Source organism: Zootoca vivipara, chromosome 7 (genome assembly GCF_965207765.1).
Source record: "Zootoca vivipara chromosome 7, rZooViv2.hap1.1, whole genome shotgun sequence".
Lineage (NCBI taxonomy): Eukaryota > Metazoa > Chordata > Lepidosauria > Squamata > Lacertidae > Zootoca > Zootoca vivipara.
The window spans coordinates 62,110,482-62,395,764 of record NC_142590.1 but is presented as its reverse complement, the minus strand read 5'-3'; the positions used below and the strand labels follow the sequence as shown (position 1 = coordinate 62,395,764).

General features: G+C 43.9%; 1 protein-coding gene across 5 annotated transcripts; it reads left to right on the top strand.

The window, feature by feature from the left end:
* Positions 1–77,481: 77,481 nt before the first annotated feature.
* On the top strand, positions 77,482–204,786 carry SYT6 (synaptotagmin 6). 5 transcript variants are annotated; one of them, XM_088674409.1, is made up of 8 exons: positions 77,592–77,727; positions 121,819–122,072; positions 128,889–129,447; positions 178,904–179,024; positions 183,268–183,439; positions 183,978–184,128; positions 190,162–190,266; positions 201,365–204,785. In XM_088674409.1, the coding sequence occupies exons 2-8, from the start codon at positions 121,903–121,905 to the stop codon at positions 201,434–201,436; spliced, it is 1,350 nt and encodes a 449-aa protein (XP_088530535.1). In that variant the 5' UTR covers positions 77,592–77,727; positions 121,819–121,902; the 3' UTR covers positions 201,437–204,785. The 5 variants fall into 5 exon arrangements, with proteins under 5 accessions (XP_088530537.1, XP_088530535.1, XP_088530533.1 ...); XM_088674411.1 differs by lacking the exon at positions 190,162–190,266 and having other exon boundaries at positions 77,482–77,727; positions 201,365–204,786; XM_088674407.1 differs by lacking the exon at positions 201,365–204,785 and having other exon boundaries at positions 190,162–190,597.
* The last annotated feature ends 80,497 nt before the right edge of the window (positions 204,787–285,283 follow it).

Genomic DNA, 285,283 nt, shown 5'->3' with positions numbered 1-285,283 from the left:
AAGGAGGTTTCCTCATAGGTGATGAGCTGTTCATGCACACAGAACTCATTGGCTGACTTTGCACATAATGCTTAGCCAGGGGCCTGCAACCCAGCACCCATAAAGGCTTCCAGTGGTGCCCCTGGGCATGTTCTCCAGACACTGAGCTTATTATCAAGTAAGTTTCTAGTCCTCCTAGAAAGAAAGCGATGACACCAAATGTGCAGGTACCTTCTAAGCAGCTTCTGTGAACTGAGAGTGGTGTGTCTATCTTGTATATTTTCCTGGTTCTGAAGAATGTTCCCTGTTATTAGACAGCAGCAGCAACAATGTCAGTGTTGTGTGATCTCCATAACCATGACATACAAGGCATAGCTGACTTCTCATGATAAATTTAAGGTTGTAAAGGATGGCTGTTTCTCTTGTTTTGTGTTATGCCATGCCTAGAAAGCAAAGGATAAATGGAAGAAGACATAGGACAAGGGGAAGAGCCTATTGTCAGCTACGGCATATTTTTAGGTCTACACCACATTGCCATTTGTCCATGTGATCGATTGCATTCTTACCATGTGTTCTGATCAGCTAGTGTAGGTGCCACCTACTATGGTTTGTGCTGGGAGCACTGTGCCTGGTGCTCTGCCTCCCAAAGTGACCAGGCCAGGTAGGATAAGCCCATTTTGCCCAAAGCAGGGAGTTTGTGCTGCTGAGCAACTTCTGCCACAATCAGCTTATTGGTGCTATTTCTTTGCACCACCCCACATCCTTGCACTTTTCCCCCCTTTGGATGTTATACCATTCCCTGATGAGTGCAAGTTAGTTGCTTTGAGATTTCAGAAGCTGTGGGTTGCTGTGGCTCATGGTTGCTCATTCCGGTTTCAAAGCCAATGCGAGACATATCGTTTTTCAACCCAAATGAAATGCAGTTTAAGAGATCAATACTCTGCTCTGTTTGGCAGATGCACTCCTTCTGTCACATTCTGCATTGTTTCCAAACATTCAGTAATTAAATCAGTCACCCTGTGGCTCTTCTGACACCTACACAGCCAGCAGCCCTGGGCGTGCATTCCACCCTATCCATATTTTCTGCCATGACCACCATCCCAGTATCCTCAAGCCTGATTATCTCCTCCCCAGAGAGAAGGGGAATGCAGTTAGACAAGAGACAGATGGCGGATATATAAAGAAAGGTGGTACCAAATGGAATACACAGAGCTGAGACAAAACAGCAACTTTTTTTTTGTTTCACTGCTTTGTTTTTAGTTGAAAGCTCACTGATTCCCCCCGCTCAACTTCCCAGTAACCTTTCAACTCCCCCTGCTCAACATTTTGTCTATCTGATTTGTCTCAGTGTTTGTCAAACCTGTGCCAAATATCCCCTGCCCCCATGAACAGTTTTTAAGGCTCTAGGAATGGACTTAGTAGAGAAACACTTCTTTTACTTTTGTGGGATGTTGTTGTTTAGTCGTTTAGTCGTGTCCGACTCTTCGTGACCCCATGGACCATTGTGCGATATGTTGTTCAAAAAAATGATTCTCTCCCTTATCAAACATGCATGTTTTGACATAGAAATCAAAACTCAAGAAAAATTTGGCTAGAAAGAAGCAGCAGTCCTCACACTTTCTTCAAGACAGCCTTTCCAGATTTAAGGGGGAGGCGGGGAATCTGTTTCAATGTCTCAAGAATGGTATTAAATGCTGGGATTTCATAGCATTGCTTACTCATGCTATAACCTCCAACATTTCTCCAATGAAAAAAGGGACATCGCATTCCATAAGGATAATTTTACTATTTATACCCCACACATCTTACTGGGTTGCCCCAGCCATTCTGGACAGCTTCCAACATACAGTATATATGAAAACATAATGAAACATTAAACATAATAAAACCTTCCCTACACAGGATTGGCTTCAGATGGCTTGGGGCTCGGAAAACTCCATACCCTCCAACATTTCTCCAGTGAAAATAGGGACATCCTAAGGGAAAGTGAGACATTCCAGGATCAAATCAGAAACCAGGATGGCTTCTCTAAATCAGGGGCGTCCCTGGAAAATAGGGACCCATGGAGGGTCTATCATGCCAGATGTGGAGCAAATAAGAGATAAACAAAAGGAGGAGGGGGAGAAGAGGAAAATAAAGGGAAAGCTGATAAAAAGCAAATGTAGCCCAGTTGGTGCATGAGGAAGAACTCCTTGATTTATGTGCTGCAAAAATGTTCCCCATTGTTCAATCTCTCCAACTTACAACAATTTTAAAAAGATGATACAGAATTCTTGGTGCCACTGCTAAAAAGGCCTTGTCATAGCCAGCTGAGCATCTGAAGGAAGGAAGAGGTAAGTAAGCCTAGGCCAGGGAGATCATGCCATCAGCTCTTGATGTACTGTTTTGATGATCTGCAAATGCATGGGAATCACAAAGGTATTTCCAGCTGAAATCTAATGCATTTCCTGATTCATAACTTAAGCTATAGTCCTACCAGTAAATATTTTACCTCAAAACACTGGTGCAGTATGTCTTAAAGTAATTTTGGGAAGCTGTTAAGCCTGAAGCTGAATGATGACCTTTTTACAGACATCCAGGCAAAAAGAGAAATATTGAACTGTACCAGAAGAAACAGTTTCCGTCTTGGGGTCTTTTTGAGTCTTACCTTTTTGTTCTTCAGTGAAACAGATGGTTTGTCCTGTGATACTTTGGTCTACGGTACGTTGATAACAGCTGCTGAGTTATGTTTCTTCTTCAAAGATTTCTTCCCCCCTGCAGCTATATTTTATTTATTGGAAAACCAACCAAAGTGTTTATGAGTTGGGAGGAATGAAGACATTGCTTCAAGATGACTGATCTCCAGTCTCCTGCACAATGCTCTGGAGGTAATTCGAAGGGGAGGCATGTGCAGGAGGCAATGTGAAGAAAATAACAGGCAATGGGTGAGGAAATGCGCAGCAGGCCATAAGGGGTGCTTTTTCAGGCAGTTACTATTTTGGGGTGGGATTCATTCACATACCAGGAAATTTAGGTTTGCACAATTAAAGTCAATTTACAGCTTTTGTACAAACATGTCCAACCCCCCCCCAAAAAAAAGAACAGAAAAGAGACAGAAAAATGCACTGGAAAGTGTGTCACCTAACATCATCAACAAATCAGAATGAATACTTATAAATAGCTGGTGTTGTCTGATCTCCCCACAGACAAAGAAGTTGTCCAGAAGCAACCACAGTTGCTGATGAGAAAAGAGAAAAGGGGGAAAGGCAGGTTAAAAACAGAGTTGCTGGGCTACTTTTTCTTCAGCACCTGCTCATTGCCTTCCTATCCTGAGCACAGTTTGCGGTGCATCCCCAACAAGTCCAGTGCAGTTTTGCAATTATGATGAAGTCACTTACTTTAGCATAATAGCTAACAAACGCACGATCTTCCCTTCTTTCCAAGGCTACCTTCACATATTGATAGATATCGTTTGGCTTTTTAAAAGTCTGTCTGTTATTTTCTTTTGAAGAGAAGTGTTTTTATTTGTGGGGAAACTGTGTTGTAACCTGGTCTGAGCACACAGGGCTGACTAGGAGGGAGAGAGAGAGAGAGGGAGAGCCCAGTGAGATGATAGGCTCAAATGTCCCCATGCTTTTGACAAGGTTTGTCTTACTTGTTGAAGCCACAAACTGAAAATGGAAAAAAACACATGATGATCTCAAATGATCTTGCGCAGGATGGGAGAGGTAATTGATGAATCTAAAGAAAGAGTCTTCAGTCCTAATGCTATTTATTAGACTCAGAATGCAACAAAATGTACTACATAAATGCTATATTTACACAAAATTGTGCTTTATTCCAATTGGATGGAATGAAATGACTATGTTAATAACAGTGTTCTGGTCTATTAGTAGCAGCCTCTGTGAGGCAGGCAGGCAGGCAGAATCCCAATCCTCAGATAGAGCAGAAGTGCCCTACTTATGTTCTGTCCCTTGTAACCTTGGGTGTTTATTGACATGCTAGAGAAGTCCAGGCATCAATAAACCTCTATTCTCTGCTTTCTTTTATGGGAAGGATCAATCGTCCTTTTCATTCATTTGAAACTTCTCCAAACCCGTCTGCATAAAAAAAACAGAATTCTGAATCTATTGAAATTTGGGGCGAGTTTTTATATGTGTTGCTCATGCTGTAAGACTACATTAAAACAAAACTTATGTCCACATGGACAGTAGTCCAGATATTATATTGCTGCCTACTCTTGAGCAAGTGGAGCTATAAAGGGCTGATGTGCATTGAAACCACCAGCTTTCCCATTCTGCCTCACTGTCACATCTATTAATAGTACTGGGCTAAATGGTCAATTAGATGGATTTGTTCTTGCAATCCCTTAGGTTTCTTTGTCCTTATTTGCTCCCTTTTCTGATTGTCTTTAAACTGGCAGAAGAAGCAGGTTTTTGCAACTTATTGAATCCGTACAGTTTTGGAAACTTTGCTTTCCAATGTCCATAGGACCTGTCTGATGAAATTAGCTCAGCAAGTGTACAGGAAGCTGCTGGGATTTAGAGAAGCAATACAGAATATATATATTTTTTTCAATAATGAAAGTTATGGAATGTAAAGCCCAAGCAGAGCCCATTTAGGCTTTCGTGTGGTGCCTGCATGCACTCCATGGGGAATAATAGAATTATAGAATTGGAAGGGACCACAAGGGCCATCTACTCCAACCCCCCCCCCCCCCCGCAATCCAGGAATCTTTTGCCCAATGTGGGGCTTGAACCCATAACTCTGAGATTAAGAGTCTCATGCTCTACCGACTGAGCTATCTCAGATCAGGAAGAGAAGCAGGCCAGGGCTCCATTGTGTTATATATGACAACCTATCCAACTTGCTGGATGGTGGCATTTTTCATTTTATAGGAGCCATGTAGATTCTGAAAGAAGAAAAATTGATTGCATTGCATGCAGTGTATCAATGTATGTAGAACTGTGCAAGAGAGTTCATCTTGTTGCAACTCGGAATGGAAGCACCTGTGAATTCTCATTTTTCCAGTCTTAAACTCAATTCTCCCCATTCTGCAGCAATTTGATTTTTTTTTAAAAAATCGCATGAAAATTCTCCACCATTTCTTCTAATGTTTTGTGTGCAGTTGTGGCTGGGGAGGGGGGGGCAGAGATTCCATACCTGTGTTTGGAGCACTACCTTTTTAGGTTAGAGAAAGTCAGATCCAAGTCTCTATGTGGGGGCTGGCCTCTAGAAGGCACAGGAACTAGGTGAGAGTTAACATCTGTGATTATTCATTCTTAGTACGAGCCATTTCCTTTAAGACCTATTGATGCTAATTTCCTGCAGTGGCCGGTAGGCAACACAGCATCAGCACAAGAGGCCTTAAACCCTGAAGAATGACAACTTTGGCAAACCACACTAACAAAATGTTAACTGCAAAAGGGAAAGTGGTTTAACAGTGACCAGGGGATTAGATTCCCCAAGGTTTAAGGTGAAGTTTTTTATTGAGCTGCCAGGTATGTTCTGAAGCTGCAGATCAGTGAAGCTGGTGAGGAGTCAGCTGAACTGCTCATTAGGCGGAGTTGGTGGGGCTGAGAACAATGTTCATGGCCAATTTGGAAAGTTATTTCCATACTCTAGGAATGAATCTTCCTTCCTTCCTTCCTTCCTTCCTTCCTTCCTTCCTTCCTTCCTTCCTTCCTTCCTTCCTTCCTTCCTTCCTTCCTTCCTGTTTGTTTCCCTACTCTCCTCAATGTGGTGAGGAATGCAGAGAAACTTCTACAACTCCCCTTCTACTTTTTATTGTGATATCTCTAATTTGTGTCACACAAGGCTGCAACGGAGCCAAATGCTTACCTGCAGTTGCTTTATGTCCCGAGGAGCTGAGCACTGATTAGTGTTGGAAATAATATCCTGCAGTTTGGTTTTTGCTGATGACTGAAGCATTTGCTTGTTGCAAATATTAATTGCACAGCCATCATTTCCTGTGTCTCAGCAATTCTTTGCAAGAGTTAGACACCCGGAGGCCTCTCAGCAGCAGGATGCGATTTCAATTTGAACAGGCTGAATAATTGTGGCGAGTATATTCAGAATAAGTGAATTAAACACTGGCAAGAAAAGTGGCAAATGGGTTTTGCTTTGTTGAGACAGATGGTGGATGTGGATGACCATTTACCAAGTGGTCCATCTTGATAAAGGCTGCTTATAATTGCTGGGTAAGGCAGTCAACAGCATTATCATGGCAGGTGGTCTGGAGAACTTCACCACTCCTCTGCACCTGGTCATAAATTTGGGGAAGCCTAGCAGTTTGAAAGCACGTCAAAGTGCAAGTAGATAAATAGGTACCGCTACAGCGGGAAGGTAAATGGCGTTTCCGTGCGATGCTCTGGTTCGCCAGAAGCGGCTTTGTCATGCTGGCCACATGACCTGGAAGCTGTATGCCAGCTCCCTCGGCCAATAACACGAGATGAGTGCCGCAACCCCAGAGTCGGTCACGACTGGACCCTTTACCTTTAAGTGTGGGGCAAAACTCCATTTACCCCCTGTTTTTAATAAACTTTAGATCTTTTTTTCCAAAAACCTGGTGTGTGGAAGCCGATGCTACCTTGGGAGACCCCAGGAAGGTAAGTGGCAGCCTGGTAAACAACAAATTTCTTACCTAGTGACTCTGAGTACCTCAAATGGGGGAAGGGAAGGTACAAGAGAGGGGTACACGCTGTTGTGGTCAGGCCTCTCTCTCTCTCTCTCTCTCTCTCTCTCTCTCTCTCTCTCTCTCTCTCTCTCTGTGTGTGTGTGTGTGTGTGTGTAAAATCTGGAAGCTCTTGTTAATGTAGCCACAATTCATTATACTGAGATAACAGCCCTGTGACATTTTATGCCCATTTTGCATTTCTACTCCCAAAAGAACTACTGAAGCATCTGATAAGACCTGTGAGATAAAAAAAACCCGAGGAACTTGACTGAGTATACATGTTTCAAGAGCTTGCTGGCCACAACTGTTGCTGTAGCTTTGGGAAGATAGTGCGGTCCTTCCTCCTTGTTCAGAGAGCCAAGTACATCTTTTGGCAAATGGCTGCTGCTGTAGGGTGAATTATGTCCCCAGATAAATCTCTGTTCCTATGTAGGTTAGTGATGGATGAGACCAAATTGCCTTGGTCTGATATTATTTTCCCTCTGCCCGTCACCGTTTGATGGATGGCACTGCAACTCTCTTTTCCTTAACAGTATCTATGCCTTGCAAAGCAATTGACTCCAGGGGAGTTCGTGGTTGGGGGATGTCACACGAGGATCACAGATATTAATGTGACTCTTGCTAGCTTTTGTTCCATTCAGCCCTTTATGAAACTTTGGCTTGATGATACGTCTCTTGGTCCTGACAAATGATCTGATTAAGGGAGCTTCCACCGGTTTTATTTAAAAGAGAAGCATTTCAGCCAACAATTGGCTCCAGTTACTGCCAGACCCCTCTTCATTTAGTTCAGGAAGTTGGTGTTCTCCGACCGAAGGGGCCCCAAAGCTAAATTCCCTTTCAGGGCCACATGGCAGTGGTGGGTGGGGCCAGAGGCAAAACTGGATGAAGCAAGAAATATAATTTTTACCTATGTACAGTCAGCTACTTTCCACACACCCACATTCTATCCTCTACCCAGACACGGAAGAATCCTTATTAGACACATTCCAGCCTTGCAAAAACACTCATGGAGGGTGCGAAGGCCAGTGAGGCATGTGGTCTGGGGAAAGAAGGTGTGTCTGGGGGTGGGTATTGCCTAGAGAGAATCCCAAGGCCCAGAGAGAGAGGGCTAGAGGGTCACAACTGGCCTCTGGGCCTGAGGTTCTCCACCCTGTCTTAAGACAAACCACCATGAGTAAAGCTATGACTGAAGCTTGTTTACTTGGAAGAAAGCGCCTTCTTCTTCATACCCTCCAACATTCCTTGTGAAAATAGGGACATTCCATTCTAAAACATATAGACTGTCCCTATTTTCATGCAGTAGTGTTTCAGTACAACATACAGCCCGATCGTATGCATATAGACTTACTCAGTAGTAAGTCTGAATGCTTTCCCTCTGAGTAACTACATATTGCATCCTTATTTCAGCAAGTATTCTTGAGATTGCAGCCCCAGCCTTCCTCTAAAGCCACATATCACACACTTAGGGGTTACCCACAATTTACTCTCCCCCCATGCTTTCCAGGCATGATCCATGCTTTAAAGCATGTTGTACTTCAGCTTTAAAGAGTGGGATTTTACAGGGAAAGCTCGGGGGTGGGGAGTAAGTGTAAACAAGCCATTAAATGAGTTGATGGTCATTTTATCTCTCTTTGTTAGCAATATCAAGCTTCCTGTGTAAAACTACGATACCCAGAATACCCTGGAAAGAGAAGATAGTTATTTAATAATTTGATTTTGTATGGATGTGCCCTGAAGATACTGAAGATGCATATCCATATATGAGCATGGTATGGACAAGCTGAGATGCAAAAGTAGTAATAATTTTAAAATTACATGGAGCCGTTGTTAATTCTTTGGGACTTGAGGGCTCTGGAGTGACTATCTGATCTGTAGAACAGAATACAGACTGTATTGGTGACAACACACACCAGATGGTGCTATTTGCTTCAGTTTGCCATTTGTGTGGGCATGTATATATAATATATATATATATATATATACAATACATATTTAATGTGGTGACAATTACTGGAATTTCAGACTGATTTGGTCTAAGCTGATTTAGCTCCTGGCACCACCATGGGCAGCGTGAAACCCCTCTGTGCTGCTTGGCCTTGTAAAATACCTTGACCGAGACCAGGGCAATCAAGAGCCCATATAGCCAGCAAGTTCAGGAGGCAGAGCCCAAAGAAAATGCTCTGTTCATTGAAGCTGAGTACAGCTGTTGCTTACAAGTCACCTCCCACCCCTGAAACCAACAACATACATAGGCTATAAGTGATTTCAAGCCAGTACAGATCAGCCTCACACATCAGCGATGGGGAACCAGTGGCCATGTGGGTGTCATTGGAATAGAAAAGCTCTCACCATCCCTGACTATTGGCCATGCTGACGGGCACTGATGGGAACTGGAGGGCCACACAGGTTCCTCATTGTTGTAATACACAATTCACACCAGTATGTCACAAACACAAAGCAAGAACTAAAAGTGCATACAGTAACTCACTTTTCTCATTGCGTTGTCTCTAATTGATACATACTTTCCAGGGACAAAGGAAATGGCCTAGTTCTGATGTAAATAATTGTGGTGCCTTTCAGACATTGTTGGACAACAACTCCCATCAGCCAGCAGCTAAAGAATGAAAGGAGTTTTAGTTCCACATTGTTCCAAGCATTTAGAAAGAACCCTGTTTATAGAGCAGGTGCAGGTGTGGCCAACTCCCAAGAGACTGCGATCTACTCACAGTTAAAAACTGGCAGTGATCTACCCCCTTTTTTAGAGTTCAAGTCAAAGTTGTTTAGCTTTCTTTAGGAAGGCGTAAGGCCCATTTTTGGGGGGTTCGGGTTAAAGTTGTTGAGTTTTTTCAGGGAGGAGGTAAAATGTTGAGCTTTTTTGGGGGGGAGCCACAGTTGTTCAGCTTCTTTGGGGGGAGCCAATGATCTAACAGTGATCTACCGCAGGCATCCAGTGATCTATCAGTAGGTCATGATCTACCTGTTGGACATGCCTGTCTAAAGGAACCGAGGGCAAAGCATTGAGGAGAGATAAAAGCAGCTGAAGGGGTGCAATCTTCAGCAGGGAAATGGTGCCAGGGGAAAGGGTTAAGCGTTGATCATCCTGCATCAATTTCCTTCTTCAAACTGAGTGCATTAAGAATAAAAGACTGAACAGCAGGTCACAGAACTACATAGTTCTGCTACAAGGGTGGCCCAAACCAGGTACCATGGGAAATTTCTTCCCAGAAGAGGTAGAAACTGAGGCAGATTCTAAGCATTCTGACGAGATGACCCAACTCTACAATTCCAGGATTGTGGAATAATGATTTTTCCAGTGATGATTTCTGCCAAGTGAAACAGGAAATAGCTCATAAAAAATCTAGCTGTTTGGGATTGCCTTTGCAGGTTTCATACAATGATTGCTGTCCCCAGTTCATCCCTCATATACATCTGCTGGTGAATCTGGGAATTAGAAAAGCTGAAATCAAGATTGTATGTGCCTGACATGTCAGCATGCTAGTCACCCACAAAAGCACTTCAGAAAACCAATGTCTGAAGGCAACATCCCTAGTCCTCTGGTTCTAAGCCTCGGAATACAAGAATCTTAGAGATAACATTGTGTCTGCGCTTCATTCCCAATCCACCCTGTTATATAGCTCATTCATGACTTCTTAACAACTGTGGAACTATTGCATCATGGATGTGGCCTGCCCATCTGGTCTGCGGCTTCCTACCACTTTCCACTCCTGCACGGCAACTAGGCTCCTTATTGAGGCATTTTGAGGGCTTAGGTGGATCCTAACTCACTGCATCTGCTATTGAGGATTTAAGAATGATATCCGCAATAAACAGATGCAATGATTTAGGGCATATGGCTAGGTGTGAGTGCAATTGCCTTTTCCATTTAATCCTGTCAGTCTCATTAAACACTCTCTGTATACCGGTAGTAGCAGGAAAGAGCTCCTGCAAAGTGTTTCTTGGGCATTGCTGAAATCCTGGATTAAGGATAGCACATGAATAATGGATTTGGATGATATGTGTGCCTGCTCATTGCTAGCACATTAGCAGATGCTTGGCATTTACTTGTGTATTGCTTCGCTCACCCCTTCTGAAATGAATATTTTACAAAAACTTTTGATCATTTGTTAAATGTGCTGGTTGCAGCTTTGCCTATTTCTAGCTGGATTCCAGTGGGGGAACCTGTTTCATTCCTTGGCTGTTCTAACCTAATAGCCAGCCACAGGTTGCCACCTCTTCTGCCCTGCTCAGCCACCTTTCAGTAAATACACTTGCCTTGTATACAAGGTATGATTGGTTACTTGTTGCAGGAAAGACAGTGGACATGACTGCATGGGGATTTTGCAGGTAGAATTGTAAGCATCTTCCTAACAGAGGTGCTTTGCATTTAACAGGTGCATGAATGGCAGAAACTCAATAGGTGTGGTTTTTCCTGCTAGAGAGATTGATTTTCTGCCTGCTGTACAAGTGTTAAAGGTAGTGCACACCTGCTACTTTTACCTCCTCTCTCCCCCACCTCTCTCTCTAAAAAACACAGATAAAGGAAAAGGTAAAGAAACCCCTGACCATCAGGTCCAGTCGTGACCGACTCTGGGGTTGCGACGCTCATCTCACGTTATTGGCCGAGGGAGCCGGCGTACAGCTTCCAGGTCATGTGGCCAGCATGACAAAGCCGCTTCTGGCAAACCAGAGCAGCACACGGAAACGCCATTTACCTTCCCGCTGGAGCAGTACCTATTTATCTACTTGCCCTTTGACATGCTTTCGAGCTGCTAGGTTGGCAGGAGCTGGGACCAAGCAACGGGAGCTCACCCTGTCGCGGGGATTCGAACTGCCGACCTTCTGATCAGCAAGCCCTAGGCTCTGTGGTTTAACCCACAGCGCCACAGCACCATGAGGATAGCTAGGGCTTGATTTGAGAAACTGCACACAAAGTTAAACTACGGAAACTGCACAAAAATACAGCCATGAATAAAACAGCTCATGTTTTAAAGCAAACTTCATGTTGGAAGTAGGCATAAGCAGTTGTGACCAAAAGGCTGCCAAGTGGCAAGCTAGAAAAGTTTCCTAGCATGTTTCCCAGTACGTTTCCAAGCACAATTCAAAGTGCTGGTGCTGACCTTTAAGGCCCTAAACAGCCTCGGTCCAGTATACCTGAAAGAGCGTATCCACCCCCATCATTCAGCCCAGACACTGAGGTCCAGCGCTGAGGGCCTTCTGGTAGTTCCCTCACTGTGAGAAGTAAAGCTGCAGGAAACCAGGCAGAGGGCCTTCTCAGTAGTGGCGCCCGCCCTGTGGAATGCCCTCCCATCAGATGTCAAGGAAATAAACAACTATCTGACTTTTAAAAGACACCTGAAGGCAGCCTTGTATAGGGAAGCTTTCAATGTTTAATGTTATGTTTTTATATATGTTGGAAGCTGCCCAAAGTGGCTGGGGCAAGCCAGTCAGATGGGCGGGATACAATTATTATTATTATTATTATTATTATTATTATTATTATTATTATTATTAAAAAGGGGTCTGTACCTTTAAGCACTACAATCAATGATCATTTCTGGTTGATGTCTCTCATCAACACCTTTGTCATGCTTAACAACTTCCATCCCTATGATACCCTGAAATGCAAGCTTTTACTGCATTTTTACACCCCGGGGGAATGCTCCAAACATTTAGTAACATTTAGCATTCAGTAATTTCAAACATTCACTAACTTCTCAGAATTATATATGCTTTTGCACTCCCAAACTCTGGTACTCCAAATCTTTAACAATATGTACAGTTTAGTTAGTGCTAGGAATGCTTGTGATTGTTTTGTGTGTGTCTCAGCTCATTTAAATGGTGAATAATATTCCTGCTCATCATTTTGATGCAGTGTTACCACTGAGCCGTACAGAAGTGATCAAATTATGTGTGTTTATTATTTTATTTTCTCCTTTAGTTATGAGTTTAATAAAGGTTTCTGCTGTTGCTGAAGCAGATCTTACCCTTTCCCTGAATCATGGGCCCATATTCTAGCTAAATTGAAACATGTATCAGCAACAAGACAAGAGGGGAAGTGTTTGAGTAGGACTGGCTGAACCTGCGAGAACAGCAGGATCAGGCCCTTCTCATGAATTATCAGTAGGCAAGAAAGCCTTGTGGACTTCAAGCCAAAAGGGAAGCACCAGAACTGCAGGTATCTGCTTTTAAGAGGGACCAGGCTGTGATGGGTGACCTTGCCATGTGCAGGGCCTGGTGAGTGCATAGTGGCTTCATTTTCAAGACCTCCTCTTTCCTTCTTAACATTTATACTTAAGAATTTTAGGACACTTTTCAAAATATAAAAATTATAGGTTTCATTCTTTGTGCTACATTCACAGTAGTGCTTGTAGTATGTCAGCTTGGTGCCACATAGAATGTAGTGGATCAAAGGCATCTTGCTACAGGACATTTTCTTCTGCTGCTGCTTGGAAGGGGCAGTGTGTGGCTTCAAATAAAAACCAATAAATGATGGAGCGTTGCTTCAGCAGGAGGTGTTGCTTTTGTGCTCTTTAATAAAAGGCCTAATTGTGCAAACCTATGTTTGTCTTCTCCTTCATGGATCACTGCCTTTACTTTTTTGGGCTCCCTGATCACTGCAGATGGTGACAGCAGTCACGAAATTAAAAGACGCCTGCTTCTTGGGAGAAAAGCAATGACAAACCTAGATAGCATCTTAAAAAGCAGAGACATCACCTTGCCTACAAAGGTCCGTATAGTTAAAGCTATGGTTTTCCCAGTAGTGATGTATGGAAGTGAGAGCTGGACCATAAAGAAGGCTGATCGCCGAAGAAGTGATGCTTTTGAATTCTGGTGCTGGAGGAGACTCTTGAGAGTCCCATGGACTGCAAGAAGATCAAACCTTTCCATTCTGAAGGAAATCAGCCCTGAGTGCTCACTGGAAGGACAGATTGTGAAGCTGAGGCTCCAATACTTTGGCCACCTCATGAGAAGAGAAGACTCCCTGGAAAAGACCCTGATGCTGGGAAAGATTGAGGGCACAAGGAGAAGGGGACAGAGGACGAGATGGTTGGACAGTGTTCTTGAAGCTACGAACATGAGTTTGACCAAACTGCGGGAGGCAGTGCAAGACAGGACACGACTAAACAACAACAATGTTTGTCTTCTCAGAAGTAAGTCCCATTGAGTTCTGGGTGGCTTACTCATAGGTAAGTGGATTGCAGCCTATATTAGCACTCAAACACTGAAGTGGTATGGTGGAGGAGAGCATACACAGACCTAAATTAGTAATAAATATAAAAAAAACCACACTAAAAGTGGAAAATAAAACCTTAACAAAATCTGCAATAGTGAGCATGTGTACGTTGGGTGTGTGTGGAGAGAGTGGAATTCCAGTGATGTCACAGACACCATCCGATGATACTTGCACCGCCCTATTTCACTCAGCACTTGCTATAACAAATCGTGTCCTCCCTCAAAGAGGGCATGTGTTGCGGTGCGACCTGGCAACCGAACGCTGTGTTGTGGGTGGGTACGATTGGATAGCCACAACACCCTATTGGTAGGTCCCTTGATGCTGGATTGAATCAGGCCAATGGGATACTAGCCAGACTGATCAAGGGACCTATATATGCCCATGCACGTGACTCAGAGCTTTTTCTTTTGGTCAGTGCAACGGAACACCCGCCCACCTCTCTTTTAGGGCTTGCGCGCTCGATCTTGCTATGCTGTTGTGTGTCATCTGTCATTGGGCAGGGGCATGGCAGGAATTTTCCCCACTTGGCTGATTGCCTGGTGCCATTTGGGTTTCGCCTGCCGCGTAGCAAATTGTCACAACTTGTATAGTTGTGAATAGGCTCTGGTTCAGATGATAGGGATGGGGGAAAACTCTCGCCATCCCTATGTGAAGAGTATTCCATTAAAGGGATCAATGGACTCAATGGTTTGGTCAACCCTGCGAGGAGTTGTGCCCGTGCCTGAGTCCAGGGGGACATCTGGGTGGTGGACATAGCATGTCCCCGGCTTTCCGCCATTGCAGGTGTTCACCCTAGGCTGACCTATGCTGGTGCCCAGAGTCAGCGCTACCTGCAAAGGGTGCAGGGAGCTAGTCGAACCAGAGCCTATGCAACCACTCACCTGATGTAATCAATAAAGTTGTGGCCTAAATTCTGCCAAAAACCAAACCAATATTTGAGTCTTTGAGGGAAGTGCCACCACTTAGCATTTGCTGCAGAAAAAGCAATAATGGCAGTAGTTTCTAGAAACCATATGGTTCATTGGAAGCCTTGCAGTTTTCTTATTGAGAAGATCAGTAAAGGGGAACCAACTTTCCTAACATATAGCTTGCCCACTACTACAGAAGTGCTGCAAGCATGCTCTCTCTTCACATCAGCAATGTCCAACAGGCCCTGGCCAAGCCTCTGCTTGAGCACAGTGTGTGCCCCAGAATCCTCTACAACACACAGTAATTCCATGGAAGAAAAAGCCTTGCTCCCACATCGCCTTGTTTGCCTCTGAGCCCCATCACTCCTGGCAGGTCTTGGGGTTGCACTTGGTGAAATTCAGTATCAAAAAAGGTACATACTCCTTTCTTTGCTTGATTTCTGTTCCTTGGTTCAAACCAAACACTTCAAATAATCCCAATTAAGCAAGCAGCCCATATCCATTAGTCTCCGAGAGGTATATTTAAAGGCTGGCTGGCTAATGTGGTGAAATTCATTCTGTTAAAATATGAAACAGTGGCCATGAGTGAGAATTGTTTTTTTCTAATCTCTTCCGCTTTGTTTGAACAGCCGAGGCAGCAGCTCCTGGAAATTGAGCTCTTTGAGCTGCTGGAACTTTGATTAATGGAAAGCAATTTTCGGATATCTTTGCTAAACAGCCTAAACACCATACATATGGGATATTCATGGAGGGCTTGAATGCAAAAGAACCTGCCACCTGGCCCCTCTTGGTCCAATATCAATGACATCCCCTTAGTTATGGGTCTCAGTGTTTAATTGTAGTCCTTCTGCTCCCAAGGTTTTCTATTTTGTGAAGCAGTGTAGTTGCTCAGCCAGGCTAAGGTCAAGTCTTTTATGTGGGTGTGAAAAACCAGGTAAATCTTATGTGTTGAATGAATTGTGCATTATGCAGGCAACTGGATGTAAAGGCTGGGATGGAGCAGTATTAATACTACTACTACTTCAAGCAGGAGAGGGCTTGAAGTTGGGTTAACATCTGGTTAGAGGTCCCATTCACAATACAGTCATATCTTGGTTCTCGAATGCCTTGGTACTCGTATGTTTTGGCCCCCAAATGCCGATAACCCGGACATCAGTGTTCCAGTTTTCAAACATCCTTTGAAGGCCGAACGTCTGATGCGGCTTCTGATTGAGTGCAGGAAGCTCCTGCAGCCAATTGGAAGCCACACCTTGGTTTTCGAACGGTTCTGGGACTCCCAGAGTGGATTAAGTTCGACAACCAAGGTATGACTGTACCATGTTACCAGTCATGGCTTCCCCCAAAGAATCCTGGGAACCACAGTATTTTAAGGATTCTGGGAACTAGCTCTGTGAGGGGTCTCCTAACAGCTCCTAGTATATATGTATGGTTTGAATTTGCTAACAGTAATATCCACTATAGTAAGATGTATTGTTGTTCTACTTAAATTATAGCAATCATGCCTAAATTTGCATCTATTCAAATTAGCATATGCAATTCTTATGCAAATCAGCATTATCTCTCTCTCTCTCTCTTAAGAAAACACTTGTGAAGCAAAGTGTTCATTTCTTAGACCTAGTTTGTCACAACTAGTTTGCCAGGTCCAATTGCCTGGTCAGTTCCTCCCACACATAACCAATGCTTCATTCCATGAGGAAAATAGAATTGTCAGGCTACAAAATGTACCTCTTCTGAAGACCTGGTGAGCCCTGGAGCACTAATTGAAATCAGAAAGGTTGAGCATCTATCATTCATGAGACATCCCTCCAGATAATCCCAGGACTGCCGAGGACTTGATGCTTAGAGGAAGCAGATTGCACATACCTGTGGTGTGCAGGATATTTCTTCTCCAGAGCGCCTTTGTGTTTTTTACTAGGACTAACACTAAATGTCACTCAAGGCACTCAAGGTACTCACTTCAGTTAAGCAGCATGGGAGGGAAGCACGGCAAATGACTGTTCCACATGGGCCCCCCATGATCAGGATGCATTAACATCCTGGATAAGAAACCTGGCTTCATGGAACAAGGCACATATCTATAATTTCCATATTTCTAGCTATAACTTTTAATGGTTTCATCTAAGGAGGACACAAAGCTCTCTCACCTGCTGTGGTGGGCAGGTCTCCAAGTGAGCTTGTCCTACCATTGGCAGGCTGAGACAGCTTACCTCAGGCAGGAATAGGTAGTTCTGTCTTGGCAATCCACGGGTGGAGAACCTACAGCCCTCCAGAAGTTGTTGGACTATAATTCGCAGCATCACAGTTTATTTGCCATCAATGGGAGTTGGAATCCAACATAATCTAGAGAGCCTCCATTTCTCTAGTCTTGCTAGAGTAAAGACTTAAGTCATTACTGAACCTTGAATATCATGGCTCAAAATAGCTCAAATTATTGCAACATATTGTGAGAAACAGTTATAGTTAATAGATGGGTTCAGCTTCCCGAATAAACCATGGGAATTGTGGAATATTGTTTGGGATTCTTATTATGATAACTGCTGGGGCAACTCTTTCACTCCGGCTAAACCATTTGCTTCTTTGCTTGAAATCTAGCCACTCTGAAAAGTCTCTTTCCTGCAGCAGCCAACTCTCTCATTTCAGGAAACAGTGGATAAAATCTTGCTGCTCATGAAATAGTGCTTCAGTTTATGCCAAAAGGTTATTTACTCATAGAACACAACTCAAGCAACTTCGCTGGAGGGCTGCTTGTGATTTAAATGTCATGACTAAAGCAATACCCTGACTCACAGATACTATGAGCGGGAAGCAACGTTTGCTAGATGTGTTCTTTTTGAAGTGTTTATTAAAAGGAACTGGGAGAACTCAGGAAAGGGAGTCTGCTCCTCTCCTGTTGTTGCGATGGGGTTATGGTTGCCAGGTTGCAACCCAGAGATCTGCACTGTAAAATTCCCCGATGAGGCAAAAGTCAAGTCATCTATAGCTGCTCCCACCCTTCATTCCCCTGTCCGTCTGCTGTCTGCCACCTCCCACCTGATGTCCAGCATATCTAGAGTTCTGCTCATTACAGTAGACAGGAGAGGGCAGGTAACAAGTACCTGGGGAGGTGGGAGAAGCCATGAATGTCTCATCTTCTGCCACACTGAAGAATTTAAATAATGTGTTGCAACTAGGGAAGTCTTACCCAGTTTGATCACAGTGAGACCCTTGTATGCTCTATTTGAATATTCACCAAATTTCCAAATATTTGTGAATATCTATTCAGATAGTTAGCAACAGATATTCACAAATATTTGGAAATTTGGTGAATATTCAAATGTCACAATTCGGTTGTTGTTGTTTTTTTTAATGAAAATGTTCCAGGCAAAATTTGAACTTGCATTTTGAATGGGAAGATTTTATTCTCAAAATTAAAGTGCTTTAGAATTTTTCATAACTTTCAGTTATTCTGATTTGAGAAGGTCTCAACTGTGGCATCTCATTAATCTCATAAAAATGGTAATTTGTACTTGACAGGTTGACCAGGGGAGGAGCTGTAGCTCAGAGACGGAGTGTTTGCTTTGGTTGCTTGGTGGTGGGTCTAACTTCCTGGGTTCAACTCCCGACATCTCCAATTGAAAATGAGATAGCAGATGATGTGACAGACCTCTGACTGAGAAGCCTGGTAGGACTGACCCTATTATTAGGCTTGGTGAGGTGTCTGCCTCAGGTAGCTGGTTCTGAGGGTCATGAACAGGTAGCAAACTTTTATTTATTGTTGTTGTATTTTTGTTGCCGGGCATGGGAGAAGTGCTTGTGGGATTTTATATTATTTATTTTCATTTCAGTCTACACTACATTCAAAGAATTACGTGAGTGTGGTGTACAAAAGCAGGATATAAAACATAATCACAAAAAATGTTAAGAACATGTGCCAACAAGAATTGAAAGCTGCGGAAATAAAATGGACTAATTTGGCAAGGCTTTGGGAAAAACAAAGGTCAAAGATGTAACAATATTGCTTCACTTCTAGGGGAAGGAATTCCAGAGAACTAGTGCCATGATGATAAAACTACATGCTTGGATACTCCAGGTGCCAAAAATGACGCATGACTGGCGTCAGCTCGGTTCTATGCACTTTTACTGGCAGCAATGCAACATTTGCAGGTCTGCCTCAGCAAAAGGAGACAATACCAGACAGACTGGGTGGAGGAATAGTCTTATCTGGTGTAAGGCAACTTTATATGTTGTGTTGCATGTTTTCTTTCAAATGCAGCCAGAAATGAAATGCATTGCATATTATCAATCAAATGCAATTGGATAAAATATCTCTACATTTCAGCTATCAAGTACTCTCTGATGTTAGCTAAAGTACTTATCAAATGCAATATACAAAGTAGTTTCAAAACGATTCTTCTGGTAGTCCTTTGTTCTTTTGAAGTTTATCGTTCATCAACAAAAACAATAACTAAGATACCATTTGCCTATTGCCATTGGTTTTTCTCTGCAATGCACAGCCAACCTCACGTTGCAGTGGTGAGGTTTAACATTACCTAACAGGGAGTGATGGGTATTCTGGAACCTGCCCCAGAATCCTCTGCAATGTGCAGAGGGCAAGTGGCAGCAGCTCAGCGGTAGAGCACATGCTCTGCATACATAATTTCCCATGTTCAATCCTTGGCATCTCCAGGTAGATCAGAGAAAGACTGCTAGTCAGTGTGAGCGGTACTGAGCTAGATGGACGAATGGTTAGATTTGTTCTAGAGCAGTTTCCTATCTGCAGGGGCTCTGTGTGGCAGATATACAAGTTATTTGTCAGCCATTGGTGTGTAAAGTGTTCTTTGAAGGTAGAGAGTCTGAAAAGCCCTGTTTATAGGCAATAGTATATCAGCAATCCCTTCTGTCAAGTACTAAACACTCTTGCTTGTCAGCTAACAAATGCTGCAATATATCTAGATCATTAGGGCCAGCAACGTTTGCAACTACTGTAGCTGCACCGAGTACATACCTGAAATTTCACAGACAGTTTTTGTTTCAGGCCCATTATGTAATCTTCCCAACCCACCCTTGAGTGTTGTCTTGTCTCTAGTTCCATTATAAATGCAGAGGTGGTAGAATTAAATAAATGGGAGGTGACAGCAATCAAAAGGAGTAGGAACATGGAGGATTTTATAGCCATTAAATAATATTTTATTACTATGTTCTCCTAAGAAAATAGCCTTCTGAGAACACTGAATAAAAATGAGAATGCTGAAAACAGAATAATTGAATGAGCGGATGCAAAATATCAAAGACAAATGCTTATGAGAAAAAGCCTTGATTAACAAATCGATTGCACGGCATACCTCTCTGGGAAGTATAAATTTTCCTCTTGGCTGTAAAGGTTTGATTGTATGCTAGGGAGGACATGAAGACAGAATGTGTTTTTTTGCAATAAAAGTCTGAGGGTTGAAAATTGTCTGAAGAAGAACTCCCATACAGGATTTGTAAATACAAAGAAGCACTGGCTGTGTACACATTAACTCGTGTATAGCACAAAAATGTAGTTTTTCCTCAATCCAGATTTGTTCATGTTCCGCCTCAACATGCTGCTTTCAATCTAGATTACTTCTAGATCCTGCCATCACAAGGATGGATGTGGTTTCCTGATACACATTTGAAAGTCCAACCCATGATTAGGCTGTCATTTGGCCCTATTGAAATTCTTCTTCTTCTTCTTCTTCTTCTTCTTCTTCTTCTTCTTCTTCTTCTTCTTCTTCTTCTTCTTCTTCTTCTTCTTCTTCTTCTTCTTCTTCTTCTTCCCCAGTCCTCCATTCTTTCAAGGTCACCTTGAATCCCAATTCTGTCTTCTGCAGCATTGGCTACCCATCCCAGTTTGGTGTCATTGGCAAATTGGATGAGCATCTCCTTCATCCAAGTCATTTATAAAGATGTACAACAGGGCCAGGACAGAACCCATGACAGCACCCCACTTCCCCCCAAGGTGACAAGGAACCATTAGTGAGCACTCTTTGGGTTGAAAGAGCCTCAACTAGGCAGTTGATTGGCTGTTATAATTTGAGTAATGTTGTTAGCCTGATTTTTCTTTATAACATTTCCCTCTAAGTCACACATTTCTCCACCTGTGAGGTCTGCAGCTACCCACACTTCCAGAACATTGCAGCAGAAAATGTATAATAGACTAAAATGCCATTTATATGAGGTCTAGAGATCTAGAGTATTCATTCAAAGTCATCAATATCATATCTAAAATGGACTCCACTAGAAATAAACTTGGACAATCTGCTCTCTTGGGATCACAGGAAGAAAGAAACCGAATGCACACACACACTCAGAAGATATTTTGTATCCCTATTGACTTTCACATCTACACTACCGGTACTTAAAAGTATCTGCTGAGCTTGCCCTCCCGCTATCAATACTCAAAAAAATGTGTGAAGTCCTTATTTCTTTCCTAGTTTAATGAATCCTCAATACTGGTGGGAGGGAGCTTTTATAATGCCACAGTTCTTTTTAGCACTATCCCAGTACTCCTGATAAAAAAATATATTGCTTCATTTTACTACTTGAGCCTAATGATTAGTTTGCAAAGAATGTTTGAAGAGTGGGAGAGAAAGAGGTAATTGTGTAGTTTTTGCATAGTAAAGATTGTGTTTTACTTTAGCTCTGGACTGCAAAGGTGGGCCTGGAGAAGGAAGATCTTTATTTAAGGTTAGCAATATGAGCCACTTGCACTAATTGAATAAGGTCTCTTGACCTGTCAACTCATCTGCTCTGTTTCCCCCATACCTTCCTCCTACAAGGAGGAGATTGGAACCATCTGTTTCCTAGTTCAAGCTAACCACAGTTTGTTGTTATGTCTGAGCCAGGCCACACTGGTTAGTTTAAACCAGGAATCATCAAATATTTTGGACCTTTGACTGCATTTTCAAATGAGAGAAACTATAAAGAGCACCATGCATAGACTGCAACACACTTGCATGGTCACACAAACTCTCCCTCACTAGAAACTAGTCTTGAAAGAAGTGCCTTAACTTTTTTTCAAACCTGATATTGAGGGGGGAGGGTGATCTTCCTGGAGAGTGTGGAGGCAAGAATTAACCTTCTAGTTCAGGCATGCCCGACCTGCGGCCCTCCAGATGTTTTGGCCTACAACTCCCTTGATCCCTAGCTAACAGGACCTATGGTCAGGGATGATGGGAATTGTAGTCCAAAACATCTGGAGGGCCGAAGTTTGGGTATGCCTGTTCTAGTTTAGTCAACAGAAGGCTCTTCAATGCTATCTTTAGTAGATGGAAGAAACCCTTCAGGCACCTATACCTGCCATCATCAAGTTGGGTTTCAATAAGCCATTATCATCCCATGGTTTCCAATCCTTGTTTCAAGAAATCACAATGTTGCAACTAACCACAGTTCTCGGTTTGGCTATAATGACAAACTGTAGTTAGCTTAGAACAGGAAGTGGATGTTTTCCATCTCCTTCCATTTTACCACACTAGAAGAAAGGGAGAGATGAACCCAAGACCCCAGGAGACTTGTTCACAGAAAACTAAACTATTGTTTATTGTTATGTCCGAACAAGGCTACTGAGTTGTGCTTTCAATTTTTGTTTGGGCTAGAAGTTTGGTGGACTGTAAGTAGATGCAAGGAGAAGTTAAATCTGATTTGTGGTTTGCTTGAAGGGAGCTGCTGCTGCTGAACAGGACTGGATAATTTTTGCTATCACTTTGTCCTATCCTGTTTTTATTCTCCTTGCTTTGTGTAATGATCTCTTGCTTCAAAAGAAGCCGGAAATAATTTGGAGAAGATGAATATTTAATGATCCAAGCTAACTTTGTGGGGAAATATTGCCAGCTTTGTATTATATGATCATTTATTGATTTTCTAGTGCTAGCAATGTACATGGTGCGTTAGTACAAGGGGTCAGGACCCTGCTGGAGGTCCTTACAATTCATTTGGGTAAATCGGGGTAAACATTACCAGCTTTGTATTGCCTTGTCATTTCTTCTCCCCCTGATTTCTTTTAACTTTCCAGCACACATTAAAAGTCTTACTTTGGAATATATTTCCCCCATGTCAATGCAGCTTTCTCTTCACTTGTGCTACTCAAGCATGTTGCGATGCCACATATATCAAGGAGCAGCAAACACCTTTGTAATTTATGGTTGGCTTTAATTTTCATTTGCTTTTTCCTCTTATACTTTGGCATAATTATGTATCATTTTTATGAGGCAGTATAAAATGTATAAGCCTCTCTGGACAGTTTTATCGCCCAGTCTCTTAAATCAAAGTGCTTGGCTATGATCCCTTATGGGAACTATGCAAGTAAGAAATTAAGCCAAAGTGACCCAGAAGGGCATTGTAAATTATAATGCCTAATGTAAGGCCACTTTAACATGTCACAGAGCTGTCCCAAATTCATCTTACCTAGTTAGGTTCTGAGCAGCTCTGGGCTAATGATTTTGGCTTGCCTTCCATTTTCAGCCAGGACTGGCACATTTTGCAAAGTTCTATCGCACCCTCCAAACACCCAAACCTTCAGGTGTTTCCCACTGCATACATGGAAGGGGAGTGTAGTTGCACCTACTGTGACTCTCTCTGCCCCTAGCCTCCAAATGTTTTTGAATGCTCAAGCACAGCTTGCTTGCACATTGGCCAAGCTTACTGGGCAACTACTAGGGCCCATGCCTCAGAAAAGAGCCACTACTACTAACCCTTAGAACCTGTTGGCCCCGCTTCTTCTCCCTGTTACTGTCACTCTCTCAGTGAGCAAACATTGCAAGTAGGAGCTTCCACTCCTCTGTTCCTCTCGGCTGCCATGCAGATGGGACCCAGAAGGAGAGGAAAATCAAGTGGCAATAGTGGCAGATAGAAGATGGGACCACTCAGAGAGTGGAGAGTCCCTGAATGCATCTTGTTCAAGCTTTCCCACCAAAACGGAAGCTGGCACAGTAGCACTTGGGGTCTGCCCACAATAAGGAAGGTCACCTACACATCAGCAAAATAATAATAATAATAATAAGGCACAAATTTGCAAATAATGGTGCATAGGTGCAAATTTACAAACAATTGCTATGATTTAAGTAGAAATATGCTATATCTCAAGATTGTGATTTGATTATGTGTGCCTAGTCAGTCTACTGTCCAGTTGGCAACTTCTTTAGGCTCTTTGTTGTTAAACTAGCCTTGAACCCGTCAACCCTTCAAATAGAGGACTGCTATCTTTAAAGCAGGGCACATGGCCATCCTGTTCACAATGCAACGATGACTGTGCGGTGGCTGGGGGCAGTGATAGCATACACAATCCCACCACTCCCCTCCATAAAGTCACTGGGCACCATTCCTGAATGGGTGAAAAGCCATTGAAAAGAGGCATTTGGCATTATCCAGTTGTGGGAGAGTCCCGGAAAGCTAATCAGTGAGCAAAAGAAGTATGTTAAGAGCTCACGTCATATGCTAGGACAGACACAGTCTGCAGCCCTATGCACATTTCCCTGACAGGAAGAGCAACTTCCATTGGATGTTGTTGCACCATTGGGAGTAATTTGAACTTGCTTCTGATGAAGCACGCTAAGGATTGGGCTGCACATGTACAACCTTCTTGTGAGGAATTGCAGTCCCAGATTCAGGAGAAGAAATAAAATTGTTATAGGGGAAAGAAGTGGGGGGGGGGACTCTTGCCTTTTAATCTCTGGGTTGAATGAACTAAGGTCAAATTGTCCCCTTAACAAAGGAAGTTCTAGATTTCCAAGTTCTATATTGTGAGCACATGTACATCTCAGATTAGTGCTCCCCAACTAATCATGATTCCTAATCAACCCTGCAAATTCAAGGAATCCTAATTTAGACTTCTGCCTAACCCAGACCCATCTTGCTGTTAGCATGTGGCACACAAGTGTCAGGATGAGAACACTGTGGCCTGAAAACTCATCCAAGCAGTAATCTAAGAAAATTTGGCAGCTCACAAATCCTCCAAGCGCTGAATAGGGGCCCCTTTATGTCTCTGATATCTGCCTCTAAATGATGGAATAAGAGCCTCTTAAATGAAGACAAACTGTCTCCCAATTGAAGATCTCATTAGTTCACTGGAACAGGAAGAGTGTGTATAATTTAGTAAGATGCAGCATCTGTCATCTGGTTCTTGCAGAACCCTCTCCTTGGGGCCATATTGCCCTTAATAAGCCACTGTAGGAGTCCAAGTACTTGCTGCTTGAGCTCCACTCATTTTGAGAAGCAACAGGTTACCAGTGTAGGAGTGCTTGAACAAAGCACATAATAGCATTCCTTGGGGAAAACTGATTCCATCATATCTGGTACAGTCAGCCAATGCCTGTAGCCCCATGGTCCATACATGGTCCCTCAGGTCTGAGGTCCGCCTGAAACCAAGACAACCTTAGCTAGGAAGTGGATCCTTGTTTTGAATGTTGATGTTTTTTCTCCCAAGCTTCGTGAGAAATACCAAACCCTTTCTGGTTCATGGTTTCAAAAGTTTTTTAAGCTTCATAAGTAATGTCCAAAAAGTAATATTTTGCATATAACTTGGCTTCTATATATTGATGTTAACAACTTCTTATAATATATTATGCTATATATGTGTGTGTGTATTATGCTATAAATATATGTGTGGATGAGTACCTGAGAATTCAAATCCCTACTCCACCATGAAGCCCACTGGGTGATGTTGGGCCAGTCATTCAATCTCAGCCTAACCGACCTCACAGGGTTGTGGTGAGGATAAAATGGGGAGGAGGGAGGATGCTGCCTTGAGCTCCTTGAAGGAAAGATGGGATATAAAGATAATAAATATAAAAAATATAAAAATCAAATAAAACTACTGTAAGTCACTGGACAAGGAATCCTCTAGACCAAGGGTTGTTGTTGTTGTTTAGTCGTTTAGTCATGTCCGACTCTTCGTGACCCCATGGACCAGAGCACGCCAGGCACTCCTGTCTTCCACTGCCTCTCGCAGTTTGGTCAAACTCATGTTCGTAGCTTCGAGAACACTGTCCAACCATCTCGTCCTCTGTCGTCCCCTTCTCCTAGTGCCCTCAATCTTTCCCAACATCAGGGTCTTTTCCAGGGAGTCTTCTCTTCTCATGAGGTGGCCAAAGTATTGGAGCCTCAGCTTCACGATCTGTCCTTCCAGTGAGCACTCAGGGCTGATTTCCTTCAGAATGGATAGGTTTGATCTTCTTGCAGTCCACAGGACTCTCAAGAGTCTCCTCGAGCACCATAATTCAAAAGCATCAATTCTTCGGCCAAGGTAAGTCAACCTTTTTCAGGCCCGTCTTAAGCGCCCCTGGCGCCGTGGAGTGACGGATTCCTCCGGCGCCCCCCCACCCCGTTTCCCAGCGCGGTGGGCGGGCGGGTGGGCGCAGCGCGGCTGCCACAGGCGCTGCTGCGCAGTGCCGTGGCGGGCGGGCAGGCAGTTATATAATTTTAAACAAATAAATGGGAGTAGTTGTTATAATCAATCATTTGTTGGTTTCTATACTAGATAAGGCCTTACAAAGCCATTCAGATTTTAAAACAAACCCATCAATACAATCACCCCTTCTTCCTACAGAGCCGGCAAACCCTCTGTGAGCTTCACAAGGGAGCTCCTTATGGTGCTCACTTAATGGAAATTCTCTGTGCGCCTGTGAAATAGTCATTTGTGCCAAGCCTGTATGACCACTAGATGCTGCTTGTGTTCTCCTTGCAATCTATTGACTTTTTTTTTTGTTACCTATAGTACGCACTGCCTACAAATTAATCTCTGGCTTTGCTAAAATAAAAATGGCCATTGTGATCTTTACTTGCAGCTGTCCACCATAGAAAACCTGTGCATTTAGCTTAAGGCTAAAGACAAATTTAGAGAAATGCTGGATTTTATTTTTTCAAAAATGGGGAACTGGCCATTGTGTTTTTCTTTGTCTCAGCATCCTTAGATGCAGTCTGAAATCTGCATAGAACCAAGAAGGGTCTAACTCATGGATGAATTTGTTTCCTCTTCCTGCACTCCATTTTAGGATTGAGACCAATGTAGTCTTACTATCTTATAACGCCAAGCCAATTTACTTCTCCTCACTTAACATCCCGCCTGATGAAGAGCTCTGCAAAACTCAAAAGCTTGCTCACTATGTTGGTGACATTTTTGTTAGTGTAATAAAAATAAATGATTTCCAAGTTCTTGCAGTTATGTTGCATATTGATATTATTTTATTATTTTATATTATACATACTGCTTGCTGCAAAAAGGAAGCTCACATTAACTGTACATAACCTAAGGAGGTGAAGGAACTTGCTTTCATTAAAGGTCAGAGAGAGAAGGACCACATCAGACTGGCTTGCCAGATGTCCTGAGCGTAACAGACTAGTCAAAAAGCCAAAGTGGCAAGAAGACGAGAGAAGACTTACTGAATATAAGCAGAGAAGTAAACAGGATGCATCAATGCCATCAAATGAAATAATTTTCTCTGCTGATGAAACCAATAGCTGGTGCCCAAGATGGAAACAATGGAAGTTATGAATTGACATTAGGAAAACCAAGCACACTTTCCACTTCTAATAAAAAGACAGAGTATAACACATTAGAAATACATAATAGTTGGCCTGCATGTCATCGCTGCCACCACCACTGCTGCCTTTATGGATGCTTGCTGGATCACTGAAGAACACAAGTGACTTGTAGTTGATCATAATAAAGTCAAGAGGGCCCAAGAAAGTTATGGAATCCCTGGATCAGGAATTTGATTATCTTTGTCAGAATGGTGAGATTGACTGCATCTTCTTTGACGGCCATGAAGATACGACTAAAGCTATGCTGAAAGCAGACAATTCGAATCAGCAGTTCCCCAGCATCATCACAGAACAGCATTATCATGTGTGCAGGGAGCCAGGTGGAATTTATCTGTACCACTTCACTCCAGAGAAAGGCTCAAAGAGAGAAAAACCAGCTGAAGTTATTGCTAATAATCCTGTAGATTTCATGAAGAAGGAGGACATTGAAAATATCCTGCAAGTCATTGGAAGGGATTCTACAAATGTTAACACTGGCTGGGAGGGTGGTGCCATGCATTGGGGTAGATAGAGGTCAAGCTTGGTCGCAAGCTGATCTGGTTGGTTTGTGCCCTCCACATCAGTGAATTACCCCTGTAACACTTGATTGCAGCACTCGATGGGAAGTCACAAGTGGACGGGTAACATTGGCAAGATGCTAGACACTGCTACAGAACTCAGAACTAATCCTCATTCATCAGACTCTCAGTCGGAGAGCCTCTTACTTCACTGAGTGACAATATACTACTACTACTACTACTACTACTACTACTACTACTACTATCACTACTACTAATAATTTATTTATACCCCGCCCATCTGGCTGAGTTTCCCCAGCAGAACATTAAAATGCAATAATCTATTAAACATTAAAAGCTTCCCTAAACAAGGCTGCCTTTTCTAAAAGTCTGGTACAGTAGTTCTTTTTCCTCTTTGACATCTGGTGGGAGGGTGTTCCACAGGGCGGGTGCCACTACCAAGAAGGCCCTCTGCCTGGTTCCCTGTAACTTGGCTTCTCGTAGTGAGGGAACCGCCAGAAGGCCCTCGGCACTGGACCTTCTGGCAGTTCCCTCACTGTGAGAAGTGAGGTTACAGGGAATCAGGCAGAGAGCCTTCTCGGTAGTGGCGCCTGCCCTGTGCAATGCCCTGCCATTAGATATCAAGGAAATAAACAACCATCTGACTTTAGAAGGCATCTGAAGGCAGCCTTATTTAGGGAAGTTTTTTAATGTTTGATGTTTTATCGTGTTTTTAATATTCTGTTGTGAGCTTACCAGAGTGGCCGGGAAAACCCAGCCAGATGTGTGGGGCATAAATAAATAAATAAATATATTACTACTCCTGCTGGTTCAATATCAAAGTAAAACAAAGTATCTGAAGAAGTGTGCATGCACACGAAAGCTCATACCGATAACAAACTTAGTTGGTCTCTAAGGTGCTACTGGAAGAATTTTTTAAATTTTGTTTCGACTATGTCAGACCAACAAGGCTACCTACCTGTAACTAAACTAAAACACTTTTGGGTGGAAGGTCCACACCACATCTTGTTCCCACTGCAGTGAGTTAGGCTGTAAAAGAAGGTTGTAGTGGATGTTGTTTTACCAACTCAGCATGGTAAACATTCAGCAAAATGATAACAAGGACACTCTTGTGCTCAGATGACAGTGAGGAGGGGAGAGCTGGAATCCAAAAGGCCATTGACTTGAGGGGTGGAGATTATGGCATGCTGGGATATCTTTCTGTATGTCCGAGGAAGACATGGAACATAGCTGTTGTATATGTATAGGTGCGCTGGAATTTCTACGCCTGACATTCACACTTTGCCGTGCCCCCCAGTTGCTGAGTGAGCTGCTGTTGCAATGTGTGGCCTTCTATCACTCTGACACACAGGCCGCTGGAGGTAGCCTTCTACATTAATCGGGCATCCTTCCTGCCGCGCTGGGCAGCTGCTTTGCCTTCGAGTGTTTTGCAGTTCCACTGAAATCAGCAATTAAGACTTCAGAGCCCAGATGGGGCCTTTCCAGCTTCGCCATTGTAATTAATGTTGGCACTTTAGCCACTTACCTCTTCATCGGGGAAAGGGCAAAAAGCCTCAGCAGCCAGGCAGCCAAAGCTCTTTGAGCGTCCTTAGAAAGAAGAGCCATCGCCTGGGCTGTAGACAAAGGCAATATGCAATGATGATAAACCTGGGTGTCAGGAACCCTTTGGGTTGCAACTGTGCCTTCAACATCCTCATTCCCCATGGCTCTTCAGTGAGAACAAAGGCCAAATATAGATGGTAAGTTAACCTGTTGAATCCAAGTCCAGAAAGCACTTATAAGGGATAATAATTTTATAGAGAGATGATCCACATTTATAATGTTCTGTGATAACACATTTCATGATGGTATCAGTCTCTATGTCAGTAATGGCTGACTTGTGGCCCTCCAGATGTTGTTGGATGACATCATCCATTCTCCTTGCCTGTTGGCCATGGAAGTTGGGAGGGTTACAGGCAGCGGCGGGGCAAGCCTAACAGGCACCTGGGGTGGCACACATGCCCTGCTCCCAGGGGCCAGCTGGGGCAGGACACTCCGTGGGGCCTCCAAGGAGTCTGCCTGCCTCCTTCCACTCAGCCGCCCTACAGCTGAGGGGGAGGCGGCGGGTGTACCATTTGGGACAGCGCGGAGCCTGTGGGCCCTCAAGCCACTGTGTCACTCCCAGGAGAGTCGCGTGGCTCGAGTGTGCTGCAGGCCCCACAATGAAGAAGAAGAAGAAGAGTTTGGATTTGATATCCCGCTTTATCACTACCCGAAGGAGTCTCAAAGCGGCTAACAATCTCCTTTCCCCTCCTCCCCCACAACAGACACCCTGTGAGGTGGGTGGGGCTGAGAGACTTCAAAGAAGTGTGACTAGCCCAAGGTCACCCAGCAGCTGCATGTGGAGGAGCGGAGACGCGAACCCGGCTCCCCAGATTACGAGTCTACCGCTCTTAACCACTACACCACACCTGGCATTTTGTCACCCCCCTCAGTGGTGACACCAGGGTCATACCACCCCCACCTAACCCCCTTCCTCTGCCCCTGGCTACAGGTTAGATATCCTTGCTCCATGCTTTAGTTATGTCAACGCAGACTGAAAGAAGGGGGTGCTTATTGCTTTCCCTTGTAACCCACTATTTCCAGACAGGCTGCACAGATAGGTATGAACACAAATAATAACGGCATCGCAACCGTATTAAAATACATTATATAAAAAACAAAACAACTGCAAAAGAAGAAGCATTGAGGTTAAATGGTAAAACGAATACATAAAACCTCAGTGCCCACGCATCATTAAAAGCTGGCAGTGGAGGGGAGGTCTGGGCCTGATGCCTAGAACTCTTCAGGCAAGGCAGTGGATGGGCATCCTTCGAAAGAGTTTTACATAAGAACATTAGAAGAGCTGTGCGGGATCAGACCAAAAGCTTTGTCTAGCACAGCATCTTGTTTCCCACACTGGAAGCCACAAGCAGGACATGAGCAGGGCCGGCTCTAGGTAGACCCCCAGTGGTGCTGTGTGCAAGAGCGCCGGGCCAGTAGGCAAAGCCGTGCAGAAACCATGCTACGCCCTGCGGGGGCGCCGGAGCGATCTCTGCCCCTCAGCACCAGGGCGTGCGACCTGCTCGAGACTGCCCTGGACATGAGGGCAATAGCTCTCTCCCGTTGTTGTTCCCTAGCAACTGGTATTGAGAGTTTGGGCTGTGCCAATTCAGTTCAGACCATGGCTTGGAAAACAGTCCAGTTTGATCCTGGACTTTAAAGTGCTTTGAAGGTTGTTTGACTTACTTCAGGTCCAAAATCTGTTTCAGAAAGCAAAGCTTCATGTCTACTTCATTCAATGTTGTTTATTTATTTAGAGTATTCATATACCTCTTTTCAGGCAGACCTCACAAAGTAGTTTACACAATAACCATTGCTTAAAAAAAATAAAAAAAATAGAAGGCTACTACTCTTTGCCTCTCCCCTTTTGACAGAATTCAGTGAAATCTGCAATTATTCCTGAGTGGAAGAAGTCTAACAAAGGACAGACAAACAGACCCATTAAGCAAGAAAGGAAATGATCATTTACTGCTTCTTAATTTGTGGGGAGGAATCGGATGGAATTTCCTAAGAGTGAACTGTGAGGCAGGAAGAATCTTACTGCAGTTCTGATCTTGCAAGGTGGGCTTAGACAATCCTTCAGGTCCTCCACATGCAATATTGAAATGATAATACCGATCTGCCTTGCGGGATTGCTGAAATAATGTATGTAAATTGGTTTGAACATTCAAAGAGGCATCAAAGAGCTGATAAATATTTAGGAAGGGACATGGAGTTTGAGTCAGTATATTCCAACAGTATTTTCTAGGGTGAGCCTTAGAATCCTTTTTACCTGGATTTCGTTTTTCTTGCCTCATCTGGCGCCCTAGGCAGCAGAGATACTTTCCTACTGGGCCCTAGGACCTACTGCCACCCCCTTTCCACATCAAATCAGACTCTCTTCATCATGCTGCCTTCTGATCATGTTCCTGTCAAATCAACTTAATCTTCTCCGGCCCAATTATAATCAATCTAACTCTCCTCCGGATACCCACTGAGTTGGCATCCTTTCAGGCCCAGCCAGTGCGGTGAATGTGTAATAGCACCAGCTTTTTCATGGTCAGTCAGGGAGGGGTGGGAAGATGAAGTCTACAGATATGACAACTCAATTCCACAGTAGCTGGCTGTCATAGAGCTGTTGCTTCCAAGTGACATTTTGTGCTCTGAGAGCTTTTGGTTACTTTTTAAAAGAAATGTAAATGTTGCTCCAAAGAACTGGACACGTGTTTATTTATTTCACAAGATTTATATGTCCCTTGATTGTAAGCTCAAAGTGGGTTTGCAAAAAAGAATAAAACAAAGAGAAGCATCGGGGGAACCCTGTTAAAAACAACTATTGTATTAAAAACATTCAGAAATAATAAAAATCAGTAATCGCAACCCCCCTGATTGAAATACATGCCAAAATTCTACATGCCTGTCAATAGGCAGGGAGTTCCAAAGTTTGGGTGAGGCAACACTAAAAGACTGATGTCTTACAAGTGTGGATTGTCTGTTATATGGCACCTGTAACAGTGCCAGTTCTGCAGACTGAAGCAGTCTAGTAGGCGGATATGGGACTAAGGCGATCTCACAACTTAGAATCTTAGAATTGTAGAGTTGGAAGGGACCCTGAGGATCATCTAGTCCAACCCCCTGCTGTGCAGGAATATGCATGTGTCCCATATGTGGATCAAGCCTGCAACCTTGGCATTATCAGCACCATACTCAAACCAACTGAGCTATATTGTCACTAATGTGGTTCCAAAACTGTTAAGGGCTTTATATACAAATATACAAATAGTAACACCTTAAAATTGGCTCGGTAGTAAATTTGCTACTAGTGCAGGCCTCCGAGGAGGAGTTATATGCTGACAGAGTTTCACTTCTGTTGCATAAGGAATTTTAAATGAAATAAAGAAATTGAAACTTGCAGTAAAAGCCTACCTACCCACCCACCCACCCACACTCAGAAGTATATTACACTGAGCTCAATGGGGCAATATAGAACTGCAGCCTCCGTTTCTGGCTCTGGCATATATATATATATATATATATATATATATATATATATATATATATGGCTCCAGTAAATTATATTTTGAATGATCACATACAGTAACCCCTGAGAGCAATCTCCTTTCTATCCGTAGCCTCCTCCTCTTCCTTTTGTGCACATAAGACAGGTGAGGTTCAGAATGTTAAAAAATGAACATTTCACAATAAATAGCTTCATATCACAGAGAGCTGCTTTATTACTTTTTTATTGATGATTTCATTTAAGTCTGGCTCATGTTAGTACTGATATAAAAATAAATATTTAAATGGCGAGTTTTTAGAAAATGCAGCCGTGCTGTTAAGCGTTTCTATTGCTCGGTTTCTGATTTACAATTATAACGGAATGAGAATTCTGAGCTGGGCAAGATCTTTCCCCCCAACCTGCTAGCCTCACATGGCCCTGCTGGGCTGCAGCCAGGTCACTGAAAACCCTGAGAAAGCAAACATGCCAATTGCCCAGGTCTGGTTAAATTAATCCATCATTGTACAGAAGCATTGAATGCTATAGACTGCATTCAAGGCATCAGACCTTTAACAGCTGAGCTTGCAGCTGAAATTTAGCAGCAAGCATTTTAGCTGGCTTCTTGCCAGGCAACACAGTGATGGTCTATTGGGGAGTGCTATAGATAGATAGATGATAGATAGATGATAGATAGATAGATAGATAGATAGATAGATAGATGATAGATAGATGATAGATAGATGATAGATAGGCTCCCTTTCAAGTTGTAATCAATCATATTCAAGAAGGATACTGACAAGCTGGAACGTGTCCAGAGGAGGGCAACCAAAATGGTCGAAGGCCTGGAAATGATGCCTTATGAGGAACGGCTTAGGGAGTTGGGCATGTTTACCCTGGAGAAGAGAAGGTTAAGGGGTGATATGATAGCCATGTTCAAATATATAAAAGGATGCCATTTAGAGGAGGGAGAACGGTTGTTTTCTGCTGCTCCAGAGAAGCAGACACGGAGCAATGGATTCAAACTACAAGAAAGAAGATTCCACCTAAACAAACTTCCTGACAGTAAGCAATCTTCCAGGGCCACATGCCAGCATTCAGCAGTGGGGGAAAAAAAGATTCCCTTTATACATACAGTGGAACCTCAGTTTACGAATGTCGCGGACCCATCTGGAATGGATTGATTCACTTTCCATTACTTTCAATGGGAAAGTTCACTTCAGTTTATGAATGCTTCAGTTTATGAACAGACTTCCTGAACCAATTACACCCATGCTTCGGGTTAAGTACGCTTCAGGTTGAGTACTCCGCGGACCCATCTGGAACGGATTAATCCACTTTCCATTACTTTCAATGGGAAAGTTCACTTCAGTTTATGTACGCTTCAGTTTATGGACAGACTTCCGGAACCAATTGTGTTCATAAACCGAGGTACCACTGTACACACATTGCATCCTCCATCCACACTAGCAAAAAGCAGTATCTGTCCTGAAACTCCGGAGAGCCACTTCAGTAAGCGTAGCCTAGTGATGAATAACATGTGTCCTTCCAGATGTTCCTGGACTCTGATTCTCAGCAGCCCCAGCCATCATAGCCAATGGTCAAGGAAGATGGGATTTGTAATCCAGCCACATCTAGAGGGTTTTAGGCTGTGGACAGCTGATCTATGCTTTTTAAGAAAAGTTTATGTCTGTCTCCTTTGGGACTCTGTTGATGGTACATGACAGCCAAGATTACCTTTAAAAGACATGCTGTTTACCATGCTTTTCACCTATGTTTTGATTGCTTTGGACCCTCCATTTTGAGGAAAGAACCTTGTTCCCTTGCGTATAAATGCTCAGAAGACAAGTCAGCTGCCTTTTCATCCTCTTGCCCTGCTCCCATTCAATAAGCTATGTGCTGGTCCCCATAGGCGTCTCTTTACCAGCAAAGCAGAAATAATCTAATTGTGGTGTGGGATATTGCTTGATTGCTGGCTGAGTGAATCCAGCTGGGGTGTGGTCCAGGGCCTACCTTAATATAACAACAGTCCCTGCCTCGCTTTCTCCCCTTGAGAGCAGACCTACAGAGAGGCTTTGGCTGTGCACCATCCTGGCCCTGGTCCAACTATTATTATTATTACTACCACCTCTACTACTGAAAGCCTTTTATTCTGCTACTTCTGGTAGGCATAAATGTTCTCATTTTAAGAATGTTCTATCTTGAATTAATCTGAAAAGAGCTGACTAGCCTTACAACATAGGAGCTGGTGCTGAAATGTAGAATTTGAGGTGTGACAAGAAAGAAGATGGACATGCTCATGGAAAATGTCCTGTGCCTGGGAATTTAGAGGAGGTTTGGGTGGGCCCAGCCTACCTGGTTATTTTAAAGAGTAGGCCCAGCTGTCTATTCCTTGAGAGCTCCCTTCCCCCAAGAAGTAAATTTGGTTAAATGGGGTTGGCAGGCGAGCCCTTTAATTTCTGTCTTGTGTATAGTTATCTGCTGCCCAGGCTCAGAGTATCAAAAAAATTGGGGGGAAATCCCAACCAAAATCATTGGTTTTGGTTTCGGATTTGAAATAGTTTTTATATAAGGCATGTGTGTAATTGTGAAAATGCTTCTAGAAGTTTCATGGGAAGTAATTTATATTTATTCCAGATTTTCTTGGTTTACAAAAGTTATGTGCATTGTCTCTCTTTTCAGGTTGTGTTTTCTACAGATCAGTTACATTTGTTGTGAGACATTAGTGTTGTATGCAGTATAAAGTTGGGAAGAAAAGAGCGGGGAGAGGTGGTGGGTGGGGTAGTAAAGCTTATATTTTTCTACTTAGTGTATGTGTGGGGTTTTGTGTCAGCGTCAGTTGGGTAGGTTCTCTTTCCATTCACTTGTTATATTTCCTTGGTAGTGCAAGAGGTTGGGGGTGGCTACAGCATGGTTCGTTGTCCTTGGTTGGCTGCAGTGAGATTTGTTTGTGGGGGGTGTTGTTGTTGAGTCAAGTTAGCCATATATTGATTCATATGCTGCAGTGGATTCTTTTTGTTGTCTTGTTGGCCTGTGTATGTGATAAAGGGGAGCTATACCAGGATGAAGGCATCATCTTCTACTGTATTTGTCCTCGTGTCAGTTTCAGTTTATTGCTTAGCATTTCTAGTAATGCCGTTTCCCATACAATTTGATACCATTGGTCCATGTTTACTTCTGACAGGTCTCTCCAGTGCTATGAGGCTTCTGGCTGCTGAGAGCAGGTGGGTTATAAACTCTTTATAATGTGAGTAGGCATTATGACCTTGTAAAATGTTCAGTAGGGCCAGTTCTGGGGTGAGTTCTAATACCTGCTTTGTTATTTTGCATATCTCTTGCATGACTGTTGTCCAGAAGGGTTGAATGGGGGGGGGGGTTATTCCCATCATATGTGGAGGTATGTGCCTGTGGAGGTGCAAATTTTCCAGCATTTGCGTGAGGTTCCTGGGCATATCAGCACCAGTTTTTGTGGTGTTAGGTAACATCTGTAGGTGAGATTTAGAATGAGTTCCCTTCTTTTGGCTGAGATGGATTTAAAGGGAGGTTTAGACCACATTCTAGTCCAATGGAGGGGGTTAATTTCATAGCTTATGTCATGCTCCCATTGTTTTTTTATTCCATCAAAGGGTTTTTTGGGATTTTGGAGCAGCATTTTGTATATTGCAGATACCATCCCTTTGCTGTGTCCCGCTGCTGTTAGGAGGAGGTTGTTGAAGGTGGTCAAGGGCCTAGTGGCTGCTGATGTTACTGCTGGATTGTTTAAGAAGGCGAATAGTTGGTGGTGTGCTATTCAGGGTATTTGGGTGTCCTCTAGTTTGTCTTGTATTTCTTATGTCAATATGGCTTTGATATTTTTCCAGAGGTGTGGTAGGCCTTTGGCTTGCCAGGTTTTCTGGAGGTTTTGTGCTGTGTGATGAAATAGTGGGTGGTGAGCCAGGGGGATTAGTGGGGCTGGGGCTGGGGACAGTTTGCCTACTTTTCCATGGTTTAAGCATGGATGGGAAGTAATTTATAAATGAAATAAATAATAAACTGGTCATAGACAGAACTCAAATAGAGCCATTAAACCTTTTTGTCATGAGAAATTCCTAGCATCATCAAAACAGGAGTCTGATGAGTTAGTGCAATACTCACTATGCTGCTGCTATGCTGCTATTGATTCTGAGCTGAAGTCCCAAAGGACAACTAAGAGCCTTTGGTGAGTGCCTTTATGAAGGATGCTCTTTACTGGAATGCCCACACTGATAACTTACTAAAAAAATGATAGAAAAGCAAGTGGACTTCAAGACATACAGTATTTTACATTCTTAAGAACCAGAATAAAATTGGTAGGTGCTGAGACAACCAGCACTTCTGATTTTTTCTCTCTCTCTTTTTTAATTTTTTTTTATAATTTTCATTTTGCAGCAAACACAAAACACATAAATTTAAAATATTCCACATCATATTTCGACTCTCCTCCCCGCTTTCCTCTGTTTCTTACACTTTTACCAACACAGACTTCTTCTTTGGCAATGAGAATAAGGTGAAGGACATCTTTTCTACTGATGACAATGACATCTTTAAGAGGGCCTGTCACCTGGGATTAGCTCTCTTGCATTCTGTGACCTAAGGAAATAGATGATTCACGATGACTAATCATGTTATTATCAATATCATGTAAATTGTCTCACTAGGTAAGATTATTATGAAAAGCCAGACCAATGGTAAATACATTCTCCATTTTGGTAAGGGTTAGCAGTCTGCCTCTCAGAGACTCAAGCCCATCAACAGTGGAAGAAAACGACATACAAAGGCAACACATAATTTCATCAGTATTATGTGATAGAAAATGATTTGCCCCTTGCTGAGGACACTGATGAAATACATTCCATTTGTCTTCTGCTTGACTGAAATGGATGATAATTTTAAGTCCAAACTAGTCGCACAGGGATGTAGCATCTTCATCTTCTAACCTTTTCTGCCTGGTGCTGTAAGGATGTATTAAACATGCCATGCACAGATGGAGAAGCTTTGCCTGGCTGCCCCATGTACAAGGAGACATCTGGCATCTTTAGAAGTGGCCAGGTTTCTGGCTTGGCAAGTCCCAGGTTGTACAAAGTGTTTTTAAGAAGGATTCAGCACCATGGACAGAACACATTACAGGAAGAATGGGAACTAGTAGTCACAACCTGAGAAAGATGGATTCCTTTTTCTTGCTATTCAAAAGCAACAGAGAAGAGGAGCCAATGGGATGTATTTCTGTTGTGCTGTCTGTCTGTCTGTGTGAAGGCTTATGGCACAGTACATTTCTTAACCACAGGATCTTTTGTTTCACTCCTGTACAACAAATCAATTAGGATACTCTTCTGGAATGTTTTAATATGTGTGTAAGAGAGAGCATGTGGTCTGCAGTTCAATTTAAAATTGGCAATGAGCTCCTAGACTGAAAAACACCTTCATTTTTGTTTTAGTGACCTCCCACTTTTTTAAAGATGAGGAGGAATGATAAAAGTGGTTTACACCATAATTCTTGGCACACTTTCTCTCAATTCACCTATGCAGAGAACACAGACCTAGATGGTCTGTTGATAATAACTTTATGTTATATGCATGTAGTTAACTTATCCTATTCTTTTATGACATAACCAGTGAAGATCTTGTTTATTTGCCCACTGCAGAGCTTTCATTGACTAGAGCTTTGCACGAGATAGCATAGACCTCTGAAGATTAAACAAAGCACATGCATATGTGTGTACCCCCAAAAGAAGAAAGGAAGTAAAGTCAATAGTGTGAAATTTAAGGATTGAGCTTTTTGATGGATTTCTGGAAGTACAGGAGGATCTCTGCATTGGTATTTGACATGGCATGGAGAAAGTGGGTGGAGAAAAGTTTTTCTCCCCCCTCTCATAACACTTGAACTCATGGCCACATGAAGGTGAGTGCTGGAAGATTCATGACAGATTTAAAAAATCACTTCTTCCCATGGCACGTAGTTGAACTATGGATCTCTCTCCCACAGGCTCTTCTTATGGTCTTATGAATGTGTTATGCTCTTTTCTTGCTGGGCAATACTGAATAAGGAAAGCTTAAAAGCGTTTTTTACCAGTTAAATGTTTAAAAATTCTGCTCAGTAATAAAACCCACAATCCATCTTCCATGCTCTGACACCAGCATTTGTCAGCTTTAGGGAAAATGTTACCTTGTTTAAACAAATGATACCATAATGCTAGAATATTGTCTGGTGTGTGCAAGATGGAGAATTGGAGTGAGCTCGTAAAGTTGTGTTTATTTGTTTATTTAGGAAGGAATCCATTTACATCTTGGAGTGTGTGTGTGTTATGCTAAACTTTGCTCAAGGTAACCAAGAACTACGCATCAACCTGCAGCCACTTTTCAAACTTTTTTTGTCATAAAAAAGCATGCTGTTGACAAGCAAGGAATGACAGCAATTAATTTCATTAATTCAGTTCACAAAACAAAATAGCTCTCAGCTAACAGTAATTTCAGCATGATTTTTACAATGATAAATGATGTAGTGGGAAGAAGAACAGTTTAATTTTCTCATACCTCCTTGTATTCACTGACCCTAGCTGGTATATGTTAGATCTACTGAAATTATAATATTTGATAAGATTATTTCCAAATAATCTGCCTTTGTTACATGTGTTGATATATTTGCATGCATCAGATGCTATATTCAAATCAATGGTGGATTTTCCCCAGCCCAGGGGCTGCTGGAGCTCCCATGTGAATTCTGATCAGCTTAGGGAGAGGGTTGTGCTTGACTGAGTATGTGAGAATGTGCCCACTGTGGACCCCCCTCCTACATGTGTACAGCTTCCGGAGGGTTGGCCAAGGATGAATATGGTCTTGAAGCCAAAAAGGCCAGCCACCCTGAACTAAATCACACAAAGACCAAACTAAGATCACTCAGTCAGGCCAAGTGCACAACATGTGATTCAGGAAGCAAATGGAATGCAACCTACCGAAATGCAGTGGCCCACCAGGATCTCAGTTAACCTCCTGCTTTTGCTACCTTCCTGGGGTTGCAGAAAACCAGTATGGGCTGCCAAGACATCAAAAAACTGTATTCATCTTAGTTGGTCAAAAGCTAGTCAGGCATGCTGCAGTGTGGCTTCAATAACCGCAGCTGCTCCTCCTGCTGCTGCTGCCGGTGGCAGTGGCCAGGGACAGCTTAACCTGCTCCTTCTCTTCTGCAGCAGCAGGAGGAGAAGGAGCCAGCCACTGAAGCTGCACCATGCTCAGCTCTGCACTTGGCCTCCTCCACTGCTTTTGAACATTGGGGGCCCCCTGCCCCCTCCCAAAAATATATGGGGGGGAGGCAAAAGGGCTCGGCCCCTAGGAGATGGTGCCCCTGCTGTACATAGTTTTATAGACTTCTGTTATACACCAAATGGAGTAACCTTTATGCAATGGGGACATGCTCCTGTCCCTGTAAAATTTTGGTTGCCTTTTCTATACCTTTTCCAGCTCTATGAAATATTTAAGGTGCCTCACACAGACTGCATACAATCCTCCAAGTGTGAATGCAAAATAGACGTGTATAAAGGCAGTATAATATTGTTCATTTTATTTTCTGTCATCAACACTGCTGAGAAACACTTCTGTGGAAATATGATTGCATGTATATTAATGGTTGTCATCTTCAATTGTCATAATCATACTTCTGTGAGGTCATGGCTGATAATCTTTTAGAAATCCTGTTAAGGATAGGCTTCTCACAATTATTGGTTCCTTGACTCCAGATGAAGACTGTAATGAAGTTGAACTTGCATAAGCTGCCAGGCTTGGGACATAGTTTTGCAAAAACTGTGGCTGGCACCTGATTCCAGTACAGATGGGTCAAGTGGGTCATGAATGGGCTGGAGGTCAGATCCCAGATTGTCAGGTAAGATTATGTAGAGCTGAACCAGCCTGAGGCATTGACTTGGAAAAAGAGGCTCTATGGGAGTGGTGTCTCCATTGCCTTTTGAGGTCAGCTAACCATCTCCAGGCAGCACTAGATTCATATAGCCTAGCTGGCTGGTGGAGGGACCTAAGTGCTTTGGGATATAGGAAATAAGATGTTGGTGGAGGTTACCCACTAAGTACCCTGGTTGAACATTGTATAGTTAAACTACGAAATGTACAAGGTGTGACCAGAAGGTTCAGTGAATGGTCACAGAAATCGGACAGCGAGAAATATTCAAGCATACAATCAGCATCGGAAACCCACAAAATAATCACAGAGATGAAGCTGTAACTCGAAGGTGTATGAGTGGCTTAAGTGTATGTTGTGAAGGGCGGCAAACCATCAAAGATGACCCTCAGTCTGGTAGACGAGCAGAATGGTGGTAAATGTTGACAGTGATTGTGAGTCATTGATGCGGGATCGATGTTTGTTCGTCTGAATGATGGAGGAAGAATTGCATATTTCACGTGAAATCATTACTCAGGTTACTGAGTTGTCCCACCCTCCATATTCTCCTGATCTAGCCCCATAGGCTTTCTTTCTTTTTCCAAAACTGAAATCTGCACTGAAAGGGCACAGATTTCCCAACATTTCACATGCCCAAGCTGCTGTGATGAGGGAACTGAAAGCACTATGAAAAGAGGACTTATCCAGTTCTACGAACATTGTCAATGGTGCATTGTATCAGAGGGGGCCTACTTTGAAGGCCTGTAAGGGATGCGGGTGGCGCTGTAGGGACGCAGGTGGCACTGTGGGTTAAACCCACAGTGCTGATCAGAAGATTGGCGGTTCGAATCCCCGCAATGGGGTGAGCTCCTGTTGCCCGGTCCCAGCTCCTGCCAACCTAGCAGTTTGAAAGCACGTCAAAGTGCAAGTAGATAACTAGGCGGGAAGGTAAACAGCATTTCTGTGTGCTGCTCTGGTTCGCCAGAAGCGGCTTTGTCGTGCTGGTCACATGACCTGGAAGCTGTACGCCGGCTCCCTCAGCTAATAAAGCGAGATGAGCGCCACAACCCCAGAGTCAGTCACAGCTGGACCTAATGGTCAGGGGCCCCTTTACCTTTTAAGGTATGTATGTTCGAATATTTCTTGCTGTCTGATTTCTGTGACCATTCACCAAATTTTCCGGTCACATCTTGTAGTTTCCGCAGGATGCAGTGATGGCCACCAACCTGGATGGCTTTAAAAGAGAATGGATGAATTCATGGAGGATAAGGCTATCCATGCTAGTAGTCCTGATGGCTTTCTCCTACCTCCACAGTCAGAGGCAGGATGCTTCTGCATGCCAGCTGCTGGAAACCACAAGGAAGGGAGGGTGCATTTGTGCTTGGGTCCTGCTTGTGCGTTTCCCCAGGCAGAAGCAGACCTTGCCCATGCTGTCTGAGGATGCGTGGGTGCCAAATTTGCTCTTACAGATAGGGGTGAGCATTATACAGTAATATCCAGGACCAACCCTTTAGTCTATGAAAGCTCTTGCCCGTGCCAGAAAGCTTATCATCTCCATGAGACACTGCAGTTGGATGGAACAATCTGATAAGGCGAGATGGCAGTGCAGGAAAACGAGCACTTTAGGCACAGCAAGCAGTCATCTTGGCTCACATCCTAACTCGTCTGCCACAACCGCAGGGTCTGTGCAACATACTGTAGCGAAGGGTGAGAAAAATCACAATCAAATTTGTTTGTTTTCCTTGCCTGATGCTAGATGTATTTAAAGAGGCAGTGAAACTCAAGCTTAGCTTGAAGCCCTCTTTCCTGATCACACATGCATGAGGGCATACCTCTTGTGATAAAACCATATTCTGCAGGTGCTCAGAGGTACTCTCATCTTACTATTTCACTGAGTTCTGGCACCTGGAACAAGTTCATGGGTTGAGTCCACCCGGTGCAGATTAAGCCCTGCCTAAGGATTATGTGATCTAAGTAAAACAATGGCAAATGACCACTGGCAAGAGTGGGAAGATGTGAAGGGATATGTTTGCAAAGCAGGAAGTGGGATATGAACAGTTTTTTTTTAAAAAAAGGAGCACTTCCACCACTTTCCTGTCTATTTTGGCTTTGAGTAGGCAGGAAGACAGAAAGCTGTGAGTTTAGTTGGCAGGGGGATCTGCTGCCAGCTAAATACTAAGATCTCTGAGTGAGTTTCAGCCTGCTTACCTCCTCTTAGACCAGTGTGCATTTCTTGCTGATCAAAATAGTGCAGCTAGATCCTGAATTCCAAATTTAAAACTTTATTAAGACAACAGGTGGAGCTAAATTCTGGTGAACCTTAGAGCATGTGAAACCTTGGTTCTTTCTTTTTATCACCCCCAGTTTCTATTTATGGTTCATAAACAAAAGCCGTAGCAATTCTTTCCCATTGATGTTAAAGGCAAATCTCTGCGGTAAGGACTCCATGTTGCTAGCTCATAATCCTGGCCTTTATGTCTGCAGCAGGGTTCCCTTGTGCTATGCCAAGGAGATGAATGATATATTTATCTATAAATTTCACATCCAACTGTTTGCTCCCAGCACACTCCAGATGCTGTAGCTTCAGGGTACAGCTTTCATGAAAATCCCCTTTTTGTCACTGTTGATTTCAGTGTCAGGCCAAGCCATTGTTTCGACAGTTGCATATAGGGTGGAATTGGCTCTAAATAAAGTCACCAAAGAGAAAATGGCTGGATTCTGAAAGTGGGCAATTCCTTCCCCTTCACCCCACCAAAGAATCTGGAGCATGGTGGACTGAGCTGTCACTGGAAGGTTGAGGAAAAGAGAGAAGCTGTTGCATGTCACTTTCTACTCATCATAACAGTGCCTCCCTCTTTCTCTGCCTGCTTGCAAGGATGTGAATGTACATCTCCCTGATGTGTGTAGAACTGACCACAAATGAGCGAGGGAGCCCTATGTCAAGGGATGCCACCATCAAGGGGTTTATTTATAACCAAAACTCATGGGATCTAATTCAGAGAGTAAGGAAATTTGGGTGCTTCTATATAGCCTGTATTACTTCCAACTTTCCCTAGCCTATCCCTCCAAATCAGTACAGGTCAAGAAACTCAGTGAAGCTGAGTCACATAAGTGGTTTCCCAGAAAGTTCGGAATCTTGGTGGCAATTGTGCAAATCAGGCCATCTGTGATGACCCAGGGGCTAGACCCTCAGGTTGGAATAGGGGAAGGCTAGAAATAGGAGAAAGATTGCACACAGGAATTACCTGCAAAAGATGCCACTGTGTCAGAATCCTCAGTTCAGGAAGAACAAAAGGAGCCAGTATTGCTACCATCTATACAGCCTGAACAGCCCTTGGACTCCCTGAAGCCTTAACAGATCTCCCCCAAAGCACCACCTGAAGGAACAAACATGGACCCTTTAAAACATGGTGGGCACCCTAAGTGGGTGTGGGCTTGGGAACTCTCACTTGTCTCTGTACTGTTGAAAACATTACTTGGTTCCAGATCTTCACTGGAACCACAAACTGGTCTGCTGGCCTTCAGTGCCTGCACCCAGCCTGAAATCTGTTCACGGCAGAGCTGTCCGTGGCATTTCCCTTGCCTGAATTCCTGGCCCAGCCTATGGTCTGTGCAGAAAGGCAACTGTAGTGACTATCAAACAGGTAAATGAGAGGAATACGCTCACATAATAGATTGTTGCTCATTTCCCTCACCCTAAACAGTGTAGGAGGTGTTAACCAAAGAAGTATAAATCCATTGGCCCAAAGGATCCAGGAGATCAAACTACGGTATTTCTTCATAGACCTGGATCCCTTGCATTCAAGAAAGCATATAGACTCATAGAACTGGAAGTCACTTGGATGTCAGAGTCCACATTGCCAAGTTTTGGAAGTCTCTGATGAAAGAGGTGTTTACTATCTGCTCTGTCTGGTGTTAGAAAATAGGTAAAGGAAGTTTTCTTTCTGAAACTCTTTTCCTACAGAGGGATACTTACAGAGGGATACTATTAAGACATTACTGAAATGCTGATACTATGTATTAAAGGTTTTCTTGCAGGCATTGTTATTTAAATGCTTATTTATTATTTTTATATACTACCATTATTGCATGATATCCAGCCAAGACATTCTCAGATAGGCCCATCGGTATCACAGGCCTACTCTAAGTAGGACTAACAATGGATCTCACCCACAGTTTAATTTCTTTGTATATTTTAGCTACTTGGAACATAATTTCCTTTGTGGAAAGGCAGCATATAAATTAAAGTCTAATGTAAAATAATTTAATCTAAATCCCACCAAAGAAGACAGGAAAAGGGTGGATATTCACACAACTACATTGTTTCCCCCCCAGGACATATTTGTACCTCACCACTATATTTGGCTTGAAAATCAGAAATGGAAGCTATTCAGAGCAACTGTAATGAAATATAGGGAGATTTACAATGCAAATCTAGTTTTGCATCACAAATGGGGCATGGTTTTTGCAGAGATATCCAGGGTGGTATGGTTATAATGATGATCTAATAGATAATACAAACCTAGGAATGAAGACACTTTCCTGCTGTCTTTCTGCATGGTCAGTGTCCATCAAAGGACATTTGCACATCAAAGTAGTATCTGCAGGTGCACAAAATTTCATATTAAATATATACACAGCTGCCACATTAATGTTGCCAAAAACCCCAGATCAGAGTGATTTTTCCTCCACAAGAAGCTATGAATAATTTGAGCCATTTCCAATTACCATATTAATTGAGGGAATAAACAATGTGATACTTCTTTTTCGAATAGGCATAAACAAATTCTGCCAGCCCCTCTTCAGACATTAAGTATGGAGCATCAAAGAGACCTCCTCTCAGAACCATGCAAAATAGAGTGTTTTTCTTAAAAGGTTAGGCTTTCACCAGATGGGTAATACAATTATACGTGACCAAAAGTGTTACAGCGAAAACATACCTGGTTATGCATTCATAAGCAGCTCAGCAGCAAATGTGAACGTGTAAAAATATGCCACACAGCATCAGTTGTCATTTAGCTGTGCAATCCTATGGCCGGGATGGAGTGGGGGCAAATCTCAAGGTGGTTATGCAGCCTGTTGCCTGCAGAATGGCCATGAGAGTGGAGGAATGCTCTTGTAGCCAGTCATCCTTTTCAAGCAGGGATTGATTTGTGCCATCGCTTGACTTGGTGCAAATTTGGTGTTGGGGGCATGTTGGAGGATGAGAAAGCAATGAATTAAGCTGGAATTTGGTTTGTTTGTTCGCTCATTCAGTCAAAGTTACTATTATGCAGGGCTAGCAACGCAGTGCACTCGCAATGTTTGGAATTCAATTCCCATCAGCCCTGGGAAGCATAACCAAGGTCAGGGATGATGGGAGTTCTAGTCTAAAACATCTGGGTTGCATCCTTGAAATGCTTTTTCTTTTCTTTTTTGCTTATTTCATATTTAATTCTTGCTATTTATTTTACGGGTTTCTTTTTAATGTTTTGCTGTCATTGCGCCTATGCCTTTTATTTATTGCCATTGCATTAGTATGCTGGGAGGTGCAGAAAGTTGGGATATACATTCAATAAAAATAAAAAATAAATCAACTGTACTGCAATGAAAAAATCTACCCAGCATGGTTTTATACATATGCTGTTGCCATTTCACTGGTTTTTGTGATGCAGACATTAATATACATCTGTGTGGGAGAACTGAATTCTAGTTTCAGATATGTCTTTTTGAAAAGAGATGCTTCTCAGCGCAGGTAAATATTCTGAACTCAATGCAAGCATGGACAGGTGCAGTAGAGATGAGGCATTATATGTATGCTGTACTGCTTAGGAATTAATGAAAATGTGTCAGTCTGACAAGATCCTAGGGATGACTAGTTTGTCTCAGCTCTGTCAAAAGTTTGAATGCTTCATAAATCAGGACATTAGTGTGTGGATTAGGCGGGAGTCGTGTTCCGAGGCAGAGCAAGGGGAATGTATGATGTCCAAATAGACATCAATGTAGACAACATTTGCAAATTGTCTAAGATTTAACATGCATGCCCTATGCTCAGGTGGCAAGACAGAGAACAGAGAGTTTGTCCACACAACCATGAGTCAAGCGATAGTGTCCCCCACCCTGCCAGGAGCTGGCCATGATGGCTGCGCACACAAAACTCTGTAGTTCTTCTCCCATGTATCACAGCAGGGGTTGGTAGGGTCTGATCTGAAATGACAGTAGGGACCTTCAGATGAACTCCCTCAGGCATATATGAGCATATATGGGTGGGTGTGGATTGTATCACATGGACATGTGCCCCATTCTTCAGACATTTGCTGGGTAGACGGCCTCTTAATATTTACACATTGAGCCAAGTAAAAGCAGCATCGCTAAGAAGCAATTTTTGACTCTTTGGTTTGTCCTTTGCCCAATGTGGCTAATTCTCTTTCTGTGGTGTCATCATGAGTCATTTGTCTCTTACTTTGACTTGCACCTTTGACTTTCACTTTTAAGAGCCACTGCCAAATGCCTATTCGTAGCCTGCGGGGAGAAAAATATATATTGTTTGCCAAAGATAATTCTTCAAGGACACAAACTTCCAGGGTTAGACAATAATGCATCATACAGTGTTCTGGGTAAACGCCAGATATACATATCTGCCAATTAAGAGTGACAGCCGCCAAAACACACTGGCTAAAAATGTCCTCTGTTAATAGTAATAATAATAATAATAATAATAATAATAATAATAATAAGGGTCACAATGGAGATGATGCAGAATTGGGAGCAGCTCCTCTTCACGCATTACTTCCAAGATGGGGTCCATGCAATCAAAGGGGAGTGGGGCTGGGTGCCTGCCCTGACTTGGATGGCTTGAAAAGCTTTAAAAGCCACCTTGGATTACTTTAAATGAGAATTAGATAGATTAGTGGAGGATGAAGTCGATCAGTGGCCACACCAGCCACAATAGCTATACTCTACACCCACTGTTGGAAGCAGTGAGCCTGGGAATCACAAACTGAGAGAGTGCTGTAGCACTCATTTTCTGCTTACTGGCTTCTCATAGCCACTGTGAGAACTATGTGATTCCCATAAGCACACAGGCATATGCAGTCTTTGCAAAACACCACCATCACCTGTTGTACAGATGTTTTCTATATACAGTATGGCTGAATGTAAGTTTGTGTTTAATGCATCTTGTCTTTCCTTTCAAAATTGGGGCTGAAACTGCACTGTGTGGGAAGGTGTTTTTTTAAAAAAATACCTCCCCCCCCCAGTGGTCTAGGTAAAAATCTTTTTTTCCTCCAAGGGCGCGCGCGCGCGCACACACACACACACACACACACACACACACAATATTTGCCCTGAGAGGGAGGCTGCAATTTTTGCCAATGGAACTTCCCTCCTGAGAACCAGCAACTCCAAGGGAGTCATTTTCACTGGGACTCTACTGCAGGGAGAACAGGGTTTCCCCCTCCTCAGGCACTGCAGTCTTAATCCTGATCAGTCCCCCCCCCCCCGCCTTGAATTTTAAAAGTCAAAACCAAGGACTGTATACATATCTTTGGCACTGAGAAAGGCAGATGGTTTAGCTGCATTATAGAAATGTTGATCTGTGTTTTAAGTTCTTTTTTTTATGTCTGGACATAGCATAGTTAGTAAGTCAAGAGAAGAGTAACTTCCCTATCTCTTCCCCCACCCTCTTTTTCTCTTTGTAGCCAAAGAAATAAATCCTGGTGCCTAATAATTCTTATGCTACTATCTCCTTCTTCTTGTGACCTGAAAAAACTCTGAAGCTTCTGTGATATGGAAATGAAAGGGACTAATTAACCCAAGGTGACTTTTTGAATTCTTGATATCACCCTTGATGGAGTCAAATTACCTTCTCAAATTTCCCAAAGAACAAACTTGGCTGTTGATCTCCCTTCAGTTACAGGCTAGGTCGGCTTTTTGCAAGGCTTTTCATTGGACTCACTTTGAAGATACATCGGTTCTTGCTTAGAACAGAAGCAGTTGAGCTGATGTATGTGATGCATTTATTTAGACATCGTAGTTCAAACTCAGATACCTTATTGCAGCTTCTTGATAGGGCTTTCATGGTCCTGCAACCCTAAACACACTTAGTAGGGAGTAAGTCCCTTGCCATCAAGTAAAATAGTATCTACACCAGGGATGGGAGGATTGTAAACCTCCAGATGTTGCTGGACTCAAACTGCCATGAGTCCTAGCCAACATGGCCAATGGTCAGAGATGACAAGAGTTGTAGTCCTACAGCATCTGAAGGGCCACAGGTCCATCCCTGATCTAGACTGTACATTTTGCGTCATCCTGTTGAACGGCATGTGGCCATCAACACCTCTTTGGCAGCTCCCAGCAATATCCCACATGGCTCCACTGAGAGCCTGCAAGATGCAAACAACATTTGTATGAGTTGTGAGTGTCTTAGGATGTGGAGATGTCCTGTTCCGGTCCTGGAAGTGTACAGTAAACCATTAAAACAACTAAAATGTGTTGTTATCCCAAATGATTTACATTTCTGCTCCTACAGGACAATGCCTTCTAGGAAAAGGGGAGGCAATTGGAAACCACTGAGCTTATCTTTTCCAGTTCCTAAACTGGTGTCTTAAAACAATAGATGGATCAAATATATGATTACCTTTCACAAGCAACCTAATTACTATTGGATTTTTAAAAAATGCATATGAATATAAGAGGCTGTGCTATATAGCACAAGACCATTTCTCCTCCTAGCCCAGCACTGTCCACTCTAACTAACAGCGGCTGTCTTAAGCAGTGGTCATTTCCAGTGATGGTGCATTATTTTAATCTGGAGATGTTGCGGATTAATTTAGGGACCTTGTGTATACAAAGTATTGTTCTACCATTTATCTATGGCCTCTTGTGAGTTTATAAGATGGCATTTAACTGTTTGTGTGGATAAAATGCCGGTTGTAGTTTTATAAGCCCCCCCCCCCTGTGGAGTACACAGAACCATTTGTAGCTTAAGTCCTACCATTCTGGTAGCATCGTGCATGAGACACAATTTGTTTTTGTTTAAATTAACCTTGGGATGGAAATGTCTGATTTTCATTGATGTGTAAACCTGTCATAATGGATGTTGAAACAACAATGCTTGATTGATATATTCTTCCTTGCATGCTGTCATTATCTGAGCTGACTTTGGAGACTTTCTGGGTCCTAGAATATGCATGAGGAAGACAAAGAGCACAGGAAATTATTGTATAATTGTATGACAAGTTGACAAGAAGGTACATACATATAGCTACAGCTGCCATACCAACAAATTGCCCACCACTTGTTATGAGAAGTTGGGTGAACATTTACTTCTCTGTTATAGTAGCTCATCCCAGTCAGTTTATGTTGGCTTCATCACATCAGATTTATTATACTGTCCCAGCATCCCATTGCAGCTTGCCAGGTGGAATGCTCCCCCTTATGAGCTGCTCTGGAGTTTCTCCTGGCCCCCAGAGTCAATTTCAGGGGGCATGTGGAGCGGAGTAGAGGGGGGTGGAAAGCCTTGTTGTGCCAGCAGAAGTCTTTGTGCATGGCTTTCACTGGTGGATCTTGTTCAGTGGATCCTGCTCTTCTTCTTTTTAATTCAATACTGCCACTTCCCAAAGGTTGGGCTTGGAGAACAAGCATCTTTACCTGAAAGCAGTGCTTTTTTTTCATGGCTGGACGCAGGTGTACACATACTCCTAAACATTTTGTGAATCTAAGTTTGGCCTCACTGAGGGGCAGTATTTCAATATGAGTAGGAAAATGAGAGTACCCCTAAACATTTTTTGGGGGGGGGGAGCACTGCCTGATAGTAATGCATAATCAGTTCTTAAAAGTGACTTGTAAACTCGGCAAAGAAAAGGTTTGTTAATGATGTTGAAAAGCAAAGAGATACTGGTGCATGGACAGAAAGGAGTTCTGTTGGCAATTAAGATTTCTGTGCTGAATTTTAGATTAAATCTGTTTGATTCTACTGCAAGCCTATTGTCATGCCCGGCATTTCTATAAACTGAGTCTAATACAGGTGGACAATGGACAAAGGTTGTCTCCAGAGAAGCGGACACGGAGCAATGGATTCAAACTACAAGAAAGAAGATTCCACCTAAACATTAGGAAGAACTTCCTGACAGTAAGAGCTGTTCGGCAGTGGAATTTGCTACCAAGGAGTGTGGTGGAGTCTCCTTCTTTGGAGGTCTTTAAGCAGAGGCTTGACAGGCATATGTCAAGAATGCTTTGATGGTGTTTCCTGCTTGGCAGGGGGTTGGACTGGATGGCCCTTGTGGTCTCTTCCAACTCTATGATTCTATGATTCTTGCTGTAGCTGCAAAGCCTTTTGGGCTGTACCCTAGCAGGCTGTCAAGGCCAATAATATTACTTTTGTGCCTGGCGAACTATTACTGCTCTGATCCCAAACTTATCCTTAAGCATTTGCAACTGCAGCTTAAATTGCATGGGCTATGGGGTCTAAAGTTAATTAAAAAGTAGAGTTGTTGGGACCTAATCACAGAGCATTTCCTTCTTTAAAAAAGAATTCAATCATGTTGTCATGACAACTGAAATTTTGGAAAGTGAAATGCTTAGTAAGGCATTTGCTCCATACTACTGCAAATTTGCTGGGTAGCTCTTTTACAACTTATTATGGTGGCATGCATGAAGAGAAGAATTTGAGGAAATAGTTCTGCTGCCTCTGGTTTCAATTTGGAGCCTATCAGAAAGGCAACATCTCAACACAGTAGTGCACAATAAGTTCTATGCTGCCTAGAGGACATTGTGCATGGACTTTAATTTTTTAAGAAATGGGATGGTAATTTTGATTTATTGTGCAGGGTAGTGAGTGTTACCAAAAGGTAATCCTTCTTGCTTATTTTGAAGTATACTGGTGCACGTTTTGCATCAAAACTCAATATGGGAATTAACTGATAGAAAAGAGGGGGGAAAGGAGCTTTAGATTTACATACACACATCCTAGAGGATGCAAAACTTAACAGAGCCTTGTGAAACTACCCTTAAAACTAAGAAGTCGCTTACTGGCTGTGCATTCTGGCACATGGGAAAAATTTCGGTGAGAAATTCTGGCAAAATACCTTGTTGAACCAATGAAGGTGTATAAGAATGAAATATGGACTGAAGTGTATCAAGACATATAATATATTTAAGTGTATTGTGCAACCTTCCCCACATTTTAATTTATGGGGGTGATCAAATCAATTATTTTTCATTCCAAGGGGCTTTTGACTTGGGTGCTGGCAGCAGCCAGGATCTCTGTGGCTCGGAAGTTGAAAATATTACAATATCTCCAGATACCCTTCTGATAAAAGATCTGCAGACTCTGTCCATTTCTGAGAAGATAACCCATAAATTGAACTGAATGAATAAATTGGAAAAAAAAAGATACCAGAAAAATGATATGCCACTTGGTGGGATTTTATTTCTTTTACATTGGAAACAGGTGCACATGACTCATTCCCAGCAAACCACCGTACGAAATTACAGTTCCCAAGATTCTTTGGGGAAAGTTGTGTGCTTTAAATGTATGCATCCTCAGAGGATTGAACTAGCGAAATCTCTCAGTCGCTAGAATTGTTGGCTCAGATACAAGATCTAAAATGAGTTTTGTTTTGGTCATACGTAAATATATACACATTAGAGCAGGCATAGGCAAACTTGGCCCTCCAGATGTTTTGGCACTACAACTCCCATGATCCCTAGCTAACAGGACCAGCGGGCAGGAATTATGGGAATTGTAGTCCTAAATCATCTGGAAGGCCGAGTTTGCCTATGCCTGCATTAGAGGTCTTCTCCTACAGGAGAAACACCAGAAACATAAGACCCATACATGTATAAAAACAATACTGTACCTTCAAATATAATAAAACAATATACAATACAATGACAAAACATACAGGTAACTCCATATAGTGTACTAAACATATGCAATGCATATGTGACCATGTTTTATGTTTCTAGTTCTTGGAGGCTATGTGTAGAGTCACGTGGAGCGATCTTCACCAGGGCCGTTGAATGCAGTGGAATGACAAAGGCACATTTTGCCTGGTGTGGCTGCCTCTTCCACTAGGCAGAACTCTCTCCCTGTGCTCTGAAGCGATTCATTAAGCTGACATTCTGGGATATTATTGTGCATTTTATTCTAGTCTTGGTTATGTTTTGTGGCTGATTGAATTTTTTTCTTCCTTTATAACCTTTCACTCAGAATGACAAGTTGATTCCTTGATGTCATTTCTGATGTTCAATCCAGATGAATTATTTTTCTCCCCCTGTACCCCGCTTTCTAAACTGATCTTCAAACCAAGGGAAATGATGATAAGCAATGGGCATCGCATAGGCTTGCAAACTGTGCTTTGCTTGCGTGAAACAACTTTTAAAGAAATATTTTCTCATTTTTATATCCCACCTTTTCTTCCATCATGAAACCTAGGGTGCTGTACATGAGGTTCCCGTTCAGCTGCACTGAGTAGACCCAGAACTGCTCGGCTTCAACAAGGTGATGGCCTCAAGTTGATGGCTTTGCATGCTATTCTCCCCCTCCCCCCAGTAACAAGGAAACAGTGTTGTTATAGTGCAGTAATTGTCAACAGGCACATCTGTGATAGGCAATTACAGTACACCCCTATGCATGGTTTCTCAGAAGGAAGGCCCATTGTGTTCAATGGGGCTTACTCCTTCGAAAATGTGTTTAGGACTGAAGGCCTAGACTGATTTCTGAAGGTAGGTGCAATACTAGTACATTTCATTTAGCCATTCCTGTCTCACACTCTGATGAATGCATAGAGTGGTTTGCATCAATATAGCTATAGTGGCATCTAACGTTCGGAAAGTAGTGTTAATCGGTTACGTATATTACATTGCTTGTCGGTTGCAACTCTGCAATCTTATTGCTTAAAGCTGATGCGCAGATGAGTGACTTTTAGTCCTTCCGCCCCATATTCTGCATGGCTTTGAGACACATGTGAAAAGTGGTGTAGTATAAAATTTTTCAATATAATAAAATAAATAATACCATTTTGTGGTGGTAGGTGATGGTGTGGTTGCATTTATCTCTCTTTGAACTTGGTTTAAATAAATAAAAAGCAGCAACATAATGGCAAGGTAATTTACATAATTCCATACTTAATTACATAAATTATGTAAATTACACAATTTCACCACAGCGGACAGTGAGTCAAATAATGTGGTCTCTGCAGCAGAAGAGAAACAGTACTGCATGCAAGGGACATAGGGTGAAATGGAAAAAGTTGTCATTTTACTTCCTAATCTGTGATGGGGTATATGCTGTGATGTGAGTCATCCTTTATTCTGGGAAGTGTGAGCTGTTCTCGGTGTGAAGAGGATGCTTTAAAAGTGTTCAATGATTTGTCTCCAAACTATCTTCCTCCACTTAGTTTCTGCAGCTATAAACACTGAAAGCTCCTAACCACACAGCATTTAGTCACCCACACCCAAGTAATCAGATACCATATATATTGTCATTAAAAAGCTACCCATCATTAATTTTTCCTGTAAATCCCAGAGCAGCTGTACAATATGCAGAAATCAGAGGCACTTGGAGAAAACTAAACAAGTAATGGGAGAAAAAAAGGAAACATATTTGGGCTTAGTGTGTGATGGGTGGAAGATACAAGGGGAGTGCTTCTGGTGTCTGAATGGAGACTTAATTTGTGCCAGGGCTGACTTGAAACTCCTCTTTTTCATGGATATATGGTTTACTAAGGCAGGATAGGAACACTGAATATTTGCTAATATTGTCTTCCCCCTCAAAGCCAAATAACCTGGCCCAATCCCCGCATAGCTCACACCTTTGTTTTCTTTTCATATTTTCTTATTGTGTCCAGCATATTTGAGGCTGAAACTATAGGATTGCCCGCTGAAATTAAGGAGCAACCTGTGTTCGGCATTGCGTATCAGAAAAAGCACATGTAGGCTTTTCCATGGGCTTTTACTCCTTCGAAGTCCTACCATCATCAGGTAGGGCTGGGAAAAGACCCCTTCTTAATCCCAGGAGAGCTGCCACCAGTCAATGTAGACAATACTGAACTAGATGAAACATACGGGTTGACTCTGCTTAAGTCAACTTCCTATGTTCTGAACAGTGTGAGAAATCTCCAGCCAATCAATTTAATCGGGTGGCCCTGAGTTCTAATATAATGGAGGCGGGGGGGGGAACCTTCTTCCATGCATAGGTTTATATGCCTCTAGCAAGTCCTGCCTTACAGTCATCTTTATTCTGAACTGAAAAAGCAGAAATGCTGCCCAGTTTCTTCACAGGGAAAATATGCTTTCTCCTTGGCCATTCTGGTTCCAATTCTGCACCTTCTCTAGCTTTATGAGGCAACCTGACGAGGCAACCAGAACAGTATGAATAAATTAATCTAGGAACAACACAATTGAAAAAATTGGTCCATCATTTTATGATGCAATTGTATACATTCCTTATCAGAAGTAAGTCCTTTTCAGTTCAATGGGGTTTACTCTCAATTAAATGGTAGTACCGGTATTGCCACCTATATGAGCTAGGTGAAACTATTGAAATTGAAATACTTTGTCACTTGTATACAGTGATATTACACAAGCACCCCCACTCAGCTCTCTTAGTCTTAATTCCCCTTGTTTACTGATGCACACCCACCAAACCTGAAAGTCAGTTGCCCTGTTATCTTTTCATTCAGCAGCCTAACAGCCCACGATTAGAAACTGTTCTTTACCCTGTTGGTGCGACTAATGCTTCTATATCTTCTGCCCAAGGGCAGGAGATCAAAAAAGTGCTGGCCAGGGTGTGAATCATCCCTAAGAATTTTCCTCACTCTCCTGAGGCAACGGTCTTCCACGATGTCATCCAGCAGATTCATGGGACAGCCCATAATATCTTGTGCTGTATTCACCACCCTCTGTAGGCACTTCCTATCTGTTGATGTCAAGCCAGCATACCACACCGTGATGCAGTATGAAAGGACACTTTCTATTGTGGCCCGGTAGAAGGAGATCATCAAATGTAGATTGACATCGTTCTTTCGCAATACTCTAAGGAAATGGAGTCTCTGTTGGGCTTTCTTAACTACCTGGGTTGTATTGATTTTCCAAGTAAGGTATTTGCTGAGATAAACACCTAGGAATTTAAAGGAAGAGACTCTCTCCACACAGCCCTCCCCGATGTACAGCGGGGCTAGTTCTCCTCTCTTCCTCCGGAAGTCCAACACCATCTCCTTTGTCTTGCTGATTTTATGGTGCAAGTTGTTCTCTAGGCACCATGTAGATATTTTTTGGACCTCCCCCATAAACCCATTATGGTGGTGTCACCTGCAGACTTAATAATTGCAGTAGACGGGTCATATGATACACAATTGTATGTATACAATGAATACAGGTAGGGACTTAGCACACATCCCTGTGGTGTGCCAGTGCTGATTTTTAAGGAATTAGATGTTACTTGTCTAATCCTCACTGTTTGTGTCCCATCTATCAGAAAGTCTTTAATCCAGCCACATATGGTAGAAGAAAGGTTCATGTCAGTCACCTTTTTAATGAGGATGTCCGGAAGGATGGTATTAAAGCCAAGCTATAATCAATAAGGGACCCAGGTGGCGCTGTGGTTAAACCACTGAACCTAGGGCTTGCTGATCAGAAGGTCGGCGGTTTGAATCCCTGTGACGGGGTGAGCTCCCGTTGCTTGGTCCCAGCTCCTGCCAACCTAGCAGTTCGAAAGCACGTCAAAATGCAAGTAGATAAATAGGAACCGCTACAGCGGGAAGGTAAACGGCGTTTCCATGTGCTGCTCTGGTTTGCCAGAAGCGGCTTTGTCATGCTGGCCACATGACCTGGAAGCTATACGCCGGCTCCCTCGGCCAATCATGCGAGATGAGCGCTGCAACCCCAGAGTCGGTCACGACTGGACCTAATGGTCAGGGGTCCCTTTACCTTTACCTATAATCAATAAACAACATCCTGACATAGTTCTCCGGTTTCTCTAGATGACTTGCTGCAAGATGAAAAACGGTAGCTATCGCATCATCTGTGGACCTATTTCTTCTATAGGCAAACTGATGTTTATCAAAGTCCGGTGGAAAGCAAGTTAGTCCGGTGGAAAGCAATATGGCAAGAATGAGAATCTGTGGCTCTCCAGATATTGGATAGCAAACCTCTCCAAGCTAGTCAGTGTGGCCAATGGTTAGAGGTGATGGGACTAGTCATCTAGCAACACCTGGAGGGCCACACCTGTTATCGGTTGCAACAAGAGCATCAGAAGGCACGGGCTGGTTTGCAGCGAGCCGTGGTGTGCCAGAAGTGACCTCAAGTGGTCAAGCCTCAGCCTTGACCTCAGCCTGTGCCACACGGTTGTCTCTGGGCAGAGAGGAACTGCGATGGCATGCAGGCACTCGTGGAGTCCTGAGTCCCGGGGTGTGTGGCGCTGGGACTGGGACTCTGTCCTCCTACTTTGATCTTTCCACAGGTTCCCCATGTCTTTAATACAGGCGGCAACCATTTTAGGCACATCAATCACCATCATTCAGGTCCTTTTGGACCTGGAAGAGGGTAGAATGGGGGTGGGGCATAACACATGCTCTGCTGGTGTGCATGGGGACCAGGAACGGAAGCCCCATACGAAATGGTTGCCACCTGTATGGGGCTGCTGCCATATTTCTCCTTACCAAGGCATTCCCATCAGAAGCAGGCAAATGAGGCGAGAGGTGAAAGCCGGAGAAATTAAATCATAGTGGAATTCTATATAAACAACATATCCTAACAATGATTTTACAATGGCTGTAGAATTGTAATATTAATGCCAGGAGTAGAAAACAGCACACCCACATGCAATTGAAACCCCCAACTGAACTCTCTTCCTTTATACATAACTCTTCTTTGGCATCATGGAGACTTGATTTCCACCTACCTGGAATTAGAGAGGGCTATGTTTTGAGGGCACAGCACGCCGAACCTCCATAATCATTTGTAGAGATTTGTCTTGCAGCTATACAAAGTTGTGTTAACAGGTAATTATCTGACACTGTAAGTGCAGTGGCATTGTTCCAGACACCCACTTTCTTATGATCCACGAGACTGGGGCTGCAAACTCCTTGGCACATCTTATGTGTGTGGTTTTTCTTTTCTTTTCTTTTGTTAGATTCTCTTCCTCCTCCTCTTCCACTCCTGAGTTCGTTTCTACAGGGTATTGTATTAATTGCCCATTATGCGATCGTTGCTCATGCCTGACAATTGGCGCTTTCTCTATGTGTGGATTGGTTGCACAGCCTGGTCTGACAGTGGGAACCCAGAAGTGGTACTGTAAATTAAAACAATGATCTAATTACTGTACACAAAACAAGGCTGGCCCCCTATTAGCAATTTGCAATGTTAGGGCTGGGCTAAGCCAATAAATAAAAACTGTGCCCTCCCTTGTGCTGGAAGCAGCGTGTGTAGCAACCAATGGTGCTGCTCAGTTTCAGCTCTGTGTTGTGACAAGCTGTTCTGTGCTGTAAGATCTCAGCGCTCCCGTTCTCTCCTTTGTACGTGTAGCTGCAATGTCTCCTCCACCACCTGATACAGAAGGTACACCCACTGAGGGGTTAAACAGCTTCTCTGGAAGGAGGCTTTGAAAGTGTGCAAGGAGGGGATGAAACTGAACTGGGGAGGAGGAGGAGGAGGATCCCTGTGCAGAACACGCCTTGGCAGTAAATGCAGTTCTCTGTTATTGAATGCAACAAGAGCATCAGAAGGCACGGGCTGGTTTGCAGCGAGCCGTGGTGTGCCAAAAGTGACCTCAAGTGGTCAAGCCTCAGCCTTGACCTCAGCCTGTGCCACACGGTTGTCTCTGGGCAGAGAGGAACTGCGATGGCATGCAGGCGCTAGTGGAGCCCTGAGTCCCGGGGTGTGTGGCACTGGGACTGGGACTCTGCCCTCCTACTTTCATCTTTCCAAATCAGCCAGGTAGGAGGCAAAGGGAGATGCAGCTTGGGAAATGAGCGTCGCTAAGGAGGAAAGCCAGTGTCAGACGGCAGCTCGGATTGTCACCGACCTTTGCCGTAAGAAGAGCCTGCCCCAGTTGGACTTGGACACCTGCAAGGAGTTCCTCCTGTTTCAAGACCTGAGCAGCCCTGAGCCAGGTACAGTGACCTCTGTTCCCCTGTTAACTGCTCCTTGACTCCTATTCACATGATGCTATGGGAGAAGAAGGTGGTCATGGAGGTGAAGCTTGTACAAATGCCCACTTTATGCCAGGCATTTCCCTCTATCTCATTTTAAATCCTCTGCAGATGTGTGTTGTTGGGGGAGTCCGAAGAAACCTGTTGAAAACAGCAAGTTCTTGTAATGTTTACTAAGTGAAAGAATACTCAAAGTGAAAGAATATTCAAAATAAATGGAAGGAAGCAGGGAGAAAATGTGTAGAAACACCTCCTCCCTGTTCAAAGAGTGTAAGAGGGTGGGGGTGCACCCATTTTTAGGAAGTCTTTTAGCAAAATCAAGCTGAGTCTGTTTACCTGTGTACTTTGAGTTCTCAGTTTCACCTTTTAGTTAGCACAAGGTGTTGGATACCCTTGCATTTTGACAGCTCTGTGGTTAGCAGTAAAAAAGAGGGGGAAAGTGCATTTTACTCATTAACTGAGTGCAGCTTCTATCAAAGAAGTAAATGGGGTGCAGTGCTATATTGAAAAGCTCAGAGACTTGAGTTGAACTTGACTTTCCAGTGGCAGTAAAAGCCACCAAGGAATCTCATTTTAACCCCATGCTAGATAGTAGGAGTATTCTTAGGGTTGATATTATGCTTCCCCCTGGGGTCAAAACCGGTTTAAAATATTGCTTTAAATCATACAGTAGTAGACATAGGAGGATGAGTCTCTTCACAGTTATTAGCTGTGATACCTAAATGGACATTCAGACTAGAAGCAATATTGCCAGGGCCGTCTTACCCATAGGCGCTAGGGGTGTGGGGCACCTGGGTGCCAGGCTCTCAGGGGCGCCAGGCTGAGAGTCTGGGGCTCGAGAGTTGAGTCCAGGGAAGAGCCCGCCCATCGGTCAGAGCGCCACAGTGGGCTCTTCTGCTGCTGGCGGCTCTGCGCCGCGAGTTTGGGGGTGACCAAGCCAGCGAGACGCTGAGCTGGCTAGCCAGCTCCGCCCTCCTGCGTGCCTGGGACTGGGCAACCAGGGAGGCGCTGGGTGGATCTTTGCACCCCGGTGCCGCATATGCTTAAGACAGCCCTGAATATTGCCCTTTACTGAATGCCATGGGCAAACCACAACAGAGGGCAATTACTTCTGTGGCCTGTCTGTGAGTTTCTCAGAGGAATCTGACCACTGTTGGCAACAGAAAGCAGTCTGATCCAGCAGGTCTCGTGCAATAGGTCTGCTTTCATGTTCTTAACACAGACTTTCTTATAGTGCCTTACCAGTTTTATATTAAGATGCACAGCAACACCCATGTGCCCCACAGGACCAGGGAGAGTTCTGTGCCATCTCCAGCCACAAGTAGAGACAATTTATGCCTGTTGAAACATTCGTCACCACAGGGCTTGAACACTGGTCTGAATCATAGCTGCTTCCTGGAATTGCCTTTGACATGCCCTTAGGGAAGGTATGCTTAAAAATCAACTATCCTAGGCCAGACTTTCCTGACTGTGGAAAGCCAACAGGACGCCTTCATGAACAGGAATTCTTTGCTTGTTGCTTGATGGAATCCTTTGCCAACCTGGTGCCCTTCAGATGTTTTGGATGACAACTCCCATCAGCCCCAGCCAGCATGCTGGAGGGCACCTGGTTGGCAAAACATCTGGTGGGCAGCAGGTTGGATATTTGCAGCAGCTTTCCTTGTGTGACAACAAATAAGCTCCAAATGGAAAGTTGAGTCCTTGCAATTTCATGAGTGCAGATGAGTTTCTAAAGCAAGAGAAAGATAGCTGGACTCACATCTGCCCCAGACTGGTAGCCCTGTCCCTAGTCCCAGGCACATGTGTGTGTGTGTGTGTGTGTGTGTGTGTGTGTGTGCGCGCGCGCCTTCTGACTGTCTTTTTCTCCTTGCTATGGGATTTGCATTTTACTTGCCTGGCATTCTTTTCTTTGGAATGTGGAAGGATAACTGAACAGACGTTTGGCATTCAAGGGGTCCTGGCAAGCAACATTTCTGAAATAATACACTGCTTCTCTGAAGCAGTTCACAAAAACTTTACGTTTCAGAGTTGCTCACCTGAACCCATCTCTGGTTGATTGCTCTATATCCCTGCAAACGGCTGACTATCGGGATGGATGCTGTGATTTCAGCAGGGTTTACCTGATTGCTGAGGTAGCTCCACTATTGCTTTAGAGCAGCCCATCGACCTGCTGTTCACAGCAGAGTGCAAACAATTTCCTGATTTCGACAAGCAACCTTGTGTCGTTTACTAGAGATGGTGCTGAAATTCATAACTGCCTGTCTTGGAATATCTTGCTTAGAAGATTTGGTGGCATTATGAAGCAAGTGCATTTTTCTTTAAAAGTTCTTCTCCGGCTTGGATCTTAATCCAAGTTGGCACATTTCCATCCAGCCCTGATGCCTTGAATGCTGCCATAACAGTTTCCCAGGCACCAGGGAGCCAGGGAAGTGCAGGTATTCAGGGCGCCTGAGTCCATACTGTGTTTCCCTGACAAATCAGAAGTATTTGCTGCTTGCTAGAATGCAGATGATCTCGCAAGACTTGCAGTGCCTTGCATGCAGAAGATCCCAGGTTCAATTCCCTGCATTTCCAGATGGGACTGGAAACGTTCCCTGTCTGAAACCCTGGAGACCCACTGCCAGTTCAGTGTAGGCAATGATGAGGTGGATCAGGCATAGGCTGAACTACAGCTCCCATGATCCCTGACCACTGGCCCTGTTAGCTAGGGATCATGGGAGTTGTAGTTCTAAAACATCTGGAGAGCCAAGGTTGCCTATGCCTGAGTTAGATGCACCAATGACCTGACTCACTGTAAGGCATCTTTCTATGTTCCCATGGATTGACCTAGATCCCAGTAGACATAAGATTGAGTCTTTGTGTTAAGAGAGCTATCAGGTCTGCCATGAAAAGAACTGCAGAGAAGAATGGCAGGTGAAGTTGATGGACTATGCTGAAATGGCTAAAATGACCAGAAGAATCAGAAATCAGGAAGACCAAAATTTTAATAAGGAATGGGGGAAATCTATAACTTAACTTAAAGACCACTGTAAACAGTTAAAATTGTGAGTAGGATTGGAATATCACTTGTAGTTTAAGGGTGAATTCTGGACACAATGGAGATGTAAAAGATTTGGACGTGTCCAGAGGAGGGCAACCAAAATGGTCAAAGGCCTGGAAACGATGCCTTATGAGGAACGGTTTAGGGAGCTGGGTATGTTTAGCCTGGAGAAGAGAAGGTTAAGGGGTGATATGATAGCCATGTTCAAATATATGAAAGGATGTCATATGGAGGAGGGAGAAAAAATGTTTTCTGCTGCTCCAGAGAAGTGGACACGGAGCAATGGATTCAAACTACAAGAAAGAAGATTCCACCTAAACATTAGGAAGAACTTCCTGACAGTAAGAGATGTTCGGCAGTGGAATTTGCTACCAAGGGGTGTGGTGGAGTCTCCTTCTTTGGAGGTCTTTAAGCAGAGGCTTGACAGGCATATGGCAAGAATGCTTTGATGGTGTTTCCTGCTTGGCAGGGGGTTGGACTGGATGACCCTTGTGGTCTCTTCCAACTCTATGATTCTATGGACCATCATAAAAGATGCAGGTGCAGGAGGAAATGGTTCATAATAGGACCCACAAAGGGAAGGGTGGAAGTCCAGGAGATTCCTTGATTTATGTTTGATATATCTCTGTAAAATTTTAATTTGAAAAAAACAAATTAATTAATTGAAAAGGAAAGGAAAAAGTTCTGTAGATGTCACAGCACAATCTGAGCAAGGAATGGGAAAAAAATGGAACTTTTGGAGGATGACTGATATAGAGATTTGCGCTGAGCTCTTCTTGGTAGTAATGGATGGACTCCCTTTGGCTCAGGGCTCATCCAGACTTCCTTTTGTGCTGTGTTTGTAGCACAAGTCTGTACTTTAAAGCTCTGTGTCTGAGTGGTGTTTTTTGGTTTGCTTGCCTCAGAGCCTTCCCTGCAGAAACCCTCTCTTTACTACCGACAACAAGTCTGTGGAGGAAAAACAAGTTGCTATTTGTTCCAATTCCGCATTAAGTGGGTTTTCCTTGGAAAGTGGCAAGGCACAAAAAGAGAAGGCACTCAGACACAGACTGGGGAAGTGTGGACCTCTGTCTAGAAAGCACAGGGCAAAAGGTAAGGGTGTCTGGAATTTGGCTCAGCAAATGACTCGTATGTTCTGAGCCCAATTCAGAAATCCTACTGCACCATCCAAGGGCATTATTGGCAGTATGCTTTCCCCACCCTTGCAAGCCTGGAGACCTCACCCTCATGAGTTACGCCCTCTTCCCTTCCCATCCTACTTCTCAGGAGGTCAGTGGCAGTAGCTGTTACCAGGAGGACACTCTGAAAGAACTCCATTTCCCCCTGGTGCCCAGTATATGCATGTGTCCAGAAGCTTAGTTTACAATTTGAGCTAGATAAGTACTTCTTAGGGGAATAGTGCTTAATGCAGAATGCAATTGAGCATTACAATCTGGAAATATTCATATACTGAAACAGTGAAATTTGTGCTTTGATAACATCATTACTCCTATTTTAGCAGTGAATAATTCAACCTATCCTCTGAATATTCGCCTGTTTTTCTCTTGTAAGTAAGAAGAGTATAATATTGTGCATAATGAGGAGGAAATGGACAGATAATTCCCCCCCTCTCCCTCATATTACCAGAACTCAGGGACATCCTAGGAAGCTGAAATAATAATAATAATAATAATAATAATAATAATAATAATAATAATAATAATATATTATTATTTATAACCCGTCCATCTGGCTGGGTTTCCCCAGCCACTCTGGGCGGCTCCCAACAGAATTAAAAGCTCAATAGAACATCAAACATTAAAAACTTCTCTAAACAGGGCGGTCTTCAGATGTCTTCTAAAAGTCAGACAGTTGTTTATTTCCTTGACATCTGAAGGGAGGGCGTTCCATGGGGTGGGCGCCACTACTGAGAACGCCCTCTGTTAGATGATTCAAAACAGCACAGTTGAAAGAAAGATGCTTAGATAGTGGAGGTAATTTTAATCTGTTTTGTTTTTTTGTAAACCGCTTTGAGGTGCTTTTTTACAATGAAGTGGTGTGTAATTATTATTATTTTATGAAAAGGCAGCTTCAGTGCCAAAACTAGGCTTAAACACTGATTGAAATGGATCTAGAAAATCATAAAAAGAAGCAAATCCAAAATTAATTCCAGCCAGTATGGTCAACAGTGAGATATGATTGGAAGACATCAGGTTAGAGAAGGCTGGGCTAGTAGCTTCAAACTCCATGACTTATGAATTTAGATGACCATTCTTTGCTTGGTCACCCAATACTGCTCCCCACCCCACAGTGTGCATTGAGAATAGGCCATTCATATCTGTTCTATATAAGCAATACATGAATTTGTATGTTGTCAAACAATCTAGGCTCGTGGTGACCTGAAAAATCAAGTTTTTATACTTTACACATAATTCTTATGCCCATATATTGTATAAAACACAAGCTGATGATAGGACAAATTGAGAGGTTGAAAGAGAAAATATGGCTTTCTAGTACTGTACACAGACTTACAAAACCCTCCCGCCGCTTTGAACAGCAGTGAAATTCTCTTGGAACTATTGGAGAGCTCCATGAGATGCTAGCCTACTTTCTTCTCTGTGGTCCCTGATAATCAGTCCTGAGGCAATGCTCACAGGAAAGACTCCCATAGGCCAATATTGATGACTCCAGAATGCCTGACTGCACAACTGAGGCAGGAGGGCAGGATGAGAACATTTGTATAATGGGCTGAGTGCAACCAGCCAACATATGCCTGGCACTTTTGCTATGATAATAAGAGGTTTCCTTCCGGGATGCCTTAATGTCTCCCTGTGTTATCTGAGCCTGCATGCAGCATATTTCCGCACTGGTAATTTCCCATGTGTTACAACCTGCAGGCAATAACTTGTAAATGTGTATTTTTTGCCAATCAGACAGAGCAGAAAGTGAAGTGGACCACAGTAGGGGAAACCAAGGAATTCTGAGGTCTGGAAAAATATTCTGTACAACTCAAGCAAGAACCAAAAGTTAGTATACGCTTAAAGTCTCAGTGGTTGCCAAGCAGAAGTTGGTCATCCCATCCCTGGCCAATAGCAATTAGACTTGGAATCTCAGAGTTGGCTTAGGACTATTGGAAAGGGCCATAATTCAGTGATGAAGCACCTGCTTTGCATACAGAAGATCCCAGGTTCAATTCATAAAATCTCCTTGTATGGCAGTACCTTGTCTGAAACCTTGGGATGCTGCTGCCAAACAGTATAAGAATCTTCATTGCACTAGATAGATCAATAGTCTGACCTGGTATAATAAAGGTTCCTATGTTCTTAAACTGTGGGTTGGAGCCACAGGTCTCCCCATGGAAGTGCACTCATAGTGTGGCATTCCCACCCTGTCCTCCCCACTGCAGCCTCCTGCAAACCCTGAGAAGCTGCTCTAAAGAGTCAAGGGACCCTCTGGAATGCTTCAGAGTGTGGCACGAGGACTGTACTGGAAGGAGGTGAATTTCAGCAGAAACAGGCCACTGTGTCAGTAGAAAAATTGAGGGGGGGGGGGTCAGGAAGGAAGAGGCAGAAAAAGTGTCACATTGTCCCACTGGACTTTCACTCACATAGCTCTGGATCCAAGCCTGTGCTTGAAATGTAGTACAGTAGTTGCATCTTTTTTTTAAAAAAAAAAGGAGCAAATGTTCCCCACCATAATGCAACATGGTTAGAAGAGAGGCAAACTATTTACTCATTTTCACTGACTTCAAATAAACACATTTGATGTGGCTTGATAGTGAAAACACATGGTATTCTGTTGTATAATCTCATGATGCCTGCGGGTTTGCTGGTTTACTATTTTGGCCTACACTGATTTTAAACACAACCACACCTGACCCACCAATAACATAGCAATGTGGTACACCAGCAGATAACCTCATGAAATCAATTCAGTGCAGCACAAAACAATATTACACTGAGAACAACTTCTGAGTGAACTCCATGCATCAAATTTCTGGTCCATGCCACTTTCACTTGTCTTTACCCACAATTCTGTATTTAATCCAAAAAAATTTAAATATAAAAAGTGTATTTGATGCATTCATGGTGCCTAGAACTGGGTCACAATATCTGGAGAAGTGCAAAATTGGGAGGTAGCGAAGCATAGCTGCCAAGTTTTCCCTTTTCTCGCGAGGAAGCCTATTCAGCATAAGGGAAAATCCCTTTTAAAAAGGGATAACTTGGCAGCTATGTAGCGAAGTTCCAATTTGTAAATTAGTCTGAGGTGTGTGGATCGGGTAATTTCATATAGGAATTTGAAAAGATTAAATTCCTCAAGCACCCCTACTCCATATTCAGCTGTTGGCAGCTGTTGTCACATTGCTTTTCCCACATCTGCCTTTATCCATTAGTTGTGTGTTGCTTTTTTTTAAGTAACAGCCTATTCAGTTGTGCCTGTTTTCTTAGCGGTTCACTTTCTGTCATTAATTTGGGGTATCTGGCAGCATGGGTTTTGCACACTGATTTACATCTCTCTGCATGATGAAGTACATTTTAAAAAACACATAGCAATTGCAAGAAGAGGACACCATTGAGAAAGACTATTTGGCACTTGATAACCCACTGATATGCCTAATTAAGGGTTTGTTTTTGATACAAACGTGAAGAACTAGAGATCATCAAATACAAAGTTGGTGCTAGCCTAGAAAACCAACTCTAGGCAAGTTTAAACTTTGATGAACTGCACCGTAGGCAACCCTTGAAAATGCTGGTATCAGGGAGTGCCGCTGGATATAACTGGCATAGGTGGCGTTATGTCTGGGAAGAACTGTGATCATGCACAGAAAGACTGAATAGCTTTCAAGGGAGGCTTGGGAAAGGAGTTCACTGGAAGCTGAACTTGCCCAAGGCAAAGGGAAGGAGGAGTTGGGGGAGTGGTGGGGGAGACAGGCTAATTATGGGGTGCATGGACAGGAAGAGGCACAACCAAGAACGTCCAAACACAAGCGTTTGAAAGGCCTTAACAGCCCTTTAGTGTTTCCTTCTCCAGGGGCTTCTGAGAGGTGGGAGTCAATGGAATCAGGAAAGAGCAAGTGATTGTGCGTTGCAGGCTAGGGTGGAGTCAAGCAGAAGGAAATTCTGAGAGCTTGAGACACTTTTCAGGGAAAAGAAGAAAGGAAAACTGAGGTATGTTAAAATAGCAGTTGGTGCAATGCAGGCAAAGTGAACACTCAGTCTGCTCTTTGTCAAAACACAAAAGCAAACGACACCCGGTGAAATGGTGAGGTAACAGGTTTTGGGCAAAATACATGCTGTTTGCTTGTGACACTCACTGCCAGAACATCAGGGGAGGCCAAGAATGTTGGGTGGGATTGAATATGGACTTGTCACATCCAAGCTGCTTATTGCAGCAAGAATAAGATGCCTCTGATAACAGGCTGCAAGAAAGACAAATGGGGGGGGGGGAGAGGTTTACATCAGTGGTCTGTTATCAGATGTGTGCTACCAGGGATGCAACTGGATGTGCACATCAGTGCACTTTGGGCTGGAAGGTGCTTCCTAATGCATATTGCAGAACAAAGGGAAAGAAAACACGGCTTGGTCATCAGTGCAAGTTCCAATTCACCTGTAGCAGATTTTTGAAACACAATATGATGTAAAACACAGGATGCTTTTTGAAACAGAAGCAGCAGCAATGTGAAAGCTGTCCTTTCCAGCACTGGCTGATCAGTGGGCATATTCTTCTCATTTTAATGTGAAATGCTGTTGCTGCTGTTGTTTTTATATGTTAGCATCTTTCCATTAAAAAGAAAGCACAAAACGGTCTAAAACATACAGCACCAAATTATCATCATCAATCATCATCATCATACTTTTAATTTGTACACCAAGGCGGTTTACAAACTGAAGAAACAACAAAGACCACAACCTTATAACAATCTGTCATAACAATTTATATCAAATAAAGTAATATTCAATAATCCATTCAATTATGATAGTACACAATAAAATTAAATATACACACTTACCTTTCATCCACTCTTCCCAGGCAAATTCTGTGATTTTTATTTGTCTTTTTGCTTAGTCAGATCTGCATAAAACCTGAACTGACATTTGCTCCAGTTCAGCTTTAAAGAGTGGGTTTTCACAGAGAAAGCTCAGAGCAAAAAAACACAAAAAAGACACAAGAGTGTTAAAGTGCGGACCTCTGCCTGGAAAGTGCAGAGGAAAAGTAATTGTGCGTAAGCCCTGAAGACAAAAAGCATAAGCATTTAAAGAACCTTGGAGAACAGAACTGGCATCAAAAGCTTAAGTACCCTTATCCTCCCAGACCTCATGTAAAGTAGCTGACATTCCCATTTTACAGATGGGTGACTGAGGAAGTGGCTTATCAAAGGTTAATCATTAATCCCATAGCTAGAAATTCCAGGAGCCTTGGGTGTATGTGGGAGTGTGCCTTTGTCTGTATAAGCCACCTATTCTATTAAAAAGGACTCTCTTATTTACACCTTCAGTGGAAACCTGTGGCACTGGCCATGATTTCAGTCTGACATCTCTTGCTTGCAGCATTTTGCACCAGCTTGTTATATACGTTGTTGCCTTATTGAATGGCTGTGCAGCTTACCATTTGCTATGGAAATAGTAGCCCCTGCTGTTTACTTAAGCCCATGGATAGCGATTTGTCATTGATTCTCTGAAGCAGGCAACCGAGCGAGAGGCAACTCTGTGTGTAAAGTGAGTCAGACCTCACTGCTGCATGAAAGGTTGCAGCACACACAGCAAAGATGATAAACTCCAGACTGTAATTAAAAAAATGGTTGGTGCCATAATGGACCAACAGCAGCTGGCAGGTCTGTGTCTAATGGGCTACCTGTTGTTGTGGAGATAAGATTGACTGTGCCTCTAATAACAATAGGTATTGAGCCATTTCACTCAGTGGAGTTTGATATATTTGGGGCAGATCTATTAACCAAGGAATAAATCAAAAAGTGTTTTCAGTTTCTGAATTTATTGATGTGTTTTAGAAGCTTACAAGCCTCACCAGACTCATCACTGCAATTTTAAGTGCTGAACTGGCAGTCCTGTATGAAGACTAAATTGAGCATAAGGTACCAAAATTAGGGTAGCTTGGATGCAGCATTTGCTAATACCTTTGGATTGCCCTGAAGCAGTGGTATGGGTTCACGCCCAGTCTAAATAAATTACTTGGGCATCAATCCCATTGATATTTTGAAATATTACTCAGTTCCATGTGATACTTGTAGGACTGGGTTTTGCAAATTATCAAAGCAAAGCGGCATATGTTACCAGCAGCATCGCTACAAATCTGGATTTTTTGACAATGTATACTTCTTGATACTGCAATTGGAGGAGAGGACTGTGGATGGATACTTCCAAACAACCCTGAAAGGAAAAGATTGGAGAATCCTGTAGAAAAACTAAAACAGGAATGAATATTACAAAGACACGAATACTTATCTGGTAGCTGGCAAGATTGTGTGTGGGGGGGAAGGGGTGTTATGATTATGTTTAGTTGACTAGGCGGAGGAACCCTCTCTGGCACCCGGGGTGGTGCAGCCCGTACGGACTGCGCATGTGTGGCATCCCGTGCGTGCGCACTCCATACGGAATGCCACATATGCGCAATCCGTACAGGATGCTGGTTACGTGTGGCAGCCCGTACAGAGTGTGCATGTGCAGCATCCCGTATGGACTGCGCATGCGTGGCAGTCCGTACAGTTGCCGTGCATGAGCGGCATCCATACGGACTGCATGCGCCCTTGGCCGCTCTACAGCTGGGGGGAGGCAGGGGCCATCTTGTCACCCCTTCCAGAGTGGCACCTGGAGCAGGCCGCCCCCTCTGCGCCCCCTTCCTACGTCCCTGGTTGTTATGCAACTATGACAACCAATAAAAATATTTAGAAAAGAATATTAAGCAGACAGTGGTCCAGCAGTCCTGATCTTGAGATGTTACTTCTCCCTACACATGAAATTTGGGGTGTGAAACTAATTTGAAAAACCACTGGTGGACTATGGGGTAAAAATCCACAGTTATAAGAACCTTACTTCTTTCTAAGGCTCACACTTCATCATGAGCCTTCTTAGCATAGAACAACAGCAAGCAAAAGAAAAAAGGCCAAAAGGAATTTACAATATTATGGAAAGTGCTACTGCAGATTCCAGATTTGTTGCCTATGACACCTTAATTTTTCTTGCGGTATTTTTCTTGTGGATTTTACAGCAGCGATGTTTAGATTAGGTAAGTGTCAAGCTGTTGCTAGTTACTCTAAACAGATAATTAAGTCAATTAGCAAAATAAGGCACTTAATGGGAGAAAGTTATTGATATAAACATTTCGGCAAGCATGTTGCAGAGGGAATTAACTAATGCTAAAGCTGTATTTCACGAACCACTTAATATAATGTGGCCCCAATTACTAGCTTGGAACTAGGGTCAATTATTCCTGTGTTAAATTTGTAGGCTTGCATGCTGATTCAGCAATTCCTTATGTTGTAGTATTATACACAAATCAATGGATCAGAGTCATGGAATAATGTTCTTTGCACCAATAAAAAGGGTATCTGTTTCAGCTACAGCTGTGAGAGCTTGTAAATTTCTGACATGACTCTACAGACACCATTTTTATAGCCTTATGGGGTCTGCTGTGTGTGTGTTATGACTTAACCACCCAGGGGTCCTTTACCTACTATTATTAAGTTGCTTGAATAATGAAAATGCCTTGAATCAACTTACAGACACCATAAAAATACCAAAAACAAATACAATCAATAAAAACCTTAGAAACCTCACATCTTTACAAAATAAAAGACTTGCAGGTCTTGCCCCACTAAAGAGGCCACAAATATTTTAAAATTGAGGTAATTTTCTTTTTTCTTTTTTGCCTAGCATCTAACAATGGATGAAGGTGGTACCAGGAGGGCTTCCCTGAGGGAGAGCACTCCACAAGCAGAGAGGCATCACCAAGAAGGCCCATTCTCATGTTGCCACTGTCTGGACCTCCCATGGAGGAGGCACACAGAGAAGGGCCTCAGATGATGATTTCAGGGTCTGGGTTGGTTCATGTTGAAAGAGGTGATCCTTGAAGTATTGAGCTTCTGAACCTCAGAAAGCTTTGGAGGTCAAAACCAGAATTGAGCCCTGAAACTAATTGGAAGCCAGTGTAGTTGTGCCAGAATTGGAGTTATCAATCAGGCAAAGAATGTTGTTTCTGCTACTTTCCTGGTGACTGCCCCGATGCCTTGGGTTACCTCCCCCCCTTCCTTAGGGCCTCTGTAATTCCCCTTACTGACTACCTTTTCTTTTTCAAATGCTTCTGTTTTTGTTTTGTGTGGACACATCCAGGGCCGGCCCTACGGCCAGGCTGGGTCGCGCAGGGCGCCAGGGCGCCTGCCCGCCCGCGCAGCTCCACCCCCCGCTGCACTGTGCACTGTGCCTGCCCACGCAGCTCCGCCCGCTGCACTAGGAAAAGGGGCAGGGCGGGGGCGCTGGAGGGATCCGTCGCACCACGGCGCCAGGGCGCCAAATATACTTAAGATGGCCCTGGACACATCTGCTCTGTGCTCCCGTTGCTCGGTCCCAGCTCCTGCCAACCTAGCAGTTTGAAAGCACGTCAAAGTGCAAGTAGATAAATAGGTACCGGCGGGAAGGTAAACGGCGATTCTGTGCACTGCTCTGGTTCGCCAGAAGCTGCTTTGTCATGCTGGCCACATGCCCTGGAAGTTGTACGCCAGCTCCCTCGGCCAGTAAAGCAAGATGAGCGCTGCAACCCCAGAGTCATCTGCAACTGGGCCTAACAGTCAGGGGTCCCTTTACCTATGCTTCCTTTATATCCCATTTCACTTCTTATAATGTCACTATTTCATCTATGACAATGGTGGCTCTGCTTAGACCAGGAATAGTGCCCCACCCTGTTGTATAGCACAATGTATTATTCTATTGTCAACACACAATGCCTGCAGAACATCAACATTTACAGCACACTGCAAAACAGGAATAGCTGCTCTCTACCATCTCGATCACGCAATGCTTCCTGGTTAAAGTTGTGCCTCCTCTAGTGCTGTCTCCTCTAACTTGCACGACCCCACCTTTGAAGCCTAGTAGTGATCTGTCTAGTTGAGTCATACCATGTGGACCTAAAGACATAATGCCAGAGGGTAGCTCAGACTGGCTCTTCCAAATGTCTAGATGGTGTAATTTATGCCAGAGGCAGAAATTAATTTCACTTTCATGCAGCTTTCTTCAATCTATCTTCAGGGGGTAAAGCTGGGTTTTTTAAAAACATAAAGCATGAGTAGATTAAATTTCTTTTCTGAAAAGTCCAGGTGATCAAGGTTTACTGAAGGCCACTATAACTTAATGATCAGCAAAGGCCAAGTGAGCAGCCTTTACTCAGCCTAGATTGCAGACTGCTTGTGGCAAGGATGCCACCCATAATTTCCCATTGTTGTTGTTGTTTAGTTGTTTAGTTGTGTCCGACTCTTCGTGACCCCATGGACCATAGCACGCCAGGCACTCCTGTCTTGCACTGCCTCCCGCAGTTTGGTCAAACTCATGTTTGTAGCTTCAAGAACACTGTCCAGCCATCTCGTCCTCTGTCATCCCCTTCTCCTTGTGCCCTCCATCTTTCCCAACATCAGGGTCTTTTCCAGGGAGTCTTCTCTTCTCATGAGGTGGCCAAAGTATTGGAGCCTCAGCTTCAGGATCTGTCCTTCCAGTGAGCACTCAGGGCTGATTTCCTTCAGAATGGATAGGTTTGATCTTCTTGCAGTCCATGGGACTCTCAAGAGTCTCCTCCCAGCACCAAAATTCAAAAGCATCAATTCTTCGGCGATCAGCCTTCTTTATGGTCCATTACAGGCATACAATTGCAAACCTTCCAAAAGTGTGATGTAAAATAGCATGTCAAGCAACCATTTGAACCCTCAATTTGAACCCCATATACTGCTTTTTCCTGTATTATTACAGTCTCATGTCTAGGCAGATTTCACCATATCCTGTAGGGCCAGATGTACTGGCACAGCACATGATGTGCCCTATCTTTGGGGATTTAGTTTTGACAAGCGAAGCAGCAGGCCTGGGATGAATGGCATTAGACCATCAAAGTGAATCATTCTGATTCATTTTAGCCTTGGGCTCAGCATTTCAGGAGGAGATGATGTTCCCCAGGCAAAAAAACTGTGATGGAGCTATATTGTGTGATGGAATCCAGATTGCCTGTTCCACAAATGGAGAGGCTTCTTCCCTTCCCTGAGATCCAGTGGACCTTTCTGTTGGAGAGAAGGTGGTGGGAATGAGGTGAATGTCTCAGATTCCCACTTCTCACACTGTATCACCTCATGCTGCTCTGGAAGTCCCTCAACTATCTAGAGCAGCCCTTCAGGAGACATGAGGGAAAGGATTGCTTCCCTGCCCTCTTCACCCAGCACCAGTGAAAGAGCACTGAGTCCTCTGGATCCAAGCCAAAGGGTCTGGTGGCACCCTAAAGACTGGCAAGTTTATTACAGCAGAAGCTCTTGACGTGGACTATAGTCTGCTTTGTGTCTTCTGTATAGTAATTTGGATATCATCCCTTGACTATAGTGTAGCCATACTGTGTGCGTTGCAGGGCATGGGGGCATTAATGCTCTCCCTTGTGGCTAGCTAGCAACTGATATATTCAGCAGCATGCTGCTTTTGAACATTGAGGTTGAATATTTTGCCTTATTGCCATTGCTAGACTTACCCTCCATGAACCCCCTTTCACAAGCATCTAAATTACCATGCCCTTAGCACATCTCGCACCAGCGAGTTCCATAAATTACTTACGCTTCGTGCAAAAAAGTACACCCCTTTGTCTCTCCTGAATCCTCTGCCATTCAGTTTCACTGGGTGACCCCGAGTTCTAGTATTATTTGAGGGGTGTGTGTGAGAGAGAACTTCTCTTTATTCTTTTCCTTCACAGCATTCTTAATTTTATAAACCTCCACTGTGGGCATATTGTGGATGTGATGTGTGTGTCCGTAAATCTAATATCAGGAGCATCCGTAACATAGCAGGTAACATGAACGGATAATTGTGGCTGCAGAGTATATTTACAAATTACCTACAGGAAAATATAAAGGGAAATTCATTCTGATATTTCAAACATGGAAGTGTACTTGGCATGTAAAGGAGACCTCGGGGATGCTTGTTCCTTGCCCTGTCTCCATTCCAGGATGTCTCTGAAGGGTGGTTCAAAAAGCCAGCCTGTTTCCTTTGTCATCAGTCACACATGTAGCATTTTGTATGTAGCTGCCATGGTGTGTGAGGCCCATTTCCCGAGGCATTGCCAAGAGCACTGATGGGAAATGCTGATGGATCTGAGCACCATCTTTTACATTCTGATTAGGTACCTGCTTCCATTCCAGATAATGAGCTACTCTCTGGGGGTCTGATATGTGCAGACGTGGCCCTGCTATAAAACTACCCAGAATGGAGCTTTTTCTGTGGTCATTTAAGTTTCTTTTACACTCCTTTTGCTCTCTTCAGTGGCCAAAGTGATGCTCTGGATTGATAGGCGTCTACTGTACCGACAATAATTGTCTATTGATTTCACACTTTATTGCTGCATCTCCTGTTGCAGTTTGGATGCCTCGTGCAATGCTAGGCGCGCTGCTAGACTCAGAGCTTTACCTTACAAGAAAGGCTCTACAACAGGGGCTGGCAACATTTGTTCTGTCAAGGACTGCATTCCCTGGTGTGTGTGTGTGTGTGTGTGTGTGTGTGTGTGTGAGAGAGAGAGAGAGAGAGAGAGAGAGAGAGAGAGAGAGAGAGAGAGAGAGATCTGCCAGGGGCTGCATTTCAGCTGTGAACAGAGCTCTAGCCAGGAGTAGGAGGGCTCAGAGCAAACAGTGGAAGGTCCACCCCCGCCTCTCTCTGAAAATCTCTGTCTCTCTTGTCCTGACCACTAGTGGGCTGCTGGGAAAGGGACAGAACGGTACTGTATTGCCAAAGGTCCAGACAGTTCACTTGCAGAGGGCCAAAGTAGGCTGAGAGTTAGGATGTGAGGGAAATTCAATTCAGTTTGTATTACAAAGTGAAACTACCCAATTCACACTTTCTGAAACAGTACACAAGCTGAAACAGCCATTTCCCGAAATTCACACTTTTCTGAATTTTGCAATGCAGATCTCCCACCAGGTAATAAGCACAAAATGCATATACTCGGGTAAAGTGTGCATATACTAGTGAAAATAACGTATTCAGGAAACATTGCTTTGCAAATATATGTATACTTAGATGCATTATAAACAAGCATGTATATTTGGAGAAATTTGCACTAGAATGCTAAAGTTTCATGAGGACTTTAAAAAAAAAGTTTGCAAACTGATGTGAACATTTGGACCAAATTTAAGACTGGAAAAGTGAGAAACTGAGAGAACAAATTGACAGAATTACCCATCTCAAGCCTAAAGGCGCATAAAATTAGACAACGGGATAAAGGATTCCCAGCTGTGCTCTAAAAGGTGCCCAGTGCCCAGCCAAAAATGTCGTCAAGTTAAATTGGCTTGTGTGATTACTGAAGCTTCAAAAAGCTCTTCACCCCCTCCCAAGGTCTTCAATGTGTAAAAAGCAGTGCTTTTTTAAAAGCCCTTTCCCAGGGATTTGTGGCTGTGTGGATGCAAGAGAAGGAAGGGGAGAAATTGGCTTTGGCTTGCATTTTAATGTGAACCTGCTTAATTTTTGTGGGGTAACCAGCCACATGTACGGTAACAAACATGCTTAAGTTTATACACACCAAATGTTGCATGGACTGTCCCATAATCTCAATGTGCTAGTTTGGTCTTGTGAATTGCTCCCCCAAGCACTGGAATGCCCAAATTACCATTCACTCTATTTATGGCATGTCTCCGTTTCACACTTCCAGGACCGAATGCTGGAATTTCCTTTTAGACATCACCCTGAAATGCCAGCTAGGCGCTATTTTCAAGAGCTATATTAAGGTTTGTTCTGACCAGTGGCGGGAAGTTGATTTTTGCAGTATTAAAAGTGAATCAGCTTGTTTGCAGAACAAGACAGTCATTTCTGGGTAGACTGAGCTGAGTTAATGACTTTCTGTTAATATCCTCTGCAAGCACATTCCTTATGCCCCATGGCATTGCAGCTGCAGGGTTCATAAAGGCTCCCAAAAGACTTTTTTTCCTGAACATTGTACTTTCCCATGGATTTAAATTGACGCCCATGATTATTGGTCTGCAATCATATATAGGAGCCAAGGCTGTGGTTTCATCAGTTGAACACACTCTACAGTGGTTGGACTAGGATTTGGGAAGCCAGGGTTCAAATTCCCACTGGGATAGCACAGTAACCACAGTCTGAACATAAAAGCTAAAATAGTGATTTTTAGCACAACTAACTTACCCTGGGAGGTGGGGCAAGGGAGGGGAATTGGAGATGGATGGAACGTGGCCAATGGAATGGGCAGCGTGGATGCAATGATGTGGGAGCCTATTGGATAAAGTCCAATATAAATACGAATATAAATAGAGATTCACTATTAATGAGTCAACAACATGTTGCTACATACACCTATAATGGAACAGCAGCTATAAACAGCTACTCAGAAGTCAGTCTCATTAGGTTTGATGGGGTTTCTGTCAATTAAGTGTATGGAGGTTCATTTTAGTACAAAAGACCAATACAGCTACTGCTCAGGAAAACATGTGAAAAGAATTCCTTTCCGAGTACACACACACACACACACACACACACACACACACACACACACACACAACCTCCCCCCCCCAGGCCAACAATTTGCTCTCAGACAATGGGTGGGGGGTTCAATTTCTGATACTACATAGAAGGAATACAACTTTTAAAAGCCAGGAGAAATAAGGAGGAAATGGATGGGATAGGAAAATGAGGGAGGTTTGGCAGCCCTCAGGAGTCGCATAAAATTGAGGTCAGGAGATGCAATAGAGCCAAAAATGATTTGGCCAAAATACACGACTTTCCTTTTTGCTGTTCAGGTTCAAATTTTGTGGACTGTCTTGGATGGAAATTAAATACGTACTTCCAAGTCATACAGTTAAAAAAACTTATTTGTAAGTCCACAAAAGGAGTAATATGTTAATAGAATGAAGCCACTAATGGGACCTGTAGGGTTAGTTGTAGGGAATTATATTTTTAGAAATAAGTGTATAAAATGATGACTTATGACAAGTGAGTAAACAGGAGAAGTATGCACTATAAACATGTTGAAAGTGTTAAACTATATTTAGAGGCAATAATGTGGCTTCTGATATAATCAGCACGTGTCTGAAGGTGTCTTCAGAACCTGGCTGTGTGTAAAAGCTATCAATCAAGTCCTCTCAAAGGAATGGTATAAAATGCACAATTCCAGTACGTTATGCTTCTAAATGCAGCAGTTCTTTTATTGCCTAACTTATAGAAATATTTTTGTGAGTATCAAGACAAAATAGAAGTACTGTGCTGAAAACAGGTAATGAGCTTGTGTAAATCATTTGCACACGCAGAAATGTGTGTGCATGCGCGTCTATGCCCAGATGTGAGCTGAAAGCTGGCTGACTGCATCACTCCCTAGGCAGTGTACAGAGAGGCTGATCAGATTTGTAGACTTTTTGTGCATGTGGACCTCTGAGCCGACTCCAGTGTAGCTGCAGTCACCTCATGCCTAGTCGAGGAACAGAATCTCAAACTCCATAGAAGCACACAGTCCCTATCTCTGCTGCTAATTGCATATGTGGAGCAGACTGAGGAAGGTGCCAGAGAGCTAGCTGGGCTCGGGAACAGAAGCCTGCCTGGTAAGTGAAAGCTCACAAAGTTGCTTTCTTTATTTCTGTTTCCCTTTCGTGCTGATAAGAATCCTCTCCTTCCCTTTGCTCACTGTGCCTCAGAAGCTGAGGCAGCTTTGGGGCTGAGATGTGGATTTTTGCTTTCAGATATTTTTCACGGAGGCAGAGACACCCAGCATGTGCTTATGCCTACTTCGAACCAGAGCAAAGGCTTTCTCCATTGTTTTGCAGAATGCAACTGACAAGCTGCTGATTTCCCCTCTTTGCAGCTGTTTGCTCTTTACCATCTTTCTTTTTTCTTTTTTTTGCTTCGCAAAACTACTGCTGGAGCAGCGTGTGTGTAAATCTCACCACAGATAGATTGATGTGCACATGTGAGCCTGTTAATCTCATTTCCCCATGCGATTGCTCATTTAACTTTCTGTTTGAGTCCATGCTTCCTTTAATATAGCCCCCCTCCGCTTTAATGTTTTCGCTGTTTGTATTTCTGGGTGTTATCCTGTATTACTTCTCTTTGTGTCTTCTTTGTGTGCCTTCTCGCACTGCCAAGCTCTGATATCCTGGGCTGATGTTTCTACTCCCCCCACCCCACCTCCCACCCCCTCCGCAATTCCATATCAGACCCTGAGATCAGTGTAATTTCTTCTATCTGGGAATTGTGGAAGCCCTCAACTTGCTTATTTAAGAGATCTAATCCTTTTGCTTTGTTGAACTCCTTGATATAATCGCCAACAATAATAATCGTAATCTGGGTTGGGGAAAGATAGGGCTTTGTCTATTGCATGCTCTCTGCTTAATTATACTTAAACACTGCAAAATCGTATCCTGTAGGGACTGAGAAGCGGGGAGGAAGGGGGGAGCTATTGTGGAAGAGATTTCACATGGGCTGGAAGATAACTCTCTCGGGAGTGGTAATCGCATGGAAGCCAGCGGATGCTAATTGGTGCTACCTTGAAATTGAGTTCCATTTGTTATGCTACAGCATGTTAGTGTTTGACAACATTGTAGAAAACTGAGCAGCCAGCACGGCAGGCTGCGTGCCAGGATCCCAGCTCTTAGCACAAGCGGTCTTCAGGATATTGCTCTGGACAGAATCCAGGATGTTTGTTCCCTCAGGTGAAGTGCAAAAATTCTACGCTGTTCTAAGTGCTTAGGAATCTGACCATGTAAAATCCCCCCCCACCTATTCTTCATAAACTTGGAAGGAGATGCAGATCTGCACTTTAAATTGAATCAATAGACCAGTCCATCAAATGCTTTCTTAAATTTACTTCCCCCCCTCCTCCTCCCCCATCAAGTGGTGCGGCTCTTCTGTCAGATGCATGACCCAGAATTACCTGACCCGAGCGTTGAACCTGATCACTGTAGCTGTTTGGTTTAATGGGATTTTATGGTGCATGGCATTCTGTGACTTGGGTCATTGGTGGAGAGGCAGCAGGGGGGAGAAGGTGCTTGCCATTTGCCTGCAAAATCTCTGGGATCAGAGACTTATGCATGCCTGTGAAAATGGTTGCTGTGCATTACATTCTAAGGGTGAGACCTCTCCTTTTTTTACAAGCTAATGGAGACAACAGGCATACCAAACAACACAGGAACAGACCCTCCTCCTCCTCCCTCATCCAGCTGAGCTCAAGTGACAGCTCCAGCTCTGCTTCACAGACAAAGAGCATTACCAGGGCACACAATGATGATTCTTCACTTAAGGGCTTGAGATGCAACAAGGGATTAAGGAAAGTGCCACCCCCAATTCTTATGGAGGGTGGAGCCTTTCCCCCATCAATGGATGGCAAAAAGCCAGTTTAAATAATGGTGCTGCTGATCCCTAGAGAGAACAGTAGCAGAGGAGGGCAGGGCTCCTGCACCTTTTATTAGCTGTGCAGAAGATGGGATTTTAACAGTCAGTGGTAAGAAAAACTTCACTTGCTGACACGTCTTCTTCTGCACTATTTCTAAAGGAACTGATATGCTGTTTTTCTCTAGATACCCGGTCACTCTATTGACCCAGTGAATACTTTTCACAGCACCGGCCCTACAATTAGGCAAAGGGAGGAAGTCACCTAAGATAGCTGATTACGGGAGACATGAAAAAGGCAGCAAATGGACAAGTTGTCAGCAGTCTTATTACAAAATACTTGTAGAATTTTCTGTCTCAGGTGACAAAACAATTTGGCTGGTGTTACACCTTACTTTGGGGAGGCGGACACCTAAGATAGCTGATTACGGGAGACATGAAAAAGGCAGCAAATGGACAAGTTGTCAGCAGTCTTATTACAAAATACTTGTAGAATTTTCTGTCTCAGGTGACAAAACAATTTGGCTGGTGTTACACCTTACTTTGGGGAGGCGGACACCGTTTGCTGCTCCACCTCAAGCACCAAAATGTCTTGGGCCAACCCTGACTTCTTTGGACCTTGGAGATTCTTGAATTTGACAGGCATCAGTTAAATCTGATGAAGACATACCCTGAATACCTTCCTCCTAGGATGCCTTTTCACTATGGACATTACACTGGGCTGCTCAACATGGCCTGGTTGGTTGACCTTTTCTCCCACACTGATAGGTCTTCAGTTAGGCCAGAAAAAAAAACCAGTGTGTTTTAAAGAACATTTCTTCAATACAGTACCAAAAGAAATCAGTGCAAGAGCTATAGCAATGTTAGCAATGCAGGGTAAATGGGTACTCTCTGTTTAGAAACAACAGGAACTTGTGCCTTTGGTATACACCCCTAAGGCATTTATTCTAATAGAGTTTTGAAGCAGAAAGACAAGTGCTCTTGAGGAGTAATCACAGGTGGTGTGAGGGCTGCCCCCCGTCTTTCCTAAATTACACCTTTGAGGCTCATCATCTTTCCTGTCTCTTCTTTCTTAGCAATGGTTTGGTGCCTTTCATAGCAACATGACAGCTTTCCACATAACTCACCTCCTTGCCAGGCCAGGATTTCAACCTGCCACACACCTGTTAAAGGCACAAAAAAGCCCTTCAAGGACAACTAACTCTGGACAACCAAAAGTTCTTTCCAGCTTTCATATCACTCTGGGGTATAGGATTGGGGTTAGGTTCCTAGGCTTGGTGCTGGGAATGGAAGGAAGGAAGGAAGGAAGGAAGGAAGGAAGGAAGGAAGGAAGGGAGAGAGAGAGAGAGAGAGAGAGAGAGAGAGAGAGAGAGAGAGAGAGAGAGAGAGAGAGAGATTTGGTGGCTAAACCCCATTAGATCTTTTATTGAAGTACAGTCCTGGAATGAACTGAGATGATCGATCCTGAGTCATGAATGATACAGTACTGAGGCATTAATGAATTCATAGTAATAGTTCCCTCCAATTGCAAAGACAGTAAATCTGTACGGACCAGCAATAGGACTGTATCCTAGCTTTGGCTAATATCTGGATCCCAGACTGAAATGGGCAGCTTCAGGCTCAGGCTGGATTGGGTTGACTGCCCTGGATCAACCCAGGTCAGCTCAGCTCACCCAAAGTGATCTGGAGTTGTCAGAAGGTGGGGCAGCTGTGGGGGTCAGGGGAAGGAGAAGGAGAGGCAGGCAGCCCCCACAAGGTTTAGGGCACTGAAACAAGGCCACTCATGGACAAGATAAGGGTGTCTGTATACATGGAAACTCCCCAAGTAGACAGATAGTATTTGGTTTCCTTAAGAGCCTAAAAGCTCCTCCGACAAGACGAGTGCATGTATGAAGTCCATCTGTTGGAGCAGAACTGGTTAGAAGTGTGCATGCACACGAAAACTCATACCTATGACGAACTTAGTTGGTCTCTAAGGTGCTACTGGAAGGATTTTTTTTTTGTTAGGGTCAGTGACAAGATTAACTCAGTGAAAGATAACTCAGATAACTCAGTGAAAGATGGTGTCAACACAGTGGGTAGAGTGCTGGACATGGGTTTAAATCAGGCCTCCCCAAACTGCGGCCCTCCAGATGTTTTGGCCTACAACTCCCATGATCCGTACCTAAGAGGACCAGTGGTCAGGGATGATGGGAATTGTAGTCCAAAACATCTGGAGGGCCGAAGTTTGGGGATGCCTGGTTTAAATCTTCACTGAGCCATGAATCTCTTGGGTCAGTCAGCTTCTCTCAGCCTAACATACCTCACAGCATTGTTGGGAGGATGAAATAGGCAGGAGGAGAACCATGTACACCAGGCACCCCCAAACTTCAGCCCTCCAGATGTTTTAGACTACAGTTTCCATCTTCCCTGACCACTGGTCCTGTTAGCTAGGGATCATGGGAGTTGTAGGCCAAAACATCTGGAGGGCCGCAGTTTGGGGGTGCCTGATATACACCACCTCAGGCTCCTTGGGAAAGGAAAGGTGGGATGGAAATGTAACAACAATTGCAGCAAGTGGAGGGGAAAATAAGAACTCTACCCAATAGCACTGGAAGGAGGTGGCCACCCCCCCCAAAGCTGTACTGTGCAGGTTTGCAGGAATCCTGGCATCCTGTCGGATGCATGGTGCTTGAGTGTCCAGATTCAGGGCTGAGTACACAACTAGCTGCACCTCTTTGCTACAGCACAAGGCAGGGAGATGAAAGCCTCCACTGGTGCTGCACCACTCTAGTTGGGAGCCACTGCCATAAGAACAGCCATTCTGGGTCAGACCAAAAGCTTTTCTAATCCAGCATCCTGTTACTCACTACCACCAACCAGATGCCAATAGGAAGCCCATGGGGGGGGGACATGCGGGCGACACTGCTGTTCTCCAATTTGCACACAGCTCTTTTGAGTCCTTTCCTGAAATTAAAACCTTAGACAAATCGGCACAAGAAATGGGAAATCTCTCTTTGCTTCCATCAGCCTGGGTCGCTTTCTTCTGAATGCTCCTGATGTAAGCCTGGTCCCAGGGGACCCAGCTACATGCAGGCCAGTTCGCCATGAAGAGGCAGGTGGGAGGGGAAGTCAGAGTTAAACACCCGCATTCAAAGTTAGTCAGCTGCTTAGAAGTTTACCAGACTAAGCTGGCTAGTTGCTGGCAGTCTGTGGACAATTTGGAAGCAGCTGTCTAACTCCGGCAGGAATTGAGCCATGTGTATTCATCATTATTGAGTCATTTACAGATGTTGCTACAATACATTATGGCAAAATGTCGGGAGGTTAGCACACAGCCACAAACTATAATTATGCTCAGCGTGGCTTATAATAGCTTATTAGATTGTCATCTGTTAAGCGTAAAGCATTGACAACTGTTACTACCACATTTATAATGCCCCAGAGAGCCTACTGATTAAGGCACAAAGCAGCCTGATTATCATGAAGGGAATGTGGGTTCTCATGGGGGAAACTGATTTCTGCCATCCTGCTTTTTATAGAGAGCTTGTTGTTTGGTGTGCGGCAAAAGGCAAATACTTTTTTTGCCCAGGGCAGGGAATGGTCAGAGGCTATAGAGGCCTGGCTCAAGGATGGGAAGCAAATGTCTTTGATCCAAGTTCATTGCACCCTAGCACTGTTCATCTGTGTGTGTGTGTGTGTGTGTGTGTGTGTGTGTGTGAGTGAGTGAGTGAGTGAGAGAGAGAGAGAGAGACTCACAAACACAATGTGACATGACATGGCCAAGGCACAGGATCAGATCTTTACCTTATAAAAAAATCAAGTGAAAATTGGCCTTCAGCCTTGCCATAATGAGATTGATTTTTTTAGCTACATAATATATTATTTATTAGTAGCAAAATGCCCTTCATTATGATGGGTGGAATGGGAGCATATAAGTGTGCAAGAAAGGAAGACTTGTGGGCTTCAGTCTACCAGCCTCTAGGTGCATAGAGACACATTGCACCCTGTGGGGGAACCTCTGTGAGGGAGAATCAGGCCATGCAGGATCAGGAATGAAAGGTAGGCTTTGCCTTCACCGTCACACGGTCCCCAAGTGCTAAACTTTACTTTTCCTGTAAGTGTGAATGGCAAGTGTTCATGTTTGTAGAATAAAATAAAGGGGTGCCATTGGGACAACACTGGGATGAGGGAGTGAAGCTCTTTTCTACCCAGGTGACCTCAGCTTCTACCTCCTTCCGTCTGCACAGTCCCGTCCTGTAAAGTCAGACAGAATGTTAGATGAATGGGATGGAACATTGATAGATACTGTTCTTCTATATCATCTTCTATGATGCTTCCATTCTTTGAGAAGGAAGGAAGGTCTCCACCACATTTTGAACAATGCTAAAAGAAGCGCCAGGTGTTCATGACACTATTCACCGTGTTATAGCGTGGCTGTTGACTTGCTTAAATTTAAATTTCTAGCTCAATACCCATATCTGCATGTGGAAAGTAATTGTTTTCCAGACCTTACAGAATTTATAGGTATATTGACAGAGCCAAAAGGCTAAGGAAAAGGCTGAGAACCATCATATTTCCTATCCCTCATACCAAGAACAGCGTTAGATCTCATTGGGATTTAATTGGATGCAAAGTACAATAATAGGCTTATGAATCTTGAATATTTCCCATTTCTAACCCCCACCCCTACAAAAGTATATTCTGCGGAGTTGATAAATGGTTTATTTTACTGCCTGTTTTTGCACTTTGTATTTGGCTAGGAGGATTATTATTTTTTAGCCTGGGGTTTCTTTCTCCAGTAATTCTGAGTGTATTTTCTTCTTTCTTTTTCTTTCCACCTCACCCATGATCTGATATAGAATTTATATGAACACATTAAGATGTGCTGCCTACCGGTCACAGTGTAGTGAGCTATAGAGAGAGAGCAAAGCACAACACTGCCTTTCACTAGGCACAACAATGAGTGAGACTATCAGTCAGCTATATCTATCCATTGTGCCATATGGACAATGTAAGCCGAAACATCCTTTAGGAGTGGATGGCATTCCTGAACACCCTTCCTACCTCAACTACACATACAGTATATATTTAAAAAGTTTCAAACTGGTTAGTGAAGATCCTTGAGAATAAAGGTAGAGTTATTTTATCTTTTTTAAGATTTACTCTACATTATGTTTAAAACTGGAGTCCCACACTATTTTTTGTTTGTAAACATGAAAGCAATACTGTATTGGCCATGCCTTATGAAAATGCTTGCTTGTTGAATAAGAGCAAGGGCAACTGACAGTAATTTAACCGAATAAGTCTTTTTCAGTAAAATCGCTGACACTTGCCCTTGCTTTTACTTGCCCTCATTTGACCTCACTGACATGCAAAACCTGATTGGCTGTGATCTCAGGGGGAGTTCATCACGTGTTCCAAGAATAGGTATGGGAGTTGTGGGGCAATGTGAGCTATCCCTGCCCACCGCTGCTGCAACAGGGGTTGGGGTGGGCTGGGCAGCGGCTAATGTCTTGAACACGTGACCTGTTTTGAATGTCTGGGCCCCCTTTTATTTAGCAGCAGCATCCCATCAGGCACGGCATCGTGATATCGTCCCCTTAGCTCACATGACTGGACTGAGTCACCCTTATGACTAATTTAGGGATCTGAAGCAGCAGCCAAGAGAAACAATGTTGCTGAACATGATTGGGGGGAAATGAATGCAGTATGCTTACAGTCTAGGGTTAGAATTAGAGTGCCCATTCCATTCATGGAAGGGACTGAGATCCAAGAGAGGCTGCTGATGGAGGAAGTTACAGGTAAGGTGTACGTGGGAGGGGAATAAATGACTTTTTTGCAGCGCCTTGGGCCACCTCCCATGTACAGTAGAAGGTCCCCTGTAAGATATCATCTTTAGTTAAAATACATTCAGGCAGTCCGTGGTCAGTGTTGATCCCAAAGCCAAGACAAAGGAAGATGCCCTGTGCTTGAAGGAAACACCCATGTCTGCATAGGACTATCTACCTCAGGAACCACAGATGTCATAAAACCAATCCCAATGTTTTTTCTTACAGATGCAGGGGTCCAATTAAAGAGTTAGTCATAGACTGTCAGAGTTGTCTCCCCCTGGGAGTGATGTAGGCATATGATTAAGTACATCACACTTACCACAGGGAAGATAGAGGATAATCAATGTTACCTCCTGTCTGTGGGAGATTCCTAAGTGAAAGTGGAGAGAATAAGGAATTTATCAAGGGTCTCCTTGCTTCCCACTTCAGGGATTATATGTGTAACGACATTAATGATTTGCCTTGGAAGGGAAGAGTTCAGATTGACTCTCATGGGGGCTGATAAAAGCCAAATTGGATGAGCCCTCCTGGGGAGGAAAAGCCTAACTCTCTAATGCTGTTTTTCTCAGCTGCCAGCCACATCCAGTCTGAAGGTTCTGTGAGAGACGAGGAGCACAAAAATACAATACTGTACAGAAGGATCCATTACCTCATGCATCTTAACTCTGCTGCATAATTACAGTGGCAACTCTGAGCTAATATTGCTTTGCTGGATCCCTGATTAGGCATTCAGGATTCTTCAGCTGTGGTTTGCCTGTGGGGAACCCTTTAAGGAAACGACAGTTCTCTTCAGGCGTTCCAGTTGCGTGCAAGAGCAACTTCAAGCCTTCTATGAGTTGCAGAGTGAATTTCTGAAGCAGGGAACCTCCTGGACTCATGGAAGCTCCTTTGCAGTTAAAATGAGGGTTCTAAATTGTGATGGGCACATCTGTCAATTTCTGTTTCTCCCAGTTTATCATTTTCCCAATCTTGAGTTCAGTTCTCCATATTTTCACATCACTGTGCAACCTTTTTTTTAAAAAAGACCGCATGTGCTTCCCCCCACAATATACACATTCCAGTATGCAGTTTTTACTAATACATACATTTTTTTGCAAGCCATTTCCCCTAACATAATGCATTTTTGTTTGCCATTTTCACTAATACATGTACATGCATTTATCTGCACACTTCATCCCAGCAGGTGCATTTTTGTACACATTGCATGACTGGAGAACTACACTGTAAAGTTTGGAGAGCTGTGGATTTCAAAGGATGGCAGTGTTTCACCTCACATATAGTTTTGGAAAGTATGGATTAGATAGGTTTGCCTGTAGATGTGAACTGATTTGAATTTATCTCCCATCCTAGTTGTAAATCAGATGGGGGCTTCTGCACAAATACAAGAGGGTTCCCACTTCAGAAGTTCACCATCCAACTCGTGGAGCGTGAGCAGAGCTCAGCCTGCTATTTCTCCACGCAAGCAGAAAGCCTGAGCTGGAGTTGGGTTCCAAACATGTTACAGGTGCCTTGAAACAGACCACCTTGCAGTAAAATCCTTTCTGCTAGGGCCAGACTCCAGGTTGCCTACAGGAGGGATTTAAGCACAAATCAGAAATTTAGGTCCTTTAAAAAAAATGACTTTTTGCAGTTGAGGGAATGATGTGAAAGGCACTGAAAAGTGTGGGATGAAAAATGATTAATGGGAAGACATACAAGCAATCAGGATGAATGATCTTCCCAAACAAATCAGAACAAATGGTCGATGTGGACTAGCCTTTGTCTAAGTTTTGTGTACACAAATCAGGTGCAGCTCAGTAAACAACTCGGTTGCAGAAGGTACCAGAGTGGATAGTTCTTCTTGACTATCCTGTCCCTTAGTTCAGTTCTTTATTAATCATAACAAGTTAGTCAACCACTGTCCCTACACTATCTTCAAGCCTTCTTGAGGTGTTTCCTTTTCAACTGTCCTACAGAGAATTTGTTATTTGCTGCTGCTTCTTCTTTTTTAAAAAGCTTCAGTACAAAAGGCTGGTTGGCAAGAAGCCTCCTCAGGTGCTGGTGTGTTTATGGTGTCTAAATAGGAGCAGACAGACAGTTTAGCTGGCTTACTGCTCTATTCTTCTCCTGACAATAGTAGAAATACAGACTGAAAAGAAAGCAGGTGTGTGCTACACAGGGGGGGGGCTTTTCCTTTTGCTCTGGAGGTGGGGAGGGAGCAACAAAGCAGGGACATTCATAAGGCAGGAATGAGATGGGAAGAACACTGGAAGGAGGCATTGGCCCAGTGTGGTGTTGTGGTTCAGGTCTTTAGCTAGAATAATGCGAGGACTAGAGGGGAATATTATTGAGCAGGGAAGTTTGTGTGAAAGGCTGTAGCGGTAGCACACTGAATCTATTGAAGAAATAATCTAATTGCCCCTTTTTGCAAATTGCTTTGTTGCCTTCCATAATTCCCCTCTTCCCACTTCACATCTAATGGTGTTTGGCATATAACTGAGCTGCAGTTTTTTTTATTTCCCAGGGCAAATAACTTGCTTAATTCGAAGCTGTATAACTAAAATATTTGAGAGTGTGTTCCTTCCAATAGGCTGTGAAACTCTTGCCCCTCTTCTTACCAAGAGAATCATGAAGAGATTTTCACATACACACAGAGATATTCTTTTGGATGCTGTCCCTAACTTACTCACACGCATACTCATCTTCTGTTGCATAAGAGTTGCATAAGGTCATATGACACATAAGAACAGCTTTACTGGGTTAGATCAATAAGCACATCTAGTGCACTTTTCAGACAGATGCAATTAACAGGGGCTCCTGCCTCTGACTAAGACTGTTCTTATTTTATTTATTTCCATTATTTATTTAAAATGTTTTTGTGCCACCCTTCAATCCACATTTTTTCATCTATATCTATATACCTATATCTATCTGCATATTTCTACACACACACACACACACACACACACACACACACACACACACACACACGGCTGCCACCCTGCTCATGTTGCTCAACAAGCCTGCCAAACCTCCCACATTATTGCCAACCCCTAAACCACTTGCAAACCCCCATCCTTTATATCTCATCTAAACCTCCACATCCCTTCACAGCTCCTCCAACCCCTGCTACCCTGCTACCCCCACCCCATTGCCAACCTTCACGCCCCACAGTTTGCTCCAAACTCCCTCACCCACAACCCTCACAGATCAGTCCTAAGTTTGCACAGCCGCTGCCACTCATTTTCTCTCCTCTCCATGCTGCTAACAGAAGGAAATGGGTAGTGGCATGGGGCAAAGGAAAAACACTTGCTCCTCGTCAGTCCCCTCTCCTCCATGAGTGGGTGATTGTGATTGGGATGAATTGGGAGTGGGAAGGGGGAGTTCGTGGCACACTGTGGGCAGCAGTGACAATGATAGTCACAGGGAGTAAATGAAAGCCTGCAGGCCACCAAACCGCTAGGATGCCTCTTAGGGCCCAAGGAGGTAGTTGCAGGTATTTTTAATCTCTTTGTTGAAAATCACCCAGTAAAGGTAAAGGTAAAGGGACCCCTGACCATTAGGTCCAGTCACAGACGGCTCTGGGGTTGCGGCGCTCATCTCGCTTTACTGGCCGAGGGAGCTGGCGTACAGCTTCCAGGTCATGTGGCCAGCATGACAAAGCTGCTTCTGGTGAACCAGAGCAGCACATGGAAACGCCGTTTACCTTCCTGCTGTAGCGGTACCTATTTATCTACTTGCACTTTGACGTGCTTTTGAACTGCTAGGTTGGCAGGAGCTGGGACCAAGCAACGGGAGCTCACCCTGTTGCGGGGATTCGAACCGCCACCTTCTGATCAGCAAGCCCTAGGCTCTGTGGTTCAACCCACAGTGCCACCCGCGTCTAGGCACAGCACTAGAATACATTAAATGTCACCATCTTGTGACATTGAGTTTCACAGATGTGCTGCATTATAAGACCGTCCCTTTTGTTTGCTTTGCTCCCTGAGTTTATTACATTTCTTCAGTCACCTAATTATTGTATTAGAATGATACCAAATAAAAGAAGCCCCATTAGAAACTAGACGGGTTCCGCTGATGCACCTGTGCAACTCTGACCTTGCTGCCTTCCCATCCCTCCTTGTCCAAGTGTGTGGCAGTGGTGCTCCTGCTGGGAGACCATTGGCTGGTATGGTTCTGCCTCACCTGTCATACAGGGTGAGTTGCTCCGGGTGCCGCCTTGCCAGCTCCAACTCCCTAGCAATTCCTTCCTTTATTCTTTCAAGGCTGAACAGTAAAGAGTGTCCTGTTCCTTTTGCTCTTTTTTGTGCTAGTTGTAGAGGCTACATAAATTCTTAGTAATAATGATGATAGTAACGATACTCTATATATTGCTGTGAATTCGAAAAGGGAATTAAAAGTACATTTTAAGTCTCCTTTTTAAAAGCCACCCAGGACTTCTTAAGAATATGTTGGAACCTGGTGCAGGACTTTCTGGGGGGAATTCTGCCAGCCTTTGCTAGGCAGAAAGCTAGACTAATTTTCTAAATGCCCTGACCTTAATATTCATTAAGCTATGAATTTGCAAAATGTGGCTTTTCCAGTGGTTCACACACTTTCTCCTCAGTGCTTTAGGCATGTGACTCACATGCTAAATTCAAGATTCTCCACCTACAGACTTCAGGAGTAAAGACATATCCAGTCTTTCATAAAATGTATTCCAGTCCCAGAGGCATAGATTCTTTGAGAGCATGGCTGTTTAGCAGCATGGCTGTGTTGACATGCGGTATGTGGATGGAGATTTTTAGGTGGGCTTTTGTACATGATGCTTTCTAATAAAGGTAAAGGTAAAGGGACCCCTGACCATTAGGTCCAGTCGTGACCGATTCTGGGGTTGCGGCGCTCATCTCGCTTTATTGGCTGAGGGAGCCGGCGTACAGCTTCCAGGTCATGTGGCCAGGATGACTAAGCCGCTTCTGGCCAGGGGCGTAGGAAGATAGGGGCAGTGGGGGTGGAGCGCCCCAAGTGGCGTGATCCGAGGGCGCCATCGTGGCTGCCCGCCCCCAAACCGCGTGCCCCACCTCCACTGCAAAATGCGTGCTCTGCCCCTGCGCACGGTGCGCCCCGCCCTCAGAATGCGTGCCACGTCCCTGGGGGCAGCACACCTGCTCTCCGCCCCCAGTGGCAGAGCATGAAGCTCTGCCGCTGCTTCTGGTGAACCAGAGCAGCACACAGAAACACTGTTTACCTTCCCGCTGGAGCGGTACCTATTTATCTACTTGCACTTTGACATGCTTTCGAACTGCTAGGTTGGCAGGAGCTGGGACCGAGCAATGGGAGCTCACCCCGTTGTGGGGATTCAAACCGCCGACCTTCTGATCGGCAAGCCCTAGGCTCTGTGGATTAACCCACAGCACCACCGCATCCAATAAAGGTATTAATCTCAAAATAAGATGGAAGTGTGAAGTGGTCTTGGGATAAAATAAGCCAGCAAATAATGAGAACAAACAAACTGTTCAGAAACAGTCCACAGCCATAAAGTTTGCAGCTAGTGGAGCTTTTAAAAGCACACAGACCATGCTAGTATGTATCTTTAAAAAATAAAAATTGTTTCCCTAGGTAGCTACTCCTTCTCCTCCCACCTCAAGCTACTCAAGCTTCTTCTTCATTTTTCGTGGATTAGCTTTATAGTTGATCTCTGTGAATGGTATGCAGTGCTGGTCAAAGAAATTTTGGCACCTGAGGCAGCAAAGCACAAAATGGCACCCCTGCTGCCAGTTGAGGTGAGAGAGGTGAATGAAGATCAGCTTCAGTATGAAAGGGGAAAGTGAAGATCAGAGCCTGGAAATCAAAAGGGGAGAGTGAAGATCAGCCTAGGAACGAAAGGGGAAATTGGAGATCAGCTTTGGAATGAGATGGCGGCAGTGTAGGAGGAAGCGATAGCAGAGGCAGGAGGAGGCAGATTTGCCACCCCTCTTAGGGGTCGCAATCTGCTGCCTGATGAGGCTTCCTCACCCAGCTTCATAGGTAAACTGGCCCTGATGGTACCCCACCATATTGCTATATAGTCATATTTGGCCATGTGATAGCATCCCAAGCAAAGAATGCCAAGTGAAAGCAATTGAAGGTAATGGCAAGTGAGAGAAATGTAAATAAGGAAATGTTTTTTCAATGAGTGCTGTAAAGGGGAGGCATTTTTACGCACCACTAAAAAGAGCAATGAAAAACTTAAGTATTTTTAGCTCAGCTCTTAGATAATGTTTAATCACATACTTGATAACCCAGCATGAAATTTAAGTAAGAATATATTGATCCCGGTTCTCGACATTTCCCAGAGCTGTATAAGAAGTCAGTGCTAGTGGTTCTACCAAGTTGCCACCATGTCAGATTTGCCATGCCAGATGGCCTTCTGCTGGACTTACATAAAGTTTAAAGTTGAAACATTAGTAGCCTGGATGGCCTTGTGAACAGAACTGACATGCTTCCTATAATTATTTGGGGGGGGGGAGCTATCAGGAGAGGGGAAAATAATAATAATAATTTATTATTTATACCCCGCCCATCTGGCTGAGTCTCCCCAGCCACTCTGGGCGGCTCCCAATCGAGTATTAAAACAATACTAAATGCTTGTGCAAAGGCAGGTTAGAGATGTATGGATCTTTCAATTCAGGCTTCTCCCAGTTTCTCATTTTTCTGATCTTATGTTCAGTATACCTCATTTCTGCATCGGTTTGAATTTTTATATTCAAGTAATCATTAAAATTGGTCCACATTTTAGTGCACAGTTCTCCCAATTTAAGGATTTTGTGTTGATATGAGTTTGGGGGAGGTTGGGGAACTGGTCAGGTAAGTATGGTACCTTTGAAGATAAAAACCAGATGGCCACTTTAGTGCTCTGCTGAGCACTTCACAGGGGTGAGCTGGTTGCAATAGCTGCATCTAGGTGAGAAAGAATGAAAAGGGCATCAAGCAGGGTTGGACTGGGGAGTTGCTTTGTGAGTTGGAACCTCCCTCGTTCTTTTGAAAGCTATATTTTGAAAGCTTTTTATTAACTTGTAATTTTATTCTTCCTGCTTTTATGACTACTTTTGTTCTTACTTTTAGTTTGATGCTTTGTATGTTTGATTCTTTCTTTTTTTGTAAAGTTCATTAGGAAGAAAAATCTGTGTTCCATTTCCTTGAAGTTCCCTTTGCATGCATGGCTTGTGCTTGTGGCAAATGCCCTCAATAAAGGTGGCTGTGGTAGTAATGTGACCAGGTTTGGGCTGCTTTAACACCCAACCTGACTTGAGAGGTCCGAGTTCTCTGTTTGTGGTAGTGTTTACTCATGTTAACTGTGACTGCTTATCCCTTCAAAAACAAAGTAAAAATAAGGCACATTGGATTGGAAACAAAACAAAACAAAAGTTTTAGTAATACACACTCAAAGAGGGTTAAAGCTTACTGGTTACTCCGATTAACAACACTTTGTTGCAATCAAAAGAGCTTCTACAAAAGTAATTGAGAACTTTATTTATCACTTTCTCTTTAAACCTGTTTCTAAATAAACTGTTTCCTCCAAGAATGGCTATTAGTGCTAATAAGCCAGTAGAAGACTTCCAGCCCCATTTCCAGGATCTTTTCCTTCCCCTGAAGGAAATAATCTGGGTTGCCCTTTCTAGCAACTCCCTAACCACATAGCTAATCCCCTTTCCAAGCCCGAACTGTCAGGTTCCTTATTTAACTCTCTGCTCCCTCTGGGTTGCTTGACATTCCGCCCAGTCCTGATTGGCTGCAGGGTCTCGAGGGGGATGACCCAAGGGCTGTCCATCACAGTGCTGCCTAGGATGTGCCAGGATATGTCTCTTGGATCTTTGCTGATCTATGGATGATGTTGGCTGGGATGCTAATAGACCGTGATAGTCTCCATATGTTGGACTAGAAGAGTCCTCCAAATGCCACCTGTTTGCTAATTTCCCCAGTGCACATCTTTTCTCCAACAATCCAGAATTTCCATCTGTTCCTCAAAATCTCTCTCTTGCCAAGAGTTACTTGAGTGAAGAGAAGACAGATGCTTCACCGCATCTACTCCAGCTGCTAAGTGTCTGTACGCATCTTCAAGTTCCACACACGTTGCCTCCTTTTGACTCCTCCCTGAATGTACAACTCTTAATTTCATGTATAGGCAAACAATAGTCCCATCCTTTTTAGAGACACAGAGCAGGAATCAATAACTTTTGCCCAAGGGCCAAATCTGTCCCCTCCCCCCAACTCAGAGAACAATCTGGTCCCATAGATATGTGAAGGCAGCAGCACCTGTGATCATGGAACGAGTCGATGTGACACTTCTGGAAGGTGCTGATGCAGATGAATTTGTCCTCCTAGTAAATCTAGTCGCTAGAGGAGGGCATAGAATCACAGTTGTTGAAGGGAATGAGAAGGCCTCTAACCCTGTCCAGCCCCTTGCTGTGAATCTGTCCCATCCCCACACAGATACTGCCATACAGCCCCAATTGTAACACCAGCAATAAGCAGGTACATAGCAGAAAATGGAGATTGTAGGGGACTGAAGCAAGCCAAAAAGCACTTGAGTTGTTTAGGGCAGTGTTTCTCAACCAGTGTGCCTCCAGATGTTTTGGGACTACAACTCCCATCATCCCTAGCTAGCAAGACCAGTGGTCAGGAATTATGGGAGTTGTAGTCCCAAAACATCTGGAGGCACACTGGTTGAGAAACACTGGTTTAGGGCAGGGCCACAGCTCATAAGCTTTGCATGCAGATGGTCCCAAGTTCAACCCCCAGGATCTGCATGTAGGGCTGTTGCCCTGACTGAAACTCTGGAATGGGTATGCAAAATCAGGGTATGCAAAACTGAGCCAGAGCTGCCAATGTCTGACTCCATATAAGGAGTCTGTGTTCCTGTCTCCTCTCATTTGAAGAAAACTTGTTGTTGTTGTTGTTTTATTTTGTATACTGCCCTTAATCTGAAGATTCCAGGTTGGTTCACAACAGAAAAATACAAAATGAGAATACAAGATATGTAATAAAGCAAATGCAAACCAATAATGCCCCCGCCCACCAACACATTAAAAAAGCCATAGAATGTTAATTAGCCAGACTATGTTTCAAAAGACTGCTGGTCTCAAGACTGCCTTTGTTCTATGTTTAAGCAGATGACAAAGAAGAAGAAAAGCCCTTTGCAGATACAGTCTTGTAGTGCAGATGATACTGATTCAAGAACAGTGTCTTCCTTAAGGGCATCACAAAGATACACACATACTTTGCTTCTGTAATTTAGAGGCAGACACACAGACTCGTAAATCCATCGTGCGCCATGTCTTAATGACATGAGGGGCTTTATGAGAAGAAGGTCCAGCTCGGACAAATTGTGCTCCATGGATGGGCCAGACAAAAGCAATGCTGCAGAAAAAAATAAAATAAAAGTGCCTCATCCATCTCTTTGCATTGCCCTTTTTGTCTTGCTTGCTGCATTAAGAGTACAGGGTGTGCCTCTAATTGTGTGTCTTCAAGGATGACATCAGCATGTGTTGGGATGAAGCAGCAGCTATGATAAAACCTGAGCTTTCAGAAGCGCCTTTACAAACAGAGCTGCTGTTAGGCATTTGGGCACTTTAAAATCCTCCTGAACCTGAGAGCCCATCATGCACCACAGCTTGTCTCACTCAGTTTGGCCATTGTCCTTTGCATCAGCTGGCTGCCCTTCCCTTTCCAATCCACCAGTGACCAGGTCCCCAAATTCTGACTAGTTCCTCATTCTAGTGGTCACTCACATTTGGCCTCATGCCTACCAGATTCCTCTCTGATTTCCAGCCCTTTGAATCCATGGCATCACTTTCCCCAAAGTGGTGCCCTCCAGATATTTCAGACCACGCTGATGGGAGCTGTATTCTGGAACAACTGGAGGGCACCCAGGCTGGAGGGAAGGCTGTTGTTGTGGGTCCATCACTCCTCTCTCCACCTGATGAAACTGCAGAATTGTTACCCGATGCAAGCAGTTTCCTTAGGCTTGGTCACTGTTAAAGCATGACAAATGTTTGCTTTCTCCGTTACTGCATTTCCTTTGTGTGGGAATGCGGTTATATAAACCCATCCATCCATATACATATATGAATTTATCCAGGCTCCAAGGATTTTCCTAAGAACAGCACTGTTTATTGCTTTTTAATTCACTCTATTAGTAATGCACTATTAGGAAAGCTGCATTAACCTTTCCTAGTACAGCCATTTTTGGAAACAACACAGCACAATAGCGAGGGTTTGTTGGGTGACAGGAGACAATTTCAAAAGCTCCTTAAAGCTACGCTTTAGTGACTAACACATTGCTGAGAATCTGCGCTCTCTTTCCTATTATGAGGGACTTCTTGAGTACACTTTAAAGGGCCAAACTAGAAATGACATTATAAATGCATCTTTGCATTTACAGTGTAGTGCTCTTGTTTTAAATGTAAGCACTATAGTTGGTATGTGTGTATTGTGGGGGTGGGGAGTAATAATTACTGGAATCACAGAAGATCCGGAATGGAGATGTAACTCTTTCCTTCTCTACTGTGGTCCTCAGGGGAAATGCTGGTATTTCTTTTGGGGCGAGGAATCCTGCATTGCTGCTAACTGGAATTCCCCCCCCAGGACAAGGAACACCTTCAGAGGAGGGATTTTCTTCAGAACTGAGGTTAAACTCCCCCTTCCACACCTGCTATGATCCTAATAACTATTGTCAGCCTCCCCTGCTGATGCTATTTGGATTTTTTAAAAGCAAAAAAACAAAACAAAACCATGCACATTCAATGAAATGATGGATATAATGTAATGCCTAGTTTAAGAACATAAGAAGAGTATGGTGGATCAGGCCAGTGACTCATCTGGTCCAGCATCCTGTTCTCAGGATGGTCAACCATATGTCAATCAGAAGCCAGCAAGCAGAACCTGAAGGCAACAGCACTCTCCCACACTGGTGAGTGAGAGCCTGTGTGGTGTAGTGGTTAAGAGTGGTAGACTCATAATCTGGTGAACCAGGTTCGCGTCTGCGCTCCTCCACATGCACCTGCTGGGTGACCTTGGGCTAGTCACACTTCTTTGAAGTCTCCCAGCCCCACTCACCTCACAGAGTGTTTGTTGTGGGGGAAGAAGGGAAAGGAGAATGTTAGCTGCTTTGAGACTCCTTTGGGATATCAGATCCAAACTCTTCTTCTTCTCCTGCAGTTTCCAGAAATAGGTACAGTCATACCTTGGAAGTTGAATGGAATCCGTTCTGGAAGTCTGTTCAACTTCCAAAACATTCGGAAACCAAAGCGTGGCTTCCAATTGGCTGCAGGAAGTTCCTGCAGCCAATCAGAAGCTGTGGAAGCCCCATCAGATGTTTGGCTTCCAAAAATAGTTCGCAGTCACTTCCAGGTTTTCAGCATTCGGGAGCCAAAACGTACAAGAATTAAGCTGTTCAAAAACCAAGGTGTGACTATTAGAATCATACTACTACCGACAGTGGAGGTAGAACAGTGGAATCTAGCCCTCAGTTTCTCTGCTAAATCTCTCCTGGCGGGGCTCTCTATATTTGGAACATGTGGTAATCAGTATGTTTTGGTGTGGCAGATGTTTTATTGCTGGTTCTTTGCAAACAGAGGTTGCATAAAACGCAGCAGGATTTACCTCTAAGGTGGATCCATTCTCCATCTTTGGTTCCCATGTGATGTTTTGCATGTGATGGTTTTCTGGCATATTCCCTAAATCTGCCATCACTAAACTCATGCCATCCAGATGTTGTTGAACTACAACTTCCATCAGCCCCAGCCAGCTGGCCTTGGATTATAGGAGTTGTAGTCCAACAACATCAGGAGGCCACCAGGATGGCGAAGGCTGCCCTTGATATACCTTAAGATTGTGCATAGATGACAGCAACATTTCTGTCCCACTCTTCCTTGGGAAAGCTTGAAGCTGCTTACACAAGCTCATCATGCTCTGTCACCTGAGAGGTTGCAGCTTCTCAACTTTGTGGTGTGTCCAACTTTCCTGGGAGCTTATGTTAGCTATCCTTGTCTTCAAACTCTGGGTTTTAGCAGGACTGACAAGGTGCTTTTATTGCCACAGTTTGTTGCTCAATGTAAACAAATGGGAGTCTCTATTCATTCTGTGTTTACACCCTTAACTGTACAAATATGCCAGTTTTGCTTCCTGGCTTGTATTTAGTATAAAGTAATGAATTGCTATACTGCTTGCAAGTGGCTGGGGACAAGTGCCATATGGCAAAGCTAAATTACAATGTTCAGCTTAATTTCTTACAAAGGGCCAGCATTGGCCAGTTCACTGCCAGAACAGGAATGGAGACAATGTATATCATGTTAGGCATTCTGTTAGGCAGTGGCAAAGATCTTTCCCAGCCTTGTTATTTGAGACAATCCTTTGGCGTAGGGAACCTGTGCCAAAGTTGCTGTTGCTCTCCAACTCCCATCAAGCCCAGCCAGCATGGCCAATGGTCAGAGATGATAGAAATAGTACATGGAGCCTTCCTAATAAACACAGAACTGTCACTGAGACATTGGCCTTCCCTGCCTCTCTGATGCCATCACCAAAGAAAAGGTGTACCACTGATATTTTCTGCTCATAATTGTTGTGCGTGCCTTAAAGTGTTGTGGTTTTTGTTTTTGTTTTACTGATTTTATGTATTTTTAATCTATTTGCTTTTGTTGAAAATCACCCAGTGACATAGGGGTAAAGGTAAAGGGACCCCTGACCATTAGGTCCAGTCGTGACCGACTCTGGGGTTGTGGCACTCATCTCGCTTTACTGGCCAAGGGAGCCGGCGTACAGCTTCCGGGTCATGTGGCCAGCATGACAAAGCCGCTTCTGGCAAACCAGAGCAGCACACAGAAATGCTGTTTACCTTCCCACTGTAGCGGTACCTATTTATCTACTTGCACTTTGATGTGCTTTCAAACTGCTAGGTTGGCAGGAGCTGGGACCAAACAATGGGAGCTCACTCTGTCGTGGAGATTCAAACCGATTGCCAAGCCCTAGGCTCTGTGGTTTAACCCACAGCGCCACCCATGTCCAGTGACATAGGGGAGTAGCTAAAAAAATAATGTTTATCATTTTAGGGCTGTCCCAACACAGAAAGGCAAAGGGATATATTGTGTGATATATGGAGAGAGGAGTCTCCCCTTCTTCCCCTATCTATGTAAGGCCCAGAGATGCCATCTTCTGAAGAACATTGAGGAGGCCCAACACAACGTCCTGACATTGCACACACAATGATGCATAATGTCTTAGCTATGCTCCACACCTGGCTCCATGTCTGGCCTCAACAATTGGGGGAGTGGCCTCCTAAAAATAATAATGATTGAGAGGGCCCAAATAGCCTCAGTTCCCAGGAGTCAGGAGTCTCTATCCAGCCTTCAGGATTCTCTTTAGACTCTGCCCCTCACCAGATGGCGCCATCTCCTCAGACCACCCCCTTCACCCACCCGCCTCCGCATCCTCCTCAAGTGATTTTGCCTGTCTAGAATATGTCTTTCAACTGTGTGGTCATGCCTCTTTCTTGCTTGGACGGAGGAAAGAGAGACGTGGGGTGTGGTGTAGAAACCTCTCAGTTTTGCATGGGTGGAACACAATATTCTGTGCAAAGGGAAGAGTTGTATCCATACCTCTGCTTAATTTTGACACAAATTGCACCTGCTACTGGCAGGAGGTCCCTGGAAAGTTGCACATGAAGCCATGCAGACCTCAGGCTGAGAAAGTCCCCCACCCCCTGGTACAAGGGATTGTTCGCTTTTATGCAGTGTGTAGCATGTATATGTATATACATACACATACACATACCCTATTGCTGGTACAATGATGTGGTGCTTGCACTAAAGCTTTTGATCACTGGTCTTTTTTCTGTTCTTTTCTGTTCAGTTCTGTTCTGTTTTTAATGAGTAGTGTTTACTTTCACTATTTGCTTTTTTGTGGGGTGCCAGTTCAATTGGGTTACAAGATGTATGCCTGGAGATTGGAAGAATGGAGTTGATTAAGTAGAATAATTGCAAATAATAAATTGTGCACCTGGACAAATAGCCAGTAGAATGAATCAATTAACATTCAGCCTTAGCTGGGAGCAATGAATAATGGATACTCTTTTGTACACCAAAGGAAAGTTCTGAAACTTCTCGTGAAGTTTATTTCAGTGCTGCCATATGTGGAGGGCTTCCATGAATCATGCATCATATGAAAAGCATCCCTTGTAATGACAGAGCTGGGGGCTAATTTGCATTTATAGGTGAACTTTCCCATGCTTCTGGGCAGTGGGACAAGGCTGGGGAGAGCCTGCTGCTGACTCCCATGGAGTTCTTTTTAGAAAGCAGCCAGCCTTTCTTGCTCAGCCTGCAATAATGAGATGTTTTTGATTCCTTAATCTTATATAATTACTCTCAAAAATATCCTCCAATTCATCCCTGCCTTTGAAGTAGAAGCTTTGTATTCTGGGAAACACTGCCATCGATGGACTCCTGCTTTACTGGGAAATTAAACTTTTAAGAGGTGGCTTTTTAATTAAGCCCTTGGCCTGGCAATTTCGGGTTCATTACTGCACCCAGTGAGGCTGATAGTAATGCCTCTGGAAATAGGGGAAATCTTTCCCTAACTACATCAAGACATCATGAATGACACATCCACATACAACAAAAAATGACAGGAATGGAACTGATAAGTTGCATTCTGATTTTGTGCTGTGTATCTTGAGTAACCAACCATGCAGTAAAATGATGTTGCTGCTGCTGCTGCTGCTATGTACTAATACCAGATAGCATAGAACCCTGTCATAAATGTATCCAGAAGCAGAAAGAGTGATGTTCAAATAAGCACTGCGTATCAGATTTTCCTTATCTATTCTACAACTGAAAATTTTGTTGTTGTTATCTACAATTTGTCTACTAAGATCTGAGTAGCAATACAAGCAGTTATTGAAGTTATTTTCTATTCGTCACTGTGGCCAGGTTCAGTACAATCAGTATTAAACCATTGTTTAGATTACAGTGGTACCTCGGTTTTCGAACATAATCCGTTCCGGAAGTCTGTTTGAGTTCCAAAACATTTGAAAACCAAAAACCGAAAGCGGAAGCCTCAAAACGCAAGCCTCAATATGGAAAACTCAAAATGGAAGCTGCGTTTGCTGTTTGACCTCCGAGGCGCGTTTGAAAACCGAGGTACTTACTTCCGGGTTTTTGGTGTTTGAGTTCCGAAACATTCTACTATGGAGGCATTCGAAAACTGAATGTCAGGGGTTGTTGTGGCTACTCTTGAATAACGACCCTCCACATCTGCTTGTCTTTCAGATGTTTTTATTGGTGCATATTATTTACAGTGCAAAGTGTCCATAAAACATGTCTGCCTCAGTCTGAGTCAGAATCTCGCAATGTTTGCCTTCTGTTTCGCGTCCAACATAACAGCCTGGGAACTGCGAAGCGCCTCCCTCTGCTCCGACGGGGAGCCGTTCGCCTCAATTCCGGCGTCAGGGGGAATGGCCTTCCGGCTGACTGTCTGCCGGTCCCTTCTTCCCCTGCTCTCTCTCCCTTCCCTTGGAGCAAGGGCTCTCTGATGCTGTCAGAGCCTTGGCTCTGCCTTTCTGTTTCCTGGCTCTTGTAATCTGATCCTGTGCTTGACTTACTGCTTGGCGAGGAAGTCGACCTGATGAGGGGGGGGGGGTTGTTCCCTATAAGCCTCCCCCCTTACACCGAGGTACCATGATATTGTGAATGAATCACAGGATGTAAGCTTCTAACCAGCTGCACAAATACTGGCTTACCAGTAGCACATGTAAAAAGGATCTAGCTTAACATTGAGTTGACAGTATGATGCTAAAGCAAACTAACAAAGAAAGAAACCCTAATGCTATTCTAGGCTTCATCATCATCAGGAAGTAATAGTACCTACCACTCTCTTTCTGTCTTGCCAGACCCCACCTAGAGTAATGTGTCCAGTTCTGGGTGCCACAATTTATTGACACACTAGAATGTGTGCAGAGGAGGGCAACCAAGATGACCAAGGGTCTGGAAACCATGCCTTATGGGGAATGGTTGAGGGAACTGGGCTTCTTTAGTCTGGAAAAGAGGAAAATGAGAGGAGATATTATCTCAAGGGCTGTCACATAGAAGATGGAGCAAGCTTGTTTTCCCCTGCTCCAGAGGGTAGGACCTGAATCAATGGCTTCAAGTTCAAGACAGGAGATTCTTACTAAACATGAGGAAGAACTTTCTGCTTGTAAGAGCTGTTTGACAGTACTGTAGAATGGATTCCCCTTGAAGGTGGCGGACTCTCCTTTGTTGGAGGTTTTTAAGCAGAGGTTGGATGGTCATCTGTCATGGATGCTTTAGCTGAGATTCCTGCATTGCAGGGGGTTGGATTAGATGACCCTACAATTCTATGAGTCTATGATTCTATGATATGCTTCCACTTTTCTTCCTTGACATGGAATAGGAGAAGAATGAAAGCCATGTATCAACTTGCATTTTTGGGCACTTTATTTTGTAAACAGCTATCATGGGAAACCTCAGAAGCCTCTGAACCATAGGGCTGAAGAGAAGGGAAAATTGGACTTTCTGCAGTTGCATCTAAAAGCAAGTTTCTATTGGTATCAATGGGAGTTTCCCATGAAATGCAAATAGCAGCTTCAGGGAGGTGTTCACTATGGTAGGGGGGGGGGGAGAGTTAAACTCCCCCTACCTACCATCCACTATTACTAGGCTGCTATTTGCCTAATTTTTTAAAATGTGCATCTTTACTGCATGCATGGAATTTATGTCATATCTAGTTTGACCCATAAGAATGAAATATATGCATGTTGGGCAAATTTATGCTGCACAGTCTAAGCTACAAAAAGCTGAGCTGCTATTCTGTATTCCTCCATTAGTGCACACAAAATGACATAATGTCTCACTGAGGAAGCGACAGCCCTTTCCCAATTTGTTTCCTGACCTATTTCCTTTTTTTAAATTGCCAGGAACTGTGAGTGAAATATATATGCCTTTTCACTGTCTGCAACCTCTGTCCACATCTGACATTATTATTTTTCTAAAGTGGTTCGGTCTCTTTGCTAAATGAAACAAAGAATTCTGGAGTTTGGTATAGCATGCAAAACGGCCACACTGAAGCAACAACATTAGGGATGCCATAAGTCCAGAATTTCCTGGACATAGCCAGGATTTGGAAGCAGTGTCCGGGTGAAAATCATTGAAATGTCTAGGAAAATCTGGACTCATGGCAGCCCATGTTGGAGATGTAGATTTTGGTGAATTTCATTTTTCTCAAAACAAAAACAAAAGACAACAACTTTTGGGTCTGGAATTTCACTTTTTGAAATATGGGAACCCTAGCATATATGAAGCTGTGTTTTCTCATGTCTAGCCCAGTATTGTCTCCTACGGCCAGGACAGGAAGCATACTGCACCTCTGAGCTGTGATCTCTTCCAAGAAGTGACTTTTATATTTTAGGTTTGTCTGAGAAAGTCACTGAAAAAACCTAGACAATGTTATTAGAATCAGAGGCAACACTGAAGTTTTAGACATCACTGAAATGACCAGCAGGAAGGCTTTTTGTCTGTAAAAAAGAGAGAGACAACAAGAAGAAAAGAATGTCAGCCACCTCCCATTAAGGTAATATAAAAGTCCTTGTAATTTACCACCTCCCTGAAGAAGAATCTAATCATTAGGGGCTATTTCCCAACTTCTTCTACTACTTTTTTACACAAATTGCTGGATCAAATACTTTGGCCCAGTACTAAAATAAACTTGTCAAGTTTGCAGTTGATCAGCAAGTTTTGGGATGATTCAGCTTTGCTAACAGATACAGGGCTTTTCAAAGCAAATGCACACACCCTCCCAAAGAAGGCACCAATTTGCATAAAATCTGCCTATGTTAATACATATGTATAGACACAAATTTATAAATAATTACTTAAGACTGAAATACAATACATCAATACATCTCATCTATCTGCAGAGTGACTGCCAGGAAATATCATTGGGGTCTTCTGCTTGGCCCCATGACACTTCTGCTGGGTGGTCCTGCTGGGTTCCCTCTTGTTCCTATGCTATTTGACATCTACATTAAAACGTTGAGAGGTGCCATGCAGAGATTTGGAGCATGGTGTCATCCATATGCTGTTAACACTCAGTTGTATCTCTCCAGTCTATCTGAATCCGAAGAGGCTGCATTGGTGTTGGACTGGTGCCTGGATCCAATGATGGGCTGCATGAGAGAAAATGAAGGGAAAATAAATCCCAATAAGGTGGAAGTACCATTGAGCTGTGGTTCTTTGGTCCAGTAATTAGGGTGACAGCCTGTTCTGGAGGAACAGGCATATAGCTTGGGGGTAGCCCTCCATTTAAAGCTGACGCTGGAAACTCGGGTGTCTGCAGTGGTGAGGAGTGCCTCAATCAGCTGCCCAAATGCTAACCATTCGTGTGCAACTTCAACGACCCTGGTCTCACTTCTTATGGTTCTTTACCTTTAATGTGGACTTGTACTGGACAGTATTTCATAGAGAGGACTTTCCTCTACAAAGTAGGCTTCATGGCCACCCTAATGGTAGGAACAAAAGAAGCTGCCTTAAGGGTCTGAACATTGGTTCATCCAACTCAATATTGTCTACACCAACTTAGCAGCAAGTCTATGGGCTTTCAGACTGGGATCATTCCCAACCCTTCGTGGAGATGCTGGGGATTGAACCAAGGACCTTCTGTATGCAAAACAGATGCTCTGCCACTGGGCTATGGCCCTTCCCCAGGTATTGCCTTGTTGTTGTTTCAATTGTTCATTAGGCCACTTGCAAGGCAAGTAGTGATTTTCTTGGTCTAAAAGATCCCTTCTTCCTCTCTCTCTCTCCGTCTCCTTTCTGTAGAACAAGTCAGAAAGGCAGGGTGTAGACTTTTGCTTTCTGGCTATTTCCTTGAAGGGCTCACTGTGTCCTTGCTTTGAATCCAATATATGACTGGAGTGACCTCCAGTTACTACAATATTGTAAGAACTGCCCAATTTATCTCTGGAGGGAAAGAACCTTTTGATATATTAAAACAGAACTGTCCACAGTGGGGTCAGAGTTATCCATGAATCTTCTTAATGGCTGAGAACACTGCTACTGAGTAATAAAAGTCAATGTTGCCATAATTAGCATGGTATTGTCTAGTGGCAAATAGCCCATCAAAAATACAGCTTTGTCCATGGCATTTATTCGTTCTGTGTTTGGGTTCTGCTAATTATCTCTATTGGTAACTCAGATTCGGGTAGCTGCATCAGATCGCTAAGGGAGGGAGAAACTGAATTTTAATTACACCATATTCTCCTCATGCATTTCCATCCAAGATGAAACAAAATGGAGCCTTTCATTAATGAGCTGCTCTCACAAACCTTGGAACACTCCATGATAAGAGAGGACATCTTGACAGACCGAACAAAGGCGGTCCTTTTCCCTGAGCGCAGTATCAAATTGCTTCTTGTTTTAGAGCACTACGCCTCCAAACTGTTCTTTGTCCCCCCTCCTTTTACTTTGTGTGTGTCTTTTGCTTCAGTAGTTTCACTGCAGAGCTTTCAGAGAAAAATCCCTTGCAATTTAAATGTGAAGGGAACAGACTTTTGTAGTAACTATTAGATCCAAACACAGTCTTAGGAGCTTCATTTTGTAGACTGTCATTCAGGGCAAAATCATACATACAGTAGTACCCAATGTTCCATGAGAAGAATGCCACTTACCCAACAGGACTTTTCCTCCTTCCACCCCCCCCCCAAGATTGCTCTATAGTGTACTCCAATCCCACCAGAGCTGATTTTGAGGGTGTGCAGGGGGCTGCAGGAAAAGAAAGCTTTGTTCTGTAAGCAGAAGTCTCTTTTGCTAGAGCAGCCTTTCTCAACCTTTCCTCATATTCCTCATATGTTGTTGGACTACAACTCCCATCATTACTAGCTAGCAGGATCAGAGGTCAGGAATGATAGGAGTTGTGGTCCAACCAGGGCTTTTTTTTTTCTGCCAGAATTCACTGGAACTCAGTTGACCTCTCAGTCACCATTGCTATTATGAGAACAAGGAAGGCCTTCATGGTGAGTTCCGGCACCTCTTTTTCTAGAAAAATAGCACTGGGTCCAACAATATCTCAGGACCCAAGACTGATAAAAGCTATGTTAGAGGGACATAGCTTAGAGGGACAGGAACACTAGATACCACCTTAACAATTTTAAATGGCCGCAGTGGATTCTTCACTTGTAACATGATCCCAGCTCCTCAGACCAGTTAAAAATGTGAAAACACACTAGTAATGTCAAGAGGGTCCTTCAAGGTTCCTTCAATTGCCAGGTTTTCCCTGCTCAGAACTGGACCACACTGAAAACTTATGAACTGCTTTTTAAAATCTCACTGAATGTGGCGAGGTTACTTTAGAACAGTGAAGTTCCTGTGTGAGTGTCTGGAGGTGGTTGGAGGATGGATGGCGGCTAACAGATTGAGGTTGAATCCTGACAAGACAGAAGTACTGTTTGTGGGGGCCAGGAGGTGAGCAGATGTGGAAGACTCCCTGGTCCTGAATGGGGTAACTGTGCCCCTAAAGGACCAGGTGTGTAGCCTGGGAGTCATTTTGGACTCACAGCTGTCCATGGAGGCACAGGTCAATTCTGTGTCCAGGGCAGCTGTTTATCAGCTCCATCTGGTACGCAGGCTGAGACCCTACCTACCCGCGGACTGTCTCACCAGAGTGGTGCATGCTCTAGTTACCTCTCGCTTGGACTACTGCAATGCGCTCTATGTGGGGCTACCTTTGAAGGTGACCCGGAAACTACAACTAATCCAGAATGTGGCAGCTAGACTGGTGACTGGGAGTGGCCGCTGAGACCACATAACACCCATCTTGAAAGACCTACATTGGCTCCCAGTATGTTTCTGAGCACAATTCAAAGTGTTGGTGCTGACTTTTAAAGCCCTAAACGGCCTCGGTCCAGTATACCTGAAGGAGCATCTCCACCCCCATCACCCCCATCGTTCTGCCTGGACACTGAGGTCCAGTGCTGAGGGCCTTCTGGAGGTTCCCTCACTGTGAGAATCCGAGTTACAGGGAATCAGGAAGAAGGCCTTCTCGGTAGTGGCACCCGCCCTGTGGAATGCCCTCCTACCAGATGTCAAAGAGGAAAAAGAACTACTAGAATTTTAGAAGACATCTGAAGGCAGCCCTGTTTAGGGAAGCTTTTAATGTTTAATAGATTATTGTATTTTAATATCCTTCTGGAAGCCGCCCAGAGTGGCTGGGGAAACTGAGCCAGATGGGCGGGGTATAAGTAATAATAATAATAATAATAATAATAATAATAATAAATTATTATTATTATTATTATTATATTATTATTATTATTATTATTTGAGGCTGTTCTCTTTGTGAAATGAGGCACTGCCTCAACAAGCTCAGTCTGCCCTTAGATAGCCTCCACCTGCCTGACTTCTTTCTTTCTTTCAAGTGGTCCAGGGGGTGGCACTGCCTGTCAGCTTCCTCCTCATTGTTTTGATAACAATATACCGCTAACTCAACTTCCTGCTGCAGAACACTCATTTAGCAGAAGCCTCAGGATGTTACCTGACTCTGCCAAGGGCTTGGATTCTCTCTCCTCCTTTCTGTGTGCATAAAGGCACTGGGGGTGGCAGTGCAGAGAAGTAACAGAAACCCCCCCTCTCCCTCATTTTGTATGCTGTTGTTATTTCTTGTCTGTTTCTGCGGTTCTCATGTAACTTTTATAAACTATGGTTGCACAATCGACAGGAGAGGATTAAAACTTGAAGCTTTCACACTTTAATTACTGCACAACAAACTTCTGCTGCATAAGCTAAATAGCCCATCTCTAAAGCAGGGGAATAAATCTAATTCTAAACAGGGGCTGCCAGTCATCTAGGGAGTTGCTTCACATGAACTGACTGTGCACTGTTGTTGTTGTTGTTGGCATAATATTTATAATGAGGTTTGCATCCTCCTCCCCTCCCTAGAGCTCAGGACAGCATACCTGAGTTCATCTCATTATTCTCCTTACCATGTCCTGTGAGGGATGCTAGGTTGCCTACTTGCTCAAAGGTATTTGGTGGAGACCAAACCAACTGTGCTGGGGGGGAGGGAGGTGACCCAAGACATTTTACTGTCTAAGGTGAAGGGCAGCTCAAGTTAACTCACCTCCAAAAGGATATTGTAGAGCTGAAACAGGTTATGAAATGCATAACCGAAATGATCAAGGGGTTGCAACATTTGGAGGTTTTTTAGCCACCCAACCTCTCTAATCTGTTAAGGTCATGTTGAATTCTGATTCTATCTGCTGCAGCATTAGTTACCCCTCCCAGCTTGGTGTCATCTGCAAATGCTCATAACACTTGTGTTACAAGACAAGCATCGTTTCACATTAAGTTATTTGCAAACCCCATTATGTGGCTGCTGTTCCCCATCTAGAGCTAAAGCCTTCTGTCATTGTTGGGTCTGTCTTGGGTGGGGAAAAGAGTGTGACAATCAAACCTTCTTCCCAGGAAACTCTGGAAATTGCAGCTCTATGAGGGAAATGGGGTATCCCAACAACGCTTGGCACCTGTCACAAACTACAGTTCCCTGGATTTTCTGGGGAAGCCTTTAACTGTTTAAAGTGGTATTATACTGCTTTAAATATATTGTACAGATGGGGCCAGGAAGCCCTCATAGTCCCGGAGAGTTTACATGTGTCTTATTCTAAATGCATGCGACAGTCATTCTAAATAAAACACTAATTAATTAATATCTCCTCAGTTTTCTCCCACACTTGCATAGTCATGCAGATGGCTCTAAATCAGAGTCTAGTTCGTTCTGTGTCCATTTTAGGATAATTGCATGAAGCGGGTGGTGGTGGTGGTGGACAATCTTTCAGTATGCTTAGTCAAGAAGGAATAACCACACTGTCAGAAGATACTTTCCACGGAAGGGAAACCTAAAACAAATCTGTTGTATCTAGTGGAGAAGCAAAATAACTGCAAACATAGAGTCCTGGGAGCAGGTAAGGAAGGGGGAATGTTCCAGATATCAGGATTGTGTAACTTATTTGTATTTTCTTAACAATTCAGCTGTAAGGGACAGCAAATTGTGTTTGTTGAGTTTGTGTACATATGTGTTTGTGTATATATACATACAGGATTCCTTGAGTATCCTTGGGTTCCTGGTGTATTGTGTTGTGTTTTGCCTACACAGGAACATTAGAATGCTGCAACTTTACATTTGCATTTACAGCTTCTATATTTTCACTGTTTATCTTTTTTTAATTGAGAGTTGGTAAAATAAATTTCTCTATTTATAAAATAGGTGCTTTGTTTTCCCTCCTCCCAGCTGCCTGAAAAAAGACATAGTGCTAACCAAATGAGATAAGGTTCTGATGATGAATTGCTGAGACAGCCCTGGAGTTTGCACATTTCTGCTTCCTTGGTTATTAAATGCCAATGAGGCAGATAAGACATTTGCTTTTAATTAATAATTTACTGTCTTTGCAAAGGGGGGGGGTGAAGGAAGCTGTGGTTTTTCATGTAGAAATACTCCCACCTGTCTCCTCCCCAGGAAATGATGACATAAGGGAGCTTGCTGAGAATCAGGAAGTGATGGATTCAAGTCACATTGCTTGAATGGTTTCCACATTCCCATAATTAGCATATGCTCTGCCAGGAGGAGTCTTGCCTCATTAGTGCCATTTTTTAATTGCATTATCCTGCAGTTCAGTTTCTGAAAGCGCTTGTGAGTTGCATTAGACTACAACTCTACACTCCCAGCAAGGTCAATGAAACCATTTTAGCATGGGATGTTTGCAAATTGCCACTCAGTTAGATGATCTTTCTAGCCATGCGCAGGTCCTACTTAATGGAAGTTCTGTAACATCAATGCACTGTCATGATCCTGGTCATGTCCTCCTTGTGCACTGATTCACACAGCCCTGAAACAGCATGTGACTTGAACAAATGTGGGCTGAGCTTCAAAGCAATGATCCAGTTGTATCAATCGTGCTGAATAGCCAGCTCAGGTGCCAAGTGCTGACAGGGATTAGAGTCAAAACGAAGCCACTGAGGAAGAAGAGGGAAGTATCTGGAAGGTTGGGAGAACCCCAGGGTTTGCAGATGTATGAAAATCCACCCCCACCCCACCCCAGCCCAATGAGGACTGAATGAGGACTGAAGTGGGGCAGCTGGAAAAGAAAAATGGGAACTCTGTATGTGTGTGTACAATTTGTGGGCTGATATTTTACCACGTTCAACTCTCGGAAGCTTTTGCAGTAGTCTGGTAATATGACAAACTGGATGGAGCAAGATATTTTGGTGCATGGTGATTGCTTCACCATGTATTCAGCCATTCACTCAATTTCATTGTGTTTTCTGGATTTTAAGAATGAAACCATTGGCACATCTCTCTGTGCTCTTTGAGGGACAAAAACATAGAACTAGCTAGTTTAATAATAGAGAGACGCTTGTGAGTGTGATTCAAAGCAGGCAGTGAACATCCTTGCTGTAGAGCAGAGGTCCTCTTTGCCATGGCTCTTTTACAGGAATGGTGCAATAGTCAAACCAGTGAAAATGGACCATAACCCTAATGGTTAGCATTTTGTCTGCTACTGCTCATGGTTTATATCAGGCATCCTCAAACTTCGGCCCTCCAGATGTTTTGGACTACAATTCCCATCCTCCCCGACCACTGGTCCTGTTAGCTAGGGATCATGGGAGTTGTAGGCCAAAACATCTGGGGGGCCGCAGTTTGGGGATGCCTGGTTTATATTGTTCTAGAAGTGTTTTTTTTAAATAGTTCTTCGCTTAGGAGGGACCATGGCTCAGTGCTAAAGCATTTCCTGTGCACGTCGAAAGTTCCCTGCATCTTCAAGTAGGACTGGTCAAGAACCCTGCCTGAAATCTTGGACTGCCGCTGCCAGTCAGTGTAGGGAATACTGAGCTAGATGGACCAATGATACGAGTATGTACGGTATATGACAAGATTCCCGTGTTTCACTAATTTGATTGCAATAAATGTCAGGAAGGGGATGTCTGTAATTTAGTTTTAGCCTGATTTGTGTGTTCACACAATTAAGACTTGCTATTGGGGGTTCCACAGTAAGGGGCGGAGGAACCTATGTATGTACAGCAAGCTCCCCTCTACAGACATTCACCTCGAATGTAGGGACAGGAGTGAATAATAGAAAGAGAGAAATATAGAATTGGAAGGGATCCAAAGGGTCGTCTGATCCAACCCTCTGCAATGCAGGAATCACAGCTCATGTCCAACAGTGGGGGCAGTGGGAACAGCCCTGCTCTACTGCTCCATGTGATTCTTAACTCACTTAGATAACTATTCTTAAAGTATGATCCTATATGTGTTTACTCAGGTGCATTTTAGCCACTTTCAGGCATGTGGTTTGTGAATAAACAGGTGTCAGTGGCTGGGCAGGGATGAGAACTCTAAACTCCCAAGGTGGGACAAGGGGAAACTTGTGAAGCAGGGAAACTCATGTGAAGCAGGGAAATTCCTGCACACCTATGATTTTTTTCAGGATTCTAAAATGTGCAGGGAGTCTCCATGAGTGCAGACATTATCCTGCTGCAGAAGATCTCATTCCAGCTTTTGGAGGGTAATCAGAATAGAACAGGTTGTAAAGTTCAGCATACTTGCCTTTACTGTCCCCCTACCATGTGCCTACTCACATACAGATTTGCCTAAAGATGAGTAATAATTCTACAAGCTTAATATTAAAATGTATGTATTGAACGGCTTCTAGGTTTTATTTAGGTGTTTAATGATTACGCATGTGTGTATGCATGTATGCATGTATGTGTGTATTGCATTTTTTTTTACCCCTCTCATTCATCGAAAAGACTCCCAGAGTGCCTTACAAGATCACTAGTAAGTCACTCTTTGATCTCAGGCTTACAATCAAGCCAAAATGGATGGGGGAGGAAGATTTATTAATAATGATGATAATACTTCCATTTCAATATGGAAATGTTAGGTAATTAGTTTGCTCTAAGTCTGCTATAAGGAAACTTGGGGAAAGTGAAATAGATAGCTTTCCTCAACATGGGTCTTCTACATTGGGTTGCCTCCTCCTTTATGAGGATATTTGAAAGCAGCCATAAGTTTGAAAAGACAAGTTAAGTGCCAGATAATTTAATATCATCTTTTTCTAAATGAGCGTTCTTCTGAGGCAGGCACTTTTTCTGTTAACTCCCGATCCTCTCATGTTTTATGAGGAGTGTCAGATGGAAACCAGGAGTTCATGCATAAGAGGGCCCCTAAATCCTGTCCAGACTGCTGCCTATGCTGGTACATAAATGGGCAGCAGAGGCTGAGATCCATCTCATATCAGCACCGCGGTTCGCTGAGGCCTCAATGGATCATTTCTGAAGGTTTTTCATTAAAGGTATAATGTGCAAGCTAGCACCTTTCGACATGCTATGTAATTCTATGGCATAAACAGAAAAGGCTTAGCAAAATGTTTCATGCAATGCAGCAACTTATTTTGGAGTGATGTATTCTACACTCGCTCAGAACGTCTACTTTCCATTTTCTGCAATAGAAACAATCTGTACCTTGTTCCTCATTCTGAAACTGCAGATTATTTGGATACTCACTTATCTATGACTCCCCACCACCACCACACTAGTTAGGGCCAAAATGCCTATTACATGCCAGGAACAAACTAAACGATACAATGAACATCTGTGAGCAAATAACCAGTTTCTTCTCTTTTGACAAACAGCAATTTTAGAGCTTGATGTGGACTAGGACTGCAGTGCTGGGGTGGGAGATTAATACTTTGACGCTCCCCCCCCCCCAGGCCAAAGATTTCCTAGAACAGCAAATGCCCTCCCATTTGCTATGTGTTCCATTAAAGAAAACTTACATGCACAACTATGTACATTACACATATATTTCCTATAATGGAGCAAATAGCAACGTAAGGAGGAGAGGTGATTTTTCACTGAGAAAACAGCAGGGTGGATACTGTTACCCATCTCCCAACACGATGGTTCTGATCCAGACCTTCTCCCGGCAAGCTCTATCTACCAAACTTTAAAAAGGCAGGGGATCCAATGGACAACTAGAGTAATCTGCATTCCAAAAGGGGGTGACTGATCTAGGAGAAAAAGAAGTTGAAACAAGGAAAGGAAGAGGTATTTAAGGAAATGTTACCTAATGTTTGCAAGGAAATTAACATGTTAATATAAGCACAAGTGGGTATCTCTTTGTGTCAAATCCCCATAGACCTGTTGTTGTTGTTTAGTCGTTTAGTCGTGTCCGACTCTTCGTGACCCCATGGACCATAGCACGCCAGGCACTCCTGTCTTGCACTGCCTCCCGCAGTTTGGTCAAACTCATGTTCGTAGCTTCGAGAACACTGTCCAACCATCTTGTCCTCTGTCATCCCCTTCTCCTAGTGCCCTCAATCTTTCCCAACATCAGGGTCTTTTCCAAGGATTCTTCTCTTCTCATGAGGTGGCCAAAGTATTGGAGCCTCAGCTTCACGATCTGTCCTTCCAGGGAGCACTCAGGGCTGATTTCCTTCAGAATGGATAGGTTTGATCTTCTAGCAGTCCATGGGACTCTCAAGAGTCTCCTCCAGCACCATAATTCAAAAGCATCAATTCTTCGACGATCAGCCTTCTTTATGGTCCAGCTCTCACTTCCATACATCACTACTGGAAAAACCATAGCTTTAACTATACGGACCTTTGTCGGCAAAGTGATGTCTCTGCTTTTTAAGATGCTGTCTAGGTTTGTCATTGCTTTTCTCCCAAGAAGCAGGCGTCTTTTAATTTCGTGACTGCTGTCACCATCTGCAGTGATCAAGGAGCCCAAGAAAGTAAAATCTCTCACTGCCTCCATTTCTTCCCCTTCTATTTGCCAGGAGGTGATGGGACCAGTGGCCATGATCTTGGTTTTTTTGATGTTGAGCTTCAGACCATATTTTGCGCTCTCCTCTTTCACCCTCATTAAAAGGTTCTTTAATTCCTCCTCGCTTTCTGCCATCAAGGTTGTGTCATCTGCATATCTGAGGTTGTTGATATTTCTTCCGGCAATCTTAATTCCGGCTTGGGATTCATCTAGTCCAGCCTTTCGCATGATGAATTCTGCATATAAGTTAAATAAGCAGGGAGACAATATACAACCTTGTCGTACTCCTTTCCCAATTTTGAACCAATCAGTTGTTCCATATCCAGTTCTAACTGTAGCTTCTTGTCCCACATAGAGATTTCTCAGGAGACAGATGAGGTGATCAGGCACTCCCATTTCTTTAAGAACTTGCCATAGTTTGCTGTGGTCGACACAGTCAAAGGCTTTGGCATAGTCAATGAAGCAGAAGTAGACGTTTTTCTGGAACTCTCTAGCTTTCTCCATAATCCAGCGCATGTTTGCTATTTGGTCTCTGGTTCCTCTGCCCTTTCGAAATCCAGCTTGCACTTCTGGGAGTTCTCGGTCCACATACTGCCTAAGCCTGCCTTGTAGAATTTTAAGCATAACCTTGCTAGCGTGTGAAATGAGCGCAATTGTGCGGTAGTTGCATCATTCTTTGGCACTGCCCTTCTTTGGAATTGGGATGTAGACTGATCTTCTCCAATCCTCTGGCCATTGCTGAGTTTTCCAAACTTGCTGGCATATTGGGTGTAGCACCTTAACAGCATCATCTTTTAAAATTTTAAATAGTTCAGCTGGAATATCATCACTTCCACTGGCCTTGTTATTAGCAATGCTTTCTAAGGCCCATTTGACTTCACTCTCCAAGATGTCTGGCTCAAGGTCAGCAACCACACTACCTGGGGTGTATGAGACCTCCATATCTTTCTGGTATAATTCCTCTGTGTATTCTTGCCACCTCTTCTTGATGTCTTCTGCTTCTGTTAGGTCCTTACCACTTTTGTCCTTGATTATGGTAATCTTTGTACGAAATGTTCCTTTCATATCTCCAATTTTCTTGAACAGATCTCTGGTTTTCCCCATTCTATTGTTTTCCTCTATTTCTTTGCATTGCTCATTTAAGAAGACCCTCTTGTCTCTCCTTGCTGTTTTTTGGAAATCTGCATTCAGTTTCCTGTATCTTTCCCTATCTCCCTTGCATTTTGCTTGCCTCCTCTCCTCCGCTATTTGTAAGGCCTTGTTGGATAGCCATTTTGCTTTCTTGCATTTCCTTTTCCTTGGGATGGTTTTCGTTGCTGCCTCCTGTATAATGTTACGAGCCTCCATCCATAGTTCTTCAGGCACTCTGTCCACCAAATCTAAATCCTTAAACCTGTTCCTCACTTCCACTGTGTATTCATAAGGGATTTGATTCAGATTGTATCTTACTGGCCCAGTGGTTTTTCCTACTTTCTTCAGTTTAAGCTGGAATTTTGCTATAAGAAGCTGATGATCTGAGTTACAGTCAGCTCCAGGTCTTGTTTTTGCTGACTGTATAGAGCTTCTCCATCTTTGGCTGCAGAGAATATAATCAATCTGATTTCGATGCTGCCCATTTGGTGATATCCATGTGTAGAGTCGTCTCTTGTGTTGTTGGAAGAGGTTGTTTGTGATGACCAGCTTGTTCTCTTGACAGAACTCTATTAGCCTTTGCCCTGCTTCATTTTGAACTCCAAGGCCAAACTTGCCAGTTGTTCCTTTTATCTCTTGATTCCCTACTTTAGCATTCCAATCCCCTGTAATGAGAAGAACATCCTTCTTTGGTGTCATTTCTAGAAGTTGTTGTAGGTCTTCATAGAATTGGTCAATTTCACTTTCTTCAGCACCGGTAGTTGGTGCATAAACTTGGATTACTGTGATGTTAAAAGGTCTGCCTTGGATTCGTATCGAGATCATTCTGTCATTTTTGAGATTGCATCCCATTACAGCTTTTGCCACTCTTTTGTTGACTATGAGGGCCACTCCATTTCTGCTACAGGATTCTTGCCCACAGTAGTAGATATGATAGTCACCCGAACTGAATTCGCCCATTCCCTTCCATTTTAGTTCACTGATGCCCAGGATGTCGATATTTATTCTTGTCATCTCATTTTTGACCACATCCAGCTTACCTCCACTCATGGTTCTTACATTCCAGGTTCCTATGCAATATTTTTCTTTACAGCATCGGACTTTCCTTTCGCTTCCAGGCATATCCGCAACTGAGTGTCCTTTCGGCTTTGGCCCAGCCGCTTCATCAGCTCTGAATCTACTTGTACTTGTCCTCCGCTCTTCCTCAGTAGCATGTTGGACGCCTTCCGACCTGAGGGGCTCATCTTCCAGCGTCATAACTTTTATATGCCTGTTGTCTTTGTCCATGGAGTTTTCTTGGCAGGGATACTGGAGTGGCTTGCCAGTTCCTTCTCCAGGTGGATCACGTTTAGTCAAAACTCTCCACTATGACCTGTCCATCTTGGGTGGCCCTGCATGGCATAGCTCATAGCTTCTCTGAGTTATTCAAGCCCCTTCGCCACGACAAGGCATTGATCCATGAAGGGGCCCCATAGACCTAGAGAATCCCTATCTCACATATTTTGTAGGGGCCCTCAGATCAGTTGCACTTCAGGTTTAATTGACCAAAGAGAGAAGAAGCACATTAAATCATTTGTTTTGAATTGCTTGTAGTTTGATGCTATAGAACATTGGCCAAGACCATGAATTCAGCAAGATCACGAATGTATGGCTAGATAGAATGATAGCAGCTAGAATGGGCAATGTGATCAAATTACTATTAATTATTCGAATAGCACCATCAGTGTCTGTGTCATTTTATGAGACTGCATTAAAAAAGAAGTTCCCTGCTGAAAACATGTGATGCAGCGCAAAAGCTAAACAAATGAAAGGGACTGGTAGTAAGGAGAGAGCATGAATGTGATCAAGTGCAATTACTGTATGTACAAATTTAAAACTCACAGAATTGCAGCCTGCAGTCATCTAAAATGATAGTGTGCTGCCAGGAGAAAATGGGGGCCATGAACATCAGTACATCAAGGGGACAAGAAGGGTGTTTGGTGAGATGCATCAAGGTGACTCAGGGTTCAGGAAAGGGGGCTGCTCCACATGCTGCAGGAAAAGGCAAACAAACCTTGAGAGCAGGGGTTGCGAGGATTTTGCACCCTCAGAGGGTGATGTGACCCCTCCATGGATGGTCCAGCTCTGTAATAAAGTCAGCACCATCTAGCTTTAAAGCAGGGGCACTTGGATGGAGTGAAGCATTGATTGGTTGCTGAGGAAGTAACAGGGCCGTCTTAAGCATATTGGGCGCCCGGGCGCCGTGGTGCGAAGATTGCTCCGGCGCGGCGCGCCCCCCCGCCCCGCCCCATTTCCCACCGCGGCTGGCGGGCGCAGCGTGCAGCGCCACTGCAGTGGGCGCAGCCGAGTGACGCCCTGCGCCACCCAGCCTTGCCTTAGAGCCGGCCCTGGGAAGTAACATGCTTGAGAAGCACAGAAAGAGTGGTGCAGTTTTCATGATGGGGTTCTCTGGGCACACTGGCACATGGTTTGTTTGGGGGTTTGGCAGCTATGAAACAGTGTCCATCTGTGCAAGTGCTAGCCTTTCTCCCTTACTACATGGTGGATGGGGACAATTGTAGAATGAGTCCAGGGGCTACCATGGGTGTTCATGTGGAAGAAGGCTCATAGACTTACCTGCTTTTACCCTAGTCCCTAATTTGAGAGCTGATCTGTAACGTGAGTGGCCCCTCTGCAGACACACTTCTACAGTATCGTGGCAGATTCCCATATGTTGCAAGGCAGATGAACTGTTCCACATTAGATTGCACATAAGGGAGTGCTAACCAGCACTGACCTGTGTTAGTAATCATCTATTGCACAACAAATGCCATTAGGATGGCCATTTTTCGCTTTCAGTTAACTTGCCAATTTGATGCAGTGTTGTCTGGCTTGCTCCTAGCCTATTGAATTTTGTGTAAATGAAGAAAAGAGAACTCCTGTCAGGAATCCAGCCCATAGGGATGAGCCTTGGGAAGACACAGTCAGTAAACCGTACATGTTCCCTTACAGGCTGAAATAGTTGCTCAGCCCCAGGTGCTGATGTCTGCATCAGCAGCAAATGCCTAGCATTGTTTACCCCTTCAGACTTCCGGGGTTTTGTCACTATTTACATGACTAATTGTAATAAGAATAGAGATGCTTTCTGGGGATACACATCGAGGGGATGGGGAGAGGGAAAACTCCTTGGTTGACACTAATATTAATGTGCATATATCTCCTCTGGCATTAGATCTTAGAGCCATAGACTTCTGGCAGAGGAAACCATTTCCCCCTTCCCAGTAACTTTTTTGCAGAGCAAAATACAGGGAGGATCAGGCTGCTCTTTCAAGTCATCCAAGTTCTACTGAAGCTGTATTTGATAACTGAGAACATTGGGAACCCTTCCAGGGTTTAGCTCTCCATGCAGCAGAAAGTGGTGCCTGTGCTATGCCGAGAATGCAATTAGCCAAGTCTCTTGGGGAACCTCCACTGTTTATCTTATGCAGTCTTATTCATTATTAAATGAGGCAACAAAAAGACATCCTCTCATTGAGGTGGCCCCAGGCTGTGGTGCAGATGAAGGGACTCGTATTCATATAGGGCAGGCATGTCAAACCTGCGGCCCTCCAGATGTTTTGGCCTACAACTCCCATGATCCCTAGCTAGCAGGACCAGTGGTTGGGGAAGATGGGAATTGTAGTCCAAAACATCTGGAGGGCCGCAGGTTTGACATGCCTGATATAGGGGCATTTATATGGGTCTAACGGGAGAAAGCAACAGCTGGTGCAAGTCTTCAGCCACAAAAGTACCCATCAACTTCCACCTTCTCATTACCTAGAAAACAGCTGGCACCCTGGGTGTTTAGCTGAACAATGGGGATACATGTTCTTCTCCAGTAGATGAACTAAAACGACTGATGCAAAGCGTAATCTGACATTTCTCTATCTAGCTTCTGCTAATGGTAAATTGTTCATAAGACTGGATTATGCCAAGACTGTGCTCTGAGCCAGAACTGAAAAACAAGCCCTCTCCAAGCTGGCTCTCCATGAGTTCATGGATTGTGTTACTGATCCTGCCAGATCTGAGATCAAAACCAAGCAATCCAACCAGATCTATGGTCGCTTCTTTACGGTAATGGAGAAATTTGGTTTTTATGTTCATTAAGATGACAATTTAAGTTCATGTCATGTCTTCTATTGTTTTCTTCAATACTCAGTGCTAATATTTTAATTATAGCTGGTTCCTAAATGAAACCTGTGATCAAATGGAGCAGTCCTGGTAGGGAATGCTTGCATTGAAGAGAAAAGCATATTTCAAGGGATATTTTCATAACAGCTCTAATGAAGAACAGATGTGAGCTGCCTAGAGAGTCTGATACAGGCTCAGCTATCTAATAAGGATAGATTTGGAGTGGTTCCTTTTTAAATTGCTGTTCTGAGGAGGATGGAGCACTTTTCAGTGCACAAAGGAAGCTGTTTAAAAGAATAAGACCCATGCACCTTGCAAATAGATGTAAGATCATCCATATTTATAGTTCGAGACATAAGTAAATTAAGGAAAAATATCTTCCTCATACTGCAAATCATAATAGTCCTAAAAGTGCTTCTCTACTACCATTACCATAGGGCTATGTGTGAACAGATAGCTCAGAGTCCTTCGGGAGAATCTGCCTAGAGTCATAAATTGATTAACCCTGGGTGTAGAGGGTTTGTAAGGGTTGCACTGTGCATTGCCTTCTAGTTAATGAATCAATTTCTAAAATGGGTATCTTACCCTTCATTGGGTAATCAGCCTTCCCAGGGTGGTTTATAAATATTCCAAAACAAATAAAACATAGGTGTGGTAAGATTCATGCTGGTTGACCGAGTCTCCTGCAGAAGGAAGGTTGGTAATTAATTAAAAGCCACATTTACCAGGAACCGAGCATCAGGAGTAAGTCAGAAAATAGCTGTGGTATTCCACTCAGCTGACAAGAGAAGGTTGTGATTTTTCTACAGTTATATATATATAAAGAAAGACGATGGAAAATTCTGAGCAAATGGCTCAGGACCTTTCCCCTGGTGTGGTAGTTTTATCTATTTGCAGAGAGCTTTTGTTTAAAAAAGAAAACTCCATTGGGGAATGTTCCTCCATGTCTTGTTTTAAAGAAATGGTGTTCCCCACCTGCAGTCTGAATTTACCTATGGATGGAGCAGGAATTCAATTCCATCCACAATTCCATTTGTGCTTCATTCTGTGGCATGTGTGGTCCAGACCTCAGAACTGGCCCAATATATTTTGGCTCATCCAGTGGAAATGCAAAATGGTGCCTCCTGAGAGGAAAAGTATAATAACTTAAATAACTGACATTTGCCTACCCTTAATGATCAGGGCCGTCTCAAGCATGTCGGCTGCCCTGCCAGCCCCGCGCCCTGGTGCCCCGCACCACCCAGCCTACCCCTAGAGCCGGCCCTGTTAATGATGCCAAACAGTTTCCATTTGAAACAACTGCTTTGCATTATCCAGTAGTGGGATTGGCCAAAACAACTGGCTTTTGCCAGCTACGGTAATATGGCTGTATGTCCCTGTATTGTTGCCTCAATCCATTTCCTTGATGTTGCTGTGTGCCAGGTAACTTCAGATAGCATAGGAATTTAGGAAGCATACACAGAGGAACCTGACCTACACTTTGGATCTAACTTAGAATCGTTTACACTTTCTTGAAAGCTGTGCACTGGGGCTTTTTCAGCTCTACCTAAAAATGACAGGGATTGAACCTGGAACCTGCAAACCATGTGCTCTCCTGGGAGGAAGCCAGCCACTTAACAGTATATTTGCTTTTTTGCATAGAGGAATATTTCCCCCCCAGATTGCACCAACATTTTCTAACACAGAAAAATCCACTTGACTTCAGGTTTTAAAAACTGCATCATCACCACTACTTTTTAGAAAATAGAAAACACTATTTGATGTCAAAGTGCTAGTCTTTCAATGACAGCCTTCCCCTCATTATTTCTTTTCCAAGAGGTACTTCAGCAATTTTTTAAAAAAATCCGTATGGAGGCATCTTGTTTCCAGGATCTTTTTGACATGTTGATTTTGTTTCCCAGTTCCGAATTCTAAGACTAAATTTTTCATCCTGCCCTTTCTTATAGGATCAAGGTGGATTACAAGAGACAGCCAAGAAATACAGACCTAAACTCTACTTACCCCCTCCAGTTCAGTTATGTTAGCGTAAGCACAATGGCTGTGTGTTTTCCAACGATTGCCTAACAGTGTTATTCTCTTTGTACCTGACAGAGCTGTAAAGAACTGGATTAATATTTGCTTTTGCAATATTACAAGCCTCCCCTGTATCAGAGCAGTACAAAGGCATCTGCTTTCGGGCTGTGTCAAGTGACATGTTTTCTAGGATTAAGAAGTTTCAGGTGCTCTTTTAATCAGCTATGGCCAAGTGAATGCTATGGTTCCTCAGAAGCTGAAGACTGTAGTGGTGGCTACTGAAATCAGCTTTCTAGGAATCTTGGTATTTTTTTCTAATGTCAGGTGACAGACAGGTGGACATGGCCAGCTAAAAACTGATCTAATTGGTCTGGTCTAACTTGCCTCATGTGCCAGATGTTTCCTTCCCCTGATATGGACCCAACTCGGTGGGGTGGGGCATAATACTTGACATGGCCCTGAAATTGTTCCAGCCCTCTGGAAGGAGGCTGGAATGCAATCCAGATCGTTGTTTGCCTGAGTCCATCTTACCACCCCTTATTTAACCATGGCCTGCGGGAGGGTGGCACTGTGACTGGGACCACAATAAGTAGAGTTGGGATCTGTTCCATTCCCAGCCATCTAACCAAACAACTAACCAACTACTTCTGCCAACAAACTCCCAACACAGTCAGCAGCGGGCATGAATCCTTTCCAGGGCACCAGCTCACATCATCAGACCCTGACTGGGAAGGAATAGTCAATAGGTCTGTGAGGAAGCATCCATTCCCAATAGGGTGCCCCACCGGAACCAGACATTTTGAAAACCTAATCATTAGTGCTGTCTGTCCTGTAGTCAGATCTCTTAACATTTTAAGAATTGCCATAAGTTGTTGATCAGAGGAGAAGCGATGTTGGTGTGTGATTTGAGCGGCCATTTCAGTTGAGCCTCCCGAACTAATAATGCTTATATCAAACAGGACCATCACAAGAACTGTAATGAAATAGTTTTAGGAAATCACAACATTCCACCAGAAACAGAAGGGTTGGGGGGGGGGGTGGATAGGTAAGAATGTCTATTCTGGAGAAGTGTTTCACTGAGGAATCTTGTTACACTTTCTTTTCATGAGCGGAGCATATGAAAGGGAACAGACTCCATTTTAGAATGTATCTGTCCTTGTTCTTTCAGGTATCTCACAGACTTTTCTTTTCTTTTCTCCCTTACCTCCCTCCTTTCCTGCTTTCCCACCCATTCTTCCACATCTCTTCTCCGATCCTTTCTGCCCATTTGCCACTGTTGCCTTCCCCCAACCTCTAGAGCTCTCCATCAGCCTCCTTGCAGTGATAGTTATTGTATGTGGACTGGCGCTGGTGGCAGTTTTTCTCTTTCTCTTTTGGAAGCTGTGCTGGGTGCCCTGGAGGAACAAGGCCATTTCAACTAACACCCCCGCCTCCCAGAACTCAACGGAACACGACAAAGAGAACATGGCTGACAAGCTAAAGGACACAGGGACTCTGGGCTTCTTGGAGGCAGCTGTGAAAATCAGTCACACCTCACCAGATATTCCCGCAGAAGTCCAGATGTCCATGAAGGATCACCTTATGAGACGCACACGGATGCAGAGGCAGACAACAGAGCCTGCATCATCCACCAGGTGAGTGCAGAGCATCCCTTGAATTGCCATCTGTTGGATCAGACATTATGGGTCCTTTTACAGAGGTGCTGAAGATGCAAAACTATCCATGAGGAGAAGGGAGCACTGACAAAGTCACCGCCATACCATGCCCAGTTTTCTCCTCCTATTACCTGTCCATTCAAATCAGTCCCCACAGCCTCAATTCAGAAGCATACCCCCTGCAATGAAGTGAAGAGCTTCCTCATTGCTCGCTGTATATGCTCAAAAGAAAGTTTATGTTTTGGGTTGGTTTGTTAAGTTCTCCCCCCCCCTTCCTTTTTTGGAGTGTATATTGATCAAGGTGTTCTAGAGTAATTAGATTTGTTTGAGTAATTGTCATGTCATGGCTTAGAAGACACAATGGTGTGCAAACTGGAGACAAACTTTATTGTCTCTGTTAAACAAGAACAGTAGAGCAGCAAAAATCTGGGGCACCACCCAGATACAACCCAGAGGCAGAATACCTCTGAATACCACTTGCAGAGGATTATGAACGATAGAGTGCTATTGCACTCATAGTAATGTCTCTGCCCACCCCTGAATTTCTTCCTTTTTGTTGCCATTTGCAAAATTGGTGCACTTGAGAAGAAGCAGAAATACCGTATTTTGGGAGGTGCGGCAACATTGTTTCAGGCCCTTGGACTGGGGACCAGTGAGTAGGAAGATTTGAAGACGGATTCTAAATGCTGTCAGGATCCTCCTCATGACCAGGAACCCTATTACATGGGGTTAAACTTGATTACATGAAGATTTGTGGGGCGGGGCTTGCATGTGCTCCCTGACTCCTCCTCTCTTTAAGCCCACCCACATCTGAAGATGGCTCTCGTTTATGTTTGATGCAATGGGCCACCACTCCTCAAGACATCGGCAGCAATTCTCTTCTTTCTAAATATGTTCTTGACACTTGTACATCATTGAACAATTGCACTAAAGGGATATTACGCTAAACCTTTGGCTGGCATACACCTCCTGGAGCTGCAGGATACTCCCCCGACTACATGCTGGTCTCTGCCGAAGGTTGAGTTGAAAGTGAACCAGCTGACATATTCCCCCAGCCTCCCTGTGGGCCCTTGATCTTAGCCAAAAGATTCAAACCCTGTTACGGTGACTTGACCTCATTGTGTCAAGCTGTCAATATGCTTGTGGCCACTTTAATTTTGTTAGGACTCAGAGAGGCAGGGAGACATATCAGTGACATGGCGCACTGTCAGATAGAATTACAGCCTTTCCCTCTCTTTCTTGCTTATGTGGCTCAAAGCAGGAATAATTAGATAAACGGAATTGACATATCACTCACTGTACTGGCTTCGAGGGAGCTGCATCTCAGTGTTCAAGATCAGTCACTGCCTCAGGGCCACTGTAGCCACAGATGAAAGGCTGACCGTGCATGAGGATCCATGACAAAGGAAGGCAGGGTCTGCAAGGATCTGGAGGTGGAAGACAGCGTGGTAACCCATGGGCCACTGACCTGAATGTCTTCCAATACAGGCAGTCTTTTCAGCTAAGATGTGGGTGACTTTATCCATGTTTTACCATGCATCATGGTTGATCAGAACGAGGTCTACCATGCCATAGAGGGCAAGAGTTGCTCAATTTTGCTCAGTTCCTTTGCTTTCAGGCACAGGAACATAAGAGCCTTCTAGATTCAGAGCAAGAGTCTGTCTAGTCCTATAGTATAGAATCATAGAATCATAGAGTTGGCAGAGACCACAAGGGCCATCCAGTCCAACCCCCTGCCAAGCAGGAAACACCATCAAAGCATTCCTGACAGATGGCTGTCAAGCCTCTGCTTAAAGACCTCCAAAGAAGGAGACTCCACCACACTCCTTGGCAGCAAATTCCACTGCCGAACAGCTCTTACTGTCAGGAAGTTCTTCCTAATGTTTAGGTGGAATTTTCTTTCTTGTAGTTTGAATCCGTTGCTCCGTGTCCGCTTCTCTGGAGCAGCAGAAAACAACCTTTCTCCCTCCTCTATATGACATCCTTTTATATATTTGAACATGGTTATCATATCACCCCTTAACCTTCTCTTCTCCAGGCTAAATATACCCAGCTCCCTAAGCCGTTCCTCATAAGGCATCGTTTCCAGGCCTTTGACCATTTTGGTTGCCCTCTTCTGGACGGGATGTTGCATTTTATTTACTTATTTATAACATTTATGCACTGCTGGATTGCAAAAACCTTCAAAGCGGGTTACAAAAGATAAAGCAGTAAAATCAAGAAAATGCACAACTATACAAAAGTGCAGGAACTCATTGTGACAGCCCCCATTGCTTAAGGAGTAAATAAATAAATAAATGCAAGTACAGTGGTACCTCTACTTACGAATTTAATGCATTCCGAATGCACATTTATAAGTCAAAAAAAATTGTAAGTCAAATCCCATAGGAACGCATTGGGAGAAAAAATTCATAAGTCGAAGCAACCCTATCTAAAGATTCATAAGTAGAAAAAATCCTATCTAAACCGCATCCAAGATGGCGGATGGAGCTCCATTCGTAAGTAGAGTTATTCGTAAGTAGAGGTACCACTGTAGCTCTTTTCATCCACTGAAACACACACACACGGAGCAGCACATAGCATATTGTCCAATTTATTAGGACCAGCATGTTACAAATATTTAACATATGTTCCAAATGCCTGAATATCTCACTGTGGGGACCCTGCCACCCACCATCCCAAAATATACCGTCCCAAAGGTATATCTTTGGCACAATAGGATATGGATATACGTATCTGGGAGTAAGCTCCATTGAACTTAGTGGTGCTTATGACTGTACAGATTTTTAAATACACTGAGCTTTCACAAGATTTTCAGTCAGCTGAAATGCAACATTTAAGCTTTAAATTAGTTCAAGCAATCTTGCGAAGAAGTGTTACGATTTAAACTGCTAGCATGAAGTAGAAATGCCTTCAAAAAAAGGAAAGAAGTACCCATCCTCTGCTTATTTCTCTCATTCTTTGACTGGGATAGCTCAGCATGAAACTCTTAATCTCAGGATCATGAGTTCGAGACCCACGTTGAGCAAAAGATCCCTGCATTGCAAGAAGTTGGACTAGATGACCCTCGTGGTCCCTTCCAACTCTACAGTTCTATTATTCTGTTTCTAATGTGTCACAAACAAATTTAGTTTCTCATGATCGCACCATCTCAGATGATACCATTTCTCCTGCTCTATAAAAGGTCCCAGAACTGTGCTCCTCTGCCTTCTCCTTCCACAATACCACTGCTAGTCCAGCATTTAGCTTCTGGGAAGCCTATAAGAAAGAGTGAAGGCAATAGTCCTTTTCTTCTGCCAGTCTTCTAACAAATGGGCTTTGGAGATACATTGCCTCTGAATACAAAAGTTCTATTTTGCCATCATGATAGAACTACCTGATCTCATGGTAGAAAATGGCTAATTGGTAGTAAATAGTTAATTTTGTATTGTATGAAACAAATGTTTCATTTGTCTATTCTGAAACTATGGCCAATCAATGTTACTGGATAACGCCCAGTTTATAACATTATGAGAGAAAGAGAAAAAAAATCAATCCATTTACTCTTTCTTGACCATTCGTAATTTTTAAATGTCGCTCTTGTTCCCCTCCCCTTAGAAATATTTATTCTGAAGAAAGCCACAAACATTTCTGCCAAATCCAAAATCCACATTAGGAAATATCAGTATTAGTCCAACCAAAATGTTACAAATACCTGAATCACTACAGCAAGGCCCCTGTCCAGGGGTATATCTTTGGCATAAGAGGATATAGATGCACCTCTCAGGAGATGGGTCTTTCCAAGTAACTGTGTCCTACTTGCCTTGGTATGATGCCCTCCTGCCAGAAGACCCTTACCTGCCGTCATAGGAGCTGGAGACCTCTACAGTGTCTTCTGCCTTTCTCAGCCTCTCCAGGTCAACCACCTTAGTCTCAAGAGAACATGTTTGCTTCCTAGGTGCTCATTGCACGTAAACTAATTGTGTGCCTTAGCTGTACTAATGAGTGCTTTAATGAAGTGTTTCCCCACTGAATATTAACCATTAACTACACAATGACAAATGGGTAGCCATTTTCACTCACTGCAATAGAGTTCGGATAGTAAGAATATATGCAATGTAAATTGAGTACCTTGCATATCCTCCAGCCCGCGGAGTACAGTGGTATAGTGGCTAGAGTGTGTGAGAACTGACTCTTGGAAAACTCCAGCTCAAATCCTTGCTCAGCTTTAAAGCTCACCAGATGTCCTTAGTCAAGCTGCTACCTCTCAGCTAAGTCATGAGAAGGCTGTTTTACCCCTGGACTCTACATCCATCTCCTTCTGCTCTTCCTTCTTCTGTGTTGAGTGTTAGGTCGTAAGCTCCTTGAGGCAGGGAGCTTTCCTCTTGCACTGATGGTGAGATAGCGGTAGGACGGGAATGATCATGATGATGCTCTGATCTCCTTGGACCCAGAGAGAGATAAATGCAACAACAAACAAATTGCAACCTGCTACAAAAGTACCTGGTAGAACTTGCCAAAGAAAGCAGGGTGGCTTTAATGAAGATGGGCATTACTCCCAGCCCAAGTAGCAACAAAGACCCCAAAAAATACCTGTATGAGAAGTATAAGGATGTCACTGAGCTCAGGCTGGCCCATGCCCTGTTCTCAGTTTCTGCTCATGCATAACCATGAAGGCTGCAAATCAGGTCTAAAACTGTCCTGTCATAAAAGTTGTGAGAGAGACTGAGCAATCGAGTTGATGTTTTGTGCCATTGGCAGATGTATGCCTGCCACACTTTGTTTCAAATCCCCTTAGCCATTCATATCCATTAAGCTCACTCACAGAAGACATTATGAAGGAGAGAAAGAAGATAAGTGTAATTTGGTCAAACTCAATTAGAAAAGTTCTGCTGGAACGTATGAATTATAGAAAAGAAGTCCTGCTGTTACGAGAACTATGCAGAGGTGTGATCAAAATACATCCTCAATCAGGTATATCTTGGGAAAGATGGTGCACTAGCAAAATAAGTACGGTATGTGGTTGGCTTTTTGTCACTGCCTTTTCTTTTCTTTCTTCTCTGATATGGAGAATATAAAAGCACTCCCCTTCCCACAGCTGAGAAAGGTTCTTGTTCTAGGGATGGGAGAGAAATTTTGCTCCGTTCACATTTAAAGGCATACCTATCTAATTTGGACTTTTCAAAACAATATGTGAACTGAAAGCACAGCCATCCTTCAAAATTGGCACTTCTCTAAATTTTGCAATGCAGTTCTCCAGCCAAGGAATGTGTACAAAAAAATGGATGTGTCGTGGTAAACTGTGCATAAAAATGCATATACTGTATTAGCAGAAGCAACATACAAAACTGCATTATATTTAGGGGGATTGCTTTGCAAAAATGTGTTCAGTTGTTGTTGTTGAAAATTGAAGTGGAAATGTGAAGAACTGAACTTGAAATTGGAAAAATGAGAGAAACTGAAATTGAGTTGCATACAGTGTATGCCAACCTTGTGTGCGCCTCTCTCTCTCTCTCTCTCTCTCTGTTTTCTTGTCTTTCTATTTTCCTTTCCTTTCCCTTTTCTACTTATTTCATTGTAAACGTATCAGCAACAGGAAAAAAACAACCCAGTAGATAGGAAGCTTTCAGTAATAGCAGGGATTCTTTGGTAACTGTTTTCAAGGGCTGATAGCACAGAGAAATGTAGCTTACAACAAGCCCCCAAACTCCTATTGACCCATAGTCCTTAAACACAGTATTTCCCCAAGGCAGTAATGCTTTATGGTTTTGGAATATGTGGCAATCCCAGCTGGCAGCCTATAACTCTGGATCACTGGTCAGCAGTTCCTTTCTCCTCTCCTGTAAGTCATAAACAGCAAGCCGTGGGGCTTATTAAACAGACCTCAGAACTCTCAGGGGTGCTGCTATTCCTTTCTGGCTAGTATAACCAGCCCCTTGTAGCTGTGTTTCCTATTCCCACAAACTATAATTACATTCTTTTATGTTGTCTCCAATGCCAAAGATACCACTTGTTCCAAATATTTTGCTTTTGAACGGCAACTTGCTCCTTGCATTCTGTTTGGTATGGATCTTAATTCCTAGAACTGGAAGACCATAAAGTTGTTCTTTTCAAACTCTCCCACAGATCAGCATGAGATGCGCTTCTTTATTTTCCATTGCATGATAGCTATTGAGAAACCAGTTTCCCTTGTGCTTACACAGTTCATTTATGACAAAGCCTTCAGAAGTTCTACAAGGGTCGGCACTATAGTCGTAGAGGAATCAGAATTGTTGAGTTGGAAGAGACCCCAAGGGTCATCTAATCCAACCCCCTGCAATGCTGGAATCTTTAGCCCAATGTGGGGACTCTGAAGTTATGAGTCTCATGTTTCACCCGCTTAGTCAGGGGTGCCTACTGCCTGTGACATCACTGTTGTGAAAACTTCCTACTCCCTCTCAACTGGCTTCTTTAAAAAAATACTGTGTGAGAGTTGTGAGACCCCTTTTCCCCTCAGGGAGCTACAATTCCCAATCAAATCTTCTTCCCAGGGAATTCTGGGAATTATAGCTTTATGAGGGGAATGGAGGTCTCCTAATAACTCTTGGCATCCTTAACAAACTACAGTTCCCAGGATCCTTTGCATGAAGTCATGGCCATGACTGTTTAAAGTGGTATGATGGAACTTTATAGTGCAGTTGGGCCCAGGAGAGTACTATATTTCCTACGTTCTCCCTGCCCTTCCCCATTTTGCATCCTATCTCTTAAGTGGGGTCAGATACCCAAGACAATCTTCTCCCAACATACAACACACTAGCCTTTTCTTATCTCTTGCAGGCACATTTCCTTCAAGAGGCACCTGCCCAGGCAAATGCATGTTTCCAGTATGGATTATGGTACAGAACTACCACTTGCGGCGGAGCAGCCAACTTGCATCGGCCGGATCAAGCCAGAGCTGTACAAGCAGAAATCCGTGGACTCTGAGGACCCTAAAAAAGAGGCAGAAAAAAACTGTGGGAAAATAAATTTCGCTTTGAAATATGACTATGAGAACGAGACCCTGATTGTGCGGATTCTCAAGGCCTTTGACTTGCCTGCCAAGGACCTCTGTGGCAGTTCCGACCCCTACGTCAAGATCTACCTCTTGCCTGACAGGAAGTGCAAGTTCCAAACCCGTGTGCACAGGAAAACGCTCAACCCCACCTTTGACGAGTGCTTTCAGTTTCCTGTGCCCTATGAGGAGCTGACCAATAGGAAGCTTCATCTTAGCGTCTTTGACTTCGACAGGTTTTCTCGGCATGACATGATCGGTGAGGTGATCTTGGAGAACCTCTTTGAGGCTTCGGATCTTTCTCGGGAGACCTCCATCTGGAAGGATATTCAGTATGCCACAACAGTGAGTAGGCGGCTTTTGCCATCAGTATGAAGAGGCAATAGTACACCAATGTTTGGATGAGTTTGCTGTAGCTCCATAGGCCAAGCTGCACTTTAAAATGAGAGCTTTGGTGCAGAAAGACCACCAAGTGTTCTTCTTTTGGAGGTGTGGACGATACAGTGTCAGTTTCAGGTATTAAATGGTCCTTGGGCCCTCATGGGTCCCTTGTTCTCCTGGCTTCTCCTTCCTTCTGCCCCCTCACTTACCCTGTTCTTTGGAATGCTGCTCCTTGCTCTGTTCATTGTGCATGCATACACAGAGAAGAAGTCAAGCAGGAAGGGAAGGAGCAGAAGAGCCAGGAGGACCTAGAAGTGGACAATGGTTGGTTCTCCTGCAACAAAGTCCTGGTTACTTGAGATAGCCATCAATAGCTGCCAACAGTTTAAGCCAGGCTTCCTCAACCTTAGCCCTCCAGATGTTTTTGGCCAGGCGTCCCCCAAACTAAGGCCTGGGGGCCGGATGTGGCCCAATCGCCTTCTAAATCCGGCCCGCGGACAGTCTGGGAATTAGCATGTTTTTACATGAGTGGAATGTGTCCTTTTATTTAAAATGCATCTCTGGGTTATTTGTGGGGCATAGGAATTCGTTCATATTTTCCCCCAAAATATAGTCTGGCCCCCCACAAAGTCTGAGGGACAGTGGACTGGCCCCCTGCTGAAAAAGTTTGCTGACCCCTGTTTTTGGCCTACAACTCCCATGATCCCTAGCTAGCAGGACCAGTGAGTGGTCATGGATGATGGGAATTGTAGTCTCAAAACATCTGGAGGGCCGAGGTTGAGGAGCTAACAACTATTCAAACATCCAGCCATTCATCTAGGTTATGGGTGATTACATTAAAAATAGTAATACAGTACTGTGAAGGTACCACAGTTCACACCAATAGAGATTCATTTTGCAAAATCTTAATCTGATTTACATGGCAATACTTCCACTTCCTTTACGGGTCTTTCTAGGTCAATGTTGATAATCCTGGGTGAGATGTACTTATACCCAGGTTTTGTCAAATTGTGGCAAGGAAGCAAGATGAAGGCATAGAGCTGGGCCAAGACATTTTGCTACTCAAGGCAAAGGAAAACATGGTCCCGTCCCCCGCAATGCCACATACAGATGCTGGTAGATTACTTTCACACAGGTGATGGTACAGCTTTCCCCACCACATCTGAGGGCAATAGGCTGTCTTAGAGAGTGTGGGGCAGGTTGTGTAGTACACACTGCTCTGTCCTCTAAATATCTTGCTGCCCCTCCCCAGCATCTCTTGCTGGAGATAGCTCCATCTCATGGAATCTAATGGTAGGGCTGGCCATATCTGGGTAGCTTTTTGTCTGTTTCAGGGAATCAAAACATGAAAACTCCTTTGTTGTTCAAACAACTAGGCAAGGTCAAGTTGGGCATATTATCAAGGACAGGCCTCTCCATGAGCCACAGTTTGGAAGTAGTCCATTGGTTCCTGGTTGTAGGATCTGCTGTGTGCTTTAAATTCTGACAGCTTTGGCAGTAAAAGGTGGGGGACTGCTCACTATACATCACCATTGCAATTTGCATAGGCTATAAATTGTTTTTAAGCGTCTTTCTTTGTCCTTGGGGATATTGCACTTAAATTATACAGGAGGGACTAGGAATACAGGGAAAATTGTATGTGGAAGAGAATATTGCTGCAAGGACTGGGGTCCAGCTTTTACTGACTTGCATTTTAAGCAAAACTGCCAACTCATATTCAGTATTACAACCCGTGAAATCTAGATATTTGCTTTATTTTAAAAAATGCTGAAGCTATCAAACTATATTATTACATGCCGTATTTTGAGCTTTTCATTACTATTTGAATTCTCAGTTGTTAATAAGGGTTAGTGAACGGCAATTGATGCAGACAAATCTTAACAGAGAATGTTCCTCCCATACATTTTAAGTCTGATTTGCTGAATCAGTTATTCCAGTTTCTTTGCCTCTCCTTTTAAGCACCCCCCCCCCAATAATAATGCATTACTCTAGATTCACATTCTGCACTGAAACCAGATAGGGTCCAAAATAAATGATCTCCATTTCACCCCATTTTAATGCCATACCAGCTCAGGACTCTAGTGCACTGGCTCAGACTAGCATGGCTACTGTGCTCTGGTCTTGGGACAATCAAATGTTCTCCTGTTCCTTTAATGTTTCCTACCTTTCTATTACTCCAAGGAATTACTCTCTGCTCCAAAATTATGTTCTTATTGTTGAATTTCAGCTGTTACTGTGAAATAGATTGCTTTCCCCACCTTAATACAGCTGTTTGATTTCCCCATGCCCTCACCTAGATTTTTCTATCTAATCTGTCCAAGATACTGTCCTAGAAGAAAGTTGATCAGCTTGCTTTATATAGCCCAGCTTCGAGAATCATCTCTATAGATTTTCCTTTTTTCCCTTGTTAATAGATCTTTCCAATCAAATCTTCTTCGGAAGAGTTTGAACAAATTTGCTTTAAATGAGAAGTTACAGAATCCGACAAATTGATTTTTCCTCTTGGAAGTGCCGAACCTGGGGAATGGAGCATGGGACTGGAGCTTTAAGTCTGCTAGCTGCCTAGAGAAAGTTTTAATATTTTGGGCAGAAGGAAATGATGATGGTGCAGTGGAGTATATGGCCTGGTCCTGAGCATGTAATTGGTCCCAGAAGTGCCATTGCCTGAAGGCCTTTCTTGCATCCTTGCCCTCTAAGCCCTCAGTGCTGTACTTACCCCAGAAACAGCACTGTTGTTGCTATGCTTCAGCAGCACAGTCTCATTATTCCCATGCAAAGCTCCCCATTTATCATTCTAATAGCGTAACTGTCTCACAGGTTTTCAAACACTTCTGCAATGTTGTTGTGATTACCAACAGCCCAGGAAAACAGTGAGATCCTTAGCAGATGCTGCTAATTTGTTTCAAGCAGCAGCCCTCCTAATCGGCGTCATAAATATGCATTAAGGCTTAGCAGACCTCACCCAAGGATGCTAATGCTTGACCCTAATGAAGTTCTTAATCACGCCTCCTCGGAATGCTGCAGACAAGAAAGTCAAACCTAGTTTTTCTTCCAAAATCTACATTAGGGCAATGCCTTTATTAGACCAGCCAAAATGTCCCCAAATAGGGTGTGAGCATTTGAGTCCTCCAGGACTTTTCATTGGACTAGATGAGGTGGTAAAAAAAATCAGGCCTGGGGGGAAGTTGGAGCCATGGAGTCTGCCCATACTCAGGAGAAGGAATGTGGGAAGAATTAGCAGGCACTGAAATATGGGTCTGTTAGGTTTCAGGTGGCATTTGGTATGGCAGGGAAGGAGAAACATACTGTGGCATGTAACACAGTCTCAAAGTGGTGAGAGACTACAGTGGTTCCAAATGCTTTTCCTACGGTTTGGTTTCCTTGAAATGGAAGTCAATGAAGACTGTGGGGTCTTTATTTACACATATACACAACCTGAGCAAAAGATGGAGGGGTTCACAGCATTAACACTCCACAGGTCTTGCTTCCTCATGAGGCTTTCAAGGAAGCCCCCAAACCACAGCTCTTGGGATCAGCACAGAGCAAGACATGCCTCTGTGCCACCAGCTTCCAGCATCAACCAAAACTCTCTCACACAAATGAGAGAGTTGGGGTTGATTTCCAAGAGAGACCACCAATTGTGATGTGTCTGCCCAACCTCTCTTCTCCTCTGAGTAACAGGTTCTTTTTGAGGGCTTGCATTGTTTCAAAGGCCTTCAAAACCTGTTTGAGCTAAGGTGACAGAGGAACCAAAGAATTATGTATATACACCATGGGAAATCAAATGTCTCTCAAGCAGCTTTCAGTTCTCTTAGAAGCTATTGACTATTAGGCAATTTCTTCATACTTGGTATGGGGCTCCCTATAGGATGTTTCAACTACTTGATTACTGTAGTGTGTATGCAGATTAAAGTGTGCTCACATCATATTTATGTATATGGCTTACGTAATGACACGGGCTGCTGGGTTAATTGAAAAAACAGGAAAACTGAAACGCTTCTGTAAAAAGAAAGAACTAGACGCTCGTGGTACTTGTGGCCTTGAATCAGGATCCTCCAAGTGAACATAGCACAACACTACACACGGAATCTCTGTCATGCTCTGGAAGTTTTAAAGATATTTTTTTAAGTATTCCACATAGTTTTATCTGTTTCAGATATGTACAGTGAAGTGACTGGTGCTTTTACACTGTACAAAACCTCACCTCTCAATTGGCTGCATGGAGTTATGTTGCACAAAAGCTGCCGGCATCCATCTGTCTTGGGAAACAATGGAGGAGTGCACCTTTGTGGGTGAAGTCAAACTGTTGGAAGGTTGCAGAGCCTGCTGTGGAGACTGATGTAGGAGAGATATGTTTTGTTGCAGCTGGGGCAGACAATGGCATGCAGTTGTTCTGCTGCAGATGCGTCATGGTGCTTCTTCTCTCTGTGCTCCTCCCGGCCATCATTCCTTCTCTGGTCACTGCTATGGATGCATCATGACCTGACTGTCCCTAGGCACTGCAGTCATCTGCAATGGATTCCCACATGGCAGGATTGACGTTGGCAGTCTTCATGTTGCATTTGCAGACATCTTAAGCCCATCCGGCGCTGTGGTGCAAAGGTCCCTCCGGCGGCCCCCCCTGTTTCCCAGAGTTGCTGACCCATTTTAAGGGGGGGGACTCCAAAGTAAGTTGTACGCCGTGCGGCACCCAGGAGGAGCCAGTGCCATGCTTCCCTTCCTCGGCACTGCTGCTGCTGCGCTCAGGAGAGGCGCAGGCTACTGGCAGTGAGGAAGAGGCAGCAGCTCTGGGGCTCGCACTCGGCGGTCGGCCACCTCCTGGCAGCCCTTGCGCGCTGCGAGGGTCTGGCAAAGCACGCACATCGCATTGCAAAGCGCCTTGGTGCTTCGGCAGCTCTCGTCGCCATGCCCTGAGGGCCCCTTCTCTGAGAGGGGGAGACGGGAAAGGCGAGAGGCAGCCCTCCGGGCGGGCAGCGAAATGGAGGCTCCAGGTGCAGCATCGAACGGAAGGAAGGAAAGTCCTTCTCACAGACATCAGCTGTCTGGCGGGCGCAGCAGCGCCCCTGGTGGCCAGGCGCCCTGGCGCATTGCGCCACCCAGCCCAGGCCTAGAGATGGCCCTGTTTGTAACACAGAGTTGGTCTGCCAACTGGCCTGGTGCTGGAAGACCCATAGAGCACATCCTTGGGAATCCTGCCATCTTCCATTCTATGGACATGGCCAAGCCAGTGTAGACGTCACTGAGACAGGAGTGCAAACATGCTGGAAATGTGGGTTTGGGAGAACACATCTTTGTTTGGCATTCTGGCCTACCATTTGATACCCAGAATCCTCATGATGCAGAATCATGTGGAAGGCATTGAGGCATCACTCCTGATGGTTGTGAAGTTGCCCACAACTCACTTCCATAAAGCAGCATGCTCAACACACAAGCCTGGTAGATCTTCATCTTGGTATTGGACGTTGGCTGTTAGAATATCGGGGTGTAAAGCCCTATATTCTTTCTTTTGCCACTGGCTTCGGTAAAGAAGACAGCAAACAATCGTAGCTTTTAACTACGTTTATTAGAGAGCGATGGTTAAGTGTTTATTCTGTCACTCTCCAGTCACAAGTGAAAGTAGAAACAGAACAAAGAATATCCCATGACAGGAGATCAAGTTACGCTGTCTCCTGTGTGTGGGAAAGTTACAGCAGTCTTATAATGTAAACAATTCAGTCACATGCAGCTTTTCCCCCTTGCGTAGGATTTATGCTAACATAACTCTTCCAAATACTCTACCACTGAACTGCTGTTCTTTCTAAATGTTTATGCTAAGGTATACATTTTTTGCACATTTTACACATTGTGCATGTTTTACTCTCAGAAGTGCATCATAAAATCTGCAGAAACACGAAAACTGAAGGGTTACTGCATCCTGATCCACGTCTTAGTCTGGGAAATGAAAACGTGGTCGGTTTGCCTGCAGAGGGAGACTGGACAAAATCCCTGAGCATCCTTAGTCTTTGTTCCAAAGCAAAGAAACAACCTGAACGACTGCCAGATTTCACACCTGAACATTTTTTTTCTCCAGAAGCGAAACCTTCCACTCATATTGTTGGTGATGTCTTGTCCAGGACAAGAAAAGAAAAGATAAGATAAATGAGGGGGAGGGGGGGAGAATGAATGCCTGTTATTAATTTAGCACCTAATGAAGCAGAACAAAGAAGTATAAATAAACCTTTTTATTGTTGGTCCTCTATCTGGCTGGTGATGAACATTTACATTTTAGACTGTTTTCTCTGTCACAGTATAATACTGCTGCTATTGGATAACCAGCTCCTCTGCTCAAGCTTTCTCTTTTGAAATAATTGGTTATGCCTTTACATACTCTCATAAGTCCATACGGATAGGCAAATTTGCCAGTTTTGGTTTCTCATTTTTCCAGTCTCCAGTTCTCCACATCAGATTATGATTTCATTTTATTTTTAATTTAAAAAATTATCTTTATTAAATTTCAAATCAATACACATAATCACACAAATCATAAAACTTACAAATTTACAAATAAAATTGTGAATACCATCTAATACACAAATCCATTATGCATTCTTATCTATTCATTTACTCATTGTATATTGTATTAAATCATATTAAACCATTCATTAAAAAAAATAGACATAACATACCAAACCAACACACAAATGTAAATATCCTCACCTTCTCCCTCCGTAAGACTTCCACTTATCTTCATTTCGGGTTAACTAAATTTTATTTTTAACTGCTTCCATTATCATAAAATACTTCCCTAATGCTTCATCATATAAATATAATTTTTCCAAACAGTACAGAATGCTAGAAATAGATCCAGGTCTTTAATGTGGGACAATGTCTCTTCATGTAGACCCCAAATTTCTCCCAGCTTTGATGGAATTTCTGGCTGTTACCACCTCTAATTGAGTTAGTTAGTTTTGCTAGATCTAGGTAGCCAAATACCTAGGTAGCTACCTAGGTTATGATTTTTTTTTAAAGTCCTTGTGAAAAATTCACCAGCATTTTAAGGTAACTTTCTTCTGATATGCACATTTTTGTATACATATTTGCCCAACGCACATGGTTCTGCAGGCATATACTGCATTTTTGTATATTGTATGTGCAGAATTTTATGAAGAATTTACGTAGTGCAGGGGTGAAGAACCCTGTTTAGCTTGAGGGTTGTGTTCCCATTTGGGCAACCTCCCAAGGGCCATAATCCAGTGGTTGGCAGAGCCTGAGGCAAAAGAGGATGGAACAACAAATGTAAATTTTATCTCTGTACCGTAGGCTTGTTTCTTATAAACACTCTCTATCCATTCTTAAGGAAATCAGCCCTGAGTGCTCACTGGAAGGACAGATCCTGAAGCTGAGGCTCCAATACTTTGGCCACCTCATGAGAAGAGAAGACTCCCTGGAAAAGACCCTGATGTTGGGAAAGATTGAGGGCACTAGGAGAAGGGGACGACAGAGGACGAGGTGGTTGGACAGTGTTCTTGAAGCTACGAACATGAGTTTGACCAAACTGCGGGAGGCAGTGGAAGACAGGAGTGCCTGGCGTGCTATGGTCCATGGGTTCACGAAGAGTCGGACACGACTAAACGACTAAACAACAACAACATCCTTCATCCAGACAAGCAAGAGGCATTATCAGAGTTCAAAGACCCATTCCAGCCACGCATACCCTCCAACTTTCCTCAGAAAATAGGGATATTCAGCAAAAGCACTTGGTGTGAGAAGCAGGAGCAGTGAGGGGGTGTCTTGGAAAGAGTTCTGAGGGTCAGGTAGAGAGGCTGAATTTGGTCTCTGTGCCTGAAATTCCCCACCTCTGCCCTTGTTGTTTGGTCCTTTAGTCGTGTCCAACTCTTCATGACCCCATGGACCATAGCATGCCAGGCACTCCTGTCTTGCACTGCCTCCCGCAGTTCGGTCAAACTCTATGTTTGTAGCTTCGAGAACACTGTCCAACCATCTCATCCTCCGACGTCCCCTTCTCCTAGTGCCCTCAATCTTTCCCAACATCAGGGTCTTTTCCAAGGATTCTCCTCTGCCCTAGCATGTGCAAAATTTGGAGTACTGTGAATTAGCATAATGGTACTGTTTGATTTGCACATTGTTTTGGGGAGTGTGAATTAGGTAGGTTCACTTTTAAATGCAGACTGAACTGAATTTCTTCCCCATCCCTAATAAGTTCTCACAGATTTTGTCAAACAGGGCCTTCCCTGAAGCCTGCTCAGCATGGTGGCCAATTTAATAAGACACATTTTCATGTTTCTTCATTGTCAACTGCGCTGTGATATGGTGAGTCACTTAGATAACTTGGGATTAATTGATGGTGGCATGAATACTGCGTAAAAAAGAGTAAATTGCAGCAGAGGGCCTCTTCACTGCCCTCAGCATGGGAAGCTGCACAGAATATATTACACAACTTGCTTAAGGACTAATTCAATTGCCAACCAGATTCTGGTGGGTTTTGATTCCCAGCAGTTTTTTCTCCCCCATGTTGGGCTTAAATTTTGAGAATGGACAGCTGCCCTTTAGTTGCAAGACTGGCAATATGTTTCCTATTTCTGCAGGCAAGAGAGTTTTAGCCGCATGTATTTATGATCATCTTCAGTTCTAGATATCGTGGGGTCACCTACAGCTCCTTTTTTGTGAGGCACCCACCAAATGGTTCACTTCATCTCCAATCTCAAAGTCAAAGTCAAAAAAGGGCCGTGGCTCTGCTAGTCATGGCAACACAATCTTTTTGTCCCCTCTAGATTTTCATTGATTTGTTGTCCATATTTTCAGAAGGGGGTGCATGTGAACAGAATCCAAAATAGCCTCTGTGGTCACATCCATGTGATCTGTTATATAGAATCATAGAATAAGATTCATTAGTCCAACCCTTTGCAATGCAGAAAATCCTGCCCAGAGCCATCCCTGGGTGGGCTCAAACCACCAGCCTTCTGAATGTTTCTGAGTATTCATCCTGATTTGTTTGCACAAAGTTTGCAGGGAGTTTAGTTAACATTGACTTTTAGTGAACATTTATTATGAAGGCTTACGGAGAGGTTCTGTGATATCGTGTCTGGGATATAAATAAATTTAATAAGAATACCCTGGATTTCCCTGTCCCTTTCCTTATTGCAAGAAGTTCAGTTCTGGAGGGAAGAGTATTCATTGCCTAAGAACACTAATCAATTTAACTGCACAACTGAAATTTGCTGGTATGTGATCGAATCCTATAAGAACAGAATAAGAGTCTGCTGGATCTGACCTTTGGCCCTTCTAAATCCAGCATCCTGTTCTCACAATGACCGACCAGATGTGTGTGAGAAAACAGGAAGAGCTTCAGAGTAAAGAGAATAGTTTCAGCTTTTTGTAACCATCTATGAACACCAGGATACATACGGTATGTTAATAAATGAAAAATGCTACTTGGCTGGTAATTTAAACAGGCATATTTTGGGCTGATTAGGGAAAGAGATGTTGAAAAAGCAGGAGTGAGATTTTTTTTGTGGGAGAAAAAAGAACGCGTTTAAAAACATTCCACTGATAGGTATGGAAACTGCAGCTATTCAGTGGTGAGGGGGAAACACTCTGTTCATGCTCAGAGGTACTTTCCCTATATTATAGGGCTTAGTGTTAGTATTGAAAACAGACTTTTCAGCTGAAACCTTGGCACAAATTAAGTAATAGGGATGAGGACACAAAGAGACCTTGCTTGCCCATGACAAACGTTAGTTTTGTTCTTTAAATGAAGATGGATGAAAAATGAAGAAACAGTTATATGGAGGGGAAGATATTTTTGTGTTATCTGTGTGGAGGATGTAATTGCTCAGGAATGAGAGAGCAACACTTTCTATATGCTCAGAGGCACGTGTCTGATTTTGCCTCCCCTTCAAAGTAATAAAGTGAATTGTTAAGGCACTACCAGCACTGAAAGCAGAATTCAGTTTGGATATTCAGCAGTTACTCCTGATCTGCAAATTCTGGCAGACGTTCCTAAACTTGTCATTGCTTTTGTTTAATGTGCTTATGAGTCATGCTTGTGAGAATATGTGATGCTCATTTATGTAATCTCTGCATACTTTCCTTTTTAACTTTTCTGTAAAACATTCAGTATTGAACGTTTTAATATCATATTGAAGCTGGCAGAAATCAAATCATTTTTAGTCTCGAAACATAAGTAAAACACTCCTGCATAAGAGGAGCAGTGCAAGCATGAAGCAAATCACACATGTTCATTTCGGGCCTTGCATGGAAATGAGAAATTGATCACATCTGAAGGAATGGCAACACACATGGAATTGGCTGGGATTCAGAGATGCAGATGAATGTTCTCCAGAAATCCACAGCTTGAGGCTGGGAAAACAGAATTTTATCTCTGCATTTTTGACAAGCCTAGTAAAAAGAGGAATGTGGTTTGTGGACCATACACCCAAGGAAGAGTTATTGGGGGCTATAAAAACTAAGAGGATTACTCTGACAATTCTTACCCTGGCAGCTTATAGTCAGGGTACTATTCTAATGCCAACTTTTATGTTTTCCAAAAGATTCTGGTATCTAGCTTTAGTTAATCTTACTGGTAGCAAGTGAACATCCAGGCATCTTTACGATCTCTATTTAGTGTGTTAATGACTTGCTTCTTTACAAAGTAGCATCACTTTCTATTGTTCCGTGGTGTGTTTATTACGATCTTGACTTTTTTAGGGAGCAGCTGCCTTCATAGAAGCAAATATTGAAATGGGGAATAAGATTTCTGCAGTGGCAGGCAATGCCAGGCAAACAGAGCCACTCATATTTTTATTTTATTTTTATCTACCAGAGCAAAAATGAAAGTTGGGCATTATTAGTCAAAAAGATGGAGCACCATATCCATCTTGCTTAGATCATCCTGTCATTGCAGCTTTCTACAGAACTTTAAAGCATCAGTGGCCATAGGTTTCCTCTTCGGTGAGTTCCTATTATCGTTTATCACTCGCAAAAGAATTTATCATCCTGATGAGTGGTGGTAGGTGAAGAGAGAACAGCTGAACTGCTGGGACCCACAAAGAAGTGAAATAATCTCTGCGTGCAAATATACACTCTATTCTCCTGCATGAGCTTTCTCCGTGGGAACCAAGCCCATCCACCCAGTCATGGGAGGTAGAAAATAAGTTTTGCCCTCCCCCAATTGTTGCTTCTAGAATATAGTGCTCTCTCTCTCTCTCTCTCTCTCTCTCTCTCTCTCTCTCTCTCTCTCTCTCTCTCTCCTGATTGCCTGATAGACGTTATAGCCACTTGTTGCTTTAAGGTGACTTGCAACCACATAATCATTTAAAAATAAATAAATCAAGTTTAAGCTTCCTTAAAGCACAAGATAAAAAAGAAGCATGGAAACACAACCAATGAACACAGCAGCTGAAATCCAGATCAATGTACTGTGGGAACTTGGATCCAGGGAGAGTGGTGTATTTGGGGGAGGTAAATAAATATGAATTGCCATCAAAGGTACAAAATGAAAGGAGTGAACAGCAGTCCTTCACATGTATGGAAAAAAGTAAAGGACACAATAGAGACCTTTTTGGGGGGTGGGGTGGAGAGTAGCAGTTACTTTGCTGTCAGAGTGTCTGAGGGTAGGTTTGACTCCTTTTCAACTTGGCTTCTCTGTTAGCAGTCCTTATGTTTTGTCTCTCAGAACCTAATGGGAGCCGTTGAAAACCAGGCCCATTTCTGTCTTCATAAACCCTTCCTTGTCTCCAGCAATGTGCGGTCAGTGGACTAGGGGGATTAGGCTAGTCCTCTAAATGTTCCCCTGGCACCTCCTTCTCAAACTGGGAAGCTTCTGCCCTGCTTGGGGGGGGAGGGGCAATGACATCAAGATGCCATGCGCATGGCGTCAGCCCCTCCCCCAATCGCCCTCACAAGCTAGCACCTCTGCCCCTAACTGTTCCCCTATGAAAATTTTCACCTCACACCACTGCTTGCCTCTCATTTCTTGGTGCCCCATTGCATGTAGAAAACCTCAGGAGCAGGGCCGGCTCTAGGTAGAGTCCTGGTGATGTGGGGTGCCAGGGCGCCGGGGTGGTAGGCAGGGCGCTGCGCGGTGAGGCAGGGCGCTGCGCGACGAAGCCGCGCAGAAGCCATGCTGTGCCCTGCGAGGGTGGGGGCACCGGAGCGATCTCTGCCCCTCAGCGCCAGGGCGCGCAACCTGCTCGAGACTGCCCTGCTCAGGAGCAGGTTTTATGTTTTAAATAGTTCTAAGTGTTTTGCAGTGTTTATCTCACTTCTCCTCAACATTTAACGTGAGGAAATAATATTTTGTTAGTTAGTTAGAGAGTCCCATGGACTGCAAGAAGATCAAACCTATCCATTCTTAAGGAAATCAGCCCTGAATGCTCCCTGGAAGGACAGATCGTGAAGCTGAGGCTCCAATACTTTGGCCACCTCATGAGAAGAGAAGAATCCTTGGAAAAGACCCTGATGTTGGGAAAGATTGAGGGCACTAGGAGAAGGGGACGTCAGAGGACAAGATGGTTGGACAGTGTTCTCGAAGCTACGAACATGAGTTTGACCAAACTGCGGGAGGCAGTGCAAGACAGGAGTGCCTGGTGTGCTATGGTCCATGGGGTCACGAAGAGTCGGACACGACTAAACGACTAAACAACAACAACAAAGTTAGTTAGTTAGATATTTCCAGTGCTTTTTTTCTTTAAAAAAATGTTTAGGGGTGCTCTCATTTTGCCACAAGAAAATCACTGTTTTATAGTTCAAATCGGGGAAAATAAATACATGAAATGGACAAAAGTACAAAGATTCACAAAATGTTTAGGGGTATGCGTACCCCTGTGTACCCCCAGAAAAAAAGCACTGGTTGTTTCAACGATTTGTATACTGCTTAATCACAGTCATCTCTAAGTGGTGTCTGGGAGACACGGTACAATAAGAGTAAAAATGAGTTCAAACTAGGAAATCAATTACTTTGGAAACCTAGTAAGTTTTGGACTTGGGTGAAATTTAAAACCATAACCATTCTTTTCAGAACATCACACTTACTTCAAAATTGTTGCTCTGAAAGTTTCAACCTCAGCAGGCCTTGTTTAGAGAATTCAAGAAGAATTTCTCTGGTGTGGAAGTTAACATAGGATATTCATCATGCAAGCACGAATGTGCTTGCTGAATAGAGAAGACGAGAGGTCTGACTGCCTTGCAGATGAAGGCTTATGTTTATTTAATATTACATTTATCTCCTACCTTTCCTCCAAGGAGCTCAAGACGTGGTAGGCATGGTAGGAAGGCTGAGAGACAGTGATTGGCCCCAGGTCACCCAGTGAGCTTCATGGTTGAGTAGAAATTTGAACCCTGGTCTCCCAAGTCTCATTCCAATAGCCTATCCACAGCACCCACACTGGCTCGCTGTAGGTTTGGATTTCTCCTTCTCAAAGTATGCTCCTGCAGAGCAGATCGGCTTCTTGGAAGAAAAATGTCTTGGGGCAATGTTGGAGCTGCCGCAGCTCCATAACTTTTTTTCTTACCCTCTTTCTGATAATGTGTTGCACAGCACAACAACTACTGTGGCATAATTGCACTGTGTGTTTTCCTCTCCTAGCCTAACAAGGGCAGAGAAACACTGGGCACAACTGGAATACTGCATCTGTAGATGTTAACAGGAAGAGCGAAGAAGCAGTCACAGGACAACATCAGTTTCATATTTGTTGTAGTGTCCAGTTCTGACTCGTGACTCTACTTTATGCCTGTTTAGTAGAGGATGAGACTGGCACTGACTTCCCTTTGCCCCATCTGGTCAGAGACCACACAGTGCCCTGTAGTTCCGTTATGTATCATTTTTCTTGCAAATAAACTGCAGCAGTGTGTCATCTGCACAAAGGGCTAAGAATGCACCTCCCCTCTTTCTGCATTTTTTGCTCTGAGGCTCTGGGCGAAGGGCCTCGAGGAAAGCCAGCATCAGTATTCTGATTTGCTTCCAAAGTTTCTGCATCTAGTTAATAATGAAAAAGGAACAACAAAATAAATTGTGGAGCAATCATCAGATTTTTATCTCCTTGTGAATCTAGAGATGTTACAGTAATGAGCGATTCTTCCAAAGTATGACTAATGCACAAGTGTCACCACAGATCAGCCTAGCTAGTAGAATGCAGCCCGGGGCCATTATATGGTAATGATATAAACACTGACTGAATGGAAGGAAGAGGAGAGCTTAAGTCAAATGCCGCCCCAGCTGCTTGAATGCAGATGATTCCATCGCACAAAGTATCTGGGATGGGAATGATCGACATGCCTTTGCGTTCCTAAGCGCTTATGCTGCAATATTGTTCATTCAAATTTGATCTCTGGGACCAGCAGCCCGACTCAAAAGCAACTATTATTTCTAAGCTATCTGACGGCTTCATCTCGCCAAATAGGATTAGCTGGAATTCACCCAGGACTCAGAAACGGCAAAGGCTCTGTATGGTACGCACAGAGTTTTTCAGATACTTTAATGTGGTCTCTCATTAATATTCATTGGAGCTAGGCAGCATAGTTCCTCAGAGACTCATCAGTGTGTACTTGGGATGGGGCACTGAAAAATACTGAGTAACGGTAACACTGCTGTTTTCACCTATCTCATCACAAAACATTGGCAGGGATATTGCGGCTGTTAGGCCAAGGTGTCCTAGATCCATGTGGGGTGGGGAGAGTTTGTCACGATCTGGAATGTAATTCATGAGGACAGGGAATTTAGAGTTGTCTGGTCAACTCTTACAGTGATTTCTGTAAATATTTCTCTTTAGACTTAGGGTGGTGCTACTATGAATTTTCACAATGCCCGAGTTTCAAGTCAAAAGGCAGGCTTTTGTGGGATGCACATGAGGCTGTTTTGAAGGTGCAAAGACTAAGACAAATGTGCCACTCAGGGCCCCCAGAATGACATTGAAGCCTGCTGTGGGAACTGGTTGAACTCTTTTCGTTGGGTCCCCAATGTCACCCAAGAAGGCTGGCAGGCTCCAGCTGGCGGAGGACTGGGAGATGGGGCAAGCCCCCCCCCCAGTCCATGTCCTGCTGGAAGTCCCCCATGGCCAGGTGATGCAACCCCAGGAGCATCTTCTGGAGCATGGGGTTGTTTGGGATGCGCTCTCAGAGGTAGGATGACAAGTGGCAACATGGTGTGACCTGTGCCATGCCCGTTGGACAAGGAGGTGTGGCAGCAGCATAGCATCAGGAGCCGCAGCTGCAGGTTTGGCCTGAACCCTTCACAGGCCAAACTGTAGAAGGAGTGGCAACATGGGTGGCAGACATGAGGTCCTCACACCACCCTGCTGTTGCTGCTAGCCTGGGTGCCATCACACTAAATGGGAAGCTGTCTGACAGCAGGACATCTGCTTCCACAGACACACAGCAGTATCATCCTTGATCTCCCCCTCATCCTTGTCTCCCCCAGCCAGACATACTGCAAGGGAGGCATCCTGGTTACCACCATTGTGGTCAGCTGCCTGAGGAAGGGGAGTAACATTCCTTGGCACCCCTTATCAGTGCTGTAGCTCAGTGGTAGAGGTTCTGTTTTGCATACAGAAGGCCCCAGGTTCACCCCCCCCCAGGAACTCCAGAAAAGACACCTGGAAAAGACACCTGTCTGAAAGAAAGAACCGCAGCTGGTAAGTGTAGACAATAAGCTGTAGATAGGCCAGTGGTCCGACTCTGTATAAGGCAGCTTCCTATATTCTGATGCATGTGCAGGTGAAAGTACTGCAGTTCAAAGGGGGTAGATTTTCATCCCTGTTTAGAAAGTTGCTAAAAACAGGGCAATTTTCATGAGCAGGTAAGTTTCTCTCTCTCTCTCTCTCTCTCTCTCTCTCTCTCTCTCTCTCTCTCTCTCATGAGTTTTGATTCATGCTAAGTCACCCACTGCTTCATTCTTTGGAAGGCCTTCTGAATTTATTTGCCAGCAAGTGAAGTTTCTGTGTGGAAGCACACCTTTAATACCTTGCGCATTAGTATTCTGGACAACTTTGTGGTATAAATGTGTAATGCTTTGTTTTACTGAGGGCTGAATAGGAGATCATTGGACAAAATTCTCATGCATCAACAAGATCTATGCCAGTGACGCTTTAAACTCCCTTAATGTCTCTACGTGTCTTGCTGGCTCCACTGCTTGATTACTAACAGCTACATTTACTCTTCAAGGAAGTGTTTCATCTCACTTGAAGGAATCAAAGAGCCTTTCTCCATATGGATTGCAAAACTGTGGAAATGAGTCTCTGACATTAAATAAGCAAACATCAATTTAGATTTCTCTTCATTCTGGATTGTGATCACACACTCGTACCATTTAAAGTTAATTAATCTCAAATAAACACCATCTGCAGGGCCTGCCCAGGTCATTTTGCTACCCATTTCCACATATAGAAACCAATTGGACTGACAATGTATCTTATTTCAGCACTGGCAATGGGATAATGTTCTCCCAAGGGGCAACACGCTAGACTGGTCAGTGCAAGGCAGGCCACATGACTCACACACCTTTGATCTCCTACAGCTCCCTGTCACTTCCCAGCATTGGTGTCCTGATTTAGCTGTCCCACTCTCCCCAATTGTAGGGCTGGCAGTGACCACCTTCTTCTTCTTCTTCTTCTTCTTCTTCTTCTTCTTCTTCTTCTTCTTCTTCTTCTTTTGTCACATGAACGGCCAAACTAGGTGTGATGCCAAATGTGTCACTGAGAAGCATGTTTGTTTATGTTTGACTTTATTTGAGGTGTGGGAGTTTAAGGTATGGGAGTTTTTATAAGTGTCTCTTTCTGTGTAGTTTCAGAAAAATTGGAAAAGTCCATACCTTATTGGGAAAATATAAACTGATGTTGTTTTTAAATTCCTGGTTGTGTTGATGACGGTCTAAGGACAAATTGACAAGTTTCTGATATGTCACACTTTTACTTGTTTTCCAGAATAGTACCTGTGTAGGTTTTGTGGGTGCAGAATATATAAATCCTCTGTAAATATCTTAGTGCCCAGCACTCTTATCTCCACCAGCTGATGTTCTTGCCATATGCACTTCCTGCCAGTACAGTGGTACCTCTACTTATGAATTTAATGTGTTCCGAACACACATTCGTAAGTCGGAAAAAATTGTAAGTCGAATCCCATAGGAATGCATTGGGAGAAAAAATTCATAAGTCAAAGCAACCCTATCTAAAAATTCGTAAGTAGAAAAAATCCTATCTAAACCGCATCCAAGATGGCGGACGGAGCTCCATTCGTAAGTAGAAACATTCGTAAGTAGAGTTATTCGTAAGTAGAGGTACTACTGTATTGCTTGGGAATGTGAGACCCTTGGTGGCAAGGATGCTTGTCCTCCAGGGGTATCCGGCCTGAAGACTGGCACTTTCCTTCTGTGGGGGAATGAGCAGTAGGGGCCCAGATCCTGTGCAGTCTACCACTGTACCTCTTTCACCTGGCTGGCTCCTCTTGTTCTGTCACCAAGTTGCTGTCCATGGTTGAGGGAACAGCATCAAGACATTTCTGTCCTGCCATGTTTTTGATGGTTTAGAATGTTTCTAGTTGTTCTTTAACTTTGAAGCTGCTTCATTTTATTTTTAAGGATATATTTAGTGGGTTGTCCAATGGTTCCTTCTGCTTATACTGTCTATTTTTTATATTGTAGTATTTTCCTTCTGTTTTAAAAGTACAGTTTTGTTTTATTTGTTGTTCTTGTGAGCTGCCATTGGGGGATATATATGTGCATGTCAATGTATATATATAGAGAGAGAGAGGGGGGGGATTAAGTTTATGATGATGATTACAATAATAATACAAGATGACTAGCTTGGAATGAAAGGGAAAGTGTGGGTGAGTGGTGATAACATGTGGGGAGGAACTGTGGGAAACTGGCCCTCAATATCACATTCCTAGAATAAAAGCCTCCACAACCACAGAAACACTGGTGGTGACAGCAGCCAGTTGGGTGCCACTGTGCCTTCAGGCAACGACACACAAAACCCTTCCCCTTACCTCAGGAAGAGTGGTCAGTTGGGTACCACTGCTTGGAGGAACCCAAAAACCTTCCAACAATGGGAGGTTGGAAGAGCAATAGAGTGATTGGTTGGATGCTGCTGCCTGAAGATGTTTGGAGTCACTTCAGGCAGCAGCTTCCAACCCTCCTTAGCCTGCTCTCCATTCCTGATCCTGAGCAGGATAGGCTGGTGAGATAGGATGCTTACTGGGCCCTGGGTGTCCAAGACTCTCCAGGGAACCTGAGCCCCAGCCTTTGTTCTCACTTTGGAGCTGGGAGTGGGGCAGGTGTTGCTGCCCAGTTTCTTGGTCTTAATAAATGTTTGCTGCAGCTGAAAATTTGAAATGTGAGTGGCTTTGATTTTTGCATTCATTTGGTGCTGACTCACATATGTTCAGTGTCTTGGGCTTTCTCACTACAGAATTGTGTTGCTGCCATTGGCAGTGTCTGTACTTTCACAGCAAATGGAATAAAAAGCGGGTGCAAGAAGAAAACATCCCTGAATTTTAAGTAGATATTTGATGTGCACAAAGATGGGGCCCAGGGAATATGTGATTCACAATATTAAGGCCCAGAGAAATAGAGCGAGGGGGGAAAGTTCCTTTTGCATATGCCAGAATGGTACATAATCACTTTGTGAATGCATTTAACGCCTAATTCAAAAAGAAAAATTGAGGATGCTACCAGATATGAGGCAGTAAGTCTGTGCTGATGATATAACAATGCGTAGAGTGAGAGGAGAGAGGAATGTGACTGTGAACAATTTCCTCATTCCCCCAGTGTAGGGTAGATAAAGTCTGATATATATGGTTAGCTGGGCATCTTTTATTTTAATCTAAAACAATACTGCAGACACTCAGCTTCCTAGCAAACCCATCCTGGGCTGGGATGTGATGTGATGGAAAATAAAAATGACAGAATGCACTTCTTATAGAACATTAGCAGCATTTCACACATGCCATTTAAAGTTAAGCTTCTCTCCCACAGTTGATCTGCATGTGTGGAAGATGCATTAATCAATTGTTAGCCGCTGAGGAAATTACAGGATCATTTCATACTTCCTGGTTGGGTTCCCCCCCCCCCCCCCAGCTATGAACAGATAGATGTTTCCTGCTTGAAGGCTATTTTCTAGTCCTCCAGTGGCACTGTTTTATATCTAGAGTGAGAGAGAGAGCTGCACATATTTGAGAATAGCTTTTCCTCATATTTCAACCTTTCATACCTGGAAGGAAACAGGAGTGGGGGGAGCCCTGTTGTCTTCACCAATACAGATTTCCTTCAACACTGTACTTTGCTTCTGGTCAGGGGAGAAAGCCTTGTCAGTTTCAACTATCTACATATTTTCCCAAATGCTCCTGCTGCTGCTTTGAAGAAGGGATAGGGGAGCTTGCTGGGTTATAAGAAAAGCGAAGGTTTTTTCTGGGATGAACAAATCTTGTTCAATTTAGGGTAGGACTAATAAGGGACATTTAGAATTTAGAAGTGCATGTATATATAGATAGGAGTAAAAATAGAAGCAGACTATGCTTGGGTAGAGGGACCCAGGTGGCGCTGTGGGTTAAACCACAGAGTCTAGGGCTTGCTGATCAGAAGGTTGGCGGTTCGAATCCCTGCAACGGGGTGAGCTCCCATTGCTCGGTCCCAGCTCCTGCCCACCTAGCAGTTCGAAAGCACATCAAAGTGCAAGTAGATAAATAGGGACCGCTCCGGCAGGAAGGTAAACGGTGTTTCTGTGCACTGCTCTGGTTCGCCAGAAGCAGCTTTGTCATGCTGGCCACATGACCCGGAAGCAGTCTGCGGCCAAACGCCGGCTCCCTCGGCCTATAGAGCGAGATGAGCACCGCAACCCCAGAGTTGGACACGACTGGACCTGATGGTCAGGGGCCCCTTTATGCTTGGGTAGACATGGCAATGTATTGATGTTTTGGTCATTAATTACGATTCATTGGATTTAAATATGCTGTTTAAATATGCTTCCGGTCTGCTGCGCTGTCGAGAGGGCGCAGAAGCCTCGAGCTCCGAGGCTTCTGGCTTTCGCGGAGGGGGGGGAATCCCGCGAAGGCGCGCGGATCCCCAGAAACCCCGGGTTGAGCTTCCCGGGGGCGTTTTTGGCCCGGCAGAGCTCCTTAACGCAACTCCTCCGCTACCCGAGAAGCCGTAGAGCTCTCGAGAGTTAGCGGAGTGGTAGTTGCGGGAGCCATTTTGGGCACTTACATCACCTTCCGAAACGAAGCCCTGATCCCTCAGGCAGTTAGCAGCGGATGCCTTCCGTGAATTAAAGGACTGGAAAAAGTGAGTAAAAATTCTAAGCGGCAAAATCTTTTATTAACGATGGACATGGTAGGAGATTTTTTTTATTAAAAAAAACGGAAGTCGTTCTCCTACATTGGGCACTTTAAATTACAGTAACTTGTTCTCTGACAAGGAAAGGGAGTGGAGCAACTAAATCATCAGAAATAAGACTTTGAAACCCTCCAGGAGACCGGACCTTGGTTGCTGGAGAGATCAGTAAATGGACTTACAATTTTGTTCATATTACGATGAGATGACATGGTTTACATGGATTAATGGAATAGCCAGGACGGGACTCAAAATGGATTCTACAGTGTAATTTGATTCCTGCCACATCCGGTTTTATTATCTGCTGTTTCCCACGGGATTTAAGACCAGAGACGATGGAAGTTCCAACACCATCACAGGATTCCTATTACCAAAAGATCTTTCTGGAACTTTTGTATATCAAAGAGGAACTGAATAAGAATAATGGGCAATTGAGTCAAATTAAAAAAAGATTGGACGTGCCAGGTGATGATAAAGAAAAGGACGAGGAAAGAGGACAGATCAGCTCTGTGACAACACAGGAGGAATTACAAATGACAGACAATAAGGACATTCAAGAAAAACCTAAAAGCTACAAAGAAGAGGAGTAAGAAGGATGGCAAATTGTCCCACATGTGAGAGATGTGGGGCTGATTCAGGACTTGACTAAAGAACCCCTCAATCGGGAACCAGTGAGGACCCTTGCACTCCCAGTGAGAGAGGGAGTGTGGGGAAACCACTGGCTAACTGGGATGGGAGGAGGGTGCTGGGAAGCAATAAGAAAAATGGGGAAACAACATGCTGAACTCACAAAATATTGTGGGAAGGTTGCAGTGAGGGTGGGGGTGGGTTAAAGAAGTTATGTATGTGGTTAAAGGCTGGATTAATGGAAAAAGTCCGACACTGGTATGAACTATGGAATTTGCTGATTTTTCTGGATTATCTGGGCCCGGGGGAAGGAGGGAAGAATGAGTATTAAAAGAGAACTCTTTTCTGACAAAAATTTAAGTTGGGGAAGTAATTAATTAGAATGTATGTATATAAGAATTGAGTGAATTAGATAAAAGTGCAAGTATTTAATTAGAGAGGTAATTCTAAATTAATGGGAAAATAATTGGTATTATGTGAAAACTGTTCTATAAGGATTTCGAAATGGGGAACCAATGGGGGGTGAACCGGGGGAGTCTAAATGATATGATAATGTGATAATGAATATTAGAAATTTTTGATTATTCCTTTTTTATGTATTTTTTTTGTCTTCATATGTGGTTTTTTTTCTTCTTCTTCTTTTTGTTTTTTCTTTATGTTTTTATATTTTGTATTTTTGTATGGTTTCTTTTTTGTGTGAAAAATGAATAAAGATGAATTTTTTAAAAAAATATGCTGTTTAATGTGCTTTATTATTGTTGATTATAATTTTAAAATGTGTTCTGCGTAAAAGGGGTTTTCAATTTAAAAACACAAGATGAAATGTATGTCAGCCAATATTGGTATGCACAGAATTAACTTTAATTAAAAAGATCTGGAATGGGCCTTTGTGAAACTGTCAAGGTTTTAAGCTACTGGTTTCACTGGAGAGTAGAGGTGTGGGCCCCCAACGAAAGCTTGTTACAGGGAAGTCCAAGCGAAGCAAAAAAGGGGGAGTGTTTTCTCCTGCAGAGGAGGCTTGGGGGAGGAATTATATTCAGTTTGAAGGTGAATCTACCTAATCTGTATTTTCCAAAGCAATATGCAACTGAATCAATATTCAAACCAAAACACAGCCATCCTTTGAAATTTGCATTTGTCTAGATTTTACAGTTCTCCAACCACGTAATGTGTACAAAAATGCATATACTAATGTGTGTCTGAGAATGCATATATTAGTGACAATAAGATACAGAATGCATTATATTAGGGGAAAATGCACACACACAAACTTGTGCAATATTAGGAACAATTCACACTAAAAATCTGGTGGGTGTTCATGAAGACTTATTCTTTTTTTCAAATTGTAAACTGGTGTAGAACTGAAGAGAGCTGAACTTAAATTTGAGAAGAGAAGCCAAATTTGACAGATTCACCTATTCCTTAGGTGGGGGGTCTGTGGCCTTTCAAGTGTTGTTGGATTACAGCTTCCATCATCCCTGATCATTGACCTATCTGGGACTGGTAGGAATTGGAGTCCAACAGGATCAGACCTTCCAAGTGTCCCTATTTTTCAGTGACAGTCCCAGATGTACAGAAGCCGTCCCGGTTTCTGATCTGATCCTGGAACATCCCTCTTTTCCCTAGGACATCCCTATTTTCATCGGAGAGATGTTGGAGGGTATGGAGTTATGCGACCACTTAGCCAAGGAGAAAAGTAACTATACAACCTTTAGAAGACATTTGAAGCCCTGTAGAGGGAAGTTTTTTTTATTGTTTAATATTTTATTATGTTGGAAGCCATCCAGAGTGGCTGGGACAACCCAGTCAGATGGGTGGGGTATTCATTATTATTATTATTAGATAGGACATCCCTATTTTCATCAGAGAAATGTTGGAGCGTATGCATCTAGAAGCCCAGAGATGTAGAGGATGGGTTGACATTTAAAGCTGGAAACTTTTGAATAGTAATAATAATACACATTAACTGAAGTGGAGGAAGTTCATTCAAGCACTTTAAAATGCACGTGTGATTTCATTCTTATTCTTGTCACTGTTGTACTGGTGCTGTGTTATGCTCTAGAAGTGCACGCATTTCATTAGCAGCTGATTAACTTCCCTGTCTTGCGGATCCTTGCTAGCATTTTCTCAGCACCTTTATGAAGTACCTTGTGGAACAGATAGCTGCTATTTCTGAACTGTGTAATTACTAGTGTTGCAGAGAAGGAGCCATCACCTGGGTGGCTGATCGCTGTACTTCTGCCTTCTGTTGTGGCAAATGAAATTGGTTGATTTCATTTGTAACTAGGGGAAAACAATGTGAGTGAAGTAGCACTGGGGGCTGTTTTCAGAGGATTAAAATGACTGGAGAGGGTTCACCTGAATTGCAAGGAAGCAGGGGCATAGCAAGGGGGGCGGTCCGCCCCGGGTTCCACTCTGGGGGGGTGTGACAGTCAGTGCCCCATCCCGCGACTCCCAAGCCAGCCCCTCCAGCCTCCCAGTAAAAAGTGTGCTCGACTTGGGAGGCTGGAGGCACGGCTTGGGAGTCGGGGGCACCGGCTGTCACCCCCCTCCAGCTCTAGGGTGGTACCCACCCGTCGCACTGAGTGAGGCTTTCTACTGGGAGGCTGGAGGCTCCGTTTTGAAGTTGCGGGGGGGCACGATCCCCCTCTATGTGCCACGCATGCATAGCATCGCGCTGCGCATGTGTGATATGTACAGGGGGATCTCCCCCCCCCCACGACTTCAAAACAGAAGGCCTCCAGCCTCCCGGTACAAAGCCTCGCTCGGTGTGGTGCACCCGCTGTGCCAGTGGGCTTTCTATCAGGAGGCTGGAGGCTCCGTGTTGAAATCGCGGGGGGGGGGCAACGACCCCCCCCGGTGCACGGCAATTTGCCGCCCCGGGTGACGCAGCGGCTTCCTCTGCCACTGCAAGGAAGACATTCCCTATTTGAAAGGAGTGCAAACATCATTCGCATGTACATAGCTGTCAAGTTCTCCCTTTTTAAAAGGGAAATTCCCTCATGCTGAATAGGCTTCCTCGCGAGAAAAGGGAAAACTTGACAGCTATGCACATGTATCATCAAGGTTCGCTGAAGAAACCTGTGGCCACACTTGGCTTTGTGCACTGATGATGATAAGAACTGAAAATTATATTCTAAAACGGGGTGCACCATGTATGTTCAAGTTAGACTTCCAGCTCTCTAGCATTTTAAGACTTACTTTGTTATGCTTTGTGATACTGTTTCTTCCACACACACCCCACTCTCTTTAATTCCTTCCCTTCATCACAGAACACTAAGCTGAATTGTTCATCATCCTTTCTGCTATTTTAAAGGAGGGGTTCAAACATACTTTAGGTTTGTGCAATTAAAGTGGATTAAAAGTGCTTTAAAATGTCCTTTAAAAGTGCTCTGGCACCCTAGCACAACAAATGTGCTTTAAAACACGCACACACAAATTACTTTTTGCAGTTAGGAAAGTGATGGGGAACTACACCAAAGTGTGAAGGGTGCACAAATGATGTATAAACACTATGCAAACAAATCAGGATGAATGTTCAATAAATATGTTTAACCTCTGTGAATGCAAATTGTGATGAATACTCAACAGGTCATCTGGATGAACCCTATATATCTAGATATAGTTATATACATACATATACAGTGATTAACGAAACACAGAAATTAAAGTTTGAGTTGCTCCTTCTTCAGCTGCTCTAATGTTAATAAAATGATTTGGTAGCCCAGGTGGATCATGTTGGAGAGGCTGTGACTATCTGAACTGAAGTGCTTTGTGATTGGCTGTTCCATTTTTTAAAATAAAGATTGCAGGTTTAGGATTTATGGTTCTTAAAATGTGTGCATAGGTCAGTTGTTTTATCTAGATATTGTATGTGGCATCCTGGGTGTTTGCACTCAAGTTACGTGAATTGAACATGATGCTTTGTTTGCTATAGTAAATTCTGCTAGTCGTGGTGCTCTTGAATGTAACTGCCTCCCTGAGATAAATTGGGGGGGGGGAGAGAGAGAGAGAGAGAGAGAGAGAGATTTATTGCAGTTTTTCATAGCAACCCTTCAGGCAAACTCTTCCTTGAAGGCAGGTTTCCTTAGGTTCATTTCCCATATTGTAAGATGTAGACAGCTTTCTTCCAGGCATCACAGCCTGCCTTTACAGCATGGACAGAAGCAAGGCTCAAGGCCCTCAAGCAGAGCATGCTTTCTGCCACTTTAATCCATGTTCTTGCTGTCATTTTAAGAGCCATTCCTTATTTAGATTGCCACAAGTATTCCTAGGCTCCCACCCTCTCCTCTATTCCCCTGCTGAACTATATTAAGAACTAAAAAGTTGATTGAATTCAGTGCTGTAACCAGAGGGGAAATCTGGATGTTTACTATTCCTAGGTAAACAGGCAGTTTCATTTCTATTAAGGGCTTTGTCTATTGACTTTCTGTTGCCTGCTTACAAAGGCAGCTGCCTGCTGTCACGCCGGCTGGCTTCACTGCTTGGCCTCGAGAATGAACAAAGAGAGGTGTGCCAGCAGGGACCAGGTGAGGTCCAGCTCTCCAAAAAACCATATCCACATATTAGAGACTCTTTGTGACTAATTCATTCACTGCAGTGAATTTGTTAAATTAATATTTTGCATAAAGAGACGTGCATTTTGATTTTCTTTTCCAGTTGGGCAAGTCATTGGGGGCGGGGGAGCCACCATTTCTCTCTAGCTTTTGAGCTCTGCAAAAATATTCATATAAAGCCACATGAGGCTAGAGTGGATGAAAGTGTTGCTCTGTTTGGAGCAGATGTCAGTTGCCCAAGAGGTCAGATCAGAAAGAGTTTTGGGGCACCTGCCAGATTGGATGTCGATGGCTCCTGTCCCTTGAGCCTATCACTGTGGAATTGGAACAGGTGAATCTTTATCTTTCTCAGCTAGTGTGTGATCAACAGTTCAGATTTGCAAATTTAAGCAGCCAATGCACAATGTTTTCAAACTATGCAAGTTATAACCTATTCCCATGAGGGTTTTTTTTTTAAAAAAATAGACATCATAAGGTATTTTTCGTTATTAGGACTTATTGATGTTTGCCATCTACTGTCTTTCTTTCTGGTTTTCTTTCTGAAGTTTATCTCTAGCTTCGCTTTGCCACTGCAGTTTTTCTGCTCTGTCTTAACAAGGAGTCTGTGTAGCTCAGTGCTAAAGGGATCTCCCCTGCTGCTGCTGCTTTGTGCGGCATATTTTTGTGAAGCCTGATGTTAAAGACAAAGCACAGCTCCAGCTGCCTGCAGCAGCAGCATCCCTTACAGTATTAACTGCCAACAAGGCATGAACACTTTGTGAGTCCTATTCCTTAATCCTAAGCATTTAGTGAGAGGCTGGAGTTGCTCAGTGTATGGAGAAAAGGACATTGCACATGTTCAGAGGCACTTTTCTTTATTACTTCACGTATACCATAACTCAATCCCAGTATTGAAAATGGTACACAAATTTAAGCCTGTCCCTAGGGGCATTTAGATTGCTAAAGGAACTTGAAAACGCATTGATCGTCTTAACAAAGTAAGTGAACAACTTTTGCACCTGTCCAAAGCTTGTTTACTTTCCACGATTCAAAAAGGTTTTTTAATTAAGAAAATCTGCACATTGCCCAGAAGTTATATGATTTATGGGACATAATTCCCACATGAACTGCAGAACATCTTGTTCCTTGTGGTATATTGCATTTCTCCCTGCGCTCCATTCTTGGCGAAAAGTGGATAATACATTATGGCATGTGCTTATCAAAGGAAGCTAACTGCCCCTGCATAGGCGGGCAGTGTATAATTTCCATAATCACTTTCATTTAGCATTTGGCGTTACTTCCATTCATTCCTGAGAAAGCAGCAGAGTGGAAAAAGACAAGTGCGTGAGTTAAAAAGAATGCATGGGGGTGGGGTGGGGGAGAAAAAAATGGAAAAAGGAAGCTACTTACAGTGCTTGGTCGCTGTGAATACTAGACTAGTTGGGCCTTTGGCCTGATCCAGCAGGAGTCTTCTTATCTCTTTAATGTAACCATAATAAGTGTGTGTTTTCCCCACAAGGGATGCTCATTCAGTTGGAGTCTTGGGGTGATTTATTCCTTAGCTAGAGCTCGATACTTGTTGTTGTTCTTTTCTTTTTGGTCTTTGTCTTTTGGAGGCATCAGTGTCCAGACTCATGCACTGCAGGAATAATGTGTTTTTTGTAATATTAATTTAAAAAATCACATGGTTCATGTGGTTCACCTGAGAAGCAATAGCACTGCAGTTCCCTGCAGTTACTTTTCAGGTACTGTTTCCTCTGACTGGTAGCAGCTCACAGAGGCCTTTCCCTATCACCTGCTAGTTCTTTTTACTGTAGAAACAAGGCATTGAACTTGGGACTCTTGTCTTGCATGCAAAGCATTTGCTTCTACCACTTAACTGCTGCTCCTCTCCCTCTGTTGTGTGCTATGCAGTGGCAGCAGTGCTCCTATAGTCCTATAGGAGGGGCTGCTGGGCTTGGAAGGGGCTGGTCGCAACCACTACAGCAGCAGCAGCAGCAGCAGCAGCAGCAAAATGGCAGTGGGTGGCAGGCCATGCTGCAGTGCACGAGGGCTATAGGCTTGAAAGAGAGGTGGGTGGGCTTGGGGACAGGCACTGATCTGCCACCTGTCTCCATCTGCTGCCTGAATTGGTAGGCTCACCTTGATGGCAAGTGACAATTCTCACTTCCCTCTCCACCTAAGTAATGAATCGGACAGGCTGATTACAAAAAAAAAAACAACACACGTATTTCTGCCCCTGCAAATAGTGTTTGCTTCCTAGAAGAGAAACTGAAGACTAGATGGTATTTCCTACAATCAATGCAGGGCTTTACAATTCCAGTGTTTTAAGGAATACTGGGCATGAGAAAGCAAACTTGTATTCTGCCGCCGTTCCTTCCAAAGATCCTGCAGGGGTGCCGGGTTTTATTGAACAATTTAGCGCATGGCAATGCTCTCTGAGCTTTGCAAAGAATGGCGTTTTGGGGGCAGCATTCTGGTGTCAGGCATTCAGAACAAATGGCAAAGTGATACTTTCACAATCTGGCAGAATCAATTTGTCTCATTTCAAGTTTCTTTGCTGAACAAGGTTTTCTCCTTCAATGATAGGAAAGGCCTGAATATGAAATCCCATGCATAAAGGTAGCCTTAATGGCAATTCACATTTACTATATTGAATTGAATAGAAGACAACTGCTCAGGTTAATGTGAATTAGCTAATGAACAGTGTGGTCCGATGCATGTATATCTCATTGCATTCAATAGGCCTCGCACCCATCTAAGCAGTTGCAGACTATGGAGATAGACTCTTAAGAACAGGGGTTTTTTTAAAGCAATTTTCTTTTTCTTTCAGATTGTGTCCAATATAGTGATAAATTTGTCGTGCATATGGAGGAAAAAACAGAGGTTCCCAAAAAATAGACCAGAGGCAATTGTACTTCATCCAGCAGAGCTTTACATACTACTGAAGGCAAAAAACCATAATGGTCACAAATCCAGTACATTCAGGATAGGCACAGTCCATAACAAATTTGGTTGCGTGTTCAGACCCAGAGACCTTCCTCCTAAATAAACACACATTTGACTCAAATTTTAGTTTTGGTTTTTGGCAGAATTTAGGCCACAACTTTATTGATTACAGAAAAGTGAGGGGTTGCATAGGCTCTGGTTTGACTAGCTCCCTGCACCCTTGCATGCAGCACTGACCCAGAGCTCTATCATAGGTCAACCAAGGGTGAAAAGACACCTGAGGTAGGTGAAAAGCCCGGAAACAGACTCGGTTCATTCCCCAGATGCTCCCCTGGACTCAGGCATGGGCACAACCCCCTCTCAGGGGTTGACAAAACCAAGTTGAGTCCCTGGATTCCTTTAACATAGGGATCCTTTCACATAGGGATGGCGAGACCGTTCTCCCATCCCTATCACTTGAACCAGTGCCTATCCGCACCTTACAAGTTGTGACGATTTGCTACGCAGCAAGCGAAACCCAAATGGCAACAGCCAATCAGCCAAGTGGGGGAAATTCCTGCCGTGGCCCTGTCCCAACGACACACGACACACGACGGCATTGCAAGGTCAATCGCAAAATGCCCTAAAAGTAGGGAGAGGTGGGCAGGTGTTCCGAGGCACGAGCCGAAAGAGGAAGCTCTGGGTCACGTGCTTAGGTGTATATAGGTCCCTCGATCCATTTAGACTGCACCCCATTGGCCAGATTAAACCCAGCAATGAGGGACCTACCAATCGGGTGTTGTGGCTATCCAATAAACCAACCCGCAACCAGGAAGTCAGTCTCCAGGTCTCACCGCAACACGTGCCCTCTTTTAGGGAGGACACACTTTGCAGCATTTACAAAACTTATAAACTTATAACAAGACTAAACCTTAACACTAAGCATACTACCGGTATGTACAGAACACCACACCCAAAGGAAGAGAGATAGAAAAAGAAAGTAAAACCTGAACCATCCTGAGATAAGAGAACCAGTTTAAACCAGCTTCCCAGAAGGTATAACCCAAACAATCATGAAGCTTCTTTCATACAGAGAAGCTTCCAATAGCTTCCAAAATCCTCGTCTATTAATCAGGATAGGAAAGATCTCTACACATCAGATTAATACTTTCTGCACTAAGAAATGCAAACCGATGAAATTAACATCAGTTAGTGGTATACTTGTTCCTCTGGTGAAATGTTTTGCACCAGTGGAACATTCTTATGCAAAAGAATGCAGTAGCAAGTTGCTGCTAACTTTGCTGCACAGTAGATTGGACCATCTGTGGCCCAACAAATTGCCATTAGTACAACTTGTTGTGCAACCTTAAAACTCAAATGTCTGCTAGCGCAAGAGCCCTTGCGCTAGCAGACAGAGAACACTGTATACAATACATCCCTTCAGCTGTTCATTCCCTGGATGGGGCTGGGTTGAGGTACGGCGGTGGTAATTTTGGCCGGTAAAGATGCACCGGCAGGAGCATCAGATTGACTCTGCTAGTGCATCTGTGCAGCTCTCAGCTTGCTGTTACCTACCCCAGCCCTGTCCAGGTAAGTTGTGTTGGGGGGATAATCCTGTAGCTCTACCCCAACACATCACTGCTGCTGTGGACAAATATCTGAAAGAAAAGCATTCCATGCATGATGAGTTGCGAGAGCAAAAGCACATCGATGAGAAGCAAGCACAAGGCAATTGACAGCAGGACCAAAGAGAATAGAGAGAAGCTATGAAGACAGATAAGTACAGAAAATATGATGAAGACGAGACTTAAAGGTTAGAAGAAGCTGCTATATAATATGAAATACTAGAGGAAAGCAGTGAAGAGGAAGATATCAGATAACATAACAGTGAAGAATTATAAGATAATTAAAGTGGGAAGAAAAAAAAGTAAGCAAGCAGGAGAGTTGAGAGCAGAGATAACAGGTTTAAGGTGGAATACATTTTAATAATCAGTGTGGTGTAGAAAATATAGCATGAGGGTCTGAATAAGGGTTTTAGTACAATCAGTAGACAAGACAGAACTCAGATTGCAATTCTGTACACATTTCCCTGGGACATTCAGAGCAATCCTAACCCTGGCAGACTGAAGTGCTGCATCCCCAAACCCTGTCAGCTCACTCTGGCCAGATTGCAGGAAGAGGCAGAGTGTGGGTGTCCTTTTTCTGATGTTTTGCTACTCCAGCTCCAGGGGGTTTAGTGGTAATACAATAAGCAAAGGTGGTGCCTCTACTGCAATGCAGCCTACTCCCCACCCAGGAGGTGGCATGCCTCTCTACCAAGAGAGGCCAGCAGAGAGAGGACTATGCAGTATCTTAACCCCTCAACCATCCAAATGAGGAATGGCTGGAGTTGCACTGTAAACCCCATTGAATTTTAAGGGGACTTATTTCTGTGGAGGCATGCATAGCATTGCACTGTAAGTTTAAAAATATTAAAGAGAGAACTCACAAACCTCACAAAAAGGGATCAGAGATAATGCCCAAGCTCTTCACTTGCTAAGACAGGGGAGTGATATTGAGAAGGGAAAAGAAGGCGGAGGTAATGGAAGACATACAGCAAATTCTGTCTGCCTGTGACATGTTGAGTTTTGATAATGATCTGATATCCAAGCAGAAAAAGCTGTATTTGGTAAAGAATGAGAGGGGAGATGATCTGCAAACAGAGAGGTGCCATTTTGTGATCATTTTGTGTTATCAGTCATCTCTCTGCAGTCAATATATTAGTGGTACCTTGAGGGGCAGCTACCAAGCACTTTGAAGTGAGCTTGTATTATCATAAACAATTCAGGAATACTAGGCTAAGGAACTTGGTGGTCTCCAACTCCCATCAATCCCAGCCAGTTTGCCGAGTGATTAGGGATGATGGGTGCTGTAGTCCAGCAACATCTGGAGGGCACCACATTGTCTACCCCATTCAAAACGTTTGTTAGATTACAACTCCTATTATGCCCGACACAATGACTGGGACTGATGGGAGTTACAGTCCAACAATATCTGAGGTGGGCCAGAGGTTCCCCAGCACTGTAGTAATGGAAATACATGCATAGCAGTGTAAAATGGGCTGCCAGTCTTTCTGTTTTCCTCATCTCTTCCATAAAATATCAGATTTGCATAAAGCATATCCAGCTGTACTGAAAACATATGCCTTAACTGAGGTGATAAATTCTCATTAAATTAAATTAAATTAAATGAATTTGGGGGACCATAAATATGGATGTGCAGCAGGGAAAGAAGGTTGCCTGAAAACTACAATGAAACATATGCTCTTTGCTAAGCTAGCCTGAATGAGACTGGGAAGATTGAATCTCTGATGGCTGCTTACAGAAAATTCTGTTGCCCAGCTGCCTTGCATATCAATACTCTTCCCATTGTACGCTCTGTTCAAAAAACACAAATGAAATATATATTTTCCCCTCCAGTCTATAAAGACTCGATTTCATGTGCAATCACTGCTTTGAGAATCGTGCAAGAACAGATATTTAGGAGGCCCGAAACCTCATCAAGCAGAAAACATATTTCAAAATATGTTTTCTATGGAAATCGCACCTCACCTTCCTACTTCTGCACAAACATTTAAAGGGAACAAATGAGGCAGTATGATAACATGACCTGATGCTGGTGCTCATTTGTGAGAGGTAATCAATCTCACAGTGTGTGTGAGATTGCCTACAGTGTATGTGTGTTAGGTCAGACAAAAGGAGTTACTACATATTGTAAAGGTTGAATATTTTATTTATTTATTTACTCAGTAGCTTGTCATTAACCTGCTTTGGATAGTGAATATTCAAGCTTTCAGGTATTGCAATACTGTTGTACTGAGAATGGCCAACACTAGCCATTCAATCATAGCAGAACACAGTCTTAACAGTGAGTCCGTAAGTGACTGTGGAGGCCAATTCTGGATCCACATGTCCTTCCACGGCAGGAGTTGATCATGGTGAGGGTTTGTCAAATGTGCCTTCCTCTTAGAACATTTCTCTCTCTGTCCTGAGTTTGAGTGTCTTCAAAGTCCATGACACCTTTGGTAAAGGCTGTTCTCCAATTGGAGTGCTAGCAGACCAGTGTTTCCCAATTGTCAGTGTTTATACTACATTTTGTTAGAAAGAGAGAGTCTTTAAACCTCTTTTGTTGACTGCCAGCCTTATGCTTACCATTTTAAAGTTTGGAGTAGAGTAGTTGCTTTGGAAGAAAATTATCAATGACCAGTCCAACAAAGTTGATGTAGAAGAATCATTGCTTCAACACTGGCGGTCTTTGCTTCTTCCAGTACACTGGAATTAGTTCACCTGTCTACCCAAGTGATATGTAAAAATTTTCGGAGGCACCGTTAATGGAATCTTTTGAGGAGTTGGATATGGTGTTTATTAGTGGTCCATGTTTCACAACCATACAGTAAGGTTGGTAGTACAATAGCTTTGTAAACAAGCATTTTGGTTTCCCTGCGAATGTCTCGATCCTCAAACAATCTGCACTTCAATCAGGAGAAAGCTGGACTCTCAGAGCTCAGGCAATGCTGGATTTTGGCACCAATGTCAGCCCTTGTGGAAAGATAACTACCCAGGTAGGAGAAGTGATTGACACTTTCAAGTGTGTGGTTTCTAGAAAGCATTGCTCATCTTCCCATCCAAAGACTTTTGGCTGTGCCCATTAGATTGAGCTTCTTGAAGATTCAATATATTCACAGATCAGAAGGTCAAAAAGTGATCCTATGAAATAATGTATTCTGTTCTTCCCCTTATAGCCCAGATCACCGAATTCTATCTAGGTATTATTAGATTACACTTTTCAGAATTCATTTGATTCAATTCTTCTTTTTATTCCCTTTTCTGGTGACAGTCACTTTTTCCTTTCTAATTCATGTTGCTGGGATGCACTTTCAGAATAAATAAAGCCAATCTGTATCTTTGAAAAGTATTGCAATTTCCAAATAAATGGATATGAGCACTGCCAGTGCACATTCTGCCTTTGGAGACAGTTTTGCTTTCTGGAGCAAGAAAGGCACTTCTCAGCCAGGCTGAAAATCACACTGCTGTGGGCAACTTTACGCATTATACAAAGATGCATGTAATAATGTATCTTTGTCCTTTCATGTATGCTTGTGATGATTGAGATTGGGGAAGCAGCACATAACACCCAGTTTGGTCCTGTGTTTCTCCAGTTATATGAACAAACTATGTATGTATGTATGTATGTAAAATATTTGCATATCACTATTTCATAAAAAGGTCAAAGCAGTTTACAACATCCATACATATACATTAAAACCACATTAAAATGTAAAATCAGAGATCATCAACTATTATAGAAGGATGTTTTCTTAATTGCTTAGCAGCATGGAAAAATATAAATAATAGAGTGCAACTTAACATTGATTTTGGAGTGTTTAGGTACTTGCTAGATATAGCAGGTCATGGTTGCCAAAAGGTTCAAAAAGAGTGATGTTATATGTTCATTTCATAAACTACTTCTAGCTTGTTAGGGATTGAACCCAGGACCATCTGCATGCAACAGCCCTTCCCAAGTCAATGTAGAATTGTACTGAGCTAGATGAACTGATGGTCTGACTCTGAATAAGGCAGCCTCTTATGTTCCTATGTCTGTGCATTCAGTCTCTTCAGAAGTAACATCTGTTTAATGTTTAGTAGATTATTGTATTGAATTTTTCTGTTGGAAGCCGCCTAGAGTGGCTGGGGAAGCCCAGCCAGATGGGTGGGGTATAAATAATAAATTATCAATCATCATCATCATCTGCACAGTCCTAATGATTTCCCCAAGGCTGCAGAATGAATTAATCGCAAGGTTGGGGCTTGGAACAAGGTCTTCCAGAATATCAGGATCCATGGAGATACCTAACACCAAAGAGGGGTGATAATTGAAGCAATGGGTGGTCAATAGTTCTTGGTTCCACAAACAGGCAGTACAGCAAGATGGCAAGGCAGGGCAACGCAAAGGTTGGCAACCTGGAGATCAAGGTGCATGTTCAGCACCATGGATAGTGCTCCAAATATGAGCCAAACATCCAAGTTGTCTCATCAAGGAGCAATGACTGAATTTTATAGCAGGACTATGTAGCTATTGACTAGAATCCTCTCCTCCAGAAGGCCAGTGCCTCCTTCTGCAGCTGTTGACTCTTTCAAAGTAATGGGTTTCCAACTGTGAAGATTTCTCCTCAGGGTTCTCAGGACCATCAGTTTCTGGCAGCAGAGTTGTCTGCTTAGGCCAGAGCTTTCCAAACTTTTCATGTTGGTAGCACACGTTTTAGGCGTGCATGATTTCGCGATACAGTAATTCAGTTTTACTAGCAAACTGGAGGTTAAACTAGTTCCTTTCCAGCCCCAGGAAGAACTCAGGGAGTGTTCATGTGACACACCTACACACTGTAGCCGACACACTAACATGTCACGACACACAGTTTGGAAAGCTCTGCCTTAGGCTCTAGGAAAGGGGTCCACATGGGATGGACCAGGGTATGTATCCATCTCTTCTGTAGAGCTGCAGTTGCCAGAGCACTTTGCCTCCATGGAGTTCTGATTCGTGGCCATAACACAGAACTAAGTTCAGTTCTCTACCTATTGGACTACTCCAGCTCTCCAAGTGCCCCGGGTATTCCCTCCCTAGAGACATCTTATGCCAGGCAGTCTAAATGACCTGGCTGTCAAGGTAAACATCAAGTCAGTGGACCAAATGTGACCCTCTAGGCATCTCTGTCTGGTCCTCAGGATTCTCTCAAGGCCATACACCTCCCGTAATTGCATCCTTCACCAGCTCTACTTTGCACACACTGACACCTCAAGTGTTTTGGCCTGGCTGAAAATGATTCTTACTGCCGGCAAATATGTGCAGAAACTACCCTACTGTGTAAATGAAAAATTGACATTCATTGCTTAGCCCTTGGCCCTGCTACCACTTTACATGTGACCCCCAGAAGGTTACCCAGAACGGAATGCAGTCCTTGGGCTGAAAAAGATCCCCCCACCTCTGCTTAAAGGAACTGCAACAAATGGGGTTTCTATTTTAAGAACAATTCTGCAGACCCATTTCAGGAAAATTGAATAGAACCCAACCCAGCAAAACATTTAATCATAACTTTCTGTTACAGATTCCCAAATGCCTCACCATTTCACACATATTTTTCAGCGTTTCAAAGCATTCTGCAAAGAGTAACCAATCACTCTCCACAATCTTTTGAAGTGGGCAGTATTATGTGCTGCTAAAAACTGGAGGCAAACAAGAGGCCTAAAAGCAGTAACTTCATGTGCTGACTAGTCTTGTAAGGGAGAAAATGGATGACACTTACCCATCTGGGAATTAATATTATGTCTGGGTGAGTGTGGGGTTTGCCCCTACAAGCCTTTAAAGGGCATTCTGAGAATTCTGTAATTTACTGACCAAGTTTCTTTAATAGTTCATGTATAAATTTTTGCCCAGGTTTCTGCATCTTCTTGATACCAATTTGAAAGCCCCTGGGAGCCAGATGGTCACTGAGAAGGAATATTACTCACAGCAGTCCTCTTTTTAGCCTGTTGGCTCAATTATTATTCTTAGGGAAACGGCAAAGAGATTTATCTGGTGGAGCTGCAAATAACACAGGTTTGGCAACAGCTCCCAACAGTTCGATTTGCAGCCAGCTGCCTTATAAACACAGGTCCTTTTTCTACACTGAGCAGGTTTATTGGAAACAAAACAAGGATATTGCTGCATGTATTAATCCTGCCTACTTTGGCTATGATTGCATTTGCAGCATATATTGTACTACTCTGGTTTAAACTATGTGGCCATTGTGCCGTCAGGCCTATAAATGTCTTCTTACAGGAAGGAATGGGTGGAGCCATTAAAATCTGGTCTAAATGTGGGGGTATGAAGTTAAGTCTGTCATAACATGTTAACAGACAGATTTCAAAGGGGAAATGGGGGGGGTGAGTTGGTCCAAGGGCTTCAGTGCTGTCTTTGTCCCAGTTTTGGAGCCAAATGGAAGTTCAATTGCTTCCCCACCCTCCCCTGCACCTCTGTCTCCCAGAACCAGGATAGAATTGAAGCAGGAAGAGCAGAAGCAGCTTCCATGCAAGCCTAGACTCTGGCTACATGCGCAGCTCATTGAGGGAAGGTACATAAACTGGTGGGAGGGGGGTGTCTCCCATTTGCTGCAGCTGTTCCATAGAACACAGACCTGGGAACAGCTGCCTAGACACCAGATTGGTTTGCGTAGTTCTCCAGAGCTGTGTTCTCTTTGACAATAAAGAGTTGTCTCCCTGCTGTGTGCATTCCTTGGCTGGGATGCAGCCTTGAGACTTTCAAGAGTTAGAGTTTTGCGATTTCCCCTTTCTCTCTCCACATGCAGAATCCTGGATGTTCCATTTCTGTACATTCGTTCATTTAAACACCGACACATTTAAAATAGCCACCTTTTTTTTTACCTCACAAAGAATGTTATTTCACTCATATCCTGTTTGTGAACTTCCAATGGGCACCTGGATGGCCACTCTGAGAGCAGAATGCTGGAACAGATACACCTTTTCCTCTGATCCAGCAGGATTCCTCTTATGTTCCTAACAAACATACAAAAACCACTCAGAGGCAACTGTTTAAATCAGTAACTTTCAAACTATATCCCTGGGGCTTCTGGGGCTGCAAATACCAGTTGATGGAAACCACAGGAGTGGAGAGTCCTCCAGTTCTCGAATCCTGCTTTTGTCGGTTTCCCACAGGAATCTGGTTGGCCACTATGAGAACAGGATGCTGGACTAGATGGGCCATTGGCCTAATCCAGCAGGCTCTTCCTATGTTCTTATGTTCCTTGGAAGCTTTTCAGGGGTTCCTCAAGGACAGGATCAATAATGTACTCTTGATCAATGCTCATCATTACTGAGGTTCTCCTTCAATCTGCAGCTGTAGGACAGTGCTGTAGGACAGTATATCCAGGACAGTGCTGGATATACTCTACAGTGAGTCCTTATATCATATGGGACTACTGCATTGTGCACCCTAGAATGCATGTGCACATCCAATTTGCTGTAATACAAGAGTTCTTCAAGGCCAAATGACACAGTATATGGAATTGTGTGTGTAAAAACTTCAGCCCATCAACAATCCTGTTGGCCTATTCTTTCAGTGAAAAGCAGAACCAGATTTTCAGAGCAGATGCAATGACAGGAAACAGGACTTGCCCTTCCCAGCGTGCTGCTGTTCAACTGCAACCACCAAAAACTGCTTCCCTGCCACCACATGGTTCCAGAGGCATAGCTGCTATAAGAATAAACAATATGGACATGGTTCCTTGACGGTAGGAAGATTGAAAATCATTGGTCTAAATAATAGAAGACTCCAAGTGGCAACCCACATACTGTACAGAGAAATCCATACAGGGAAGATTTAACTACAGTATATATTTTTGATGCATGATGACTCTGGGAATTGTTCTGAAATGAACCGCACTGAACTTAGGTCAGCAGTGTTTCCTATTCTTTTTCATGATAAGGGTAATAAAGGGCAGGCTCTAACCTGAGTTAATAATTTCTAAGACTGCCATCTTCAAGTAGAATGGAATTCCAATTGGGTAGCTTGGCTAGACTTCTGATTGTTCATGATCAGGTTATAAAAATTTGCTGGGAGAGTTAAGCACATGCTTAGCTCTCTTTCCCGTTTGTATCAGGGTGACTTCAAAGCAATTAACCTTGGCTAGGTCATACCCATATCTGCTACAATTCATATTCTAGTTCAGCTGTTCCTCTGGTAATGCTCTGTTCCTTATATGCTGTAACTGTGTCTCGAGAGCAAAAAGGGTCTTTCTTCATTCTTCAACACACTTCTCCTGAGCAGTAGAGGCAGCTCTGTTAACCAGTAGCTGAGGCTGCATACAGATGAACATATCTTCTTTAGCAGTGCCCTGGCTGTAGAGACACACTCGCCATAGCAAGACATTCTCAGGTCTGTCGTGGAACAGCAAATTGTACTCCCTCCGCACCCAAGTCAAGCTCCATGGTGCTCCAAGGCTGCTCACATTATTTTTGCACTGCAGCAGACATTTCATGCGCTCTTCACCCTAGAAGTAAAAATACTGCCATAAACAAGTGAGACCCTGCATCAAAATGTTGCAGTGCGCAGTGCTTCCATTCAGGGTTCCAACCACTCCATCACATTCCCCCTCCCCCAGTTTTTATCTTCCCTGTTACAGGGGCTATTGAAAGTGAAAGAGACAGGAGAGAAGCACAGGCAATTCCCCATTTACACGTGACTAGCATGTATACGTCCGCTGATGCACACATGGTTTTTGGCACCACGAGGGCAGGCTTGCACAGGTCCTACTGACATGTGCAGTGCCTTGGAACGCCACGCCTGTGTAAATGGGGAGTTCCCTGTATGGGATTACCCCCTATTGTTCTGGCAGCTTTCTTTTGCTTTGATCCCCCACCCTACCAGTCTGTTGATGAGAGAGAGAGAGAGAGAGAGAGAGAGAGAGAGAGAGAGAGAGAGAGAGAGAGAGAGAGAGAGAGAGAGAGAGACCCAAGACCCAATTGGCCAGACACCCAAAAAGTTGGACTGGGTTGTTAAATGACCTCATTTGCTGCCTAAATTACTTGGGGGGAGTCATGTTCATTTGTTGTTTCATAAAATTTATACACCACTTGATTGTAAACAAGCAAACATCAAACTTATTTGTAGGAGATGCAATAAGTGAGGGTCAAATGGTAAGGGGGAGATTGGAAGGGAGAGAGACTTATGAAGGAAAGCCCTTTTGGATAGGGGAGGACTCTGAAGAATCTGAATCACAAAGCAGGCTCAGCTAAGTGGCCACCTGGTGAACTAATGTGTGGGTCAGATGTGGGCTTGCTTTGGAATTCCTGCCAGTTCTGGAGTTCCAAGGTCTGGCTTTCTTTTCTTCTCCCCACCCTCCACTGCTGCCAACCTGGCGTTTCTTCTGCCCTTGCCACTCCCCCACCCTATCCCAGTCCTGGCGAGCTGCAGTGCAAAGGTGGCACCTCATCTCACATGCTACAACTGGCTTATATAGCAGGGGTGGGAAACATGCCTGCCTCCATGGACCCTTGTGGTCAGCCATGTTTCTTTCCTATATGGTATCCCCAGTAAGACATTGTACAGGCAAAACTATGGCTGCATGTTTTTGCAGGGTTATTCTTTTTACCCTGCAACGCCAAGTAAAAACACCTAAATGATGCCCAATGGAACTTGGTGCCATGACTCAGCACCAGGGTCTCTATCCAGGGTCTGTATCCCAGACTACATGGAGAAATCATAACAAAAAGTGTTTCTTGACCGTGTGCATCAAGAGACAACCGCTGCCCGACTCTCTAAACTCAGGATTACAGTAAAAGGTCTTCAAGAGGCAGATGACGTGAATGCCAAGCAGACTTCTAATTCCTGGATCTTCTCATCTTAGAAATTAAACGTTGGTGCCAAATAAACAAACTGCTTTCCAACACTGTCCTGGAACCGGTTTTTCTTCTCATCATTAGAAAGGAGCAACAGCCTTTTAAAAGGGAATTATCTTCTAGAAGCTCCAAACAGGCAGTTCTTCAGAAGTCTTGTCAAAAACATTGAACTGCTGATGGAGCATGTGTTTCTCTTTGTTACCATATGAACCTCCCACTGTGTCACAATCACATACCCCAGTTTATTGCCTATCAGTGCAGATAAATAATGGCCTGTGGATATAATAGGCATTGTCATTCAAACGATATGCATGTACTACGTCTTATGATGAATTATGTTGGGCAGGGTTTACTTCCCCCCCCAAAAAATATTTTATTCAAGTTGGCACCCCAATTCCATTGAAAATAAGAAATTAAGGGTTGTGGACTTCAGAAACAGCAAGGAAGCAAGGTAATTAAACTAACAATTGATGGCCGGGATTCCCATTCTGGAATTTCTAGAGTACAGGAAGCCAATGGCTTAAACAACAAACAGAAGCTATTGATGCAAGGTGTGTTATGCAGGTGTGGATTGATAACAAGTGTTGAAAAGTGTGAGCTATCTGCAATATGCTGTTCATGCAGCATGGTTCCAGCTCACATAACTCTGGAATGTGGTGATAATTCCATCTACTGTATGCTTATCACCAAATCTCAATTATTGTTGAATGTTGCCGTTTCATCACTTCCATACACTGATCTGAAAACCCAGGCAGCCCTTTCAAAATTTGTTTTCAATGAACTAGCATCCAGCTTATGCTTGTATGAATGGGAACTGTATACTCCTGCTGTATATGGATTTTTGCAATATTTCATCCTTTGTGAGCTAAACCTCAGCTTCCCTATATTTGGAAACATCGGGGGAATGATTCCCACCCCCATAGTACAAATATGCCTGAATAGATTATAACTCAGAAACTCAATAGAAAACTCTGCTTTTGAATTTTCGCTATTTGAATCCCTGCATATACTGTATATGTTACTATAACTGAAAGATTAAATAGTTCTCCCCTCCCCCTTCTAAAACTTATTATCCTCTATATATGTAACTCCCAGGGCAGCATAAATGAAACTGAACTACAATAGGTATTTTAGGACTTGAGACATCTTTTAATTCCCCCCCACACCATATCTCAGGCGTCACTCAGAACAGGTTACAGGACATCTTAAAGATATTTCAGCCTCATAACAAACTTGGTAAGTTCAGGAGAGAAACTGGCTTGTCCAAGGCCACACTATAGCTGCATTTTGGTGTAATGCTAAACTATGGTTTAAAGCAGTGATGGCGAACCTATGACACGCGTGTCAGATGTGACACACAGAGCCCTCCCTGCTGGCACATGCCCCATCGGCCAATTTGCGCTGTTGTTGTCCCCCCCCCCCATTTGTTCTCCTACTCCTCCTCACACTACAGCTTGTCCCCGGTTCCTTTTTTGTAGTTGCTGCTGGTAGCCAGAGATTGGTTTTTTAACCCACTCTGTGCTGGGTTTTTTGGCGCTTTGGCAGACTATGTCGATGCTGTGTTCTAGTTCCAGTGAAGGTATTATTCGTCATTTATTTCTGTTCTCCCCCCCCCCAAAAAAAAGAAGCACAGCAGTTTTGGGTTACCCCCCCCATAGCAAAGCAACTTTTGGACCTCCCCCAAAAACCTCCAAAACTTTGGTCAGCAGCTCCCACCAAAAAGCTCAACAAGTCTGGGCACTTTGTGGTAAATAAGGGTTTTTTGGTTTGGTTAGGTTAAATAATTGGTTTTTGGTTTATTAAATACAGTTGTGTATTACAATTATACATTTTTATTATTTAAACTATAAATATCGTGAAATTATCGGTTTTTTCTCGAAGTGACACACCACCCGAGTTATGCTCGGTTTTTTGGCGAATTTTGACACACCAAGCTCAAAAGGTTGCCCATCACTGGTTTAAAGGTAAAGGTAAAGGACCCCTGACAGTTAAGTCCAGTCGCAATCAACTCTTGGGTTGTGGCGCTCATCTCACTTTACAGGCCAAGGGAGCCGGCGTTTGTCTGCTTCACAGTTTTTCCAGGTCATGTGGCCTGCATGACTAAGCCGCTTCTGGCGCAACAGAACACCAAAACCAGAGCAGTGCACAGAAACACCGTTTACCTTCCCTCCGGAGCAGTACCTACGGTATTTATCTACTTGCACTTTTTGGGGTGCTTTCAAACTGCTAGGTTAGCAGGAGCTGGGACTGAGCAACGGGAGCTCACCCCGTCGCGAGGATTCAAACCGCTGACCTCCAGATCGGCAAGCCCAAGAGGCTTAGTGATTTAGACCACAGCGCCACCCGTGTCCCCTGCTATGGTTTTGCAGTATGTAAACAAGCCTTGGGTTAATCCACTCTGCTCTGACATCTCTTCCTCAGGTACAGCTGCAAGGAGGAAATTGGAAGATTTCACTTCTATTTTTGACATAATGACAGTTTATCATTATGTCAAAACCTGGAAAAACTTTGCTTACTCTTAATTATGGCTTAGGGAAACAATCCAACTTCAGGTGGTGGTTTGTGAAGTTGGCTCGTTTCCCGAAACCATTGTTAAGATTAGGGCTCCCATCTATTGATAAACTGTGGTTAACTGAACACAGAAGCAAAAAGCTTCCAATCTTCATCTTAACAACCACACCAGGGGAGTCCAGGCACATGAATCCATGCACATAACACTAAACCATCATTCAGCATTATGTCCAAACCAGACCAATGCAATTTTGTGTTTGGGCAAAGATATGAATCTTGCTCTCCCACTTCCAAATCCAGTCTTCTTCTGTTTCATGTTCACATGGCCTATAACAAGCAGGTGGTTTGGATTAAAGTGGCTAGATGTTTGTCACACTGTTGAGTGGCAAAGCAACTGCAATTTATGTGAAAGCTGGTAAAATAACACAACCTCCTAATTGGCTGAGTGTTTGAAAATACTATATAGAAATAACTAGGGCCTAGGCATCGAACTAAAGTGAGTGCTAACAGTGTGCTCCCTTTGCAATTCTCTACAGTACTTGGTATATGCTTTCCTAGTTATATGGTTAAATTAGTCAAGACCCTCCTGGCCTTAGTTCTGGGGGAAATGTAGCATACAATAAATGAAGGAGAAGGCAGGGGTGAACATGGCTCAAATTATGCTTATGCCATGTTGGCAGCACTTCCAAAGGGTTATCTGGAAATAACCAGGCATTAATAATACAGCCTGATTGTAGCAGTGATTAGGTATGACCTGCTCTGGCAGCTATCACCACTGGGCTATGAGATGCATTTCAGGAATGCCATCTCTTAGACAGAACCTTTAACATGCTCATCCCAATTAAGCTCAAGTATTTCTCATCAGGATTTGATGGAATTCTGTAGTGGATGGCTCTGCCCAGCAGCACACGCTGAGAAGCCTAGCTATTACATTCAGTCCCCGAAATTTGAACCATCTGGGTATGTGCTAACAAATACTGTATACCAGAGCAATCCAGTTATCCTGTAACGAAATTAGAATTTTCAGCCTCCAGTATGAGGGGCGTGCATCAGATTTTTATGTCTCCCAAATCAAGAACAAAGCTGGACCACTTTGCACAGATTTGGGGTTTGTCCAAGCCACAGTGGGGCCTCTCCAAAATGCCCTGAAATGATTTGGAGCAATACAGGGTTACAAAAAAAAAGTTGTGCAAAAATTGAAACACAAGGGTGGGAAGAGGGGGGAGGGAGAGCTCTTTTGTGACTGACAGGTCTAGCTTCTTATCAAAGAGAATGATTTCGTAGAATTGTAGAATTGGAAGGGACCACAAGAGTCATTGCAATTCAGTCACAATGTTTTGCAAATACTGAATACTGAGAAATCAGGGTTCAGGTCAGGGGTTCCCTGCCACTGGTGTGTGTTGCATCTCCCCACTCTGTTTTCTCTCCCCTTTCTATGTATATTTCATGAAATTTTAAGCTGCTTGCGGAAAACTTTGCCTCTTACCTTATTCACATAGTACAGTCAGATTGCAGTCTGAACATGATCCTACATAATGCAAGTAAATAATGTTGTTGTTGTTGTTGTTTGTCTGCACATTCATACACCCACTCTCAGATCCCAGAAAAGTTGGATAACCAAAGAGTTGATGCAGTCCAATGGCTTCTGCTTGGGACAATTTTTAGGATCAAAATGCTTCAGGTCTGCCATTATAGAGTGTGTGTTTTCGGAACTCTAACTTGGTTTCAACACCATGCTTGGAAGACTGAAAATAATGACACTGCAACTGAATGTGTCCAAAGCCCCATTTTATTTACCCCTGAATTTTCAAAACTTGCCTCCATAAACCAGGGAAGGGTTCCAAGGTTAGAGACAAGGGGTGAGGAAGATCTGAGATCTAGCATGTCTCATTCTGGCAGCCAAGCACAGTAAACATCACTCTTCTCAATAAGTTATCACACATGGAAGTGAGATGTGCCTTTGAGTCTCTCTTGCATTTTGTGTGTTACATGTGCATCTGGTTAATATGGTATAGCACACAGAAGGGAAATAAAATGTACATTAGCCTCAGCATAGCTTGTCCATTTGCATTACAAAACCCATTTAGGCCAAAGGCAATTTCGAGTCACACATGCAGAAACATTTAAGGAGTTGTGAAGTTAATGAGAGGAGTGTGAAGAGTCTGGACAATAAAGCTGCTGTATCAGTTTCCATGTTCCTTTTACTAGACATTTGCTCCTAAGAGGAGAAGGGGAAATGTCTATGGAACCGCTGCTTTTTTATTCTTGATTGGTCATCTTCAAGGTTTGTTTATCACGCTGGTGTGGTAGTAGCATCTGGTTGAAATTTTTGAATCGATGACTTATGAGAAATCTTGTTTGTGAAGCAATCTTTATGAGGAATAGTGGTGGTAAAGATGATGCTTTAACATCTCATGAGATATGGTAGCTATCTAGGAGGTTCCAGTCTCACTCCTAAGTTTGCGGGAGAAAGAGACAGCGCAAATGAGAAAAGTTCTATGGTGCCACCTAGAGGTATAGAGAAGACCTCGCTTAAATGGTTCTCCACAGCAGTCATAGCATAACCTACCATACTATTGTAAGGGCACAATGAACCATCCCATTCCAATTGTGAAGAAAACCAAAATGGAAAAGCTTTTAGGGATAGAGGAAGCTTAGAAGAACACAATCTTGTCCAGATCTCTGCCTCAGCATTCCAAAGGGATGCCCCAATGCCCCATGCCTTTTCTTATTCCTGAAATACATCATCATCATTATCCTCATTTATTGAGTTTATACCGGCCTATACCTGGGAGGTCTCAGGGCGGTTCACAGAAAAGATCACAACATATGTAATCAAATAAAAACAACAACCCAATTACACGCCGACGCCCCCCCCCCCCAGAAAAGAGCCACATTTTAAAAAGGTATAGGCATAGCTGTCAACTTTGGGATTTGAAAATAAGGGATCAGCAGCCTCACCTGTCCCGGGGACAGTCTACGGCAGGAATAGGCAACCTAAGGCCCGTGGGCCAGATGCGGCCCAATCGCCTTCTCAATCTGGCCCGCGGACGGTCCAGGAATTGGCGTGTTTTTACATGAGTAGAATGTGTCCTTTTATTTAAAATGCATTTCTGGGTTGTTTGTGGGGCATAGGAATTCATTCATTCCCCCCAAAAAAAAAAATATAGTCCGGCCCACCACATGTTCTGAGGGATGGTGGATCGGCCCACGGCTGAAAAAGGTGGCTGACCCCTGGTCTACGGTATATCTAACAATCCAGGATAGCAGTGGGAAGCGGTGCTGAAATAAGGGAATTTTCAGCAAAAAGGGGAAGGTTGACAGCTGTGGCTTGGAATAAGGGAGTTTCCCACAAAAAAGGGAGGGTTGACAGCTATGGGTATAGGATATCAAACAGATTGACCAAAGGCCTGGTTAAAACGGAACATCTTTGCCTGGCACCTAAGTGTGAGTAATGAAGACGCCAGGCAAACTTCCCTGGAGAGAGCATTCCACAGACAGGGAGCCACTGCAGAGAAGGCCCGTTCTCGTGTTGCCACACTCCACACCTCTCAAGGAGGAGGCATAACATCTTTGTGATGTGGAAACATCGAATCAAGTTCCATTTTCAAAGTACTCTTTAAAGGTATAACACAGGTAGCTTTTGCAGGACGTTGCAGCAAAACCCAGTTTCTGTCATCTCAGGGAGAGTTTGTTAACGTAGGTCACTCAGCACTTAGCAGTTCCGACCTTGTCAGTAATCTGCAAAAGGTTTCCTTGGGAAGCAAAGGCTAAATATTGACCTGCTTCAAAGAGGGCACACATGCAGATATGATGAAAACCGCTAATTAATCCTAGTTATTTTAAGCCACATTTGACATGCTGCAGGCCTTCCCTGGTGTTTGGTTGCTAGATGATGCAGAGGTACAATGATGGGTTGAGGGTGCCAGAACACCTGCAAAGGTCATTTTTACAGCAGTAGAGGTGTGACAAGTAAATAGATAGGTGAGCAAGCAGAGGACAAAGGAGATTATTTTAGAACTGAAATTGCCCATTGTGGGTTGGAAAATATACCTGCGGTACATCCTCTAATCATATATTTCATGGTGCCAGCTTGTAGAAGGAGCAACAATGATATGGCAAGGTGGGGTGGTTTGTTGGCTTAAGTTTGCATTTTCTATGATAGTTCAGTTTGTTAGAGATAAGAACACAGAAGAAGAGGCCTGCTGGATCCAGTCTAGCATCCTGTTCTCACAGTGGCCAATCAGATGTCAATGAAGCCCGCAAAGAGGACATGAGCCAGAACTGGCCAAGCCATTAGGCAGGGTGAGGCCACTGCTTCAGGCAGCAGAAGTCCTGCAGGCAGCACACTTACAGAGGTCCTGCTGCCTCCACCAGTGGTGGAGAAGCACCAAAATGGACCATGTTCATTTCTGGGTGAGAGCTCACCTGAAATTGGGTACAAGATCTCAAACTATTTGAGACAAGATCTCACCCAAAATCAGCAGGATGTTGCCCCAAATCAGTGCTGATAGCAGCACTGGGACATGGCTTGCTGGGCCAAAAATATCCTCCACCCTTGCCCTAGCTGGTGATGGAACCCTGGGAGCTGTCCTTTTTATAAACAGATTATTTATGTAACGTTTCTTAATAGGGCTGCATTATTTAGTGTTTTAATTGAATAGATTAATCACTCTTAAAACTTTTTGACAGACCAAAAATGTTTCTCCTCCAGTTAATTGGGCAGCAGAAGTTTAAATGTTTTTTTTTAATTTTTTAATCATTTATAAATGTTTGTAAAAGCTGCAGATGACTAGTCCCATTTTAAAAGAAACATTCCTTGTTGCGTGTAGATAGGAGAGCTAAAAGCACTCTGGAGGCCAGTCCATTAAGGCGAATGGAGTACTGCGTCCATGAAGTGCCCACCTACCCGACTTCTTAAAACCAGGGCAGTGGGTGGCCCTGCCTGTCAGCTTCCTCCCCCTTAGACTCAGCATTGCTTCTGGAGAAGGAAAAGAGGCTCCACATGCCATTTGCTCTGGCTCCACATACTGTTTGCCTTCCTGCTTTCTGCCCTACCAATGCCAGTGTGACCAGCCCCTGCTGTGAAAGCCTCACATCAGATGTTGCCGGTTACAACACACATGCATCTCGTGAAAATGAATAAAGTCTTGTTTGCTTTTTAGAACAATTATTTTTCTCCTGTAATTATTTATCTGGAGCATTTTTACCCCAGTAAAGAACCTCCCCCGCCCAAAAAAAAAAGTGGCTTATCAATATTAGTGGTAAGCCTGCCTTCAGGCTTAAAAGACATCACACAAAAGATAAGGGGATGGGAAGGGATGATGGGGAAAATGATCAGGCACCAGTTACAAAGTTTTTATATGACGAGCCAGTTGAAACGGAAAGACCATTCCAGGAGAAGAGGAGACAAATGTCCCTGGTCTCTCAGCAAGGCCTAGAGCAGGCATAGGCAAACTCGGCCCTCCAGATGTTTTGGGACTTCAACTCCCATCATGCCTAGCTAACAGGACCAGTGGTCAGGGATGATGGGAGTTGTAGTCCCAAAACATCTGGAGGGATGAGTTTGCCTATGCCTGGCCTAGAGCATGGTCCTACATCCCTTCCCTTCCTCCTTCTGTTTCAGTCTGATGTGAGGGATAGCTTAAAATGAACACCTAAGTTAGTTGTTCTAAGACTAAGTTAATGAGAAGATTCATAGAATTGTAGGGCCAGTAGCTAGAGGGTGGTGAGGGAAGGTCCCCGCCAGGGGCGCAGGCAAGGGGAGCACGAAATTGGCTTTCAAATATCTCCATAAATATGTCTATAAATAAAAATATTGATTAGTGTGTGAGGAATTGAATGGGTAGAGGGGGGGGTTGGAGGAGAGGTGGAAAGAAGAGCTAATTTGCCCGTTGCTAAGGGGCGCAATCTGGGCGGTTCTTCCAGGGGCGCAAGATCACCTAGCTACGGCACTGCCCAGGGGTCATCTAGTCCAACCCTCTGCAATTCAGGAATCAGAGCTAAAGAATTCCTGACAGATGGCCATCCAGCCTACACTGCAGGTATCAGAACTTACTTCCAGAAGATGATTTAAATATAGTCAAAATTATGACTACATGTCTGCCAATAGTGACTTGGCATCCACTCCATTCGCGCCACATTTCATAGATGCATTTTTGCAGTTATAGAAGCCCAATGCATAGTTTCTCAACCTGTCACCATTTTCAGAGTGGTATTAGTGAAGAGCACTTTGCTCCCTCTTGCCTTGCCTTGCCTTGTGCAAAGGAGGAAAATATTGGTCTACCAGACTTTTAGAAGACATCTGAAGGGAGCCCTGTTTAGGGAAACTTTTAATGTTTAACAGACTATTGTATTTTAATATTTTGTTGGAAGCCGCCCAGAGTGGCTGGGCGGGGTATTATTAATAATAAATAATAATAATAATTGTTTAGTCGTGTCTGACTCTTCGTGACCCCATGGACCAGAGTACGCCAGGCACTCCTGTCTTGCACTGCCTCCCGCAGTTTGGTCAAACTCATGTTCATAGCTTCGAGAACACTGTCCAACCATCTTGTCCGCTGTTGTCCCCTTCTCCTAGTGCCCTCAATCTTTCCCAACATCAGGGTCTTTTCCAAGGATTCTTCTCTTCTCATGAGGTGGCCAAAGTATTGGAGCCTCAGCTTCACGATCTGTCCTTCCAGGGAGCACTCAGGGCTGATTTCCTTAAGAATGGATAGGTTTGATCTTCTTGCAGTCCATGGGACTCTCAAGAGTCTCCTCCAGCACCATAATTCAAAATAATAATAATAATAATAATAATAATAATAATAATAATAATAATATGTTCAGGGCCAGCCCAAGACATTTTGGCACCTGAGGCAAACCACAAAATGGCGCTCCCCTCTCCACTAGGGAAGAAGGGGTGAGTGAAGATCTATATCCGGAACAAGGGGAGGAGAAAATAAAGGTCTGCTGCTATGAATCCTGAAGCCCAAGGTGGTTACCTCAGCTTGCCTCATGGATGGGCCGGCCCTGGCTACGTTTGCTCCTTACCCATTTCTAATGCTGTGTTTTTTTCTCTTTCATTAAAGGAAAGTGTGGACCTGGGGGAGATCATGTTTTCCCTTTGTTACCTGCCAACTGCAGGTCGCCTCACTTTAACAGTCATTAAGTGCAGGAATCTCAAAGCGATGGACATAACTGGTTACTCAGGTGAGTGTTCCGTTGCTCAGAGCAAGGGATTTCTATATGTGGTCTTGCTCCCGTGATGATATATTTGTTTCATTTATTTCACAAGACTGTAACAAAACCTCAAAGTTTTTAACAAAAAGTTGTTGCTGTTGGCCTCTGTCTGTCTCAAGAGACAATGGAGTGCACCTCCGGGGGTGAAGTGAAACTGCTGGAGAATCACAGTGGCTGCAGAGGCGAGTAACTCATAACTTCTGCCTCCCACATTGTTTTTGCTGAATTAGCAGCACCGAAATGACCTCCCTAGGGTGCAAGCCTGGGCAGTGTGTAGGGAGGTCCTGCATTGCCCATATGACAAGACCCCCACTCCAGGCCACCCTGATGTGGTTTAAAGGAAGGCAGAGCAATACATTAGGCACCAGCTTAGCTGCAGGAGTCGCCAGAAGGAGGCATACAAGGCACCATCCAGCTGTCTCTTCTCTGGATTTGTTTAGGATTCACTTCTTAGTTTTTTCTTCTCCTGAAGAAAGGCAGCAGAGATGGGCTATATGGGCTACTTTCCCAGGTTGACAAGCTCCATCTACCCCTCATTTCCCTCTGCAGTATGTGCAGTAACCACCTTGGTGACTGTTGGATGCATTATTGGTCCTGTCTGCTCAAGCTGCCAGAGCCTGTCTTCACATGCAGGGAAAGTTCCTAACTCACCAAGGGTTTGAGACCTACTGGCTACCCTCACCTGGTTCAACCTGCCAGTCGAAGCCCTTTCCCAGGCTGTGGCTGCTGTTGTATGCTTACAGCCTCTAGGAGCCACAGGTGGAGCTGAGCGCAGGGTGGGGACCAAAGGTGGGCAAACTACCCTAGAAGGAGCACGACGTGTCCCCCATCTAACACCCCATACATCCCAATTTACAAAAAAGCATAAAACCATAAAATCATCAGTAAACTGAAAACCAAATCAAAACACAGGTCAACATTCTGCCAAAACAAAAATGCTTTTAGAAGGCACAGAAAAGAGTACAGTCAATAGGCAGGGAGATCCAAAGTATGAATGGTGTCACTGTCTTGCTTTAATAATCAGACAATGAGTTTCTTTGTTATATGGATACCATTCATTCAAACTAGCCATCAATGAAACAGAAGTATTTCCTTCACATGCATACACAAAAAAAATAGTATGATGCTGTGGCGCAATAACTGGCAAAGGGCCCCCGGACATTTCACGGTCTATTGACCCAGAGCCTCCCTCGCCTTTATACTCATTTGCTGCCACCAACCAGTAACTGTACTGGTACACATATATTGGATTCCAGTCAGGTGAAAGGTAAACCAAACAATTAAGTCTATTTAAGATGATCTCACAAGCAAATAATTTCATCACAGTTTCTCAGGTACTTTTGCTTAAACTTATCCTTTCCTACTAGTTTTCCCAACGTCCTCCTGACTCTGAAATTCGCTTCTTAATTCTCTCTCAGACTCAGCACAATAGCTCACCTCTCTAGCTCTACTCTAACCCTCTCTCTCTCAACTCTCTCCCTTATATCCTCCCTGCTTCTGCCTACTGAGCTCCTATTGGCTCTTCACTCTCCTTTACTAATTAACTCTTGCTGGTCCCCAAGAGCAGTGTTTCCCAACCTTGTGCCTCCAGCTGTTTTCGGACTACAATTCCCATCATTCCTGACCACTAGCTAGCTAGGGATGATGGGAGTTGTAGTCCCAAAACATTTGGAGGCACAAGGTTGGGAAACACTGCCCTAGAGGTAAAACGCCACAGATGCACTGAAGATTTTGGCTGGAGCAGGTCAGAGGAAGTTCTTGAAAGCACTGTTGCTCTGGCAAGTCTGAGACTGCATCACTAGAGCTTGGTCAGAATCCAAGAACTAAGTAGAGAAAGATGGAGCATCAGGCATGCTGTAAAGATGGGGCTGATGGGAGTCCAAAACAAGGGAAGAACACCAGGTTGGCAAGGGCTGCCCTACTGTAACCAGATCTAACTATGTGTAACTGAAATATCTTCTTCTTCCCCTTCACTCTACCTCCCTCCCTATTTCTTGTTGTTTCCACGGTGTCAGATTTTAGCCAGAAAGCCCTCGGGGCAGAGCCCTGCCTTGTATACGTTGGTAGCACTCTATGAATTAATACAACAACAATTACAACAACAAAAAGGATAACACAATAATTTCACACTGATTTCCATAGAATTAAGGTGTGGCTAATTTTTGCAGGATCGCATCGTGTATTCCTATACCCTCCACCACTTTCCCAGTCAGCTGTGGAGCAAACCAATAGGAGAAGTGAGCCGAGGGTCAATCCAATTGATCTGACTGCAGATCTGATTGAAGCTCAGCTAACCCCAAACTGAGATTGCATCAGTTGGGTTTACTAATCACATCTTCTAATTCCTAAGATTTCATGGGCTTAATCTTTCAGGTGCTACAAGACTCTTTGGTTCTGTTTTGTTTTTTTGCTGTTTTGGATTAACACTGAAACTTTTCCACATGGATTATTTAAAAAATGATAGAGCTGATATAAACACACACACACACACACACACACACACACTTCTTTTTGAGGACTTTCATTGTGCAGATAGTTGAGTTTCTGCCATAAGAACTATTTTTAATGGCCCAGATTTCCACATATCAGTGTCTTGAGTATTGCTGGCAAACATTTTAATCTACAGCAGCAACAGCAGAGACTGTTTGGGCAGACAAACATTTCTGCTCAGATGGCATTTGATGCAGGTTGAATCACTGCAAATCCATGGTTCAGAGCTCAGTAGCTCAGCAGTGATGCCCTATATAGTTACTGGAACTTCTAAATACACAGTGATTTTCTCCAGCAGCCTACATAGAATTCAAACTATGTTGGAAACTCAGAAGCAATTTGCCAGAGTCAATCTCCAGGGCAGCTAGGGAGGTAATGCTGCCTTATTTTCCCTTCTCTTTTCCCCTCTGTTTCCATTGCCAAAAAAGCTGCTAAAACCCCTTACATGAATTCATTTCTTGAAAATAGTTCACAGACATGGTGCACAAGGAATGTGTTGAACCAAAGAGCTGGAAGGATGCTCATGAATGAAGAACACCTGTCTCATATTAAAGAACAGTAAATGGACTGGTGGACAAATTTAGCAATGAGCACGGAAAACAGGTTCAAAATACTTTGTTGGAAAAGGGGTGATCTGTGGGAGAGCTGCTTAATTACAAAATCACTACCTCCCCACAGAAAAGCAGGCCCACGTATATATACATGGTGTGGTATTCAATTAAGTTTTACTCAAGAGCAGACCCACTGAAGTTGATTGACACCACTGTTAAATCCATCAGTTCCAAAAGGTCTACTCTGAGTACAACTTACTTGAATACCACCAATGGTCTCTGGATTGACAGACAGCTGATTTAATGTCCCCAAAGTTAAAATAAAAAAAGTTTCTTCAAACCCATACTTTTCTAGTCTTCCATGTAATTCAATGAGCTCCATTGAATTTTGTAGAAAGAAGAGTTTGACAAAACAACAACAACCCCACCCCGTAAATATTTCCCTTCTGCAAAGCATGGGAGCAATAGTTATGACAGCCCTACAATTGACAAATTAAGAAATCTGGCACACCTGAGGAAGTGTTCATCACTAGGCTGTTACATGTTGGACTTGTAGCAAAGTGCTGCTGCTTGGAGTCCTCCGCTTCCAGGTTCCAGCCAGCCAACCAGCTGTGTCCTTTCTGCAAATATTCTATGTCATTCCCCTCCAATGGCTACTCAGGATTCTGTGGCCACTGAGCATGCTCAGTCCCTCATTGGGCTATTTTGGTGAGCCCCTCTTCTCCCCTGCAAAATATCTGTACATGGATATTATCGTGCATGGATAGTGCTGCTTTATCTCGATGTAGGGCCACACTCAGAAAATGAGCTTGCTGTTAGTTTATAGGATATTAGTTACTAATATGACATAAAGGTAATGTTATGTTCTGACTCCCCTTTTTTGCGCACATAGTTTTCATTGTAACCATAGTTGGGTTTGAATGATCAAACAGGATGCTACTGAAGATGTGGAAGAAGGGGTGAGATTGTGATGGCAATCCAGGATCCCATGTGTTCTTTTTGCCCAGAGCCTATGTGCATGCAAACCCAGAGACTGTCTTCTCTTCCACTCCTGCTTCCACATGTTCCATATCCCATTTGGTCATATGAGCAGCAGGGATCCCATGGATACTGGGAGGAGGAGAAAAGGCCTTTCATCAATGCTGTCATTTTTCCTTTCTCCTGCTCTCCAGATCCTTACGTCAAGGTGTCCTTGCTCTGTGATGGAAGGAGGCTGAAGAAGAAGAAAACCACCATTAAAAGAAACACACTTAATCCTAACTACAATGAGGCAATAATCTTTGATATCCCTCCAGAGAACATGGACCAAGTCAGCCTGCTTATCTCTGTTATGGATTACGACCGGTAGGAGGGAATCTCTGTAATGCTTAAATCCCATTCGAGCCATTTCCTCCTTCTTGAGTTTCCACGGTGTGACTCACTTGATTACGTGACTGGGTTGCACAAGAGACAAGTCATGTTATTAGAAATATCAAGCTGCACGCCTTGCTTCTCAAGTATATCCCCTTTGAGTCAGCAGGGCATGTTCCTAGAATTTAATTGGCTCTGGAAAGAGCATGACTCTGGATTCCTCTGAAGTCGTAAAGTTCATTGGTGATGGGGACAGGAGCATAAATTACATGCTCAGCTTCATGCTTGAAGATTCACATGGAGATCAGTCTTGATAATGACAGCATACACTCCCTATTTACCAGGGACAATCCTTATCCCATTTGCAGACATGTCTCTGATTTGCCTATGAGGCATGCTGTATTAAAATTCTGTTCTCATTTGTAGCTTCAGCAAGAAGGGTGGAAGAAGCAGAAGGGATGGGTTTAAATGTGTCACTGTGGCGAAAGAAAGCATGTCTAAAACATGTTCCATGTGTGGTTACCCCTTTCAGAGTTGGCCATAATGAGATTATTGGGGTTTGCCGTGTAGCAAACAATGCTGAGGGACTAGGCCGAGACCACTGGAACGAAATGCTGGCTTACCCACGGAAACCAATTGCACACTGGCACCCACTAGTAGAAGTGAAGAAATCCTTCAAGGAGGTATGTAAAGTATTTAATAACTTCATTTGAATGTATGTTTTGTAGGCCAAAATTATTTTTGGAGAAGCTTCCACTTGTACCTTGTGAATTTTGAAGGACACCTTACCCAATAATAAGCTTTGTAGCTCTACTATAAAAGTAAGAGTTAAGTTTACAGATACTGTTGGCGTGGTTGTGTTGTATTCATGCACACCTCCCTACCCATGTTTTGGCTCCGGAAACCTGCAGCAGTCCTTAAGCATTTTGGCGCGACTTCAACTTGCACAGAACCTTGTTAATAGACCAATTCATTTTAACCAGCTCAAATGTGCAGCTTTAATCCTTTTTAATTTCAGAGCAATGCACAAAACGTGCCTACTTGCATGGACTTTGAAGCTGGGAATAAAATGGAAGGAGTTAATGGAGCTGATCTTTGCTGAAGCAGAAGTACATAAGTCATCTGCAGCTTCCAGAACTGTTCAAAATCTAATATGATATCTACCGTAACATCTGCAGAACACAATGCTCTAGTGGCCAGCTTATAGGAGAAATACCCTACTATTATTACTTAATCACTTTTTTAAAAGAAAGGTGAACTCAAAACTTACAAGATGAACGTTAAAAGCAAGTGTAAAGCAAGAGTACAAGCAACCTAAAACGCACCTATACTGTGTATAAAGCAGAGCCAATTCAACCTCACCTACTAAAAGATAAATAGAAAATAAGATCCAAAGGCAGGATGAATGAGAACAGTTTTGCTTGGTGCCTAAAAGCAGATAGAGATGGCACCAGGTATGCCTCTCTGGGGAGAGTATTCTACTGAGCAGGCCCTTTCTTATGTCACCACCCTCCTATCCTAATTCATTAGAACCCAACACAGTTGTGCTGGGAGTGCTGTTGTGTGTTCAGACCATTTCTTGACTGAATTCTGCACCAGCTACCATTTCCATACCATCTTCGAAGGCTTCCATCAACAGATTAAGCAACAAAGCAAACCAACAATTGTGCTGCCCCAAATGGGGAAAGAAGCAAAGGAAGCACAAGGTACACCTCCAACTGACAGTATTTTGTGGGAGGGATTCAGGTGCATACCAGGAAATTTAGCTTTGCAAAATTAAAGCACCAATGCAACAAATCTGCTTTAAACAAGAAACAAACAAACAAACAAAAACCCCACCCTGGCATTCTGTGGTTTGAAAAGTGATGAGGAAATGCACTGAAAAGTGTGATATAAAGAATTGGTTAATAGAAAGTCATATAACCACCAAGCGAGCAAATCAGAATGTATTATTATGTTTATTATAATGTTTATTTATACACCGCCTTTTTTCTGACAGGACTCAAGGTGGCTTACATATAAAAATGAGAACTGCTAAAACATTTTTAAAACAATCATAAAAAGCAAGTAGACATTGTTGGAAGTAAAACCATATGCATATATAAAATATATTAAAATGAAGACTCAGTAAAGACTGGATACAATCTAACCTCCATGTAAATTTTGTATCAGCAAACTAGGGTGAATGTTCAACAGATAGGACATCTGGAGTTGCTCAGTCAGTTGCAGGATGCATGCACAAAAAAGTAAACAATTATGACTCAGTAATGTTCCTAGCTGCAATGCAAGGGAATAAAGGAAGAGCAATGAAGCCTGGGTTACCATCCATATAAAAGGTAAAGGGACCCCTGACCATTAGGTCCAGTCGTGACTGACTCTGGGGTTGCGCGCTCATCTCGCATTATTGGCCGAGGGAGCCGGCGTATAGCTTCCAGGTCATGTGGCCAGCATGACAAAGCCACTTCTGGCAAACCAGAGCAGCACATGGAAACGCCGTTTACCTTCCCGCTGTAGCGGTTCCTATTTATCTACTTGCATTTTGACGTGCTTTCGAACTGCTAGGTTGGCAGGAGCTGGGACCAAGCAACGGGAGCTCACCCTGTCACAGGGATTCGAACCGCCGACCTTCTGATCAGCAAGCCCTAGGCTCAGTGGTTTAACCACAGCGCCACCTGGGTCCCAATGAAACCCCAGATTGACACTGAACCACCTGTAAAGTGTCTCCTTGAGACAAAACACAGGAAAATTCAGGGCACTTGGCTAACTTCACCTGTATCAGCAAGATTACCACGATATGGCGCCATTGTGTTTGGTAGTCGTAAAGTACAGCCAGATACAGATGCAAAGAAGGATGCCAGTGTCTAGATGTCTATTTGGTTGATACACCAGCTCTGCCGCTATCAATTTAATGTTAACTCTTTAAAAAAAAAAGATTCAGTGGAGAACACACCGATGTTGCCTCTCCATCTCCCTCCCACGCTCTCTCTCTCCCCTTGTTATTTGTGGAGCTGAAGCTGAGCAATCCCATCAGGGACAAGAAGCTGCTGTGATCCTAGAACAAGTACTTACTTCCAAGTACATGCATGCTATGCATCCACCACTAAGTTTTGTTCCCTGTTGTTTTGTTTTGGTAGGAGAGTAAACAAGAAACTGCTTGGAACATATTCTGAAGGGGAAAGGAAAGCCTTAGCTGAAGCAGAAAGTTATTTAGATCAAGAGCCAAAACTCCCATTAAACAAGATACACAGATACCAAGTTACCTTGTTGTCCCAGAGAACCAAATATTTTAACCAGATGAGAGTGAGTGACTGAGTGAGAGGGGGGGGGAGGACACGCACACACACACAAACACACACACACACACACACACAGAGAGAGAGAGAGAGAGAGATTTGTGGATCTGTTTCCACAGATTGTTTTTTGCTTTTAAGCTCAGATCTCTTTGAGCTTCTCAGTAGACTGTAAGCAACATTTCCAAAGCTTCAACCATGGTTCTCTCGTTCAACACATGCCACCCAGATGTCCTGTAGGTTCTTTGGGATAGGGGCATGTGGTCACCTGCAGGTACTTATTTCATTAGCCACAGCACATCTTGCTGCAAGTTTAGGCGGTGGTGCAGTCCAAGGTATTGTTGTGTGCAGCCAGTCTCCCAGCAGGGGGAGACTCTAAGGGTTCCAATGCATGGAGGTTAATGGAGACTTTTCTTTAAGATGTATGGTTTTATTTACACATATATGCAACCTGTGCACCAGATGGAAAGACGCATGCCATTAGCACTCCAACAAATCTTGCTTCCCCATTAGGGGTCTAGTGGGGTCCCCAAAGCAATAGCCTTGGATTCCACCCAGAGGCTAAAAATAGACAGAATGTACAAATTACAGACATTTCTAATGTTTGCTCAGGAAAAGTTTGTTTACTGGAAGACTGAGCCTACGAAAAGCAAGTATAGACCCTTACATGGTCAGGCAAAGGCAGTGAGCATGCTCTGGAACTGATAATTTGTTGCAGTGAAGATCAGGGGGCGTTGTTCAATAAGTGAGGTGGATAATTCATGGCATTCGATAGCCTTCACTCCTCCGATGCTACTGAATAATTTTTATGTGATCTCTAATCCACTTTTGTAAGGCTGCATTAAATCAGTAGGCTCTGCAGTGCTGACAGGATTATTCAGTACAACCCAAAACAGCTCTAGAATATTACACACACACCATTTCACGGCACCCTGCTCTGGCATCTTCTGTAAATATAATCTATGGCTGTCTGGATCTGTGTATTGTACTGCTATTAACAAGACTCCAAGGGAAAGTCTTGCTAATACCCCCACTCAACACATCTCCAGCTCCCATATGCTTCCTCAGTTTTCAATCTCAGCACATTAAGGTTTCATGTAGTATGGGTGGATTTAGTTATTACAAAGCATATACATAAACCAGTTAATGTTCTCAAAATCTCTAAGCAGTGTGAAATATAAAAACAAACAATATCATTAAAACAAAACTATAGCCAAAAAGCAAAGAAAAAGACGAACCCATAAAAGCATATGAAAACAGGAATTCAGGCGATTCGAGCACATCAAACTGGGTCCAGTCTTATGGTCAGGGAGGGCCAGGTCAAAGTGATCAGTTTTTAGAATATATCTGAAGCAACTCATGGCTGCTGCTTCACATATAGGAGAGGGAAGGATATCCCAGAATATATCTAAACCATTTTCTGAAAGTATGGTTTGGGAACCAGAACCAGGGAGTCCTCTTTCACCAGGCTGCCCATGATGCAGCGAGACCACCTGGAGAGGAGCAATAACCATCATAGAGCCTAGCCAGATTAAAAGCAGGGCTTGGCTTCATTTAAATGTGAGCTTTCACAGGTGTTAATTACCATCAGAAGCCTCCACCTTTAGGTTCAAGTACAGAATGTACTTCTTTGATCTGCTTTTGCTAAGGCAAACTCTGGGCGTCATGCTGGGTGAGGAAGCATTCGTGAATAAATGAATAAGTGAAAGCCTCGAACCACTAAACCAAACACTGCAGAGCTTACAGATCCTTTGAGAATATGAAGAAGAATACGAACCAGATGTTACAGACGTTGGCCATCACACCCTCATGCACAATTGGTGGTTGCTCAGTTACAGCACTGATGGGCACCAATTATGAATCTCTAGAAAACAGCATTCCCTTGAGTTCAGCATATGTCATTATTTTGTTCAGAAAATGGCAAGCTCCAATTTTGCAGAAAATAAAACTATATATGCATCTGACACGTGCGGCATTGCTAAACATCTGGCCACTTGCAGGAGCATGTATGAGGCAGCTGTTGTTAAATCTCGCCATTATTTTCAGTAAGTGGTGCAGAAAGAGAATTCTGGATTTCTGAAAGCCTAGTTTCTTTTATTTGTTAGAGGTAGTTCAATCCTTGCCTAATCAAGAGGATTAGACAAATTCATGGAGAACTAGCGGGGGTTTCTAGTCATTATGACTTTGTTTTTCTTCCACTCTCAGAGGCAGTATGCTGTTGAATACCAGTTGCTTGCAAGTGCAATGGGGGAAAGTGCTGTTGCACTCGGGTCCTCCTTATATGCTCCCGTAGACATCTGAGAGCAGGATGCTGGACTAGATGGGCTTGTTAGTCTGAGCCAGCAAGGGTTTTCTTATGTTCTTATGATTGGCAGGAAAAGCATTGAGTAGTCTTCTGTGGTCTTTCACTTGCCCTTAAGTCCCTTGCAATCTTTATCTGCAGAAGCTACTTTATACCATGTCAGATCACTGATCCATCTATTATGTACACCAGTGATGGGAAATCTCCAGCCCATAATCCCAATTAGCTTCCTCGGGCCTCCCCATCTGACCTGCAAGGCTATTTGTACAATCCGCAACTTACCTGCCCTACACCTGATATCAGTTGATCATCACAGGAACAAAGGAAGTTGTGTTGTACCTTTGGTCCATCCAGCTCAATATTGTTGACAGTGAGTCTGGCAGCAGTTCTCCAGGGTTTCAGGCAGGGGACATTCCCAACCTTACTTGGAGATACTGGAGATAGAACCTGGGACCTTTTGCATGCCAACCAGATGCTCTTCCGCTAAGCTACGGCTGTCCCCCCTGCTTGCAGAAAGCAGCGAATGGTGCTTTGAAGCCGCATGGGTCACCTGACATCATTGTGACATCAGGCGACTGAAAGCTAGATGGCCCCACCCACCTGCCAAACCTGATGGTGGTCTCCGTGTTGAGTGGCAGCAGCTTTCCGGGTTTTCAAAGAGCAATCTCTTTCAGCCCTACCTAGAGGTGCTGGGGATTGGACTTGGGACCTTTTGCATGTAAAGCATGTCCTGTAACACTGAGCCACAACCTTTGCCAAACTGCACTCCTTACCCAGGAGAGAAACCAAAATATAAATTCTCAGGCGATATTCGGGTTACAACTGCTTGTGCTTTCTATTTGTCGTGCATGTGGTGTTAAGCGCGGAAAATATGCATGCATCAGTAACTTGGGTGGTGGGCTGCAAGACCCTGCACTGGTCTCACCATCATTTTGCGTAGAGCTACTGCTGGTTTATGTGGGCTGGATGTACAATGACTTCATGTCTGACACTCTTCAAGACTGCTATTTAGGTATGCCCTTTAAATACGCAAACTGAAACAGCCCCTTAGTGCTAATTTGTTTTAGCACAAACGTACCCTATAATTCATCCGCCAATGACCCTTTATCTATTTCTGCCAACAGCAAAATCCAGCACCTGGATTGAGCGCTCCCAAGGCAGTGATCCCTGTAGCAGAGTCATCCCACTCCTTTTCTCCTGTGATGCTGTCTCACTCCAAATATTCCAAGGTATCCACCAGACAAGGATCATTTTACAAGAAAATATTAAACAAAGAGATAACAACAACAACAGCGGCCTGTTTGAGTTTTTTGTTTGTTTGTTTGTTTTTGCAGTCACTTATGGGAAAAGGGCTTAGCAGAGATTTCCAGAGGATGAGTTTGGTCGTATCTGGTATTGCAAACTCATATTATCATCAGCTCATTACAATAAAATAGATCTAAAATTTAATAAGGCCATTTCAGTCTTTGGGGACCGTGACATTTATTTGTTTAAAATAATACATCAGGCACTTAATGAGTGTAGGTGACACCCTAGAGGGCTTGTTCAAAAGCAATTCCATCTGTGTATTTAGAGCAATGAAACTTCTCTGGAGAATCTGTCACAGTTGGAATCAATATTTTGTCAGCGTCTCAAGCTCCCTTTAAACACAAAGAGCTTAAAATTGGTTATTAGATGTTTTTTAAAGGGCTTTATTTGTTCTAGAATCTGCTAGCATTGAGGAATCAGATGTTCAGGTTCCATATTTGCAGTTTTTCCCTGTCTTGGAAAATTGATTCTGCATGGCAAGAGTTGGGGAACTTTGTCAGCCCAAGGAGACTTTCCAGGGGCCACCTGCCAGCTGCCAGTGGGGCCAGAGACAAAGCAAGTGGAGCAAATGGCTGTAACTTAGACATTTATACATGCATCTCTCTCCATCCAGGAAAGGAAGAGGCATCATCGGAATTCAAGGACACATTCCAGCCAGGCAAAAGACCCCGAGAAGGGCATGGAACAGGATTGCCCTAGGAAGGGTCATGGCTTAGGAAGAGTCCCAAGGGTGACATAGAGAGGCCCAGAGGCCCATATTTGGTCCCTAGGGCCTGAGGTTGCCCATCCCTTATCTATGGTTTGGAACCTAACTGTATGGATCTATGAAGCTATGGATTTGTTTTTGCAGGCCTGTTTCAGTGATGAATGATAGATAGAGAGGTTGATTTTGTTACTGGAGGGGTTGGGGGGAGGGGGGAGTTTAGAAATGTCCTTTGGAAATTCATGTTCCTTTATGTAGAAGTCTGCCATCAATAGAGACAGAGATACAAAACAGAGGACTGTGATGCAAGAGCCTTTCTTTACAGGCTATTTTACACCTTGTGCTTGTAGGGGAACATATGCTTTAGGACTTTGCCGGAAAATATAGTGTGAGTGCAAGAACCTGGTTTTTCTGCCACATAATATATGAAGCAAAGTTTAAGCCCCAGAAAGGCAAGGAGTACTGTATCCAGTTCTGGGCACTACAGTTTAAGAAGAATATTAACAAGCTAAAACGTATGCAGAGGAGAGTGACCAAGATGATCAAAGGTCTGGAAACCAAGCCTTAGGGGGAAAGATTGAAAGAGTTATATATGTTTAGTCTGGAGAAGAGAAGACTGGGAGGTGATATATCATCATCTTCAAATATCTGAAGGGTTGTCACATGGATGACAGAGCAAGCTTGTTTTCTCCTAGTCCAGAGTGTAGGACCCAAACCAATAGATTCAAATTTGAAGAAATCAGATCCTCTTCAAGGAGGGTACGCGTTGCGCTTGGACCCCCAGGCATCTCTCACCTCCTGGTGTGGGCAGGGCTATGCCCTGCTCCACTCCTGTTGGTCGTTTCACAATCACTTGGTCCTTAAAGCCAAAGGCTTGGTGTTATGTACTGAGCTGAATCCTAGAACAATAGGATTCAGAATCAGCGGGAGCTACCCAATCCAACTCCAGGTGGAAGTGAATCCGCAACCTGATTGGCCTGCTGGAGCAGCCAATCAGGCGGCTGGCAGAAGTGAATCCGCTACCTGATTGGCCTGTAGGAGCAGCCAATCAGGCTGCAGGCAGAAGTCAATCCACAATATAATTGGCCCACAGGTGTAGCCCTGAAGTAGCCAATCACGCAAGGCCCATTGTGTAAATAATGTATATAAGCAGATGGTTTTGGGAAAAGAGCCATTCGTCTTCTCTTCTTCTCCTTGATGACTATGAGCTGAATAAAGAGCATGAAATTCACTCTCGACTCCGAGTATATTTCACTGGCGACGAAGGTGGGATCCTGCTGAGCTGACCGCCACCACGCACTGCACCGCAGCACCGCCACCTGCTGCACCGCTGCATCGCACCGTGCATCCAGGCTTCAGCTCCAGGACCCAAGGAACCCAGAATGGCAACCGACAGCAGCTTCTTGCCATTCAAACCAGCATCAGGAGACTGGGAAGGGTACGCCGCCCGTTTCAACTTCCTCCTGCAAGCGAAAGAAGTCACCAACGATGCCATGAAGAGGGCGACATTCTTCAGCGTCTGTGGAGAGGAGATGTTTGAAATCGCCCGGGCTCTCCTTGCACCTAGAGATGTCGCTACCGTCTCTTACAAAACAATAATGGAACGGCTGAAGGAGCACTTTTCACCACAGCCCTCGGTGGTAGCTTGCCGAAATGCCTTCTACGCAAAGCGGCAAGCCCCGGGGGAAACCATAACTGGGTTTGTGACCTCCCTCCGCCAAGCCGCCCGGTTATGCAACTTCTCAGAGTTGGAGAACATGCTTCGTGACCGCCTCGTCGGTGGCCTGAGGGACGAGATGTTGCAACGACGCCTCTACGCCAAGAAAGACCTCACGTTCCAGATTGCTCTGGAGGAAGCCCTGGCAACCGAAGCCGCCGAGAGGTCAACGCAAGAGGCACGACCGGCCCCGCCATCCCAACCGAGGGTCTACCACGAAGACCTCACCGACGAATCCGAATCTGACAGGGAGGAAGTACACCGAGTACAGCGGCGCACTCAAGCCGCACACACACCACAGCAGCCTCGACGAGAAGGAGGGAACTGTGCAAGCTGCGGGGAGAACCACGAGAGGAGGACCTGTCGTTTCCGCAACGCAGAGTGCAGGCAGTGCAGAAAATTGGGACACATCGCCCGGGTGTGTCGGGCTCGACTCACCCGTCGACAAGCATCAGATGACCGACCCAGGAGCCCCAGGGCACACGGCACCATGCACCAAGGCAACTCGACGGAGATCACGGACTACCAGGTATTCCAGTTGCCCCATCCCAGCACAGAGAAAATTTATATAGAGGTACAGATAGAGGGAGCCCCATGCCGCATGGAGCTGGACACGGGTTCAACTCTATCCATAATCTCGGCCCGAACATTAAGGGAACTGTGCCCTAATGGGGGTCCCAAACTAAGGCCGGCCCCATTCACCCTCCGGGACTTCCAGAAACGTAAGGTCCCTACAATGGGGGTGGGGACCTTCAGGGTGCAATATCGAGGGCGAAAGCAACAATTGGACTTGCTGGTAGTTAAGGGCCCCTACGTTAGCTTACTGGGACTGGCATGGTTTGGACCTCTGGGGCTAGCCGTTACCGGGGTGAACCGCACTAGCTTACAAGTGGACGTGGACGCCATATGCAAAGAGTTTCCAGGGGTTTTCGATGGGGCATTGGGACGATATACAGGACCCCCCATTGCCCTACAGCTAGACCCCGCTGTACGACCCATCAGGCACAAGGCCCGCCGGGTCCCGTTCGCCCTGAAACCCCGCATAGACGAGGAATTGGACCGGCTCGTGGAGCAAGGAGTGCTGGAGCCGGTGCCCAACGCCCCCTGGGAAACTCCAATTGTCACACCCGTCAAGCCTAACGGTTCGGTCCGCATCTGTGCAGACTACAAATGCACCATAAACAAGGCTCTCACGGCCCATGCATACCCAGTGCCAGTGGTCAGCCATGTCCTCGCCACCCTGGCTGGGTCAAAAATCTTTGGCAAACTGGACTTGGCCCAAGCGTATCAACAGTTGCCTGTGGACGAAGCCACAGCAGAGGCTCAGACGATTGTGACGCACAGAGGGGCATTCAGAGTAAAGCGGCTGCAATTTGGCGTTAGCGTGGCACCAGGCATATTCCAGAATCTAATGGACTCTCTCCTTAAAGGGATTCCTGGCGTCACCCCCTTCTTCGATGATGTACTGATCGCCGGGCCCACACCAGAGGAATTTGAGGACCGCCTCCGCTCCGTCCTGCACCGTTTCCAGACGGCGGGCCTCAAGGTGAAGCGGGAAAAGTGTTTACTGGGAGTGCCGCAGGTGGACTTTCTGGGATTTAAGGTGGACGCAGAAGGGGTCCATCCAACCGGTGACAAGGTACGGGCCATTTGTGAGGCCCCAGCGCCCAAGAGCAAGCCCGAACTTCAGTCATTCTTGGGACTATTGAACTTTTACCATGCCTTCCTTCCCCATAAGGCAGCGGTAGCGGAGCCCCTACACAGACTCCTAGATAAAAGGGCCCCTTGGGTGTGGGGCCAGCGACAAAGGGCCGCATTCCAGGCAGTCAAGGACTTGCTCGTCTCGAACTCGGTCTTGGCACACTTCGACGAGAGGCTGCCAGTGGTGCTGGCATGCGACGCCTCTCCCTATGGCATCGGCGCTGTCCTGGGACACCAACTCCCGGATGGAAGAGAGGTGCCGGTGGCATACTTCTCCCAGACGCTTGCTGCAGCCGAACGAAACTACTCACAGATTGACAAGGAGGGTCTGGCAATCGTGAAGGGCGTAAAAAAATTCCATGATTTCTTGTACGGGCGGCCCTTTACCATAGTGACTGACCACAAGCCGTTGCTTGGCCTGTTTGCCCCCGAGAAGCAGACCCCCCAAGTGTTGTCTCCACGTGTCCTCAGGTGGTCAATTTTCCTTGCCGGCTACCAGTATGCACTAATCCACCGCCCTGGGAAGGCGATGGGCCACGCAGACGCACTCAGCAGGCTACCACTACCAGAAACAGGCCCCGACCCAGCGCCTGCGCAAGAGGTTATGACCCTGGAGCTGCTTAACCCCTGCACGATGTTTGCTGGACCTCTTTGCCTTCGCACAGTGGATCACCCACCCACCCACCCTTTATCTGGTGTGTTGGCCTTGATATAGACGTTGTTGGTCGTCTGTTTCACCTGGTAGGATTTTTTTCCATCTGGCAGACTGGCAGAGCTATTTGGTTTTCGCCTACCACGTAGCAATCGTCACAACTTTGTAAGGTTTGGCGGTTAGGCATTGGATCAGCAATGTGTGGGGAGGGGAGGTACAGCCATCACCTGCCCCTCTAAGCTCAAGAGTATTCCGTTAAAGGAATCAGGGGTTGGCCTGGGTCTTTTCCGAAACCTCATGGTAGGGGCTAGGAACATACCAGGACCCCACGGGGGTGCCGGGGGTAAGCTTGAGTCAGTTCGCATTGGCAGGGCTCCCTCTGGCGGTGTTTCACCCTTTTATCAGATTCCCCACAATGCGGGTGGGAGTCTGATATAACTTGGATGATTCCAATGCCCAAGCCAATACCACTCACATTCTGTATTCAATAGAGTTGTGGTCTAAATTTCGCCCAATAACTTAAACTAAAATCCCGTGTCACTGTGTTTTTGGGGGGGTTGGGGGTCTCGAAGCGCAAAGGAGATTCTGACTCAGCATTAGGAAGAACCTTCTGCTGGTAAGAGTTGTTCAACAGTGGAACAGACTCCATCAGAAGGTGGTGGACTCTCCTTCATTGGAGGTTGTTAAGCAGAGGTTTGATGGCCATCTGTCAGGGATTCTTCAGCTGTGATTCCTGCATTGCGGGGGATTAAACTAGATGACCCCCTTGACCCCCTTCCAACGCTACGATTCTAGGATTCTTTCATGGGTTTGTATGAAATATGGAAGAACAGTGCTGTTAATGCATTCAAACGCAGGGCTTCAGATAGTATACCAAAGACATCTTTGAAGTACCTAGTTCTACATTAAGAAGTTGTGTGTTCATAGAACAAGCTTGACGCTTGCCTGAATGCTAACACAAGACCAGAGATCAGAAGGCTAGAATTTAGAACCGAGAGCAGCATGCTTAAAATTGCACTTCATAGCCTGAAGACACGTTGCCAATAATTTATAATCTAAAGTGCCTATAAATGTGCTTATCCTGCACGCTGTGCCTTTCATTTACTTCCAGCTTGATCTGGTCTTCCATTTGAACAATGACCTCATGACTAGGAAGTGGATCCTGCTAAACTCCATTAGCTAAATTTTGACAGAATTATTGAATTAGGTTTTGAAGTAGTTTGAGATTTTTTATTTGTTTGTTTTTTAATAGTTGCATGATATAATGTGAAGCAACACTGAAGCCAAAGTAAGGGCAGCCTTTTATCATAGATAAGATAAGGAATTTGGCTGTGGCTGGCTGTACTTACTTTTCATGATGCATTTGATGATCAAAGGCTCGACAGCAGAGTGCTGGTTTACAAAACAAACAAAAATTGCATTAGCAATCATGATTAATATGAGGCAGACATAATAGTATCTAAGCAATCTATGCTATGGCAGGGTGCAGTGACTCGTGGCCATTGGAAATGGTAGGGTGGAAGCAACATGTGGTAGGGTGGTCAACAGTAGTGGAGCCAGAGTCAATCACAGGCAGAGTTTTACTGTTTGTAAGAAAGAAGGCAGGCAGGTGGAATCTGGCTGAGGGCAAACTGAGGTTGGTGGGGCATTTCCCCATTCACCCTCATAGGCAATCAATCAATCAATCAATCAAAACCTTTATTGGCATCTTCCACAAACATTCAAAACAAGTAGGCCAGTACAGTCACTTGCCTAAAGGAAAAGGAGGCCGGCAATCTATTTCACCTCTGTGGGTCTCCAGCAAGGAAAGGGTCTTGTAATGTACTTCGGCGGCAAAAGATCAAATAAAGGAACTTAGCTACTGCCTTAGGAAGCTCCTGGTCTCTCCCCTGTAATCGGAAGTGTGTAACCTCTATCACTGGTTTCCATTTTGGGATACATAGTTGATCCAGGCATTGCTGGCGGATATCATCATTTTGCATTTAAGGACCATGTGAGCTAGAGTTTCCACCTGGTGGGCATCAGATGGGCAGATCCTATCTCTTTCTACCGTCCTCGCGAACCTACCCCAGAGGAAGTTAGAGGGATTAGCGTTAAACCTAGCCAGCGAGAAAGCCCTTCTTAACCCTCATAGGCCAGCCTTCACTGATGCCAGCACTGTTATTTTATATATCCCCCCCCCTCATATTATATACCGTAAATAAATGACATGATAAGTGCAATCCTTCTAATCTTTACCTAAAAGCGCATTTTACTTTTAAAAATTAAATGCAATTAAAACTATTTTTAAAACTAGCACCTGCGTAGCAAATGTCCTTATCATTATTATTATTATTGTTACATCCAGCATTCCCTTCCAGGAGCTTAGCAAGGTGAACACAGGTCTTCCCGTCCCCATTTGATCGTCACTAAAACCCTGTGAGGTAGATTAGGTTAAGATACTGGTACAGTGACTGGCCCAAGGTCACCCAGTGCACTTCCTGACTGAGTAGGGATTCGAATCCTGGTCTTCTAGGCCACAGTCCAGCACTCTGCCACTGTATCACATTTCAAGACAAAGGCCTCCTAAAGTAGCTTATAAACATAATTAAGACAATATGAAACTTTTAAAAAACACAAACATAAAGCAATCCTCTGTCTCGCCAGAGTGGTGCATGTGCTAGTTATCTCTCGCTTGGACTACTGCAATGCGCTCTATGTAAGGCTACCTTTGAAGGTGACCCGGAAACTACAACTAATCCAGAATGCGGCAGCTAGACTGGTGACTGGGAGCGGCCACCAAGACCACATAACACCGGTCCTGAAAGACCTACATTGGCTCCCAGTACGTTTCCGAGCACAATTCAAAGTGTTGGTGCTGACCTTTAAAGCCCTAAACGGCCTCGGTCCTGTATACCTGAAGGACGTCTCCACCCCCATCGTTCTGCCCGGACACTGAGGTCCAGTGCCGAGGGCCTTCTGGCGGTTCCCTTGTTGCGAGAAGCCAAGTTACAGAGAACCGGCAGAGGGCCTTCTCGGTAGTGGCACCCGCCCTGTGGAATGCCCTCCCACCAAATGTCAAAGAGAAAAACAGCTACCAGACTTTTAGAAAACATCTTAAGGCAGCCCTGTTTAGGGAAGTTTTTAATGTTTAATAGACTATTGTATTTTAATATTTTGTTGGAAGCCGCCCAGAGTGGCTGGGGAAACCCAGCCAGATATATGGGCAGGGTATAAATAATAAACTATTATTATTATTATTATTATTATTATTATTATTATTATTTTACAAAATTGGAAATAGAAGATGGCTCTGGAAGCCTACCAGCAGGGATTAGAAACAGCATTCCACTTGCATCTGGTATTCAAAGGTAGACTGCATTTGAAGATGGATGTATCATTTATCATCATCATTCTTTATTCGAATGTCAGTCAGAAAAGATACATTTCTCGGTACAAAGTTAAAACATCTAAGACATCTAAAAAATAAAATAAAACATGGGCAGCACCAGTAAAGGCTATACAGATAAACCTGCATCAATGCAGTCGATTTTACTCTTATGACGCTTGAAAGCTAGGAAGAGAAAATTGGCCACCAAGAAAGCTGTTTTCCCAGTGGGATTATTCAGCAAATGTACAACCTGACTTTCTCTGGATAGACAGCTAAGCTGAGATAGGCATGGGGCTATGAGACATTGTCTTAAATCTACATAGAAAGGGCAACTCAGGAGGATATGTTTGGTGGACTCTACCTCACCCAAGGCACAATGGCAAGTTCTCTGATCGTATGGAACTCCCCTGTACCTTCCCCATAATACCGCAGATTTGAGGACGTTCAGTCTGGCCGCAGTGAGAGGAGTCTGTGGTATTCCACGTAGTATTCCAGCATTATTTATTATCCCCATATCATAGGTCAGAAGAGATGATTACCGAGACTCAGAGATAATTACTTGCCTAAGGCCATCCAGTGAGTTCATGGCTCAGCTGAGATTTGAACCAAAAAGACCACATCACGTAGCTTGTGGTTTTAACTGCCACAATACAATTAACCCATATGCTGGCTTTGGGAATGTTAGAAAGGTGTCTGGACCTACGGGATTATCTAACCCAGCCTTTCCCTGGTAGAGGCACTGCCCAGAGAGAGCCTTAAGAGCTGAACAGAGAGGCCTGGAGGGCTACTTTTGGCCCCCTGGCATGAGGTTTCCTACCCTGCCTTCAAATTCTTCACAAAAGCATCCTTTGTTGCTATTCACTCTCAGTATCTGACACCCAGCACTATTTATTTAATGTCCGTATTTCATATTACTGATAGATAACTGTCAGGTATGCAATTGTATTTAGCATTTGGTAAGTGATATGCAATGTTAATGGCTTTTCATATTTGACAAAGAAATAGTGGAAGAAAATGGTAACATAATGAATTTAAAACATTTGTTGGAACTCTGTCAATATTTGAGATTGGTATTTGGCATTTAACATCTGAAAAACTTTCTTCTTCTAGACTCAATTTACATTACTTTTACACTTATGAGGTGAACATCCAGAGTAAAACTTTAATTTTGGCATATTTTGAAACTGTTTACAATTACTTTATATCCTTTTCTGCCTTTGTCTTGAATCCTTCCCAATGCACCAACACCCCTTTGAATTGCAGTGTTCAAAAATGAATAGGTTATTATTCTTGATTTCTTTCTATTGGCCTCCTTTTGTCCTTTGTTCTTCTAATACTAACTTAAGCTGGAATCTGAGACCCACTTACCTAGATGGTAGAAATAGGAATGAGGGAAGAATTCAATTCAGTTTGCATTTAAAGCTGAATTGATCAAATCTGCACTTTCTGAAACAATGTAAGAACCAAAACATAGCCATCCTTTGAAATTTGCACTTATCTGAATTTTGCAGTGCTTACAGTGTTTACAAATATGCTCATATTAGGTCACAGTGAGACTAATGATGAATATATTAGTGAAAATAACATACAAAGCTGCATTATATTGGGAAAAATTGCTTGCAAAAAATGTATACATTAGCCAATACTGCATACAAAAATATTTTTATTAGGAGAAATTTGCATTAAAAGGTTGAAGAATTTTCAGGAGGGTTTTTGAAAAGAATTGTCTGCAAATCGCTGTAGAAATGTTGAGAATCAAATTAAGATTGGAAAAATGAGAAATTGAGAGAACCAAAATTGAAAGGTCCTTTCATCTCTAGGAGTTAGCCACATTGAACTCAATGGCATTTACTTCTGACTAGACATGTTTAACCTCCTAATTCATGTGCTCATCCTCTCAATGGCTAGTGTCCTTTCTTGATTGCTGCATCATAACTATGGGACTCTTTTCCCTTAGATATTCATTCATCTCACTAGATTTCAAGCACATGGGCAGGAATAGTTCTGAATGTGTGTAATCGTTGTAAACATGATGAACGACCACGATGAACAAATGTGGTATCACATAGAGTGGTACTAAAATCCAAAACTGCCATTTTGATTGCTTGAGCTCAGTTTGTTATCTATTCCATTTTGTTACCCCATCTGAGTGCCTTGGAAGCCTTCCCCTTCCATTTTGTAATCAATGTCTGAGTTATTCAGAGGACACTGATTTATATCTCATGGTGCTGAGAACAAAGCTGATGGTGATAAAGCGATTTGCTCGCATGCAGAGTTGGCTCAGCTCTAAGACTCTTTTGTGAAAGCTTGTGTGTGCACGTCATAGCTGCCAAGTCTCCCGTTTTCCCCAGGGAAACCCCGTTTTTCCAGCTGTCCCCGGCCAAAAAAATGTATTTTTTTTTGTTTTTTCCCGGTTTATTCTGGCGCAGCGGCCATTTTGGAACTGGGCGGAGCATGCTCAGAAGTGACTTTTGATGCTGCTATGCCCAGTTCCAAAATGGCTGCAGCGCAACTTCTGGTGCGGCGGCCATTTTGGAACTGGGCACAGCAGCATCAAAAGTCACTTCTGAGCATGCTCCGCCCAGTTCCAAAATGGCCGCCGCGCTACTTCTGGTATGCTACTTTCGGTCTGGTCCCTTATTTTTCAGAGAGGAACTTGGCAGGTATGGTGCACGTGAAGGACATATTCATTCATCTAAATGGAGAGCGCAATTGTGCATCCCTCCATTTAAATGAATGGGACATCCTACTAGTGCTGGAGTTACATCTCTGTCTGAGCTGACATAGACCTCTGGACTAGGGGTGCTAGTACATTTTTTATGCCCTGCTTGTTTATGACTTCGTTCACTAACTTGCTGCCTTTTTCTTTTCCTCAGTGGCATGGCCGAGCCGCCAGCTTTGACAGCCAGGGCTCCTGTCCCTCTCCCAAACCGCCTTCAACACCATGATGCATCGAGTGGTGAATTCAATGGGACTCAACCAAGTTCTTTTTCGATTCATTTCCATTTGATTCTTTGCCACTTGTCTGGAATTCCACAGCAATTCTATGGCTGAATGGAAGAAGAAGTGGACATTAGACAGTGAGGGCACTTGTTCCCACAATGACAAAGGCAGCAAAACTGTTCTGTGGTCATATTTGTCTTAGTTATTTATGTCTCTCAAGGTGATGTTCTGTGTGGTTTTCACTTTTTGGACATGGCTGCCTGGGACGGGGGGAAAGTTGGAGGAGTGTGACGTAGGCCGGAACACCGGCCTGTAAAATAACCTGTAAAATAGCTATTCGTGTGTGTCTGGAGGTGGACAAATAGTAGAGAAGCACTGACATTCTGCAGATAACCATGCAGATTTAAGAAAAGAAATGGAGGGGGATGAGACTAACAAGTGAAAAGGCCTTGATTAGACTCCTTGTGACATGTGAACAACCCTTGTTATTGTGATCAGCGGTACATTACAAAAAAATTCTTACTCATACTGTGATGTTCATGGAGTCTGTGCTGTGTGTGACCCAGCCTGCCCTTTGATGTGTTTTACAGAGTTACAAATTCCTCAGGGAAAAAAATAACACTTTTTCTGTATTTATGTTCTCCGGAGAACCTTTTGCATGAGCTCAGTTGCTTAAGGTGCAGCTCATTCTTGCTGCAATTTAGAGCTGGTCCCAGCTTTGCAATTTTTAACAAAAGCTCTATCTCCTCCTCTCTCTTTTTTTAAAAGATCTATTTAGATCTATTTCACACACTTATTTCTTCTTCTTGAGAGTAGTGAAAACAGCTATATTTGTTGAGACTGTGATTTGCAAAACTATTTTGTCTAGCAAGTCTTTTCTAGAAGCATTTTGATTTTGTCCGTCATATACTTAAAAAGGATGAATCATTTGCCAAAATTACTGAAAGCTGCAACATTTTGAGTATTTTTTAAATTAACTTCTTGCTTGAATTTGGGGGATGGGGGGATCCCCTGTTGGGGGGGGATGTTGAAAGTTGTTACGTATTTTCTGACAATGTTTCAAAAATAAATAGTTCCTTCCAGTGTTAATTCCTTTATTCGTAAAATCGCAAGATTGTGTTATGTGGCACTAATCTTGGGCTGATGTGGAGGGTGCTAATAATGGCATGTCTACATTGCAGGCAATCTCAATCCAGTGCCATTTTGGCTTGCATTGCTTATAAAGTGTTTGCCTTTGACAGCTTTCTCCTCTTCTGCTACTTCCTCTAGTTCTTGCATTCTTCTTTCTTATTGTCCATATGCGGCATCCATATGGATTATTCAAGACTAACATGGGCATCTCTGGGAACTTCCTTGTCCTCCTCCTCAATTGCCTTTTTATATTCTGGGGCCATAGCTCAGTGGTAGACCATCTCTCTTGCATGCAGAAGGTCCCAGACTCAATCGCAGGCATCTCCAGATAAGTGGGGATTGTCCCTGGAGAGCCAATGTCAGTCAGCTGCCAGTTCTGAACTAGACGGACTATTGGTCTGATTCAGTCTAAGTCAGCTTCCTATGTTTCCATTTCTCAGGAGACCTGCACAATCTTTTCCATAGTCAAACAGCATGATTGCAAGAAGTGTCAGCAAGTGCTTTTTTCAGTGCAAATACCAAAAGTCGGATGGTATTCAATCTACTTCAGCAAAAGACTGGCACATTCGTTACCTTCAACGTCATGAGAACCTCTGTGACATAGCTTCTGGTCACAGCCATTGCTGGTAGCACCAGAAAAGCATTAATAATCAGATAGGCAGGGTAGTGGTGACAATATTCCCAAACTTAGCATTATCAGCCTGCAGGTAACATATTCTGCAGCACTGGCCTATGACAAACTGCCAATGTGGACAACAACAGGGTTGAAAGAACATGAGAGGATCTGGCGTAGATGTAGCCTTTTTGTTCTGTTGGTGGGGAAAATAACAACTAAGGGTGAAATTCAACTTTGCACTCTTCCAGTTATTTGATCTGCACAAGCATTTCAGCTTGCCAGGTGGAATGGCTCCCATGTGCTGTAGTGGGGGTTCTCCTAACCCCTCCAGAGCCAGTTTTGGGGCTATATGGGGAGATGGGGGAAATCCCCCAAGTGCAGACAGAAGTCCTTACACAGGGCTTCTGCTGACGGGTGGTTAGGTGAATCCCACCCTAAATTTTTCAAATATTCCAATACATCTGATTCCAAATAAAAGGTTTGCAATTTCTCATCAGTTTTTCATTGCACAGAATAAATATCCAGGTCAATAGCAATTTTTTAAGACGGGAGCACTATCTAGGGAAAGTTGGGTGCACTTAGCGTTAATTGCAATAAGTGGAACTGAATAGCCCTGGTAAACTTTACTATCCCACTGATTTCAACAGGAGCTAAGGTGTGCGTGCTTTCTCTGAATTTCCACACGCTGATATAATCCAGCAGAGGTGATCTATGCTTGGAAGCAAAGTTCTATGCAAGAATCACCATTTTGCACCTGATCCTTCAAAGACAAGAAAAGTACTGGCCCTAACATTAGGTTTTAGTTGCCTCAGGCAGCTGGTATTGGGTGTCACAGAAGGGCAGAAAATTCTTTGTTATTTAATGTATGGTTATTGTAATTTTACTTTGTGGGATTTTCTGCCTCAGGTAGCAGATTAAGTTGGCTAGTCTTGGGTACTGTGTACCTTGACTGAGGTATAATGGAGGCACTATTTGCTGTGTGTGTGTGTGTGTGCGTGTGTGTTTGGTATCCAGCACTCAGTGGCTCATGCACGTAGATGATCAACATGACCAGACTTAAAAACACTGATTATTTGTCTAGTGGTTACTGGCCGAATTTAGTTGCCATCAAAGTGAGTGTATTGGGATCAAGAAAACCAACCACATTGTTGTCCATGCTTATTGATTTCAATGGGACCTAACTATTACATAAATTGCAGCCGAGCTTCTTGCTTAAAGGATTTTTTAATGCTTTTCACCTCACATTTAGCACCTCAAACAATGCTGTTTCTTTCAAGTAATAATTCGGATTAGTTTTGCTTTTTGACTTGAAACAATATTGCCTCAAGTGGCCGAAGTGTCCATAAATTGCCACTGTACATTTTTGTTCAGCTAGACTGAGAACAAAGCTCAGCAACTGAACAACAATAACACCCTTTACTTCAACCTTAATGTTCTGATTCACTGATCTAAACTTTCCAAGCGTGTATATAACTTTGCAGGGAAATTTTGTTCAGTGATAGACTAATTTGTTCTTGCTCCTCACCACACCTTGTGTCTTAATTTTCTCTGTATGTGCCACATGCAACAGGAGCATCAGTCTAATAAAATGACTTTTTTGAATCACTTGTCTTCAGCAGTTGTGTATATTTTTTTATAGAATTGGTGATATAGCCATCTGTTGCTAAAGGAAGCATAATGCCCGCTGAATAAAGGCCAGGCTGAAAGCAAGATGAAAGGTACAGTTGAGATTGCACCATGTATGCTATGTATAATCAGTCGCTGTCAGCGGTGATGTGGTGTTGCTCCTCTGTAGCGGTCTGGACTGTCACGAAGAGAAAAGGAACCACCACTGTATTTTAAGAAGTGTCTCAAAAGCATTTCTGAACCACTTCCCAACTCCATTTTATTTTTAATTTAAAAATATTTAAATACTACCCTTCATTCAAAACAAAAGTCCACAGAGGTTTCTAATATTAATATAAGAACAATACAATAAGGCTACATTAAAAGGATATACAATGTACAAATACAGCCAGCAGAGAAATAGCTATGACTGAGGAACAGAGGCCAGAAAATGCCTGAAAGGGCAGATCATTTGTGTAATGAATGATCTTGGCATTTCAATTCAATCCTACTTAAGTGCAGGTCAGGCATAGGCAAACTCGGCCCTCCAGATGTTTTGGGACTACAACTCCCATCATCCCTGACCAGGGCCGGCTCTAGGTAAAGTCCCGGTGGTGCCGGGTGTCAGGGTGCCGGGCCGGTAGGCTGGGCGCTGCATGATGAAGTCGCGCGGAAGCCATGCTGCGCCCTGCGAGGGTGGGGGCGCCAGAGCGATCTCCGCCCCTCAGCGCCAGGGCGCGCGACCTGCTCGAGACTGCCCTGTCCCTGACCATTAGTTCTGTTAGCTAGGGATTATGGGAGTTGTAGTCCCAAAACATCTGGAGGGCCGAGTTTGCCTATGCCTGGTGTAGATCTTGGGAAAACGTTTCCTTCATCCTACACATCCGTATTTTCTAACAGATCAGAGCTCCTATGCCTTTTAAAGCTGTATGAAATGCATAAATTTATGCTCCACAGTAACTCAGAACAGGGCTTTCATTGTGACTGCGTCTGTTCTGTAGAACAGCATGCCTGTTGAGGTACAACAGGTGCCCACTACCTGTGCTTTCCAGAAACAATTGAATATATATACCTATTCCAGCTGGAACGATAGGTTTCTTCCATAGGTGTCCATTTTGTATTCTTTCAAAACTTACCCTTTGTTATTTTTCTGCTGTTTTGTAACTGGTTTTTAGTTGCTTTTATTATATTTTGTACATCACCTTGGGACATATGTGGGAGGTGTTTATAATCAATCAATTAATTTAGGAAGGGTGGCATCTCCTGGAATGGAGATAAACTGGTGAAGAAAGTTTCCCTTGCTAAAGGTCGGGTTGAGATCAATGCAGGGGACACCTCAAAGAACTGGGTACTCTGGTTCCAGGACAGTGGTGCAGATGGATCTTGCCACAGGGTGTGGTGGAAGAAGCATCATTAATAGTAAAAGTTCATGCCATCCATGTGGGAGCCTGTGATTTGCTAGTATGTCTGCAGTGAAGATACAAACACTGAATTTGGCTCAGCCATGAATAAAGGCAGCGGCCAGCACACTTTTTCCGCAGGGGGCTGGTCCACTGACCCTCAGACCTTGTGGAGGGCTGGAATTTTATTTTATTTTATTTTTAAAAAACTAATTTCTATTAACAGTGCGAGGGGGGCAAGTAGTCCCCCCCCCCAGCCCCAGCTGCCTTCTCGGTTTGCCACCTGCCTCATTCGCTGAAGGGCTGGCGGCTCTCTGGCCCACAGGAGCACCAGGGCAGTGGCAGCGGCAGGAGGAAGAGGCAGAGTGGTGGCGGCTCTGCCAATCAAATGCCGTGCCTGGTTTACCTCAGCGCAGCGCAAGGAAGCCTCAGCCAATCAAACGCCGCTGAGGTAAATCAGGTGTGGTGTTTGATTGGCAGAGCTGCCACCACCGCTCGGCCTCTTCTATCACCATCGCAGGGAGTCTCGGCTTCGTGGCAGGTTCCGGCTGCACAGCGTGGGCCAGATTTAGGACCCAGGTGGGCCTGATCCGGCACGGGGGCCATAGTTTGCCAACCCCTGAATAACAGGTACATCCCAGGGGGTGGTAATGCATCTGGAGGCAGTGTGTCCTGTTCGTTGCCTGAAACAAAATGGGAAGGTGCCACCTTGCCCTTCCCCCGCTCGCCCCGCTGCCCCCCGCTGAGACTACTCTTACCTGGGTTGTGCAGTGGCACCTGCAAAGCAACGATGACAACAACGGGTTCTGGTGATATTTTGGCAAGTTTTCATGAGATCTCAGGAAGCCAGCACCGCTGCCGCTTCTCAGGGGCAGCAGAGGTGCCAGGGTGGGCAGGGCACCCACATGGGTGCTGCCTCTTGGGCTTCCACCAGCCGAGGTGGCATATGCACACATCCCAGTTCCTCTGAAGAGTTTCCTGAAAGGTGCCATGTCCTTGGATGGCTCTCCCACCCGTGGCATCAAAGAGTCCAAGATCTGGCTTGAGAGCAGTACATGTGAAAAGGATCTAGGAGTCTTGGTAGACCACAAACTTGACATGAGTCAACAGTGTGATGCAGCAGCTAAAAAAGCCAATCCAATTCTGGGCTGCATCAATAGGAGTATAGCATCTAGATCAAGGTATTCCACTCTGGTCAGACCTCACCTGGAATACTGTGTCCAGTTCTGGGCACCACAGTTCAAGAAGGAATACTGAAAAGCTGGAACGTGTCCAGAGGAGGGCAACCAAAATGGTCAAAGGCCTGGAAACGATGCCTTATGAGGGAGCTGGAGAAGAGAAGGTTAAGGAGTGAAATGATAGCCATGTTCAAATATATAAAAGGATGTCATATAAAGGAGGGAGAAAGGTTGTTTTCTGCTGCTCCAGAAAAGCGGACACGGAGCAATGGATTCAAACTACAAGAAAGAAGATTCCACCTAAACATTAGGAAGAACTTCCTGACAGTAAGAGCTGTTCAGCAGTGGAATTTGCTACCAAGGAGTGTGGTGGAGTCTCCTTCTTTGGAGGTCTTTAAGCAGAGGCTTGACAGCCATCTGTCAGGAATGCTTTGATGGTGTTTCCTGCTTGGCAGGGGGTTGGACTGGATGGCCCTTGTGGTCTCTTCCAACTCTATGATTCTATGATTCTATGACTGATCTAACATCTCTGATTATTTAGTAAAAGCAAAGTGCTTGGCAGATGAGGCTGCTCAGGGTGTTCTAGCCCCCACAGAAGCTTCATGTCTAATCTTAGCAGTCTGTCTAGATGCTGCCAGCTAAAATAATTAATTATATAATTTTATATCCTTCCCTTTCCTTGATGTGCTACAAGGTTACCGGATCTGTTCTCTGCGAAATCTCTGCCTTCTCTTGTAATCTGGGATTTAGTTGAAACAAGCATGGCGTTCAGTAGAAAGCTTCAGTTTTTAATCTCAACTTCACAGGAATGAATCTCCTCTCAGCAGACAGCTATAAACATCTTCTTCCCAGTTCCACATGAAAGTTCGCACCAAGGCCCTGTTATTCTCTCAGAAGCTACAAGCAGGGTCCATATATTGGTTTCTGCCTTTTCCTCCTATGGAAGGGCATCTTGGCTGTGAGTCCTGGAAGACCTGTTCCCTGCCTTGCGACTCTTTTTCTACCTGGCCTGGGAAAGCAGGTCCCTGACTGACTCCAGCTACAAAAGATGAGGCTATGAACAGAATATTAAGCTAGGGTGTTGTTGTTGTTGTTGTTTGGGGGGGTTGTTGGCGTGGTGTTGCTGCTGTTGCTGCTGCTAATTTTTACTTCTTTATTTCAGATCTTATGATTTATGTGGAAATTGTTCAACTAGGTTGTGCACTTTTTGACGTTTTGTTTATTGTTTATGCCTACTTTTTATGTTTGTAGTTTTTATATATGTTGTAAGCCGCTCTGACCATGGTTTTAGCTTTGGTCCTTGTTTGTGGGGAGTGTGTGTGTGGCAGCCATGGAGCAAATTTCAGATGGAACAAGAAGGGAGATGTTTGCAGCTGAATTATAACAGTTATACATTAATTATTTGTTGAAATATTTCCACCTGGCTTTTTGATGCAACGAATCTCCAAGGCACCAACAAGTAACAACAAAAAGAAACAATTTCCATAAAACTACATCCAAGAAATAAACCAAGAAAAGAAGTGGATTTGTTGTGCAAGAACTTCCATTTGACTATAACTGTGCAATCTGAATTTTCCGGTTTGTGCTTGAATCCCACCTAAAAACAGTGACCTAGTGGAAGCACCCTTGCCTATCATTGGTGAAATGCTATCTGCTCTATTAAATCCACATGCCAGCTACTTTTTAGCTCATGGTATCCATAATAGGGTGTTGTTTTTTTAATTTGATTTGGTTAATTAACTATATGTACCAATACTGACTACCAAATAAATGACAACTAAAGAAATAAAGAAATCAGTTCAGAATTAGGACTAGAAAATTTCATGGAATATTAACAGCCATACTAAGCGTCCAGCTAATATAGTACTAACTTGATGCTGGCATGCAGTGATATTCAACTAAGTTTTACTCAGAGAAAACCTATTGAAATTAATGTACCTAACTTAGTCATGTTGACTAATTGCAATGGGTCTGCTCTGAGAAAACCTCCACTGAAAAGCACCCATCTTCAATAGCAGTCAATTCTGTGGTTCTAAATGAAGTGGGAAGAATAAGAGTGTTGAAGTGAATTCTATTCAGCCATTACTACAATGTCTAACACCATTGTAGTGCCTTGTCACGATGCATTTTAATCCCAAAAGCAGAAATTAGAAATTCCAGAGTGGCTTTCATCTCACATCAGCAAGAACAAACAGTGCTGTAAGACATTCGAAGGACATGCTTCAGGTCACCTCCAAGACGCGCAAAATATACTAATGACCACAAAAAGAGTAGAAAGCTTCATAATGCAGGAGAATTAAACACAAAGAGACGGAAACAACCCTCCACAAGCATCACAAGGGACCACATATAGGTCAGCACTTAGGTGCCAAAGACATAAGAGACTAATCTCACTTCTGCTGCATAATGTCTCCTGTGTAATATATATTCTGATGTTTGTTTCACTCTTCTTCACCACTCAAGGTCTTTTTAAATGGGTCCTAGGTAGTGGAGATAGGTACCCTCTGTTCAGCTCTATGGAAGAGCCTTAAGGGTGTCAGCCCATGTCCCAGGTAGGGATGGATAAACCCATTGAAATGTTCAGAGGGGATGGGACTAAGTCCACCCCACCCCATTTCCAGGCAGATTTTTAAGGGGATAGGCGTACAAATCCACCCAGGAACACACATTGCAAAAAAATACATTTAAAAACAGCTTACGGTGTTCTCTGAAGGCTGCATAGGTGCCGATTCCCTGGAGCCCTGGGTGCCCGAGCACCCACAAAATTCCCCATGAAGGAGCTGGGCATCCACAAATTTTAGTGTCAAGGCCATGCACGCTGCATGGCGCCCACAGCCCCGGGCACCCACAGTCACAGGGCCAAGCTGGCACTCCTGGAAGGCTGTGTCGTGCCTCCATTCCACTCCAAAACATTTCCCCCTTAAGTCATCTGATATTATGTATACAGCTGCCTGCAGCCAGGGCCGGCCTAGCCAAGATACAGAATCTGAGGAGCATACTGCTTGCCATCTTCTGTGCTTGTTGGCCACCAGTGCCACCTGCCATTGCCTGTTCCTGTCTGGTCTTCTTTTATTCCCCAGCCACCTTCAGTGTACTGGGGCTTCTCCAGGCAACGTCCAGTCACCTCAGGTGGTGGCAGAGGAGGAGGAGGAGGAGGAGGAGGAGATGGAGGAGATGGAGGAGATGGAGGAGATGGAGGAGATGGAGGAGATGGAGGAGATGGAGGAGATGGAGGAGATGGAGGCAGAGCTGTAGAGATGAAGGTGAGGGTGGCATTCTCTGTTTCCCCTCAACTCGTGAAACATCCTGGGCCAGTTTTGTTAACATTATTATAACAGCAGCAAACACTGTGGTTTCTACAGACCAGATATGGAAAACAATCTTTTTGTTTCAAATCTGCTGCATGTCACAACTTTCATACACTCTTGGGCTGCCACTACTTATTATCACAACTGTGTCTGTGTGCTTTCTTGGCAGCTGCTGTAGAGGCATAAATCCAACAGGTTCAGCTTTCTTGGATCTGTAACATTATTGCTTGCCTTGCAGACATTAAAGGCACAGAGTTTCTGTCAGGAGAAAGATGTTAACCCCACTGCCCTCTTAAAAGGCATTTCACATGGATACTCTTAAGCTAATCTAACTGCTGGCACATCCTTTCTACAAGAAGAAGCCTTGTTATCAAAGAAGCAAATATTTAAGCAGCAGTTAGGATGAAGCGGTTGAAATCTCTGCTGATTCAGTTCCTACAAGGGCAGCTATAAGCAGGGCTATTCTGTTTAATTGAGGATCTAAAGTTGATTATTAAAGCCAGAGCAGGGAGCCTTTTCATTGGGTTAATGAGGTGGATGGGAGACCTTTCTGGGTAAGGTAAAGAAAATTGGGTTAAGAAGCAAATGATATCCACTCATATGAAACAGTCCACTAGACTTTGGAAAGCTGAATAAAACCAGCCAGAGAGGAAGGACAGCCTCTGCTGTGTTCTGAGAAATCGGAGGAAGAGGAAAGGGTAGATCTCTTTGGGGGAATGCAAATGACCCATAAGAAGTTATACTTTGTATAGTAAGCCTAAACAAGAGTGCTAACAGTATTGCAAGACTCTACCTTGAAAACTGTGGCAACATTCATAGTACTATTCAGATGTTCTGGGGGCGGAAACAAGGCCAACATCATGGCAGCTGAGCACCTGCACATTCATTCTGTGCATGAATAGGTTCTGTACGTGCAATATGGTGTCCACAGTGGTGTAGCATGGGGGAAGGCCACAGGGGTGGTTGCCCCAGGCGCAAAATTGTTAGGGACACAAAATTTCAATACCAGGAGTGCCTCAATATAGCTGCACTCTTCCATCACTGGGATCCTTTGAAAATGGCTTCTCCATGTGAACCAGGAAGTGATCTCTCCAGACAATGGAATGATTCTTTTCACTTATATCTGCAGCTGAGATCTCCTGGGTGACATAGACAACATTAAGCAGTTAAATACACATGTGTATTCCATCCTCCCCCCCCCCTTGGCATGGTCCCAGGCACTGGTGACCCACGCTACACCACTGGGTACTCGTACTAAGTTACAGCTGGTATACTTACTGTACAGTGGTACCTCAGGTTACAAACGCTTCGGGTTACAAATGCTTCGGGTTACGAACCCCGCTAACCCGGAAATACCGTGTTTCTCATATTTTAAGACATGTCTTATATTTTTTTACTCGGGGGTGTCGTATTTTTTGCCGAGCCCCGACTGAGCGGGAACCAGCAAAGGCAGCAGCCCGCCGCCGGCTTGGAGCTCGGCAACGTGCGCGCTGCTGCCTTTGCCGGCTCCCGCTCTGTTGGAGCTCAGCAAAGCGCCGCTGCTACCTTTGCCGGCTCGAGCTCCAAGCCGGCGGCGGGCTGCTGCTTCGCGGCTTCTCCTCCTCCTCCTCCTCCTCACTGCCGCCTTTTTCGGGCTCCGGCTCCTTCTTCCCCACAGGCTCCTCCGCGGAAGGCCCGTCCGGCAGCTCGGCCTCTGAGTCGCCGCTGCTGCTGCCGCCTCTTTCTCCTTCTCCTCCTCCGCCACCGGGCTCTCCTCCTCCGGGCCCCTCGTCCTGGGCGGGAAGAGCGGTGGCGGGGGTCTCGGCGGCCGCCGGGCTCTCCTGGGTCTCCTGCATGGGGGGCTGCGCAGCCTTCCCGCTCGCCTCACACGCGCGGCGCACGGACAGGCAAGGCGGCGCGCTGGGCTGAAAAGTGGGAGGGAGGGGGAGGGAGAGCGCAGGCGCGCTCGCAGGGGAGGCTCCCTCTCACCGGGCCATGTGCGCGAGTGCGGACCCGGCGGCGAGTCTCGCGAGAGGGGGCAGGGACCAACTCGGCACAGGAGGGGGGAGGAACGGATTCCAAAAGTGGTGTCTTACTGGGTTGTATATGTTAATCTCCTATGTTAATGGGCTAGGACAGGGTTTGCTATAGCTTAACGCCCAGATAGGCTTTCCCCTAGGAATTAGGCGTTTCGGTCTTGAGGTAAAGCTCGCTTCACATCCCACCCCCTCATTAGAACAATCCTGGTGGTTAAGTCCAACATGGCGGCTCGAGGCCCCCGCATTAAGCCCGCCCTTAGGTGGGGTCGGATGGACCATCCCAGAAGGAGGGTGGAAGTGAAAGTAGTGTCGTGAGTAGTGGCATCGTCATTGCGTCCTTTCGCTTGTGGCAGTATTGTCGAAATTGAGCGGGAAAGCAGCAGACCGCCGCCGGCTTGGAGCTCGGCAAAGCGCGCACTGCTGCATTTGCCGGCTTCCGCTCCGTTGGCCGGGTCCTGCTCAGTCGGGACTTGGCGCGGCGTGCCCTGCCATACCGTACCAGCATGTCTTATTTTTGGGGTATGCCTTATATTTCGCCAGGTCTTGAAAATCCTGCCATGCCTTATTTTTTAGGGATGCCTTAAAATATGAGAAACACGGTAGTTGCTCCAGGTTGCAAACTTTGCCCCAGGATGAGAATGAAAATCGCGCAGTGGGCGGCGCAGTGGCAGCAGCAGGAGGCCCCATTAGCAAAAGCGCACCTCAGGTTAAGAACAGTTTTGGGTTAAGAACGGACCTCCAGAACGAATTAAGTTCATAACCCGAGGTACCACTGTATGTAAAGGTAAAGGGACCCCTGACCATTAGGTCCAGTCGTGACCGACTTTGGGGTTGCGGCGCTCATCTTGCTTTATTGGCTGAGGGAGCCAGCGTACAGCTTCAAGGTCATGTGGCCAGCATGACTAAGCTGCTTCTGGCGAACCAGAGCAGCGCACGGAAACGCCATTTAACTTCCCGCCAGAGTGGTACCTATTTATCTACTTGCACTTTGATGTGCTTTCGAACTGCTAGGTCGGCAGGAACAGGGACCGAGCAACGGGAGCTCACCCCGTCGCGGGGATTCGAACCGCCGACCATCTGATCGGCAAGCCCTAGGCTCTGTGGTTTAACCCACAGCGCCACCCGCGTCTCCTAACACTGTATGTAGAACCAATCAAATATGGAGATTGGACGTGAGGGGTGGATCTGCTGTTGGAGTCCTAATCTCCACTCCACACATTTACTCTGCTACTCACATTTAGACCTTTTTTAATAGGGCTTGTGTGGGGAATACAGGTTGCATACATCTGCTTCTACCAGGCAAGAGAAATTTCAGATAGGTTGAAATCTTGATATCAATGAGAAGGATTTTCCTTCTTTTCCCTTTCTGTCCTTTTCCCTCACAACTAACAAAAGCCACCAGCAGAGAAAGATAAATGTTAAATGATTATGCACCTTTAACTTCCTCCTTATGAAACTATGACAGCTTTAGTACCCCTAATAAATTTTTATCCTTGTCAAACAAAAAACCACACCAGTTAGATTGTTTTTATTATTTTAAAATAATAGGTTTTTTTTATTGAGAACATGAATATGTTAAGAGCCAAAAAGATAATTAAGGGAAATTTACATTTAATATTGTTCATATTGTTTGCTAACATGGAATGAACTTATAGCGGAAATTGTTTTTCGATCATCTAAACAATTATATTGAGAGTCACAGGTAGGGAACTCAAACATGATTTGAAGTCAAGTGTTTCATTTGTAGAAACATATTGTCTGGAAATGTTGGTGTGTGGTTATGTGAACTTCAGAGAGTTCATTGTTTAAGAGTAACTTTGAGAAACAAAAACTGAAATATTTCTGAAGTTCAAGCAGGTTAACATAATCAGGGAAGAGACATGAAAATGAAGCAAATATAATTTAATAACATGTATTAAATAATTGCAATGTTAAAGATGCTTATCAGATACCTTTTCAAGTTGGATGTTACAAGCAAAGCTCATGCGTTTTAAGTGTATATCTATTAGAGCCCAGTTCAGAGAAAATGTCAGGAGGCTTTTGATGTCTTAATTCCTTATAGCTTTCTCTCTTCTCCCAGAGAGATCATTGGAGTTACTTCTTTTAATGAAAGGCTGGATATGTCAGAATTCTTAGAAAGCTGTTGAAATGTGTTATTGCTTATTACAGCGACCAATTTTGTGCTTGTTTCTGTGTGCATGTTCTACGCTTTCATGCCATATCTTGCTAGCCTGTAAATATTGTTTGTTATTTTGAAGACCTTTTCTCAAGTCCCTTTTCCTTAAATATTTTTGTCAATGTAACATCTGCTAAAACCTATAATGAAAATAAAATAGGTATGCTTCTTTCACTGCAGATTTTAAATTGCCTAGTTAGCAGGTAGCCTTCTGTTTTCTAAATACCAATGGTATGAAACTCTCCTACAAGGGCAGAAAAATATAGGGTTGCCATGTTTTGAAGAGCAAAAAAGAGGATGCTATGACAGCTGTTCAAAGCAAATAAATGCAATTTGTCTCAAATTTTACCCCTGAAAAAGAGGACATGTCCTGGAAAAAGAGGACACATGGCAACCCTACAATTGCAGCTTCCCTTTACAAAATCCAGCTTGCAAAATCCACAGTAATATTTGAGTGGTCTGCCCAGGTCTGCACAACCAAAAACTGTATAAGGCAATAATTCTTGGGATCACTCTTGGCAACTTTTTAATGAATGGGTACAATAATTATACCAGATCCCCAAGGAGATATGATCTTACCAAATTCATTAATAAAAGTAAAAAAACTTTTCAAGTAGTGGAGCCCACCAGTTAATATTTTGTTTATAGATTTATCGGGGCATCATATGTTCACCTGAGGCCTGAATAACTTTCTGAGGCAAGAGACCATGTGGTTGTATTCTAGATATCAGGAAAAGTTGCTGATAAAAACCCATACATTAAGCTCTCTCCAGAATTGAGTATATGTCAGGATTCGGGGAATTCTATCCCTCCCATGGTGGCAGCCAGAAACAGAGAAAAACAAAGAAGAGTTCTTACTAATGAGTTTATTCAATCATCACAGCAAGAAACAAAGGAAAGCAGTCTGTCTCCCGTTAATGCTGTTGCTCCAACTGATCTCCTCCCCCTCCCTTTCTAGCAACAGCACTTCCTCTTACAGTGGCTGCCAGGGGCTAAGTCCTTTGCTCTTGCATGCTCAATGAATGCTGGGTTCTGGGAGAAAGGGGGGTCAGAAATACACTCCAGTGATAACGTGTCAGCTGGCTGCTCTGTCGCTGTCTCTGCTTTCTCTTTTCCCAATACCTTCCAACTCCCAACTTTTCTGTTTGCCTTTCTCTGAGCTGTGACCTTTCTCAAACCACTGCTGTAATTCCTCAAACCACTGCCTTCCTCTTCTCTGGAAGCTTCAGGAGAAGGGGGGACAATCTTCACCATTTCTCCTAAATCTCGTCCCCTTCAGTCCAGTCTCTGACAGTATATAATTAAAGATTTCTTTAGATTTGCTACATTTAAAAATGTAGCATAAACACTGACAACAGGGAAACACTGTCCTGCGAGCATTCTAATAGGAACCTTTACCAAAGGTGTCATGGGCTTTGAAGACACTCGAACTTAGGACGCTAGGGAGAAATGTGCTAAGAGGAAGGCATGCTTGGCAAATCCACACCGTGATCAACTCCCACCCAGGAACCAATGTCCCCACTGTGGAAGGATGTGTGGATCCAGAATTGGCCTCCACAGTCACTTACGGACTCATTGTTAAAACCGTGTTTATGGAAGACAATCTTACTTGCCTATGAGTGATCGCCAAAGAAGAAGATGATGATTAAAGGGAGTGTGTGCAGAAACACGACTATTGAGCATGTTCACCCTTCCTTTGTATTCATGGAGGCTTCCATACTCATAAGATTTCCCCCATACCTCTCTTTTGTGAATGAATGGTTCCATTTTGACTAGAAAAGGAGGACCCCACAGAGAGAATGAGTTCACTATTAATATAAGATTGTCTCTGGCAACACCGCATTACAAAATATATCTATTGTTTGCTTTGAATGGAAAGGTAGGGTCCAACCTTGTCTGTAAAAAGACCCTTAAAATTAAGTTTCTGGTCAGAACTGAAAAGGCATCATATATCAAGAGAAAAACAAAACTGTAAAGAAATTAGGAAGCACAAATAATTTGGGGTCATGGGATAACTCTTAATGATGTAATTTTTTTGGAAAAATTTGCAGGGCAGAGACTCTATTCAGTGATCTTTTCCTCCTCTGTGATAATAATGTGGAGTCCTCATATGCCCTTTCCTATCTACTTCTGCAGAGAAATCTATTTTAAAATCTGACTAACTGAGGCAAAACAAAGCCACCCCCTGGCTCTGCTGGGTGAGATCTGTCACCAAGAGGACACTTCCCTTTAGTGGGAAGATCCACTGTAGCAGATCTACATCGACCTTTGAGTTGCGTGCTGAACAAATGCATGAAATAGTGCTAAAAGGAACAGAGTGATTTACTGGAATAAGTGCTTGAGGTTGAAATGATATCCACCGCTTTGTTGTGGTTGCAATATGAAAAGGCACAAAGTCATGCAACTAGGTTGTTCAGGTCCGCTTCGCACATTACAGCATTTTCGTAATATGCATGTAGAGAAGAAAAGGTTTACACACACACACATATCCTATGTTGCCACATGTGAAGAGTCTGAAATTGCAATGGCATCTGCTTGCTTTATGATAGCATGTTGTGTGGGGAACATGAGCTCTTGGGAAGCAGGAAAAACATTTCCTCTGCTTTTGTGCAATGTCTGATGTGCTTCCGTTTGAGGTCAAGTATCTGTCTACAGCAGCAACTTGATGTTTTCCACAGTGGCCAGCCAGATCAGTCCCAGGAAGCCCACAATGAGGGGTGGACATGAAGGCAAATGCCCTCCACCATGTTTTGGCTCCATCATCTTCCTCTGCTAACTATGGAGGTTCATGTCTAATAGCAATGGATAACTTTATGTCCTGTGAATTTGTTGGGTCCTTTTTTAAAAGCCACCTCAGCTAGTTGCTATGTGTTAAAGAAATGTGAGCAATGGAAGCAATTCTAACTCGGTTTATGGCATTTCATGCCCCAAACATCAGTTCCTTCCATCTGCTCATCTGCTGAAGTGCTAGATTCAAATTTGTGAAGGGTAAAGGAATTTATTCCCTCTTTAGAAGCTATGTCAATAAGTGATTTGGCTTATGTAACAGTTTTCTTACATAATTATAAGAATATGGCTATAGTATACATGAACTTTAGATCTACCTTGCCTGTCTAACCTGCAGTGGTGGGGGGAGGGGGAGGTGTAGCCATCCAAATCCTAATAGCATTTGTTACAAATGGATCTTGAAATGCTTGCCTTTTCTCTGCCTGTTCTTTGAACTTTTCACTGAGGCTTAATCCAGATAAGCAGATGGCTTTTGGTCGGTTGGAGGATGGCTCTGGGGGGCAGCATCCAGCCTCCTCCAGGTGTAGTTGCATTTTCCTTGAAGAAGCAGACTCACTGCTTGGGAGTTCTGAAATCCCCACACTTCCTGCATGTCCAGGTAGCTGCTGTAACAAGCAGGGCTTTTACCAACTTAGGCTGGTACGCCAGTTGTGACTTTTCCAGCAGAAGATGGATGCAGATCACATGTGGGGAATATTTCTCAGCCTTAGGGCCACATTTCCTCCTGGGAAATATTTTTGGGGCCACATCCCTGCAGTGAGAGGCACCACAGGAAAAAACAGGTGCAGCAATGAATTTAAATTTTGCCTTTGTACAATAGACTGGCATCTACAAGCACCAAAGCACCCATCTCTCTCTTCCATCCATCCAAGCAAAAGGCATTTTGAACATGCAAGGACACATTCCAGCCAGGCAGAAACACCCAAGGAAAATGCCAAGCACTCCTGGCAAGGAGTGTAGCCTGTGAAGAGGGGTGGGGTGGCTTCATAGAGGGTGTGACCTGTAAAGAGTCCCTGGACAACTGCATTTGGCTCTCAGGCCTAAGGTTCCTCACCCCAATTTAGATATTGTCTCAGACATGTGTTCGATCAGGGATGAGGAATGTGTGGTCCTCCAGATGTTGTTGAACTCCAGCCATCATGGATATTAGCAGGAATGATGGGAGTTGTAGTTCAGCAACATCTGGAGGGCCAAAGGTTCTCCATCCTTGCCTTAGGTGATCATATCCAGACTGAATTACTGCAACACCGTTTATGTGAAACTGCCTTTGTAAAGTGTTTGGAAACTGAATTGGCGTAAATCGCAGCAGAGAGTTTTAACTGAGGCTGGGTCTGGGTTTTTTTGTTTGTTTGTTTTTTTCAGTTCATGTAGCTCCACTGCTATGCTAGCTTCATTAGCTCCTAGGTTGTCATCCAGCTCTAGGGTCATCCAGTGAAGATGAATGTTGGAAAATTCAGGACAGATGAAAGGAAGTACTTCTTCACAGCATGTAGTTAAACTGTGGGTTTTCCTACCCCAGAATGTGGTGATGGCCACCAACATGGATGGCTTTAGAAGGCAATCAGATAAAGAAGGAGAAGCTTACTAGCCAGGAAGGTTGAAGTAGGTTCAATATTAGAGGCAGTGTGCCTTTGAATGCCAGTTGCTGGGAATCATGAGTGGGAGAGGCTATTGCACCCATGTCCTGCTTACCATGGGCATCTGGTTGACTACAGTGGGAGACAGGATGCTGGGCTAAATGGCCAGATCCTGCAGGGTTCTTCTTAATCTCAATCCAATTCAGCATGCTGGCAACCTAAATGGTTTGGGACCAGGATTACATCCTCCTTCATAATCTTGCCCATCAAAATGATCCAAGGGGAGGTTCTCATTCCTGTTTCACCAGCACCAGTAGAGGTGAATGCATTTGGTAGCACTTTCTCTGCCATGATGCCCAGGCTTCTTAGAACTCCTTGACTGAAGATGTCCAGAGAGTCTGTTTTGTCGCCAGCCATGAAAACACAATACTATTTTGCTGAAGTTGAAAAACCTAATAATTCAATTGCTTGTTATTATACTGTTATGTCCTGCTGTGCTACCTGACGATGTTTTGAAAATGTAGATATTTTTATTATGCTGTATGTGTGTTTTTAATTGAAAATGGATTTTTAAACAAAAATAATAATTGTTGTCAGCCACCTTGTAATTTCTCTGGAACTGAAAGTGCAAAATCGAAAAGTTTTAAGTAGACTACTTATGCTAGGTATGCTTCCAAGGTGGAAGATGAAAAGCCAGCTGTAAAGGTTACTAGTGTAGCAGTCCTTGAAAAATGGCACCTGGCAACAGAATACTAAATAGGGGGTGGAAAGAACTGGAGTCAGATGACTAAGAGCAGCTACTACTGATTGGAAGGCTTTTGGCACCACAGTTTCTGAGTCAACTGAAGAGCAAGAAGCATCAGGAGCAGCCTATCAAACAAGAAAAATAGATAATTACAGCCAGGAGACCCAACTTGAATAAAATATTTGGGAGGCTCGGGTAAGCCCCAGTCACATGACACAGTGCACACTGTTAGGATCCTCCTCCTCTCGTGTAGGACCCTGGCAGAGACACATGCCCAACTGGCATGTTCTCTCCCTCCTGGTCGGTCGTTCAGGAGCTTCAAAAGCTTTCTCCAACCCGAACATCACAGCAACTGATACCAAGAAGCAACAGCACACTTAGGGATCTGCAGAGTATTGGCAGTTTGCGTAACAGAGCTCAGTAGCACAGCATCTTGGCTAATCTACTTTATTTACTCAGAGCATTCTGCCTTAAAAAACCGTCTTTAGATGCGGCCAATATGGCCAACTATCGCCCAGTCTCAAATCTTCCATTCCTGGGCAAGGTGATTGAGTGAGTGGTTGCTGAACAACTCCAGGCACGCCTGGAAGAAGCGGACCATTTGGATCCCTCATCATGGGACTGAAACTGCCCTGGTCGCACTGGTCGATGATCTCCGGCGGGCTAGGGACAAAGGTGAGAGCTGTTTCCTAGTTCTGCTGGATCTCTCAGCGGCTTTTGACACCATCGACCATAACATCCTTCTGAACCATCTAGAGGGCTTGGGAGCTAGGGGCACTGTCATGCAGTGGTTCCGCTCCTTCCTCCTGGGCCGTGTTCAGAAAGTGGTGGTGGGGGATGAGTGTTCAGACCCCTGGGCTCTCACTTGTGGGGTGCCTCAGTGTTCTGTCCTCTCCCCCATGCTTTTTAACATCTATATGCAGTCGCTGGGAGAGATCATCAGGGGTTGGGCTGGGTGTTCATCAGTATGCGGATGATACCCAGCTTTACCTCTCTTTCAAATCAGAACCGGTGAAGGTCCTGTGTGAGTGTCTGGAGGCGGTTGGAGGATGGATGGCGGCTAACAGATTGAGACTGAATCCTGACAAGACAGAGGTACTGTTTGTGGGGGACAGGAGGCGGGCAGGTGTGGAGGACTCCCTGGTCCTGAATGGGGTAACTGTGCTCCTGAAGGACCAGGTGCGTAGCCTGGGAGTCATTTTGGACTCACAGTTGTCCATGGAGGTGCAGGTCAATTCTGTGTCCAGGGCAGCTGTTTATCAGCTCCATCTGGTACGCAGGCTGAGTCCCTACCTGCCCGCAGACTGTCTCGCCTAAGTGGTGCATGCTCTAGTTATCTCTCGCTTGGACTACTGCAATGCGCTGTACGTGGGGCTACCTTTGAAGGTGACCCGGAAACTACAACTAACCCAGAATGCGGCAGCTAGACTGGTGACTGGGAGCGGCCGCCGAGACCACATAACACCGGTCCTGAAAGACCTACATTGGCTCCCAGTACGTTTCCGAGCACAATTCAAAGTGTTGGTGTTGACCTTTAAAGCCCTAAATGGCCTCGGTCCAGTATACCTGAAGGAGCATCTCCACCCCCATCGTTCTGCCCGGACACTGAGGTCCAGCACCGAGGGTCTTCTGGCGGTTCCCTCACTACGAGAAGCCAAGTTACAGGGAACCAGGCAGAGGGCCCACCAGAGGTCAAAGAGAATAACAATTACCAGACCTTTAGAAAGCATCTCAAGGCAGCCCTGTTTAGGGAAGCTTTTAATGTTTGATTTCTGTATTTTAATGTTTTGTTGGAAGCCGCCCAGAGTGGCTGGGGAAACCCGGCCAGATGGGCGGGGTATAAATAATAAATTATTATTATTATTATTATTATTATTATTATTATTATTATTATTATTAGCTCCTTCCTCTTTCTCATCAGACAGCAAAGAGAGAAAGAACAAAGAACAATAGTCCCACTTCACGGAACATAGTAACACAAAACATCATGTCTCTGTCACTTCCCACACTGTGGAATGAAAACATACACCGTCATGTGATAGACAACAATCCCATGACTACAAACACAGAGCAAGAATCCTAATATCCACACACCATTTGAATTGCAATGCCCATCAACCTGGGGGGACAACCCCTTCAAATATATTTGGGGGGGGATGCAAAGACCCCTCAGCCCCTAGGAGTTGGCTCCTATGATTATAGGAACAGCACACACACAAAAATACATATTACTCTTCACAGGGCAGAATTTTCAGGTCTTTGGTGCCAGGAATCCAATAGAATTGGGGTTGGTGAACCTGTGACCCTCCAGATTTATTGGATTCCTTTCAACAGCTCTCATCAGGCCGAGCCAGCACAGCCAGTGCTCCAGGGATGAAGGGAGACGCAATCAAACAACATCTGATATGTGTTTTCCCCGTCACACACTATGTGATTTGCCCTACTTCTACTCCACCTGCCTACTCATGAGTCCTACTAGTCCAGTTTGGAAGGCAAGCAAGTTTGTTGTGTAAGAGCTCAAGCCAATTTTAACACCACACCCTGAATTTGCTGGTTTGTGATTGAATAGTGACAATCTGGAAGTAAAATAAAAAAAATCCTTCAGTAGCACCTTAAAGACCAACTAAGCTTTTTCACGAAAGCTCATACCAAAATAAAAACTTAGTTGGTCTTTAAGGTGCTACTGAAGGAATTTTTTGATTTTGTTTCGACTCAGACCAACACGGCTACCTACCTGTAATCTGGAAGTAGTCACAGTTCCAAGTTGGAAATTGCAGCCTGTACTACAGGTAGCAGGCGACACATCTGAGATTCTGGGTTGAAGAAGAAATGTAACCCAGAAGTTACAAGGTTCTGTGGCTTGTAACCCAGATCTATCCCATTCCTTAAACAAAAGGCACAGATTCCTGGGGTAGGCAGAGAGCAGAGACTCAGAAACTACAATTAATCCAGAATGTGGCAGCTAGACTGGTGACTAGGAGCAGCCACCGAAACCACATTGGCTCCCTGTATGTTTCTGAGCACAATTCAAAGCATTGGGGCTGACCTTCAAAGCCCTAAACTGCCTTGGCTCTGTATACCTTTTTTACCTTTACCTGTACAGTATACTGTATCTGAAGGAGTATCTCCACCCACAGCCTGGACACTGAGATCCAGCACTGAGGGCCTTCTGGCAGTTCCCACACTGAGAGAAGTGAAGCTACAGGGAATGAAGCAGAGGGCCTTCTTGGTAGTGGCACCCACCCTGTAGAATGCCCTCCCATCAGATGTTAAGGAGATGAGTAACTATATAACATTTAGGAAACATCTGAAGGCAGCCCTATACAGCGGAACCTTAGTGTTCGAACGTAATCTGTTCCAGAAGACAGTTCAACTTCCGAAATGTTCAAAAACCAAGGATCAATGGGCGGTCGACAAAATCCATTGAAAAAACCAATCCATTCAACTTCTGAGGCATGTTTGAAAATGAAAGCAATTTCTTCTGGGTTTCCGGAGTTTGGGTTCTGAGCTGTTCGGATTCTGAGATTTTTGAAAACCAAGGTTCCACAGTATAGGGAGGCTTTTTAAGGTTTAAGGTTTTACTATGTTGTTATATATGCTGGAAGACACCCAGAGTGGCAGGGGCAACCCAATCAGATGGATGGGGTACAAAAAAGTTGTTGTTGTTGTTGTTGTTGTTGTTGTTGTGGAACATTGCAGTCTTTCAGCTTTGCAAAGCCAGGGATTAATATTGGGTGAGGTGCTAAGTAAAGCTGGATTGTATAGTATTACCTAGTGGTTGATGGTAATGAATGATAGATCACATGACATGCTGTGAGTATGTATGCACACAAGCACACACAAACATATACTATAGAGTACACACAAACATATACTACAGAGGACCCACTAGTGGGGATGGTGGCAACACAACAGGGGCACTACCACCATGCAAATATATGGTAACTGTTTGAGAACTAGGTCCCCAAATGCATGTTTGGGTAAAAAGTGTGTCCTGGGTGTGAAAAGGTTCAAGATACTTGCTACAGGAAACCTCTGCAAAGGGAAGAGCTTACAAATCAAGTTCACAGGTGTAAACACTTTCTAGATTGTTAATTGCTACTGAGGTGAAAAACATTTTTTAAATCTTCTACATTAGTGCTCTCACGTTTTTCCATTAAAAATAAATAAATTCTACTGCCATCAGGGACGGGAAAGCAATAAGAGAGAGGAGAAGATCCCAAATGACTCTTGATTTTTTAATTAAAACAGTGGTTGTGGAGCAGGGAAGGTTTTGCTCAGATACAAGGCATCTCCTTTTCATAAATGAGCTAAATCAATTTATTCTACTACTGATCGCTTTAACTAACCAGAGCATCATTTTTATGCTGCTTAAGAGAGCTGATCCCTGGAATGTAATCTGTATGAAAGGATTTTTGCGCCCCGGTGCCGCATATGCTTAAGACAGCCCTGCTGCCAGTCAGTGTAGACAATAGTGAACTAGATGGACTAATGGTCTGACTCTATATAGGGTACCTTCCTATGTTGCATTGTACAAATATTAGGAGCCCCAATCATGGTTCCATCAGCCAGAGATGGAAGTATAGGGAATTTGCTCCACTCCCCCCAACTCTGTTATGAAGAGTACTCTGCTCTAACTGCTAGTTGTCATGGGACTGCAGAGATTTTCCAGAAAGAAATAAATTTCCCAGAAAAATTTTTAAAAATGAAAATTTTAGCACTCTACATATCAAAAATCACTTTAGGGACATGAAATGATCATGTATAACTTGGTTTACTGTAGAATTATAATGTCTGGTATTTAAAAAGTACAGCTTATTCAGACGATTTTTACAAATTGAATTTGGGTGTTGTTTTTTTATTTAAAAATGTTACAAATGGGACTACAAACACAAGCATCTACCCTTTCACATTTAATTATTGATTTGCTGTGATTACAGTATTTTCTTGCATGCTGCAGACGATGGAGGAATCTGAAGCAAGAGGAGCCAGAGGTTGTGTTGTGGAAAGGCCTTGCCGCCATGCTGCAGAAGGGATATATGCTGGGCAGACTGCATTCCTTGGTCAAATACCTGAATATATTCTGCCCTCTACAACATTTGAAACTTCATTTCCGGGCAGAGGGCCTTCTTGGTAGCATAGCTGCCAAGTTATCCCTTTTTTAAAGGGATTTTCCCTTATGCTGAATAGGCTTCCTCACGAGAAAAGGGAAAACTTGGCAGCTATGCTTGGTAGTGGCACCTGCCCTGTGGAATGTCCTCCCATCAGATGTCAAGGAAATAACTACTGTATTTGACTTTTAGAAGACATCTGAAGGCAACACTGTTTAGGGAAGTCTTTAATGTTGGAAGTTTCAGCGTGTTTTTAATATCCTGTTGGGAGCCGCCCAGAGGGGCTGGGGAAACCCAGCCAAATGGGTGTGGTATAAATGATAATATATTATTATTATTATTATTATTATTATTATTATTATTATTATTAGCATCATGTTCAGGTAGGCCCAGGCCCCATTAGTACCACAGCATCTCTGCTGCTCTTCTTCATACCTGGTCTTCTGTCTTTACCTTACTGATGGCTAGCCCTTCTTTTTTTAAAACAAAAACATTCCACCTATAACTTTTATTGTATATCTGTGGAAGCATGGCCTGTGCCTGATCAGGGAACAATGTAATTTAGTGCCAAAGCTGAATCCAACTATAAGCAGACAGAGAAGGGTCCTGAGGGTAGCAGCCTTCAAGGTGGTGAAATCCAGCAGAGTTTAGAGTGAAACCAGCGCCTGAATGGGGCTGAGATAGTTGTGGGAGCCGGGAGCTTTTGATAGCTGCTGTGTAATCTCTGCTTTATCTAATGATGACTTTAATTACTATGCTCTTTGCCTTTTCTCAGCAGGGCTTCTGGAACAGCTCTGCATCTGGAGTTGGGATAATTGCGTTCCTGCTGACTGGCTGTAGGTGGCAAAGTAATTATGTCCATTCCTTGACCTGGTAAAGGAGCCCAATGAGGGCCCTATAATTTTCCATCTCAGTAAGAGAATGCTTTGTTTTGCAAGGATATGTGGAAACCAAGCATACCCTTCAACATTAATCAAAAGTGAAAATAGGAACCCAGGACTTACCGGTATATTATATGAATATAATAGCCAGCCTGTTTATTTGGGCTAGAAAACAACCTTGACTAGAACAGTAATCCTTTATGGGAGCTGGTGTGTCCCAGTGAAGGACTGGGGGGGGAAAGATGTGCATTTTCTTAATGTCTACAAGTGCTTATTTTTACACTTATGTGCCATGAATCTTTATGTGGATTTCTTTTCAGCAGCTATTGCGAATGTAACTCCGAAAACAATGCAATGTTCACAGTTCAGGACGTTATTTCGTTTAGTATATTTGCATGCTAATCAGTTACATAATCAAGCTCATGTTGCACAAAAGCAAAATGCAAACAATGAAGCCAAGAACAGTCAAATAAAATTCATCAGAGTCAGGTCATGTCTACAACAAATACTGACAATCCCACTGAAGGCAAATGCAAATGTTTGCAGTGATGGTTTCTAGGCTTGGCCTCAGACTAGATTTCCTTCATGTGGCACTTTACATGTCAGAGCCATCACTGAAAAGGCCTTCATGCTCATTCTCATGGATTTTACATAGATTTTAAAGGGCAGGTGGAAATATATGGAGAGGTGTATTTTCTTGGCTTTAAAGGTCAGCTGCTTGGCATGGACTCAAACAAATAGCCAGTGAAACTGTTTGGGGGCATTCTTGGTGTCATAGATGAGTTGTGGCAGTATTTCTCTCAGTGCAGCAGAGACTGACACACTGGAGATCATGGAAGTTGCTGTGGCCAATATAATTTACAAGCACATAAGAAGTGCTTGCTGGGTGAGGCCAATGCCCTTCTAATCCAGCATCCTCTTCTGTCATTGGCTCCCAGAACGTTTCCGAGCACAATTCAAAGTGTTGGTGCTGACCTTTAAAGCCCTAAATGGCCTCGGTCCTATATACCTGAAGGAGCGTCTCCACCCCCATTGTTCAGCCCGGACACTGAGATCCAGCGCCAAGGGCCTTCTGGCGGTTCCCTCATTGCGAGAAGTGAGGTTACAGGGAACCAGGCAGAGGGCCTTCTCGGTAGTGGCACCCGCCCTGTGGAATGCCCTCCCATCAGAGGTCAGAGAGATAAACAACTACCTGACATTTAGAAAATACCTAAAGGCAGCCCTGTTTAGGGAAGTTTTTAATCTGTGATATTTTAATGTATTTTAATGTGTGTTGGAAGCCGCCCAGAGTGGCGGGGGTGGACAACCCGGCCAGATGGGCGGGGTATAAATAATAAATTATTATTATTATTATTATTATTATTATTATTATTATTATTATTATACACAGTATTCCACGTAGGCTGCAATCCTATGCACACTCACTTGGGAGTAAGCCCAATCGAGTACTGCCGTACTTCCAGGTTAACAGTGGATCAACCACTCCCATCAGCCCATCTCCCATTCCCACCCACCCCCACCACCCTCTGTATATATATAGGGTCTGACACTTCTGTTTCTAGTGTATCTGAAGAAGTGTGCATGCACACGAAAGCTCATACCAAAATATAAACTTAGTTGGTCTTTAAGGTGCTACTGAAGGAATTTTTTTATTTTGCTTCGACTCAGACCAACACGGCTACCCACCTGTAAGTGGATCATGCAGATAATTCTCATGAGTGAGGAAGTATTCCAGCATATCCTGTGAATCAGATGTCAGAAGGACATGCAAAAATGTCTCAGACATGTGGAGTGGGGTGGAGGGGAATATAGCTCCAGCTGAATGCTGAAAAGAAAGCACTTGAAGTGTCAGAAATGGCACTATTAGTAGCAGGGTGTGAAACTGATTTTATATGGGGTTATCTTGCATAGTTCTCCTGAAAATTCAGCTTCCACCCCCGATCTTTTAACTATTCACATCTTGTCCCCCCACTCCTTCCCAATTTTTTAATTACTCACATTTATGATCTGCAACAGGATCCCCAAACCTCAGTGCCAGAGTATCCAATCGCTTTCTTATCACTCCTTGCTTCATCCATAGCTATTGAATCATCATCCCCAGCAGTCATAAGGACCAGACAGGTGCCTGGCAGAAGTGAAAAGACATCATGAAAGATTAAATGAGGCATTGGCACATGGTTACAAATGATAGTTTCTCACATAGTTAATCTTCAGATGGCAGTGTAGGATGGAAATAAGTCATTAATATGTCCACAGTTTTCTTTTCAATGATAATGATATATATGTACGTGTATGTATATATATATATATATAGAGAGAGAGAGAGAGAGAGAGAGAGAGAGAGAGAGAGAGAGAGAGAGAGAGAGAGAAGACAGTTAAAGATGGCATTTTTCATTAAAAGAGAGGCTCTAAATCAATGGAATGAGAACATTTTAATGGCATCCGCATCCATAAAAGGGCTCAAAGAGCTTCCTGGAGTTTGTTGAAAGCTAACATAATCATTAGAGTATCTTCAAAGATGTGTGTGTGTGTGTGTGTGTGGTTGTTGTTGTTGTTGTTGTTTCATGGGGCAGGCTGCATGTTGATTTCAGTATGTACCATTTCACTGGGCAATCATTAATGAAGACATAACCATGGGCGTAGCCAGGATTTTTGTTGGGGAGGCCAGCTTTTGTTGGATTTTTATTGATTTAGGGAGGGCATCTGCCCCTCCTGCCCCTGCTTGGCTACACCCATGGAAATAACCATAATGATACCTATCATTGTACAATCTCAGAAACAGGGGTGGCTGGAAACTAAGGCAGTGTCCCCACTGCACCTTTAAAGCACATTGCAAACACACCCTGCCCAAAGAATTCTGGGCACTGTAGTTTGTTAAGGGTTGATAGGAATTAGAACTCTGTGAGGGGTAAATTACAGTGCCCAGAATTCCTTGAGGGGAAGAATGTGCTTTGTGCTTTAAACTTTAAAGGTATAGTGCAGGCATCCCCAAACTCGACCCTCCAGATGTTTTGGGACTACAATTCCCATCATCCCTGACCACTGGTCCTGTTAGCTAGAGATGATGGGAGTTTTAGTCCCAAAACATCTGGAGGGCCGAGTTTGGGGATGTCTGGTAAAGTGTGTGCACAGCCCAGCAGAACTGTTGGGGCAATGGGCAAGGCAGTTAATGAGAGGAGGGCTGGATCTAGACACATCAAAGAAGTGTTTCAATTTAAAGAGTTGTAAATTTAAACAGGGAAAACAGGTAGAGAAAAATGGGACTCCACATCGCCCTCTGGTGGCACAATGTTATATTGCATATACAACACATATAAATCGCTTTCCCTCTACCAGTCTAGCTGAGTCTGAGGAGTCAGGAGGTCACTGGAGGTGGAGTCATCTCAGTCTGGGTTTCTCTCCCCCCCCCAATCTTCCTCCCTTGCAAATAAACATTGGATACTTAAACCATCCTCAGACACAGGCATCAAATATCTGAGATCCAGCCACTATGGAGAAAAGTTGGGCTCCTGGAAATGTTACAGTTCCAGGAGCCAGAATTGAATCCCTATAATTGGTTTTCACCCATCCTGGAAAGGTTTCAAAATTGCTGGATACAAATATGTAAGAAGATCTCCGGTTTTCCAAAATGTGGGCGTTCTTCAAAAATTCTAAATGCTAAAAAATAATACTGTAACTCGAACATCCTAGTCCTATGCACGTTCAGAAGTAAATCTCACCGCAGCATGACAAAGGAGGAAAGATTAGTCCATAACTAAGAGCTATACAGCACAATAGCCATTTCTCTCTATAGCCTTTGGCAGCCTTGGACATGACATTTTCTAGAGCCATGAGGAAAGCTGTTCATTTTAGAGGGATAAACACAGTACTCAGTATGTCTTTGCTCCAGCTGCCAATTGTAATATTTGGAACAACAGCAAATCACAACTGACTCCAGTGTAATTGTGCGATTCAAAGACCAGATAATGAGATGCTTCAAGCAATATCTTATTAAAGGCACACATTGTCCATGGAAAAGAGACATCAAAGTCCTTACTAAGGCCTTTGAGTAGATTACACAGATTATACAAATTTGAGTAAATTCGACAAACAAAACACACACTTAGCTGTCATATTTAAGTTGTTCCAAAGTAGGAACACATCTGAATGCGAAGGAAACTGTGTTTGTCCACTGTTTTGAGCAACATATCCAGAGCATCCGCAAAGCAAGCAGATTGTAGCAGGTCATCCCTGTAGAATATGTGCACTTCTCTGAGATTTCAACAGGGCATGAGATCCATAGCCCTCTTTCACTTTCCCTCCAGCAACTGGTATTCAGAGACATACCATGATGCATGCATGTTTCTTGCCTTTAAGAAACAAAAATAGATTTATGATGCTATCTTATGCACACTTACATTAAGAATTCCCATGGAACTCAGTGGGACTTGTTTTAGAGTACAAATGCATAGAATTGCAATTCTATGCAACAACGTATTTGGAAATGGCAGAGATTGACCTGGAAATAAAGTTGCCAAGTTGAAAAGAAGGTAGGGCTCCTGTATCTTTAGTAGCTGCTCAAATTCTCTCTTCTACATGGCTACAAAAGGTGTAGGAGACCTGACCTCTTCTAAACCTGACATTCTCACAGAGATGGACTATTTATTAAATTAGCCCTCACATTTCCTATTAGCACCAAACTTATGGCTTCAGATTTGTCTGGAATCTCGGGATTCAATACCAGTTGGCTGGCTTGCATGCCACAGCAAATTCCTTCCAGATGAATGTGGAACAGCTTCTTCCTGATTCACCTCCATTTCAGGGGCATGCTCCATAGTTTCTCCAGCATAGTTAGAATTAGGCAGAGATTCTGGCAAGAAAATCTTCTCGTATTACAAGACAACAAGGTTTCCTTTCAATAACCCAACCAACCCAACAAAATGCAAGTTTCCTTTCTCCTGCTCGTTTGGTTTTTTTCTCACTCATTGGGCAGCCACCTGCCCATAATCCATCCTCCCTATAGACACAGTATTGTTTCTCAGAGCTTTGCCATGTGAATGCTGTCATTTGAAAGCTGAGTTAATTCGTCAAAATCTAACAAATCATTACAGTGAACCAGAAGCTCCCGTTCCCAGGGCTCTTTTTGCCATCCTCCTAAACTCAAACCTTCTCTCTCTCTCTCTCTAGGTGCCTTGCTGCAGAAATCCATTTTAAATCATAAAGCCAAAGCTCAATTACTTCTGGTCCTTTCAAGGGGGAAATAAGGAAATCTTCCCTGAGATAATTTAAACAAAACATTACAGCTAAGCAATTTCATTCAAGACCATGTCAAGAATGCCGTTGCGAATGCAGAGAAGAGATGGAGGCAAAGCGGTCCAAAGCGGCGGCAAATAACAGACATTATTGTGTCCCCAACTGACTGAAAAATTAACTGGCTGCATCTTTGGTTTTCCCAAGAGGGAACAAACTGTTTTTCTTGTTGGTGATTAGGTCTCGGTCAGCTATCAAATCAGCAGGAAGAAATTTAAGAGTAGCTATGTCTCGTTTGCTGTGGAGAATTTGAGCCTTGGTGAGGTTTCCATTAGAGACGAGCTGAAGTTTATCTGAGCACATTTTTCTAAGAATATTTCTCTCTCTTTTTCAGTCTCATGGAAAAAGTCCACTTTGCAGAATTTTATCTGAATATTCCCTCTGTTTGTCTGTCTCTGTCTCTCTCTGGGTGGCACCTAACATAGTCCCCTGGAACGATGCTAAATCTAGGGCATTATGGAGGATGCAAAATAGTGGCCAGGCTGCCAAAAGACCTTTGTATACCATTTTAAACAGTCATGGCTTCCCCAAAGAATTCTGGGATCTGTGGTTTGTTAAGGGAACTGAGAGTTACAGTCAAACCTTGATTCCCAAACGCCTCCGTTTTGGAATGTTTCAGCTCCCGAACACTGAAACCCCAGAAGTAAATGCTTTGGTTTTTGGTTTTTCAGAAGCCAAACAGCTTCCGGGGAGTGTTTTTTTTTTCCTCCATTGACTTTGCTGACCGCCCTTTGATCCTCGGTTGTTGAATGTTTCAGAAGTCAAACAGTCTTCCGGAATGGATTACATTCGACAACCGAGGTTTGACTGTTTTAGGAGACCTGTATTCCCCTTCACAGAGCAGCAATTCTCAGAGTAGCTTAACAGTCCATAGCTCTTCACAGGATGACACCATGAAGAGTTCACTCAAACCTGGAGCTGGCCCTAGCAGTCAAGTACAGCATTAACTCACCATTTCTATTTCAACACATTTTTACACCTTGTCATGTTTTGGCAGGAACATTCTCCTGGTCGAAGTGTGCAACTTGAAAATGTTTTTTCTCTCTTCTCAAACTTACACTGGAGCTGAACTGCAAATTTAGGGGTGAATGTGAGTGAAATGGTTTCCCCCCCCTAAAACTTCATCATGTTTTGCCAGTACTTCAAAATGCCATCATACTCTACAGAGGCAAGCACAATTTTGATTGCCATCTTTGTCAGTTGTAAGAGGTTTCCAGTGTAGATGCTGCAGATCAGCAGTTATATCAGCACAGACGAAACCCTTTGTCGACAGACCTGCCCGCCCCCTGCTGCTAATGCGTGGTGAAAAATCCCTGCTTGGTCCCTATGTAGAATTCAGTGGTGCATTGTGGCATTTCCAGAATTGCTCAAGCTTGCACGCTGAGCAATGTGATGGGGAAGCTTCGTGGGAGAGCCTCTTCTTTGCATGCAGAAGGTCCCAGGTTCAATCCCCGATAGCATCTCTAGGTAGACTTATTGCAAATATTAATGTTGAAGCAACTGGATGCATTAAAGGGGGGCTCCTTTTTAATACAACATTGCCCAGACCCTTTGGATATTATCCAAGCTTTACTTGCAGTGAAGCAAGGGTTTTCTGATAAACAACAGACCAATTAGAGTTCAAGGAAACTCACCTTTATTTCATAACTGCAGTTATGGTCCCTAGTCGAGACGGACTGAGGCAATGTATGCAGCTCAGTCCAGGCTTTGATACATTTCGAAAGGTACGCCCACATGATACAAGAGCAATTAAACTGGAACACTCTGGTATAATTCATGATACAGGATGAGCAACAGACCAGATGAGCAACAGGTCAAGAAGGTTGTTACAGCATGTGTAGTGCTGGTTTCTTACTTGGCCAGCTTCCCGGTGGGTTACGCTTACCATGCAAGCATGTTAGCATGCGAGGATTTCTCTTCAAAGAAACCTTTCATCCTTCCCCTTTGATAGCTTGCCAACTTCCTATAGCTGCTCAGCTCAGGTCCTGTTGGCTTCCTAAGAATGGTTTGCTCACAGTTCATCCCTTACATGTTAAGATGCTCTGGGCTGTTACCAAATGTGCAGGCAGGCTAGCCGCTGGCTCTTTTCTCCCTGCCGTGTTCTATCTGTTGATACATAGCTGCCTTGATTATTCTAGACTCAGAATAGGCAGCTCCATACTTTGTTAACAGGCTGCAGAAAGGAAATCTCCTTTTATTACAAGCAGCCTGACAGGAAAGGGAAAAGAATCTCACCTTTTCTATACAATTTGGTGGTTCAGAATAAATTCTATTTGGCTCTTCCTTTCTTCAAAACAGAACAAACACATCAAATATACATCCAAATAAACGTTCGGTATCAGACCACATAAAGTTCACAGTTAATTATCAACTAGTTAGAGCTCAGAGAGCTCTCAATATGCTGCTATGGAAAAAACCCAATGTTAGCAATGTTTAGACATTGTGCATTTTAGTGTTGTGTGGGCAGGGCGGTCCCTCCCCCTACCTGGCCAATCCCCTGGCAACGCCTCCCCAGGCGGGATTGGGCAATTGGCTGAGGTAGGCGGAGACCTCCAGCTATCCAGCCTGGAGAGAGCGAAGCCAGCCCGTACTACCGGGAGCCGCACTGGGATCCGGGGGGCTGTGTGTGACCACGCAAAAGGCGCCCCCATTTGATGTGGGGAGTGGTCATTTCAGTGTCAGTTAAACAATTATACTTAATAGGTCTGAGAAAAGGCTCCTGTCTGAAACCCTAAGGAGCAGCTGCCAGTCAGTGCAGACAATATGGAGCTAGGCAGACCAATGATCTGACTTAGTATAAGGCAGCTTCCTTTGTTTCTGTGTTCCTGTGATGCAGTTCTTAGCAGAGTGCAGCTATAGGTGTCATTTATTTAGTAGCCCTGCTTTGGGGGCTTTAACAGTTTAGCATGCGGACCTTAAGCAGGTACAGCTTTTCCTGGCACAGAGATAGAGGCAAAAAGTGTCACTAAATTTCTGCACACCAACCTGCTATACATGGGGCAGGGGCAATGGAATATAGGCAAGCCATAATCCTCCCTCACCCTTGGCCATGCTTTCTGGAGCTGATGGGAGTTGGAGGGCCACTGGTTCTCTACGTGTATCCTAGGCACAATCCTTTAACCCTTCCTTGAGGGAGGGCCTAATTGTGCATAAAAAGCATTCTGAATCCTCTGTGAATACTTTTCATATAGCTATAGCTATTGATGGATGCTTCTTAGAATGAAGAACTTTATACAAATGATGCTGATTCCCCTTGGAAATCACTTAGGGAAGTGCTTGGTTTAGTAGCACTTGGATATAAGGCCACAGGGAATAAAACGAGGTGCTTTCCTGGTGTAACAATTGGGTCTAGAAATATGTAAGACTTGAAATGAAAGCCGAGAATGTCTCCAAATTAAATCACCTCCTTCATAGAACACAGTAGACAGATATAATTAATATTTTCCTTATGTTTGCTATAGCTCATTAATTATCTGTAAGTGTTCCCAGGCTTAGATTTGAAAATGAATTCTTGTTCTATTTAAATTTGTTAAGCTTCCAAGAATGATAACTTCTAATCTTCCCTTGCAATGCAAGAGAACGCTGGATCATTACGGAGGGGAAATGGCCTGTGCTGCAGCCAGGTGCCAGAGTCCTTGCAGGAATTTACAAGGCAGCGTGAAAGTGCTTTATCCCCACAGGGCTGAGGGATGAGAGCAGAGCATGTTCAGCGACCTTCTCTCTAACGCTATTTCCCAGTTTTGTTTCCAGTGTCCTTGTTCTGAGAGTTATGCTGTAATATCGCTTTTTTAAAATATGACTTGCTAGTCAGTTCAGGCACAGGAACTTTGGCTGCTTTGGGTACCAATATCTTGATTAACCAAATCCTTATTAAATCTCTTAGTAAGTGGAAGCAACACTTGGTGTTTGAAAGGCAGGCGTACAACCCCAGCCAGCCTGTGCCACCCCACCGCTGCCTTGTATTATCTACACATCCAGTTGCTGGTAAAGGCACAATCACAGAGGTCAGTTGTAAGGCTGGCAATCCTAGTTTTATATCTGCTGGATGTGAAACTTTGCCACCAGTTTGGTATATTTTAATGATTAGCACAACAAGGTTGTATATTTTCTCCCTGCTTATTTAACTTACATGCAGAATTCATCATGCGAAAGGCTGGACTAGATGAATCCCAAGCCGGAATTCAAATTGCCAGAAGAAATATCAACAACCTCAGATATGCAGATGACAGTAACCTTTATGGCAGAAAGTGAGGAGGAATTAAAGAACCTTTTAATGAGGATGAAAGAGGAGAGCGCAAAATATGGTCTGAAGCTCAACATCAAAAAAAACCCAAGATCATGGCCACTGGTCCCATCACCTCCTGGCAAATAGAAGGGGAAGAAATGGAGGCAGTGAGAGATTTTACTTTCTTGGGCTCCTTGATCACTGCAGATGGTGACAGCAGTCACGAAATTAAAAGACGCCTGCTTCTTGGAAGAAAAGCAATGACAAACCTAGACAGCATCTTAAAAAGCAGAGACATCACCTTGCCAACAAAGGTCCGTATAGTTAAAGCTATGGTTTTCCCAGTAGTGATGTATGGAAGTGAGAGCTGGACCATGAAGAAGGCTGATTGCCGAAGAATTGTTGCTTTTGAATTATGGTGCTGGAGGAGACTCTTGAGAGTCCCATGGACTGCAAGAAGATCAAACCTATCCATTCTGAAGGACAGAGTGCTCACTGGAAGGACAGATCCTGAAGCTGAGGCTCCAATACTTTGGCCACCTCATGAGAAGAGAAGACTCCCTGGAAAAGACCCTGGTGTTGGGAAAGATTGAGGGCACTAGGAGAAGGGGATGACAGAGGACGAGATGGTTGGACAATGTTCTCGAAGCTACGAACATGAGTTTGACCAAACTGCGGGAGGCAGTGGAATACAGGAGTGCCTGGCGTGCTCTGATCCATGGGGTCACGAAGAGTCAGACACGACTAAATGACTAAACAACAACAACAACAATGATTAGCACGTTCCAGTAAACAGTATTATGGAAGATACTTAAACCCCATGTTTCCCTAATGCTGCAGCTAGACCATTTTAGACCCTGGACTTAATGATTTTATGGAGCCTTTAGATGGTTGTATGTGTCGCTTCTGTGTGGTGTAGTGGTTAAGAGCGGTAGACTCGTAATCTGGGGAACCAGGTTCGTGTCTCTGCTCCTCCACATGCAGCTGCTGGGTAACCTTGGGCTAGTCACACTTCTCTGAAGTCTCTCAGCCCCACCCACCTCACAGGGTGTCTGTTGTGGGGGAGGAGGGGAAAGGAGATTGTTAGCCGCTTTGAGACTCCTTCGGGTAGTGATAAAGCGGGATATCAAATCCAAACTCTTCTCTTCTTCTTCTTCTTATGAAGGACACAACTGAAATAATCTCTTCTTTTCCCCCATCATCACCCCAGATGCTTTACAGCTGTTTCTACATTCCTGGTATGCTAGAGCTATAAAAAAAAACAGCAAGAACAGTCTGCCAAGTTTTGAAATGGAAGAGAAATACTCTTGAGTATGTGCAGTTTGAGATTTTAAGCTCACTTAAATCATAGCACCATTATGACTACAAGAATAAAATTGAGTTTGCTTCTGCTGCCCAGAAGCTAAGCACATTTACTTTAGGGTTACCAGATGTCCCTGTTTCCCAGGGACAGTCCCCGGATTTGCAAATTTGTCCCCGGACAAATTCCATCCCTGGAATGTCCCCTGATTTCATCTAATGTCCCCAGGAAACGTGGTGGCAGCAGTCTCAGCAGCCCGGAGCCAGCCTGGTAGCGCAGTTGGCTCTGGCTAGCTTCAGGGAAAGCCTGCTCCCATGGCTCCCACCATTTTGCCTCGCTGGAAGTCCCCATATGATGTGTTGCACACAAGACACATCATATGGGGACTTAGAGTAGGGGCTGAAGACACTGTGCTGGGTGCCACCACCAGGCGAGAGCTGTGCGGTGTCATTGAGCTTGGTGCACCGCTGCAGCTTGCTGCTCAGTTCACCGTTGGCACCGCTGCCCAAGGCCGTCGGCTTGGGCTCTGGCTTGGACTCCAGGTGGTGCTTGGGTGGCTGCGGCTGCTGCTCGGCTTCGCCATTGTGCTCCTCGACTTCCAAACAGCAGCTCAGCTTGTTGGCCAGCTCATCGTTGGCCATCGCAGACGAGAGGTGAGCAGGAGACAAGCTGATCCGGCCCAATGCGCCTCCTCCCACTCGCTCGCCACCAGCTCTGTCCCTGACCCACTGACCGGGTGCACCACAGCGTGGATGGGTGGCCGCTGGACAATGCCTGTGCAGGAGACACCCAGACAGACGGGCAGGGCAGCAGCAGGAGGGAGGGGTTCTGCTAACACTTACTCCCGAGTAAGCCTGTAGGGGATCGCAGTGCAAGGAGGGAGGGGGGAAGCACAGCTAGCACTCCAAGAAAGGCTGGGACCCAGAGGAAGACCACGCAACAGAGGAGACCACAGAAGAGAATATATGACTTCTTTATTTTTTAAATAAATTTTCCTCTCTCTTTTTTAATTTATTTATTTATTTAGTCAGTCAGTCCCCGGATTCATTGAACTAAATTTGGTAACCTTAATTTACTTGTGATGAGCAACAGTTTGTTGTAGAAAGGAATTGTGTGTGTGTGTAGAATAACCATGTATGCCACCTTGAACCCCTTGGAGAAGAAGGTGGGTGTAGATGCAATTAATCATCACCAACATCTCTTTTCCTCCAAACCTGAGAACGTTTTTACAGTGGTCTGTGGGGAGGTTTAGGTAGCTTCTCATGTGCATGGCAGATATGTGTAAGATGATAGCTAAGTTTGTGCTGAGGACAATTTGTTCCCAGAAAACAAACTGTGAGAAAGGTTTGTCGGACCAGAAGTGTAGCAAGCTGGATTATAAGGAGAGGAGAGCTACAGAACCTCCTACACACACTTTGCAAAAGAGTTTTGCAGCTGTAAACTGAGATCCTTTGAGTATAGCAGCACTTCACTTACAAACGTTGAATCTGAATTATCCAAATGTACAAGGCCAAAAGCTTTCAGACTGTTCTCTTTCCACACACCCACTTTTGTAACGCACAATGATTTTGTAATCTTTTATGCTTTGTGTACTAAGATTCCCTCATCTTTCTGTAACTTCCCAGAGATCTCAGCCCTTGGTGTGGCTTCTTTGCCTTTAAAAACAGTTGCTTCCAAGCTCGGCAGCTCTCTCGAAAAGCTCAAAGTGATATTAGATCCAGATGGGAAATGGGTTGGTGCACGGAGCATGTGCGCTCCTGGCTGAAGAGACACCAGTGAAGAGGACCTTTAGTGGCTTAATGAGGGGTGCTGTCAAGTCATGCTGGAATTCTTACTGTTATTACTGGAAAGAAAGATATACCATTGCCCTCACCATAACTCCAAATAGTCTTTGTCCAAACAGTTTCTTAGAGACATGAATTTTATTGTCTGATAATGATGTGCCTTGAAGTATTTGATGAACTACCCTCGGCCAGGTGTATGGATTGTGAGAACAGGACACTTTTTTGTTTGTTTGAAACAGACGCAAAAGGAATTTGTGCTACGGCATGAGGACATTTATTCAAAATTGTCACGGTGTGTGCCCAAGTCCACAAATAGCTCTTTGGATCTTGGTCTATGGGCTCTGATTTCTCACCCTCTTTCAATGGTGCTTCCCCAGATAGACAACTCCTGCTGTTAGCCAACCATGGTTCTTCTGCAGTTAAGTACAAGTAGAACTCCAATACTTCAGGGGGTGTACCATGATTGATTGATTGATTGATTGATTGATTGATTGATGTGTGCATCTTACTATGTTCAGTCCCCACAGTGGGTGCAACATAGCCATGTGGGCAGAGTTTGTCCCCTCTCTTTTCCACCACCATTCATGGTGAGCTTAGTTTGGAAGCCACTGCGTTATTTAATTCTTCAAAAGGATGTGGGAAAGACGGCCTCATTTGAAACTGAAAAATTGTGTCACTTTTGTGTTGTCCTGTAACCCTGGTGGGCTTTCCATCCCCTCCCCTTTTCCTGACATTTGATGTGACTGCTCCAATTCATTGTTTCCTGAAGCTGTTTCCTCCTTCCTGCTTTCAATGCCATTTCGTTACCATTTTTAAAATTAGTATAAATGCATATTTATATGACAGTATCTAATTATTTGCACTGTTTCCCTAAAGCAAACATGTGTGGGGTTTTTTATAAAAGAGTTTCTGCAGCACGGGGAAAGAGCATTGTGGAGGGGAGCTTATGGAACAACTGGAATGGATTTTTTACGAACGTAGCATATGAGTTGCTTATGTGTAATTGGGGTGGGAGACAGGAGATTTGCTCTATCATGAGCTCTCCCCAAACACCCTCCATGCTCCAGAGTCTGGAGAAAGGTGCCTTGGTTCCCTCTGAGCTCCCTGATTCAGACGAGGCTGGGAAGCACTTGACTGGTGCTGAGCTATTTAGATCAAGGAGCCGGGGAAGCGGGTGGGGGACTTGATGCATAGCAATGGAAGGCCATGGAGGAGCCTGCAAAGCAGTGAACACTCTCCATGCTTTCCAAGATTCTCCATAGCAAAGCTCCCCTCGCATTTATCTCCTCAGAGAAAGGATTTGAAAATCTCTCACAAACCATCCTTCCCACCTTCCCAACCACGTACCCACCTAGCTCTAGGAAGGTCAGTATCTCCCCTTTAGCTATTCATTGAAAATCTCTCACAAACCATCCTTCCCACCTTCCCATCCACGTACCCACCTAGCTCTAGGAAGGTCAGTATCTCCCCTTTAGCTATTCATTTCCTTGTGCATTTTTGTAAGGTTTTTTTTAATGAATAATAGAATCGTAGAGTTGGAAGGGGCCCAAGAGTCATCTAGTCCAACCGCCAGCAATACTGGAATCTAAGCAGTCCTTGCTTCCCATATTGGCTTCCCTATAAAGGTGTGACCATATGGCCCATACTCTGACACACCACAGTACACAGCTGAACCAGGCCACTTATAGAAGACTGAAGAGCAGTTGAAAGGCTAGCCACACATAACCTATGGTGATTGCACTGCTCTTACGGTTTTAACAAAATGCCAGATTTTTTAGTGTGATAAAGGATGGAAGAAACACATTGAAAATGTAGGGTGATTATTATTCCATGTTGATTATATGTAGATACCCTGGGATACCACCAGACGAACTGGTTTTTGAGCATTCATCCTGAGCACAAAGCTTCTGCTGATGTTTGCACAAAGCTTGTGTTGTGGTAATGTCTGCAGTTTATTGAGTATTTGTGGCATCTGGCCAAATCTGACCACCCTTGGTCAGTAACTGGACTCTTGACCAAAGTTTGGAGAACTCCATGTTACATTTTGCTGTGCATCTTTCTTCTTAGCAAAGAAATATCTATATGTGTAGCTTTGCAAGGTTCAGAAATAGCTATGATTGTTCAAGCTTGAAACCGAAACTCGTCATGCATCAGCCAAGCACCTGTTGTTACTGACCACAAAAGGTCTAAATTCAGCTTTGTGTGGAAAGTACCTGCAGCTGGTTAGATACAATAATAGTTATTCAGCACCCCCTGGGGGAGCAAAACAGCAATGCAGCTTGAAACTAAGAAGGCAGCTGATTGGTTAAAGGGATACTGCAGAGGGATAGCTAAGGGGCAGACCTTTACTGTATGAAATTGTATTTAATACTCTGTACGTGCACATGGGTTTTGTGCAAGTAGAGAAGCTTTATTCTCGCTGCACCTTATTGCTTTTGTCTGAGAGAAACAATAAAATTGTTCTTAGAACTTTGAAACTTTGCTGCCTGACGTTTTCTTCATCTGGTCTATGTCTGGAGTCCTAAAACACAGTATAACATATTCACTCTGATTTGTTTGCATGGAAGTTATGTGACACCTGCTGTTTATTGAGTCTTCAATTCTGATTTGTGTGGAAGATACATCACTTCCCAATAGTCCATACTTTATACAGCGTGGGTGGCACTGTGGTCTAAACCACTGAGCCTCTTGGGCTTGCTGATTACAAGGTTGGCGGTTCGAATCCCCGCAATGGGGTGAGCTCCCATTGCTCAGTCCCAGCTCCTGCCAACCTAGCAGTTCGAAAGCACGTCAGTGCAAGTAGATAAATAAGTACTACTGCAGCGGGAAGGTAAATGGCGTTTTTGTGCACCCTGGTTTCCGTCACGGTCTTCTGTTGCACCAGAAGCATTTTAGTTATGCTGGCCACATGACCCGGAAAGCTGTCTGTGGGCCGGCTCCCTCGACCTGAAAGGACCGCAACTCCATAGTCACCTTTGACTGGACTTAATCATCCTTTACCTTTTTTTCCTTTCCACAAAAAATCTGATTGGGGGAGCACTTGCAAGAGCACTTTAATCCACTTTAACTGCCCCTCTTGGGAGCCATTGGCCACCATTGCCATTCTAAGAGAAATGAGGGAGGTGTTCGTGGTGAGTTCCAGCACCTCTTTTCTGTCTCTAGAAAAATACAATTTGCCTTACCTTTGCTGAATTTGTCTAATTTTCTTTTCAAACCATCCAAGCCAGTGGCCATCACAACATCTTGTAGGAGCCGGTTCCAAAGTTTAACTTTGTGTTGTGTGAAGAAGTACTTTCTCTTGTCTGTCCTGAACCTTCCAACATTCAGCCTTATGGGATTGCCCCAAGTTCTAGTATTACGAGAGAGGCCTAGCCACTTTCTAAGCACCATGCACATGTTATACACCTCTATCAAGTATAAAAGGTCCTGAAAAGTCTTTATGTCTTATGTTGAAGTCTTATGCTGAAGTCTTTATGTCTTATGCATGCCATCTTAATGAAACTCATTTAGACAGCCACCCTTTCATCCTGTTGTGTACCTTCACAATTCTCCAGTAATGTTCTGTGTAAGGGTGATCTCTATTGCTCTTTGCTAAGAGAAGGGACATCCCTCAGGGAGTTTTCTGATGGTGTTACTGTTTGCCATAAATGCATAATTAAGGTGTAATATTACTGTGATTCTTAGAAAACTCTACCCAGCCTTTAACTCCCCGCCAAGGGGTTTCTGTGCTCACAATTCAATTTGAAACTTTCCTGGTACTAAAACAAAGAAAAATATTCACAAACAGAATCCCAAACACATACTTATATATACTTCTGGAGCCAGAGGGTGAAGTAATACATTTTGTCTGTTCAAGAAAACCATAGCTGCCAAGTTATCCCTTTTTTAAAGGGATTCTCCCTTATGCTGAATAGGCTTCCTCGCGAGAAAACGGAAAACTTGGCAGCTATGAAGAAAACTTATCAGCAGGACCAACAGGACCCAAGGGCATATTCCTGAGAAGATTTTTGAAGAAGACGAAGAAGTAATTTCAGCATAACTGCAGTGCTAGCAATTAAAATCCCATTTCAACTACCTGTCCCTATGGTATAGTGAGCAGCTTTGGCCATTTAGTGATCATCAGGCCTGGGTTGACCTCTCTGGTTCTGTCAATAATACTTCAGAAAGATGGTGATGATTATGATGATGATGATATTTCAGGAGTACATAAGTCATCCAGCCTGGGTTTTAATGAATTTTGAATTGCAACCTGCCATGTTCCATGGACCTCTTTTTCAGACAGAAACATGAATTCAGACCAAGTGCTGTTTAGGCACATCTGTGATCATGGAATGAATAGCAATCATTTGACTGCTGCCTCCTTGTAGGCGCAGAAAATGCTGCGTGCAGGAAGCCTGAACATTTAAGAGTATCACAACTTAACACTTTTCACTTCTCTATTCATTGAGCGTACTGGTGGAATAAGTCATAGATTTACAAACAGCGGACCAGAATGCTTGGGGACAAGTCACGTGAGATATCTGCAGTGTGGCTGAGGGTGCTTTGACTTGGGGGCATGGGGGGGGTCACTAATACTAGAAGACAAACAGCATCTTGATCCTGAGTGGGAGCATGTGAGCAGAGGCGGAGCTAGCTGCTCCGGCACCCAGAGTGGTGCACATGCTGTGTACCTGGGGGCGGGGCAAGCCACCCGCAGGGGCGGGACAGGCGTCCCTGCGGGGTGCCCACGGCAAGCGTCCCGGAGGCAGGGTGGGGTGGTGATGTCACCACCCCCACCCCCGGATGACACCCACCGCACCCCCTTCCTCTGCCAGTGCATGTGAGCAACAGCTGGAGGAAGCCGTTGTTGCTGTCATGCTAATCCAAACCATTTCCACAGCTGCTGGATGAATCCTGTATCAGTAGGGATGGATGAATCTGGATAATTTGGTTCTCTCAGTTTTCCTAATTTTTCCAATCTTAAATTCAGTTCTCCACATTTCCACCTTACTTTGTGATTTATTTATTTTTAAGTTTCCGTGAAAAGTAATCAGCACTAATGCAAATTTCTCCTGACACACATTTTCGTGTGCAATTTTGCTGAATGTACACATTTTTTTTCAAAATGATCCCCCCCCCAAACAATATATTTTTGCATTTTCCTTTTTTACAAGTACCTGGATTTATAAGGACACTTTATCCCAGCATATCCATCTTCATATGTGGCTGAAGAACTGTTTTGCAAAGATTCGAGAAGCGTAAATTTTGAAGGATGACTGTGCTTCAGTTCTAGTATTATTTCAGAAAGTGTGAATTAGGTAGGTTCACCTTTAAATGCAAACTGAACCAAATTTCTCCCCCATCTCTAGTGGGCCATGCCATGGGGCAAGGAGAATATGGTTGCACCCCTGCAAAAATAATGATCCTTAATATCTATTCATTCTGAACCAGTTTTCTCATGTGCAAAAGTAAACTACATGTTACTACACAAAAGACTCACTACTACACATTAATCTGAACAAAAATACAGTTGGGAATTCAGTGAAGGAGTTTGAAAAGTAGAGAACAGTTAGAAGTGTGTGGAATGTGAGTTCAACTAACCAGGGGCATATTGGAATATAAGTAGCAATGTGTTGGGGAAACTCCTGGATGCCAAGATCCAAGTACTCTCTGGTCAGAGAACCCCAGCAGAGATTTAACATGGCAATACAAGCAGCTAATAAAAGTGTGGAAATATAGGCTGTAAAACCTTAAAATGGGCCCTTTCCAGTGAATTGCTAAGTACCCCACTTCCTAAGTTTTCCACTTCCCCTCGCACACAGATAGACCACACATTTGGTAAATTATAAAATTGTTTACTTACAAACTCTCCCAAGGTCAGATTCATCTGCTTTTCTGCACAGCAGTCAGAAAAAGTTGCACGGGCAGTAAAACGTAGCTTGGTTACAAAATGGTAAAAGTTCCTAAACTATTGGTATAGGAAAACGCTAGTTTCAGACTCGATTCTTGTGGAGTGGTACACCTTTTTATTGCAAAGTTCCATGTTTTTCTGCCTCCACCCACCCACTCATTACTACAGTTATAAAGTTTCAACCAATCTTAATCTGGCCTGATTATTGCATAAATCCCATTTATGTTCAACTGAGCTTTCTCCCAGGTCAGCGTGCACACAAGGGATTGATTTTTAAGGAGTTATTTTAGGCCTGTAGCCACTAGGGGTGGGGGTGGGGACATTTTTTAAATAATTCCTTTATTTATTACTATTTTTGCAGGTAAAATTTCAAGGAAAGCATAGTTAGCATTTTCCCCACTTTCCAATGGCCTCTGCTTGTTGTTAGGCTTTTAGTGTTATGAAATGGATATTTATAATGCTTTTTATATTGCCTTGGATTTGGACTTGGTTTAGGAGTTATATATATTGCGAACTGCTTTGTGAAGCATGGTTCTCAAAAGGCAGGTTATAAATCCTATATATAAAGGAATGAAGGAGGAAAGGAAATTGTGAACAAACATTCCTACCAGTTCTTAATTAAAATTTTCTCAGGCTATCTGAGTCTCGATAAAATTGCATTGGGAGCAGGATCTGGGCTGATCAGTAAAACTTCAGTGTTAACTCCCTGTCTCAACATATCAGAGCAGGGCCAATATGGTGATTCCTTTTGACTGCTAGAGGATATTGCCTCATGAAGATTGCTGAGCAGTGAGATCTTTGTCGGCAGCTCTGTTCCAGGTGCTCCGCCCATCTGAAGTCAGGTGGATGGTGACCAGTGATAGGTCCACTTTCATAGTGACACCCCAGAGGACAGAACACCCTTCTCACTTTACTGCAGGGGTGCCAACTTGAAGAAAATCGGCTCCTCCCTAACAAGAGTGCACATGTCGCGGTGCGACCTGGCAACCAGACCCTGTGTTGTGAGTGGGAACATTTGGATGGCCACAACACCCTATTGGAGGCCCCTTGATGCTGGGAGAAATTAGACCAATGGGATGCCAGCTAAAGTACACCGAGGGACCTCTATTTAAGCCCATGCACATGTCCCTAAACTTCCTCTTTGGGGCTCTGTGCATCGGAACACCCGCCCACCTCTCCCTATATTTAGGGCTTGTGCTTGACCTTGCTATGCCGTCATGTGTAGTCTGTCATTGGGACCGGGGCACGGCAGGAATTTTCCCCACTTGGCTGATTGGCTGGTGCCATTTGGGTTTCGCCTGCCATGTAGCAAATCGTCACAGGTTGCGGATAGGCTCTGGTTCAGGTGATAGGGGTGGCAGAACACTCTAGCCATCCCTATGCGATGGGTATTCTGACTAAAGGAATCCACAGACTCATTGGTTGGTCAACCCTGTGAGGCGTTGTGCCCTGAGCTTGAGTCTAGGGTACATCCATAGCTGCCAAGTTTTCCCTTTTCTCGCGAGGAAGCCTATTCAGCATAATGGAAAATCCCTTAAAAAAAGGGATAACTTGGCAGCTATGGGTACATCTGGGTGGAGGACTACAAGGGTGCAGGGAGCTAGTCGAACCAGAGCCTATGCAACCACTCACTTGATTGTAATCAATAAAGTTGTAGCCTACATTCTGCCAAAAACCAAACCAAAATTTGAGTCTTGTCTGAATTTATTTTGGGGGGTGGTTAAAAGGTCTACGCACACAAATATTGAGGGGGAGCAATTAAGCCCCACCCTGCATAAATGATCACACACACACCATTTGAATGGCAATGCTCATCAACTGGGGAGGGGAGCCTCAAATATTTTATGGGGGGGGGATGGACCTCATCCCATAGGAGTTGGTTCCTATGCTTTACTGGCACTGTTATTGTAATGTCTAACACTTACCTTTCGTTACTTTTCTCTCTGGTTTCTAACTAATTATTTTTATTGCTTGCTCTGGTTTTTGTGCTTTTATTGACATCTTGCTCCTCATTTGTTTTAACAAGTTACTTCCTGCCCTTCAGAAACTTCCCCAGAGTGGCTATTCCCATTTCATTTATATGCTTGTGTGTGCTGTTCTTGATTTTTATCATCATCTTTGTTTGCTTCCCTTTTACTGTTATTGTACTGTTTTGTATTAGTTGATATTTTACTCTTTGTGGCTAACTGCTTCCAAAACTGCTAAAAGTTGGGTATTGTTGCTTTCTAATTACGGTAAATAACGCCAGTGTGGAAAGGACGGGCAGAAAGGTTCTCATCTTTGTACAAATATTGCTTATGCATCAACCAAAAACACCCAAGGGCAATCAAAGAAGATAATCAGCTTCATGGTTGCCACAATCCCCCAACCATGCTTTCCTCTTTGCATTGTGTGGCAGAGCTAATATTCAGGGTCTTTTGCCTTCCATTCAGCTTCTCTGTGTAGAATGAATGAGCTGTTTTCTATTCCCAGTGATACCTAGGAAGCATCTCTCTGCAACCTTCCCTGTTTGTCATGGAGAAAATAGGCAACAAGGTTTTCAGGTCGCAACAGCTTTGTTTAATCACGTTTGTGAATTCAATTTGTCCTGCAAAGCAGCTCAATTGCAACGGACCTGTGCATCTTAGATCCACTTTGTCCATCTGAATGTTGATGCTCAGATCAATAAATCACCCCATCTCTCCATTTCCTTGTGATTAGTGAGAGGAATGGCATTCACTGCTACAAATGCCAACAATTCCTAGAAGGAAACAAATAAAGAAAAGCAGTGACATTTGTCTTAATGCCAATCCAAGAGGAATCATGCATGAGTGGGCGAGCTTGGTGACTGGAAAGGCAGATCAGGCTGCAAGGACAATGACACTTTTTTCCACGGAGAAAACATAGCATTGACCACCATTTTCAGTAGCAGACAATGAAAAAATATTTCACTCCATTAATGGATACTTCGTTATTTTACTATAACAGATCTTTTACTTTTTAAAATGTATTTGGAATGTTCCCTTTGGTGATGTATTTCAAGGGGAAAATTGGGTAGAACAGGGCTGTTTTCCACCAATTTTTCGCTGCGCATGCTGCTATTTAGACATGTCAAACTAGACAAGATGTCAGATCAATGATCAGATCTCCCACTATTGTTTTAAGTCTGCGGGTCATCCCAGATCAGAGTCAGGCCCACGGTGCTGTGGGGTATGGGGAGGGATGGGATGTTAAAATTGTCTCCAGGTCCCCTCAAATTTCCCCTGCCTCACAGGAGAAAACACACAGATATAACGCATGTTCAGCCACATGACAAATATCTGCTTTGGAGGAAAGGGATTCTTTAGTAAAAGGCGAAAGATTTATATGATCTGAAGAGAAACCAGAGTATGGAGGAAGGGGGTTCTTGATTTAGAAAGCAGCATGGGGTTAATCTCTCCAGTTAAGTACATAAAAAAGTCCTCTTGGATCACACCAAAGACTTACCTAATCCAACTTCCTGTCTCCCACAGTGGCCAACCAGATGCCTATGAGAAGCCCACAAGCAAGACATGAGGGCAAAACCTCTCTCTCACTCTTGTTGCCCAGTAACTGAGATTCAGAAGCACATTGCTCTGATCCTGGAGGTAGAATAGACACAATGACTAGTAGCCACAGAGTGTAATGTCTGGGTCCTCCACACTTGCTTTTAAACTTTAAAAAAAACTACTCACGAATCTCCTACCATCTCATTTAGGTTCACCCTTGGAAATGTCAGGTTCTGAGATGGGACTTTTCTTTCTTTCTTACGGCTGTCTGAGGGTTGACTTCATGAACTCTTGAATACCTGATCTGGGTGATGTGTTTCTGACCTATTGACCACTGTATAATGCCTTTATTTTTTGTCTAAATGTTCCCAACTAAACTACACTAAATGGAATTTTTGGCTTGATGCAAAAATTCACCACCACCATACTGCTCAGAAATGACTGTGCAGAACAGTTTTGGGAAAAGATTTTGTGTAAGTCGATTTCTGTAACTTACTTGCAACCCATGAGATTGTGTCATCACTGCTCTAGAATGTGATGTTTCCCTCAATGTCTTCCTACCATTTATTTTGATTTTTGACTCTAAGCCACCCTCAGTCTTTCTTGAAATACCTAATTGTGTTGTGTGTATGTGTGGCAGCTTAGAGAATCTCCAACCCTTTACTATGCTCTACTGAGTTAGGCAATGACATGGTCCAAACACCTGCCAAATTATACTTGATTAAATGAATTTTTTCTCATTGTAAAAGTACACCGAAAGGCAACATTAATTCTTGCATTAGGAGTTGGTCTTGTCTATTGCTTCCAGAATGAGTAGTTATACTGCTGGGGCTCTGGTGATTTTAGCCGCACGCTAAAATGATCCAATATTTTTGTGGAGTGACTTGCTAACTTCCTTTCTGCATCGCCACACATACTGATGTGCTCTCAAGCTTTTGAATGATGTATTTTCAGATCAGAGCAAAATCCTCCTGCTTTGGGGCTAGAGACGAAATATGGTACAGGAAAAAATCTAGAATCCAGACCCACAGAGATAATGGGCTTCTCCAGTCATCTCACTGAAGTGGCATAAAACCTTTGAATTTTTCCTCCCTAAGGGATAGAACTACCCACCCACCCCAAGCAAACTCCCTGCTACAGCTTCGCTGGAATGTGTGCCACTAAAGCTATGTACAAATACCAGCTATGTACAAATATGCAGCCTCAACCATATACAATACAACATCCTGATATTGCACAAACTCCTTCCATGACTTCTGTTCCAGTGTATCTGAAGAAGTGTGCATGCACACGAAAGCTCATACCAATGACAAACTTAGTTGGTCTCTAAGGTGCTGCTGGAAGGAATCCTTGTACCAGTGATAAGACCACTGACACAGCAGATGAGTCACCCTTCATTGGGCATTACTGGAACATCCCTGCCTGCCAAAAAATAGCTATGCAGGGAACTTATATATACCCCAGTATGCACATGTTCAGAGTTTCTACCAAGCACCCCTGCTCTAATGACAGTTAGGTTTTGCTGAATACGCAACCCGCTTCTCCCTTCTCTCCAAGGCTTTGCATAACAGGGCACATGAACTTTCAAATGACTTTCCATGAGTTCTCACCAATGGACTATGCTAATGATAAACAACCATATGACCATAATTACAGAGGCAATGTGGGATCACTGCATGGAGACAGCAGCATACATGCTGGTTCTGATGTGGGCTGTCCTGTTTATTCCAAAGAGCTTTTCTGCTAAATACAGAGAAAGCTTCTGTTGAATGGGATTGCTGTATTTAGGGCATTTCTGTCTCCCTCCCCCCCCCCCCAAATAATACAAGGGAGCCTTTTGTTATGACATTTTTAAACACATAACCAAAGTTAAAATTACTCCCTGCAGTATTGCTCAATGCAGCATGTTTGTGAACTGTGTCTCCTTCATTGTCCTCAGCGAATGCAAAAGGGAATGTCAAAGGTTCCGTAAGCTGCTTGTTTTCAGTTAGCAATAAATATATATTTGCTCCTTCTGTTTCTAGTTGGATAATAGCAATCAGACCTGCATGGCGTCTGCTAAACACAGCAAACTCCCAGGCCACAGATAGAGAGAAAGAATTGTAGAATTACACAGCAGGAGAAAGGAGATGTAATTTAAGGGTCCAATGGGAAGAAAAGCTCTGAGAATAGGAACATGCCGTGTTTATATATAGAATTGCATATATGATTTTGCAAACTCTCCAACTAATCTACGGAGTGGGAAAACAGAATTATATTAACTAACTTTAAAATAAAGCAAGTTTCAAAGAAATGTTTTAAATTGCATATTCTTTTTTTTTTAATTGGAGAAAATCATTGCTGGCATAAAATTAACTCACAAATATAATTAGGAGAGAGGGGAGAAGTCCAGCAAGACGTGTGTGTGTGTGTTTGGAAATGTGTGTGCTACTTTTTCTTATAAAATAAGCTGGAAAGTGGTTATATTCTTTTTATATATAAAGCACATAAAATATTTTTAAGAGAATCCAACCTACACCAACTAAAGTCAATTGCATGCAGCAAAACCAACAGCAATATAAAAACAATTCAGCCATAAAAAGAGGAGAGGAATAACTTTTACCCAAACCCAAAAGCTACGTGAAAAGAAAGCTTTGAGAGTTCCCAAAAGTGTATAATAAAAAAAGGAGGAGAGGGAGGAGGAAACCAGTCAAACCTCTCTAGGAAGAGAATTCCATGACCTAGGAGCCATAGTAGAAAATGTTTGTCTCACATCCCAAATAATCATGCTGCTGAAAGCAGTGGGATACTCTGGTGCTGAACACAATAGGCAGGCAGTGCTTCAAATATCCTGTCCCAAACATCTTACCACTCAGTAGGGCCCAGCACTTTGAACTGAGCTGAGAAGCAAACTGGGAACCAGTGCAGATGAAACAAAACCGGCATATGGTCAGTGAATCTTGGTCAGGCTCCAGGAATCTTGCCAGCTTTTGTACCACCTGAAGCTTCTAAGCATCTCTCAGTGGCAGTACCACGTGAATTGATTTGTGATGGATGTGACCAGAGTATGCATGAGAGTAGCTAGACCCACCACAGCAGCCACCTCAGCAGCCAGGATCAAGACTTTGCCCAGAAGCTCTCCCAAGACTGAACTTTGAGGAATTCAGATTATTCAAAAGTGACTAATGGATGTGAAAAAATTCAGATTGGAAAGTCTAATCTTTTGCCATGGCAAACTGTTCTAAGTCACAGTTGCAGTAAGTGACAGTCACTAGAAAATATTGCACAATCACAAGAAATTTTGTCTCTGTGTCAATGACCTAAGCATACATTTACCTAGCCAGTGTTACCTAGGTTATGCTAACAGCGAAATGTGAGTAATTGGTTTTGGTGCATGCAAGTAAGGTGGAACTCTAATCTCCCCTCCCTGCTTCCTACCCTAGTTCATAGATTGTTTAATGGATTTGTCCATTCTGTTAGGTATTCAGTCAGCCTCACATTTATTCTTCTTCAATTGAGCTATTCAGGGGAGATTGTGACTCAAAAGCAGCTCATTTGCATTGTGAGAACTTAACTGGCTATTAAGCATGTAATCTGTTTAAGTGACCAATTAAGGGAGTTAATAATAGGCTTCTCTCTTTCATCAGAAAAGATAATAATTGGTAATTTCTATTTATTTTGACCCCTATCTTTGAGTTAATAGCAGTAATTTCCTTCCATCACCTATTTGTTGCCATGGTTATAGCATCTAATTCCAGGTCACTAGGTACGGTACCTGTCATGGAGATAAGAGCAGATTTACTTGAATGCACCCAATTTATGCATTTGTGGGATTATACAAATGGTAGGAAGCCATGCCACCTAGATATAGTTCTGCCAGTTCCAACTTTTGCCCTTCACTAATCAAACCAATAATCTGATAATTAAGTGCCATCTAAAATCAAATTAATCATTTTTATCTCTCTGACTACTTCTAAAATCCCTTTCAGTCTCCCAAGATAAACCTGCTGTACGCTCATTGCCCTAATATAATCAAGCCCTAATATAATCAAGCAATGGATAAAAGGCCCTTTTGTTTACCAGACATTTGACCCCTGAACATCACTCCTCCATTGTCTCTTCCCTGCCCTATTGCATGTCTTGGTGATCCATCGTGCAAGAAATTCTTCTGAAACTGTCACTGTTAAAGAGAATGATTTCACAATTTTTCATGCCCTGGACAAAAAGGAGGCTTCCTCATTGGATGTTGTTGTGTTGTTCTGTGAGTAAAAGATGTTGGAGGGAGCCCAGTACCTCTGTAGAATTTATATGGCATCTCTATGAGCACAATAAGAAGCTGGACTTATCCACATGATTCACCAAAACATACAGCAGCCTCTTCTGTACATTCATTTATTCTCCTTCCAGAACACATTGCAGGCAATAAATGGGAGGGAAGGATGGTTTGCTATGAAGCTATGACTTCTGTCAAAATCAGAGAATTGAAATTGACAAGACTTTTCTATTTGCATCCCGGGTTTATTTGCCTTTGTCTTTGAACTCTGACAATGCTTCTTGTTTGTCCATACGGATGAGTGAGGGTGTGTGTAAGTGTGTGTAGAAACAAGCCTACTCTGCAAACAGGGCCAGATTTAGGTTTGATGAGGCCCTCAGCTACTGAAGGTAATGGAGCCCTTTATCTGTCCAGCTGTCCTTTGTCAACAACAAATTGTTGCTGATTTTTGTGTTGAATATATGGTAATTTATGGACCTATTAGGTATCTAAAGCCATTTGCACTAATAATAATAATAATAATAATAATAATAATAATAATAATAATAATTTATTATTTATACCCCGCCCATCTAGCTGGGTTTCCTCAGCCACTCTGGGTGGCTTCCAACAGAAATATTAAAATACACATAATTTCTTAAAGATTAAAAGCTTCCCTAAAGTACATAACAAAATATGTACATCATAGGAGCCTACACAACACAAAACACTGTTGCTGTATGTAGGTTTTATTTTATTAGTGTTTTATGTTATATTTGGGGAATGTACATCCAGGGGTTTTTTTTCCTTTAAATTTTTTTGGGGCCCCCAAGAGAGTGGGGCCCTAAGCTTATACGTAAATCTGGCACTGTCTGCAAAGGTAACATTTAACTTCATTGCTCAACCCATGTTTGCCTCCTGCTGTGCTCACCACGGGCACGTGACCCCCCTATAAGGTTGCCCAGAATAGAATGCGGCGCTCAGACTGGGAAACTTTTCCCAACCCTGGTTTTCAGGGTAACAAATCACAATGTGGGCAAAGCCCCAGTCACCCACCATTGTAATTTGTCCAGAATCAAATTTGCGCCACGGGCCCTGAGAAAAACAATGCCTCTGGTAGGAAGCATAATTTTTTTAAAGAAAGAAACTGCTCAATATAAGCTTAATATTTGTGTCTGCAAAACCTCTTTTTTGGCTGCATAGTAAAGCTCTGTCCTATCCTGAGGAGTATAAACTAACTACATGAAACTCGCCCAGCCCCCAGCATCAAATTCCATCTGTGTGACAAAAATTTTCTCTTTGGCTGTGAACACACTACCATTTACTCTGTAGCCTGTGCACTCTCACCGCTGGTTTGGAAAGCAGCGTACAGATGACATTAGCCTGGAGTCTAGAACTAACCCTGCATCTATCATGCTGTTTCTTTTGAAATACTGCATCCTGATCACGTCCCCTCCCAAACCAGTTTCTAGCCAAACTGAGAAGAACGACCTTGCTGTGTATGCGACCTAGCATGTATGCGGCCAAGTGTCCACAAGATCCTTGCTGGTTGAAGATGCAATTATGTTATTGCAAATTGAAATGAGTTCATGCAACAACACCATCCATCTTGATCAAAGCATGGAAATAATTGCAGATTCCAAGTCAGTACCGTAATTGAAACTGTCCGGAAAAGTGATGAAACATTGTTTCATTCAGTGCACTACCAAGTTTGGTTGCTTTTTGTTTTAATAGATTATACGGTTAGGCTGTAAAGATTGTGGTTTTGGAATTCTTGTATGCTCTCTCTCTCTCTCTCTCTCTCTATATATATATATATATGAAGACCTTGCACACCAGTGGGCAAGTCAAAGCCCTGTCATTTGCAGCAAGCTGTTGACACAAATGTTCCTTTGGGAAAATATTCTTTTCTGCTCAATCTAAACTGCCATTCAGTTAGAAACGCACGTTTCTAGCTCGTCAGTTTTGTAGCAGCTGCTCTGCATAATCCTAGACAGGAAATGCAAATACTGTAGATAGAATTGCCTTGCTGGATCAGATGAAGGGTCCAACTAGTCTAGCTTCCTGTTTCCAACTCTGGCCAGTTGGTGCCACTGAGAAGCCCACATGCCAAGCATGTGGATAGAGCCTTCCTTGTTGTCTGTCTCCAATACCTGGAATTCCTTGGGACACCGCCTCTTCATAAGGAGGTTCCATTTAGCTATTGCAGTTAAAAGACCAATCCCCCATGAAAGATTTCAGGTAGCAGGATGGAAGGTCTATTTTTAGAGATAGCATTACAAGCTTTTTAGAGCAGGAACCACGAATGCCTTGTGTTACAAGGGATATGTTGCAATAGGCATTAACTCACCCAGGTTGAGACAAGAGACTGGCCAACAAGGAAATAAGTTAGTAGCCTAGTAAATCAGAGTGGCTTATACTAGGGGGTAGAGAACCTCTTATCTTCTTTGTGCTACCTTCAGTTTCTGTTATTTCATTGTGTTTTTCCACTTTCTGAACAAGCCAGAGGGACCTCTTGATTTTGCAATCCAATACAGAATTAAGTCCCCTTTGAATTCAATGAAGCTTACTCTCCTATAGGATTGCAGTCTTTAAAGATTCAGCTTAGCTCCTTATGCGCAAAGTGAAGGAGAGGTCATAGAGACACCTGAATTTTATAGAAAAGTGTAGAAAATGCCCCCAAATATGGGCACATTTTTCAGCTGGGCAAGAAATGGCCCTCTCCTGTTTATTGTCACTGAAACACTCATTCCAAAATAATTTTTTAAGAGAATTCATGCAATGAACAAATGCAGCGTTTACTCCATGAAAGGTCTGCTATGCCAAAGCAAGGTCACTTCTCCACAGTGGGGAAGCCACTGCTGATAAAAGGTGTTTCGTTCTTAGGATGTATCCCTTAAGGCTGCAGTTGTCCAACATGCTTGAGTTCTTCCCAGGAATCAGCCAGGTCAGGACATGGCTTGGTCAAATGTAGCTTTTGTGGGCTGGATGTTGAGATAAACTGGAGCTGTGAGACCTTGCAGAAATGATACTGGAATGGACTGGCAGTAGTGGTACAGTAGGTCTTTACTATGGAAAGATTATTTAAATAATCACATGATTGTGGAGTTATTGGAAGATCTTCTAGTCAAGCATTTTGCACCAATACAATATCTGTTGTTTGTTTAAGAGCCCCTCAAAAGGTAAAGGATTTCAGCAGGAAATGACAGGCTATGCTCTGATTGGAAATGAAGCCGTATGACCACCCTAATAACACAGATGTTCTTGTAGTGATTGGTCAGGTGTTCCACATTTGTGTCACTATAGCTCATCCAGACAGTAATGATATGGTGAAATTGACAAAGTGTCTCGAACAACTAATAAAGCAGAATGATGTGTGGACAGTCCAGTTTAAATCCAGCACCAATGCACTATAATTGTGTCAAGAACATCTTGTAGAATACACCTGCAAGAAAAGGAAAAAAGCAAACTGATAGCCTTAAGTTAAATAAAATATAAAGCAGTATTAAAATTTTATGAAATTATGATTAATAATAATACATGGTTTCAGTGAAATCATCACAGAATCCCATTTCAAATCCTGCTATAGGCCTGAGTGCTTTAAAAAACGACCTGTAAGTAGCACAGCGATGGGAAACCTCCAGATGTTGTCAAACTCCAGACTCCATCATCCCCAGCCATCATGGATATTAGCAGGAATGATGGGAGTTGTAAGTCAACAACATCTGGAGGGCCAAAGGTTCTCCATCCTTGCCTTAGGTGATCATCCTTGCCTTAGGCCCGCCAGATGTTGTAGGACTCCAACTCCCATCAGCCTCAGCTCCTGCCAGCATGCCCAAAAGCCAGGAATGATGGGAATTGTAATTCAACAACTTCTCTATCCATGCTGTAACACATAGGGATGCTGAGAGAGGCAGTTAAAACACCAAGAAACAGTACGAGAGTGGGATGGACCCAGCTTGAAAACCAGTTTTTGCAGTTTAGCTCATCGCCAATCATTTGTTTCATTATTAAGAGCAAGCAGCCTAGGAAGGCTGTGGGAATTCCTCCTCTTCAAAGTTTTCAAGCATCGTTGGGTAGGCATTGACAGGAGTGCTTTAAGGAGGCCAATGCTTCAAGGCAGGGGGTTAATAAGACTCTAAGACCCTTCCAGGTCTGTGATTCTGTGAAATAACCAGAAAGTGAAGCCAATGGTCTGGCAAAGATTCTGCAGCAGTCTGTTCTACTGACAGCTCTCTCTTTCCCATGCCGCTTGAAGATGCCTAGACTTTATCACACTAGGATTCCCAGAATGAGCTCATGGAAGCACATGGAAATTTTCCCATAATTTTAAAAATAATTTAAAGAATCCTTTTTCAGTGGTAAAATTGGGGTGGCTTCTCAGAGGTGATGTCTTGGCATCACAGTGGAATCAAAACATAGAAGCAGTTGTGGGTTTAAAAAGAGGGGAATTGTGGGGGCACAAGAAAGCTTTTGCCATCATGGCATCTATGGAAGAAGTAAAAAAATGTTTTTTAAAATGAAAATTTTGGGTTTGAAGGGCTGCAAAAAAAAACCACATCAGGGTGGCATATGCAGGCTACAAGTTAATCACTTCTGATCTAAGCTAACTGGCAACAGCCCTCCTAGATTTCAAGCAGGGACCTTCTGCATGCAAAGCAGATGTTCTACAACTGTGCAGCCCCCCCCCCCGCCTCAAGTTGTACAAGAGGTATGGACACAGCACATTGGTGGCTAATTGAAAGACTAAACATCTCACTTTGTGTAAGTAAATCCACAGAGGGGTTTGTAAGTCCAGCTCCCGAAAAAGAACTAGGGACGATAAGCAATGAAGTTGGATAATGGGCTATGTTTGAGAGCGTTTTGCACAGAGGTTGGTCCCCAGGGGCCAAATGTGGCTCTCCAAACCTCTCTATCTGACCCTCAGGAGGACTCTTCCCAAACTACACCCCATTCCCAGCCGTACACCCCTAATGGTTCTGAATCACACCCTCCTTGAGCACTTTTGCCTGGCTAGTAGGTTTCCTTGAACTCTGATCGTGCATCTTGCTTGGCTACAGATGGGTGGTGAGTATGTGTGTATAAAACCAAAACTCACTTTTGTTGCTCTGCTCACTTTTGCCTCTGGCCTCGCCCATCACTAGCACGATTCCCTCCCCCCAAAAGTTGTACAGAAGAGAATGCCACTCTCAGGTTTGAAAAAAAATCCCCCACTCCTGGTTTAGCCTCCACCTGTAATCTAACTGTCTTTTCTGTCAGCAAATCTGAACAGAATTTTAAAAACATTTTCCGTCTTGGTTGCTGCTGCTCCACTAACAGAAAGTCATGACAAAAGCTGGTTCTTTGTAGAATCAGTATACAATGGGCCTTTATTAAAACAAAAAACAAAAAAAACCACCTGAGAATTTAAGCAAGAATCCAGTGAAATGGAGTGGTTCCCAAGTGAAACTGTTACTAACTTGTCCAAGATGTTAGTCTCCTTGAAGAACAAGCTCCGAGATGTGTATAGTATCTGCAAGATTTAAAACTAGCATAAAGGGGAAATTCTGCACGTTGAGAATGATTAATTCTCTGTTGCCTGAACCACCAACGTTGGTTTCTTTTCTTATTTATGGTTGAACTTTTGCAAAGCAAAATAGGGCATGTTCTTGGAACACCACACCAGATTCTCAAGTGAATTGTAAAAATAAATTACAGAGTTTTGTTAAAGTTGCAAAAACACATCATATTGCTCCATAAACACATTAGGGGAAAGGTAACAATAAAGGATAAGAATGAAAGGAAGAAAGAGGAATGAGGGAGAATAAGGGAGAGTGGAAAGACTCAGAAAGGTAGAAGACAGAGAGCTGGTTCCGAAGTAATGCTAAGCAGTGGTTTAGCAAGCTTTGGCACAGCTGCAAGGAGGAATTAAGAAGCTTCTGGTTGTAGAAGAGGAGTCAGGGCAGTGTTACAGAGCTGTCCTCCAGACTTATACCCCCAAAGATGGGCTGGGCTTCCATAAACCCTAGCGTACTTGGGCAATAGTCAGTGATGGTGGAAATTATAGTCCTGTGCTACAGTACAGCGAAAGCCTCTCAAAGCTCTAAAGATTAGAAAAAATGCACAAAACTCTTTTCCCATGACGTAAAAAGTGACCACTAATAAGGTCACAGGTTCCAGGGATGCCACACACACAATCCCATCCTTTGAGAATACATGGTCACGAAACATCATGTGCTCATATGTGTGGCAGACAGTGTTTCACAGTCCTGGAGTGGGGGGCGGGGGGGGGGAGAGGCTTTGAGTAAATAAAGTTCTACAGGAGCAATATTTTCCTAGAGAATTGGATTCTTGTGATTAACTATGGTGATATCCAGAAAGGACACGAGAAAATCATGCTCTCTCACACGCGCACACACCCCATTGACACATGCTTTATTTCTGACACCTACCCCCCCCCCCCCTCTAGAACTGAAGCGTCCCTCCTACCCCTGTTGTACAAATCCCTTGAGAGGCTCTGTTGTTGCTTTGTAATTCAAGGGAGATGAGTTAAGAGCTCATCCAGATGTTATGTGGGCAGAAATACCTATCTGAAGCCTAAAAGCCTGTGATTATACTTGCCAACCAGCCATTAAGAAAGAATTAAACGAAGAAATTATCCCCCATTCTTGTTCCATTACAATAGCAGCTTTGTAATACGCTTGTTTAAATTGCCTGGATTTAATTTTGCTTCTCTTGCTCCTAACACAACGCACAAGACCAGTTTGCTCCATCAAGAAGAGCTTCAGAGCTGTCAGGAGAAAAGCCAAGCAAGCTGAAAATTAGGCAAAGGCAAGAAAACAAAACAAGACCTGAGCAAACAAAGAAGAGCATGTCCTCATTTTTCCTGCTTCTGAAATGCATATGCATATTGTTAACTCTTTCCCAATTGGTGAGAATTCCACAGGCAAAGCTCCAGGAATTCATTTCCTTTGGATGAGAGAGAGCAGGAGAAACCTACCTTGACAGATCCAGAGGTAAAGCTTACAGGAAATATAAACCTGACACCTTTAAAAAGGTATCAAAGACCTACTTTTTAACCTGTTGCTTTTAGTGGGTAACTTGTGGGTATATCCTGGCTTTTGTAACGGTCAGGTTTCCGGAACACGCCGGGGGGGGGGGGCACACGCAGCCCCTGGAATGAGACAGACCTCTCCGGGCATCTTCCTGATGAAGCGCAGCCCATGACGTTAAAAAATCAGTCCCAGTGCGCACCAGCAACACATAGTCTTTATAGCAGAGTATAGCAGAAACTATCGTGGAGTGTGAGTGTAGCCTTCTAAGTGATTTATTAAGCAATATATACAGGGCAAAGCAATCATGGCGTCCTCTCACTTCTTCTCCAAGAGAGAGAGAGAGAGAGAGGAAGTACAAAAGTACAGTACAAGCGGAAGAGATAAGACTGGCTTCCGTTCTCACACTTTCCAAGCCTGGAAAGTAAACACAGACATATGATATAGCAATCACACATCCAGCAACGGAGGAGTGAAATGCTGACAAAGTCTTGTTGCTTTATTTGTTAGTATTCACTGTTGTAAACCACTCTGTGAATCTTTCACTGCAAAGTTGCCTACAATTTTCTGCTTTACTTATCTCAGGGCTTCCCTATACTGGAGCAAAATGTGTATTTGCAGCTGCCGGTCTCCCTATTAATGAATTAATTCACGTGATATTCTCCTCATCACTGTGTTGTTCTGGACCCTTCCCCTGTTAAATGTTGGGTTTTCTAATCCTTGGAAAGCCTGAAATGACCGGCCAGGATCACATTTGAAGTGGGAAAGGTCTGGGACAATACGAGGATAGAGAGGACATTGTGTGGATGCCCCTACATTAATGGGGAGCAGGGCTGTCTTAAACATATGTGGCACCGGGGTGCAAAGGTCCGCCCGGCACCCCCCCCAAGTTTCCCAGGTGTGCAGGAGGGTGGAGCCGGCTGGCTGCCTCAACGTCTCGCTGGCTCAGTCACCCCCGAACTCGCGGCACAGAGCCGCCCACAGCAGAATAGCCCACCGTGGCGCTCTGACCGATGGGCGGGCTCTTCCCCGGACTCAACTCTCAGGCCCCGGACTCTCGGCATGGCACCCCGGAGAGCCCGGCACCTGGGTGCCCCACACCCCTAGTGCCTATGGGTAAGACGGCCCTGATGGGGAGACAGGCAGGTGCAAATCCCCATTTTCCTCCAGAACGGACAGCCCATAAACAGATCCCCAGCTCCAAATAGGCAGGGAAGCAGCAATCTTGATCTTGAATCAGAGTCCCAAACCAACAGTGTGTCTCTCTCAGTCCCTCAGGATGCTTCCAGTCCAGCTAAACATATTACATAATTCTCTCCATCTGTGCCCAAACTCAAACAGCTACAAGCTGGTTTTTCTGTACCTCCCACAAGCTGAAAAGTGTTACCTTCCAAAGGAGAGAGAGATTTCCAGTCATGAAGGAGCATTAAATGTTCCCTTTTGTTACGTCTCTGACCACCCATGAGTTGCTTGATCACAGTAATCAAGGCAACCAAATGTACAGCAATATAAAACCTCCCGATCTGAGTTTGCTTTCCAAAAGGGAAGCGTTTTACAGAGAACCGGGAAGGGGAGGGAATGTTATTACTTAGCTAACTTCTATTAAAGCAATAAAATATTTGGCAATTAAACTAGTAGCAGCTACAACCCCACAAGGAAAGAAGTGATCCAACAGGGCAGCCACAGAACATATTTTCCGCTAACCTTTCATTACTGTAAGTGATGATATCACATCCAAGTGCGGTGCTTTGCAAATCCAGTCCTTTTTCCAGTGCCCAGGAAGCTAATGACTTTATATGCCCATGAGATAGATTGAGGCACTCACTGAGCCCTTGGTTTGTATCCCTCAGAACAGAGTAACAATAATCCCTGCAGAAACCTTCCTATATGTGACATCCAAATGGAACCTGATTGTATTGCTTCTTTTGCAACAGACCAGTGGTCCAAAACAATCTAGAAGGTCTGTATTCAAAGATTTGTCTTGGTTAGTTCAAATCAGTTTTTGACACTGATTCCCAGGCACTATCTCTTGACTCCTTGCACTATAGCCCCATAGCTTCCAAAACTCTCACATCACTTCCTACCCACCATAATATGCCCCAGCTTGCCTCTATGAAGCAGTGGATTTGGCTGTTTGTTGTTTAAGCTATTTCTCCACCCATCTATGTTCAAACTGAATTTTGTAACTAAACACAAATATTACATAACAGCATATTGTTGCATGCAGCCTCAAGATTCCATGGATTCCAGGTTCCCAGGGTTTGGTTTCCTTCAAAATTAGGTACAGCAGACACTGTGGTGTCTTTATAACTGGTTTATTTGCACATATATACAACCTGAGACTATGATGCAGAGATTCACAGCATGAACATCCCAAGAGGGCCATGTTTCTTCCATAGTCACAGCCTTGGATTCCAATAGAAACCAGACATGATTCTGACTCCCTGGCTTTCCAGCCTGCTTCTTGCTTCTACCGGTAGTAGCTTCTAGCTCACACATCTCAACTCTGGCCCTTGCATTTCTAACCGCCAGTGAGTTGAAGGATGGGGGCCCACCCATTTGCCACCTGGCAGAAAACCACTTCCTATGTTACCTTAATGGCCCATACTTAGAGGGACGTTACTTCACCAGGAAGCTGGCCTGGCTATTCCAGGATTTGAATCTGTGCTGGATCCAGGAATTAGAAGGGTGATCAGGCAAACAACCTACTCCTGGCCTTCCAAATGAAATTAGACCTAGGTAAGTAGTGTGCCTTAGAACTTCTTTCAGCTTGGAAAAACGGGGTGCATGTATATGCCATAGCAATACAATTTGAAGATGGGAAGGAAACTATCCATTTATACAGAACTGTCAGCTGAAGCAACTGCAATTTTGATGCAAATCAATTGTTCCTGCATTCTGATGGATTTGGTACATTTCAATTATTGTTTCCAGCTCTCCATTTTCTTCTCCAGAGTGAGAAATGTACCAAGTTTAATTAATTCTAAGACTCAGTTCAATTTTTTATTTTTCCTCTCTGTGACCCTTATAAATATTGAAAGCGTGGGGAACAAAGAGGCAGAGATAATGTGAGGTTTTAAAATTCCAGACAGGTAGCCGTGTTAATCTATAATAGGAAGAAGAAGAAAAACACAATGATGCCTGTGGTACTTTAAAGATGAACAGATTGACAGCACAATCCTGTGCATGTTTACACAGTAGTAAACCCCACTGATCTCAATGGAAGAAATCTGGGATTAAACCTTATTGAACTCAGCATGACTTACTTCTGAGTAGACATGTATAGGCTTGCACCGTTGTGGTGGTTAAATGTCAGAAAGATGGAAGGTCTGTTTTTCTGTGGAGAGTTTACTAAGAGTGACAGGAAGGCACTGAATTTCTGTTGATGAAAAACCAGAAGATGTGAAGGTAAATCAAAGGAAATATTAGAGTTATTGAGGGGCCTGTTAGGGAAGTGAATGCTAATACTAAAAACTGGTCTGTGTCTGCAGCCTGTATTGGAGAGGAACATGGAACTTGCTCTTAGTTTTGCTTTTTAGGAAACTTGGCTTACATTTGTGTTGTTCTATCCAAGAAGGTAATTCAGTGAGTTGATCTATGATCTCCCAGCCCTTCTAGTTTTCTGTCAAACTGAGACACTTTGTGCTAGAATAAAACAAATTACTGCAGCTAGTTCGATCACTGTACGTATATTCTGGGTTCTTTTCCAGGCACAGATAAAAAGCATATAATGCAGACTGTGCTCACACCCCTGTGTATTTTGCATTTACCAGTGCTGAGTTTTTAATTGATGTTCACATGTTATCCCAAATGCATACGTTGCCTGTATTTTGTTATAAATATACAAAATATATTCCTCTTCTTCCAGGCCTTTGGCTAATTAAACCATCTATGGCCTTTTAAACTGTGGGTGGGGGCAGGTTGGTTTTTTTTGTTATTATGTTATGATTTTTTTGTGTTTTTATACTGTAAACTGCCTGTGATCTTCAGGTGTACGTAGGTATAATAATAATCATAATCCATTCCTGCCAAGTAAACCACCAGGGGCCCCTCTTCAAACTGGAGCCAACACTGGCTCCTTGGCATTCTCTTTGCAAAACACACCCTAGCTGACCCGCTGTCCTGCCTCACACAGAGGCAGCAGGGAGCATTATGATGCTTCAGAGAACTGTACTTGGACCCTACACTAGACAGATGCAGAATAATCCATTTCCATAGGGAAACGTCTGTTGCCCTTAATAGAGAGAGACTGGTTTTCAGCCCTCAAGCAGAAGGGCTTTGCTGAGCTTTCCCAAATTTGCTAGCATTAACTGTTCAAGCCCTGGTCATACTTATCCAAGCCGACAATAGCACCCCGAAGTCCTGCTTCCCAGGATCCTGCTGTAAATAGGAGAAGACAGAACTCCAAGGGCCATTGTCACTGAGGATCTTTCCATGAAAATCTGGGGAAAGCAGCGGGGAAGTCCCTAGCCTTGCTAATGATGAAGCAGACCAGCATAGCCAGGCTGCAGGCTACATCAATACATCCTGTTTACTGCTGGTTCCATTCTAGGTGGGATGCTCAACACAGTTTGTGAGCATAACAGATAGCAATTGGCATAAAAGGAGCTGAAGATTGCTATGGACTGTGGCTAGCCTCTTGTCCTCTTTCACCCAATCAGTGAGATGGTTGTTGCTTGGATACTCTGGAAGTTTACTCAACTTTATTGCATAAATCTCAAGGTTTAGAGGCAGTAGGCTACTGAATACCAGCTACTGGAGAACAACAGTAAAGGTAAAGGTAAAGGGACCCCTGACCATTAGGTCCAGTCGTGACCGACTCTGGGGTTGCGCGCTCATCTCGCATTATTGGCCGAGGGAGCTGGCGTACAGCTTCCAGGTCATGTGGCCAGCATGACAAAGCCGCTTCTGGCAAACCAGAGCAGCACACGGAAACGCTGTTTACCTTCCCGCTGTAGCGGTCCCTATTTATCTACTTGCACTTTGACGTGCTTTTGAACTGCTAGGTTGGCAGGAGCTGGGACCGAGTAACGGGAGCTCACCCCGTTGCAGGGATTCAAACCGCCAACCTTCTGATCAGCAAGCCCTAGGTTCTGTGGTTTAACCCACAGCGCCACCTGCGTTGGAGAGGGCAAATACCTCCTTGCCCTGCATATGGATTTCCCTGAGGTATTTGCTTGGGCACTGTGCAAAGCAGGATGGTGGACTCGATGAACCTATGGTCTGATCCAGCAGGGCTCTTATATTCTCATTTGTTTATTATTTTGAAGTTCAACTTGTCATTTATTTCAAATGTATTTTTGAGTAGATCACCTGCATAATGCTTATGTAAATGAGCATTGTCACTTCTTCCCAGCAGTCTCATTCCAATTATGGAACAAGTGGTTTATATTGCATTTCCTCATCTACTCCTTTCAATGATTCATAGAATTGGCAGTCGGCAGTCTAACACAACTCCATAGCAAAAGGTTTGAATGTCAAGGCACCACCTCGCTACAAAAAAGCTTATGCCACTGATGGCTACGTTCTTCAGTCTTGGTAGCACTTGAGCATCTCCAACCCCAACACAGTGTCATCAAGGAGGAGTGGAGTACGCAAACGGAGAGCATATCTTTGCAAGAGAAGGTACCCAAAGACTTCTGCAATGTCACTGTTGCCTTCAGCATTATGTTTCATTTAAGAACATAAAAAAGAGGCTGCTGCATCAGGCCACTGGCCCATCTAGTCAAACATCCTGTTCTTCCAGTGGCCAACCAGTGGCAGTGGGACAGTCCCCACCCCCACCCCCCGGATCAAGTTAAACAGTGGAAATCCTTAACTAACTTACCCATCATGTCAGTTCTGTGTCCCCCACCAAAAAAAAGTCCTGTCCTCCCCTAACAAAAATCCTGGCTATGCCCATGAAACTGGAGTAAGAAGTATACCTCAAAAATGGCTGAAATCAAATATGATTGATTTATTCACTGTAGTGAGCCCAAGCCTGCAGAATCCCCTCCCAAATGAGATTGGACAGGCACCTTTCTTGCTGAACTGCAGGCAGACGGCTAAGACTTTCTTGTTCCAGCAGGCATTTAAGTTGGTGTTTGGTTTTATGATCATTTATGATATATTTTTTATCCCGTTTGTATGGATTGTTCTCACCCACATTACTTAGAAAGGCAAATAATTAAGCAGTATATAAATGCCCTAAATACCAAAACAGCACTTGTGGTTCCCAGGATCTGGTACGGTGCCTCGCTAGACGAAATTAATTCGTTCCACGGGTCTTTTCTTATAGCGAAAAATTCGTCTAGCGAATCCCATAGGAATGCACTGAATTTTTTTGACCTTTTTTTGCCCATAGGAACGCATTAATTGAATTTCAATGCATTCCTATGGGAAACCGCGATTCGCTAGACAAATTTTTCGTAAAACGCATTCATCTAGCGAGGCAAGCTCCGCTCGAAAAATCCTTTCGTTAAGCGGAAATTTCGTTAAGCAGGGCATTCGTTAAGTGAGGCACCACTGTATTCAGAAGCAAGACAGCATCTAACCATGGATTTAGCCCTTATGGGTAATAACCGGCAATAGCCTTCTCCTCTGTGGATTTGTCCAGTCCTTTTTGAAAGCCATCACTACTTCCTAGGGCAGCTGATAGTTCAGGTGCTCTAGCACCAAGAGGTCTCTTAAAGTTGCTCATGGACAAAGGGAAACAAACCCTCTTTGCCCTATGTTGTCCAGATTCCACATGGGTGCGATATTTCTGTGTTTTTAATAATTGAACAGAGGACCAGCTTCCCCTCCAGTGCAGTATTAACTTAGGGCAGGCTATGCTGCTTTGACAAGTCCATAGGGCAGCATTTCTCAAACTGAGCCAGGAACCACTATTGGGCCTCAGGGACATAACCCCCTTGCCCCACCAGCAGTTGTGCTGTGGCCTAATGACAGCAGCAGCAACAACACAATGCAGGCATCATTCACAGACATGTGTACAACAGGAACGAGTTGAGAGCAAGGCTCGAGAAGAAGAAAGGGGAAAGAGAGAGAAAAATAGAGAAAATGGCCAGGTGGGTGTTAGGGGAAAAAGGAGGAAGTGGCCGATGGACTGAGGGGCTGGTAAAGGAGACAATTTCAAAATAGGGATTGGGTATCAACAGAAAATGATTGCAGTAATTTCCAGATGGTTCAACCAAGCTTCACCATCTGCCACCATTTTTCAACTAGACCTGCCCCTGTGTCATCATTTTCTGATTGGCGATCTCCCATAACCTCAGTGGGTCCTGGGGAAAGAAAATTTGAGAGCCCCTGCCATCAAGTTACTCTTGCAAATCTTTGCCTATTGGACTGCAATTTATATCCTATCAGAGGAATGGGGTCTTCAGGGCTCCAGGAAGCACAGGGAGTCAATTAGAAGACTTATGTTTAATGAAACACTTCTTCTCTTCCCCCCCCCCCATTTTTAATACATGAAGAATTGATTGGGAGACAAACGCAGAGCAGTTAATAAGCCTTGCTGAGCAAATGAACACAGTCCACAGGGCATACCAGCCTTTCCAGGAAAAGTTTGCCTGCAGTTCTTCGGCTCTACAAAACATGCACATCTTTTCTCTAAGTGTGGCTATAAATTGACACATATTGGAAAATTCATGTGTGGCTGGAAGGCAAGGGGAGATGAAAAAGGCATGGAAAATTAAGAAACTAAACAGTGGTTTAAAAAAGCCTGGGGTCTGCTCTGCAGGAAGTCACTGGAGGTGCTACAGAGATATACTGTACAGACAAGCAGCTTTTCAGTTCAGTGCCAAAGCAGACAATTTAATCAAGAGCTGTGCACAAATTATCTCCCAAAATTCCGTACCCTGTTTGCAGGTAGATAAAGGGGAAAGGACCATTTCACAGAGATGGACAAATCTGCCTATTTCTAGTCCATGTCACTCATGTGCATGTGTTACCCATAGCACCATCCCATCTCATTGTCACCCAAATCTGCATTCCCCGCCCCCCAGTTAATCTCAAGAATACATAGTTTAAATACATACAGTATTTCCTCCCAAAATAGGTATCAAAATTTGCATTGCCTCTCAGATTATGCTGCTGAGAACTGCTTTGCAATATTATTTATTATTATATTTGTTGGCCACCTTTCTTACCAAGATCAATTACATTAGACATACAGGCGGCAGCGACCCCCACTTACGCAGGGTTTACATTCCAGACTCCCGCTTGCATAAGTGAACTCATGTAAAGTGAGCAGCACCCACTAGAAAAACCTCCCAATGCCTATTTTCCCCTGCTCTCCAGCTCTCTCCCCAACCCAGACCAAAATATCTAGAGTTGAAGCTCTGGGACCAGCTGGAGGATGCACAGGAAATTGGGTGCTGCTACTGCACTACTCCATATGCCAGCTGTTAGATGGGGGTGCTGAGCAGCCTAAACAAAGCCCTGCCGCACCTCAGCTCTCTTTGGGGCTTCCTCTGCCATTAATGATGTCCTCTTCAGGGTGGGTCTCCTTGCGAGTTGTGAGGACTCTCCAGCAGGGGCGTCTTGCCCATAGAGGCAAGTGGCGTGGGGCGCCGGGGCGCCAAGTTCTGGAGGGCGCCAGGGAAGAGACGGAGGCTGGATGCAGCGCCTCCCAGCATCAGCTCGCTGCCCTCGCCCGCCTCTGCCATGACGCGCTGAAGCAGCCCCGCACCCTCCGCCTCTTCCCCGCCGGAGGAGCCGCCCTCCAACTGCTGCCCACCTCCTCCCGCCCCACAAAGCTGCCGGCAGTGCTGTAAAAACGTCGGCAACTCCGGAAAATGAGGGGGCACCGGAGGGATCTTTGCACCACAGCTCTTTTCCTCCATTTCTGCGTACAATTCTCTTTATTTATTTATTTCCCAACACCATGCATAGTATGTACGTGTGTGCGTGTGTGCGTGAGCGCGCGCCCCTGTACTTTAAAAACAATTAAAAACAACACTAAAGACCAAAAACGCAGCAAAACAGATAAAAGGTTAAAAAGAAACTAAGCATTCAGAGACGAGCATAGCTGCCAAGTTTTCCCTTTTCTCGCGAGGAAGCCTATTCAGCATAAGGGAAAATCCCTGTAAAAAAGGGATAACTTGGCAGCTATGGAGACGAGTGATACCTGTTGGACAGCAAAGTTCAGATCCAAGAGGGCCATATGGATAAGCAGGATTATAAAGGAGGAGACAGACCCTGACAACAACATAACATGGCTGGATACTGGCCATCCTCCTCTTACTAGATTTTTATTACAATGTATGTATATTATTTTGAAATTTTAATAAATTGGGGTGTTTTTTTAATGAAAGACATCAAACTGGTAATTATATAATCTATTACTATTGTCTTTTTACTGCCAGAGAAAGGCACATGTGGGATTCTCTGCCTAAGGTACCAAAATAACTAAGCCAACCTCGGGCACTATGCCTTGACTTGGGTGTGGGAATAGCATTTGCTGTTCTTTCACAGGCCGCAAAAGATATTGAACTGACTGCATTTAATCCAGTACTGCCTTTGTCCTTTCACTGAATTCCACTGCCATGTTCCCTTTGCCACTATTCCCTTTGTCCTTTTTTATACAATTAAAACATATTTGATTGTACAAAGATTTCAGTAAACCCCTTTCTGAAAGATGGTCATTTGGCTGGGGTTAAGAGTTCAGCACACACACCATGAGTCAAGTGGAGAAATTATCCAACTATGAGAAGGCTTGCTGCGTTGTCAAGTTAATTTGCAGGTCCATTTTTAAGAATCAATAAGTGCTAAGAGAAGGGCCCTTTAAAAAAGAAAAGAAAAGTGGATAGTTGCAAATAATTAGGACAATAGATTTTGCTCCCTTGAGGTAAAATGGATGGATTCAGTATTCTGTGCCCAAAAAAAATCAAGTCACCTGAAACAAAATGATGTAATGAGAAAATGACTTATCAAAATCATATGGAGTGTGATGGCAGAAGTCACACTACTCTCATAACAGCAGCAGACGATGTAGGAAGCCTTGTCCAATGGAAATGACATCCCACTCCTAATGTCTTTCATACAGGTGATTTGTACTGGTTAAGGTCTCCAGAAACCTATACCTAAAGGTTTTTGTGAACAATTAGATTAGATTCCATCTATTAGAACTCGAAAGGCATGTTTTCCATTAGAAAACAGTACTCAAAACCTGTTTCTGCCAAACCTGTTTCAAAGACACAAAGGAAGGAAGCTAGATTATAAAGCAGCCATCGACCCAAGATAGGCAGTTTCAACTTTGTCAGACTGGCTTTGTTTTTCTCTAGACAGAATAAGGTCTCTCTCCCCCTCTAAAGCTCTTCAGGATGGGTTTGGGCAAAATGAAGTCGCCAGCAAAGAGGCCAGGGCAGAGGAAGAACTTCACTGAACTTTCTGGTGGAGGACGGGGAAGTTGGGATGACTTAGAATCATAGAATTGCAGAGTTGGAGGGGACCCCAAAGGTAATCTAGTCCAACCCCCTGAAATGCAGGAATCTCAACTAGATCATACATGACAGGTGGCCATCCAGCCTCTGCTTAAAAAACCCCAATGAAGAAGAGTCCACAACCTCCCAGGGGAGTTTGTAATGTTGTATATTTTATTGTTTTAATATGTTGGTCACTGCTTTCTTTTGGTCAAAAAAACTGGCAAATAAATTAATGTGGCTATACCATTGCTATACAATACAGGGAAACACAGTGGCATCACAATGTCTCTTCCAGGGCAATAGGTATGTTTGCTGCTGCTGCTGCTGTAAACAGATCCATGAGCCACATAAAACAACTTCAGTGTTTTATGTATCTGACGAAGTGTGCATGCACACGAAAGCTCATACCAAAATAAAAACTTAGTTGGTCTTTAAGGTGCTACTGGAGGAATTTTATTATTTTGCTTCGACTCAGACCAACACGGCTACCTACCTGTAACTAGAACTTCAGTACTGTTCAGCTCTGCAACTTTGGGAGATATTAACGTTCATTGGAACTACCGTGTTTCCCCTTTTTTAATACGTAGTCAAAAAGTAAGCCAGGGCAACAATTTTAAGCATTTGAGAAATATAAGACATACCCTGAAAATAAGACATACCCCCATGCCTGCCAACTGGGGGCCTGGAACCAGCTGCTGCAGCGTGGAACGCTCAGCAGCGGCAGGCAAAGCAAGGAAGCAGAGCGCGGAGATACAGATAAGCTGTGGGGAAATCAGCTGTTCCTGGTTCAGTTGTAGCGCGCAGCTAGCAAAGTCAGCCCTGAGGAGGTAAAATGGCGTTTAAAAACGCCGTTTGAAGTGATTTCAGCTTGCCTCCCCGCCGCCTGGAACCGGCTGCTGCAGTGCGCAGCAGCGCCGGGCGGAGCGCCCAGCAACACGGACGGAGCGCTCAGCAGCACCAGGAGGAGCGTCCCACCGTGCCAGGCGGCGGGGTGGCAGGCCTCCTTGGCATGGCGAGGAAGAGACGAGGCCGCTGGCTCGGGCGCTCCTGAGTCCTGACCCCAGTCGCTTCTACGCGGCAGCAGCAAAAGAGCCGTGCGGCCACATGGAGAGGCGAGCGCCCGAGCGGGAGACGCGCTCTCTGCAAAGCTCTGCACTCACTTCATCCGCCCGACGGGAAAGTGAAGTAGGGAAGAGAAAAAGAGCCGCTTCGTTTTTTTCTCTTTTTCTCTTCCCCACTTCGCTTTCCCGTCGGGCGGATGAAGTGAGTGCAGAGCTTTGCAGAGATCGCGTCTCCCGCTCGGGCGCTAGCCTCTCCATGTGGCCGCATGGCTCTTTTGCTGCTGCCGCGTAGAAGCGGCTGGGGTCAGGACTCAGGAGCGCCCGAGCCAGCGGCCTCGTCTCTTCCTCGCCATGCCAAGGAGGCCTGCCACCCCGCCGCCTGGCACGGTGGGACGCTCCTCCTGGTGCTGCTGAGCGCTCTGCCCGTGTTGCTGGGCGCTCCCCCCGGGCGCTGCTGGGCGCTCCGCGCTGCAGCAGCCGGTTCTGGGCGACAGGCTAAAATCACTTCAAACGGCATTTTTAAATGCCATTTTCCCTTCTCAGGGCTGACTTCGCTAGGCGCGCGCTACACCTGAACCAGGAACAGCTGATTTCAGCGCTACAGCTGATCTGTATCTGCATGTGCCAGAAAGTGTCATGTGTGATTGCACAGAGCACCAAGCCTTAAGACATCCCCTGAAAATAAGACACCGTGGTTTTTTTTGAGGAAAAAAAGTTATAAGACGGTGTCTTAAAAAGGGGGAAACACGGTAGCATCTTGGTAGCGCTGAGATGTGTCAGTTTGTGAAAACCAAAAAAAAAAAAAGGAAATAGCTTAAGAAAAACGAGCCTGAAGGAGGGCCATTTTGGTATAAAAATCAAGGAGCATCCCCCCCAACCCTTGTGTCATACAGGTTTCTCCTACCATTTCTGTCAATGAGTGTTTCTCCCTCCTGCTGTGTAATCTTCCCACCCTCTGTGTAAGCAGTGCTAATGATGAACATTATCCCATAGCAAAGCACATCCATCTACGCCCACATGCGTGAAGAAGCTAGCAATCGAGTACCTTGTTTATAAGTCACCTTTGATATTCTGCTTGTACTAAAAGCACGCAAGATCTATGATGTTATAAAATACACATAGGTTAATGGGGAAATCAGACACACAAGCTCTGCCAAATGCTTCATTATTGCTCATTCTTTCTCAGATCAGCATAAAGTCTAGCACAGAAATATTCACCCTCGTAATTTGATCGATTCCCCTCCCACCCTCATCCTGGTTGTCCTCACTCTAATTGTTCTTCTTTTATCTTAAAGCCACCTTGAGTCCTTGTCGGAGAAAAAGGTGGGGTATAAATACATCATCATCATTATTATTATTATTATTATTATTATTATTATTATTATTATTACATCAAAAACAACTTGGCTGGCACTGGGAACAAGCTCTGCTTTATCTGCAGTCTAAGGGGACTTATGTCACCCAGAAACCAACTTTGAGATATCCATCATCGGTATAGTTCTCAAAACAAAGGACATTAATGCTGCAATCCCAAACGTACAAAGGAGTAAGCCCCATTGAACGTGGGGCTTTCCCCTTTGTACAGAAGGAGTACAGAGAACATGCTTCTGAGCTGTTAGCTGGGAGACTGAAGAACCTCTCCAGAGCCCATAGAAGATGTCCGGGGTGGGTCTCCTCATGAGCCAGAGGTGTAGAGGGGCTTTGCGGAAGCTGGTCAGATCTCTCATCACACTCCCGGGGGCCACCTGAGATGTGCCAGAACAGAGAGTTTCTGCTGAAAAAAGCCCTGGTTGTAAGTAAGCGAGGAGGCAGGCAGGTGAGGGCTGGCTGAGAGCAAACTGAGGTTTTTTGGGCAGCACCCCATTCATTCTAACAGGCCAGCCAGCATTGATGTGACATATACAAGCAGGCCCGGCTCTAGGGGTAGTCTCGGTGGTGCGGGGCGCCAGGGCACTGGGCCGGCGGGAGGGCGCTGTGCGGCAAAGCTGCGCGGAAGCCATGCTGCACACTGCGCCCGCCCACCAGGGCGGGGGCGCCGGAGCAATCTCCACACCACGGTGCCAGGGCGCCCGACTGGCTTGAGACGGCCCTGTATACAAGTGTCTGCATTTCAGTGTTAGGAATTCACATCAGATTGTTTGGTCATTTTTTGCGAAGAGACAGTGCTAATTTATAGAGGAATCATAGGCATAAATTCACACAGAAACATATTGGTTTGGTTAAACTTGCTTGCTTGAAAAAAACTCAGGGGCTTGAAAGAAGATAGAAGGATTTTAACAGATTATAGGATAAGATCTGGATTTTATTGATTAGAAAGCAGTGACTGTAGGCTTTCTGAGTCTGAGGACTAGGCTTTCTGAGTCTGAAGCATGGGAAGTCAAATTTAAATTAGTATAATTTGGCAGAACATTTGGATTAATTGTTTAATTGATATTTGCATAATTTGTATAATTTGAAAATGGATTAGATGTTTAAATTGGAAAATCTAATAAAAATGTTTATTAAAAAAAAGATTGTTTGGTCATTTTTATATATTCTACTGACCACAGGCCCTCAACTTCATCTTTGTAAAGTAAACATTTTCACAAACCACGCTACAGAAATACATGAAGTTTATTTAGTGCCTTGACTTTATTTATTCTTTTGCATCCATCGATTGACCAGGGATTATATTCTCTAAGCTTGCTTTTATCCTCTACCTGGTGATCCCAAGGACTCAAAGAGAATTTACAGAGATCAGTCCACTGTTTTAACGCAAACACTTTACCAGCTATATTGCCACAGGCCCAAGGCAAGTTATTATAGAGGTGTCTTTCTGGAACTTTCATTTCCGGCACATCTGTCAATGTCCAGGCCTCAATATGTTTTGGGAAGTGATGCAAGATGCATTTGCTGCCTTTTCCTTTTCAAAAGTACAAATTATATTTATGGGGAAATGCTAGGGTTACCATAGTTTTTGAGCTATTTCTTTTAAAGAAAATCTCCAAAAAATATATATCAATACTTCCACACGCCTGGGCTTTCCCAAACATTTTTAGTGATTTTTGGAAATTCCGCTCGGACGCTATTTCCGATGGATGAATCCTGGATATGTCCAGGACGTCCCAGACGCATGACAGCCCTAGGAAACACTAAATATGTGGGGAGGGATAATAACCACAAAGGTATCTCAAGCATTACAGCACTGAAGTTCTCAGTGACCAGGGAAGGCAGACTGACTTTTGCGAGAGGGAGGATGGGAAATGAAAGAGGATATGGGGGGTGGGAGGTGGAATGGAATGGAATGGAATATTCTAGCATTGGCTGGATTAATAGTTGGAACCCTGAACAGGAGCACTCCACTGCATCATTTTGTTGCAAGTCCCACTTGTTAAAACTCATTTCTGCTACAGTGGTGCCTCGCTTAACGAATGCCCTGCTTAACAAAATTTCCGCTTAACGAATGGATTTTTCGAGTGGAGGTTGCCTCACTAGAAGAATTCGTTTTACGAAAAATTCATCTAGCAAATCGCGGTTTCCCATAGGAATGCATTGAAATTCAATTAATGCGTTCCTATGGGGGGGAAATTTTTTTTCAATGCATTCCTATGGGATTCGCTAGACAAATTTTTCGTTATAAGAAAAGACCCGTGGAATGAATTAAATTCGTCTAGCGAGGCACCACTGTATATGGTCAGTAGCTCTAAAAGGGGTGCCTCTTGAGACGGTCACTGTATTCTCTTTGGTGCCTGCTAAAAACATTCTTGTTTAGACAATCCTATCCAGTTGCTTGAGGCAATTTTAATCTGCTTTAGTATTTTAACTTTTGTATGTTTTAAAGTTATGGTTGTGGTTTTTTTTCTTGATTCTACTGTTCTAACATTTCTCAATCGCTTTGAGGCTTTCTACAAGCAGTGTATAAAAAGTTGATGAAATAAATAAATAAAAGATGTGAAAAGTGATGCAAATTTGTAACAGACTGTATGGAATACTTTCAATGATTTGATCGCTGGTAAATGAAAATCTGTGGTCATGTTTGAAACGGGTAGTTAATGAAATTGAACAAATATTCAAATAAAAGTTAAAAAATAAGGTTTCAAACATTCAGTTCGCCTGCTGTTTGATTTATAGGCGTGAGTGGGATTAATTGCTCAAAATGTTTTCAATCAAAGCATTTAACAAATCAGCCAACTACTGTGCACAATGAAAATGTCAGAAGTATAAGCATGGCACTCTGCTTGGCATGGACAGTGCTTTGAAGTATCTGCAAGGTAATCAAATAACCTTCCCCTCTTTGGCCCATCGGTGAGAGTCAGGAATGCAGCTTCATATCCAGTTTGTTAAAATATACAAAAGGTGAAGGGATGGAAAGCAATATTCCCCATGTGTCTCAAGGTGCTCTACCTGCCCTGTTGCCATGCCAACAGAGCAGTGTTAGATTACACTTTCTGAATATTATGTGGAATATGGCAGAAATTGTGTTAAGGGGAAATTATAGAAAATTGCTGTTTGCCAGATGAAAAATATTATTAGAAGGAATTTGTCTGAGAGACAGAGCAAAAGAAAAAAATAATCTTAGAAATAAGAAAGCCCATGTCCTGTGGTGCAATGGGTTAGTGCCTCCAGCTGTTAACCAGAAGGTTGCTGGTTCGAACCCACCCAAGGATAACTGTGGGCAGGATTCCTGCACTGCAGGGGTTGGACTAGATGACCCTTGGGGTTCCTTCCAACACTACAATTCTATTATTCCTGTCAGAGAATGGTAATCTCCCTGTGCTAACCCTGTGGTTTCTCTAAAAGAAAGGGAGGAGATAATAGCCAGGAGAAAAATTCATTGCACTTCACACAAGAAGCTAACACAAGGATGGGGAACCTGTGTTCCTGTAGAAGATTGTTGGACAACTCCTCCCTTCATCCATAACCATTGACCATGCTAGATAGGATTGATGGGAGATTGAGTCCAACAACATCCAGAGAACCACCAGTTTCCCTGAGCTAAAGGAACAGTCAAAGTAAGCAACTGCAGTTTGTCGCTCATCACCAGCTTAAGAGCCAGTGTGGTGTAGTGGTTAGAGTATTGGCTTAAGACCTGGGAGACCAGGGTTCAAGTCCTGGGCCTTGGGCCAGTCATTGTCTCTTAGCTTAACCTATCTCATAGAAATGTTGTAGAAATTAAAAAGGGAGAGGGTAGCTCCATGGAGTAAGGGTGGCGTATAAATGTAAAAATGAATCAAAATATAACTAACATAACCCAGGGTCAGACTGCAACTGTTATGGGATATTAGGATACTATGAGTGTCTGGAAATGCTGAGAAAGTATGATGTGTGCACGCATATATATATATATATATATATATATAGAGAGAGAGAGAGAGAGAGAGAGAGAGAGAGAGAGAGAGAGAGAGTGTAAAGGGACCCCTGACCATTAGGTCCAGTCGTGACCGACTCTGGGGTTGCGCGCTTATCTCGCATTATTGGCCGAGGGAGCTGGCGTACAGCTTCCAGGTCATGTGGCCAGCATGACAAAGCCGCTTCTGGTGAACCAGAGCAGCACACGGAAACAACGCTTACCTTCCCGCTGTAGCGGTCCCTATTTATCTACTTGCACTTTGACGTGCTTTCGAACTGCTAGGATGGCAGGAGCTGGGACCGAGCAACGGGAGCTCACCCCGTCACGGGGATTCGAACCGCCAACCTTCTGATCGGTAAGCCCTAGGCTCTGTGGTTTAACCCACATTGCCACCCGCGTGCATACACAGACACACACACACAGAGAATAGAATAGAATAGAATAGAATAGAATAGAATAGAATAGAATAGAATAGAATAGAATAGAATACACACACACACACACACACACACACACATGGAACTGGACTTTCCTCTGGTTAATACCAAGATTCCAAGATGGTGGATGGAACAGGATATTCCTGGTAACCAGCCATACTCAACCCTTTCAGCGGATTAAGGTAGGGCTGCCACCTGAGAAAACTTCTTCCACGTCCAGGACAGCCACTGCATCTCTTCCCTGTGACTGGCAATGTGGTAGGTGAAGGGAGAACAAGATCTGCTCTGTTTTTAGCCTTAAAGTAACTCACAGGAACTCAACAGCAACAGTATCATCCATCCATCCATTCATTTTCCCATTTATACCCCCCACTTCCTCCCTTGTACAAAGCTGAATTTTACATTCATTGATCTGCTCACTCTTGTATCTGGCTCTGCTCAGTCCTGGATTGTGGCCCTTGGGAAGTTGCCTAGAACAAAATGTGGCCCTTAGGCCAAAACGAAGGGTTCGTCGCATCAATTTAAAGGAACAGCAGATCACAAAGCCTACAGAGGAGGTGAAACAGCCTGATTATCCTGGTCAAGCCCTTCACCCATGCAGAGGGGTCTGGAGTCCGGCCTGGATGTAAACATGAATGACATGGAAGTGTGCCTTTGTGCCCTGCTTCCCTGGCAGTTACCAACTGCTGAAAGAAACCACCACCCATGTTTCTGTCATGTCGTTCAGTAGCAAAGGGTGCAAACACAACCCATGGCCTTTTATTGTAGCCATAAAGTCTTGTGCATTTTGCTTCCTCATGGTAGCTGCATGCAGAAAATGCTGAGGAACAGGGGGCAGGAGTGACAGCAGCCCGGCCATTCATACCATTGCTTCCTTCCTGGCTGCTTCCTGCATTGTCCGTCTGCTGCTCTTCCAGAGTGAGCAGGTGATGGAGGGGAGCAAAGATGCAGATCATTGCTTACTTGTGCACATTTATTCCTTTAAATGGCATGCACATTTTAAATTGCCCAGTGCATGTGTATTTGATGGGACTGCGTGCGAGCGCCTAGTTTGACGAGCAAAAGGCTCTCTCTCTCCTGCTGCTGACTTCTGTAGGTCCAGTTAATTTAAATGTTAATATCACGTGATTAGTTCCCCTGCTGCGTGTTAAGATATTCATGAGAAAGATCTAAATAGGTTGCAATTCCCTCCCCAATCACACCCACCCTCCCTCCCTCACCCACTATGCCTTTGATTGCTGAGCTAGGTTTGCTGGATGAAAGTGTGAGCAATTTACTAAGCAAAGATTTCTTTGGAAGGCACTGCCGGCACAGCTCTTTTCTTCCCTGTCCCATCCCCACCCACCCTATTTCACACTTCTGCAGCAATGCCCACAGACAGCCATTTATGATTTATATGGTTTTGAAGACTACAAGGGAAAAGTTTCAAAAGCAGGATGCTAGCAACCCAAGGCAATCCTTCAGAGCCAGACCTGAGCCTATGTACACAATATGGGCTAGGGTTACCATAATTCAAAAAGTAAAATTCCTGACACCTGCAAAGCTGTTGTTGATTTTTTTATTTTTTAGGGAAGCACCAAAATTGTTGAAATCGAGGAGGGGGCCAGGCCCCCTCAAAATTCCATGGCTGCTGTGCGCGTGTGCCGTGCTGATGTTTGGAAAGTGGTGGGGAAATGCACTGAAAAGTATGAGGTGAACAAACAATTAATGGGAAGAGGTGTTAACAAATCAGGATCCAAGCTAACCAGAATGAATGCAGGATAAATGGAACAATTGTTGAACAAAGACTAGTCATGGTCTAACTAGTACATAAGCTTAGCACAAGCAAATCAGGACAAATACTGAATAAACAAGTCAACTGGAGTCCTGTGTACACACAGTATGATTAATACTTCCTAGAATGACATTGTTTGGCAGCTTCCAGAAGGGTGGCCATGTACCCTTTCCCTCTGCAGCCATTCCTTTACATTTCCTCCACTGCTGTATATATATATATATATATATATATATATATATATATATATATATGCTTCAGGATTACATTTCAAGCATCTGATGAAGCAGACTGCATTCATAAAAGCTAATGTCACAAAAAGCTAATGTTAGCCTTTTAAGGTGCCACAGGGATTCCTGTTATTTTCCAGCAAAGCTATGGGAAATATTAGTATAAACGAACTATAAGTTGTTCATGTCACATGTGGTTATATATTTATTTTTTAAATGTATACCCTACTCCCCAAGGAACTCAAGCCAGCGAAAAAATCCCAGTCCCAAAACAATATTTCAAATTAAAACAGCCCCCATGTTAATCCCAACCATGAAAGCCACAAGAAGAAATAGCATAGTAATAATTCTAATGCCGCTCAGCACCAGACAGAAAAACAGACTTTTTTTATTTAAGCCACCTCTTTACCAGCTGCCTAGAACCATAAAGTGATGGAGCAGCTTGCTTGGCAAGACACCTGCTGGTGAGCAGTAATTCAGAAAATACCCTAACCCTGGTTGTGTGAACCATGGCTCATGAGATGAAGAGAACTGGAATGAGGTCAGGGGTGCTGATTGGAGCATGCAAGAAGGAACACATAGAAGAAGGCAGCCCTTAGGCTATCCAGGACTGAAGCCATTAAGATTACCAGCCCTGCCTGAATGATAGTTTATGCTTCCAACAATGCCATTGCTCCAAGAATTAAAAGATAGAAGTAATCAAACTCCTAAAGTCATCAGCCACAAGAGGTCACTGTAGACATGTTTAAGAAGTCCAGTCAGTACGTGCAACACTTATGGCAGCTTGTTAAGTTCTGAACTTTAAGGGGGAACTTTTCATTGAGACAGCCTTTATCACAGTTCAAGGACACATTCCAGACAGGCAAAAGACATTCAATGAAGGCCAAAGATGGGTGTGGCTTGGAGAGAGTCCCAAGGGCAAGACAGAGAGGCTTTGAGGGCTACATTTGACCCTTGGGGCTGAGGTTCTCCAGACCATCTGATTAAAATCTGCCATAACCAAATTATGGTGAATCCATGCTACTTCGTGTCCCATTTTCTTTTTTCCTCGTTAATTCCCCCACCTCCCCTTGCCCCGCATTGCAAAGTCATGCCCTAGTTGCTTGTGTCAGTATTCCTGCATGTAGGGAGCTCAATTAGCAATTTCCAACTACATTGAAGGTGCCAGCAGTAGACCAATTATTTCCACCATAATGGGTCACAAGAACCTTTGAGTGTGGGTGCCAATGACTCAGAAGTGGCAGTGTAGCACACAGTGCTAATGAACGGCTGACTTCTACTGGGAACTGACAGACGAAAAAAGCACCAGCCTTTTTTCTTTTTCTGTCTATCCATATTAAAAGCATTGTGAGCCACTGCTTTAGCCACCAGCTCATCACTGAAGAGAACAGCCCCACAAACAGCCGCCTTTTCCTGGCCAAGCAGAAGGTAACTTGCTAAAGAATTCATTTGAAGGAATAGAGCTTTGCAGCAGCTCTAATAAGAAGGCTGGATTAAGCTGCAGAGCAATGAGTCTGGATCCCTGACTGGGAACGAAACCAGCTCTTTTATCTGAACATTTTCTCCCTGGTCGACAAAATGCTGAGCTCAGCAATTAAGAAGCTCCAAGGTTGGGTAGGGGGCTGGTAGATACAGCTCTTCTTTCCCTCTGTGCCTCAAGGCTGGAAGCGCAGAAAATATTTGGCCTCAGGCCAGTTGCCAGCATCTGTTTACAACATGACAAAAGCCCTTGACAATGCTGTCAAAGAGCAAACTTTAGCCTCGAAGGAGACAGCCCCAAGAGAAACAGAGAAGTGTGTTTGTTCCTATCAAAAGAAAGCTGAGCGAGATCGCAGCCTGGAAACCATGCCTGTCTCTTTAAAGTCCTACCAGTTACAATTCCCTGCGCATTTAACAAACGTCAGTTCCTAGGGTTATTTGCATGTTCAGACCCAGAAACCTCCCCCCTAAATAAATTCACACATGACTCAAATTTTGGTTTGGTTTTTGGCAGAATTTAGGCCACAACTTTATTGATTACAGAAAGTGAGTGGTTGCATGGGCTCTGGTTCGACTAGCTCCCTGCACCCTTTGCAGGTAGCGCTGACCCAGGGCACCAGCATAGGTCAGCCAAGGGTGAACACCTGGATAGGCGGAAAGCCGGGAACAGGCTATGTCCACCACCCAGATGTCCCACTGGACTCAGGCATGGGCACAACCCCCTCACAGGGGTTGACCAAACCATTTGAGTCCCTGGATTCCTTTAATGGAATACCCTTCACATAGGGATGGCGAGAGCGTTCTCCCATCCCTATCACCTGAACCAGTACCCGTGCACGCCACCAACCACTCACACCTGTAACCAATCTCTTAACCCCACTGACACGGAGGTCAGCCACAAATCATTCCCAATCACAAACAGATGAACCCCATCAAGCCTGTAAAGGGACACATCATGGAAGGTAATGCCCGGGTGACGGCTCACCATCGCTGCCCAAGGCCAGAACCTTTTTGGCCACCGTGCTCTGGACACTCATCTGGGCCCTCTTGGTGGCAGCTAGGCATTGGTTAACTCGCCACACACGTCACTGCCATCAGTGACAAATTCTGAGTCAAGGAAGAGCCGCCTTCAACTCTTCAAAGTCCTCCTGCATGCGGGACCGCAAACTCAGCCAGGGGCTTCCGGACATTATGCCCAGCTGCACCACCACCACCGCAGGCATGCCTCCGCAGACACCTTCGCCCGCACCACTTGGGAGAAGCCCAAGGCATTCCTCGTCTGGACACCCAGGAGACGCGCACGTGGTTGGGAAATCCGAGCCTGTGTCCAAATCCAGACTCCGCTTCGAAAGCTGCGCAAGATATAGAACAGCCCATAGGCATAGCCTTATCCACATAATGAGCTCCATTCAACTGGAACCCGAGCAAGATAAAATCATGTGGATGTACAGGAAGTAAGCGGAAGGCAGCTTCCACATCACACTTTGCCAAAAGTGCACCTTTCCTAAAACTCCTGATTAACTTGACCGCTTGGTCAAAGGTGGCATTCTTAACAGAACACAGCATAGAAAGGATAGCATCGTTTACTGATGAACCCTGAGGGTAAGATAAATTATGAATTAAATGAAATTCACTGGGTTGACATGTTCTCTCCCTCCTGGTCGATCGTTCGGGAGCTTCAAAAGCTTTCTCCAGCTCAAACATCACAGCGACTGATGCCAACTGACATCAGCACACATACGGATCCGCAGAGTTTGCGCAATTGCGTAACAGAACTCAGTAGCACAGCATTTGGCTCATCTATGTTTATTTACATATAAACACACATGGAGCACTGCAACATGGCTCCGTCTCTCGCTAGCATCAGGCAGCAAAGAGAGTGAACAAAGGACAATAGTCCCACTTCAGGAAACACAGTAACACAAACATCCTGTCTTCATCACTTCCCACTGTGGAATGAAAACATATACCATCATGTGATAGACAACAATCCCATTAATGCAAACACGGGGAATGAATCTCTAACAGAAGGTGGGGGAGACAGTTTTCTTTTTACCTACAAGCGCCAGTGGCCATTTCCCTCCTATTTTCCCCTGGTCTAGATGGAAGTTCCTGGACCACTTATACTCATGGGTCTTAGAATCCCAAAGAAGGAATGGTCATTATCATCCTGCTCTCCAGGCTTCAAACCCACAACAATCTCCCACCAGGCCCCAGAGCCTGGGATGCACATAAACCCTGGTCATCCTTTTTTACTGAACATTTGTGATTCTTTTGTGCTCTTTGTGCTATTGAGTTATCCACATGTAATCCTGCCTTCAATCCTGTTTGCACTTGAAAAAGGTTTGGACGGTCACATTGCTTCACTTCCAATCAGTGCATATCCCATAACTTCCTGCAGACTTTATATACTACAAATGTTCTGGTTTATTTTTGTCCTGCTTTTCTTGTGTTATAGTCCCTCCAGACAGCAATAACGTGCTGCTCGATGAACAAAGCAAAGCAAAGTAAGTCCACTACTAATGCACTATTATTTGTGTTAATAACATATTGCAAAAGACATCCACAATAAGACATCAGTCTGGAGGGGGCCTGGGGCACACCAAGGGAGTAATCCACACTATGTCTCCACACTTGCTGGGAATTTATTGAAGCCAAGCAATTCTCCAGCTGTTGCGTAACTCTCTCCCTTCTTCTTCCCTGCCTATGTATTTGCAATCAGACCTTAAACTTAGAGAAACTGAAGCTGCAGCCAGCCAAGAAACCATGGGAAAGGTCCCATTGGAACTTCTGCCTAAAGTTTGAAGAACCGGTTTCAACCGGTTCTTCTACCTTGTCAGCCCATCGCAACCCTCCACCCATCACCTTTTCTTTGGCTAACTTGCCTCTTTTGTTTTATTGGAGTATTTTTTGTGGTTTGTTTATTTTCTTACATTTATATCCTTCCATTCTTCCACCATGGAACCCAAGGCAGTGTGCATGTGGTTCCTGGGCAGTCTAGGGCTGTGCCTCTTTAGTAGAGCATATGTGTTGCATAGAAAATGTCCCTGGTTCAATCCCCAATGTCTCCAAGTAGCAGAGGTATAGCATGGGGCGGGTGCCTTGGCCCCACATGAAATCTTGAGAGGGGGCACAAACAAGCACCCCCACAGCAGGCTCCTTCATCGGAGCCTGTTTCTGTGCCAGAAGGAGATGTGCCATGGCTGTGGTACTTGTGCCTGGCACAGCTCCACTTCTGACCCAGCAGCGGAAAGCAACCCTTCTTGGCCCTGGCAAGTCGTGCCCAGCAGCAGCAGCTCTATCACCAGGTCAGGTGTGACCCCGTGGCGGAGAAATGCTGCCACCCACCCTCCTTGGCTGCAAGGCACCTTGTGGCTGGCTGCAGTAACTCTGAGGCCGGGTCACATAAGACACAGCAGCAGAGAGCATCCCACCTCAGCCACAGCGAGGTGTGCCCTGTCGCAACAGCTCCATCTGCACTGCCAGGTGAGGCCTGGCCCAGCAGTGGAGAGCAGGGGGAGAGGGAGCAGCAAGGCTGCCACCTGCTCTCCTGAGCTGCACCCTGGCCATAGCAACTCCACTGCTGGGTCAGGCCTGACCCGGCGGCAGAGAGCAGGAGGAGAGTGGGCAGCAGCTTCCCTGCCCCTTGCCTACCCTGAACTGTGGCGTGTGGGAGGGTGGCCTCTGTGCCCTGCTTCCCTTGGGGTCCCACCCCACACATCTGCCCCAGGAAACGCGGGCATACGCTCCGCCGCTGCCAGGTAGGGCTCGGAAATACCCCATCCGGAAACCTGGAGAGCTGCTACGCATCAGTGTAAACAATACTGAATTAGACAAACCAATGGCCTGACTCTGTTCCTATGTCCCTCCCATCCAGGTACTGACCAGACTCCAACCTACTTAGTTTCAGCAAGGTAGGGTCCTCACAGTCCATATCATACAAAATTATTCCATTCTGGGGTCTGTGGTTTTGCTTTTATGCTATGCATCATCCTGGTATATGTACAGATGACGAGCAGATTAGAAATATTTTTAAGGGGGGAAAATATGGCATAAATCCTATTCAGTTCAGGAATTCCTACACATGATTTAATCCTTTTATGGTTTGCAGTGATTTTCCAAAACTGACCTCTGCTTTTCTAACTCTTGTTAGCCTGCTGGGTGCAAGGCCTACTCAACCCACAGTTTGGCACCTAAGAGTTTGGTTGTTTTGCCTTCCTGGGAGGATGAGCCATCTATTAGGCAAGCAGAAGTAGTCAAGCTGGCAGGAGATTCTCTCCCATTTGTGGTTGCGTTTTTAAGACAATGGAAAGAATTCAAGCCAGGACTTGGCAGATGTGAGCGAGTGTTTGTCCAAAAAAAAAAAAAAATCTTCCTGAAGATAGGGGGATGGGCCCTACAACTATTTCCCTTCCTCCCAGCAGGGAAGGGAAATACAGTCTAAGAAGAAGGTTGAAAGAAAACTTCTGTATATTCTGAAAGACCTGATGCAAACAACGTGTAAATAAGCTGAAGCAGAAGAGTAATTCTGGGTGGCTACAAACAATCATTTGCCTACCATGCAACATACTATGGTGTGCTTTCGACTATAGGTAATGCTGACAGTCTGTAGCAAATGGCCACAAGGTGAGGAAAATGTTAACACATTTCCTTCAAGTGCAGATGTGTGATAAAATTCCTCCTCCCAATGGTCAATTGTATGAACACTGTTCTTAAGAAGCAAACCAGATGTAGAATGGGCAATCGGGCTTAGGATTTTGTGTAGTTTTCTTTTACTAATTTGCAGCCTGATATGGCTACATTGAAGATCATGGAAGAAAGAAAAAGGTTAACTACAATTTCCAGAATTATTTGGGGAGGCGTCATGTGCTTTAAATGTATGGTACACACACAATCATAGTCAGTGTCCAAAGGATGGGCAAGCTGGAGCACTCAACAAGGCCTCAGTGGATTTAAGCATCCACCAACAGCCAATAGCATCCAGAGGTCATATGAGGTCCATTCAGGTTAGAGGCCAGACACCTTGCTTTCAACCTGGATTCGCCCCAGGTGAAGTGGAAGCATGCCCAGTGAGAACTCTGGAACATCCTCTTATATCCCCTGCTCTGCCTAGGCCAGGGGTGTCCAAACTTTTTTCAAAGAGGGCCAGATTTGATTAAATGAACATGCGTGAGGGCCGACCAACATTGTTGGTCTTTTTTTAAGTTGTTGAGCTTTTTTTAAGAGTTAACCCCAAAGTTGTTGAGCTTTTTTTAGGATTTTAACCCAGAAAATAAACTGCCACAGGGGCTGGATTAAACCAATTAGACCCCCGGGCCGGACTTTAGACATGACTGGCCTATGCCATAGC

Coding starts and splice junctions, on each gene's coding strand:
- SYT6 (XM_088674407.1), top strand. CDS start 121,903: ATGGCTGACAAGCTAAAGGACACAGGGACTCTGGGCTTCTTGGAGGCA. Junction 129,448..178,903: donor ATATTCAGTATGCCACAACA/GTGAGTAGGCGG, acceptor CTTTCATTAAAG/GAAAGTGTGGACCTGGGGGA. Junction 183,440..183,977: donor TCTGTTATGGATTACGACCG/GTAGGAGGGAAT, acceptor TACCCCTTTCAG/AGTTGGCCATAATGAGATTA.